We start from the raw sequence: 288,358 nt of genomic DNA on the forward strand, positions 1-288,358 counted from the left end.
ACCACCTTGGACGAATTTTCTTCAAAAAGGTGATAAATAAATCCTACCGTGTTTCCCCGAAAATAAGACACTGTCTTATATTAAATTTTGCTCCCCAAGACCTGCTAGGTCTTATTTTTCAGGGGCGGCCTTATTTTTTGGGGAAACATTGGGTCCCCCCCCCCCACCCGAGATCGCCGGCTCCCCCGCCCTCAGTCGCTCCCGGAACTAACCTCTTAAACGCTCCTTTCCACCATTCATCTTTGCACTCGCCGCAAGCAGCAGGGCAGGCCACTCCTTCCTTCCGTGTCCCGCCCTCGCCTGACGTAACGTAACGTCAGGCGAGGGCAGGACACGGAAGGAAGGAGTGGCCAGCCCTGCTGTTTGCGGCGAGTGCGAAGGTGAAAGGAAGCAGTTAAGAGGTAGTTCAGGGAGCGACTCTGAGGGCGGGGGGAAGCCGCCGATCGAGGGGGGGAGCCGGCGATCTAGGGTGGGGGGGTGACCCCCGATGTTTCCCCGAACAATAAGGCCTCCCCTGATAGGTCTTATTTTCGGGGGAGGCCTTATATTTTCAAATTGCGCAAGACCTCTACTAGGTCTTACTTTTGGAGGATGTCCTATTTTCGGGGAAGCACGGTAATAATAAATAACTATTCACCCCAAGTGATCACTACTGGTTTTTGAGATCTATGGATAATCAGTCGTGCTTGAGGGGGCAGCTTTAAATTACTTTGGTAAATAAAAGTCAGCCCAGTTTTAGAAGCACACTTTGGAATTGGCTCCCATTTTTTCGGGTCCTGACTAAAGTAAACTCTGCTGCCACAGCGAGGAGGTCATCAATACACCATCTGATTGATCGTAGATAACAGAATCCTAAGACCATTCTGGGCTTTCCCCCCCGGACCATGCAGTTAACGAGGACCTGGGAGGAACTGTAGATCTTTTACACTGCTCTTTTGATCAGGGCCAGCCCACCCATCAGGCAGGCCAAGGCAGTCACCTAGAGCACCAGCTTTTGGGAGGGGGCGCACCAAAGAGCAGCTGCAGTCAAAGGAAAAATATAGGTCCACACCAAAGCCAAAGAAACAAATGGAGGTACGTTTAAGAGCGGGAAGGGGAGCAATTTTTCAAACTGCCACTTACACAGGTTACTTGGAAAGAGTGGTATGGGGGGGGGGGCAATCTTAATACTTAGAGGGTTCAAGGGCCTGAAAGTCAAATGGGCTGAGGGCACTTTTTAGCCACCCTACTATATAAGAACGTAAGAATAGCCGTACTTGGTAAGACCAAATGGTCCATCTAGCCCAGTATCTGCTTCCAAACAGCGTCAAGCCAGGTCAAGCTCTTACTCCTTGGTCTGGGCTGGTCATTTGGGTTTGGTTCTCTTCACCCTTGGTCTGTTGTGCTTGGATCTCAAAGAGTAGCAACATTCCATGTAGAACCCTAAAGAGTAGGAACATTCCATAGTACCAATCCCATGACAAGAAGTGGCTTCCCCCTTGTCCATCTCAATAACAGACTATGGACTTTTCCTCCAGGAAACTTAAAGGAAAATATATATCTGCCCAATACTCTTCCCCTTCTGAAGGTAGTGTTTTGTTCTGGTGAACTCAAGTTTTCTTTCTTCCAGTGGTAAAGAGGTCAGGTAGTGTAGTTTATCTTGTGCTATTTCAAATATAATCTCTTTTCTCTGTTTCTATGTATATGTAAAGGAACAGCTAAAGAGAGAGAGAGGAGAACGCCCATGCACATATTATATATCTGTACATAACATGTATTTTTTTTTAATATTGCCATGTAATATTACCAGTATCCTACTCAATGAATAGCTCTGGAGTGAGTAATCTGCTGAACCGCCCTGTTTTTTCTTCCTTGCACAGTACCTTCAACTCAGTCCAGAAATGTTACTTCCAGTACAATCTGCTTCCTTGTTGGCTTTAAACTGTAGTGAATTTGGTCATCTCCACCCCGCCCCTCAACCCCCCCATCCCCCCCCCCCCCCCCCCCCCCCCACACACACATATAAAGTTTCCAAAACCTGAGCTCATCTGTTTGAGCTAGGGAACTGGTCACTTCCTCTGAAGGGAGGTGAAACTTCCTTCCCTGATTACTGTACACCTACACTGGCTTAGGAGGAAATGTGAATGAGATGATATGAAGCCATTGTGGGTTCCTGTTTGGCAGGCAGGCAAACCAGCAATCTCCCCCACTTAATTGGCGACAGATTTACTACAGCTACACAGGAGTATTATCATGCTGATGACACAGACTCTGGTAAAGTATAAAAAGTGATGGATCGATATTCAGCCACCAACATGGTTAGCATTTCTTTAAACTATGTGAATAATGGCTGCCATTCAATCCTATATAATAAAACTCACCCTCAACGTTCTGAGGACACTGACGTCACTGTCAGTACCTGCGGGCACTTCCTTCCGGTTCGAAGGGTTCGTGGTGGTGAAGCCACCAAAATCGCTGTGTCTGGGCCCCGCCCTCCCGTCAAACGTGATGACGTCGAGGGCGGAGCAATGGCGTCAGTGGCTTTACAACCAACAAGGACTCGGGAGATGAAGGTGGCGTGCGTTGACGAGCTCCGGAACAATGGCGGTCAGTGGCTTCACAACGCCGAAGGGGTGGGTAGGGAGGGGAGGGGGTTCAGGAGGAAAACTACTACTACTAACTAACATTTCTAAAGCGCTACTAGGGTTACGCAGCGCTGTACAATTTAAACATAGAAGGACAGTCCCTGCTCAAAGAGCTTACAAACTAAAAGACAAGAGAACAATCTAAAGACAAGTGAACAATCTAGAGGACGAGGTGAACAGTTAATCTGATAGGGTGGATAGATTGGGGCATTCTATATATCTCGAGCGGTTAGGCGCCGAAGGCAGCATTGAAGAGGTGAGTTTTAAGCAGAGATTTGAAGATGGGTAGGGAGGGGGCATGGCGTATGGGTAAAGGAAGATTGTTCCAGGCATAGGGTGAGGCAAGGCAGAATGAGCGGAGCCTGGAGTTGGCAGTAGTGGAGAAGGGTACTGAGAGAAGGGCTTTGTCCTGTGAGCGGAGGTTGCGGGCGGGGGAACATAGGGGAGATGAGGGTGGAGAGGTAGTGAGGAGCCGCAGACTGAGTGCATTTGTAGGTAAGGAGGAGGAGCTTGAATTGTATGCGATATCTGATCGGAAGCCAATGAAGTGATTTGAGGAGAGGGGTGATATGAGTATATCGGTTTTGGCGGAATATAAGACGTGCAGCAGCGTTCTGAACGGATTGAAGGGGGGATAGATGGCTGAGTGGGAGGCCGGTGAGGAGTAAGTTGCAGTAATCAAGGCGAGAGGTAATGAGAGCGTGGACGAGAGTTCTGGTGGTGTGCTCAGAGAGGAAAGGGCGAATTTTGCTGATGTTGCTAGCGCCCATTTCATTTGCTCCAGAAACGGGCATGTTTTACTAGTATCTGAATAATGTGTACAACACAAAGAATTTCTCTGGACAGCAGTAACATTTTACCACTATCTAAATAACTGAGGTGCTGATTGCCCTGGCTCCACTCTTGTTCCACCCCAACCCTATCCGTATAGGGTCCGATTCTATATATATAGCGCCTACAATTAATGCACTAGGCAATTACGCACTCTGGTCCACAAGATTCTGTACGGTGAAGTTCCTGGTTACATGTTGAACCTAATAAATCTACCATCCAGAAACAGTACCAGTCAATCTCGAACTTATTTAAACCTGCATTATCCTGTCTGCAACGGGCTTAGATACAAAATCAACTTATGCTTCCAGCTTCTCTTACATACCCTGTTTCCCCGAAAGTAAGACATCCCCCGAAAATAAGACCTAGTAGAGGTTTTCCTGAATTGGTAGATATAAGGCCTCCCCCGAAAGTAAGACCTAGCAAATTTTTGTTTGAAAGCAGGGCCGCCGAGAGCCGGACAAGGCCGCCCCCCCCCACCCGAGGTCGCCGGGCCCCCCTCCACCCACCCTCCGTCGCTCCCGGAACTAACCTTAAACGCCTCCTTTCACCTTCGCAGCAAGCAGCAGCAGGGCAGACCTCTCCTTCCTTCTGTGCCCCGCCCTCACGGACGTTACGTCAGGCGAGGGCGGGACACGGAAGGAAGGAGTGGCCTGCCCTGCTGCTGCTTGCTGCGAAGGTGAAAGGAGGCGTTTAAGGTTAGTTCCGGGAGCGACGGAGGGCGGGCGGGCCAACCCTGATCCAACCCCGAAAAATATGACAGCCCCTGAAAATAAGACCTAGCGCATTTTTGGGGGCAAAAATTAATGTAAGACAGTGTCTTATTTTCAGGGAAACACGGGTAAGTACAAAACTGTGGAACGCCCTGCCCAAAACTCTGAAATCTATCCACAACCATCTTATTTTCAGGAAATCATTGAAAACCATCTTATTTACGAAGCCTACCTTTCAGAGCCAAATTAACGTCCTGCTGAATGCGACTGTTTTTACCCTTTTATCACCTCCCCTCCTATTTCACTGTTGCTTTATCCTTATGTTACCTTTTGCTCCTACATTGAGCCTGCAACCAAGTGGGAAAATGTGGGGTATAAATGTATTAAATAAATAAATAAATAAATAAACAAGTGTATTCTAAATACCGCATGTAAATTTACACGCGGTATTTAGAATCCGCTTAGGCGTAGTTCATGCGACAATCTACGTGCGTCCATTTACACCAACGAAAAACTGGTGTATTTTTTATTACATTTGTACCCCGCGCTTTCCCAGGTAGTAGTCGGCCCTTGCAGATCACCAATGTGGCCGCGCAGGCTTCTGCAGGACGTCAGGACGTCAGACTCACAGAAACAGAAGCCTGCGCAGCCTTCTACATGGAATGTTGCTAGTGGAATAGCAACATTCCATGTAGAATCTCCAATAGTAGCAACATTCCATGTAGAATCTCCAATAGTATCTATTTTATTTTTGTTACATTTGTACCCTGCGCTTTCCCACTCATGGCAGGCTCAATGTGGCTTACATGGGGCAATGGAGGGTAAAGTGACTTGCCCAGAGTCACAAGGAGCTGCCTGTGCCTGAAGCAGGAATTGAACTCAGTTCCTCATGACCAAAGTCCACCACCCTAACCACTAGAAGTCGGCCCTTGCAGATCACCAATGTGGCCGCGCAGGCTTCTGCTTCTGTGAGTCTGACGTCCTGCACGTACGTGCAGGACGTCAGACTCACAGAAACAGAAGCCTGCGCAGCCTTCTACATGGAATGTTGCTAGTGGAATAGCAACATTCCAGTAGAATCTCCAATAGTAGCAACATTCCATGTAGAATCGCCAATAGTAGCAACATTCCATGTAGAATCTCCAATAGTATCTATTTTATTTTTGTTACATTTGTACCCTGCGCTTTCCCACTCATGGCAGGCTCAATGCAGCTTACATGGGGCAATGGAGGGTTAAGTGACTTCCCAGAGTCACAAGGAGCTGCCTGTGCCTGAAGTGGGAATCGAATTCAGTTCCCCAGGACCAGAGTCCACCACCCTAACCACTAGGCCCATATTTTATAACAACGTGCGTAGATTTTGGAATGCCCACAAAATGCCCATTTCCATCCCCATTTTTGCTTGCGCATGTTAGAATTTAGGTGCAGTACATTACAGAATACGCTTAGCAATGTACATGTGTAAATTCAAATTTTTGCCAATTAGTGCTCGTTATTGCTTGTTAAGAGCTGTCAATGCTTAACACCTTGTTAAAACAATTAATCTACGCGCGTAGTTATAAAATACGCGTAGACTTATACATGGAATCATGTGCAAATCTAGGTGCAATATATAGAATCCGGGGGATAGTGATGAGGCAGTCCTGAAGGATATTCAGAAGCACTATTGGATAATGCCAAGACCCCATCATAGCACAGCTGCAGCCTCGCTCCTTGGCCTGCCACTGCCCAAGTACAGCGCCGTGCTAAAACAGCTCCTTCCCCTGGCCTCCTCCCAACCCCATGCCGTAAAGTCGGATCAGGAGATCCAATCATAGTAACATAGTAGATGATGGCAGAAAAAGACCTGCACGGTCCATCCAGTCTGCCCAACAAGATAAACTCATGTGTATACCTTACCTTGATTTGTACCTGTCTTTTTCAGGGCACAGACCGTATAAGTCTGCCCAGCACTATCCCCTCCTCCCAACCACCAGCCCCGCCTCCCACCACCGGCTCTGGCACAGACCATATAAGTCTGCCCAGCACTATTCCCCGCCTCCCAAACACCAGTCCCACCTCCCACCACTGGATCTGGCACAGATTGTATAAGTCTGCCCACCACTATCTTCGCCTCCCAACCACCAACCCCTCTTCCCCCCACCGGCCCGACCACCCAATTTCGGCTAAGCTTCTGAGGATCCATTCCTTCTGCACAGGATTCTTTTACGTATATCCCACGCATGTTTGAATTCCGTTACCGTTTTCTTCTCCACCACCTCCTGCGGGAGGGCATTCCAAGCATCCACCACTCTCTCTGTGAAAAAATACTTCCTGACATCTTTTTTGAGTCTGCTCCCCTTCAATCTCATTTCACGTCCTCTCGTTCTACCGACTTCCCATCTCCACAAAAGATTTGTTTGCGGATTAATACCTTTCAAATATTTGAACGTCTGTATCATATCACCCCTGTTCCTCCTTTCCTCCAGGGTATACATGTTCAGGTCAGCAAGTCTCTCCTCATATGTCTTGGAACGCAAATCCCATACCATTCTCGTAGCTTTTCTTGTGAACAATCACATTGTTCACAAGTACCTGACAGAATCCCCATGTCTGTCTCCATATCAGATTATGGACTTTTCCTCCAGGAATTTGTCCAAACCTTTTTTAAACCCAGATACGTTAACCACTGTTACCACCTCCTCTGGCAAGGAGTTCCAGAGTTTAACTCTTCATTGAGTGAAAAATACTTCCTCCTATTTGTTTTAAAAGTATTTCCATGTAACTTCCTCGCGTGTCCCCTGGTCTTTCTACTTTTGGAACGAGTAAACGATCGATTTACTTCTTCTCGTCCTACACCACTCAGGATTGTGCCTTCCAAGTCAGAGTTCCTCTGGAACTGCTTGTCTCTGCACTGAACAGAACGCCATATTACATCAGCACTCTGCTCTTGAGGTCCCGATTGTGCTGAAGCAGGAGTTGTCACCTGCGTAGGCCATTATCCAGTAATGCCTGCCATGCATCTGCTAGCGTAGTCACAGAACATTTGTTCTACTGCAAATTGAAGGACAGCCTACAAGGGTACAACCATTTATAGTGGACATTGCTTGCCGTTAAACATTTCGTGATTTCTTTCATATCACACTGCTCGTGTAAAGTGGAGGCAGCAACGTTGGCAAAGATCTCCACCTGGGCTGTGCACCATCCCAGTCCGAACCTCCCACGCAGTTCAGTGCTCTTAATACTTGCTCCTTTTTCTGTACATTTCAAAAAGGTAGGCCAGAATGTCCCATGGTTTGTTAGCGTGCTGTGGACCCAGTGTACAATGAGTCCTCTCAATTTCCAGGCTCAGGAGCTCTCCTGTGTGATCAGCTTTTAGCAAGATTTGCTGGCATATATTTTGCACTCATTCCAGCGTGTTCTCTCTGCACACCTTGAATTCTTAAGTTGTTCCGACTGGAACGATTCTTATTATCTTCCAACTTATTGTCGAAGTCTTCTGCTTTTGTCTCCAGATCATGATATTTTTGCTGCAAGTCTTACCATTCCTCATCGTACTCAATAACTTTCTCTTGCAAATCTTGCAACCTATGGCCCATCTCCTCCACACTAGAGCGCAGCTCTGCTAGACCCCTTTGAATGCCACCTTTGCTGCTATCTATCGCACCTTTAATCTCTGTCATCCACTCCAACATAGTCTCTGCTTATGTCCCTGTACCAGTGGCGTAGGAAGGGGGGACGGGGGGGGGGCGGTCCGCCCCAGGTGCACGCCGCTGGGGGGTGTCGGCTCCGCGCTGGTGCAGTGCCCTCTCTGCCCCGGAACAGGTTACTTCCTGTTCCGGGACAGAGAGAGCAGTGAACCAGCGCGGAGCCGACACACCCCAGCAACGTGCAGTCGGGGCGGATCGGCCCTCCCGCCCGTCCCTCGCCGCAGGTATGCGCTCTGGGGGGGTATGCGCTCCGGGGGGGTGCGCTCCGGTGGGAGGAGGGTGCGCCGTACTGCACCCGGGGGGTGGGGGTGCGCAGCGGCGACCCGCCCCGGGTGTCAGCTCCCCTCGCTACGGCTCTGCCCTGTACTCCTGTGGAGCCAGACTCAACCAAACAGTGCCATCTGAACCTCGTTCCTCTCAACATTGTCAGCAGATTCTAGCAGGGGTGTAGCCAGACCTCGAGATGGGAGGGAGCCAGAGCCCAAGGTGGGGGGCCACATTTTGGTCCACTGCCTCACTACCCTGCTGCTCCCCACCACTGTTTCCCAAATTTGATCTGGGCCCCTGGTTTGGCTGGTGAGGGTCCCCAACCCCCGCCAGCTGAAGCCTTCATCCAGTGCAGGTCTCCGGCGTCGCACCGCCGCCATATTGCCTGCCCTGCTCTCCCTTCCCCTCACGTCAGGCAAGGAGCGTGCTGGACGTGAGGGGAAAAGAGAGTAGGGCAGGCAATGCGGTGGCGCCGGAGACCAGCGTTGGACGAAGGCATCAGCTGGCAGGGGTTGGGGACCCCCACCAGCCAAACCAGGGGCCCAGAGCAAATTTGGGGGGGGGGGCTCAGGCCCCCGTGGCCCCACATAGCTACGCTACTGCCGCATAGGTGCGAATGTTGGCTGCCTTTCTCTTATTCGCCATTGAGTTCGTTTATCAATCAGCCATCTGTCTGGGAGTTGTAATGCATAAAAGGCACAGGGGAATCGCTATGTGAGAGCTTAAGAGGTTGGGTATTGGGAGCCTCTCGTTTAGGCAGCCATTTGCTGAAGTGATGTCATTTCCTCTGCTGATATCTTGGTTTTGATCAAGCCTAGGGCAGCTGATGTTCCTTATCACTCCCTTTTCTTTAGTCTAATGTATTCTTTCAGAAGGTGTTGGATGTATCTTTTAGTTTGGGCTCCTCTTCTGTAACCAGTTTTGCTCATGACCATTAGGGTAGATGACCTTTTGTTTACAGTTTACAACAAGCTGAACAGAACGGTTAACAATGTAGAATCAATGCCTGGAATTCAAGCAATGAATGGGATTACTGGGTTAAGTTCATTGAGTGCTGTGTATAAAGCATTACGACTGAGCCAAAACTTGTAGCACCGGCTGAACCAGCAAAGGCAGTGCTTTCTACCTCTGGTAAACTGGAGATGGCTGTCATCTTGAGGACGTGTGTAACATGAAATTATTAGACGTCATCTCTCTACTCTAGCGGATGTACCGCTCTGACCCTCTAGGGGTAGAAACCAAGCTATGTAAACTAACCTTTTTCTTAAACCAAATGTAGGCAAATCTGCATGATAGGGGTATACATTTAATTGAAACACCCATGGATCCTAAGGAGCTTAGCCGAGAGTGGGTGGCAGAGACGGTGGCGGGAGGTAGGGATAGTGTGGGGCAGACTTATACGGTCTGTGCCAGAGCCGGTGGTCGGAGGTGGGGCTGGTGGTTGGGAGGCGGGGATAGTGCTGGGCAGACTTGCACAGTCTGTGCCCTGAAAAGGACAGGTACAAATCAAGGTAAGGTGTACACAAAAAGTAGCACATATGAGTTTATCTTGTTGGGCAGACTGGATGGACCATGCAGGTCTTTTTCTGCTGTCATTTACTATGTTACTATGTTTGCCATTTCATGTTGTTAGCAAACAAAAATGAGCAGAAAAAAAATCACAAAATGTCATGGGTATTTTTGTGTGCTTCTGAAAACGCGTACATGGATCGCAAAGAGTACACGCTGTTCACGAAGACTGCACATTATTTGCGTACAGTACAAACTCTCCAAACCAGCACATATTCTTGAAGACATTGCTCCTGTGACAATATAATAACCCCCCCCCCCCCCCACCCCACCCAAAAGGAACATTCCTGGAAATTACATGGAAAACAACATGACACAAAATGTTTCTGATAAATATTCATTTTGAACATCTGAAACCAGGTTTGTGGCCCTTAAAGGCGAGGGTCATTCTCTTTCACTCTGCAGAACGGATCCTTGGAGGTCAAAATGACACCTTTTTATGTTCTGTATCACAGGTGCTGCTCACTCATGAAAACATTGTTACTGGGGCATTATGCAAATGTAATTCATCAATATAAATTTTCTCTATTGGTTCACATTTGAAGAACGGACCTACATGATCTCAAAAGCTCCAGCTCACCACTTTGGATAATTCATATGCTAATTCAATCCAAGATACCACAATCTACAAAGAATATATACATTTTCTTTCTTTCCACCTTTTTACCCCCCCCCCCCCCCCCCCAAATGGATGTGCGGCAAAATGAAAATTGCTGTATGTCTATTCTTGGCAAAAAGAAAAAAAGGCATTTTTTTGTAGGTGCGCTAAAAAATAATTCCCCGCGCACCCAAAACGCACGTCTACACTACCACAGGCCACGTTTTACCGCAGCTTAGTAAAAGGACCCCTCAGCAAGCAACTCAAGTTGGTATCAGCTTCATTTTTTAGTCTAATCTATGTCATAGGATTTCTGAGATTTAACTCATCAAAATAAGGGAATGAAGCTAGTGAATTTACAGTATATGGGTATGTCCGATGCTCAATCATGATGTAATCTCAGTCCCTTCCCCCACCCCCCCACAACAAAGAGTAATGCAAAAGTTTAAATTTATACCATTTCCTAACAGCTTAGAGATGAACCAAGTCTATAATTATTGTCTACAAACTGAAAATAGGGTATGCATGCTGATTCATTTCTAAAAGGACTAAAATACATTTCAGCTGCTTGCCACACAGTTTCAAATATAGCACAAAGTTTTGAAACTGGTTACTGTGTTGTCTAAGAAATGTTGCTTCACGTTGCCTTGTCATAATGTACCACAGAAACTGAACTCATGCTTTCAAACACATATCATTATTAGAACTTCTGGGGTCGATATTCAGTGATTTTACCGGCCAGAAATGGCTCCTGGCTGGTTAAATCGCCTGTTCAGGGTTTACCGTTAGTTTCAAGTGGCGCTGAGCTGGTTAGTGCTACTGAAAGTAGGGTTACCATATTTTGTCCCCCAAAAAGGAGGACACATGCCCCGCCCCCTTTCACGTCCCGTCCTGCCCCCTTTCACACCCTACCCGCCCCCTGTCACACCCTTGCTCCGCCCCTGTCACATTTCCCCTCCCCCCTGTCACATACCCCATCACCCCCCTCCCCTTACCTTACTACTGCCCTGGTGGTCTAGTGACCTCTTCGGGGCAGGAAAGAGCCCCCTCTTTCCTGCCCGGAGCGCTGCCCTGCATGCATCCTTCCTGTTGCTGATCTCGGCGCCAATTCAAAATGGCTGCCGAGAGTTGAAGTCTCGCGAGGTCGCTTCAACTCTCGGCGGCCATTTTGAATCGGCGCTGATGATCAGCAAAAGGAAGGATGCATGCAGGACAGCACTCCGGGCAGGAAAGAGGGGGCTCTTTCCTGCCCCGAAGGCAGAAGAGGTCACTAGACCACCAGGGCACTAGTAAGTAAGGGGAGGGGAGGCTAGCAATCTGCCCGTTTGTCCAGATTTCTGGACAAACTGGCAGGCGGGCCATCCTATAGGACGGCCTGCCCACCAGCCTGCATTTGCAAAACCCGCCTGGTTGCCCGGACATGCCCTCAAAAAGAGGACATGTCCGGGTAAATCCGGACATATGGTAACCCTAACTGAAAGTAACTAGTTAACGCCAAACTGAAAACTGGCTATTATGGGAACGTTCCGGGGTGGAGTCAGCACTTGGTTGGTTAAGTGCTGATATTCAGCACTTAATGGGGCAGGGTAACTGCTGTCACGCCGCCATACCTTAGTGATGTGTCTTGTCACGCTCAAGCCCCGGTCAGAGGCATGTTTCCCTGCTGCGCATCTTCCTTCATTACGTCTCCCTCCGGCTTTTCAAGTTTTCTTGCTGGACAGCATGTACTTCTGGGTTGGGGTCCCAGACTCCCGGAGCGTCAGAGTGATGTCAGACATCCTCCTCTCTCTGGCCTCATGTGCAACTTTCTTTAAATTAGTCACCTTATTTTCGAGCTCCTCTTACTCTCTTACCTATCTATATTGATCCATCTTTTCTTATACCCTACGCTGTCTATGTAGCTGTATTTTAAAAAAAGGTTTAGACAAATTCATAAGTACATAAGTATTGCCATACTGGGACAGACCGAAGGTTCATCAAACCCAGCATCCTGTTTCCATCAGTGGCCAATCCAGGTCACAAGTACCTGGCAAGATCCCTGGAGGGAATGTTCATAAGCCATTATTAAGGTAGACTTGGGGAAGCCCACTGCTTATCCCTGGGGTTGGTAGTGTGTAATCTTGCTACTGTTTGGAATACTGCCAGGTACTTGTGACCTGGATTGGGCACTGTTAGAAACTGGATATTGGGACCTTTGGTCTGACTCACTATTGGGCTCATTTTCGAAAGAGAAGGGCACCCATCTTTCGACACAAATCGGGAGATGGGCGTCCTTCTCCCAGGGTCACCCAAATCGGCATAATCGAAAGCTGATTTTGGGCGCCCTCAACTGCTTTCCATCACGGGGACGACCAAAGTTCCCTGGGGCGTGTAGGAAACATAGCGAAGGCGGGACTGGGTCGTGCTTAACACATGGGCATCCTCAGCCAATAATGGAAAAAAGAAGGGCGTCCCTGACGAACACTTGGCCGACTTTACTTGGTCCTGTTTATTTTTTACTACCAAGCCACAAAAATGTGCCCTAAATGACCAGTTGACCACCGGAGGGAATCGGGGATGACCTTCCCCTACTCCCCCAGTGGTTGCTAACCCCCTCCCACCCTAAATAAAAAAATGTTAAAATATTTTTCCAGCCTCTATGCCCGCCTCAAATATCATACCCAGGTCCATGACAGCAGTATGCAGGTCCCTGGAGCAGTTTTAGTGGGTACTGCAGTGCACGTCAGGCAGGTGGACCCAGGCCCACCCCCCCCCCCACCTGTTAAACTTGTGGTGGTAACTGTGAGTCCTCCAAAACCCACTGTACCCACATCTAGGTGCCCCCCTCCATCCCTAAGTGCTATGGTAGTGGTGTACAGTTGTGGGGAGTGGATTTTGGGGGGCTCAGCACACAAGGTAAGGGAGCTATGCACCTGGGAGCTTTTTCTGAAGTCCACTGCAGTACCCCCTAGGGTGCCTGGTTGGTGTCCTGGCATGTGAGGGGGACCAGTGCACTACGAATGCTGGCTCCTCCCACGACCAAAGGGCTTGCATTTGGTCGTTTCTGAGATGGGCGTCCTTGGTTTCCATTATCGCCGAAAATCGGGGATGACCATTTCTAAGGTCGACCTAAATGTGGAGATTTGGGCGTCCCCGACCATATTATCGAAACAAAAGATGGACGCCCATCTTGTTTTGATAATACAGGTTTCCCCTCCCTTTCGCCGGGACGTCCTGTAAGGACGTCCTCAGGAAAACTTGGGCGCCCCGTTCGATTATGCCCCTCCACGGCAACCTTATGTTCCTATATTTGTATTCTTCCAAAGATTGGAGCCAATGCTATTCCTTTAGGAACAAGGTTACATAGTTCAAGTGCTTTTCACATTTCCTTTCATAAGTACATAAGTATTGCCACACTGGAACAGATCAAAGGTCCACCAAGCCCAGCATCCTGTTTCCAACAGTGGCCAATCCAGGTCACAAATACCTGGCAAGATTCCCCCCCCCCCCCCCCCCCCCCAAAAAAAAAAAAAAAAAGTTCAATACATTTTATGCTGCTTATCCCAGAAATAAGCAGTGGATTTTCCCCAAGTCATTTTAATAATGGTCTATGGACTTTTCTTTTACGAAGCCGGCCAAACCTTATTTAAACCCCGCTAAGCTAACCACTTTTACCACATTCTCTGGCAACGAATTTCAGAGTTTAATTACATGTTGAGTGAAGAAACATTTTCTCCGATTCATTTTAATTTTACTACTTTGTAGCTTCATCGCATGCCCCCTAGTCCTAGTATTTTTTGAAAGAGTAAACAAACAATTCACATCTACCCATTCCATTCTACTCATTATTTTATAGATCTCTATCATATCTCCCCTCAGCCGTCTTTTCTCCAAGCTGAAGAGCCCTAGCCGCTTTAGCCTTTCCTCATAGGGGAGTCATCCTATCCCCTTTATCATTTTCATCATCATTCTCTGTACCTTTTCTAATTCCACTATATCTTTGTTGAGATGCGGTGACCAGAATTGAACATAATATTCGAGGTGCGGTTACATCATGGAATGCACAAAGGCATTATAACGTTCTCGTTTTTGTTTTCCGTTCCTTTCCTAATAATGCCTAAGATTCTATTTGCTTTCTTAGCCGCCGCAAAGGCATTCTTTTCTCGCTCAAACAAAAATGTTTATTGTACACTGCCTTGTTATTCTTTTGAGGAAAGTTGGTATATTATGTAAAGTAAACCGTAAACCATCATACAGAAACTTTACTGCTGTGTTCTGTAAGAGCTGAAGATGCCTTGTATTTACATTTGACAAACTGACATAATTGTGATCATGTAGCCTGTTTATAACCAAGGTATGGCTGAGGGTACAAGCAGAATTAAGATCTACGGAGAGAATCGGTGCCTTTTTAGTTAAGAAGGAGATCTGAGAACTGCGGTACGTTGGACGTGCAGCCAAATAAAAAATTGGCACGCGTCCATTTTGGGCCTGAGACCTTACCCCCACCCACTGGTAAGGTCTCACGCGTTAACCGGGCGGTAATGGTCTACGCGCGTACAATGCCGATTACCGGCCAGTTAGTGCTGCACGCCGGAACCTTTCCAGCGCACTTAGTGGACGCGCAGAAAAAAATGAAATTACCGCCTGGGCCACGCAGTAGCCGGGGCGGTAGTTCAAAACTGACGCGCCTACGCGGCTTAGTTAAAGGGACCCCTAGTTTATATTGAGACCTTTGTTTCTGTTGAGGTTTTGGAGATGTCTTGCTATTTCTGCCACTTCTTTAATCTTTCTGGTCCATCAGTGGTCTTCTTTTTCCAGGATTCTTGTGTCATTGAATCTGATAGCATCACCAGCTTCCATCTCATGGAGGGCTACAGCTGATTTATTATGCTGTTGTCGTTATGTTGTCTCGTGTATTCTTATAGCCTAAGAGAACAAATTAACCATATCTTAGTGACTGTTCAAAAAGAGGTGCTTAAACAGATCACATATCGCATGCCTAGCCCTTCCCTGTGTAGCCCAAGGACGGGACATTCTAGTGGCTTTTGAACGACTCCGGGTTTTACAGGGTTAAACCCTGGGCTGTTTGGGGTGTGAATGATGACTTTTCTTGCCCCAACGTATATAAATACTTTCAACAGAAAAGGAAAAAAAGGCTGAGAAGGAGATATTGTACAGTTCTAGGTGGTTCTGCATTCAGGTCTAACCAGAACTCAAAGTGTTTCTTCCTTGAGTCAGCTTTCATGGGCGCTTACCTAAGTCACACCTTCTTATTGAATGGGCTGTTATGCAGGGTGGCTTTTTCTTTTGAGAATGCCAAGTGGTAACGTTGCCATACCTTGAGTCACCAGCCCCAGCTCAGGTGGTACCAGAGTGCAAAGGGAGAAGCATAGTCAGCAAAAAACAAACGTGGAGGCAAGAAATTGTCTAACTCTACTTTACCCAAACTGTCAGAAACTTGTACAAAAGTCCTTTTACTCAGCAGGGTTGTCATACATTAGCACCGAATGGTTTAACTCTCTTCCTAAAGACCTAAGACACATGAATCATTACCTAGAATTTTGTAAACATCTCAAAGCTTTTCTCTTCAGGAAATTCTTTCCTGAGAACAGTACTACATAGCCAAGACTAAGAATCATTAGTCCCCCCCCCCCCCCCCAATCCACTCTTTATACACCACATTCCCTGACACAACACAAACGATGCTATCAAACTATGCTATTACTTTAAAATTTGTTATACAAAAAGCAGAAGAAACCAGTCTTTGCAAAAAACACCAAAAAAGCAAAACAGCGAAGTGTCGTCTTTTTCATATTTTTTTATTATTATTTTTTTTATGCATTTGTATTTTTAAATACAAATTTGATTTTTTCTTGTTTTTAATTTTTGATTATTTTTGTTTCTGTTAGTCATCTTTGCTGTTTTGCTTTTTTAAAATTTGTTAGCCACGTTGAACCAATTCATGTTGCAAAATTGTGGGATATAAATGCTGTTATAAGTAAATAAATAAATAAGCCCAGAACAGGAGATAATGATCTTCCTGGACAGACCTCAACTGGAATATTTTCTCTAATTGTGCATGAGCCAGAGAAAGGCTTCCATAATTATGAAGTGCCTTCAACAAAAGATGGTCGATATGAGATTTAGATATATGTGCTGTTCAGGAGAAGATGGTGGGACATTTAAATGCTTCAGAGTTATGTTGGTTGATGATATATCCAGGCCTGCCGAGGGGGGGGGGGGCAAGATTCCCGGGGCCCAGCCTCCAAGGAGAGCCCGGCGCTGGCAATCAAAAGAGACTGCTCTGCTGGACACAGATCCTTCTTCCTGCTGCGTCCTGTCTATGCAGAAACAGGAAGTTACTTCACAGGAGGCTGGACATGGTAGGAAGAAGGACCTATAGCTGGATTTAAAAAAGGTTTGGACAAGTTCCTGGAAGAAAAGTCCATAGTCTATTATTGAGATGGACATGGGGGAAGCCACTGCTTGCCCTGGGATTGGTAGCATGGAATGTTGCTACTAATTGGGTTTCTGCCCGGTACCTTAGACCTGGATTGGCCACTGCTGGAAGCAGGATACTGAGATAGATGGACCATTGGTCTGACCCAGTATGGCTATTCTTATGTTCTTATTGTTATCAGTTAATCAGTTAATTAGTTTAAATTTCTGATCCGTGCCAAGCTTTGGGTAAATGATACAGAATCTGACGGATAAGCACCAAATCTTACTGGCATATAAATCCACAAAGTTAATCTTTCCCTGGAGCAGGTGCACTTTTGCGTGTGAGATTCCAGAAAGACAAGTTTATAAAACATAGGAGCATATGTTGCTTGTGTAAAATAGATGCAGTATACATCCATGTAACATAATAACATAGCAGATGATGGCAGACAAAGAGCTGTACGGACCAACCAGTCTGCCTAACAAGTTAAACTCATAGCATAGGATATGATGCAAAACTACATAGCCATACTTTACCTTGACTTGTCCTTGACATTTTCAAGGCACAGACTGTAGAAGGCTGCCCGGCATTATCCTTATCCTGCAACTACTGAAGGTGTCTTCGAAGCCCACTCCAACCCATCCCACGATCAGGGCACAGACTGTAGAGCCCAGCACTGGCCTTGTTCTCCAGCTACTGAAGCTGAATCTGTCCAGCCACGATCAGGGCACAGACCATAGAAGTCTTGCCCAGCACTGGCTTTGCTTCCAAATTACTGGTGTTGCCATCAAATAACCGCTAAGCTTTTTTGGTTCCAAGCCTTCTAGATAGGATTCCTGTGTGTTTATCCCATGCATTTTTGAATTCCGTTGCTGTTTCATCTCCACTACCTCCTGTCGGTGAAAAAGTACTTCCTGATATCATTCCCAAGTCAGCCCCCCCTGCAACCTTAATTCATGTCCTCTAGTTCTACCACCTTCCTGTATCTGGAAAAGGTTTGTTTGTAGATTAATACCGTTCAAATATTTGAATGTCTGTATCATATCACCCCAGTTTCTCCTTTCCTCCAGGGTATACATGTTCAGGCCAGGGGCGTAGCCAGACCTCGCCAGGAGGGGGGTCCAGAGCCCGAGGTGGGGGGGGGGCACTGTTTAACCGCCTCCCCCCAAGCCACCACCACATTGGATCCCCCTGCCGGCCTGCCGACGATCCCCTTGAACCCCCCCTCCCGCCACCAACCCTCCCCCGCTGCCGCTGCCCGCCCTGCCGCTGCATCAGATACCTTGTTTGCTGGCGGGGGTCCCCAAACCCCGCCAGCCGAAGAGAGTCTTCTTCAGCGCCGGAGTAGTGCCTTCGTTCAACTAAGTTCCTGGTGTGATCAGCTGTTTCTGATGTCTTACGTCCTGCAGCGTGCATGTAGCCCCATGCAGTGGAGTGGAGGAGGGGCCTAGTGGTTAGGGTGGTGGACTTTGGTCCTGGGGAACTGAGGAACTGAGTTCAATTCCCACTTCAGACTCTGGGCAAGTCACTTAACCCTCCATTGCCCCATGTAAGCCGCATTGAGCCTGCCATGAGTGGGAAAGCGTGGGGTACAAATGTAACAAAAATAAAATATATTTTTGTCTCTTTTCTTTGAACCACTTCAAGTCTTTTTACATCCTTAGCAAGATATGGCCTCCAAAACTGAACACAATACTCCAAGCGTGTACCTTCACAACCATGTGTCCTGTTCTAACGTTGACCTCTGAGTTGGCAGTTAATGAAAAACTACTCGGCTCCTCATTTTTTGGGGGCACACTAATTTTTAGTTGACTGGTAACATTTCAAATTTTTTGTAATCATTTTCCATATTCTTCCATATACTGAAAAAATATGATCACAGTGGAAGGGATAATCCCCAGAGATGTAAAAGTGTATGAATTCAGATGTATTAGGAAGTAAGAGTAGAATTTAAGAGGCCAGGATCCAAGATGGCGACTAGAGCAGCAGAGCGTGTTCTCTGCTCTTGAAATTCTCTGAAAGAGCTAGACGCTAAAGAACTTTCCCTGTTTTGGATTATGGGGAAAAGAAAGGGGAAAGCTAAGATTCTTACCTCCTCGGACCTGGCAACAACCCCTTCTTCGTGCCAGGCCACTTTGGAGAACTTCGGGGTGAGAGCGCTCGGGGAACAGACGCCTGCCTCAATGGGTTCCGCATCTTTCGACGTGGACCGCAGCATAGAAGGAGTGCCATTGAGTCCTCCCTCTAACATAGTTCCCCCCCCCCCCCCCCCCCACGACCTGGAAGTGATTTTGCGCCGGTGGGGTCACAGCAGACGGAGGCGATTGATGAGGAACAGCTTTCGTTTGCTGAGAGAGGAAGACCTGCCGGCACTTCAACCCCAAGTGGATTGGCAACGGAGGGGATGCAGGGAATGCCGTTCTCCTTGTCTCCTGCTCAGGGCTTAACTTCCAGGGGAAACGGTGGATTGGTAAGACCGGCTGTGGTGACGATGGAGTCGCTATGGGACGCTATCCAAGGTTTGAACTCTACTTTGAGATCTATTTCTAGCTCCTTTAAGGGAGAGATTCTGAAACTTAAACAAACTTACCAAAATCTGTCCGACAATATTCAGGATCAATCTAACAAAACTATCACATTGGAAGGGGAAATTACCCAGTTACAAAATGTTACTTCAATGCTCATCAAAGAGAGGGACATTCAAGCCCGTAAGCTTGAATGTCTAGAAAATCAAGGACGCAGAAATAATTTGAAGTTTTTAAATTTTCCAAAATCACCTTTAATACCTGCATTGGAAATGCTTAAAAAATATTTTGGAGAAATATTGGGAATACCAGCGGAGGGTTTCCCGCCTATAGTTACAGCCCAATATATAACAAGGACTTCAAGATCTTCTAACGTGCAACCTCAGCCTGTGTCTGATTTAAATTTGACTGAATTTCTGCCTTAAGTAGAGAGGTGTGGTAGCCGTGTTAGTCCGCTCTTAAAGGTTATCAATAGAAACTCAAACAAAATAAAATATGGAAAAGAAAATAAGATGATACCTTTTTTATTGGACATAACTTAATACATTTCTTGATTAGCTTTCGAAGGTTGCCCTTCTTCCTCAGATCGGAAATAAGCAAATGTGCTAGCTGACAGTGTATATAAGTGAAAACATTCAAGCATTACTATGACAGTAAAATAGATACCATTGGAGATTCTACATGGAATGTTGCTACTATTGGAGATTCTACATGGAATGTTGCTATTCCACTAGCAACATTCCATGTAGAAGGCTGCGCAGGCTTCTGTTTCTGTGAGTCTGACGTCCTGCCACATTGGTGATCCGCAAGGGCCGACTTCTACATGGAATGTTGCTAGTGGAAAAGCAACATTCCATGTAGAATCTATAGAAATCAAACAAAATAAAACATGGAAAAGAAAATAAGATGATACCTTTTTTATTGGACTATTCGTCAGATCGGAAATAAGCAAATGTGGTAGCTGATAGTATATATAAGTGAAACATCCAAGCATTTCAACTAAATTTCTGGAAAGTTCATTAGAAGTGGTGACAGAACGAACTACTCTCTTGGTGACTTTTGCATTAGAGCTGGACAGAAATAATATTTTCCGTACTTACTTTCGTCATATCAGTGCTCTTTTTTGGGGGTTTAAAATCCAGGTTTTTCCAGATTTGGCCAGAGACACACAAAAAAGAAGAAGAGAATTCTTGACATATAAATCAAGAGTTCTCAACTTAAGTGCATTGTTTGAGTTAAAATTTCCTCGTAGATGTCTTGTGTCTCTTGATTCTATCAATTACGTTTTCTTTGACCCAAAAAAACTGTTAGAATTTATTAATTCTAAAGAAAGTATTAGGGTTCCCTTGGATGTACCCATTAGTTAAAATGCTGTTTAATCGGCTGCGAGTATTGTTTTGCTCCCAAATGCTCTAATGATATATACACGTTTTCCTTTTTTTTCCCCTCTTTTTGCCTAGTATCTGGATCCAATTGTATTGTGGACAAAATTAATGGGGAATGATTTCCTTGTTTGTTTTGATTATTTTTCTTGTTTGAGTTTACAGATATTGCCTATGCATTTATGTTTGAAATGTAAATGTAAAACTTAATAAAAAATAAATTAACAACAAAAAAAAGAGTAGAATTTAAAGGTGCAGCAGGGTTAAGGAACTGCTCAGATGATATCTTGAGAAATCTAGTTGGTACTGTCACCTCAACTATACTGTGATGCAGACGACATTGTAAAGAAATTTTCACTAGCCCCTTAGACAATGGTTTACAGGAAATGAAATAAAGAGATTTCATAGCTGGGCTCCGAGCTAAGGACTTATTGTCCATTGGACTGACTGTGCTCAACCTTATTAGGCAACGTTAAGTACTTGCAAGACATTCCTGATTGAATTCACTGTCATTCAACCATCCCTGAGTCACGATGATGCATTATTTGCTCTACAGTACTACACGGACAATTAGTCCCAACAAACTGTACCTTTATGCACACATGCAAAAGCCTAGGGAGCTTGTCATTCTAATTTTAGCCTAGTAATATTTGCAGTAGGTGATAAACTCTGACCAGTTCAGCATGACAATTACAGTTAGTACAGTGAGTGAAAGGCCTGACTCATTTACAAAGACCTGTTCTCATTGGCTACTGAGAAGGACCGGCATTGGGCAGGGAAGGACAGGGCAAATTCTTTCATAGGACAGGTGGTTTGATTCATCAGTCAGTCAGGGGAGGTGTAACTAAGGGCTACTCATGATATATGCAAATATCTGATAGAAACTCTTAAAGCTAATGCATAGAAATAATTTGGGCCAACCCTTATTTGATTTGTTTTGTTTTTAATGTAAATCAAACAAGTATGCATAATTTTTATTGTTTTATTTTATTTTTTTTAATTTGGATTTATTAACCGCCTTTAAGAAGAAATTCACCCAGTACAGTTTAAGAGCAAACTTACAATCTTGTTAATAGCATAACAATAGTAAAATATACAAATATAAAAATAAATTCAATAAATGCAACATAATTGAAACTTAATAATAACATACTCAGTCCATACCCCCCCGTTAACAAACCCTCCCCCCCCCCCCCCCCCCCCCCCAATAAAGTTTGTCTATAGTCATGTGGTCAAGTCCAGTCCATAAAATCATAGTTAAACCAATGAATCCTGGAATGTTCGTTCTCACCCATTCTTATATATGGCCCATACTTTATGGTTTTGAATGATTCTTCTATACTTCTAGGCTCTCAGGTGTGAAATTCAACAATAATAATCCACCGTTTTAAAAACACTATCCATTGATGGAATTGTCTCTTGTTTCCAAAACTTAGCCAAGGGCTGCTGTATATATATATGGGTCAGAAGCGTCTGTATTTCCTTAGGGATCCCAGTCAGTTTGTACAATAATCTGACCTGAAAGCAGGGGCATAGCCAGCCCACGAGGTGGGAGGGGGCCAGAGCCCAAGGTGCCCCGCTGCCGCCTCTCCTCTGCCGCCTCGCTGCCCCCCCCCCTCCGCCGCCCACTGCTGCTGCTGTAACATCTTGGCTGGTGGAGGTCCCCAACCCTGGTTGTCTGGCAGGGGTCCCCAACCCCCGCCAGCTGAAGACTTCATCCAGCACTGGTCTCCAGCGCCGCCGCGTTGCCTGCTCTGCTCTCTCTTCCCCTCACATCCGGCACGCTCCTTTTAGTGAAACTGAGCGCGATCAATTTCAGTAAAAGGAGCATGCCCAACGTGAAAGGAAGAGAGAGCAGGGCAGGCAATGCGGCGCTGGATGAAGCCTTCAGCTGGCGAGGGTTGGGGACCCCCACAAGCCAACCAGGGGCCCAGGCCCCCATGGCCCCCACCTAGCTACGCCACTTCCTCAAAGGCTGGTGCAAAGGGAAACATGCATTTATTTGACTGTGTAATGTCTCCCAAAAAGAAAGCACCACAGTACAGGACAAGATGTGGAGGTGGCAGAGATTCCCATAGGCTGCCCTGCCATGGTGCAACCGGCACCGGACGCTTCATTCTACTGTGTCCCACCTCTGTGGAAACAGGAAGCCAGGTTAACTGCATAAACAAGACCACATAAAAGTCAGCCCTATTTTTCGCAGTTCACCATAGTCGGTTAAGTGCTGAATGTCGCACTTAACTGGTTATATGTCTTCAATATCGCCTTCGGCACCTAACCACTTCACCTCTTCTCAGGAAAACTTATCTACCCCAACTTGACATTTCGTCCTTTAGATTGTAAGCTCTTCCGAGCAGGGACCGTCCTTAATTGTTAATTTGTACAGCGCTGCGTAACCCTAGTAGCGCTCTAGAAATGTTAAGTAGTAGTAGTATATGCAGGGGTGTTCCTTGGTCGACTGCCACCCAGGTGCAGCTTCCCCCCCCCCCCCCCCGCGCCTCCTCCCCCAGGCTTACAGCACTGCAAACTGAAAGGAGAATGAATGGGAACTGAAGACATGCTGGTGTTGCAAACCAAAAGTCTGTATTACAAAACCCATGACTGGCTAGAAAAAGAAGAATTTGGTTATTTTATGTATAAACGTTCACTTTTGTTTCTTCCCTGAATCTGATAAGTTGCTCTTACCTCCTAGGGTGCAGGAAGCAGTCTTGTGGCTGTCGGCTCCGCCGGTTCCCTGCTCCCTCTGCCCTGGAACAGGAAGTAATATCAGAGGGAGCAGGGAACCGGCGGAGCCGACAGCCACATGACTGCTTCCTGAACCCCCCATGCCCCGCCCCTGCCGCCCTCACCGCCCCGCCACTCCCCCCTCCACCCCCAATGAGGTTGCCACCGCTCCCCCCCTGAGATCGCCGCAGCCACTGCTCTCCCCCTCCACCCCCCCGAGGTCGCCACTGCCACTCCCCCCCTCCGTCCGCCACCGGGTCGGGCCTCCTGCTTTGAAATCGCAGTCTCACCTCCATGAAAGCAGCACTGCAGGCAGCAGAACGCCTCCCTTCGGCCCTCCTTCCCTCCTTGTGTCCCACCCTCGCGAAAGTTACGTCAGATAAGGGTGGGACACAGGGAGGGAAGGAGGGCCGAAGGGAGGCGTTCTGCTGCCTGCAGCGCTGCTTTCACAGAGGTAAGACTGCAATTTCAATGCAGGGGGCAGACAGTCAACGATGGAGGGCGGTTGGGACTGCGGCGCCGGGCCCCCCTTGGAGGCCTGGGCCCGTGGAATTCTGTGCCCCCTGCCCCCCCTCTCGGCGGCTATGGCCCCCCCCCTCACAACGTGCACCGGGGCGAACCGCCCCCACTGCCCTGCCCTCAGTACGCCGCTGGTTATATGTGATCTGGCTCCCAGAAATTCAATGTTGGTGCCTAGACATGGCCTGACTTTGAATTTCTTGGTTTAGCACTCGCAACAGTCAGCAACATGCTACACGCTGTTGGCGGAATATCAACCCCCCCCCCCTCTATATATCTCGCCTTAATTTCCACACAGAAACCGAAGCGTATTCTACAACAATGTGTGTAAATGAATTGGTTAACTATCTAATGAGCGCTCTTAATTGGATGTTAACAAGCAATTATCAGCACTAATTGGCATTAATTAATATTTATGTGCACAACTCACTAAGTGTATTCTGTAATGTGATGCATATAAATTCAAAGTTCCATAGTTGAAAAGGGGGCGTGGTTATGGGTGTGGAATGGGCAGGTCGTGGGCATTTCTAAAATCTACGCTTATTATTATAGAATGCACCCACTCTGTGCCTTCTTTAGTGTCAGGATTTACGCCAAGTAAGACATGGTGTAAATGGACGCAACCAAATTTAGTCGCATAGAGAGGTGCTCAGCGTATTCTATATACTACATGGATTTTTAAACCTGTTCTATAAAATTTAGGCGTACTATAGAGAGTACACCTAGGCATATTTGTTTACCACGTGGAATTTTCAGTCGCCATATATAGAATCTAGCCCTAACTGCGTAACTACGAAGTAGTGCCAATTAGCACAAATTAATACCACTTAAGGTCTATTATTGGTACTTAAGGCCAATTGGCACCTAAATTAACAATTAGACACACAACTGGCACAATTCTAATTATTTATTTATTGGAATTTATTTACCATCTTTTTGAAGGAATTCACCCAAGGCAGTGTACAGCAAGAACAACTCAAGCATAAGATATGCTTTCTTGAATTTGGATATAGTCTTAGTCTCCACCACCTCCACTGATAGTCCATTCTATACCCTGCGCACCCAAATTGTGTGCTAGTCGGAAATTTGGGCCCAGTGTCAAAAGATTCCCCAAATCGATTCATTTAATCTGTCGAATGTTGTTTTCCCAACTTCAGCTGCTTCAAAACACAGCAGGAAAGTTGATGCTGGGAGAGGGCAGCTCCAGTCTGAATTACTTCACATTACTTTACGGTGGACCCGAAAGTCTGGTTTAAGCACCTCATATTTTAGTTCAAGTTAAGCTCTGGAACTCTTTGCCAGAGGAAGTAGAAACAGTGGTTAGTGTATCTGAGTTAAAAAAGGATTGGACAAATTCCAATACTGAGACAGACATAGAAACATAGAAACATGACAGCAGATAAAGGTCATATGACCCATCCAGTCTGCCCATCCTCTGAAACCCCTAATTCTTCCTGTTCCTTAGCGATCCCATATGCTTATCCCATGTCTTTTTAAATTCTGGAACAGTCCTTGACTCCACCACCTCCACCACCCTTTCTGTGAAATAATACTTCCTTAGGTTACTCCTAAGCCTATTCCCTCTTAACTTTGTCATATGCCCCCTCATTCCAGAGCTCTCCTTCATTTGAAAAAGGCTCTCTTCCTGTACATAAATGCCCTTGAGATATTTAAACGTTTCTATCATGTCTCCTCTCTCCCTCCTCTCTTCCAGCGTATACATGTTGAGGTTCATAAGCCTGTCCCTATACATTTTTAGCATTCAAGACCGCTTAAGACATGGGAAGCAACTGCTTACCCTGGGGTTTATAGTATGGAATGTTGCTACTCTGAGATTCTGCATGGAATCTTGTCACTCTTTAGGATTCCAGAATCTTGCTATTCTTTGGGGTCTACATGGAATGTTGCTACTCTTTGAGATTCTGCATGGAATCTTGTCACTCTTTAGGATTCCAGTATCTTGCTATTCTTTGGAGTTCTACATGGAATGTTGCTACTCTGAGATTCTGCATGGAATCTTGTCACTTTTTAGGATTCCAGAATCTTGTTATTCTTTGGGGTTCTTCATGGAATGTTGTTACTCTTTGAGACTCTGCATGGAATCTTGTCACTCTTTAGGATTCCAGAATCTTGCTATTCTTTGGGGTACTACAAGGAATGTTGCAACGATTTGGGTTTCTGCCAGGTACTTGTGACCTGGCTTGGCCACTGTTTGAAAAACAGGATTCTGGGCTAGATGGACCATTGGTCTGACCCAGTATAGCTACTCTTATGTTCTAAACACACATATAATTTATTTCTTTGGATTTAGCTCATAGATTTCAGTAGTCGCTCAAGATGAGTTGCATTCAGGTATGCTGAGCATTTCCCTGAAGGGCTTATGATCTAAATTGGTGCCTGAGGCAACGGAGGGTTACGTGACTTCCAAACAATAAAATAAATCTGCTGTCAATTCAGAGTGACTTCTCTATATATAACAAGTAATACTGGAGGAAAAAGACCTCAGAGATTACTTGGGCCATAAACAAAAGTTGAATGGCTCATTAACTCTTTATCATGGGTTATATAAAACTTCTAACTTTTAATGCAACAACATGTGAAGCGTGACTTTAAAACACACCTGGTTTAAGAGGGTAACTAGGCATCTACTTGAGTGCTGTTGTATAAAGATACATGCAGCTGCTCGTATCTTTTCACAAACTAATAGGTTTAATCGAAACACTCACTCCCTTTCTCATTAAACTACACCAGCTCCCTATAGTCTCCCGTACTCAATGTAAGGTGTTGACCCTTGTGTACTGGCATACCTTTCTCATCTGATAACTCCGTATGCATCTTCAAGGGTTCTTCGTTCACTAAATAATTGTCGATTGTGCATCCCAACGTTTCTTGAAATATATTATGGGCTAGATTCTATATACGGCACCTGAAAAATCTGCATGGAAAAAAAATATGCCTAGGCGTATTCTCTAAAGTACACCTAAATTTTAGAGAATAGGCTTAAATTTCCATGTGGTATATAGAATACACTGAGCACCTCGCCACGTGACCAAATTTGGTCGCGTCCAATTAGGCCATGTTTTACTTGGTGTAAATCCTGACACCAGTGGCGATCCTTGGTCTGTTGCCACCCGGAGCGGATCGCCGCTGCACACCCCCACCCACCGGATGCAGCGGTGTCCGTCCCCCCTAGGCGCAGCACGACACCCCCACGGCGCATCAACACTCCCCTGGCACATCAACACCCCTCCAGCGTATCACCTAAGCCCCCTCGGGTGCATTCTTACCTGCTGGGAGCAGGGGCAGAGGGGGCAGAGGGAGCAGGGAACCAGCGGAGCCGACAGCCTCATGGCTGATTTCTGTACCCCTCCAGCGGTGTGCACCCTTGGCAGACCACCCCACCCTCTGTATGCCACTGCTCGACACCCAAATTAGGTGCAGAGCAGGTGTATTCTGTAATAATGCACATGGATTTAAGAAACGCCCATTCCGCGCCCCCTTTTCAACTGTACGACTTGGAATCTACAAGCACCACATTATAGAATATGCTTTGCGAGTTGTGCGTGTAAAATGTAATGAATGACAATTGGTGCTTATAATTGTTTTTTAACATTCAATTAACAGGGCTGATTAATTAGTTAACCTATTAAGTTACTCGCATTATTATAGAATACGCTTCGATTTCTATGCGGAAATTAAGGTGCGATATATAGAGGGGCCCTTTTACAAAGGTACACTGAAAAATGGCCTGTGGTAGTGTAGACGCGTGTTTTGGGTGTGCGTAGAATCATTTTTCAGTGCACCTGTAAAAAATACCTTTTTAAAACTTTTGCCGAAAATGGACATGTGGCAAAATGAAAATTGCTGCGCGTCCATTTTGGGTCTGGGACCTTACCACCAGCCATTGACATAGTGGTAAAGTCTCATGCGGTAACTGGGTGGTAATGACCTATGTGCGTCAAATACCACTTGGCGCGCGTCCAATACACGCGTCTGAAAGTAAAAATTATTTTTCGGACGCGTGCCGAAAAGAATGAACAACAACTCATGGAAAAAAGTAAAACAGAAGCAAAGAGAAAGGACGACAAAAGAAAACCTGTACTCATGTTAATAACATAAGAAATACTGGCCTAACTAGAAGACACGGTAAAACAAAAATATACATTTTTAAATATTAAGAAAAAGAAAAAAGTATCAGATCCTCACATTCAGTCATTTTACTGTTGTTATGTCCTTTGAAGAATAGAGCTGAGCATGAATTTCCCAGAGCTTCTGTTAATTACAATATAAGTTGTTTGTGTGACGCAACACCTGTTTCACACCACCTTGGGCGAATTTCTTCATAAAGGCGGGTAATACGTCCTAATAAATAAATAGAATGATGTTGTGCTATATGCTGGGTTTTTACGATATATGAACACTGTCAGTGGTATCGAACCTCGATAACTGGATCGATATGGACTGACCTTCAATTACATCGTAGAATTAAATCATTTACTGATTCGGGCTGTTCCACCAAAATGGTGGTATATAGTATCCAATGCCCCTGCAAGAAAATATATGTAGGGAGAAGTATGAGAGCAATAAAAATACGGCTTACTGAACATAAATCTAGGATTCTTACCAATAAATTAGAGGCCCCGCTTGTACAACATTGGGTAGATTGTCAACATCAAATATCAGACTTACAATGGCGAATAATAGATCAAGTAAAAGAAGGGTGAGAGGGAGGCGACGTTGAAAAAATACTAAATTTCAGAGAACAATTCTGGAGTTTTACCTTAAATATGGGTAAAATCGTGAAATTGAATGGCAAACACTCATCTGAGATTATCCGTAGTTAAATGAGTGGTTCTTAATTACTCTATCTATTAAATACCAGTCAGCTGTTCGGTCTTGGAGTTGCGATTGGTGCTTTTCGTCACAAGAGGATTTGATTGGCTATAAAGCCTGCCTTGTAAAGAGATGGCGGCCATCTTAGACGCCGCCTGTCAGAAATACTCTTGATTAGTAACGGTCAAGATGTGTATCGGTACATAATAGTACTGTCAGTAGCTAAGAATTATCTTCTACTATAATAAAACTCACCCTCAACGTTCTGAGGACACTGACGTCAGTGAAGCCAAGCTCTGACTTCCTTCAAAAAAGTTTGAAGGTTCGTGATGGTGAAGCCACCAGAATCGCTCTGGGCCCCGCCCTCGAGGGCGGAGCAATGGCACAACAACGAAGGGGTTGGCAGGCAGGGAGGCGGGGGGTGGGAAATCGCTCCGGGCCCCGCCCTCGAGGGTGGAGCAATGGTAGAACAACGAAGGGGTTGGCAGGGAGGGAGGCAGGGAGGCGGGGGGGTGGGAAATCGCTCCGGGCCCCGCCCTCGAGGGCGGATCAATGGCAGAACAACGAAGGGGTTGGCCAGGGAGGGGGGGGGGTGTTGGCGACGAAAACCTTGCTAGCGCCCGTTTCATTTGCTCTGAAACGGGCTTCTTTTACTAGTTACTATATATTTTTTAGAGGAGACGGGCAAGGAGACCATCTGATCATCGCAAGTCTTCAGGATGTCTCTCCTTCCCTGACCTGGGCCCGCCCCCGTCTGACGGGAAGGAGAGATGTCCTGAAGACTCGCGGTGATCAGATGTTCTTCTTACCTGTGCAACGCCTTCACACAGAGGTGAGAGGCGCTGCGTAGGCCCGATAAGGCGGAGGGGGGCCCGGTGGAGGGGGGGGAGCGGCGGCGACGACCTCAGGGGGCGGGGCACGGGGCAGAGGATGGCGGGAGGCGGAGCTGTGGGAGAAAGTAGAGAGAAAGGAAGGGAGGGGTTGGGGCTGCTAAAATATTGATTTTCCAATGCAGGGGGAAGCGGGGAGCAGCGGGGACCTCGGGGGGGGGGGGCAAGGCCGTCCATACAGGCCGTCCATACAGGATGCTCCTGACGAGCGCCTTTGCCCCCTCCCGATCCTTTTTTGATTTTGTTTTCATTTTCTATTTTATGCAGAGGGAAGCGGGGAGCCAGTGTTTGTGTTGTTTATCTCACTTTTGTTTTTAAACACACCAGCTTAGATTTTTATGCTGCAGGGGGGAAGTGGGGAGATGACAGCTCAGGCCTTAACGACAGCTCTGACCTCACGTTAAATTTTTCACGGTAAATGATTTGGTGCAATCGTCGGTATGGTTAGTGCATCCCGAATTGTCCACATTTCAATGGTAGTTACTCGTTTGCATTCCGTTTTCGTTAGCTGCTAGCGTCGTCAAAAAATTGCCTTTAATGCATGCTATGGTTGAAAATTTCTTCGTTAAAGGGTCATTAAGGTTTAGTGCATCTGGGCCTGAGTGATTGTGAGCTCTCTTCAAGTTATAAGTATATATAGTGCCCGACTACTATTGAAATTTTTATAAAACTGGCCATATTGATGCAGAGTCTTCAGTACTTTTGCTCTTTGGCCTATACTTTTCTTTAAAAAAAAAATTGGCCTGGGAAAAAGTATCCCAGAGATTACATCCAGAATAAGGTGTGCAGAATTTCAATAGGGGTCTACTTAAATTTTCCTCCTCCTCCAACATAAACACTCTCCTGACCCTGATGGCCTGCCTACTTTTGGTTGATTTTCCACTGAAAATTACTGTCCGTATGAATAGATGGAAGACTCTATGCAAATAATATTTCATATGGATAGACTCATAGGTTAAACCAGAAACCGAGGGTGCCCTTTCAGATTTGCTCAGGGGAATGATTTGTGAACGTTATTAAAATGTACTTTATTTTGTTAAATTTACAACTTGCTTGACCACCACAAGACACAGTGAACAGTGAAAATTATATACAGTGTTCTCTTTACCAAATAATAGGAGGTCTGGGAGATTTTGATTGAGTGTGACACCAATGGAAAATTCATTACATAAGCAAAATACTTTCAGTTTTCATTCTTGTCCTTCAATCTATTCCTCAAGTAGCAAAAAGCAGATGACTTCTAGTAAACGGAGCTCATTGTCTTTTTCTTTTTCTACTGGATAGTAATCAGGTCTTGTGGCGATTTTTTTTCCTATGCTTTAAACTCTTCAAAGTGCTGATCACAGCTTCAAACTAAAGTAGGTCATTTGATCCTCTGTTTTACCTGCCAACTGTGCGATTAAATCAATGCACCGGTAAATACAGCTGTCAGGAGTTAAAGTCTCACATATTTCAGACTTTTGTTTTTAAAGGTTTGCAATATGCTTCGCTTTTGTTTACATCTTGATAAAAGCAAATGGACAACATGTTCTGCGAACTGGCATCGACTAAGTAGAAAAGTTGAATGTTCTTTGAAAAGATAACATTGATACGTCCATAAAAGTAAACCGTGTTGTCACCTTTTGCCATCTGTTAATATTGACTACGAAAGACAAATACTGCTACATCGCAGATAGATGGTGGGCTGATATCCAGTATTTACAGAACGTCAATAATGATCTCACTGAAAATCTAGTATTTACAGAAGGTCAACGGTGATCTCTCTGAAATCTAGCATTTACAGAAGGTCAATGGTGAGATCTCTGAAATCCAGCATTTACAGAAGGTCAACGGTGATCTCTCTGAAATCCAGCATTTACAGAAGGTCAACAGTGATTTCTCTGAAATCCAGCATTTACAGAAGGTCAACGGTGATCTCTCTGAAATCCAGCATTTACAGAAGGTCAACGGTGATCTCTCTGAAGTCCAGCATTTACAGAAGGTCAACAGTGATTTCTCTGAAATCCAGCATTTACAGAAGGTCAACGGTGATCTCTCTCAAATCCAGCATTTACAGAAGGTCAACAGTGATCTCTCCCTTAAGATCAAAGCAATAAACCTTTTGGAGGCAATTCGACAACATGGTGACACCGTTTAGATACCATATTACTGGGGGTAGTGAGCCTATTTTATTAAGGTGCAAACATTTACAACAGATCTATGGCTCGCATAAATGTGTACAACTACCGGTATTCTGTAAGTTGCCCAGCCAATGGACCATTCGTGTGCCACTCATGCATACACCCCCATAACAATTACGCACTATGGGGGTATTTTACAAAGCGTTGGTAAGCCCAACGTGGGCTTACCGAACCCTAAATCAGGACTACCGCTGGCCTAATGCGGCTGCTGGTGGTAGTTATGCCCCGAGCGCACGCCATTTCTGGGGGAAAAAGAAAACCCCTAGAAATGGCTTGCCCAGCGGTAACCCAGCGGTAATTGGGCATTGCTGTGCACTGCCTGGTTACAACCGGGAGCCCTTATCGTCACCTCAATGGGTGGCGGTAAGGGCTCCCTGCCAGAAGGCCATGCGGTAAGAGTTCTCTTACCGCATGGCCATGTGTGTCTGGGGGCTTTTTACCTGCTGCAGTAAAAAGGGCCCTGACACACGGGAAAAATGGCCCCTGTGACTAGCACAAGTTCTTTTTTTCTGCAGCTTGGTAAAAGGACCTCCTTGTAAGTTGAGCACGTAATTATAGACTACTCTTTAGGTACTATGATGAGGGACAGTGTAAATGTACCCTCCTGGATGGTAGTATTTCATGGGGCCGATCTTCAGACTGCAGGAGTTAGCAGGGCTAAATCCCGCGGTCACCGCTAATCCTGGATATTCAATGCTGGGCCGTTTCCGGTGACTGGCAATGAATATTCAGTTTATTTTTGGTCGGTTAGAAGATAACAGGCCATGTTTATATTTAGACATAGCTGGTTATCTTCTAACCAGCCAACGATATCCCATGAAGTCACGTGGCCAAATACAGCTGCTAAAGTGGGGCAGAAAAAGCAGCGGATAGCTGGTTATGTCGGCCGATTTAACCGCCTATCTGCTAGCCGCTAACCGCCGGATAGATGGTTATGGGGCTTTTGAATATCAGTAGGCATAAATTTACACATGCAATAGGCACAAATTTAAGTGACCTGTTATGGAATGAGGGGTTTGTGTGCAAATGACATTAGATGGCTAAAATTGCAGGCCATTTAGCACAGCATTTGAGAAAATCACGCTACGATTTAATACATTCCTAAACTATGACTTCTAAAATATGAAAAGGCATCACCAGTGGTGTAGCCAAGGGTGGGCCCAGTCCCACCCACTTTGGGCTAAGGCCCACCCAGTAGCAGCACACCTATAATGTGGTTTTCAGGCATCCCCAAGCCCCACCAGCCGAAAACTCCCAAAAACTGTCCTTCCTGCATACCTTGTAAATAGCAGGTCTTCGCCTACAGCGAGCAGCGACTGATACATACTGCTGCACCGGCCCCACAGCCTTCCCCTCTGATGTAGTCCCACTTATGTGGAAACAGGAAGTTGCATCAGAGGGAAGGCTGTGGGGCCAATATGAGCAGTGTGTATTAGTTGCTGCTCGCTGCCGGTGAAAATCTGCTATTTAAAAGGTATGGGGGGGTGGAGGGGACGTTTGAGAGACCATATGGCATGCAGGTGAGAGAGGGAGAGACCAAATCACTTGTGGGACAAGGCAGAGCTCTTCTGCCCACCCATCTTGGGCCCAGGCCCACCCAAAATTGGGTGTATAGCTACGCCCCACAGTGGACATTTACTCCTAGTGTTTGTTGCCTGACACTAGCGAGGGATGTAGACAGGACAAAATGTTTGGTTTGGCAATTCAGGGGCGTAGTCAGACAGCAGATTTGGTTTGGCAATTCAGGGGCGTAGTCAGACAGCAGATTTTGGGTGGGCCTAGGCAAGAAGTGGGTGGGCACCAAATGTTCTGTCCCCCACCCCCACAGCAAAAAATATCTCAGCTTCTCTCCAGTCTCCACCTTGGAAGTCTGCAGCAGGCATGCGCTGAAAACTGAGCATGCGAAGGTGCCAGTATTGTGGAGAGCAGCATTTTCATAACCATGTGCTACTGTTGGATGGGCCTGAGCCCTAAGTGGGTGGGCCCCGGCCCACCTAGGCCCACCTGTGGCTACGCCACTGTTTGGCATGCATCCCCAAATTTTTCAGTTCATTACACACATTTGTTTTAATTAAATTAACATACATTAAAACTTTTTAACGTATACTAATCAACTTAAACACACTTGCACAAATTGTTTTAAGACATAAACTGAATGCCCACTAACGAGTGAACATCCCTACCACCAGCGATGTTCACAAGCGAAAACTTTTCAGTTCTTTTTTGATTGGTTTGGCATTTTCCCTTGATTTGTCTGCAGCTTTTCAGTTTGCTTCACACATTCATTTGAATAACTTTTTTAATGTGCACAAATCTATTGTACATATGTTAATTTATATGTTACTATGTTAATAATGTTGCATGCGCTAAAGTTTTTAAGTTGCATTAACAAATCAAACGCATGCTAATGATTGCCCATTCCTACTTGGGGTAGAGAATAGGCATGTGGACATTGTGATTTTTTTTGTGTGTGTGTGTGCCATTCAGGGGGTTACGAGTTTATCATTTTATTCTTTTACTTCCTTTTGTTTTCTTTTCGGTTTTAGTGTGCGCTGTTTGCCAACAAGTTTTGCTCTTTGCGTGAATTTTGTTGTGGTATTTTTTTGTTCCATTTTGAAGCAAACCAAAACAAACGTATTTCATTGCATTTTTCATTTCCGTTTAAAAGAAATGCACATTCCTAGTACTGGATATTTCAACAAAATATTCTGACCATCAAAACTGGAATTGAGACATTCAGGTTGAGTTGTGTACAGTTCTGGTAGTATTTTTTTTTAAGGGTCCTTTTAATAAGCTGCGGTAAAAAGCATGGCCATTAATAGGAAAATTGGAAAATCTGCCATTTTTCCTGCTTCAGTAAAAATGGCCTTAACACACAGTAAACACCCATGTAAGGGCTGCTAAGGTTTCTTTTTACCCTAGCCTAGTAAAATGCAGCAGCAAGACCGCACCTGGAGTATTGTGTTCAGTACTGGTCTCCGTATCTCAAAAAAGATATAGTAGAATTGGAAAAGGTACAGCGAAGGGCGACGAAAATGATAGTGGGGATGGGACGACTTTCCTATGAAGAGAGGCTGAGAAGGCTAGGGCTTTTCAGCTTGGAGAAGAGACGGCTGAGGGGAGATATGATAGAAGTGTATAAAATAATGAGTGGAATGGATCGGGTGGATGTGAAGCGACTGTTCACGCTATCCAAAAATACTAGGACTAGAGGGCATGAGTTGAAGCTACAGTGTGGTAAATTTAAAACGAATCGGAGAAAATTTTTCTTCACCCAACGTGTAATTAGACTCTGGAATTCGTTGCCGGAGAACGTGGTACGGGCGGTTAGCTTGACGGAGTTTAAAAAGGGGTTAGATAGATTCCTAAAGGACAAGTCCATAGACCGCTATTAAATGGACTTGGAAAAATTCCGCATTTTTAGGTATAACTTGTCTGGAATGTTTTTACGTTTGGGGAGCGTGCCAGGTGCCCTTGACCTGGATTGGCCACTGTCGGTGACAGGATGCTGGGCTAGATGGACCTTTGGTCTTTCCCAGTATGGCACTACTTATGTACTTATGACTCATAGAAGGTTGCAAACGACGTGACCACATCACACCATTTTTGCAAAACCTTCATTGGCTACCAGTACAATACAGGGCTAAATTTAAAACTCTATGTCTGATCTTCAAGGCCCCAAGTATCTGAAGAATAGGATGATCCTCCACACACCACCAAGGACACTAAGGTCCTCCCAAGGACTTTCACTAACTACGCCCTCTCCAAAAGACATTACACGATGTGATACCCGCGAGCAAGCCTTCTCCAGAGTAGCCCCCACATTCTGGAATGCATTGCCTGAAAGGCTTAGCTTAACACAAGACTGTCAGCAGGTGAAAGCTTGGCTCTTCAACCAAGCCTTTAATGGAAGAAGTAACTAACTGGTTAGTCTCACACACACACAAGGAGTGAAACGGGCTGCATATACTGCAGCAGGACAAGTTTATCCACTCCTACTCTAGCTGAGATAACATTTAACCATTTCTCTGACCTCATGTGCAACCTTCTTGAAATCAATCAACTTACTTTCTTACCTATCTATATGTTCCATCTTTGCTTTACTCTTCACTATCAATTAAAATGTTCTATTACATATTATGTTGACATTGTAAGTAGTACACCATCCTGCTTATAATCGAACGAGAAAAACGCCCAAGTTCCGACCTAAATCGGGAGATGGACGTTTATCTCACAAAAACGAATAAAGCGGTATAATCGAAAGCCGATTTTTGGACGTTTTCAACTGCACTCCGTCGCGGATGCGGACAAAGTTGATGGGGGCGTGTCAAAGGTGTGGCGAAGGCGGAACTGGGGCGTGGTTATCTGCCGAACAAAGATGGGTGCATTTCACCGATAATGGGAAAAAAGTATGCGTTTTTAGCTAGAATTTAGGACACTTTTCCTGGACCCTGTTTTTTCACGAATAAGGCCCCAAAAAGTGCCCTAAATGACCAGATGACCACTGGAGGGAATCGGGGATGACCTCCCCTGACTCCCCCAGTGGTCACTAACCCCCTCCCACCACAAAAAATGATGTTTCACAACTTTTTATTTTCACCCTCAAATGTCATACCCAGCTCCCTGGCAGCAGTATGCAGGTCACTGGAGGAGTTGTTAGGGGTGCAGTGGACTTCAGGCAGGTGGACCCAGGCCCATCCCCCCCCCACCTGTTACAATTGTGCTGCTTAATGCTTATTAGTCGTCCAACCCCCCCAAACCCACTGTACCCACATGTAGGTGCCCCCCTTCACCCCTTAGGGCTATAGTAATGGTGTAGACTTGTGGGCAGTGGGTTTTGAGGGGGATTTGGGGGGCTCAACACACAAGGGAAGGGTGCTATGCACCTGGGAGCTCTTTTACCTTTTTTTTTGGTTTTGTAAAAGTGCCCCCTAGGGTGCCCGGTTGATGTCCTGGCATGTGAGGGGGACCAGTGCTCTACGAATCCTGGCCCCTCCCACGAACAAATGCCTTGGATTTATTCGTTTTTGAGCTGGGCGCTTTCATTTTCCATTATCGCTGAACAACAAAAACGCCCAGCTCACACATTGTTGAATAAAACATGGGCGTCTATTTTTTCCCAAAATACGGTTCGGTCCGCCCCTTCACGGACCCGTTCTTGGAGATAAACGCCCATGGAGATAGGCGTTTTCGTTCAATTATGCCCCTCCATGCCATAATTTGTATTGTTTTTGAATATTTTTACTGCTGTAATTGCCTGTTGCTCATGTTTGATCTATTCTTACTGTACACCGCCTTGAGTGAATTCCTTCAAAAAGGTGGTAAATAAATCCTAATAAATAAATAAATAAAAGAACCCCTAAGATGCCGCAATTTGACTGGGTACATTTACTCAAGGTAGATGGAGGTGATCCTTGTTACAGCACAAAATAATAACATCCCAGTTTGTCCTAGAGCTTGGACAATATTTTGAAACTAACTCTTTCATGGAACTCTCGTTTCTTGGAACCTTCATGACAAACATTTGAAAGTCATCAGACTTTTGCTCCTTGTAATGATCAATGAACTTTGCAGTTCAGAGGTCAGACCGGCCCAGGAAACCTTTGCTCACTCAATTTTGTAACTAGAGATATCAGACACAGGAAGAAGGATATGTACCGTGTCAGCATTTTAAAATCAAAAGGTGACCAAACATACATAAAGAGGAGGAAAGGAAAAGGGATTCTTCTATGAGTTTAACGCACAGAGGGGTCCTTTTACTAAGGTGCGCTGAACAATGGCCTGCGGTATTGTAGACGCACGTTTTAGGTGCGCGCAGAATAATTTTTTTAGCACACCTACAAAAAAATGCCTTTTTTTGTTTTGCCGAAAAGGGACGTGCGGCAAAATGAAAATTGCCGCGCGTCCATTTTGGGTCTGAGATCTAGCGGTAAGGTCTCATGCGGTAAACGGGCGGTAATGTTCTACGCGCGTCAAATGCCACTTGGCATGCGTAGCTGCCACGCACCAGAAAATAAAAAATATGTTTCAGACGCGCATAGCGGACGTGCGCCAAAATTGAAATTACCGCAAGGGCCATACAGTAACCGGGCGTTGGGCACGCGTAGGTGCCTACGTGGATTAGTAAAAGGACCCCAGAATAATATTCATTCATCAAGTAGCCATGGAGCTCATTTTCAAAACAGAAAAATGTCTGAAAGAGACCAGATAGACATTTTTCTGGCAAAAATGTACAAAGTGCCATAATCAAAGTCAAAATTTGAAAACACCTAAGTGGTGTGTGTGAGCCCAAGAAGGTGTTTTGAGAAAGGGTATTTTGAGGTCATTTTGGGGGCGGGGCATAGGCAGTGTTACAAGATGGAGGTTTTGTGGCGGAAATGAAAATGTCTCAATTTAGACCTGCTATAAAAGTGAATAACCACAGCCAGAACCTGTCTTTGGACCAGTGGCGTAGCCACAGGTGGGCTTGGGTGGGCCAGAGCCCACCCATTTATGGCTCAGGCCCACCCAACAGTAGCACATGTTTAGTGGTAACTGGTGGGAATCCCAAGCTCCGCCAGCTGAAGATTTCCCCCTGATGGTAACGAAAATGCTACTCTCCACAACACCGGCACCTGCGCATACTCAGTTTATAGTGCATGCTTCTGCCAAGGTGGAAAGCAGCGTTTTCCCACCAGCTCAGATTTTTTTGGGGGGGAGGGAACACTTGGTGCCCACCCAATTCTTGCCTAGGCCCACCCAAAATCTGTTGTCTGGCTATGCCCCTGCTTTGGACCTATTTGTGCTTTTGCTGAGTTGAAGAGCGGAGAGGTGGATTTGGTCATGTTCTGAAGGAGAGCAGAGAGTTGCAAAGTGGTATGTTAGCTTTTCTGCCCCAGTCTGAAACCTTTGCCCCTCACATTTTCTGCTGTGCTTTCTTCCTATCTGATCTCCTGCTAGCCCCCCCCCCCCCCAGCCACACCCATCCTTTGTGCTCTATCAGGCCCCCCCCCTCCCCAGTTCTCAACCCAGTCCTCAGGACACACCAGGGGTGTAGCCAGACTACAAATTTTGGGTGGGCCTAGGCAAGAAGTGGGTGGACACCAAGTGCTCTTCCCCCCAACCACCACCAACAAAAATATTTCAGCTGGCGGGGAAATGCTTCTTTCCACCATGGCAGTCTGCAGCAGGTATGCGCTGAAAACTGAGCATGCGCAGGTTCTGGTATCATGGAGAGTAGTGTTTTCGTTACCATTAAGGGGAAGTCTTCAGCTGGCTGAGCTTGGGATCCCCACCAGCTACCGCTAAACGTGTGCTACTGTTGGGTGGGCCTGAGCCCTGTGGGCCCTGGCCCACCCAGGCCCACCTGTGGCTACGCCACTGGGACACACCAAGCCAATCTAGTTTTCGGGATACTCACAATGAATATGCATGAGATAGATTTGCATACATAGGAGGCAGTACATGCAAATATATCTCATTAATATTCATTGTGAGTAGCCTGAAAACCAGACTGATATGGTGTGTGCCACGGACTGAGTTGAGGACCCCTGTGCTGAAAACAAGGAAAGCCAGGGTTCAAATCCCACTGCTGTTCCTTGTGATCTTGGACAGTCACTCAACCCTCCATTGCTTGGCACGCTGTCCGCTGAGCATTGGGGAGGAATAAGTTTAGCATGGATTTGCATGCTATTTGCGGTCAGAGCCTGCGAGTGCATTGTTTCACACGCTCGGGGGCTCTGATCCTGGGTCGGTAGCAAACACGGGGGGCTAGTACAGTGCTATTGGCCTCTAGCTCCTTCGTTTGCTTCTGATCATCGGCCCCTCAGTGTGACACAGAAAACCTATAATCTACAAAAGGTTTGCATGCTAATTGCCTTTCTCTTTGTTCTGACTTTGAGCTTTGAGAGTTATTACCCTGAAAGACAACTCCAGCATGGCCCTGTCCTAGGCGAAAGGCCAAATGCTGTTAGCAAGGCCCAAGGCGCTGTTAAGGTTAAGAAGAACCAAGTAAAAAGAATTCTTCCCCCTCCCCCACACTCTTTGCACCCTTGTCAAAACTGTTCTAGAGGTGGCCAAAGGGTGCCTGCTAGAGCCTAGCAACTGGACCTTGAAGAATTAGCTGAGTGTTATTTACTACCAGATGTCTTATCCCTCTGAAAAAAAAACAAAAAAAGAACCCCCCAAGAAGGAATGGCCTCCAGCTGGAGTCTTGGCCTGAGGTGAATAGATGAATGAAAAATCATTGCTCCGCATCAGGGCCTCCCTGACCCTTTATTTCCTGTTTCAGCTTTGCAGTGGAAGAGTAAACATTTGAGCAAATGCGGCCTGATCGAACAATGGGCCTTTTTGTAAGATAAATACCAGTTCCCTCTCTCTCTCCCCCACATAATAAATCCTCTTCACTGGCACAGCTAATGTAGCCATGGAGGCAAGGGAAGAAAGGCCGTCCTGTGGGGAGCAAGGCTTGAATTCTAAGTTTTCTGGGCAAGTGGGAGGCTATTTGGCTACTTCAGCGATCATATGCGGCACTGTACAAAGGAGTTGCTCTTGCATTCCTCAATTGGATAGTCAATAGAAATAGAATAAAATAAAACATAGAAAAGAAAATAAGATGATACCTTTTTTATTGGACTAACTTAATACATTTTTTGATTAGCTTTCGAAGGTAGCCCTTCTTCGTCAGATCAGAAATAAGCAAATTTTGATAAGTAACAGCATATATAAGGAACGCAAGACCTTTGAAGTCAAAATGATTAAATATTTTGACACCCACCAGACGGCCCATTATAAACCATTAAATTTCACGGCTTTGTCACCCTCTGATCACCATGCATATCTCCCTGTCCCCCATCCTCTCAGCCCTCTCTGTTTCTCACCTAGCCCACCCCTCCTCCCTCATCCTTTCAGACTGTCACTGAAATACTTAGATTTTTGACATGCATATATCAGCTTTGTAAAATGGGAATGTAGCGATTTATGCAAGATAAACATTTAAGTACCGGTTTATGCACAACTCAGATATGACTAGTCCCTCTAAAACCACCATAATGTTATCCCAATAACACCATAAATAGAATACCCCCAATTTTTAAAGGTTGGTATGTATTCGGGATGGTGCCAGAAGTATAACTGCTTTTTGAATATTGACCTGCCTACGTTTTCCCATTTTTCCTGGGATGTGTCGGGCCCTGGAGTCTTGTGTATTTATTCAAACACTGGTTACGAGTATTAAAATTCATGAAATTTGGTAAAACATTTCACTGCCAGAATTTATTCTAAGATCTTCACTTGAGTGAATTGAATTTATTGTCTGCAGTAATCTTCAATTCTTGTTAGCAGCCTACAAAAACAGATAACATTGTATATAGATAGAAGGGAAAACAAGTTCTACAAAATTATGTTGTAAAGGAACACACCCAAAAAAAAAAAACCAAACCAGTGGCGATCCTAGCACGACATCTCCCCCCGGCGCAATGACACCCCCCTCCCCAGCGCATCAAGCCCCCCCCCCCCCCCGGCGCAATGACACCCCCTCCCCGGCACATCAAGCCCCCCCCCCCCTCCGGGTGTATTCTTGGCTGCTGGAAGAATGCAGAGAGCAGCCGTGTGCCTGTCGGCTCAGCTGGCTCCCTGCTCCCTCTGCCCTGGAACAGGAGGTAACCTGTTCCGGGGCAGAGGGAGCAGGGAACCAGCGGAGCCGACAGGCGCGTGGCTGCTCTCTTCACCCTCCAGCAGCTTGTACCTGGGGCGGACCAGTATTTACACCAAATTTTACTTGGCACAAAAAGACACGTCTAGAGTTAGGAGCAGGCATGGTCGCTAGGCATATTCTATAAAATGGTTAGGCATATTCTATAAACTATGCCTAGTACTTAGCACCAATTCTATAACAGAATTATGGACTCAGGCTGCTAATTTAACACTTCATAGCAGAGTGGTCATTTAAGTTTCCTTTATTGAGACAAATAATTCAGGTTCATAAGACCGATCATTGGCAATCAGATGTCAGTTATCCTCCCATCAGCTTCTTGTCTTATATAAGTACATAAGTAATGCCATACTGGGAAAAGACCAAAGGTCCATCGAGCCCAGCATCCTGTCCCCGACAGCAGCCAATCCAGGTCAAGGGCACCTGGCAAGCTACCCAAACGTTGTTACGTCTGTGCTCACCTTGCCCTCTGGTGGCCAGAACCGGTGGCTGCTGTGGACCGTCACCCGTTCCAGATTTCCTCCCAGTCCGGTCCGGATCTTCCGGGCTGCCAGACTTGCTTGCTCGGATTGAACCTACACAGCACCCGTAGTTTCCTGGTGATGGTTGCAGCTGAGCTCCAGGTGCTGCTGGGCTTATTAGCCATTCTGAAACCTGGCTGCTTTGCCTTTGCATTGCGTCTTAGGCCCTGGTTCGTGGGTGCTTATGCACTTCTGCCTGAGAGACTTTGTCTGGACCTGTTTCTGTGTTTGCTGGTTTCCTGCCTTTTGAACCTTGCCTGATCCTGGACTTTGCTTTGCTTGCCGCCTGCCTTTTGAACCTTTGTCTGGACCTGGACTTTGTTTTTTGCTTGCAGCCTGCCTTTTGAACCTTTGCCTGGAACTGGACTTTGTTTTGCTTGCCGCCTGCCTTTTGAACCTTTGCCTGGACCTGTCTTCTGCTTGCTGGCTGACCGCCAGAGACCTAGCCTGGATTTGCCGGTACGTCTGTTCTGCCTTGCTTCTGGTGTGGGGTGGTTTTGCCTGCCACTGCTGCTCCTCGGCAGTGGCCCAAGGGCTCACAAACCCAGTTCCTGTTTAGTGAACGTGACAAACGTACAAACATTTTATACATGTTATTCCCGAAATTGTGGATTTTTCCCAAGTCCATTTAGTAGCGATCTATGGACTTGTTCTTTAGGAAACCGTCCAACCCCTTTTTAAATTCTGCCAAGCCAACCGCCTTCACCACGTTCCCTGGCAACGAATTCCAGAGTTTAATTATGCATTGGGTGAAGAAAACTTTTCTCCGATTTGTTTTAAATTTACTACACTGTAGTTTCATTGCATGCCCCCTAGTCCTAGTATTTTTGGAAAGCGTGAACAGGCGCTTCACATCCACCTGTTCCATTCCACTCATTATTTTATATACCTCTATCATGTCTCCCCTCAGCCGTCTCTTCTCCAAGCTGAAAAGCCCTAGCCTCCTTAGTCTTTCTTCATAGGGAAGTCGTCCCATCCCCGCTATCATTTTAGTCGCCCTTCGCTGCACCTTTTCCAGTTCTACTATATCTTTCTTGAGATGCGGCGACCAGAATTGAACACAATACTCAAGGTGCGGTCGCACCATGGAGTGATACAACGGCATTATAACATCCTCACACCTGTTCTCCACACCTTTCCTAATAATACCCAACATTCTATTCGCTTTCCGAGCCGCAGCAGCACACTGAGCAGAAGTTTTCAATGTATTATCGACGACGACACCCAGATCCCTTTCTTGGTCCGTAACTCCTAACGTGGAACCTTGCATGACGTAGCTATAATTCGGGGTCTTTTTTCCCACATGCATCACCTTGCACTTGTTCACATTAAACGTCATCTGCCATTTAGTCTCCCAGTCTCGTAAGGCCCTTCTGTAATTTTTCACAATCCTCTCGCGAGTTAACGACTTTGAATAACTTTGTGTCATCAGCAAATTTAATTACCTCGCTGGTTACTCCCATCTCTAAATCATTTATAAATATATTAAAAAGCAGCGGTCCTAGCACTGACCCCTGAGAAACCCCACTAACTACCCTTCTCCATTGTGAATACTGCCCATTTAACCCCACTCTCTGTTTCCTATCCTTCAACCAGTTTTTAATCCAGAATAGGACATTTCCTCCTATCCCATGACCCTCCAACTTCCTCTGTAGCCTTTCATGAGGTACCTTATCAAACGCCTTTTGAAAATCCAGATACACAATATCAACCGGCTCCCCTTTGTCCACATGTTTGTTTACTCCTTCAAAAAATTGAAGTAAATTGGTCCATTAAGGTTAGTATTTATTTATTTATACTCCACATTATCCCCACAGACATGCAGGATCAATGTGGCTTACAGAACCTGGAGAGAGAAAGAGCTCCGAGGAAACCAGATACAAATGAGAATAGTGGAGTAGAAGGGCAAGAAAGAAAGGAAACGTTACATATAACAGTACATAAGAACAGGACTAAACAGGATCCACAGTAGTCAGCTGGTAGAGGCAGTGGCCTATGTTGTGCCCGGAGAAAATGCTTTGGAAAACAGAAGTGTTTTTAGAGCCTTGCGAAAGGTCAGATAGTCCCTCAGACTAGTGATGTCTCTAGGAAGAGCATTCCATAGATGCGCACTGATGAAGGGAAAGCTGGACGCTTGAATAGATCCGTGCTTACAGCCTTTCCAGCAGGGGTAGTGCAAGGTGAGATATAATCTGGAAGCCGGGTCAGCATTCCTGGCCGGCAAGTCAATCATATTCAGTATATAACTTGGGACTTCCCCGTGGATGATTTTATGGACCATGGTGCATACCTTGATTTCAATGCGCTCCTTAATCGGGAGCCAGTGAAGTTTAGCAAGAAGAGGCATCGCGTTATCGAACCGAGCTTTATTAAAGACAAGCCTCGCCGCCGTATTTTGGGCAGTCTGCAGTTTTCTCAAGACAAAGCCCTTACACCCTGCTACTGTACCATTGCAGTAGTCTGTGTGGCAGAGCACCGATGATTGTACCATTTTCCTAAAGAGTGATCTCGGGAAGAGGTGGCGTACTCGCTTGAGCTTCCACAGCGTGATGAACATCTTCTTGGCTATTGCCGTTGCTTGACTTTCAAATGTTAACAAACGGTCAAATATAACTCCCCAAATTTTCAAACTATCAGAGATAGGAAGGGTTAGACCATTGACTACAATAGATGTGGGAGGGATGGACTTGCGCTGAGAAGTCAAAACAAGGCAGTGTGTTTTCTCTGCATTAAGTTTTAGTTTGAAAGCGGTTGCCCAAGAGTCCATGACTTGCAGGACGTTTTTGATAGACTGAAGAACCTCTGAGACTGCAGAATTGAATGGAATATATACTACAACATCATCGACATAAATATAAGAATTTAGTCCCAAATGAGCTAATGTGTTGGCCAATGGGGCCATCATAAGGTTGAAAAGGATTGGCGACAGGGGTGAACCTTGAGGTACGCCACAGTCTGCATTCCATGCCACCACTACTACTACTTCCCATTTCTATAGCGCTACTAGACGTACGCAACGCTGTACACTTGAACATGAAGGGACAGTCCCTGCTCGACAGAGCTTACAATCTAATTAGGACAGACAAACAGGACAAATAAGGGATAAGGACAAAGAGTAGCAAGATTTTGTGCAGAATCCCAAAGAGTAGCAAGATTCCGTGCACAAATCCCAAAGAGTAGCAAGATTCTGGAATCCCACTGTAGCAACATTCTGTGCGGAATCTGAAAGCGCAGCAAGATTCCAGAATCCCAAAGACTACTACTTATCATTTCTATAGCACTACTAGACGTACGCAGTACTGTACACTTCAACATGAAGAAACAGTCCCTGCTCGACAGAGCTTACAATTTAATTAGGACAGACAAACAGGACAAACAAGAGATAAGGGAATATTAAAGTGAAGATGATAAAATAAGGGTTCTGAACAAGTGAATAAGGGTTAGGAGTTAAAAGCAGCACTAAAAAGGAGGTCTTTTAGCTTAGATTTGAAGATGGCCGAGATGGAGCTTGACGTACCGGCTCAGGAAGTCTATTCCAGGCATATGGTGCAGCAAGATAAAAGGAACGGAGTTAGTGGTGGAAGAGAAGGGTGCAGATAAGAGAGATTTACCCAGTGAACGGAGTTCCCGGGGAGAAATGTAGAGAGAGATGAGAGTGGAGAGATACTAAAGAGCTGCAGAGTGAAAGCACTTATAGGTCAATAAGAGGAGTTGAGAAGTGCGTATTCACCTTGAATATGTTCGAAGCGTGAGAAACGCCCATGTGTAGGTGCGCCATTTTACACCATGTCAGTGGTAGGAGTAAATGGGTGCGCATCACCTCCAAGCCCCTCCCCCCCGGGTGCATTCTTCTTACCTGCTGGGGTGCTGGGAGCAGCCGCGTGGCTGTCAGCTCCGCCAGTTCCCTGCTCCCTCTGCCCCGAAACAGGAAGTAACAGCAGGGGGAGCCGGGAACTGGCAGAGCCAACAGCCACCCGGCTGCTCCCTGCACCCCTCCTGCAGCATGCACCCAAGGCGAAGTGCCCCCGCTGCCCCGCCCTCAGTACACCACTGCACCTCGGTGACTGCAGTCCTTCTACCAGTGTACCAAATGATGCCCTCCATTCACTGGGCATGCACATCTTCACTTCACCCCTAGGAGTATCTCACTAGATCATTCTTGTCTCTAGACTGTGGTTAGCAGGCAGCATAAGTGTTTTGAAATCTGCATGTGCTGAGTGAAAAACACTCCATATTAATAAAGGGGAAATTATAAGCAACATAGTTGCAAATCCTGCCAATGACTCATAACTTATTCTTTTATTTATCATTTTGGGAAGAACAAAGATAACCAGGTGCTCCTCTGAAACTGGTCTGAAAGATGTCATCTTACAATCGATTCTTCATCTGATGACATACACTGCAAAACAACATTCTTGTGGGCATCTGAGCTATTTGCCAACAGTCAGTCAAGGTGTGGAGAATAATTACTTACAAACCAAGACAATAACAAGAGTCACAGATTTAAAAGATCTCGGCTGATACGCTTGAGGCCAGTGTTCCCTTTGGCATGTGACAATGTAATCAGGCCCCTTCTCTAGCTCACATACTTAAGGGGCCCGATATCATGCATTTGGTTCCTCTCTACCTCCCCAGTGGTCTCCTGTGCCAGTGTGCAGTGCCTTACCTCTTTTTCTCTTCCCTTGTTCCCTCTGGCAGGTCTGGTATCTCCCCTCCCCTTTCTTCTGTCCCCCCCCCCCCCCCCACCATGCAGGCCCTACAAACTTGCCTCTCTGGCCAGCCCTGGGGTCCTTGCCTCTGTTGCAACTTCCTGTTGCCACGTTGGTGGTGAGGGGAGGGGAGGGGGGAGAAGAAGAAATGCCACGATGGTGGTGAGGGGAGGGGAGAGAAGAAGAGATGCCAAGATAGTGAGGGGAGAAAGAAGAGAAGAAGAGATGCCAAGGTGGGGGGAGGGAGGAAGAAGAGATGTCAGGATCTGCGGGGAAAGGAGACAGAAGGAGAGGTGCAGGACCTGCAAAGTGGGTACAGAACAGGAGCGAGGAATGAGGAGCACTTACTGGACCCCTGGGGAGGTAGAGGGAGGAAAGAGAGAGGGAGAGATGCTGGTTTAGAGGGGGAAGACAGGAGGGAAGGAAGAGAGAGGGAGAGATGCTGGCATGTGGGGGAGGGGGTTCTAGGAACACAGAAGAGTTATGTTGGATAGGGCAAGAATTGGGACACAGAGATGGGAGATACTTAATATAGGGGGAAGAAAGGGTCAAGGGTGATGCTGGGTAGGACAGAAAGGGACACAGAGAGAATACGGATGGTGGACATGGAGAGAAAAGAAGTGCCAAAGGGACAAGGAGACTCTGGCAAGGTAATTAAGAGAAGACAGAGGAAAGCAGAAACCAGAGATTGGGGCCAACACCATTAGAAAAATAATGACCAGACAACAAAGGTAGAAAAAAAATAATTTTATTTTCTATTTATTGATTAGAATATGTCAGTTTTTGGAATGTGCTTCTGCCAGAACTGGTGTTAGACATGGCTGGGGCCTACGAGAAAAACCTCACTCATTGGCCTTCAATCTCCAGCATAGCGGTAGTAAATCTCCAGCTTTGGGATGGGCCACCCTTGGCGTCTCTGAGGACTGTAGGTAGAGGACCCCTACTCAGCTTAGTGCTTGAGGCCTTTTACGCTCTCACTTGTAGACTTCTACTATCAAAGCAAAGAAATATGCTGCTAAGGGGCCCTTTTGGTTAAGTGTGAGGAATTAGTGCTTCCTGTTAGTGAACGCCTGCATAGATTCCAGTTCTGTGCAATACAGAGCAGATGCTTTTACTTTGCCCAAGGAAGGGTAACTTATAATTGGTTTAGCAGCCCCCCCCCCCCCCCCCCCCGATCATTCTGAAAAGTGGCTTTACATGTACCACATTAAGGGGCTCTTTTACTAATGTGCATTAGAATCTAGCCTTAGTGCGACTTTCCCACATGCTAAGGCTAGATTCACTGTGGCAATATTTAGGCCACTTTAAAATCTTTTTTTAAATTTTAGTTCGCACGCTAATGTTGTCAGCACGAATTAGCTGTAAAAACGAGGGAGCGGTAAGTGCTCTCATGTTAACTCTGTGATAGCCAGTTAGCGTGTGATAATCCGAACACACTAGGGGCCTTGTTCTGTAAAGCTTATGCTCCTAAAATTTACGCTCCTAAATTACGAGCATGATCTATGCTCCAAATTAGATTACACTTATATTTCAGGAGCCTAAATTTAGGAGCATAACCTTTATAGAATAAGGACCTAGGTGCTTAATACTTCCACACCCATTCTCCAACCATGACATGCCCCCTTCAAAATATTTCTGAGTTAGTGCATATAACAGGCAAAATACCGCGTAACATTTTAACATGTTTTGCGGTAGCTTGTTTTTCACTCGTTAATTGTATGTTAGGACCTAACACCCTTTAGTAAAAGGGTTCCTAAATGTGTAATGTATCGTGAACTGCACCTTGTGGTTAATGCAGTGTAACTTACTGCAATTTGACTTAACACCTGGTATCAGCACATCTTGCGTTTACTTGTTTGACCTGGCACAATTGTGAATGCGTAAACGCGAAAGGGATGCGCATAAGTGGAGGAGTGGCCTAGTGGCTAGGGTGGTGGACTTTGGTCCTGGGGAACTGAGGAACCGAGTTTGATTCCTGGCACAGGCAGCTCCTTGTGACTCTGGGCAAGTCACTTAACCCTCCATTGCCCCATGTAAGCCGCATTGAGCCTGCCATGAGTGGGAAAGCGTGGGGTACAAACATAATAAAAAAATAACACAGAGGATCTTTTTTATTGGACTAATTTAATGCATTTTCAAAGATTTAGGCAGCCCCGTGGAATCTGGCGACTTATTTTTCGTTGATTATTTTCACCTTATCGGGATGCTCAACCGCAGGAAGGAAAGCCACAGGATGAAGAATTAAAGATCTGGGGATCTCAACATGAGCACGAACTGGCTACCTGGCTTCCTCAAGGTGGAGGTGGGATTTGAACCTGGATTTCCATAGATTATACAGATTTTGGTTCTACAGCTCTAAGCATTATGGGAGCAATTCTATAAAGGGTGCTAAAAATTAAGTGCCCATCATCTGTGTGATGAGAGCCTGAATGTAACTCACCTTGAGCTACTACTGAAAAAGGTGTGAGGAAAATCTAAATAAATTAATTAGGGGAATGTGTCACTCTTATCCTCCATCATCCACTGTCATATATTACATGCAGAGAGTGGTCACTCTATGTGGCATTGTTTTTTTTAGGGGATGGACTTTTGTTTTTTGTTTTTTTTTCATTTTTATTTTTTTGTACAATTCAGAGCGATTTGGGGTTATTGCTCACAAGAAAGGACAGAGAAAAAAAAAAAAAAAATTCGGTCTCTTGGACAACCACCTTCCAACATCACCTATTATCCCAATGCACTCAGAACTGATTGTCAACACTCATACCCAAACCATTAATAACACTTTAGTCAGCGTCCAAGTGCACTCAGTGGTAGACACTTAGCTCCCACCGAGTCCAATGTACACTAAAGAGTCTCCATTGTGTGCCCTTTGCCGTTCGAGTAGCTTTTAGCTACTTGTCTCAGCATTTCCCAGTAAATTGCTTAACCTGTGAGCTAAATGGTAGAACAATATTCTGTACTTGACTCAGGACATTATGAGCCCTCTATTCATGGTATTAGCGAACATAGATCACGTTACAAGCCATTCCTCACAAAAGACATGATGTCACCGATGGGAGAGCAGATAGTTGCAAAACAAATATGGCATACTGGGCCAGATCCACTAAAGGGTTTTCCCCATTTATGTCTGTTGAAAAGATGTTTAGAAGATCTTGGCTTCTGGGCTGTAGGGTTTCAGCATTACAGTACCCAGCTGAAAATCTCCTTGTCTAGACGGTGCAGTGCAATGCAATTCGTATGACAGCTGAGGACAAAGGCAAATGGTGGCACAGCTGCCTGACGGCCAGATGTTCTAAGGACAGAGCTGCCAAGCTACCTAGCTCCAGTAGCTGGACTTTCTGACCAGCCCTGGTTTTGAAGTTTTATCCCAAATCAGTGTGTGGTATTTATAGACCCTGATGCAGGGGCGTAGCCAGACAACAGATTTTGGGTGGGCCTAGGGAAGAACTGAGTGGGCACCAATTGTTCTCCCCCCCCCCCCCCAACCACCACCCAAAAAATATCTCAGCTGGTGGGAAAGCACTTCTTTCCACCTTGGCAGTCTGTAGCAGGCATGCGCTGAAAACTGAGCATGCGCAGGTGCCATTATCATGGAGACTAGCATTTTCATTACCATCAGGGAGAAAGTCTTCAGCTGGCTGAGCTTGGGATCCCACCAGCTACCACTAAACGTGTGCTACTGTTGGGTGGGCCTGAGCCCTAAGTGGGTGGGCCCCGGCCCATCCAAGCCCACCTGTGGCTACGCCACTGCCCTGATGATTCTATCCACTGAAATCAGGGCTACAGGTCTCATAATATATCAGGACAGGGTGTCCCAGAGCAGGATAACTTAGCAGCTCGGTAAAGGTTTTCTCCCATTTTGGTCCTGATTCATCGAGGTCTCTTTTTATAGAGGGAAATCTTCGAGTGAATCTTTGTGGCCACTTTTCAGTTTTCCCCTGGAGACTATAGATCTGCAAATACTCTAAAGCCTTTGGCCCTACGATCTCCATTTCAAAAGGAGACTTGTCCTGAGGTATCTCCTTGAAAATCCATGAATAGAAGTATTGATTATTGCTGAGATTTGTATCTTCCATGCAAAAGTTGATTGGCACAGTATGCAAAAAGTGTTATATAAACATCAAAAATAAATATATCAAACATATAAACGGCAAGTGACCGACTCACTTGCAAATGCGCAGTAGAGTCACTCAGAACGCTAAGAGTGTAGATGGCCAAGCCCCTCCTCCACCAGCAGTACAGCCCAGTAGGGAGGAGGGCTTGGACATGGGCGTGGAAATCGGAGGAGGAGGGAGCAGGGAGGGAAGGAGGGAGCGGAACTGAGGGAAACACGCTGGAGGGAGGGCAGGGGAGAGAGCAGGGTTGGTGGACCCGGGGGGGGGGGGGTCATAGGAAAACAAAAAAACTAGCCCATTGTTACGGGCTTAACGGCTAGTAAACGCATAAAATGTGAGTTTCTGCCACCAGTGTGCAGGGGGGTTGGATCCTGGGAGAGTTTTGCTGGGGTGAACGTCTGGCCTTTTACCAGTTGATGTCAGTGTGCCTCAGCAAGCAGGCTGGCCAGGTCTGTTCACAACATGGTTACTGTGTCTTGCCAGAAGCCATCTTGTTCATGTCTGGACTCCTGTAAAATCTCTAGTCATTGTTTGGTTTCCTTACCAGAGGTGTCATCTTGTGCTTTGCTGTCTGCTTCTTGCTGGATCCTATTCATCTCATTAGATGCTTCTTGATCTTGCACTAATCCATGCTGGATCTCACCTTTACTCCTGCCTTGCTCTTCGTCAGTGAGAACTCTGTGTATGTGTCTCCGCTGAGGTTCTCCTGCATTCTGGTTCTCGCCCCAGGTTCTAGGTTTGGTCAGCGAAGATGTGGTGGCCACCTGCAGTGGACAGCTGATCGCAAAAAGAAGGTGGTCGCTACAAGTGGGAGACCACCCTTTCTTATCTTCTCCTGAACCTGGGGAGCTCCACCTTGTGGGAAGCCTGTCCTTGAACCGAGCTCATTCTCCACTCCTGAATCTCATTGATGAGAACTATCACATAATCAACATATAAAGTGATAACAAAAACTATGCAGCTCTTAATTAAATATACTACAACACAATAATGTGTGAGTTTAATTAAAAGCCCTATCCCTCAATCATGCCTTGCAGGTCTTTTTAAGAATTAATAGATTTTGCATGGTTCTCATCTATGAGGGAAAAAGAATTCCATATTTTTCGCTCAACATTCAAATGTTATTTTTTTCCTAGTGTCTTGTAGCCTAATACTAGCAGGAACTTCCAGAAAAAGTAGCTGAGAGGATCCATGGACCTTGCATCTGTACAGGTTGAGTCCATGAAGATTTTTAAAATCAAATCTCCACGCTTACGTTCATTCTTCTGACTTCCTCCCAAACCCAGGAGCTCCTTTTTACTCACATAGTAACATAGTAGATGACGGCAGAAAAAGACCTGCACGGTCCATCCAGTCTACCCAACAAGATAAACTCATATGTGTTAGTTTTTGTGTATACCTTACCTTGATTAGTACCTGTCTTTTTCAGCACTATCCCCGCCTCCCACCCACCAGCCCCAGCACAGCCCGTATAAGTCTGCCCAGCACTAGCCCCGCCTCCCAACCACCAGCTCCGCCTCCCACCACCGGCTCTGGCACAGACCGTATAAGTCTGCCCAGCACTATCCCCGCCTCCCACCCACCAGCCCCAGCACAGCCCGTATAAGTCTGCCCAGTACTATCCCCGCCTCCCAACCACCAGCTCCGCCTCCCACCACCGGCTCTGGCACAGACCGTATACGTCTGCCCAGCACTATCCCCGCCTCCCACCCACCAGCCCCGGCACAGCCCGTATAAGTCTGCCCAGCACTAGCCCCGCCTCCCAACCACCGGCTCTGCCACCCATTCTAGGCTAAGCTCCTGAGGATCCCTTTCTTCTCAATGATATAAGCAATTTTCAAAAGCTTATTTTACGCTAAGTATGTGAACATCACATGGACTACAAATAGTATTTATTTGAGTGGACTTTTTGAAGGTCAGGGCTGGGACTAGTACAACTAAGAGGCTGGCTAGCACTTAATCCACTCACAACACACTCTTCTTTCAGTCAAAGAAACAGTCCAGAGCAGTATCTTTGTTCCAAACCGTGAACTTGGTTTACTAGAACTTGGATTCTCAGGCAAAACAGGAGAAATCCTTCTGGTTCAGCTATGTACATCAAAAGGAGCTGTACATTATTTCCTCTTTACATGACTACATGATAGCGCTGGTACTCTGGCATCCCTCCTCCAGGCACTTTAGACACGGCTCTGCAAGTTAGGAACAAAAGCGGTCTCTTCGTTCCTGGATCAACAATTACCTTCTAACGTGCATAGATTTCTTTTTATTCAAAAAGAAGGAAGTTTTGTTGAGTATAGATCAATCATTTGAGAAATGTTTTTCTATGTTACGATTGTGCTTGAGTGCCATTGAGCGGTGGATGAAGGGGACTAATTTAAAATTGAATGTGGCTAAAGTCCAAATTTTGTTGCATTATAGTTAGCTGTTACAGGATGCCCCTTTCCACTTTTCAATGGGTTTGCGCAGTCAGTGGCGTAGCAAGGGGGGGGGGGCGGTCCGCCCCAGGTGTCAGCTTCCCCGCCCCGGGTGCAGCACGATGACACCCCCCCCTCGGCGCATCAACACCCCCAGACCCAGTGCCTACCCTCAGTTCTGTCCAACCAGCTCCCGCACCCTACCTTTAAAGAAATCTCAGAAGCCGTGGTGAGGCGAGGCGAGGCGCAGCACCTCGCGCCTGCATGTAAAAGAAGTGTGGATCGTCTCATCGGGCCTTCCCTCACTCTGTCTGTCCCGCCCTCCACTGACACAACTTCCTATTTCCACAAGGGCGGGACAGACAGAGTGAGGGAAGGCCCGATGAGACGATCCACACTTCTTTTACATGCAGGCGCGAGGCGCTGCTCCTCACCTCACCACGGCTTCTGAGATTTCTTTAAAGGTAGGGTGCGGGAGCTGGTTGGACGGAACTGAGGGTAGGCACTGGGTCTGGGGGTGTTGATGCGCCGAGGGGAGGGGATGTCATCGTGCTGCACCTGGGGGGGTGCAACAGCGAACCGCCCTGGGTGGCAGCCCCCCTTGCTATGCCACTGCGCACAATGTTATGGAATTTGGGGGGATCCCCACCTAATTTAGGTGTTGGAATTTACAGCAAGGTTCAGTTGGTGTAAATCCTGGTGCACAAAATTGGCCATGGATCTCGGCGCTAAGCCCTTTTCTATAAAAGGCACTCAACATAAGAACATAAGAATAGCCATACTGGGTCAGATCAATGGACCATCTAGACCAGTATCCTGCTTCCAACAGTGGCCAATCCAGATCACAAATACCTGGGTAGAAACCAAATAGTAGCAACATTCCAGAATCCCGAAGAGTAACAAGATTCCAGAACTCAAAGAGTAGCAGCATTCCATGCCACCAATCCCAGGGCAAGCAGTAGCGTCCCCCATGTCCATCTCATTAACAGACTATGGACCTTTCCTCCAGGAACTTGTCCAAACCTTTTTAAACCCAGATACACTAACTGCCATTAACATATTCTCCAGCAGCGAGTTTCAGAGCTTAACTATTCTTTGAGTGAAAAAAATATTTCATTCTATTTGTTTTAAAAGTATTTCCATGTAATTTCATTGAGTGTCCCCTGGTCTTTGTATTTTTTGAAAGAGTGAAAATTCGATTCACTTCTATCCATTCTACACCACTCAGGATTTTATAGACCTCAATCATATTCCCCCTCAGCCGTCTCTTTTCCAAGCTGAAGAGCCCTAACCTCTTCAGTTTTTCCTCGTACAGGAGCAGTTCCATCCCCAACTGTGAGCACCATCTGATATAATAATTCGCAACTCCAATGTTCTGAAGCTGACTCCGTGGCAGTGAAGCCGTGTAGTGTTCGTAGGGTTCGTATCGCTCAGAGGAAAGAAACGCGACGTCAGAAGGAGAAGGGACCAACCACAGGCCTCGCACTCGTTCTCAGTGCTCCGCTCCGCCCTCGGAGGGAAGGGAAGGCTGCATATAATATTCACTCACCGGAAGTTCGTTACCGCCCTCCGAGTTCCAGGGTCGTCGTCCGTCCCCCCTCCCTCCCAATTCCAGGGTCCCCCTCCCTCCCTGTTTCAAGCCATCCTGACTTACTTCACACAGTAAAAAGCGTGCAGGCTCGGCACTTACTTCAGTTTTCCCTTCTCTGTCTCTCAGCTCTGGTCCTGCCCTTGCGGAAACAGGAAATGAGGGCGGGACCAGAGCTGAGAGACAGAGAAGGGAAAACTGAAGTATGTGCCGAGCCTGCACGCTTTTACTGCTGCTGCCGTCCGCCGTAACCCTGACGAGGTAAGTCAGGATGACTTTTAAAATTTGGAGGGAGGGGGCCTGGAACTGGAAGGGAGGGAGGGATGACGACCCTGGAACTGGGAGGGAGGGACGACGACCCTGGAACTGGGAGGGAGGGAGAGAGGGGGGGACCCTGGAATTGGGAGGGAGGGAGGGAGAGGGGACGCTGGAACGTCCCTTAAAAACATTAATGGCAGAAGGTGATTACCTTGCTAGCGCCCGTTTCATTTCAATGAGAAAAGGGCTTTTTTTTACTAGTTTATTGAATAATGCTTAGCACTGACTTTTTGATGCCCATTAACAGAATTGAGTCCATAATGGGGATCCATTGTATGCAAATCTATCTCATGCATATTCATTGCAGTAATTCTGAAAACCCAGCTGACTAGATACACTTCCAGGAGAGGGCTGAGAAGCACTGGAATAGAATATTTCTTCTAAAACTTGCTAACATGCATCTTCCACCTACTGTAGCTACCCTGCAATTATCTGCACAGATTCAACAAGATTTATGAGAAGCTACAAGGATGAGAACATTGTGATTAGAAAAGCAGAGGACCAGGGCCTGCTATAGCAATGAGGCAGCTGTTGAAACATAGACATCGGGAGATACGTTTGGAACAGGACAACACGAAATGTGAGGATTTTTAAGCATTTTATCTCAGTTGAGTGTCATCCTAAAGATATTTCACAGAATCCTTCAGGAACAGAGACTTTGATGTAATAATCAATTTATGTAGATTTAATTTAGAACTATGAATCTTATGATCCTTACTTTCCATGGGAACAGGAGTGGCACTTGAGGTATATTAGACAATAATTGGTAATACAGAGGTGTGCATTGATTTTTCTTCTAATTAAACTTTTTCTTTCCATGTCAGTTGTTTTTTTTTTTGGTTGTTTATTTAAAATGAGTAATGACAAGAAACAAAGAAATGCCAGAAAATGTGGTAAAGGCGGTTAGCATAGCGGAGTTTAAAAAAGATTTGGACGGCTTCCTAAAGGAAAAGTCCATAGACCATTATTAAATGGACTTGGGGAAAATCCACTATTTCTGGCATATGCAGTATAAAATGTTTTGTACATTTTTGGGATCTTGCCGGGTATTTGTGACCTGGATTGGCCACTGTTGGAAACAGGATGCTGGGCTTGATGGACCTTTGGTCTTTCCCAGTATGACAATACTTATGTACTTATGAACTTATGTAAAACTGGGGGGAAAACAAAAGAAAAATAAAATGTCAGGACCATGCTCCTCCCCCCCCAAAAAAAAAACAAACAGGTTGGCACTTTAATTTGTTAATCCCTTGCTTTATGGCCACCCCCTGACATTGCCTGTCCCCACCCCCTCCACTGGATCCTCATTGAATAGGAACATTCTCAGTCGTTCTTGCCTCGCTGGTACTGTTTCCCATAATAGCTGTAGCAGGTCCGAGGCCAGCAGCATTTTGAATTTTTGCTGGATGGCACCTTAGTCGCATCAAAGATCAAAGTTCAACATGAGCCACCAAAAAGCCTGGAAAGAAACTGAAGGATCTTGGCTCATCCAGAATTCCCAGCTGTGAATTTTGGCAGGCCTGAAATATCACCAGCCTGCTGAAGTTGGTAAAGGAAGCCTTCACCTACATGGGCACACAACTGTGGAATGCTTTACCCAAATCAGTTAAATCCACTCAGAACTACCTGAATTTCAGGAAATTATTGAAGCCCGTCCTAACATAGTAGATGACGGCAGAAAAAGACCTGCACGGTTCATCCAGTCTGCCCAAGAAATGTGCCACTTTTTTGTGTATACCTTACCTTGATTTGTACCTGTCTTTTTCAGGGCACAGACCGTACAAGTCTGCCCAGCACTATCCCCGCCTCCCACCATTGGCTCTGGCACAGACCGTATAAGTCTGCCCAGCACTATCCCCGCCTCCCAACCTCCAGCCCCGCCTCCCACTACCGGCTCTGTTATCCAATCTCGGCTAAGCTCCTGAGGATCCATTTCTTCTGAACAGGATTCCTTTATGTTTATCCCACGCATGTTTGAATTCCGTTTCCGTTTTCATCTCCACCACCTCCCGCGGGAGGGCATTCCAAGCATCCACCACTCTCTCCGTGAAAAAGTACTTCCTGACATTTTTCTTGAGTCTGCCCCCCTTCAATCTCATTTCATTTCTGTTCAAGAAGGCTTGTTCTCCAGGTTCAACATAATCTGTTTAACTCCAGATTTAACAAGACTCATAGACATTAATTATTCTTTATCATCATCTACGTATTACTGTTTAAATGTTATCTATATGTTCATTATCTTAGTTTAATACTGTTTGATTATACTTTTCTTTACTGTAGCCTTCATACAGTTTTGTGTAAGCCACATTGAGCCTGCAACTAGCGGGAAAATGTGAGGTCTAAATGTATTAAATAAATAAATAAATATACTACTACTACTACTTAACATTTCTAGAGCGCTACTAGGGTTACGCAGCGCTGTACAAAATAAACAAAGAAGGACGGTCCCTGCTCAAAGGAGCTTACAATCTAAAGAGGAGCTTACAATCTAAAGCTGCAATGGGCTATGAAGTGCTCTGTAATTTGCTCATTTTGCTTAGGGTTTTTTTGTTGTTGTTGTTGTTTTTGTTTCATTTGTACCCCGCGCTTTCCCACTCATGGCAGGCTCAATGCGGCTTACATGGGGCAACGGAGGGTTAAGTTTACCATTTTTGCCCTAAGAAAACATGAGGACACATGCCCTGCCTCCTGTCGTACCCCACTTGCCCCTGTCACACCCCACCCCGCTCTGTCACACCTTGTCCCACCCCTGTCACTTTGATCCTCCCCCCCCCCCCCCCGCAAAGAAAGCCAGATTCCCTTTCTTTCCCCCCATGCAGATCCCCTCCCCAATTTTCCAGCCTCCCTCCACCCACATGGCCCCATTCACTACCCCTCCCCTCCCCTCTTTTACCTTAGTGTGGTACCCTGATGGTCTAGTGACCTCTTCGGGGCAGGAAAGAGACCCCTCTTCCCTGCCCGGCGCATCTGCAGACTGTTTTGCGCCTGACGCAGATTAAAAATGGCTGCCTAGGGTTCAAGCACTGACCTTGCAAGACTTCTGTAGGACAAGAGGCTTCTGTGGTATTGAAGTGGGAAGGATAAATATGAAGACCAGAGGCATAGCTAGGGGGAGACCCCAGGGGAGTGGCTGCTCCCCCAAACGGACTTCCGCCGGCGCCTATTTTTTCACTCAATGTGTTGCATTTAAAACACGCACCGGCGCCAGCGGAAGTCCGCTCTCGCTTCCCCATCGCCTTCAGCCTGGCTTCGCTTCTGATGAAGACTGGATGAGTCTTGTGGTCTTTATTAGCCATTGAATTCTCTGTTTTAATCATCAGTTTTTGCCTGAACCTCCCAGAGCTACATTGTTTCCATAGTATTTTTCCCATCAATTTACTAGAACTCTCTGAAGACCTCATTTTCCCCCTAGTGAAAGAACCATTAGAACTTTTCTTTAAAGTCTAGAGATATAATTTCAATAGAGTATTATTGCACACGAGGTGGAAGTTGAAAGAGGAGCAGGACAGTGTGGGAGGTGGAAGGTAGGGCAGCTTTGTACCTTGTAGATTGCTAAATTAACTCTGCACATCTGCACTTTATTTTGGTGGAATCTGAGAGGTTGGGCTCTCAGGGGCTTGTTTATAATGTTAAAGCTAGTGTGAAGGGCTTTAAAGCTGCCCCAGCAGCTGAAAGCAGGTGCTATGTTTGAGTGAAGGCTTAGCCCTGAATTCTATACACATAATTTTTAGATGAATGAACTACCCACTGTATATGAGAGAGGTTTGGAACAACCTGAGCTCACTTTTCCCCCTTGGTATCAAAGACCCTCATTTTAGAAGCTACAAAGCAGTAAATTTAAAACAAATTGGAGAAAATACTTCTTCATTCAACGTGTAATTAAACTGACAACAAATTCCAGAGTTTAATTACACGTTGAATGAAGAAGTATTTTCTCCAATTTGTTTTAAATTTACTGCTTTGTAGCTTCTACGCCTCACCGGGTTTTCTGGATACCCACAGGGAATTTGCACAGCATAAAACCCGAATTATAGCTACGTCATGCAAGGTTCCACGTTAGGAGTTACGGACCAAGAAAGGGATCTGGGTGTCGTCGTCGATAACACACTGAAACCTTCTGCTCAGTGTGCTGCTGTGGCTAAGAAAGCGAATAGAATGTTGGGTATTATCAGGAAAGGTATGGAAAACAGGTGTGAGGATGTTATAATGCCGTTGTATCGCTCCATGGTGCGACCGCACCTTGAGTATTGTGTTCAATTCTGGTCGCCGCATCTCAAGAAAGATATAGTAGAATTGGAAAAGGTGCAGTGAAGGGCGACTAAAATGATAGCGGGGATGGGACGACTTCCCTATGAAGAAAGACTAAGGAGGCTAGGGCTATACAGCTTGGAGAAGAGACGGCTGAGGGGAGACATGATAGAGGTATATAAAATAATGAGTGGAGTGGAACAGGTGGATGTGAAGCGTCTGTTCACGCTTTCCAAAAATACTAGGACTAGGGGGCATGCGATGAAACTACAGTGTAGTAAATTTAAAACAAATCGGAGAAAAGTTTTCTTCACCCAACGTGTAATTAAACTCTGGAATTCGTTGCCGGAGAAAGTGGTGAAGGCGGTTAGCTTAGCAGAGTTTAAAAAGAGGTTGGACGGTTTCCTAAAGGATAGGTCCATAAACCGCTACTAAACGACTTAGAAAACTCCAAAATTCCAGGAATAACATGTATAGAATGTTTGTACGTTTGGGAAGCTCGCCAGGTGCCCTTGGCCTGGATTGGCCGCTGTCGTGGACAGGATGCTGGGCTCGATGAACCCTTGGTCTTTTCCCAGTATGGCATTACTTATGTACTTATGTATATGCCCTTCCCCAAATTGACTGAAAGGTGCTCCTTTTTTCCTTCACTAGCAAGATGGATGCCCACCCCCACCCCCCATACATTGTCCTTTCCAGATCTTCCCATCTCCTCTTGGCCTCCCTTGTCAAATCTCTCCTCACCTCTAAGGATCATCCGAGCTCTGAAATTATTGTTCTCTTCTGTGAGGCCAATGTGAGGGACAGCTGCAATCGTTTAAATAAACTTAGCATAGGGTCTGGAAGCAGCCCAGGCCCTGTGCACCCTACCCCTCACACGAATTGTCACCTCCATCTGGTCACCTTAATTTATTTTATTTTTATTTGGTACATTGTATCCCACATTTTCCCAAACTTGCTGACTATTTGACACTGCAGGCTTTGGAAGTACCTTTTCCCACTGATTTGGAGTGTTGAAATCCCATTATTTTGTTACACAAGAAAATTTGTTTTTCTCTCAAATCTTTTGGAGCATCATAAGACTCCTGAGGCAGGCGCACAAGCTCCGAAACACGGCTGCTGTGTCGAGTGATTTGATGACCATTAAGTGGAGGAGTGGCCTAGTGGTTAGGGTGGTGGACTTTGGTCCTGGGGTGCTGAGTTCGATTCCCGGCACAGGCAGCTCCTTGTGACTCTGGGCAAGTTACTTAACCCTCCATTGCCCCATGTAAGCCGCATTGAGCCTGCCATGAGTGGGAAAGCGCAGGGTACAAATGTAACAAACAAACATACGTCTCCCTGGGTTATTGAAAGAGCCAGACCATCCTACTCCTTTTTGCTGTACTACTTTTACGTAGGTTTTGAGGGTCCCTCCACCTTTGGTGGTCATAACCTCACCTTAATTTCAGTTCATTTAGGACACACCACTTACTTGTCTAGTTCTTCTTGCAGCTAATGTCCATCCACAGCACCTCAACCCCTTTCTCTCTCTCAGGCTTCTAGTATCTTCTCTCTCAGGATGAAAGGGGAGAGAGAATTCAAGCTTGGAATAAAGGAAGCCCTCGCTCTTTTCCTTTCGAAGTCAGTCTTTTCTGAATAATGTGTCGATTCTACTTCTCTGATGTTCTGCTTTCATTCATGAAACAATTTCTGTATCTTTAACAATTATAGAGGTCTGGTTTCTTTTAATAAGCAAGGAGAATAATCAAGATAAACTGGGCTCATTATTCCCCGGAAGATGATAGTTTCCACATGTCGTGCAATACTTGGAATAATACGTCTGGTGACCTGGCGTAGTCCATCACAAATCATTATCAAACGGTTTGAAGTGGGAGGTGGTGGGAGGAGAAGCTCAAGTTAGCGAAAGCAGATAGCGGGTAGACGACAGTGGGATCTATAAATGGGTTTGTCCGCAAGTCATTTCTTAAAAGATAAATTGAAAAATGATACCTCTGGGCCTTTGTGAAAGCTTTTAATCAGCATCCACATTTTTCTACTGTTTACATATATCTCGTGGGGTTAATTGAATAAAGCAATTTCCACACGCAGAACCTGTTTGACACGCAGGAAAAAAGCTTTTCTACAATTGCATGACCCCCACACAAGTACAGAAAATGTACGTATATGCTCAGATAATCTCCATGAAGGCATTCGTAAGGGTGTCGTTTGGGAAGAGTCCCCATCTATGTATCTCCACTTGGCTCCTGATCTATATGAAAAGCTGTTTTGTAGAAATCACTGTGTTATTGTGTGTTTGTTAGATATTCCATTACTATTATGCTTGCATTGTATTTTATCTCTGTTATTTGAATTTCAGTGCTGTTAAATGTGTATATTTTGATCCTGTTTCATGGTAGTCTTATTATTAGGATTTAATTTGCTGTTTTCAAGTTTCCTCTTTCATTGTATTTATGTTTATACTTGTACATTTTACTATTGTTATGTTGTTAACATAGTAAATGATAGCAGATAAAGACCTGTACAGTCCTTCCAGTCTGCCCAACAAGATAAACTTATTTTACATGGTATGTGATACTTTATACCCGAGTTTGATTTGTCCTTGCCATTCTCGGAGCACAGACCATACCCAGCACTCTTCTTGTACTAAATGTTCTGAAGATTCTGGAATCCTAAAGAGTTACAAGGTTCCGGAATCCCAATTAGTAGCAACATTCCATGTAGAACCCCAAAGAGTAATATAGTAAATGACGGCAGATAAAGACCTGTACAGTCCATCCAGTTTGCCCAACAAAATAAACTCATTTTACATGATATGTGATACTTTATATGTATATCCGAGTTTGATTTGTCCTTGCCTTTCTCAGGGCACAGACCGTAGAAGTCTGCCCAGCACTCTTTTTGTACTAAAAGTTCTGAAGATTCTGGAATCCTAAAGAGTTACAAGATTCCGGAGTCCCAATTAGTAGCAACATTCCATGTAGAACCCCAAAGAGTAACATAGTAACATAGTAAATGACAGCAGATAAAGACCTGTATGGCCCATCTGCCCAACAAGATAAACTCATTTTACATGGTATGTGATACTTTATATGTATATCCGAGTTTGATTTGTCCCTGCCTTTCTTAGGGCACAGACCGTAGAAGTCCTCCTAGCACTGTTTTTATTCTCCAATTACCGGTGTCGCCACACAATGTCTGCTAAGATTCTGTAGATCCATTCCTTCTAAACAGGATTCCTTTGTGTTTATTTTATTTATTTATTTAGATTTTGCTCACACCTTTTTCAGTAGTAGCTCAAGGTGAGTTACACAGGTACTCTGGATAGGGTTACCATTTTTTGTCCTTAAAAAAAGAGGACACTTTCCTGCCCCGAAGAGGTCACTAGACCACCAGGGCAGTAGATAGTAAGTAAGGGGAGGGGAATATGTGACAAGGGGGAGGGGAGGTGATGGGAGGGGAAGTGACAGAGGGGCAGGGGAGGGGAATACGTGACCTGGGAGAGGGAGGGGGATATGTAACAGGGGCGGGGTGAGAGCGAGAAAAGGGCGAGGCGAGGATCCGAAGGGACATGGTGTGGGCGGGGCAGGGGGCATGGCAGGGCGGGGGTGTGACATGTGTCCTCTTCTTCAGAGGACAAAATATGATAACCCTAGCCAGACCTCACCTCCTTCCAGGGTCTTGTCTTCCTCAGCTTCCTGGTCCAACATCCTGTTGAGAGTCCTCCCTGCCCCAGCTTAGGAAACCTGTTTACTCCTGCTGGCTACCAGCACCCACAACTCCTTAGTCCAGCCTTCACTTTAGGGTCCTCATTGCCCTGGGTTGGGTAGCCCGTTTACTCCTGCTGGCCAATTGGATAAGTGGTGGCCATTTACACATACCCAGATATTCAATGCCAGTACCTGGACATGGCCTTACCACATCCTTACACAGTCTTTCCCACTTACTAAGGTCATTTTTACTGCGGCCAGAAAATGGTCAATTTTCCATTTTCCCAATTAATGGCCACATGCTAATGTTTTCATGAATGTATGACCATTGTCATAAATTAGTGCATGAACCCCAGACATGCCCCCCCTCTGAGAAAAATTCTGAATTTACTGCAGGACGCCTCAGCGCATCCCGCAGTAATCCTATTAAGCTGCAGTAAAACGCACGTTAAGGCTTCCCTCAGGTTAGTAAAAGGACCCCTGTATGTTTCAACTTGGGCCACTTGGCTTCTTGGAAGTATTTATTTATTTATTTTTCTGCATTTCTATCCCACATTTTCCCACCTCTTTGCAGGCTCAATGTGGCTTACAAATACCGTAGTGGCGATCGCCATTTGCGGAATAAGAAATACACAGTAATATTCCAGTTAAAATAGAGACTACGCAATATAAATTGGTAGAAAAATATATAAACAGTACAATTCAGGTATTTAAGAACAAGGGTAATGAAAAGCATTCAATAATAGCAATGTGATAAAGTAATCAAATAAGAATGATTCAATCTTAGCTAATTGTAGTCCAGATCAATGTCATGTTTTAAGAAGGTTGTTATTATCAATACAATCCAGATTAAATCTTCTTCAGATCTTTACTACTACTACTACTATTAAACATTTCTATAGCGCTACTAGACTTACGCAGCGCTGTACAAATGAACATGAAAAGACAGTCCCTGCTCAACAGAGCTTACAATCTAAATTGGACAGACGGACAGACAGCTAGGGGTGGGGAAATTGCAGTGGTAGGGGTGATAAGTGAGGGTGTTGAGTAAGAGAGTCATGGTTAGGAGTCGAAAGCAGTAGCAAAGAGGCGGGCTTTAAGCCTAGACTTGAAGACAGCCAGAGACTGAGCCTGACCTACTGGCTCAGGGAGTCTATTCCAGGCATAGAGAGCAGCAAGATAGAAGGAACGGAGCCGGGAGTTAGCAGTGGGGGAGAAGGGGGACGACAGGAGACATTTACCCAGTGAACGGAGTTCAGGGGGAGGAGTGTAGGGTCACAAGTACCTGGCAAGATCCCAAAACAGTACATTTTATGTTGCTTATCCTAGAAATAAGCAGTGGATTTTCCCCAAGTACATTTTAATAACGGTCTGTAGACTTTTCCCTTAGGAAGCTAACTGCAAACTGCTTTTATCATGTTCTCCGGCAATGAATTCCAGCGTCCAACTACACGTTGAGTGAATAAATATTTTTTTACTACTTTGTAGCTTCATTGCGTGCCCCCTAGTCCTAGTCTTCTTGGAAAGAGTAAACGAGCGATTCACGTATACCCGTTCCTCTCCACTCATTATCTTTTTTGGACTCCATCATATCTCCCCCCCTCAGCCATCCCTTCTCCAAGCTGAAGAGCCCCAGCCACCTTACCCCTCCTCACAGCGAAGTCGTTCCATCCCCCCTATCATTTTTGTTGCTCTTCTCTGTACCTTTTCTAATTCCACTATCTTTAATATAATGAAGTTCTTTTTCCAAAAGGGCACAGTTCCTAATACAGATACTTCAAAATCAAATCATAAATTTGTCTCAGAACCTCAGTGATGTTAATCGCTATCCATTTAGGATATAGCGATTTCAGATAACATCAAGCTCTTCACCGGTTCTTTTTCTAGTTTCTAATTTCTTAATTAATATATATATATATATATATATATATATATATATATATATATATATATATATATATATAACTTTAGCATTACTTATCTTTTCAGTTAATTATACTTGTCGGACCCAGGGGATCATCTGCCCGACATGCACGTTTCGCCCATAATGGGCTGTCTCAAGGACATTCCCCGGCAATATAAATCAGAATAAATTAGTAATCTCCCCAGACTTCAGCATTAAGCCTACATCCAGAGAGTAACTAAAAACTAGACCAAACTCACCCCGTGTTTCTTATAGTGTCAGCTCAGCAAAACTTATCAGCAAAGAACTTTATTATATTAAAGATCTAAAAGATCTGAGGAAGATTTAATCTGGATTGTATTGATAATAACAGCTATTTATAATAATCCAGTTTTGAAAGATTTATCTTGCCTTAATACTCAGATGTTTTAAGAAGGATCACTATGATAAGTCTCTTTGAACAGTTATTCACCTTTGAGATCTTTTTTCACATTATACAATTTAGAGATAAAAGTTTTTAAAAATTTCATGAATTGTAAAAAAATACAACTTTTTTAAACAGGCGGCGTCACTTAGCTTATATCGCCAAGGATTTTTCTATTGTCGTGTTACTTTATTTTTCCTTGTAACATTTGGGGGGAGGGGGGGGGTCCTTTGGATTTTTATCTACCTAAACAGAAGACATCTAAGCTAGATGCTTGAAATGAAAGAATTTTATTGGTTTTACTGTGTTATTGTGTCTTTTGTGTGATTAATATTTACTACTACTATTTGACATTTTTAAAGCGCTACTAGGGTTACGCAGCACTGTACAGTTTAACAGAGAAGGACAGTCCCTGCTCAAAGAGCTTACAATCTAAAGGACAAATGTACAGTCAGTCAAGTAGGGGCAGTCAAATTGGGGCAGTCTAGATGTCGTGAAAGGTATAAAGGTTAGGTGCCGAAAGCAACATTGAAGAGGTGGGCTTTGAGCAAGGATTTGAAGATGGGTAGTGACTTTTTGCCACTTTGAAATGTTACGACTTGTGGAAATATATAGGGTGAGGCCAAAAAAAAAAAAGTAACTCCCTCAAGTGTTTTGCTGTTTTATCAACAATCGCTTGGAATGTCAACATGAAATTTTACAGCTTTATTTGGTGTTACTATCTACATTTATTTGCTAAGTGGAATGAGGTTATCTTTAAAGCTGCAGACTTTTAAGGTGACCACCCAGTGATTTTCACGCATTCAAAAATGTTTGCACTATAAAACTCAATAAAAACCACAGAAGTGCAGAGAACACAAATATCCCACGAAGAGTCAAGGAGTGGGAACGGAGCCAGGCTCTCCAAGAAGGACCAGACGCGCTGGATGAGGATGACAAACTTTAATAACAATGACTCTAACAATTGTAATTCTGTTTATTATGCAAGCCGCATTGTTCCTGCTTTTGTGGGAAAGTGCGGGGTATCAAACATATAAACGGCGCGTGACCGACTCACTCGCAAATGCGCAGTAGAGACTTCCCTCTCTGTTCCGCCCCCACATCAATACGTGATGACGAGGGCAGGACAGAGAGGGAAACTGCGCTGCCGAGGTTGATACCGGTCTCCCCCCGCCCGAGATCGCCGCTACCGTTCCCCCCCCCCCCCCACCCGGCCCGGGCCCTCTCTCCGCTACTAAACTTACACATCCATTCGCCGGAACGCAGCACGCACATCAGCTGAGCTGCCGTCGGCCTTCCTTCCCTGCCTGTGTCCCGCCCTCGCTGACGTTACGTCACAGGAGGGCGGGACACAGGCAGAGAAGGAAAGGCCGACGACAGCTCAGCTGATGTGCGTGCTGCGTTCCGGCAAATGGATGTGTGAGTTTAGTAGCGGAGAGAAGGCCCGGACCGGGTGGAGGGATGGCGGCGACTCCGGGGGTGGGGAACGGTAGCGGTGGCGACCTCGCGGGGAGGGAGGGAGGGGGAAGGAAAACCCCAATACCAGCCCGTTTTTACGGGCTCAACGGCTAGTAAATGTAATAAATAAATAAATAAAGGATGAGTCAAATATATATTTTACATTTTACTTGATTGATTGTATGTTTTTTTATTTTTAATTCAGTATTGTACATCCAATATTCTTGTTAAGATTTAGCACGCATTTCTTTATATGTATGCTTACAGACTCCTGAAGAAGGCCCCCTGTGTGCCAAAACATGGTACTTTGTTGAGTCATCCTTTAGTAAAGTTTATCATCCTCATCCAGCGTCTCTGGTCCTTCTTGGAAAGCCTGACTCCAAAATCCCACTCCTTGTCTCTTTGTGCACTGTAAAACTACCATTATTTGAAACAACAACAACAAAAAAGGGGGTACCAGCTTCCTATTAATGACGTCACAGTGATGTAGACTTTGGTCTGGGGAACAGTGTTGGAGATCTATCACAGGCTCCACCCAAAGCCGCAAACAATCGGCAAACTCAAGGAAGAGCTGCAGATGACCTGGAACAGCCTGCCACAGGGACCGATCAACAAGGCTGTTAAGAACTTCCCAAAGCGACTGAAAGTCTGTGTTAAAGCTAGGGGTGGTCACTTTGAACATTCACACGGACTGTGAAATTCTGACACATTACCCCCCCCCCCCCCCCCCCCCCCCCCCCCCGGTATTCAGCGCTATTTAACCAGACAGAATGGCTGCTGACTGGTTAAATAGCACTTAACCAGCTATTCACTGATATTCAGTGGGGGATAACCGGCTATCCCCACTGAATATTCCCAGTTAGCGGCTAGCAGATTGCCAGTTATATTGCCTGATATAACAGGCTATCCACCTATTTGTAAATCCGGTTTAGTGGTCATATTTGGCCGCGTGAAAATGTGGGATATCTTTGGCTAGTTCAAAAGATAACCAGCTATGTTTGAATATCAACTTAGCCGGTTATCTTTAAACCGGCCAAAAATAAACTAGATATTCAATGCCGGTCACTTGAAACGTCCCGGCATTGAATACTGGGCTCAGCACCAACGGCAAGAGTTTGCCGGTCTAACTCCCGCAGTCTGAATATTGGCCCCCATTGTTAATTGTATTGTTTGAATGACATTATTTTACTGTGTTTTAGCTCGAACATTTTTAACATGCAAAAATTGCTAGAATGTCTCATCATAGCTTAAGATACAGACGTTTAAGTACTTGAAAGGTATTAACACAGAAACAAATCTCTTCCAGAGAAGGGGAAATGATAAAACTAGAGGACATGAGCAAAGGTTGCAGGGTGGTAGACTTAGGAGTAATGTCAGGAAATTCTTTTTCACGGAGAGGGTGGTCGATGACTGGAATGCCCTCCCAAAGGAGGTGGTAGAGACAAAAACAGTGACAGAATTCAAAAAGGTATGGGATGAACATGGAGGAGCTCTATTTAGAAAATAGATTTATTTGTTACATTTGTACCCCACATTTTCCCACCTCTTTGTAGGTTCAATGTACTACTACTACTACTATTTAGCATTTCTATAGCGCTGCAAGGCGTACGCAGCGCTGCACAAACATAGAAGAAAGACAGTCCCTGCTCAAAGAGCTTACAATCTAATAGACAAAAAAAAAAAGTAATCAAATCAATTAATATGTACAGGAAGGAGGAGAGGAGGGTAGGTGGAGGCGAGTGGTTACGAGTCAAAAGCAATGTTAAATAGGTGGGCTTTCAGTCTAGATTTATAGGTGGCCAAGGATGGGGCAAGACGTAGGGGCTCAGGAAGTTTAGTCCAGGCGTAGGGTGCAGCGAGACAGAAGGCGCGAAGTCTGGAGTTGGCAGTAGTGGAGAAGGGAACAGATAAGAAGGATTTATCCATGGAGCGGAGTGCACGGGAAGGGGTGTAGGGAAGGACGAGTGTAGAGAGATACTGGGGAGCAGCAGAGTGAGTACATTTATAGGTTAGTAGAAGAAGTTTGAACAGGATGCGAAAACGGATAGGGAGCCAGTGAAGGGTCTTGAGGAGAGGGGTAGTATGAGTAAAGCGACCCTGGCGGAAGATGAGACGGGCAGCAGAGTTTTGAACCGACTGGAGAGGGGAGAGGTGACTAAGTGGGAGGCCAGCAAGAAGCAGATTGCAGTAGTCTAAACGAGAGGTGACAAGGGTGTGGATGAGGGTATTATGTAGCTTACATAATGCCGGAGAGCAGTTGCAGACTCCGGTGTATACAAATACTAGGTGAGGTTGTGATAGGGTAATGTTCATGTGGTAGGACCACATGGAGGAATCGTTCGACGGGAGAGTTCGGTGATGGCCGTTACGAACTTTTGCGTTGTTGTGTCGCAGAGATCAGGCAATTACGTTGGATCTGTAGGGTATGCCTTTTTAAACAGGTGGGTCTTCTTGAGTGTCTTTCTGAAGTGTAGATGGTAGAAAACAAAAATAAATAAATAAACTTAAATGGCTGCAAAGGGTGGATGTGTGGTTGACCCTTGGATGGCTAATCCAGCTGTAAAGAATTAAAGCCGGTGCCGGGCAGACTTTATATGTCTGTATATGGCAAATCCGGTTCAATGGCAACTTCATTTGACTGTACATTTGTCCTTTAGATTGTAAGCTCCTTGAGCAGGGGCTGTCCGTCTATGTTAAATTGTACAGCGCTGCGTAACCCTAGTAGTGCTTTAGAAATGTCAAGTAGTAGTAGTAGCCATAGGCGCCCCGTATAAGAGGCTTGGGGAGGCTAAGCCTCCCCAGCCCAATCGTCGACTTCCGCTTGTGGTGCATCCCGCCCTCCCGCCCCGCGCATTTTCATCTTTTATTTCCGTGGCAGCAACGTCAATGAAGAAAAAGACTACAGGCTCGCTGCCAGCTTCTCCCTTCTCTCTGCACACAGTGTCCCGCTCTCGCGGAAACAGGAAATGCATCACCGCAGAAGGCAGGACACTGTGTGCAGAGAGAAGGGAGAAGCTGGCGGCGAGCCTGTAGTCTTTTTCTTCATTGACGTCGCTGCCACGGAGCGTATGGAGGTAAGCTCCGCCCCCTTTAGCCTCCCCAAACAGTTGGGCTACCGACCGTCTATGGTAGTAGCAGTAGTAACTTCAGTAACTGGAACCGAGGACAATGCCGGGCTGACTTTTATGGTCTGGGTCCCTCAAATGACAAGACGAATTTGGATAGGCTGAAGTGGGCTTCGATGGCAACTCCAGTAGGTGGAACATAAGGATAGAGCCGGGCGGACTTCTACGGTCTATGTCCCAAAAACACCAAAGAAAGACTCGTGATCAAGTATATAATATCACATCCGTTATTGATTTAATCATGAATTGATAATGATTGTGACTGTTGGGCAGACTGGGTGGACTGTTCAGGTCTTTATCTGCCGTCACTTACTATGTATATAATGTTGTTTTAATAGTAATGCGTAAATATGATGTCTAAATAAGTGCATAAAACTTCTCATTGAAATTCAAAGTGGTTGCTGAGAAAACGGCGAAAAATTCTAGGGGGTTCCTTTTTTTTGCCTCACCTTGTGTATAAGGTTTAACAGTCTTTATTCAAGATTTAAAAAAAAAAAAACATTAAACAACTGAACAACAAATCTATGCAATGGCAACAATCTGTGATATAATAATAAGCAAATAAAAAGAAAATAGTGAGTAACACACTTTACAAAATAGAAACAAACAAACAAAAAAAAACTTATGATCCTGAGATAATGAATTCCCCCCCCCCCCCCTTCTTTTTAACACCCTACCTATAACCCATTTCCTTTAAATTACAACTGAGATAACCCGTTTTCTGGACTCTTATGACCCCAGGCCATCTTTGATTATGTCCATTATTCCTAATCCCCCCTCCCCATCCCAGGCAGAGAACGCCTCACCCTGTATATAAACAAATACGTAAAGTAAAGACCTACAGACAGTGATAGAAGGACAGGAAAGGTACGAGAAGTGGCGTTTGGTTGGTAACATGATATATTAAATGAAGGATCCCTTTGGGTCCCTCACCAGCCTATGCCCCTGCAAGCAGGACCATACCAATTAAGTGCAATGAAAAGGTATAAACCATTCAGTTACAGAATCCCCATCCAAAAAAGGCTGCAATGGTTCTGTCCAAACTATATACACCAGAGAGGCCTAGGTGGCAGCATGAATCGTAGTTTGAATTTTGTTAAAAGCAGAGAATCTTTCTGTTTGGGCTCAGCCCTTGGGCCTGTACTTTATGTCTAGTGAAATCTGCCTTGAGTTTTAAGTGGATGCCCTTTGTCAAGTTAATATGAGAACAAAAAGGATTTTACCCCTCCCCCCCCCCCCCCCCCCCCCCCCACTCAAACCTGGCTGCAAATAAGTGAGCTGAAGAGTTTGGAGATTTAGCGGGTGCTGCTACCCTTCTAACCAGGGGCGTAGCCAGACTTCGGCAGGAAGGGGGTCCAGAGCTCGAGGTGAGGGGGCACATTTTAGCCCCCTTTGGCGCCGCCGAACCCCCCCCCCCCCGCCATTTTTTACCTCCCTGCCGCTGCCACCACCTTTGACCCCCCCCAGTTCCAACCCTTTCGACCCCCTCTTCCCCCCCCCGCCGCCAATCCTCCCCCCGCCGCCGGGTAACTTTGCTGGCGGGGGTGCAAGACTTCAGACTCATAGAAACAGAAGCCTGCCCTTGCAGATCAACAATGTGGCCGCGCCGGAGAAAAGGACTTCGGCTGGCGGGGGTTGGGGACCACCTCCAGCAAAGGTACTCGACAGCGGTGGGGGAGGGTTGGCGGCGAGAGGGGGCCAGGGCCAAATCTACAGGGGCCCATGCCCCCGTGGTCCCATGTAGCTACGCCCCTGCTTCTAACTATCGGGTCCTTAAATTGAAAGCCCTCTGGAGAAATGAAATACCTACTATAATACCTACTTTATATTAACGCAACTTGCCTTGAGTTTGCATTTGGAAAGGGGAATAATTAAGTCTAAATCCACAAATGTTAGCTTGCTTAGCCCATATCTACTTCAAAGTACAAAATAATAGCATTTCCACTTGTGCCGATCCCAGATGGACTGGGGTAATGCTAGTTCCCATAGCCTATTGTTACACATTCATTATTCACATGCTTTTAGCGAAAAGCATTTGTGTCTACCTTTAGCATTTGGCGTTGTGTTATTTCCATCAATGTGCTGCCTATGCTTTGGGAATTGATCTCAGGTTATTGTCAATTATTTTCTCAATCTTTCATCGTCTGGTATGCTGGGTCTTTGTGTTAGATTTATATGCTTCTGTTTTAATCATAAAAGCTGTCCCTTGAACCTAGCATTGTGTAAGGGAAAAGAGTTGGCTGCGTACAGATTAAACCCTGTTCAAGCTATAGATTTATATCAATTCTTCTACTTATGCGAAATCTCTTACTTGAAAGAATATAAAGTGAACATGATTTAAGGGGAACACCAGCTATTGCTCAAAGAAATCTGACATCAGGTATTACTTCACAGCTCAAGTAACCTTAGAACGTTAGCTGAAATTGCTATGGTGGGGGGGGGGGGGGGGGGGGGAAGCAGTCATTGAACAGTCAACGACATAAACAGTGCTGCTCTGTGTTCATCCTGTTGGCTGCTTTCTCATTGAATGTAGTTATGATAGCAACCATTGGCAAAGCCTCATGGTTGAAGATTATCATCTTCCATGACTGTCTGAAGATGGCTGATCTAGGATCAATCAGTTCTGTCACAACTCGGGCACATGTTTCCAACTAGGGTGGTTGGATCTGGGTTGCAAATTCAGTTCATGATACTCCCTTCCTATGGCTTCCAATTTTCCATCCCCAACTGATGTTGAAAGCTTCAAAAGTAATAGATCTTTGTAGATGACTTTCTCCATCTAGGACAGTCCATGTCTCATGTGTTGGTGTCAGTTGGCCTTGCCATGTTCTTTGCCTTTCTCTTGAGCATGTTCCTTGGTTGAGCTGGTAGCATAAAACCTGCTTCAGAAGTGTGGATTGTATCCCTATTTTCAAAGGCCATTACCAAATAAACGAGTCCGTTTACTAAGCTGCAGTAAGCGTTAGCATGCGCTTGCCACAGGTTAAAATGGTTTCCACGCTCAGACATCGTGTGAAAGGTTTTGGATCTGTGCGCGCAAACCACACATTAAGGGGCATGTCTGGGGCAGAGAGTGGGCATTTATGAACTAATCAGTTGGTGCCTCTACATTACCATACACTAACTGATTAGTGTAGGTTTGGAGCATGAACCCTTATGGCCTACAAAATAGGTGTCGTAAGAGCTCAAGCGCTAATTTTCTGAATGGCCATGCGCTAACAGCAAAATTATCACATGACACAAATAAACAAATATATAATGGTAAATGAGCAATGAAAATAATATAAGGGGGGGGGAGGGGAAGCCTCAAGAAGCTCCCAGCTATCAGTTGGTAGAGCAAGGCTTCATCATCATTGGCAAAAAAAACCTCCCAAATAGACTTGTGGATTTAATTATGGAATGGGCTCCCAAAAGCTGTGAAAACAATCCACGACCACTTGAACTTCAGGAAATCACTAAAAACCAACCTCTTCATAAAGGCTTACCCCAACGACCCTACGTAAACCTCTTCAACCAGAAACACAGCATGACTAATGATTGTACTGGACAACACACAATCTTCATCCCTTCCGACCCTCCACATATACCTCATTCGATCACTATACAACCTTGTATTTGCTATCAACCAACTGGGCAAACGCCTTGACGGTACTACGTAAGCCACATTGAGCCTGCAAATAGGTGGGAAAATGTGGGGTACAAATGCAACAAATAAATAAATAATTGAATCGCAAAATTTAGCAAAATTATCATCTTTAAATATGTAGCTGCATAGTCTCTTTCTTCCAACTGAACCTTAAACCAGACCGTGACCGACGATGGTCAGCGTTTCGTTAGGCTGCATCAGGGTCGTTCGTAGTTTAAATTTTTGACCGACTGACTGGCACACAAAGGCCACTTTTTACTACAACTTATTAAAAGGACCCCTATGGAAGCTACTGTGTCAGCAGTACTAGGCAAAGAGGTTCCACTTTTCCTAAAGAGTGCGCACTCTTTCCTGGACAGTGCACACATGCAAAGAGTGCCCACTATTATCAGTACACACAAAAATGTGGGGTTTCTTTTGCTTGTTTTCTTCTAAAATGATACACAATCAGGGCCACCGAGGAGGGGGGGGGGGGCAAGATTCTCCGGGCCTGGCCTCCACGGAGGGCCCAGCGCTAACAGTCAAAAGAGACTGCTCTGCCAGCCACAGGTACTTTTCCCTGCCTATGCGGAAACAGGAAGTTACTGACAGGAAGACGGACCTGTAGCCGGCAGACCGCTCTCTCTTGTTCGCTGCTGTGGGAGGTGGGCGGCAGGGGGAGGCAGTGGTGAAGGGGCTGCAGCGGGGCCCTGAAGATTGTTTACCCCGGGCCCAGCTTTGTCTCTCGGTGTCCCTGCACACAATGACATGGGACAAATCCTAATGTTCAGCTCTATATCATCAACGTGCTAAAATGGAGTTCCTTCCTATCTGTGGTCCATTCATTTCAGTCAGCAGACTGGCATTCGGGTAAGAATATCACTACTTATAATGGCTGCTAGAGTTATAAGGCTGCAGGCTGACATTCCTTTAGTATTTGTTTATATTATTGGCTAGAGACTGGAGTGCTCTAGAATCAATGAGCTGAGAAAGTGATAGCAGCCCTCAGTTGGGTAAAGTGCTTTCCTAGTTAAACATCCACCAGAAGTTGATTGCAGGGTCAGATTAGGTGGCAAATTATCTTGTGGCACCAGAAAGTCTGAACCTAGAGTGGACACTTGTTAATATCCTGTCTGTTAAGGTAGCCCATGAAGAGAAGACCAAGCTTTCAGAGTGTGGGGGCTGGGTGGGGAAAGCAGGGTGCTCTGCTATCGACTAGTGTACGTTATAACCTTTTCCTTTAACATCAGTAACCTTTTTTTTTGGGGGGGGGGGGGGATTCCCCTTTCCAAAATATTTTTTCAATATGGTTTAACAAAATTATCCTACTGATTAGAAGAATGTCCTGCAATTGCTATCACTTCTTTATTTTGTATTCCAGCCAGAACGTCCGTACATCTCCAGTATTCATGGTAAGACTGTGAAGTCTTTTTGTTTCATGTCATTTTCGAATGGAAATGTCGGTATAAAAAAAAAAATTAATCGCATTTAGGGCTCTTGTTACAAAGCTGCGGTAAGCACTAGTGTATGTTGACCGCAGCTGAAAAAGGCTTACCGCGGGACGCGCTGAGGTATCCTGCAGTGGGTAGGCCCAGGCCCACCCGTGGCTACGCCCCTGCAGTGCAGTCCTTTTGCAATCTACATGCACAAACCGCACACTACAAAATACAGTGAAGCCTCATTTTTCGTTGACGTCGGTTTTCGTCGGTTTCGGATTTCGTTGATTTTTTCGACTAGAAATTTGTTTTCGTCGGTTTCGCCGATTGTTTCAGGATGGATTATCGACGAAAACCGAGGTTTCACTGTAGTTTTTCTATTTTCACAGAGGGGGTGTCTGTGGGCTAGAGAGCAGGCATTTCTGCACTAATCAGTTAGCACATAAGTATTATTGCGTACCAAGGGGGGGGGGGGGGGGGGGAAGGGGGTTAGCGTGCAGGGTTAGCATGTGAGCGTTTACCACCTACAAAATAGATGTTGGTAAGTTGTGCATGCGCTAATTTGTGTTAATGGCCATGTGGTAATGGCAACGTTAGCGCAAGGCCATTCATTTGGAAAATGGAAAACTGACCATTTTCCGGCTGCACTAAAAATGGCCTTAGCACACGGGAAAGACCCTGATGAGGGCACCCTAAGGTCATAGCTTAGTGCAATGAGCTCTTAGTGTTTCTATTTGAAAAAAAATAATATGATCTTTTTGCAAGGATAGGGGTCCTTTTACAAAGCAGCGGTAAACCCACCGCGGGCTTACCGTGCGCCAATCTGGAACTATTTCGGGGCTATGACAGGAGCCCAGCAGTAGTTCCCACCCCTAGCGTGTGCCATTTCCGTCGCTACGAAAATATGTCCTATTTTTGTAGCACCGGAACTCAACCGGCGGTAATTGGGCAGCACCGCATGCTGGCCAGGCAGCACCGGGTTAGCGTGGGAGCCCTTACTGCCATCTCAGTGGGAGGCAGTAAGGGATCCCCACCGAAATGGCCACACGGTACATAAGTTCTCTTACTACACGGACATTTCTTTTTCCCAAAAATAGACAGCCTTTTACCCGCTGCGGTAAGAGAGGGCCTCTGTGCGCATCAAAAACACATGCTGACACTAACACAGCTTAGTAAAAGGTTCCCAGAGTGCACACATTGGGCTATATTCTGTAAATGGTGCCCAAAGACAGGCGCCGAAATGATGTGCGCTGAGCTAGTATTCTGTAAAGAGCTCTCAACTGGTGCCCAACTGACGGCAGTTAGGCAGGGCCGCCGAGAGACTTAGCCGGGCCAGGGACAGCCCCCCCCAGGACCGCCGCTGCCACCCCCTAGACTGCTGTTGCTGCCCTCCCCAGGACTGCCACGTAGCCAGACTACAAAAATTAGGGGGGCTGGAGCCCAAAGTGTGTGTGTGTGTGTGGGGGGGGGGGGGTACCTTTTGCCCCACCTCCCTGCACCCCGCTGCAATTTAATCAAAACCGAGCATGCGTGACGTGAGGGGAAAAGCAGCCACAGGGCAGGCAATGCGGTGGAGAACAGCGCTGAAGGAAGGGAGGCTTCTGCTGGCAGGACGTGGAGACCCCCCATCTACCAAACCAGAAACCCCCAAACCCTGTGTCTACTCCTCCCCAGCCCCTAAGGCCCAGCACCAGAGTTTTCTCTCTCCTGCTCCTGTTGGGACACGATCACCCAGTTCCCATCAGGAACAACCCGGCACCGGGCCCTCTTTGGAGGCCAGGCCTGGGAGAATCTTCCCCATCCCCCCAACCCTGCAGTTAGGCACACAAATCTAGGTATTCTATAACATTGCACCTTATTTATGAGAACACCCCTGACCCACCCATGCCTAGGGTTACCATATTTTGTCCCCCAAAAAGGAGGACACATGCCTGCCCCCTTTCACCTCCCCCCCCCCCCCCCGTCACACCCCGCCCTGCCCCCTTTCACACCCTCGCTCCGCCCCCTGTCACACCCTTGCTACTACTACTACTACTACTAATAGCATTTATATAGCGCTACCAGACGCACGAAGCGCTGAATACTTGACATAGAGAGACAATCCCTGCTCAAACAGCTTACAATCTAGGTAAAACAGACAGAGAAGACATACAGGCAAGGGAATTATAGGGTAGAGAGGAACAGGGAGGAGGAGAGCAAATGAGTAGCGGTTAGGAGCCAAAGGCAGTAGTGAAAAGGTGAGCTTTCAGCATAGATTTAAAAACAGGTAAAGAAGGAGCTCCGCCCCTGTCACATTTTCCCCTCCCCCTGTCACATAACCCGTCGCCCCCCCCTCCCCTTACCTTACTACTGCCCTGGTGGTCTAGTGACCTCTTCGGGGCAGTCTCGCGAGGTCACTTCAACTCTCGGCGGCCATTTTGAATCAGTAGAGAGGATCAGCAACAGGAAGGATGCATGCAGGGCAGCGCTCCGGGCAAGAAAGAGGCGGAAGAGGTCACTAGACCACCAGGGCACTAGCAAGTAAGGGGAGGAGAGGCTAGTAATCTGCCCGTTTCCCCGGATTTTGCCTGTTTGCCCAGAAATCCAGACAAACGGGCAGATTGGCAAAACCTGCCTGGTAACCCTACCCATGCCCCTCCCATAAGCACATCCCCTCTGAAGCTGCACGTTATGAAATTTTGGCGTGCATGTTATAGAGTAGAGAAAAGGGAAAATCTGTGCATAACTCTTAATTACTGCCAATTGCATGCTTGTTTAATGCCAATAATTGATTGTTACCACCTAATTAGCTAATTAGTTTACGTGCAGACCTGCGATCCACAGCCAAAATTGCAAACCCAACTTTGTGTGATATATATGCAGAAACTGAGGAACTGATCTAGAAATTAAAATATAAAAACCAAATCAAAACAAAAGAAAAAACCCTGACATAGGAAATGAAACAAAATGAAAATATTTGTCCTCTAATTCACTGCCAATTTGCTCGAAGCTGACCCTCGATGGGGAATCTGTGCATATCATTTAGGCGCTTTTGTTTTTTTTACTGCTATCTTAAATATCAACCATTATAACAAAAATTAACTGCAGACCTTTACACAATTTACATTATAATAAATCCCAACAAGTGAATACAGCCAGTTTAGGAAACGTGCACTAGTAACATGCATTATGGCACAGTAAAGCAGCGATACGCTTTATTTGTTTTTTAAAATGTGTACTTTAGTAATCTGCTCCTTAATTACTCATGTTTACACAATTTTAAAAGTCATGCCTGTGCCTAGAATAGTATTTTACAAGCAGAAATAGACATTATAAAATGACACATCTGATATGCACATAAGATTATGCCTGTACAGCCTGTACCTATGCAAAATGAGACAGCGAAGCAACAGAAAACGAGGATTCCAAAGGCCTAGTAAAAAAACCTTTAATCTATCATCAAATCCAATTGCCTAATGTAGAATAGACTTGACACGGCCGTGTTTCGGTATATGTGCCTGTGTCAGGAGTCATAAAACCTGTTGCATTTCATCGATTCAATTACGATTTTGATTTCTTTTGCTCGACATTTTACTTCTAATCCTGTAATTACATTGATCATGATTGAATTGCCGAACGTAACAGGTTTTATGATTCCTGACACAGGCACATACGACGAAACACAGCCGCGTTTGCCCTGCTCTACTTTAGGCAATAGGATTTGATGGCAGAATACAAAGTTGTTTACTAGGCCTTTGGAATCCTCGTTTTCTGTTGCTTCACTGTCTCATTTTGCTGTTGCACGCTCCTGAGGCTTGGACTTCTTTTTTTTTTGTTTCTGGATCAGCCTGTACATATGTCACTTCAGATGCGACCCTCTCCTCTTCCCTCCTCAACCATCTTCACCAACTTGACCTTATTTTTATTCCAAAAGGTGGCTTCGGCACAGTGGTGTTCCTAGGGGGGCTGACACCCGGGGCGGATCGCCGATGCGCCCCGCCCCCCGGGTGCAGCGCCCCCCCTGGATGCAGCGCGACCCCCCCCTGGCGAAAGGACCCCCCCCCGCGAAAGAACCCCCCCCCGGGTGCACGCCGCTGGGGGGGGTGCCGCGCGCGCCTGTCCTTCATTCGTTCCATGCTCCCTCTGCCCCGGAACAGGAAGTAACCTGTTCTGGGGCAGAGGGAGCATGGAACGAACGAAGGACAGGCACGCGCGGCACCCCCCCAGCAGCGTGCACCCGGGGCGGACTGCCCCCCCCCCCTTGGTACGTCACTGCTTCGGCAGCAATTCCCATAGGCTGCCCTGCTGCCGGCCTCTTCTCCCACTGCGACCCACCTCTTGACATAAGGTGGGACACACTAGAGCGAAGAGGCCGGTGCCGGTCACATTGCCTATGGAAATTGCTGCTACTGCCCCTTTTTGAAAAAGAAAAAGGTAAATTTGGGGAGGAGGGTTGAGGAGGGAAATAAGAGCTACACCACTGTTAGAAAAACTATACTGGTTGCCAAACAAAGCAATCTATCACTCTGATTTGCAAGATACTTCTTGGAATGGCTCCTGAATACATGTTAGATATGATTGAACTATCCACAAGAAATGCAAGCCCAGAAACCACAGGCTACCTAATTCTCCACCTACCCAACTGCAGAAACTTAATGTCAGACCTGATAGACTTACCGACAAGGAACGCCAAAAGATCAGCCCGCACATTCCTCAATCTTCATCTCCCAAGCTGCAAGGTTTAAAATACAAACTTACGCATGCAGCAAACTTCACCTACTTGAGTGCCAAGCTATGGACCGCACTGCCACACAACCTGAGAGGGATCTACGAACTAACAAACTTTCGAACATCACTGAAGACCCATCTTTTTAAAAAGGCATACCATACAGAATAACAATTACAAATGTATACATCTCCCACATCTTTACTCAGATCCATTTTTATAATATCTGCTTGTTTTAAACTCTAATACGTTATTCAACATCTCTATGTAACATTAAGTGATTACGTTCTAATCTATCACCACCAAGAACGATATATTGTAAGCCACATTGAGCCTGCAAAGAGGTGGGATAATGTCCAGCTTATAATTGAAAAAGAAAAACGCCTATATTGCGACCCAAATCGGGAGATAGACGTTTATCTCACAAAAACGAATAAAGCGGTATAATCAAAAGCCGAATTTGGACGTTTTCAACTGCACTCCGTCGCGGATGCGGACAAAGTTGATGGGGGCGTGTCAAAGGCGTGGTGAAGGCGGAACTGGGGCGTGGTTATCGGCCGATCAGAGATAGGCGCCTTTCGCCGATAATGGAAAAAAATATGCGTTTTTAGCGAGAATTTAGGGCACTTTTCCTGGACCCTGTTTTTCCATGAATAGGGCCCCAAAAAGTGCCCTAAATGACCAGATGACCACTGGAGGGAGTCAGGGATGACCTCCCCTGACTCCCCCAGTGGTCACAAACCCCCTCCCACCACAAAAATATGCCGTTTCACAACTTTTTATGTTCACCCTCAAATGTCATACCCACCTCCCTGGCAGCAGTATGCAGGTCACTGGAGCAGTTATTAGGGGGTGCAGTGGACGTCAGGCAGGTAGATCCAGGCCCATCCCCCCCACCTGTTACACTTGTGCTGGTAAATGGGAGCCCTCCACACCGCCCCCCAAACCCACTGTACCCACATATAGGTGTTCCCCTTCACCCCTTAGGGCTATAGTAATGGTGTAGACTTGTGGGCAGTGGGTTTTGAGGGGGATTTGGGGGGCTCAACACCCAAGGGAAGGGTGCTATGCACCTGGGAGCTCTTTTACCTTTTTTTTTTTTTGTAAAAGTGCCCCCTAGGGTGCCCGGTTGGTGTCCTGGCATGTGAGGGGGACCAATGCACTATGACTCCTGGCCCCTCCCACGAACAAATGCCTTGGATTTATTCATTTTTGAGCTGGGCGCTTTCATTTTCCATTATCGCTGAAAAACAAAAACGCCCAGCTCACAAATTGTCGAATAAAACATGGACGTCTATTTTTTCCCAAAATACAGTTCGGTCCACCCCTTCACGGACCCGTTCTCGGAGATAAACGCCCATGGAGATAGACGTTTTCATTCGATTATGCCCCTCTGTGGGATACAAATGCAATAAATAAATAATGTACCAAACCATCTACACAGCATGATTTAGTTACCTGGGCTCCAAATGGGTAACTCAATACCAAAAGCCATAAGAAGTATAACCAAATACCTTCAGTCCAGAAAGGAACTGAAAACCTACCTCTTCAAAAAATTCTACAGCTAACCATATAAGCTATCAATGTCCTTTTCACGCCCTAACTGTAAAACATTAGTGTAATTTCACCTAGGGTTACCATATTTGCTCCCCCCAAAAAGAGGACACATGCCCCGCCCCACCATACCTCGCCCCCCCGCCCCCCCGCCCCACCCCCCCTAAGGGTGTCCTATCCTCCCCTCCCCTTACCTTACTGTACTGCCCTGGTGGTCTAGCTCGGAATGGCTGCAGAGACTGTCTTGCTCCCTCCTGTATCGGCGCTGATTCAAAATAGTCGCCGAGAGTGACCTTGCAAGACTTCTGCAGAAGTCTCGCGAGGCCGCTTCAACTCTCAGCGGCCATTTTGAATCAGCGCCAGGACCGGAGTCAGCAAATAACAGTCTGCAGGCACTCCGGGCATATGCAAAAGGCTGGTGTAAGCGCTCGAGCCCAACTGATGACGGTTAGGCTTGCAAATTCAGGTATTCCATAACATTGCGCTTAATTTCTAGGAACGCCCCTGACTCTCCCATGCTCCTCCCATGCCAATGAAGTGCTTGTTAACACCAATAATTGATTGTGCCTAATGGACTAATTCGTTTACGCACTGATCTGGGATCCATGCCCAAATTTGGGCAACCTATAAAGAATCTGGGGGAAAATAACCCAGAAACCCCTGATTTCTATATATGGCGCCTAAAGTTATGCTCACTAGTATGGCCGCACAGCTTCATTAAATAACAAGCCAATCAGCTCCAACAATTAGCAATTAACAACCAATTATCAGCACTAATTGGCAATGAATCGGATTTATGCACATATCCAATTCTATAACGGAAAGCATCTAAATCCTATCACACGTTAACAATTTAGGGGCGAGTTTAGGGGGCATTCCCAGATTTTGTGCTTGTTGATACAGAATCACGCCTGGGTGCCCATTTACAGAATTGCCTCAGTAGGTCCTCAGAGTCAGTAGGTCGGCCATTTTGAAATTATTCTCAAGAATTAAAAAATGAAAGTCAGCCAGATGAGGTGATACCTTTTTACTGGACTAATTCAATGCATTCCTGACCAGCCTTTGAGAGCTAGGCAACATGAGCTAGTCTGTCTGAACAAAGAACTTGTTTGGGAAATAAACTCCCCCACTCTGCGTAGTAGAATCAATTACCCACATTCCTTTTGTAGAAAGTGACTGAACAGGGGAAAAAAAATGGGTAGGTCCACAGCAGCTTAAGTGCACTAATTCTTTCCAGAATGTTTTCAAATGGCTGTATGGATGGTCTTTTGCAGGGAATCCTCAGTCTTATGCTGGACAGTGGTTTATAGATTCCTGCAGATTTTCCTTTGTTATTTGGAAGGAAGCTGCTTTCTGTGTTCTCCCGTTCGCCTGGATGGCTTATATACTGTCAAGTCAGAAAGTTCTCCTGACACATAGCTGTAAAAATGGAGCAGTTGCATCCCAATCCATCAAGCCCAGCATCCCGTTTCCAACAGTAGCCAATCCAGGTCACAAGTACCTGGCAAGATCCCAAAACAGTACAATACATTTTATGCTGCTTATCCTAGAAATAAACAGTGGATTTTCCCCAAGTTATTTTAACAATGACTTATGGACTTTTCTTTTAGGAAGCTAGCCAAACCTTTTTTTTAAACCCTGCTAAGCTAACTGCTTTTTCTACATTCTCTGGCAACGAAATCCAGAGTAACTACACATTGAGTGAAGAAATATTTTCTCCGATTTGTTTTAAATTTACTACTTTGTAGCTTCATTGTGTGCCCCGTAGTCCTACTGTACTTATCCTCAGCCATGGTTTTATATGCACCCCCTAGATTGCTTCAATCATTACATGACCGATGTCTTTTTATCCCCTCACCATCTTCAGCAAGATTAGACTCTATGAGACAATCTGCGTTCTTTTACATTACACCATCATTATGGAATTCTTTGCTGTCTCTTCGCCTTGAGCTCTCTTTCCCTAAATTCAAGGTGGCCCTTATTTATTTGAAGCTGCCTGTGGAGACAAGCGCTGAACCTCCGTGTTCTGGCAACAGTGAACTTGCCTGTACTGTTTGAATGTATTACTTATGTCTCTGCTCTTTGCTTCTTGAGTGATTGGTCTTTCCTCCCTCCCTTTCCAATCTATAATTTGTAGTTCCTTTCTGCTTCAAATAGATACGTGGAGGGGCATAATCAAAAGCGAAGCCCACGTTTTGCTGAGGATGTCCTCGCAAAATGTCCTGGTGGAGGGGCAGGGAAACCCGTATTATCGAAACAAGATGGTCGTCCATCTTTTGTTTCGATGATACGGTCGAGGACGCCCAAATCTTGACATTTAGGTCGTCCTTAGAGACTTGGTCATTTCTAATTTTCGGCAATAATGGAAACCAAGGACGCCCATCTCAGAAACGACCAAATGCAAGCCCTTTGGTCATGGGAGGAGCCAGCATTCATAGTGCACTGGTCCCCCTCACATGCCAGGACACAAACCGGGCACCTAGGGGGCACTGCAGTGGACTTCAGAAATTGCTTCCAGGTACATAGCTCCCTTACCTTTTGTGCTGAACCCACGAAAGCCCACTCCCCACAACTGTACACCACTACCATAGCCCTTATGGATGAAGGGGGGGCACCTAGATGTGGGTACAATGGTTTTGTGTTGGGTTTTGGCGGATTCCCATTTAACACCACAAGTGTAACAGGTGGGGGGGGGATGGGCCTGTGTCCGCCTGCCTGAAGTGCACTGCACCCATTAAAACTGTTCCAGGGACCTGCATGCTGCTGTGATGGACCTGAGTATGACATTTGAGGCTGGCATAGAGGCTGGCATAAAAGATTTTTAAATATGTTTTTTGAGGGTGGGAGGGGGTTAGTGACCACTGGGGGAGTAAGGAGAGGTGATCCCCGATTCTCTCCGGTGGTCATCTGGTCAGTTCGGGCACCTTTTTGTGCCTTGGTCGTAAGAAAAACAGGACCAAGTAAAGTTGTCCAAGTGCTCGTCAGGGACGCCCTTTTTTTTCCATTATAGATCGAGGACGCCCATGTGTTAGGCACGCCCAAGTCCCGCCTTCGCTACGCCTCCGACACGCCTCCATGAACTTTGGTTGTCCCTGCGACGGAAAGCAGTTGGGGACGGCCAAAATCGCCTTTCGATTATACCGATTTGGGCGACCCTGTGAGAAGGACACCCATCTTCCGATTTGTGTCGAAAGATGGGCGTCCTTCTCTTTCGAAAATGAGCCTGATAGTAACACAGTAGATGACGGCAGAGAAAGACCTGTACGGTCCATCCAGTCTGCCCAACAAGATAAACTCATATGTGCTACTTTATATGTATACCTGACCTTGATTTGTATCTGCCGTTTTCAGGGCACAGACCTTAGAAGTCTGCCCAGCCCTAGCCCCGCCTCCCAGCCACTAGCCCCGCCTTCCAACCACCGGTGCTGCCACCCAATAACATGAATAGTAGTATATCAAATAAAGTATAACCATAACCAATTACTACAGGCACTAAAACTGTAGGTTCTGGCCAAAGTCACTCGGCTTCATTCTTCAAGTCCTGATACTTCATGATCTTCTCCGGCTGTTTGTTTTCAACACAGCTGTCATCATTATTATTATTATATTTCATTTGAAAAGAACACTCTGTTTCATGGTGTTTCATAGCATAATGGTGAGATACATGCAAGCTGAAAGGTTATGACATAGATACGTGATCTCTAGGGGTAGATACGAGGACCGGATGAAAGTCCGGAATAGCAAAAGTACAATTTGCTGAATCAGTTGTGAAATGTGTAGGTTTTTTTGTTATGTTGTTGTTGTTGCTATGCTCAAGGCTTTAGTGTTCTGGAAAGTCTGAAAAAGAAAATAAATTTCAGACACACCCTATACGCACTAATTACGTCAGCAAAAAAACTTATGCCCAAAGCACCTTGAGCTTCTCACCTAGAAGGGCGAAGCTTAGAGGCTGAGCTAAACTCCCCAGGAGCTCATTTGCATATGTTTTTGTTCATAAAATCTTTGGTTTCTGTCCCCTTTTTCTGCCATGTTGTTTATTTGTTTATTTATGTATTTACTGGGATTTATTAACTGCCTTTATGAAGAGATGTTGTACTGCAAAACTTACAATTTAAATCTTGCACTTGGAGCAATAAAAAGAAGCCTATTTCTATGTTCACATTGCCTATATTCAAGATTTCCTTTAATATAGTCCCGCAACAGTGTTCCACAGTAGCACCCTACTCCAGTAGAAGGGGATTCAGGGGTTACTAGCTTCTTAACTGAGACCCGACTTCCTTTAAGTACAGACAGCTGAGCCTGACTGTCCAAGCCTTCTAGCTATAGGCTTTATATTTATTTATTTATTGCATTTGTATCCCACATTTTCCCACCTTTTTGCGGGCTCAGTGTGGCTTACAATAAGATATGAATAATGGAAATACATTTGTTACCACTTGGTTATGGGTTACATTGTACATCTGACCCCTCTAGCAGTAGTAGCACAAGATTACCACTAGGGGTAGCAGGCACCATTTTGAACTTGGGACCAGCATTAGCAGGAGTGACTGGGGACCAATCCTGTTCCCACTGGACTATCAGGGAGGGGGACTGGGGGAGAAGGGATGGTGAAGTCTGCTGGGAAGGTCTACTCTGGGGAGTTTGGATATTCAGGGGGGTGTCTGTAATGGAGGGATCCTTTGGGGGGGGGTCATGAGAGGGAGCAGCTGATATCAGGGGGAATCCGGTGATATAGGTCATGTCAGGGGGACAGAGTTAGGGTTACCATATGGCTCCAGAAAAAGGAGGACGGATTGAGCCAGCCGGGTTTTACTTCCATTGCTTTCAATGGAAAGCAATTGCTTTCAATGGCTCCAGAAAAAGGAGGACGGATTGAACCAGCCGGGTTTTACTTCCATTGCTTTCAATGGAAAGCAATTGCTTTCAATGGCTCCAGAAAAAGGAGGACGGATTGAGCCAGCCGGGTTTTACTTCCATTGCTTTCAATGGAAAGCAATTGCTTTCAATGGCTCCAGAAAAAGGAGGACGGATTGAGCCAGCCGGGTTTTACTTCCATTGCTTTCAATGGAAAGCAATTGCTTTCAATGGCTCCAGAAAAAGGAGGACGGATTGAGCCAGCCGGGTTTTACTTCCATTGCTTTCAATGGAAAGCAATTGCTTTCAATGGCTCCAGAAAAAGGAGGACGGATTGAGCCAGCCGGGTTTTACTTCCATTGCTTTCAATGGAAAGCAATTGCTTTCAATGGCTCCAGAAAAAGGAGGACGGATTGAGCCAGCCGGGTTTTACTTCCATTGCTTTCAAAGCAATGGAAGTAAAACCCGGCTGGCTCAATCCGTCCTCCTTTTTCTGGAGCCATATGGTAACCCTAGACAGAGTAATGTAAGTCATGTCCAGGCGAGATTTGGGTGTGCAGCTCATGTCAGGAGTATAGGGTAGTGCAGTTCATCTTGAGGGTAGATCGAGTCGCCGGGTGAGGGGGATGGGAAATCAGGTAGGGGAGTTGGGATCTGCCTTTACACCTGCCTCTTCCAGCAAGCATTTGCATGTGCCTTCAGGCAGGTGTTGACGCCAATGTCTAGATTTTCTCATATTGACATATATCTCCTTTGTAAAATGGACTTTAAATCTTCTTATGTGTACAACACTATAATTATTGTATCTTAAACAGTGTACTTATATCCACATTCACTCACTATCAAACCGCATACATACAGCTCACTTCGAACCTCATTAGGTCTACTTTAGACCGAAGGTGATCACATGATACTAGGGTTTATCAATCCCCGTAAACAAGTTGACAAATTATATGTTACTTCTTTCAAAATTATTAGTGCAATTTACATCATCTCGCTTATCATTTTGAGAAACCTCAGTTCACGATGATATTTTTTCAAACAAGACCAGTAAAAGGGCTTTTCATCAAGCTTCTCAGTTGATAATTAGTTATTAGCTTTCACAGTTCCGTCATCAATCTTAATTACTAGTATCACGGTTCTTCCTTAGGTAGTCTCTTATTGGCACCCTATGAAATCATCTGTGATGGGCCAAAGAATAACAATCAGCACCAGAAATTTTCATATCCGCCATACAGAAGTGTTGGTATTATGGCCGGTGGTTGGGAGGCGGGGATAGTGCTGGGCAGACTTATACAGTCGGTGCCAGAGCTGGTAGTAGGAGGCGGGACTGATGGTTGGGAGGCGGGGATAGTGCTGGGCAGACTTATACAGTCTGTGCCAGAACCAGTGGTGGGAGGCGGGGCTGGTGGTTGGGAGGCGGGGATAGTGCTGGGCAGACTTATACGGTCTGTGCCCTGAAGATGACAGGTACAAATCAAGGTAGGGTATACACAAAAAGTAGTACATATGAGTTTATCTTGTTGGGCAGACTGGATGGACCGTGCAGGTCTTTTTCTGCCGTCATCTACTATGTTACTATGTTAGGGACCTGGTCTGTCACTACAAATTCATGTATATCACTCAGATGAATCAGGAGGCTCCTCTCTTGTGTTGCTTCATTTTCTGATCCACCTTCTGGTGCTGCTTTTGTTGTGTGATGAAGATCTGCCTTTCACAAAGTGTGCCAGGCCAAAGGTCAACGCCCTTTTGGAACACATCCGGAGCAGTTTTAGCTTCCGCAAATTTGTCTAGTTCATCTAAACTGGCTGTTCAAGGAAGGAATGTCACGTGAGTGTTGCCACCTCCCTTTCCTGACTGCGTTCATAAGAACTTTCAATGTACCAGTAAATAAGGGAATGAAATAATGCGTAATGCTTACATTTATTCTTTTGTAACACAACAAGCGCCTTGATGGGCTTTAAGGTTAGTCTTTCCAGATGCTTCACCTGACATTTTGTTTGGCGGGTTCTAGACTCGGTGCTATGTTCTTCCCTGCTAAGAAGGTTATTTTCTGGCTCGTATTCAAAGCTACTTATCTGTGTCTTTCTCTGGAACCGAGAACTTGCTGAATACAACTAGAAGGTTTCACCATTGCTGTCCAGAGAAGACTTCCGGGGCTGACCGAAGGCAGCGCTTACATTGCTGATGCTGCTGCCAGAAGCCTCGAAGTTTAAAGACGTGCAGAGTGGGGCGGACGTGGAGCGAGAAGGGGAAGAGTGATACCATACTAGTCGGGGGGGGGGGGAGGACATCCATGCAGCACCGCACCGGGGGGTAAAGACGGCAGCACCGCACCAGTCGGGGGGGGGGGGGGGGAGAAAGACGCCCATGGCAGCACCCCCTCATGAGCTTCACCCGGGGTGGTCCGCCCCCACCACCCCACCCTCGGTACGCCACTAACGTGAGGGCTACGCGTGTCCAGCACTCGTTAAACTGGCATTACCGCCTGGCTACCACATGCCCCGGGTGGTAATTCTGAACACGCGGTAGAAAACATTTTCTATTTTCTACTGCGGGGCGCTTACCCAGCAGTAAATGGCAATGGGCAAACGCTGCATGCGTACTACCCGGGTGAGACCTTACTGCTAAGTCAATGGGTGGTGGTAAGGTCTCAGGCTAAAAATGGACTCCTGCTGATTTTCAGTTTGCCACACATCCATTTTCCAGCCCCTTAAAAAAGGCCCTTTTTTTAGGATGTGGAAAAAAACGATCCTGCGTGTGCCCAAAAGACACGCTCGCACTGCTACAGGCCACCTTTTGCCGCGGCATAGTAAAAGGGCCCCTTAATTTAACGAACGCTGATAACAGCACTTAGCAAGCAATAATGAGCAGTAATTGGCACTGATTAGAATTTATAAGCACAACCCGCTAAGCACATTCTGTAATGAAGTGCGTCAAGATTCTATAGGTGCAGGCAAAAAGGGGTGTGGTTATGGGCGAGGAAATGGGCTTTTATGGGCATTCCGAAATTTACGTTCGTAGTTATAAAATACTGCCCCGTGCACGTAAATCTACATGCCGGGATTTACGCCACGTTTTATCTTGCTGCACCATATGCCTGGAATAGACTTCCTGAGCCGGTACGTCAAGCTCCATCTCTGGCCGTTTTCAAATCTGAGCTAAAAGCCCACCTTTTTGATGCTGCTTTTAACTCCTAACCCTTATTCACTTGTTCAGTATCCTTATTTTATCATCCTCACTTTAATATTCCCTTATCTCTTGTTTGTCCTGTCTGTCCTAATTAGATTGTAAGCTGTGTCAAACAGGGACTGTCTCTTCATGTTCAAGTGTACAGCGCTGCGTACATCTAGTAGCGCTGTAGAAATGATAAGTAGTAGTAGTAGTCTTTGGGATTCCAGAATCTTGCTATTCTTTGGGTTCTGGAACCTTGCTACTCTTTGGGATTCCGTAATCTTGTTACCCTTTGTCCTTATCCCTTATTTGTCCTGTTTGTCTGTCCTAATTAGATTGTAAGCTCTGTCGAGCAGGGACTGTCTCTTCGTGTTCAAGTGTACAGCGTTGCGTACGTCTAGTAGCGCTATAGAAATGAGAAGTAGTAATAGTAGTAATTTTCGTTGGTGTAAATGGAAGCATGCAGTTTTAGGTACTGACATATCAACTAAGCTTATTCTATAATTGGCGCCTAAATCTAGGAGGTGATTATAGTGTATGATTAGTTGGGACTGATTTCCGCGCCGATTTTTTTTAGGCGCCATATATAGAATCTCCCCCTAAGCACTAATATTCATCAGAGATAGCTGGCTATCTTGCACTGAATATTAGTGGTTAGCTGGCTAAGCACGATTTAACTGGCCAGGAGCTGTTAATGGCCAGTTAAATTGTGTCGAATATCGGGCTCAAAGTGTCTAGGAAGCCAGCAGGTAGTTTGTTCCTGCCAGAAAGGACATTGGATAATTTTATGAAATTCAGGCAGCACGTAAACACAATAAACAGTTAATAGTAACTCTGCTAACAAGGACGGGTCTGCCAATTTCTCAGCTATGCAGAGTACAAATTAAGAAAAAAAAAAAAAACCACACAGCTGGATAGAATCCAAGATACTTCACCTATAAACTAGTTAAGGCCAGAGAGACAGGATGTTCCACCAGGCTGAGACTCATGTGATTAAACAGGGTGAATAAATATTCTGTGTATGATTAACAAAATGCAAGGCTACATTTCATAGCATTCTGAATGTTCACTGATCCATGCAGTCCGTTCTGCATGTACTGCCAGACTGTTAGAAATGTAATTGACTGTCCAGAGTGGGTGTCAAGTTATCCAATCAAAAATGAGTCACTATTTTTTTCACTTTATAGGAATGATATATGTCAGATCCCGTCAAGAACCTATCAGTTGTACTACACGACCTCGTCACTCACCTACAGCAAGGGCATAAGAGTGAATAAAGAGAACTGAGACTTAGCCCTGTGGAGATTTAAATGCTAAATCAGAAATCAACTCCAGCAGCAAGGTGTAACTTCCAGGGCCGGCGTTAAGGATTGGCAAACAGTACAATTGCCCCGGGCCCCCAGGCCGTGGGGGGCCCTCAAGTCTGCCTCAAACTGAAGGAGACAGACTGCAGGAGGGATTTGGTACCCCCCTCCCAGGGGCGTAGCCAGACAGCAGATTTTGGGTGGGCCTAGGCAAGAAGTGGGTGGGCACCAAGTGTTCTCCCCCTCCCCCCCCCAAAAAATATCTAAGCTGGTGGGAAAATGTTTCTCTCCACCTTGGCAGTCTGCAGCAGGCATGCGCTGAAAACTGAGCATTCACAGGTGCCAGTAACGTGGAGCACACCATATTCATTACCATCAGGGGGGGAAGTCTTCAGCTGGTAGAGCTTGGAATCCCCATCAGCTACTGCTAAACACGTGCTACTGTTGGGTGGGCCTGAGCCCTAAGTGGGTGAGCCCCGGCCCACCTGTGGCTACGCCACTGCCCCCTCCCCACTTTCTGCAGGGGGCCCTGAACGTCTAACGCCAGCTCTGTATATGAAGAAACAGCGAAGATTACTCAAAACACAATGGACGACGCTCCAGATGGGAAGAACTATTTACTGAAAGATGAACAAGACGCGACACAGCTGTGTTTCGGCCAACCGGGCCTGCATCAGGAGTCTCTCGTGTTCAATAAAAACAGCCACTTGAGATATTTGTCGTCGTTAGTATGTCTAAACACCAGCTTGATGCGCTCTGTACACCGAAACAGAGCGAGGCTATAGTAAGCAGTAAAACGTCATGCGTGAGCTCATAGTTTGAAAGCAATACAAGAACTCAAGAGACTCCTGATGCAGGCCCAGTTGGCCGAAACACAGCTGTGTCGAGTCTTGTTCATCTTTCAATAAATAGCTCTTTCCATCTGGAGTGTCGTTCATTGTTTTTTTAGTCATCTTCGCTGTTTTGTCACAAATTATATACTCCTGCGGAGATTTGTTTCTTCTGTGTCCACATCGATTAACACCATCTCTGGTCATTTCCATAGTAAGGTGGGGAATTAAAATTCAGAAACTTATTACTACTAATCATTTCTATAGCACTACTAAATGTATGCAGTGCTACACACATTATAAGCAGGTACTTTCTCTGTTCCTAGAGGGCTCACAATCTAACTTTTTGTACCTGGGGCAATGGAGGGTTAAGTGACTTGCCCAAGGTCATAAGGAGCTGCAGTGGGAATTGAACCCAGTTCCCCAGGATCAAAGTCTGCTGCACTAACCACTAGGCTACTCCTCCACTAGCAACATTCCATGTAGAATCTCAAATAGGGACATGGAAATGGGACTTGATATACCGCCTTTCTGTGGTTTTTGCAACTACATTCAAAGCAGTTTACACAGTATATACAGGTACTCATTTGTACCTGGGGCAATGGAGGGTTAAGTGACTTGCCCAAGGTCACAAAGAGCTGCAGTGGGAATTGAACCCAAGTCACCACTGCACTAGCCGTTAGGCTATTCCTTCACTGGCGGGAAAAAGGCTGCCCATTTTTGATGGAAAAAAATGGCCGTGTGTTAAGTGAACCACTTACTGCACAGCCGTTTCAGTGGGGAGCCCTTACCACCACCCATTGAGATGGCGGTAGGGGTTCCCGCGCTAACCTGGCAGTAACCGGGCAACATGCGTCACTGCCCGATTACTGAGGGTTAACTTCTGGTGCTACAAAAGTCTAAAAAATTCCTGTAGCACCAGAAGTGGCACACGCTGGGGGTGGGAACCATCGCTGGGCTCCTGCGGTAGCCTGATGGTAGTTCAGGATTGGCGCAGGGCAAGCCCATTGCCACGTGCTTTAGTAAAAGGGTCCCTAATTCTAAGTTATCCAGTTACCCCCAAATTTTATATATGGTGCGACGAGTTTCACATTTTAAATTAGGCACATGCCCATATCTTAATATAGGGATCCTTTTACAAAGGCGTACTAATCATTAGCGCGTCTAAATACTAGCGACACCCATAGAGATGTAGGGAGAAATTTAGGAGCGTAAATTTAGGAGCATAACCTTTGTAGAATAAGGCCCTTAACACCCAGGTACAAAATAAGTGCCTGTATATATGTAAACTGCTTTGAATGTACTTGCAAAATACACAGAAAGGCGGTATATCAAGTCTCATTTCCCTTTCCCTTTAATAAAAGAGCCCCTAACAGGCTTATTTTCGAAAAAGAAGGGCGCCCGTCTTTCGACACAAATTGCAAGATGGGCGTCCTTCTCCCAGGGTCGCCCAAATCGGCATAATCGAAAGCCGATTTTGGGCGTCCTCAACTGCTTTCCGTCGCGGGGACGACCAAAGTTCATGGGGGTGTGTCGGAAGCATAGCGAAGGCGGGACTGGGGCGTGCTTAACATATGGGCGTCCTCGGCCGATAATGGAAAAAAGAAGGGCGTCCCTGACGAGCACTTGGCCGACTTTACTTGGTCCATTTTTTCTTGCAACCAAGCCTCAAAAAGGTGCCCAAACTGACCAGATGGCCACCGGAGGGAATCAGAGATGACCTCCCCTTACTCCCCCAGTGGTCACTAATCCCTTCCCACCCTAAAAAAAACTTTAAAAATATTTTTTACCAGCCTCTATGCCAGCTTCAAATGTCATACCCAGCTCTCTGACAGCAGTATGCAGGTCCATGGAGCAGTTTTAGTGGGTGCAGTGCACTCAGGCAGGTGGACCCAGACCCATCCCCACCCACCTGTTACACTTGTGGTGGTAAATGTGAGCCTTTCAAAACCCACCACAAACCCACTGTACCCACATGTAGGTGCCCCCTTTACCCCTTAGAGCTCTGGTAGTGGTGTATAGTTGTGGGTAGTGGGTTTTGGGGGGCTCAGCCCCCAAGGTAAGGGAGCTATGTACCTGGGAGCAATTTCTGAAGTCCACTGCAGTGCCCCCTAGGGTGCCCAGTTGGTGTCCTGGCATGTGAGGGGGACCAGTGCACTACGAATGCTGGCTCCTCCCACGACCAAGGGGCTTGCATTTGGCCGTTTCTGAGATGGGCGTCCTCGGTTTCCATTATGGCTGAAAACCGGGGACGACCATCTCTAAGGTCGACCTAAATGTTGAGATTTGGGCATCCCAGACCGTATTTTCGAAATGAAAGATGGCCGCCCATCTTGTTTCGATAATACAGGTTTCCCGCCCCTTCGCCAGGACGCCCTGCGAGGACGTCCTCAGGAAAACTTGGGCGCCCCATTCGATTATGCTCCTCCACGTGTACCACAGATTAGATAGTATGAGATGCCTGTATTTGTAGATTTTTCTAAAATTCACAAGAGCTTCAATACGATTTCGGTTTAATGAATATAACGTCAACTTGCCTGGGAGGATACTGCTGAACAACATATGGGAGATAATTCTAGAACTGGTCACCTGTATACAGATGTCCAGAGGGCACCAGATTGGTGCATATTCTATAAAGGAAAGCAGGTGCCTATGTCCTTTATAGAATACTGGCATAGCAGAGTATATATGCACATATGTGCTTTGAGTACTTATGAGAACGTGCTGAAGGCGGTTAGCTTGGCAGAGTTTAAAAAGGGGTTAGACAGTTTCCTAAAGGACGAGTCCATAAACCACTACTAAATGGACTTGGGAAAAATCCACAATTCCAGGAATAACATGTATAGAATGTTTGTACGTTTGGGAAGCTTGCCAGGTGCCCTTGGCCTGGATTGGCTGCTGTCGTGGACAGGATGCTGGGCTCGATGGACCCTTGGTCTTTTCCCAGTATGGCATTACTTATGTACTTATATGTACTTAATGGCAGCCATAGATCCTGCATAAGCGTGTGCACCTATTTTCCAGATTGTGAGGGAATCTATGGGGCGCTGCCACTTCCCCTCAAGGGCACTCTCTGACATAGTCAGAGCCACCTTAAAACCCCATAATCCTGCCCAAGGGGAAAGTGGGAAGAAAACAAATAGGCAGTCTCCAGCACGGAGCAAAAAGATGCAGATTGCCAAAAATTAGTCAAATAATGTCCGATTTATTCACCACTGAAATAATAAATAAATAGTTAAAAGCCCAACACGGCCATGTTTCACCCTCTTTGGTGCGTACGTTGTCTCCCACGAATGCGGGCAGTAGTCCGACGCTAATCCCCTCTAGCACCCGTCTTTGGTTCTGAACATCGGCCCAACAGAGCATAGCACTCAGGGAGTCACAAGCTTCTTTTAATGCTTCTTTCCTGTTTTATTGCCACTGACGCAGTGGCGTACCAAGGGCGGTGCGGTGGGGGAAGTCCACCCTGGGTGCATGCTGCAAGGGGGTGCAAGGAGCAGTCACACGGCTGTCGGCTCCGCCAGTTCCCTTCTCTGGGATCCCCAGAAGCTTAGCCGGTGGTGGGAGGCAGGGCTGGTGGTTGGGAGGTGGGGATAGTGCTGGGCAGACTTATACGGTCTGTGCCAGAGCTGATGGTGGGAGGCGGGACTGGTGGTTGGGAGGCAGGGATAGTGCTGGGCAGACTTATACGGTCTGTGCCAGAGCCGGTGGTGGGAGGCGGGGCTGGTGGTTGGGAGGCAGGGATAGTGCTGGGCAGACTTATACGGTCTGTGCCCTGAAAAAGACAGGTACAAATCAAGGTAAGGTAGACACAAAAAGTAGCACATATGAGTTTATCTTGTTGGGCAGACTGGGTGGACCGTGCAAGTCTTTTTCTGCCATCATCTACTATTTTACTATGTTCTCCCTCTGACGTTGCTTCCTGTTCTGGGGTGGGGAGCTGACGGAGCCAATAGCCGTAGGACTGCTTCCTGCATCCTCAGGAGGTGATGCACCAGGGGAAGTGGAGGTGATGTGCCAGGACCTGAGCAAAGTTGTACACTAACCTAGGAGAGAGACAATGGATGAATGCACACACACACACACACACAGTGTTGTGTAAAGAACAGCTAGAGCGTTGCACAGGTCTGAGCAGAAAAGGGCAAGGGGGTGGGATTTGATATACTGCCTTTTATGGTTATAATCAAAGTGGTTTACATATTATATACAGGTACTTATTTTATACCCGGGGCAATGGAGGGTTAAGTGACTTGCCCAGAGACACAAGCAGCTGCAGTGGGAATCAAACCCAGTTCTCCTGGTTTTCCAACCACTCAACAAATCATCAGACTTCTCCTCTACGGCACGCATCTGAGCATATGCTGGAATTCTATTCTGACATGAGTAGAATATTGTAATATTCACGTCTTATAATGGTTCAAAGATCCCAAATAATATATCTACCAGTAATCCCCATGATTAATTTCCAGAGATGAGCGATGGCTCTCCGAAATCTATCTGGCTAATTATTTTTAATGGATTTTTTTTTTCCTCCAGGAACTTGTCTAGTCTTCTTTTCAGTCCTGCTATATTGGTTACCTAGACTATAGCCTCTGACAACTATATGAAAAATAAACTTTTCTACAATTTGTTTTCAATCTGCTGGTCATTAGTTTCATGGAGTGTCCTTTGGTATTTACGTTGTTTGACAGATTAAACAACTGGTCCGTCTTTAACAGTTCCACCCCCTCATAGTTCCCCTCTCAGTTGTCTTTTCTCCAAGATGAAAAGCCCTAATCTATTTAGCCTTTCTTGAAAAGGGAGATGTTGTAACCTCTTTATCATTTTTTGACACTTTTCTCTGAACCTTCTCTAGTTGCACTAGAGACTTTCTTTTGAGTTGGGGTGACCTAATCCTTCTGGAACTTGGCAAGAACTGTGCTGAGAGATTAAGGAAACATACTTTGTGTTCAGAATTGGTTAATAATAGCTTATCCAGGCTAAGCTTCTGTTGAACCTGCTGAAAACTGAGCTTTTGCGGTTGAAAAAAAAGCAACCAAGGACTTTACTTGAATTATCTTTGACGGATATATACAGCCTTCAAGAAACGAAGTAACCATCTTGGGGTTTATGTCAGATGTTGAACTTAATATGGAACCTCGGAGGATTATGTGATGAAAGTTTATTTTCTTCAGTTGCGCTTGGTTCATTAGCTTAGACCTTTTGGATGTAAATGTATAAAATAATTTTCACCTGTAAGTGGCTTCCTGTAAAATATTCTTACTGTACAAAATCCGAGGAGAAAAGAGTCTTACAACTGACTCAATACACAGTGTGTGACTGCAAATTAATGCTGAAGAAAACCCCTGAGAGATATTTATTTATTCATTTATTTGTACCCCACATTTTCCCACCTATTTGCAGGCTCAATGTGGCTTACATAGTACCGTGAGGCGTTAGCCACCTCCAGTGATGACAACAAATACGGAGTGATGTGATTATCCAAAGAGATTATGCGTTACATAATTAGGAGAATCATAGAGACGAAGTTATATAGTGTTCATTACGGGCTTTGTTTTCATTGTGTTGCTGGGTTCGGGCACTTAAGTTGGGTCAGTGGGGTATGCCTTTTCGAACAGGTTGGTCTTTAGTGATTTCCAGAAGTTGAGGTGGTTGTACGTTGTTCTTATGGTTTTCGGTAGTGCATTCCACAGTTGCATGCTTATATAGGAGATATAACTCATCCATTAGCAGTCTAGAACATCAAGACTGCTAAAGAGGGTAGATAGGTTTTTCATTCATCGGGTCTTCATAGTACTGCCTGATAGCTTGTATTACATATACTTAAGAACCTATGGGGTCCATTTACCAAGGTGCGCCAAAAGGTGGCCTGCGCTGGTGTTACTTCCTGTTCCGGGGCAGATGGAGCAGGGAGCCAGTGGAGCCGACAGGCGCGTGGCTGCTCTCTGCACCCTCCAGCAGCCAAGAACGCACCCAGGGGGGGCTTGATGCACCGGGGAGGGGGCTGTCATTGCGCCGGGGAGGGCTTGATGCGCCGGGGGGGGCTTGATGTGCCAGGGAGGAGGTGTCATTGCGCCGTGGGTGGGGGGTGTCGTGCTGCACCCTGGGGGGACGGACACCCGGGTGGCAGACGACCTAGGATCGCCACTGCTTTTACAAAATATCATAATAACCACTTGCAAAATATCAAAGTGAACAAATAACAAACTTTTCACTTATCTCCATGCTGCTGGGTTGATAAACTCACACCTGGCAACGCTGCAACCCAGCGCTCTTCTGCGAATGCTAGGACCAGCGTCTAACTGTGAATACTGAAAACAGCTCCCTGCAGCTCCCCTAGGCGCCCAGTGCCACGGGTTTCGTAGCGACCACTTCAGGGACTCTCGGGTGTGACTGCTACAATCTGAAAATAGTAAAGGAAGACAGGAAAGCTGAGAGCTTTCCTATAAAATATCGACGAGTGTGAGAGTAAGCATCATGACACGATGGCGTGTACTCTTCCAGTATATATGCAGAAGAACGGAGTTTGGGCAAAGCATGGGTGGCATTCATAAATACACATACACCCCTAATTTGTACAATACTTGTATCGTTGTTTGAATATTTTTTCTGCTTTACTTGTCTATAGCTTATGTTGGAGTTGTTCTTGCTGTACACCACCTTGAGTGAATTCCTTCAAAAAGGCGGCAAATAAATCCTAATAAATAAATAAATAATTTGGTAAACTTACGGTTCAAACTTCTCCTTTTGACCTACAAGTGCATCCACTCCGCAGCTCCTCAGTACCTTTCCGCTCTCATCTCTCCCTACACTCCTCCCCGTGAACTCGGTTCGCTGGGTAAATGTCTCCTGTCGTCCCCCTTCTCCCCCACTGCTAACTCCCGGCTCTGTTCCTTCTATCTCGCTGCTCCCTATGCCTGGAATAGACTCCCTGAGCCGGTACGTCAGGCTCAGTCTCTGGCTGTCTTCAAGTCTAGGCTTAAAGCCCACCTCTTTGCTACTGCTTTCGACTCCAAACCATGACTCTCTTACTCAACACCCTCACTTATCACCCCTACCACTGCAATTTCCCCACCCCTAGCTGTCTGTTCGTCTGTCCAATTTAGATTGTAAGCTCTGTTGAGCAGGGACTGTGTTTTCATGTGAATTTGTACAGGGCTGCGTAAGTCTAGTAGCGTTATAGAAATGTTTAATACACTTGCATGTCCACATTTACGCTTAGCACGCAAATTTGTGTGTGCCATTTATAGCTGGTCATGTAAAGTAATTTAAAAATTAACAACCAATTATTGGCTCTAATTGGCCTTCATTGCCTCTGGTTGGCAGTAGAATAGGAATTGATTTGGGCAAACCAGATGAAGCTAGAGGCTGACTGAATTTCGGTTTCGGTTTTGGTTACGGCGCCTTTTCTGTCTCGTTTTGTTTTTGGCTAAAAGGCTTTTTAAATTTTTGCTATAACTCAAAAAAGAACAAAATCTCCACAGAAAAACAGTGAAACTAAACAGAAACAGTGGAAGATTACGCTCAACAATATCGCAACAATATCTCTTCACAATAACTATGAAACTTTATATATATATATATTTTAGCATAGAATAAAAAATGGAGAATAAACAGGCCTCAGCAGTGAAGTCAACGAGCTACAGCACGATGAGAACTCAAAACTGCGTGCGATATTCTCCAGACGTTCTGAAAACTGTAACGTCTTGAACTTTAGACCAGTCGTCAGCCAAAAACCTCCCACATTTTATGTCTTGCTTTATTATCTTCAAAACTGCTACATTTAAGGTTGAATAGCGCCTTTACAACTCCTAACATGAGTGCAGAAACAGAAATTTTAACTTTCACTTAGCTTCCGGTTTAAAAAATCTGTTTTTGCATGTTAGGAGTTGTAAAGGCGCTATTCAACCTTAAATGTAGCAGTTTTGAAGATAATAAAGCAAGACATAAAACGTGGGAGGTTTTTGGCTGATGATTGGTCTAAATTTCAAGACGTTACAGTTTTCAGAACGTCTGGAGAATATCGCACGCAGTTTTGAGTTCTCATCATGCTGTAAGCTTGTTGACTTCACTGCTGAGGCCTGTTTATTCTCTCGTTTTTATTCTATGCTAAAATAAATATATCTATCTATCTATCTATAACAATTTCATAGTTATTGTGAAGAAATATTGTTGTGATTTCATTGAGTGTAATCTTCCACTGTTTTTGTTTTCTTTTAATTTTTGGCCATGTTTTTGTCTTTTGGGTGAAAATAAGCATGAGCATGGGCCCGAAATTCAGACTGCAAGAGGCAACCCGCATAAGTGCCATGATCGACACTGACCCTAGATATTCAATGCTGAACCATTTCTAGTGACCGGCATTGAATATCCGGAGTTTTTTTGGATGTCTCAAACTTAGTTGACTAGGTGAATATTCAGTTCTGGCTAGTTAAGTTTCTAGCGGCCAGAAATAACTGCTTGTGCTTGAATGTTCACGGATAGCCAGCTACATTGCACTAATCACAAATATTTAGTAGAGATAACTGGCTATCTCCAACTGAATATTAGCGGTTAGCCAGCTAAATGCTATTTAACTGGCCAGGAACGGTGCTGAATATCGGCCGGCATGTCTTTTCGGTGGAAGCTGAAAATTTGTGCTTTGTCTCATTTACCTCCATCCCCCTCTCCCAAACCAAAGTTGCCCCTCCTCCTGGACCCCTGCGAATGCCTCCTCCCCCACCTGTAGGTTCCCCGGAGCCTATCCTACAAGCTCTGGTGGTCTAAGAGTGTAATTAGGACAGGACTCATTGATCCCCAGTTACTTCTGCTCATTCTTGCTCTGCTCTCAAAATGGCCGCCGCCATGACTGGGGCATCGCTCCTGCCCTGACTACACTACTATAACACAAGGAATTATAAGGTAGTCCTGGGGTGGGGTGGGGGGGGGGGGTGATGAATTTTGGCTGCAGTTTCGGTTTTGGCCAACAGTTTTCAGACAGGTTTAGTGGCATTTTTTTGTTTTGGCTGAAATTAAAAAAAGCAGTTTTGGTCAGCCTCTACATGATATCCTTATCTTCCATCATTCTGCATGCATCCACGTTGGGTGGATTATAAATTGCAATGTAGTTCCTGATTGAGAAACGATCACAACTTACTTTGCATTATCATAAATTGTCACAAAGATTTTCTAAATGGGTTGGTTTATTAAAGGGTAAGAATTTGCCTTTCCTAAGAAAAAAAAATAGACAATCTAACTATGGCAAGAACAACCTGCTTCAAAGATAATAAAACGCCTTGATCAAAGTCCACCAAAACCATGTTATTGGAGTTTAGTAAAGGTGTTTGTATTGCTTGAATGTTAATTTTAGAATAACCTTCCTCAACGATAATAAAGCGCCTTAATCAAAGTCCAACAAAACCAAGTTATTGGAGTTTAGTAAAGGCTTTTGTATTGCTTGAATGTTAATTTTAGAATAACCTTCCTCAACGATAATAAAGCGCCTTAATCAAAGTCCAACAAAACCAAGTTATTGGAGTTTAGTAAAGGTGTTTGTGTTGCTTGAATGTAAAGTTTATTTCTAGTGAGTTGAAAATGAAACAGCTTGCCAGCAGCAGGCGTGGAAGTGTTACAAGCCCTTTCTTGGAAATTCATTCTGTTATTGTTTTGCAGGCTTGGTTATCTGTGTGGGGATCGGAAACCTGGAATTTGTCAGACTGCCTGCTTCAAGGGTTTTTCATTTTTTTCATTGCCTTGCAAACAGTAGGAGCAGTTTCTGGAGCAGACTGGTGAAGGAGTGAAGGAAAGGTACCACCTGAGCTATAACGTGCCCCCTTCCCTTTCCAGTTTACATTTCAAAAAGCCACAGGACTTACCATTTTTGCTTAATGCCCTGCTGTAACTCCAAGCTCAGCTTAGATCAAGTCTTGGAATAACAGATCTTGTTTTTTCAGGATACTTGGAATCAGAGCTCACGAGATACAATTGCATTCATTTTTCTTTTAGAACCCTAGAGCAAGGGTGTCCAGTCTCGGCCCTCACCAGGTTGGGTTTTCAGGATTTCCACAATGAATATTCACGAGATCTATTTGCATGCAATGGAGGCAGTGCATGCAAATGGATCTCACGCATATTCATTGGCAAAATCCTGAAAACCCAACTGGATTGTGGCCTTCAAGGACCAAGGGTAGACAACCCTGACCTAGAGGTTAATATTGCTCTGTTTCAGTCATTCATATTGATTATATGCACAAATAAACGTAAAAGCAGTGAATAACAGTCAGGCAATGATAACTCTCTAAACTTCCAACTAATTACCCCAAGTACCTCCCCCCTCCCCCCTGAGTCACAGTCCACCCCCCCCCTTCCATATTGAATGGAGAACATATGGAGTCAAAAGTTCAACAGTCTTCTGCAGGCTGCCGGTGCCAATGTATTCCAAAAAGGTGTCCAAATCGCTTGAAATTTGAATCCTGGTGGTGATTCAACATCTTTTATCTGTATTCGTTCCATTCACAGCAAGTCTATCATGTGCCCCCCTAGTCCTAGTATTTTTGGAAAGCGTAAACAGATGCTTCACATCTACCCGTTCAACTCCACTCATTATTTTATAGACCTCTATCATATTTCCCCCTCAGCCGCCTTTTCTCCAAGCTGAAGAGCCCTAGCCGCTTTAGCCTTTCCTCATAGGGAAGTCATCCCATCCCCTTTATCATTTTCGTCGCCCTTCTCTGCACCTTTTCTAATTCCTCTATATCTTTTGAGATGCGGCGACCAGAATTGACCACAATATTCGAGGTGCGGTCGCAGCATGGAGCGATACAAAGGCATTATAACATCCTCATTTTTGTTTTCCATTCCTTTCCTAATAATACCTAACGTTCTATTTGTGTGGTAGGGCTAAAGTGTGCGGCAAAATGGTACTACCACATGGCACAATGTGGCACCCTAAATGCAGCGCTTCCCACGCCAGAAAATATTTTTCTATGTTCTAGTGCAGGGGGCAGGGAGTAGGCATGCCTGGCGGTAATCGGTCACCGATTACCACCGGGTTAGCGTATAAGCCCGTACTGCCTACTCAGTAGGAGACGGTAAGGACCCGGGCCGTAAATCACCATGCGGCAATATTTTTATTAGTGCACGGCCATTTACGATTTCCTTTTAAAATAATGGAAGTTCCTGCTGCGGTAAAATTTGCCTCCGTGGGTGGCAATTTTCACACGTCCGCACTACCGCAGGCCACTTTTTACCGCAGCTTTGCAAAATGGCCCCTAAATCACCTCAATATCGACCTCTACTTTAGTGAGTTTTTTTTTTACTTGTTCATATTGAAGAAAACTGAAAAGATACCTAGATTTGTCTACCAGCGTACTTACTAGGATTTACTGCTAAAGAACAATACTTTTTAATGTGACCGTAATTCCTGAGCCTCATCTTCATCGTTATCCTCTGTTTTCCTAGTTAATTTTTTTTTTTTTGTCACTGTCCTCTGACATCTTTATTTCTGACACGCAGGGCTTAATATTCTAAAGGATTTTTTTCTTTTTCCAGTGTGTCTGGTTCCGTGAAAAACATGCTTAGTGCATAAGGCCCATAGTGGCTGGTTTATCCGTTACAGAATCTCACTGGTGTATAATAAATGTGTCAGAAAACAGATATAATAGATTATTCAGGGCTCGGTTTACTTGGAAGCCAAGCAGAAAATATTCAGGTTTATCCAAATAGCAACTATTGTTAAAAGAGACATCCACGGGAATTCTGGCTCAAAATAAAAATATTTACGGCTGCCTGAAAAAGATATTTGGAAAATGCGAGCAGGGGGGTTTGCTACGAATGCTCCATCGTGACTTCCTTTCCATCTGATGGACTCGCCTACAAACACTCACCCACATACATGTGCACCTTTTATTAACATTTGGCAACCCTTTGACCCAAATATATTTTACTGCTGCTCAGACTGGTGTTCTGCATATGGGAGCAATTTTTTATTTGTATTAATTTGCATTATTAAACAAGCAAAAATACTTGCACAGAAAAGTTTGGTTAATTTTTTATTTATTTTAGTTACATTTGTACCCCGCGCTTTCCCACTCATGGCAGGCTCAATGCAGCTTACATGGGGCAATGGAGGGTTAAGTGACTTGCCCAGAGTCACAAGGAGCTGCCTGTGCCGGGAATCGAACTCAGGTCCTCAGTTCCCCAGGACCAAAGTCCACCACCCTAACCACTAGGCCACTCCTCCACTGTTGCTACTATTTGAGATTCTACATGGAATGTTGCTATTCCACTAGCAACATTCCATTTAGAAGTCGGCCCTTGCAGATCACCAATGTGGCCGCGCAGGCTTCTGCTTCTGTGAGTCTCACAGAAACAGAAGCCTGCGCACCCTTCTACATGGAATCTTGCTAGTGGAATAGCAACATTCTATGTAGAATCTCCAATAGTATCTATTTTATTTTTGTTACATTTCTACCCCGCACTTTCCCACTCATGGCAGGCTCAATGCGGCTTACATGGGGCAATGGAGGGTTAAGTGACTTGCCCAGAGTCACAAGGAGCTGCCTGTGCCTGAAGTGGGAATCGAACTCAGTTCCTCAGTTCCCCAGGACCAAAGTCCACCATCCTAACCACTAGGTAATACAAAAGTAATATATGAAAAGAAGAAAATATTTATTTATTTTATTTATTACATTTGTACCCCGCGCTTTCCCACTCAAAGCAGGTTCAATGCGGCTTACATAGTAATTGGGATTACAGAGTATTGGTGGAGAGAAATAAGTTGAGTAGAGAAAGACTGGAGAATAAGAGGAAGGGGCATGGGGAGAACAAAGGTGAGAAAGATGAAAAGCCATAGGTAGATGAAGGAAATTAAAGAATGGATAGTAAGAATGAATTAAATCTGGACAGAGAGAGAGGCTGAAAAATATTGAAGAAAGCAGAGAAAAAAAATTTACTTTTAACTTCACATCAGTCCACAATATGGGTCCAAGATTCCTAATAAATGGAGTTTAAGGAAATAAGTAAGAAAAAACTTATGCACAGGATTATAATCAGTGGCGTAGGAAGGGGGGGGGCGGGAGGGGCGGTCCGCCCCGGGTGCACACGCTCGGGGGGTGCCGGCCCTGCTGGTTCCCTGCTCTCTCTGCCCCGGAACAGGTTACTTCCTGTTCCGGGGCAGAGAGAGCAGGGAACCAGCAGGGCCGACGCAGCTCCGAGTGACGTGCACTCGGGGCGGATCGGCCCTCCCGCAGGTAAGAATGCGGTCCGGGGACGGGTGCGCCGCAGAGGGGGGGGGGGGGGGTCGCGCCGTGCTGCACCCGGGGGGGGGGGGGTGCGCAGCAGCGACCCGCCCCGGGTGCCATTAGCCCTCGCTACGGCACTGATTATAATTATTAATAAGAGTAAATGTTATAAAGGCTGCGAGTTGAGAAGGTTCATAATAGGCAAATTTCTGCGACTGGTATCTGATCAAACACTTACATGGATATTTAAGGAAGAAAGTTGCTCCTAGTTGAAGTACTGGTGGTGAAAATGAAAACGGTAACGGAATTCAAACATGCGTGGGATAAGCATAAAGGAATCCTGTGCCGAAAGAATGGATCCTCAGGAGCTTAGTCAAGATCGGGAGGCGGGGCTGGTGGTTGGGAGGCGGGGATAGGGCTGGGCAGACTTATACGGTCTGTGCCAGAGCCGGTGGTGGGAAGCGGGACTGGTGGTTGGGAGGCGGGGATAGTGCTGGACAGACTTGTACGGTCTGTGCCAGAGCCGGTGGTTGGGAGGCAGGGCTGGTGGTGGGGAGGTAAGAATAGTGCTGGGCAGACTTATACGGTCTGTGCCTGTGCCAGAGCCCGTGGTTGGGAGGTGGGGCTGGTGGTTGGGAGGCGGGGATAGTGCGGGGCAGACTTATACGGTCTGTGCCTGTGCCAGAGCCGGTGGTTGGGAGGCAGGGCTGGTGGTTGGGAGGCAGGGATAGTGCTGGACAGACTTATACGGTCTGTGCCAGAGCCGGTGGTTGGGAGGAGGGGCTGGTGGTTGGGAGGCAGGGTTAGTGCTGGGCAGACTTATATGGTCTGTGCCCTGAAAAGCACAGGTACTAATCAAAGTAGGGTATACACAAGAAGTAGCACACATGAGTTATCTTGTTGGGCAGACTGGATGGACCCTGCAGGTCTTTTTCTGCCGTCATCTACTATGTACTATGTTACTGGCAGCAATGTAGTTGGAGGATTCCTTCCTGCCAAGCATAGAGGGAACAGTACAGTACCCCTTCCTGCCCCTTTCTCTTTCCTCTTCAATCCTTTTCTATTGCTGTTTCCCCTAAATCAGTGGTTCCCAAACCTGGTCCTGGAGGCACCCCAGCCAGTCGGGTTTTCAGGATATCCACAATGAATATTCATGAGAGAGATTTACATGCATTGCCTCCACTGCATGCAAATCTCTCTCGTGAATATTCATTGTGGATATCCTGAAAACCCGAGTGGCTGGGGTGCCTCCAGGACCAGGTGTGGGAACCACTGGTCTAAATTGTATTTCCTTTCCCACGTTATTTTAGTCTGTAAACTGCCCTGGTTGTCGTACAGAGCAGTATAGCAAGAACTGAATAAACAATATGCTAAATTTTATTGAAATCGTTCACGTTTTGACAGAGTTATGCGGAAAACAAGCTGTGTATAGTTTTTTTTTTTTTTTAAATTTGAAACACAGCTTAGATCAGGGGTAGGCAACTCCGATCCCGGAGAGCCGCAGGCAGGTCAGGCTTTCAGGATATCCACAATGAATATGCAGGAGATAGATTTGCAGTGCTTGCAAATCTATCTCCTGCATATTCATTGTGGATATCCTGAAAACCTGACCTGCGGCTCTCGAGGACCGGAGTTGCCTACCCCTGGCCTAGTGGTTAGTGCAGTGGAACATGGAATGTTGGCTACTGTTGGAGATTCTGTTGCTACTATTTGAGATTCCACATGGAATGTTAATGTTGCTATTCCACTAGCAACATTCCATGTAGAAGCCTGCCCTTGCAGATCAGCAACGCGGCCGCGCAGGCTTCTGTTTCTGTGAGTCTGACATCCTGCACGTACGTGCAGGATGTCAGACTCACAGAAACAGAAGCCTGCGCGACCGCATTGCCTCCACATGGAATGTTGCCAGTGGAGGAGTAGCCTAGTGCAGAGGTAGCCAATTCCAGTCCTCGAGAGCCACAGGCAGGTCAGGCTTTCAGGATATCCACAATGAATATGCAGGAGACAGATTTGCATACCAAGGAGGCAGTGCTTGCAAATCTATCTCCTGCATATTCATTGCGAATATCCTGAAAACCTGACCTGCGGCTCTCGAGGACCGGAGTTGCCTACCCCTGGCTTAGACGCGCAGAGCCATTTCCTCGTGCAAATGCCGCATTACCCTTGTAAAACCACCTCCATCATCAACGTGTGTTGTTGAGCTTGTGTACTTCACGTCTTCACGTTCCCTCCTGCACCAAGTGTGACAGCCAAGTGCATGCTGTCCTAATAAGAACGGCTGCTTCTGTTTATGTACGGTCAGTGTCGCTCCTCCTTTAAACTTAATCACTTCAGAAAAACTCCAGGCAGGCCGTAAACTTATTTTCTTTGGCACAGACGGTCCAAGCTAGCCATTTTTCCAGAGTGGAATTCAGTTTGTTTCTTCATGTGTACAGTATAAACAGCAGACGTGCCATGGAGAGGTACAGAGTGTTATGGTACGCTTGTCACATGTTACATCACCGGCCCTTTTTCTAAATGATTTGAATGCCTATGTAAACTATTAGACAGAACACACACTGTTTGGAAACAAGGCAGAGCTGAGGAACAGATGAGGTCTGACATTCTTGCCGCTGGTTTTCAGTAGACTAGAGCGCTTTGAAATTTTGTAAAAAGACTTAGTTCTTGTCCATTGAGTGGTCGAGGATTTATTTTTAGAACTCTTGACTGGATTTTGTTTAAAATAAATATCAAGATTGGAGTCCTTCATTTGTGTGTGATACACACGGGAATGTTTTTCTTTTTGACTGTAGCGTGAATGAGATCGTGAAATGCTCCATTAATCTTGAAAACATATTTAGGGAGCACTAAATAGGGGGCATTTCATCAAATAAAACAGAGCTTTACTTGTGGAAACAGGATTTTCTAAAACGACTCACCTGATATCGTGGTAAAATTGCACATGTACAGCCCAGACCCCCACAACTTTCCTTCAGCTGACTGAAGGCATTCCCAGGGCAGGGTTGGGGAGGGGTTTCCATATACACCCAAATGGGTCTGTTTAATAAGCTGCGTTAGGGGTGTTTAATGCCACTTAGGGGTCCTTTTACTAAGGTGTGCTAACGGATTTAGCGCGTGCTAACGGATTAGTGTACATTAGATGTCGTGCAGTCCATAGGTACACAATGGGCTGCGCTGCATTTAGGATGCCTTCGTAAAAGAATAAGCACATAAGCACCGCCAAGCTGGGAAAAGACCAAAGGTCCATCAAGCCCAGCACTCCGTCTCCGACAGCGGCCAATCCAGGCCCCAAGACCCTGGCAAAAACCCCAAATTTAATAATGATCAATGGACTTTTCCTTCAGGAATCTGTCCAGACCCCCCCCCCCCCCCTTTAAACTCAGCAAGGCCAGTTGCCGTCACTACATTCTCCGGCAATGAGTTCCAGAGTCTAACTACGCGCTGAGTAAAGAAAAGCTTTCTCCGATTTGTTTTAAACCTACCACATTCTAGTTTCATCTTGTGTCCCCTGGTTCTATTATTGTTAGAAAGTGTAAACAAACGCTTCACATCTGTCCGCTCTACCCCACTCATTATTTTGTAGACCTCTATCATATCACCCCTCAGCCGCCTTTTCTCCAGGCTATAGAGGTCTAGCCGTCTTAACCTCTCCTCATAGGGTAGTTGTCCCATCCCTTTTATCATTTTTGTCACCCTTCTCTGCACCTTCTCCAATTCCTTTATATCTTTTTTGAAATGAGGCGACCAGAACTGAACACAATAATCCAGTTGCGGTCGCACCATAGAGCGATATAACGGCATTATAACATCCTCATGCTTGTTTTCCATCCATCCCTTAGTAAATACAGTGGAGGAGTGGCCTAGTGGTTAGAGCACTGGTCTTGCCATCCAGAGGTGGCCAGTTCAAATCCCACTGCTGCTCCTTGTGATCTTGGGCAAGTCACTTAACCATCCATTTCCTCAGGTACAAACTTAGATTGTGAGCCCTCCTAGGACAGAGAAATATCCAGTGTACCTGAATGTAACTCACCTTGAGCTATTACCAAAAAAGGTGTGAGCAAAATCTAAATAATAAAATGAATGGTAATTACCTTAACTGCTGTGTTAAACAATTACTCCCTAATTCTGGGGGGCCCTTTACTAAGGCACGGCAAAAACTGGCCTGCGGTAGTGTGGGCATGTGCTTTTGGTGCAGGCCGGGCCAGTTTTTACCGAATCAGGGAAAAAGGACTTTTTTTCAATTGGCCTGAAGTAAACTTGAAACTAGCATGCGTTTATTTACGGCCTGAGCCCTCAGCCACCCATTGATCTAGCAGTAAGGGCTCATGTGCTATACGAGTGGTGACCAGTCTGCAAGCGCCAACTGCCGATTAACTCCAGAACCACCGCTCATGGTAAAATAATAATTTGTCCCAGCTTTATGGGCACGCACCAAATCCGAAATTACTGTCAGGAGGGCACGCTAGCCTGGCGGTAGTCTAATTTTTCAGCAGCGATCACAGTTCTCCAGCGTTTTTCTCAGTATAACACTGAGCGTCTTTTTCAAGACACCAAGTGTTCAACAGACTAAAGTTTATTGATTCACATAAGATTTTTTTCTCTTCCCAAAGGCCCCTGAGGCAGGCACTTGGCTGAAACACGGTGCCGTGTCGAGTCTCACTCACTATTAAAGAACCATCTTTTATCGTTCATCTCCTTGGTTTTTGGGAAGTGTTGTGTTGATCACACTACTTCTTGGTTTCTACTCCCTCCCCCCCTCCTTAGCGGATCCAGTTTCTCCAGTCTGGTGGTTGCTTTTTGTAAATGCCTTTGGAACCATGTGCTTACCTTTACCTGGTAGGGGTGTGTATAAAATACACGTGTGAATGACATTTTCAAATCTTTAAACCTACATTTTAAGCGCAAATCTGCCACGGACAACGCAGGAGCTAGTGACCTATTTTTGGAGTCTGGCAAGATTCAAACCAAAAGTACACAAGTATTTCCATGTTATGAACAGTGCAAAGCCTTTGGGTGAAAAGTACACACAGTCTTTGTCCTAGTGCAATTAGCAGAAGTACAACACTGAGCACAAGTTTTCAACGTCTTATCAACGATGACTCCCAGATCCCTTTCTAGGTCTGTGACTCCTAACGCGGAACCTTGCATGACATAGCTGTAATTCGGGTTCCTCTTACCCACATGCATCACTTTGCACTTGTCAACATTGAACTTCATCCAAGTGGCAGATGAAGTTCAATGTTGACAAATGCAAAGTGATGCATGTGGGTAAGAGGAACCCGAATTACAGTTATGTCATGCAAGGTTCCGCGTTAGGAGTCACAGACCTAGAAAGGGATCTGGGAGTCATCGTTGATAAGACGTTGAAAACTTCTGCTCAGTGTGCTGTGGCGGCTAAGAAAGCGCACAGAATGTTGAGTATTATTAGGAAAGGGATGGAAAACAAACATGAGGATGTTATAATGCCGTTGTATCGCTCCATGGTGTGACCGCACCTCTAATATTGTGTCCAATTCTGGTCGCCGCATCTCATAAAAGATATAAAGGAATTGGAGAAGGTGCAGAGAAGGGCGATGAAAATGATAAAAGGGATGGAACGACTCCCCTATGAGGAAAGACTGAGATGGTTAGGGCTCTTCAGCTTGGAGAAAAGGCAGCTGAGGGGTGATATGATAGAAATCTACAAGATAATGAGCGGAGTAGAGCGGACAGATGTGAAGCGTTTGTTTACACTTTCAAACAATAATAGAACCAGGGGACACAAGATGAAGCTAGAATATGGTAGATTTAAAACAAACAGGAGAAAGTTTTTCTTTACTCAGCGTGTAGTTGGACTCAGGAACTCGTTGCCGGAGAATGTAGTGACAGCAGCTGGCCTTACGGAGTTTAAGTGGGGTTTGGACAGATTCCTGAAGGAAAAGTCCATTTAACATAATTTTTTTTTTTTTTTTTTGGGGGGGGGGGGGGGGTTGCCGGGTTCTTGAAGCTTGGATTGGCCGCTGTCGGAGACAGGATGCTGGGCTTGGTGGACCCTTGGTCTTTTCCCAGTATGGCGGTGCTTATGTGCTAACTTGCCCCATAGACAGTGGGTTTTGCAGAGAACTTTACCCAATATTTAAAGAATAGGGGAATGAGGCATTGTATCAGAAAAAAATGATGGTTTGTTGCACTCAGCTTTCCCATTGTTCTCCAACAGGCAGCTGCTCATAAGTCACCATTAAATATCGTATGTGTTTATAGCTGCAGCTGAACTTACCAATTTTGAAACAGGGACCAATGCTTGAAGGAAATCGCATGCTAATGAGATGCATGGAAATTCTGCAAGCAGCACGGTAGGGAAAGCGTCTAACACATGCACAGAATAGTCTCTTGGTAAGTGTCCATGTTCTGCGCCCAGGAAAGAGGCGTGTGTCCGGTTTTTGGTTTGGTTCCACAACAACTTTTTAACACTACTGTTACGTGCGGGGTACACACACATACATAATACACGCACGTGGCAGACATGCATGGCACATTTCCCACACACTTGCAGATACTATTAAAAAATGCAAGCAGATAGCTCCATTGAGAAATTGTGCAAGCAGACCACTCCTCCGGGAAGTCGCCCTCATGCAACGACAGCTCCAGACCTGCCGGAAAATTTTGCACGTTAAAGGTCGGTGCTCCTTTCTGTGCAGTGCACGGAAACATCTGTGCGTCACATGGAATGCTCATTTTACAAAAAAAAAATTAACATTAAATTTTTATTGAAGAACAAAATGCAGATTACAATAGTATAACCCTCACACAAAGGTACAACTTGAAATGCTAAATACCCCAACCCCGAACTAGAATCCCCCTTCCCCACCCCTCCTCCCTAATCCCATCCCCACAAAACCTCTAAGAATTCTGGGCTAATTTAAGGTATTAAAGTGAGCCCTTAAAACTAAGCGGGCTCCTAATGGTCCAGTCTCTTGTCCATAAGTTGTTCCATTATGGAATGCTCATTTTAATACTAATGAGCTTGTTGTAATATATTTGCATAGGATTATTGGTAGCTGCTACGGCGAACGATAAAATGACACAGAACGCATTTGTGCGTTGGACGCAGAATAACGGGCAGGCTAGACCGGCTACAACCAGTCTAAATGAAACATTGAAAGCACGGTAAGTTTTGAGCATTGACTTGCAGGTATGAGAAAAAGTAAAAAATCGTCAAAATTGCTCCCATATCGGCCCTAGATGTTTCAGCGTTGTTGGAAACATCTGACTTAGAGCAAGTAACATCTACAACCTTGGTGGCTACTCCTTAACTCCAGATAAAATTTGGATTCTAAGACTATTTTTTCAAAATAAAGAAAAGACTTTTAAAGGCCTTAAAGTTCGAATATATCCGGACGTTTCAAGGGATACGCAAAAAGACGTCAGCAATTTCTTCAAATGAAATCAGAAGACCCCACCCTCCACTCCATTCATGACCCAGAAGAGTGCAACCTTTGGCACTTTCTCACAGTGGCGTAGCCACAGGTGGGCTGGGGTGGGCCGGGGTGGGCCGGGGCCCACCCACTTTGCACTCAGGCCCACCCAAAATTGTGACACTCTTGCTGTGGTTGATGGGGATCCCCAAACCTTGTCAGCTGAAGATTCTCTCTCCTTGGGCAGCCAGCACTCTTCCAAATGTCAGCCAGCAGCACTTGCCTTGAGCTGACACTGAGACCAGCCCTTCTGCACATGCTCAGTTTTCGCACATATAAAAGCACTGAGCATGCACGGCCTGCAGTCAACAGTATCAGTTTGAGGCAAGTGCTGCTGGGTTTGAGGATCCCCGCCAGCTCAAGTATTTAATATTTGGGGTTTGTGGGCAGGGAGGAGTGGAGAGAGGAGCAAACCGGAGGGTGGCCATGGGGGGGGGGGGGCAATTCCATGCCCACCCACCTTGGGTTCAGGCCCACTCAAAATTAGCCATCTGGCTGCGCCCCTGCTTTCTCAAGAGGTTGCACTCTTCAGCTCCCCCCCCCCCCCGCAACATACATACGCTTCACTCGTACAGTATTAAAGCCAAATTCTGTAGCTACAGAACTTTCCGGCCTTCCGCCAACAATGGATGCAGAGCAGAGCTAGGACATGTCCTCGTAAAACTCACCAAACAATGACATTTCTGATTCTAGTGTAATCTCAGTAACAGCAACGTAAATCCTCTCAGCAACAGGCATATTGTGAAGTAATATGAAATTCAACAAAAAAGGTCACTCAGGATCTACAGCAAATCTATCACATCAGCACTAACTTTTTTTTTTTTGTTACATTTGTACCCTGCGCTTTCCCACTCATGGCAGGCTCAATGCGGCTTACATGGGGCAATGGAGGGTTAAGTGACTTGCCCAGAGTCACAAGGAGCTGCCTGTGCCTGAAGTGGGAATCGAACTCAGTTCCCCAGTACCAGAGTCCACCACCCTAACCACTAGGCCACTCCTCCACTGTTGCTACTATTTGAGATTCTACATGGAATGTTGCTATTCCACTAGCAACATTCCATGTAGAAGTCGGCCCTTGCAGATCACCAATGTGGCCGCTCAGGCTTCTGCTTCTGTGAGTCTGACGTCCTGCACATACGTGCAGGACGTCAGACTCACAGAAACAGAAGCCTGCGCAGCCTTCTACATGGAATGTTGCTAGTGGAATAGCAACATTCCATGTAGAATCTCCAATAGTAGCAACATTCCATGTAGAATCTCCAATAGTATCTATTTTATTTTTGTTACATTTGTACCCTGCGCTTTCCCACTCATGGCAGGCTCAATGCGGCTTACATGGGGCAATGGAGGGTTAAGTGACTTGCCAAGAGTCACAAGGAGCTGCCTGTGCCTGAAGTGGGAATCGAACTCAGTTCCTCAGGACCAGAGTCCACCACCCTTACCACTAGGCCACTCCTCCACGCCAAAACAACTTCCAAAACAAGCATCCTTTCTACAAAAACATTAGAGTTGGCCCCAGAACATCAATGCATCTAGCTAGAAAACTGAACAAGCCAAGCTACTACAGATCACTGCACAGAGAATTTATGCTAAATAGCTGGCCTTGGTCACACGCACAGAACACAGGTAGCAAGCACAGAATATGCGACCACAAACTACAAATAAAGATATGTAGCGAGAAATTAATCTGAAACTCCCCAGACCTTGCACTTCATATAACTCCAGAGAAATAGAGAGGCGTGTGCAAAATATTAAAAACAGTAGATGTCAGGGATGGTGTTATAAGGGTGCAGCCACAGCAATCGGCCTTGGCCCTTGGCCAGAGAGGGCCCCACCCAAGTCTGCCTGAAGCCGAAGAAGGCAAAGCCTGATAGCAGGCTTTGGGACCCCATCCCAAATTTCTGCCCTAGGTCCCAGCCATGTCCTAAAATCAGCTCTGGCAGATGTACCTTCCAGAAATTGAAATATTATATCTCTAAATAGAAAATATAATTCATTTTCTACCTTTGTTGTCCGGTTATTTTATTTTCTAATTATGTTGGTCCCAGTCTCTGGTTTCTGCTTTCCTCTGTTTTAACTCTCTTGCCATGGTCTCCTGACTAGTTGACATTTACTACTACTACTACTACTACTACTATTTAGCATTTCTATAGCGCTACAAGGCATACGCAGCGCTGCACAAACATAGAAGAAAGACAGTCCCTGCTCAAAGAGCTTACAATCTAATAGACAAAAAATAAATAAAGTAATCAAATCAATTAATGTGAACGGGAAGGAAGAGAGGAGGGTAGGTGGAGGCGAGTGGTTACAAGTGGTTACGAGTCAAAAGCAATGTTAAAGAGGTGGGCTTTCAGTCTAGATTTAAAGGTGGCCAAGGATGGGGCAAGACGTAGGGGCTCAGGAAGCTTATTCCAGGCGTAGGGTGCAGCGAGACAGAAGGCGCGAAGTCTGGAGTTGGCAGTAGTGGAGAAGGGAACAGATAAGAAGGATTTATCCATGGAGCGGAGTGCACGGGAAGGGGTGTAGGGAAGGACGAGTGTGGAGAGATACTGGGGAGCAGCAGAGTGAATACATTTATAGGTTAGTAGAAGAAGTTTGAACAGGATGCGAAAACGGATAGGGAGCCAGTGAAGGGTCTTGAGGAGAGGGGTAGTATGAGTAAAGCGACCCTGGCGGAAGATGAGACGGGCAGCAGAGTTTTGAACCGACTGGAGAGGGGAGAGGTGACTAAGTGGGAGGCCAGCAAGAAGCAGATTGCAGTAGTCTAAACGAGAGGTGACAAGGGTGTGGATGAGGGTTTTGGTAGAGTGCTCGGAAAGAAAGGGGCGGATTTTACGGATGTTGTAAAGAAAGAAACGACAGGTCTTGGCGGTCTGCTGGATATGAGCAGAGAAGGAGAGAGAAGAGTCAAAGATGACCCCAAGGTTTCGAGCTGAGGAGACAGGGAGAATGAGAGAGCCATCAACAGAAATAGAAAACGGGGGGAGCAGGGAGGTGGGTTTGGGGGGGAAAATGAGAAGCTCGGTTTTGGTCATATTTAATTTCAGGTGGCGTTGAGACATCCAGACAGCAATGTCAGACAAGCACGCTGAAACTTTGGTTTGGATGCAAGGTGAGATATCAGGGGTAGAAAGGTAGATTTGGGAGTCATCAGCATAGAGATGGTAGGAAAAGCCATGGGATGAGATTAATGAACCAAGGGAAGAAGTGTAGATAGAAAAGAGGAGTGGACCAAGAACAGAACCCTGAGGTACGCCGACAGGCAGAGGGATAGAAGTAGAAGAGGATCCACCAGAGTGAACACTAAAGGTGCGGAGGGAGAGGTAGGAAAAGAACCAGGAAAGGACAGAGCCCTGGAATCCAAGTGAGGACAGGGTATCGAGAAGTATGCTGTGATCGACAGTGTCAAAAGCAGCGGAAAGATCAAGAAGAATGAGGATGGAATATTGACCTCTGGATTTAGCCAGTAATAGGTCATTGGAGACTTTAGTAAGCGCAGTTTCGGTTGAGTGGAGAGCGCGAAAACCAGATTGTAATGGGTCAAGAATAGCATGTGAGGAGAGAAAATCGAGGCAGCGGCGGTGAACAGCACGCTCAAGTAATTTGGAGAGAAAAGGAAGGAGGGAGATGGGTCGGTAATTAGAGGGACAAGTAGGGTCAAGTGAAGGCTTCTTAAGGAGAGGTGTGACCACAGCATGTTTAAAGGCAGCAGGGACAGTTGCAGTGGAAAGTGAGAGGTTGAGAATGTGACAGATAAAAGGAATAAGAGTAGGAGAGATGGCATTAAGAAGGTGGGTGGGAATGGGATCAGAGGAACAGGTGGTACATTTTGAGGAAGAAAGGAGAAGTGTAGTTTCCTCAATAGTAACTTCAGGAAAGGAGGAAAGGGAATGAGGGGAAGGAGAGAGAGGGGGACGGACTAGTGGAGGGAGAGGTGGTGAGGTAGAGAAAGCAAGGTTTATCTTTTGAACCTTGTTGTGAAAGAATTCAGCAAGGGTCTGAGGAGATAATGAAGGGGGAGTTGGGGGAGGGGGCACCTTGAGGAGAGAGTTCAATGTGGTGAAGAGAAGTCGAGGATTAGAGCCAAGAGAGTTGGTCAGTTGGATATAATAATCCTGTTTGGCACGTAAAAGAGCAGATTGGAAGGAGGTCAGCATGAACTTAAAGTGTAAGAAATCAGCAAGGGCCCGAGATTTCCGCCAGAGGCGTTCGGCGGAGCGGGTACAGGAACGTAGGTAGCGGATATTAGAAGTCAGCCAAGGTTGGGGTTTTGTACGCCTTACAGGGCGGATCATCAAAGGTGCAAGAGTGTCTAAGGCAGAGGATAGAGTATTGTTGTAAGAAGAAACAGCCTCGTTGACAGACGTGGATGGTGCCACAGTAGAGAGGAGGTTTGAAACATGGGAGGATAGAGATGAAGGGTCAATATCATGAAGATTCCTAGATAAATTAGATAGGATAGGACGGAACTGGGAGGGGGGAGATTTAAGTGTGAAAGTTATAAGATGGTGATCAGAGGAGGGATGATCAGAGGCAAGGAAACTAGAAGGTGAACAGTTGGAGGAGAAGATGAGATCAAGACAGTGACCATTTTGATGAGTGGGGGAGGTGGAGCATAGTTGGAGATTAAAGGACGACGTTAAAGCGAGTAACTTGGAAATAGAAGAGTTGGAAGGACATTTCTTCTCTCTCTATGTCCACCATCCATCTCTCTTCTCTGTATCCCTTTATTTTACCCATGTTTAGCATCCTTCCCCTTTGCATCCCTATCCTCAACCCACAAAGAGAAGATTAGTGATACTTAGTGATGAAAACGGTAATGGAATTCAAACGTGCGTGGGATAAACACAAAGGAATCCTGTTTAGAAGGAATGGATCCACGGAATCTTAGCGGAGGTTGGGTGGCGACGCTGGTAATTGGGAAACAAAATGGGAGCTGGGCAGACTTCTACGGTCTATGCCCTGATTGTGATTGAATAGATAGGGATGGGCTGGGGTGTAAATTTTAAGGGGCCTCGACGTTAGTTCCAGAACTTAGTACAAGAACAGTGCTGGGTAGACTTCTTTAGTCTGTGCCTTGAGAATGGCAAGGACAAATCAAACTCGGGTATACATATAAAGTATCACATACCATGTAAATGAGTTTATTTTGTTGGGCAGACTGGATGGACCATAAGGTCTTTATCTGCCGTCATTTACTATGTTACTATGTTACCCCATGTTAATCATATTCACTTTCTATATCTCTTTTCCCCCATGTCCAGTAGTATTCCTCTGTGTGTCTATCCCCATCCTTGTCCAGAATCACCCCTTTCTGTCCCTATTCTCCCTCTGTCTAGCATCACCCTTCTCCCCCATCCCCACCCATGTCCAGCATCACTCTATGGAAGATTTTTGTTTTGGCCAAAACTGACTCTGCAGACTAAATTCGCCGCTTGGTCTAATGGCATCTTTGAGGCTGGAGCGATCCCGAGTCACTCCTGTTCATGCCAGCTCTGCAGTCATAATGGCAGCTGCAACTTCACCTGATTGCAGCCTCACAAGACTGTTGCAGGAGGTCGTGGCAGCCATTTTGAGATTGGAACCAGCATGGGCAGGAGCAATCCCCAGTCATTCCTGTCCATACTGATTTCAATCTCAAAATGACTGCCACAATCTCCTATGGCAGACTCACAAAGCTGCAGTGAGAAGTGGTGGCGGCCATGTTCATTAAGGAGTCAGCATGGGCAGGAGCGATTAGGGATTGCTCCTGCCCCACAGAGGCCACTAGATCACCAGCACTTTTAATGTTAGGCCTGGGGAGGGCCTTTGGGCGATAGGAGTACCTTTGGGTGGTGGGAGGAAAAGGGCAGAGGGTAGTTGCAAGAGGGAGAGTTTTGATTTCAGTCAAAAATGCACTGGAATTTTTGGCCAAAATTGAAGCAGGGTTAAACCCAGATTTTGGACCACTTTCTGCGCCGAAGCCGAAACCAAAAAACAAAATTTGGTCAGCCTCTAGCCCTGTGTCCCTATTCCATCCCTATGCGGCATCATTCCTCTGCAAGACCACAGCCATTTTCAAGAAGCAGCAGCAGGAGTAGGAAACAGTAGGGTTCTTTCCTGCCCCGAAGAGGCCACCAGACCACCAGGGCTGCAAGGTAGGCCCAGGAGGGGAGGAAACAAGCTGCACATGGATGGGAGGGAGAGAAGGGGGCAAGCTGCTTGAGATGGGAGGGAAGGGAAAGGAGAGGAGAGGGGGACATGCTGCTTTTATTGGAAACTAGTAAAAGAGGCCCGTTTCAGAGCAAATGAAACGGGCGCTAGCAAGGTGTTCGTCGCCAACACCCCTCCCTCCCTCCCTGGCCAACCCCTTCGTTACTCTTCCATTGCTCCGCCCCCAACGTCATGATGTTTGACGCGAGGGCGGGGCCCGGAGCGATTTCCCACCACCCCCGCCTCTCTGCCTACCTCCCTGCCAACCCCTTGGTTGTTCTGCCATTGCTCCGCCCTCGAGGGCGGGGCCCGGAGCGATTTTGGTGGCTTCACCACCACGAACCTTCGAACCTTTTTAAAGGAAGTCAGGGCTTGGCTTCACTGACGTCAGTGTCCTCAGAACATTGAGGGTGAGTTTTATTATAGTAGATGTGCATCTTTTCTAATTTTGTGTGTAGACTATGGAAGAAAATGCATTTCTGTTACTTTTACTAGTATTTTCACTGCTTATAGAATCTGGCTTTCTTGGGGAATCAAGGTGACTGTGTGGCAGGGTCAGGGCCAGGGACTGGCTGGGGTAGGGTGGCATTTTATTTTTTCTGACCTCTTTTTGTCTCTGCAAATATGGTAACCCTAGCTGTTCTTTACTTAAAGCCCCAAAAATGCAGGTTGGAAATGAACTCGCTGTGTTGCTGGAGATAATATAAGCAGGAATCTCAAAAAGACAAAAAAAAAAAAAAAATCCTTCCGGCTTCTCTTTATGAGTCTGCCTTACACAGGAAGCTGAATCTTCAAAAGGCCGGGTTAAAAATAAACAAATGTTAGGAATGATCTTTGCTAGCTGACTTTGGGAAGCACAAGACAGCCAAGAGGGAAGCAATCCAGCAAAACAAGTGCTCACCTGATAAAAAGAAATCTAAATGAATACAAATAAAATGTGAAGTGTGTGTTGCAGGCCAGTCGCCAGAAAAGAATGGCACAGGAACCTCAGGAACACTCAGTCCCGAGGGTCCGCAGCCCCTTCGCTTCCTGTCTTGTGGGAGTATATTTCCACACTGATTCATAATCCTTTCACTCCCCTTCCTTGCCCTCCACTTCAGGGAGGGAGAGGAGGAGGGAGACAGAGAGGGAAAGAGTGGGCTTCACTTGCCACCCACTTCCCTGTGCTACATCCTTGCTGTGTGCTGACTCAGAGACTGGGTTTTTATTCCCCTCCTTCATTCAGCTGTATCTTAAAGGGAACTGACCTGCTTTAGTGAGTGTAGGACTCACTGGTTTATGAGCAAAGTGCTGTTCTGTAGGGAAACATAGCCGCTGAGAGGGGGGGGGGGGGGCAAGGGGGACAAAATTCCCCGGCCATGGACAGAGTGAAGACGCTTTGCACTTACAAAAGATAATTTTTTTTTGTTCTGTATGAACTTAAAAAATTTAAAACAATTTCAACAACTGGGGGAGAGGATTTTTGGCATACTGAAGTTTTAGACATTTCTATCCCAGCTTTCTAAAATTGGAATTAGATGTCCATGCAATATGAACATCTAAATGCTGGCTTTCAGACATCTCATACACAAAGACAGCTTCTGAAATAAGGGCCGATATGTCATGAACACGGTTTCCTCTAAGCTGAGCTGGAGTCCTCCATCTACAATCCTGCCAGTAGGTGGTGCTGTTTCACTATCTCGGTTTCAATATTGAGGGGCAGGCAAGTTCTGCAGACTCCAGGGAACCTGCCTGTCCCTAGAGATTGAAAACATAACACTGAAGCAGCACCCCTTACTGGCAGCAATGCAGTTAGCGGACTCCCGCTCAGTTTAGAGGGATCAGTGCTTACGAACATATAGAATACTGCATAAATGCCATCTCGCTCTTGCAAGCAAAATTATCTGCCACTGCGCAAGTTAATTCATCCAACTTCTATTGCTGTTAGCAATCTCATCCTTCCTATCTCCGATCAATTGAAGATTTGGGGTGTTATCTTTGACCGTTTTTTGACCTTTGAAAGTCAAGCAACGGCGCAAACAAAGAAGATGTTCATCATGATGTGGAAGCTGAAACGGGTACGCCACCTCTTCGTGAGACATCTCTTTAGAAATATGATATAATCATTAGTGCTTTGTCATACTGACTACTGCAATGGTACGTTAGAAGGGTGTAAAGACTTTTGTTTTGAGGAAATTACAGACTGCCCAAAATACAGCGGCAAGACTTATCTTCAATAAAGCCCGGTTCGATAGCGCAAAGCCTCTTCTTGCTAAACTTCACTGGCTTCCAATCAAGGAGCGAATTGTATTCAAGGTTTGCACCATGGTACACAAAATCATCAATGGGACTGTACCAAGTTACATGCTGAACATGATCGACTTGCCTGCCAGGAATGCTGACCCAACATCTCGATTATATCTCACCTTGCATTTACCCAAGCTGGAAAGGATGTAAGCATGGCTCTCTTCAGGCGTCAAGCTTTCCCTTCATCAGTGCGCACAACTGGAATGCACTTCCCAGAGCCATAACCAGTCTGAGCGACTACCTTCTTTTTCGCAAGGCACTAAAAACGCATCTGTTTGCAAAAACATTTTCTACAGGACCTATGTAGGACTATAAGCCCTACATGCATGCAAACGTGGATTCTGGTTGGACCCATTCTTTTGTACCGTTCTATGTAAAGTGTCTTTTCTTTCTTGCACTTTTGCTCTTCAATTCTAATTTGTATCTGATATCACCCAGAGATCTGTCTCTCTCTCTCTGGTTTTGTAAGCCACAATGAGCCTGCATGTTTGTGGGGATAATGTGGGGTATAAATACATTGATTGATAAATAAATAAATAAATTCCTTTGAGTATATAAATAAATTCCTTTGAGTAAATTTTAAATGTGAGATCAGTTTGGTTGCAGGCCACAAATAATTACGAGTAATGGACTGAGGAGCTGCCTGTTAATGATTATTCCAGCGTGGGCAGCATTTGCAAGCATTGCTTTTGAGGACAAGGAAGTCTGCCATTGTGGGACGGCAATACCTAATGGCTAGACAAAGGTCTCATAATTGCCATGTTTTGGAGGGAGCCTTAGCATGTGGCCCCTGGGGGGAGAGGTTCATCCCAGGTTTACTAGGAAAGAAAGTTGTTGGAACTGTTTCTGACTAAGCCCAAGGCCAAGGGAGCATGGAGAAACCACAAGGTGAAAATTTCCCCCTAACATCAACAGTATGACTGGCTTGTCCCCTTTACTATTACTACTACTACTTGACATTTCTAGAGCGCTACTAGGGTTACGCAGCACTGTACAGTTTAACAACGAAGGACAGTCCCTGCTCAAAGGAGCTTACAATCTAAAGGATGAAATGTCAAGTTGGGCAGTCTAGATTTCCTGAATAGAGGTGTAGTGGTTAGGAGCCAAAGGCGACATTGAAGAGGTGGGCTTTGAGCAAGGATTTGAAGATGGGCATGAAGGGGGCCTGGCGTATGGGCTCAGGGAGTTTATTCCAAGCATGGGGTGAGGCGAAGCAGAAACACCTTTTTCAAGCACCCAGAAAACTGATGCGGAGCTGGAACCTGGTGGAAGCAATAAGCTACTGCTTTCTTTATTAGAACTCAAACATAATACAACTCAATTTTGAAGAACTGAAAAATATAAGAAATGGTTAGAACTATAAATCATAAATCATGTAAGTCATAGGTGCAAGTCAATAAGAGTTATTTGTTTACAATAACTTGCAAAGGGGATCTAACACCCTCCGTCATTATACTCATTATTCTTGTGGTGAATGAAGCTTCTTCCTCTTCCTGATCTGCCATACATACTTGGCTTTAATTGGTTGCCCGACTGCCAGAAGAGACTTGAAGAGACATGAAGATCTGAAGATGTACACCCTTGAGGAAAGGAGGGACAAGGAAGATATGATACAGACATTTTCATATTTGAAAGGTATTAATGTACAAACAAATCTTTTTCAGAGATGGGGAAGTGAGAGAACTAGAGGACATGAATCAGGGGCGTAGCCAGACAACAGATTTTGGGTGGGCCTAGGCAAGAAGTAGGTGGGCACCAAGTGTTCTCCCCCTCCCCCACCACCACCCAAAAAATATCTCAGGTGGCGGGAAAACGCTTCTTTCCTCCTTGGCAGTTTGCAGCAGGCATGCGCTGAAAACTGAGCATGTGTAGATGCCGGTATCATGGAGAGTACCGTTTTCATTACCATCAGGGGGAAGTCTTCAGCTGGCAGAGCTTGGGATCCCCACCAGCTACCGATAAACATGTGCTACTCTTGGGTGGGACTGAATCCTAAGTGGGTGGGCCCACCTGTGGCTACGCCACTGACATGAATTGAGGTTATAGGGTGGTAGACTTAGGAGTAACTTCAGGAAATACTTTTTTTTTGGAGAGGTGGATGCCTGGAATATGGTGGAGCCAAAAACAGTGACAGAATTTAAAAAATGCATGGAATAGACACAGAGGATCCCTGTATAGAAAAAGGATGGAATCAAAATAAAACTGAAATGACCTTATGGCTGGTGGTGTGTTATGATGGCAGGTTAGGGTTACCATATTTTGTCCCCCAAAAAGGAAGACACATGCCCCGCCCCACCACACACCCACCCCGCCCCCTGTCACACCCTCACCCCGCCCCCTGTCACATTTTCCCCTCCCCCCTGTCACATACCCCGTCACCCCCCTCTCCTTACCTTACTACTTCCCTGGTAGTCTAGTGCAGGGGCGTAGCCAGACCTTGCCAGGAGGGGGAGCCAGAGCCCGAGATGGGGGGGCACTGTTAAGCCGCCTCCCCCCCTCCGGCAACCCCCCTTCCCCCGCTCGATCGCGCCAACACTCTTAAACTCCCCCCCCCTCCCGCTACCAACCCTCGGCCGCCGTCGCCGCCCGCCCCATGAAGTACCTTGTTTGCTGGCGGGGCTGCCCAAACCCCGCCAGCCAAGAGTGTTCTTCAGCGCTGGAGTTAGTAAACTCCGGCGCCTTCATTCAAGGAAGTTCGTTTGAAGGATCAGCTGGTTTTGACGCATTTACGTCCTGCACGGGGCTACATGCACGGTGCAGGACATAAGGCGTCAAAACCAGCTGATCCTTCAGACGAACTTTCTTGAATGAAGGCGCCGGAGTTTACTAACTCCAGCGCTGAAGAACACTCTTGGCTGGCGGGGTTTGGGCATCCCCGCCAGCAATCAAGGTAAATCATGCGGTAGCGGGGCTGGCGGCGATGGTGGGGGAAGGTTGGTGGCGGGAGGGGGGTCATCGGCAGGGGGCCAGGGGCGAATCTGCGGGGGCCCGGGCCCCCTCAGGCCCCACGTAGCTACGCCACTGGTCTAGTGACCTCTTCGGAGCAGGAAAGAGCCCCCTCTTTCCTGCCCGGAGCGCTGCCCTACATGCATCCTTCCTGTTGCTGATCCTTGGCGCCGAGTCAAAATGGCCGCCGAGAGTTGAAGTCTCGCGAGGTCACTTCAACTCTCGGCGGCCATTTTGAATCGGCTCTGAGGATCAGCAACAGGAATGATGCATGCAGGAAAGAGGGGGCTCTTTCCTGTCCCGAAGGCGGAAGAGGTCACTAGACCACCAGGGCACTAGTAAGTAAGGGGAGGGGAGGCTAGCAATCTGCCCGTTTGTCCAGAAATCCGGACAAACGGGCAGATTGGCAAAACCTGTCCAGTTGCCTGGACATGGCCTCAAAAAGAGGACATGTCCGGGTAAATCCGGACATATGGTAACCATATGGCAGGAGTGATGCTTAAGACAGTTGGGAAATAGGGCCAGTGGTCTGTGTCCTGAAAATGGAAATGTCAGATCAGGCTCAAGTATGTATATTTTATACCACATTTATTTAATATGCTATGTGCTGTATATCAGTGGGGGAGGGGAAGACATCTTAGCATCGAATTTAGCAAGTCAAATGTTGTTAGTAATATTGTTGGATTGTTAGTTTAATCATGAATGTGATTGTTGGACACACTGGATGGACCGTGCAGGTCTTTTATCTGCTGTCGTTTACTATATTATTGTGTTACTGACTTGGTAGATTCTGGACAGTTGCCTGTTGCATGACCTTCTGTCTCCCTCTCAGTGGGTAACTTCCCCATCCATCTCCCACTTTCTGGCTTCCCTCTTTCCTAATACCCACTTCCTCTCTAGCTCTCTCACCACTTTCTTTCCCCCCAAACTACCTTTTTAGTTGATTTCACTCACTTTATCTCATATTCTCATCCACCCCAGTCTTATTCTACCCCATCATCTCTACTCTGTCTATCAATCCACAAACATGTCCTTTCATGACCTCCAGCACCTTTTTTCTAACTCTTTCGCACCCCCAGTCAATCCTTTGTAAGCTCTCCCCTCCACCTCAGTATCCCCTCTGGCTCTCTGCCTTCTAAATATACCCCAGCCCTCTTCTATGTGTGTGGTTCTCTCCAACCTACTTTCCCATCTCCACCTCTGGCTCTCTCTCTCTCTCCTGCATGTCTGTCTCCATCATCATCTCTGCCCCACCCCAGCCTGACATAATTTCTGACAGAAGTCAGTAAAGAGACTGCTTAAACGCCATTGTCGGTGAGGCTGTTTTTCTGCTAATAGATGGTTGCTCATATGGTCCACAAGAAATGGCCTGTCATAATGATAAATAATGAAAAGTGTTTTTCATGTGTGTACCAGCGTGTCCAAGCAACAAAGTCAACTTTGTGGAAAAACACTGTTCAATCAACCGTAAGGCAAGTTCATCCAGCACTATCATACGGAAACCATCAGGAACATGTGATTAGCTCTTTTAAGGCCCATATTATTACAGGAAATAAAACAAACAGTAGCCCATATTTTGATAAACTGACTTGTGGATGATAGTGATAAGACAGTGATAGTACAGAAGCTCTCTATGGTAAGGTCACGTCACCCTCACCCCCACCCATGAGCCGGCACTGAATATTTTCTTTCATTCCTTTGTGTTCTTCACTTTCCTATACTTTAGTGACATTATGTACCTTTTTATTTTTTTTCAGTGCTTTAACCCTCTTTATCCTAACTATCAAAAATACTTAAAAAAAAAACAGATCTCGAGTTACATTCCAATAATGGACTAAATTCAGTAAATGGTGTCCAAATTTGGGTACACAAAAAATCTGCAGAAAACACTATTCTATAAACGGTGCTTGAAACTTTGAACATGAGGATTTACACCAAGTGATACCTGATATAAATCCTGGCATGTAAATTAGGCGCAGATCCCCAACCCCTCTCATGCCACGCCCCCATTTGAGTTGCACGCTAAATTAGAGTTGCAGGCTAAAAAGATTTCCTTATGGATCTTTACAGAATAGCACTTAGCGAGATGCGCGCACACACGTCCAAATTGTTGCCAGTTAATGTCAATAATTGTTAGCACCCAATTATTGGCGCTAATTGGCTTGCCGGACAATTTAGTTGCAAACGCATCTCAAGATAGCATGCCATTTTCCGTGCACAAATTTGCACGCATTTATAGAATCTGGGGTTTTACATGTAATTCGTTAGAACATAGGCATATACGCGCCTATGTGTGAATACCGCAATTCCGCCTAGATGCTCTCTTTTAAATATGCACTTATATTACGTAGTGCGCATTTTACAGGTAGGTGTAAACATAGGCGGAGTCTGGGCAGAGCCTGAGTGGGCCTCTGTAAATTGTGCATGTATCACTGGAACTTAGGCACACACACATATGCCAGCTGTTAGTGTATTTTCAGTCTTACACTATTTCTAGGTGCCCAGTTATGGATCAGTAAAAGAGTCGTGCAGAGAATCTGAGGCTGAATTTGAAGCTTGCCGACTTTTCTTTATAGAATACTAGCATATGCTACCTTGCACGGGCCTACTTTGCATGCGTGAACATTTACACCAGTGACAATCTACCCCAACAGCCATAGAGCTGGTCTGAATGCTTGTGCCTAGATTACTAAAAGAAACTCACGTAGATTATATACCCCACCCATGCTGTACCCAAATTTCGCTGATGTCAATGCCCACCTGCAACGTACACACCATCGCATCTCGGCGTGTACTTATAGAATACCACATAGCTGGAAAATGGTCATTTCACGTAAACTTATACCAGTGGCATAACTATGGGTAGGCCTGGATGGGCCAAGCTCAGGCCCACTGAAAATTCAAGCATCATTCCTGTGCCTGGCAGGGATCCCCAAGCCTTGCCAGCTGAAGACCCCCTCCAACAGCAGCAAAAATATTGTCCCACCTCGGTAGTTGGCGGCAGTATCTACAAGCTGTCACCAGTGTTGGCATGCATGGGGGTGGAGCTGGGCCAGCAGCAGTGGTGGCTTGCCGATACGCTGCTGGTTGCCGAGGTAGGAAACAGTTTTCGCTGCTGTTGGTGGAGGCCTTCAGCAGGTGGGACTTGGTGATCGCCACCAGCTCAAGTATTATAGTTTGCCTATGGTGGGTGGGGGTGGGGGGCATCAGTGGGGGTTATCCCGAACAAGCTCAGGTTCAATGTGGCTTACGTTCAAGAAAAACATCAAAATTATGATACAGTCAGATAATTAATTATAACATTTAACATGTCATGGTTAGGTTAGAGTATGGTTATGTTGAAACCAGTGGCGTAGCCACAGGTGGGCCTGGGTGGGGCTGGGGCCCACCCACTTAGGGCTCAGGCCTGCCCAAGAGTAGCACACGTTTAGCGGTAGCTGGTGGGGATCCCAAGCTCAGCCAGCTCAAGATTTCCCCCTGATGGTAACGAAAACGCTACTGTCCACAATAATGGCACCTGCACACGCTCAGTTTTCAGTGCATGCCTGCTGCAGACTGTCAAGATGGAAAGAAGCGTTTTCTCACCAGCTGAGATATTTTTTCTTATTGCCTAGGCCCACCCAAAATCTGTTGTCTGGCTATGCCCCTGGTTGAAACATATAAGAGAGACAGCAACATTAGTTTATTGATATGTACTTAATAGAAAACATAACTAGAAGACTGACATATACACGCATTCGTGCTCCTAAAACTAGGGGCTCCTCATAAAATTATCATCTAACTGCTTGGCGTTCTTCAGTGGCGTAGTAAGGGGGGGGGTGGTGGGGCGGTCCGCCCTGGGTGCATGCCGCTGGGGGGGGTGTCGACTCTGCTGGTTCCCTGCTCTCTCTGCCCCGGAACAGGTTACTTCCTGTTCTGGGGCAGAGAGAGCAGGGAACCAGCGAAGCCGACGCAGCTCCCAGTGACGTGCACTCGGGGTGGACCGGCCCTCCCGCCTGCCCCCTTTCCTACTCTAGTGGTAAGAATGCGCTCTGGGGGGGGGGGGTGAGCCGTGCTGCACCTGAGGGGGGGGGGTGCGCAGCAGCGAACTGCCCCGGGTGTCAGTCGCCCTCGCTACGGCACTGGCGTTCTTTAGTAAAAGAGCCTCATAATTTATGGTGTATGTTCACTCAGTGGCACAGTCCTTCCTCCTCTTCCATTATCATGCCTCATCTACTCAACAGGAAGTCTGTATTCTCTTTGTAACACCATGAGGTCGATATTCAGCCTGCGGGAGGCAGGCCGGCTAAGTCCAGCGGTCAGTGCTGAGCCCTGATATTCAATGCCAGGTCATTTGCAGTGACCAGAATTGAATATCTGGGGGGGGGGGAGGGTTTTGGCCGCTTTAACCGACTAAGGGGCCCTTTTACAAAGCTGTGTAGGCATGTACGAGTGTCCTACGAGTGTCAATTTTGAACTACCACGTAGTCCGGGCGATAATTTCATTTTTTTACCCGCGACCACAAAGCGTGCTGGAAATTTTCCGGCGTAAGGCGCTAACTGAGCGGTAATTTGCATTGTACGCAAGTAGACCATTACCACCCGATTAACGCATGAGACCTTTCCGCTAGGTCAATGGGTGGCGGTATGGTCTCAGGCCCTGAATGGACAGGCGCAAATTTTTATTTTGCCGCAAGTCTTTTTTCAGCCCCCAAAAAAGGCCTTTTTTGCAGTCACGCTGAAAAATGGACCTATGTGCCTCCAATACATGCATCTACACCAGTGAAGCCATTTTTTGACACACCTTAGTGAAAGGACCCTTCAGTTAATATTCAGCGCTGGCCGGTAAAGTTTATAGTGGCCAAAGATAGGCCTGCTATTTACACGGACCAATATGGCCGCTTAACTTAGCCAGCGAAGCACTGAATATTTGCGCCTAGCTGACAATATTGTGTGACATGGAGGAGCATAATCGAAAGGGGCGCCCAAGTTTTCCTGAGGACGTCCCAGCGAAGGGGTGGGGAAACCCGTATTATCAAAATAAGATGGGAGTCCATCTTTCGTTTCGATAATACGGTCGGGGACGCTCAAATCGCGAAATTTAGGTCGACCTTAGAGGTGGTCAAAAGGGAGTAAGAGGAGGTCATCCTCGATTCACTCCGGTGGTCATCTGGTCAGTTCGGGCACATTTTTGTGGCTTGGTCGTAAGAAAAAAAGGACCAGGTAAAGTCGTCCAAGTGTTTGTCAGGGACGCCCTTCTTTTTTCCATTATCAGTCGAGGACGCCCATGTGTTAGGCATGCCCCAGTCCCGCCTTCGCTATGCCTCCAACACGCCCCCGTGAACTTTGTTCGTCCCCGCGACGGAAAGCAGTTGAAGACACCCAAAATCGGCTTTCGATTATGGCAATTTGGGCAACCCTGTGAGAAGGACGCCCATCTTGCGATTTGTGTCGAAAGATGGGTGGCCTTCTCTTTCGAAAATAAGCCTGATAGCCAGTTAGCCGATATGCTCTGACTGCAAATATTCAGCGGAGGTAGCTGGCTATCCCCCACCGAATAGTCACGGATAGCCGGTTAAGTGCTATTTAACCGACCAAGAGCCATTCCTGGACGGTTAAATAGTTTTGAATATCGGGTGTGGGGGGGGGGGGGGGGTCTGAAAATAATTTACAGAGGGAGTCATTTGGTAACAGGGTCATTTTATATGGCTGTAGCCATGTGCTGTTAGTAAATGACTCCTCAGCATTTTATTTTATATTTCGTGATAAAATCTTGGACTGGGTTTATAAAAACTCACATTCTATTTACCTTTCTAAAAAGTAAGATGAGAAATAAAAATCCGGTTCAAAATATTTGTGCAGAATTGGTGACCGCTTCAGCATTCCGACTTCTGTGGAAAACAGCTGCCCACACATCTGGGCAAAACAGCGGAACAAGGCCTGACTGTTGAAGACTTATGTAAATAAATACATTCCAGCTGGAGGACTGTGGAGGACTGAGCCATCCTTGTATACTGTTTGAAAGGGAGAGCTTAGCTGCTGCAGCTTGGGGCTGACAGCCGGTGCTATGTAGGTGTCTGAAAAACAGGAATTGGTAGAAAAGGTTTATTATGGAAACAAGGGATCTGCTTAGATTACTTGCAGCTTAACAGAGCTATATTGTTACAACATTAAGGAGTCCTTTTACCGAGCTCCGGACCTCCGGAAGTGGCGGGGGCCTAATTTGCCATGCACCAGGGGCGTAGCCAGACACCCAATTTTGGGTGGGCCTGGGCCCAAGATGGGTGGGCAGAAGAACCTCGCCTCGTCCCACAGGTGATTTGCAAAAATACAATCCACCTTATAATTGAAAGAGAAAAACGCCTAGATTTCGACCCAAATCGGGAGATAGATGTTTATCTCACAAAAACGAATACATCGGTATAATGGAAAGCCGATTTTGGACGTTTTCAACTGCACTCCATCGCGGAAGCGTACAAAGTTGACGGGGGCGTGTCGGAGGCGTGGCGAAGGTGGAACTGGGGCGTGGTTATCGGCCAAGGAGAGATGGGCGCCTTTTGCCGATAATGGAAAAAAAAATATGCGTTTGTAGCTAGAATTTAGGGCACTTTTCCTGGACCCTGTTTTTTCTCGACTAAGGCCCCAAAAAGTGCCCTAAATGACCAGATTACCACCAGAGGGAATCGGGGATGACCTCCCCTGACTCCCCCAGTGGTCACTAACCCTCTCCCACCACAAAAAATTATGTTTCACAACTTTTTATTTTCACCCTCAAATGTCATACCCACCTCCCTGGCAGCAGTATGCAGGTCCCTGGAGCAGTTGTTAGGGGGTGCAGTGGACTTCAGGCAGGTGGACCCAGGCCCATCCCCCCCTACCTGTTACAATTGTGCTGCTTAATGCTTAGTCGCCCAACCCCCCCAAACCCACTGTACCCACATGTAGGTGCCCCCCTTCACCCCTTAGGGCTATAGTAATGGTGTAGACTTGTGGGCGGTGGGTTTTGAGGGGGATTTGGGGGGCTCAACACACAAGGGAAGGGTGCTATGCACCTGGGAGCTCTTTTACCTTTTTTTTTGTTATTGTAAAAGTGCCCCCTAGGTCATTTGCAGTGACCAGAATTGAATATCTGGGGGGGGGGAGGGTTTCGGCCGCTTTAAACTTAACCGACTAAGGGGCCCTTTTACAAAGCTGTGTAGGCATGTACGAGTGTCCTACGAGTGTCAATTTTGAACTACCACGTAGTCCGGGCGATAATTTCATTTTTTTACCCGCGACCACAAAGCGTGCTGGAAATTTTCCGGCGTAAGGCGCTAACTGAGCGGTAATTTGCATTGTACGCAAGTAGACCATTACCACCCGATTAACGCATGAGACCTTTCCGCTAGGTCAATGGGTGGCGGTATGGTCTCAGGCCCTGAATGGACAGGCGCAAATTTTTATTTTGCCGCAAGTCTTTTTTCAGCCCCCAAAAAAGGCCTTTTTTGCAGTCACGCTGAAAAATGGACCTATGTGCCTCCAATACATGCATCTACACCAGTGAAGCCATTTTTTGACACACCTTAGTGAAAGGACCCTTCAGTTAATATTCAGCGCTGGCCGGTAAAGTTTATAGTGCCGGTTGGTGTCCTGGCATGTGAGGGGGACCAGTGCACTACGAATCCTGGCCCCTCCCACGAACAAATGCCTTGGATTTATTCGTTTTTGAGCTGGGCGCTTTCATTTTCTATTATCACTGAAAAACAAAAACGCCCAGCTCACAAATTGTCGAATAAAACATGAATGTTTATTTTTTTCGAAAATACGGTTCGGTCCGCCCCTTCATGGACCCGTTCTCGGAGATAAATGCCCATGGAGATAGACGTTTTCGTCCAATTATGCCCCTCTTGGTCTCACCTTCTCTCGCCTGCATGCCATATGGTCTCTCAAACATCCCCCCTCTCCCGTATACCTTTTAAATATCAGATTTTCACCAGCAGTGAGCAGCAACTAATACACACTGCTCATGTTGGCCCCACACCCTTCCCTCTGATGCAGCTTCCTGTTTCTGCCTAATCAGAAATACATCAGAGGGAAGGCTGTGGGGCCGGTGCGAGCAGTATGTATGTCACTGCTCACTGCAGGCGAAAATCTGCTACTTACAAGGTATGCAGGAGGGACACTTGTTGGGAGTTTTCGGCTGGTGGGGCTTGGGGATCCCTGCCAGCCACATCATAGGTGTGCTGCTACTGGGTGGGCCTGAACTCAAAGTCCACCCTTGGCTACGCCACTGCCATGCACCAGGGCCCTTTTTACCGCAGCGGGTAAAAAGCCCCTAAAAAAGACATGGCCAGGTGGTAAGATTATTCTTCACAAATAGGACACAGCAGGAAAACAGAAGAACAGGAGCCCTTGTAGGCACACAGACGAATCAGTCACAACAAGGGTGACGAAAGAAAAGGCAGCAGATGACGTACAAACTTACGCCTTTATTAAACATCCAGGACTCGACACGAGTCGTGTTTCGGCCCACGAGGGCCTTCTTCAGGAGTCTTTGGTTGGATGTATGCTGATGTTAAGCTAAACTCAATGTGATGCGGGTAATGTTCGATATCATGCTATTCCTCTTCCAAGTAACCTCATAGAACGCTTGGACTCTCTGGAGTGCAAACTCAAAGAAGGCCCTCACGGGCCAAAACACGACTCGTGTCGAGTCCTGGATGTTTGATTAAGGTGTAAGTTCGTACGTCGCCTGCTGCCCTTTCTTTCGTCACCCTTGTTGTGACTGATTCGTAAGATTATTCTTACCGCATGGCCACACAGGGGGAGCACTTACCACCACCCACTGAGGTGGCAGGAAGGGATCCCACGGTAACCCGGTGGTAATCAGGCAGTGAGCGGTGCTGCCCGATTACCACCGGGTTAGCGCCGTGCTAGAAATTATGGAATTATATTCCATAGCGCTGGAAATGGTGTGTGCTCAATGCAGAACTACTGCAGGTGGCCACGTTGGGCCCCTTTCAGCGCTGTTTATAAAATAGCACTTAGTGTGGGTTTTTTCATCGCCGTTTATAGAATTTGGAGCTTAATGTGAGCAAGCACAAAGAGATGCGTGTGATGCAAGGTTCCACGTTAGGAGTCACCACCCAGGAAAAGTGTTATTGTCGATGATGCGTTGAAACACGTGGCGCTTCGCAGTTACCGTGCTAGAAATTATAGAATTATTTTCCATAGCGCTGGAAATGGCACGCACTCGAGGCAGAACTACTTCCGGTGGCTGTGTTAGGCCGGCCCGTTGCCGCGCTGCAACCCTTTAGTAAAAAGGCCCCTACAGGAAGTGTCATTAAGTAAACACATGAGAAAACAACAGCAAAACGAACTCATTTAGGACACAGTTCTAGAACTGGCTGTGTAAGTGGATGTATGCAAAAAGTGGCAGTTTCAGAAAAAGGAAAAATGACTTCTTAAATGCAAAACCAGTGCAAGGTCAATTGAGGCAGGATATCTATAATGAAAATTCATGAGTTTGATTTGCATGCAGTTGAGGCAGGATATCCACAATGAATATTCATGGGTTAGATTTGCATGCAGTTGAGGCAGGATATAGACAATGAATTTTCATGAGTTAGATTTGCATGCAGTTGAGGCAGGATATCCACAATGAATAGTCATGAGTTGGATTTGCATGCAGTTGAGGCAGGATATCCACAATGAATATTCATGGATTAGATTTGCATGCAGTTGAGGCAGGATATCCACAATGAATATTCATGAGTTAGATTTGCATGCAGTTGAGGCAGGATATCCACAATGAATAGTCATGAGTTGGATTTGCATGCAGTTGAGGCAGGATATCCACAATGAATATTCATGAGTTAGATTTGCATGCAGTTGAGGCAGGATATCCACAATGAATATTCATGGGTTGGATTTGCATGCAGTTGAGGCAGGATATCCACAATGAATAGTCATGAGTTGGATTTGCATGCAGTTGAGGCAGGATATCCACAATGAATATTCATGGGTTAGATTTGCATGCAGTTGAGGCAGGATATTCACAATGAATATTCATGAGTTAGATTTGCATGCAGTTGAGGCAGGATATCCACAATGAATATTCATGAGTTAGATTTGCATGCAGTTGAGGCAGGATATCCACAATGAATAGTCATGAGTTGGATTTGCATGCAGTTGAGGCAGGATATCCACAATGAATAGTCATGAGTTGGATTTGCATGCAGTTGAGGCAGGATATCCACAATGAATATTCATGAGTTGGATTTGCATGCACTTGAGGCAGGATATACACAATGAATTTTCATGAGTTAGATTTGCATGCAGTTGAGGCAGGATATCCACAATGAATATTCATGGGTTAGATTTGCATGCAGTTGAGGCAGGATATACACAATGAATATTCATGAGTTTGATTTGCATGCAGTTGAGGCAGGATATCCACAATGAATATTCATGAGTTAGATTTGCATGCACTTGAGGCATTTGCTGATTATTAGTGTAGCTGTTAAACCTTATTGTTTTGCTTTGATACAGCTGCTCTTTGCTATCCCTAAGAAACTGATGCCCTAGGCCGGTGTTCTTCACTGCAAGGCCTGGGAGTCAGTGGCCAGTGGCAGCTCCATTGTCTTTCTGGGGGTTTTTCTGCTACTCTGCCTCTCTAGCCAGGCTTAGGACAGAAAGGGGAAAGTGGATGGGGGGAAGAGTGGTATACTTGAAGGACAAGGCGTTTTTCAACAGGCTAAACAGAGTGCGTTTGGAAATGCTCACAGCCTTGAGGATGCCCTCAATGACGTTTGAAGGTGGGCTAGTAGGTATGGATGTCATTGACACACACTGGTCATCAGGGTTGTGACCCTGCAGGGAAAGATATTTGGCGGCTCTTTATTAGCTCATTAGAATCCAAAGTGGCCCCAGCTTAAAAATTAATGAAGAGCACTGCCCTAGGCCATTGCGTAGACTTGTCAAATGGTTGGGCCAGCCCTGCTTATACATGTAACCAGCAAAAGCAGGTGAATATTTATGCGCCGGATCAGCGTACATATGTGCATGTATGCTTGCCAGATTATGCAGACAAACTTTCAATTTTGCAAAGTATCTATGTAAACCCTATTCTCCACTCATGCGAGTGCATACTTTATACACATATAAATATATTGTTTCTATGTAAGCCGCATTGAGCCTGCCATGTGTAGGAAAGCGCGGGGTACAAATGTAATAAATAAATAAATAAATATAGGGGAGATTGCTCCCCTTATATACTTTTGTAAGGGTACTAATGGAAGTACCTAGTATTACAAGGGAAATGTCATATTGCATCCAATCAGATTTCAAAGCAACCGGACCTGTGAGCATCCTCAAGAACTCCTAAGTACCAAGGGGCCCTTTTACTAAGCTGCGTAAGTGTCTACACGTACTCATCGTGCACCAAAATGGAGTTACCGCCCTACTACCGCACGGCTCTTGTGGTAATTTCATTTTTGGCGTGTGTCCGATACGCGCGCCTGAAAAATATTTTTTATTTTCGGGCGCACGTAACAGACGTGTGCCAAGTGGAATTTGACGCACGTAGGTCATTACCACCTGGATTCTTTACTGCTAGGTCAATGGCTGGCGGTAAGGTCTCGGACCCAAAATGCACGTGCGGCAATTTTCATTTCGCCGCACGTCCATTTTCGGCAAAAATGTTAAAAAGGCCTTTTTTTCCAGGCACGCTGAAAAATGGATCGGCGTGCACCCAAAACCTGCGCCTACACTATTGCAAGCCATATTTCAGCGCGCCATAGTCAAAGGACCCCAAGAGTGCTCATAAGAATCCGACTTACCTTTCCTCAAAAGTACATATTGTTGGATGCTGTACGTTTGGTTGAAAATTTAATAAAGATTCAAGTTATTAAAAAAAAAAAAAGAACCCCTAGGTACATGTTTTGTGCTTGCTGGCAATGCTAATATAGATAAATATCAGGTCTCTGATTTACGAAAATATGCCTCATGCATATTTGCTGTGGATAGCCTGAGAACCCAACTGATCATGCGATAATTAGAGGAAGTTTGATGAGTTCTGACACAGGACCCTCTTCAGGAGTGGACAAAGGCATTACTTTTCCAGGTAGAGCCCGAAGAAGCTGTATGCAGGTGCAGAACCTGCTTCTGTTGATATGCAGGGGACGGGAACATCAGAGATTGAGCTGTGATATTATTATATTTGTCACCAGAAGATAGCCAGAGCTGCAGCTCTGATTTTCAAATGGAAACTCGGGGGGGGGGGGAGGGGGGGGGAGGGGGGGAGGGGGGGATTTCCCTTTGCAAATGGATTCACAGGCCTGTGGACCTGCGAGATTTCTGTGGATTTTGTTTATTTGATTTATTTATTAGGATTTAGTTTTGAAAAATTAACCCCAAATAGGAAAAACCCTTTGGTACCTCTGGCTTCTGTCAGAAAAAAGAAACTAGAGAAAACAGGAACTAAAATCGCCCACACATCAGTCTCAAAACATAAAAGTCATCCTTTTTCTCCCATAGAATAAGTTATTCTACAACCTCCTTGGTAGATAAGAGCAGATCAGAACAACTTGGCAGACTGTCCGGTTGTCCCCTCCTTCATTCCTCAACTTCAAGTTCTCCCTCTCCCTTGCTCATTCCAGTATCTTCAGTGCTTAAGGACATTTCCCAGCTGTCAACCCTATGAACCTGAGCGAGCGCAGGAGGCTCTGTCTTACCATTGTTGCTGTGAGCGTAACCAAGTCATTCTGTCCCCCAACACACACACACACGCACGCAATTTTCCTTGAAAACATAGCAGAGCCTTGGTTGACCTTCAGGCTTATTTTCGAAAGAGAAGGACGCCCATCTTTCAACACAAATCGGAAGATGGGCGTCCTTCTCACAGGGTCGCACAAATCCGCATAATCGAAAGTCAATTTTGGGCATCCCCCCCCCCTTGGAACGGAGGAGTAGCCTAGTGGTTAGTGCAGGGGCATAGCAAAGGTGGGACTTGGGCATGCCTAACATATGGACATCCTCAAGCCATAATGGTCACTAACCCCTTCCCACCCTCAAAAAAACATCTTTAAAAATCTTTTGTGCCAGCCTCAAATGTCATACTCAGGTCCATCGCAGCAGTATGCAGTTTTAATGGGTGCAGTGCACTTCAGGCAGGCAGACCCAGGCCAGTGGCGTTCCTAGGAGAGCTGACACCCGGGGCGGATCGCCGATGCGCCCCGTCCCCCGGGTGCAGTACCCCCCCCGGAACAGCATGACGCCCCCCCAGGCGAAAGAACCCCCCCCCCCGGGTGCACGCCGCTGGGGGGGGGGGGTGCCGCGCGCCTGCTGGCTCTTCGTTTTCATGCTCCCTCTGCCCCGGAACAGGAAGTAACCTGTTCCGGGGCAAAGGTAGCATAAAACGAAGAGCCGACAGGCGCGCGGCACCCCCCCCCCCAGCAGCGTGCACCCGGGGCGGACCACCCCCCACCGCCCCCCCCCCCTTGGTACGCCACTGACCCAGGCCCATCCCCCCATACCTGTTACATTTGTAGTGGTAAATGTGAGCCCTCCAAAACCCACCACAAACCCACTGTACCCACATCTAGGTGCCCCCCTTCACCCGTAAGGGCTATGGTAGTGGTGTACAGTTGTGGGTAGTGGGTTTTGGGGGGGGGGGGGTTGGGGAGCTCAGCACACAAGGTGAGGGAGTTATGTACCTGGGAGCAATTTATAAAGTCCACTGCAGTGCCCCTAGGGTGCCCAGTTGGTGTCCTGGCATGTCAGGGGGACCAGTGCAATATGAATGCTGGCTCCTCCCATGACCAAAAGGCTTGCATTTGGTCGTTTCTGAGATGGGCGTCCTTGGTTTCCATTATCGCCGAAAATCAGAAGCGACCTAGTCTAGGGATGACCATCTCTAAGGACGACCTAAATTTCAGGATTTTGGCATCCCCGACCGTATTATCGATAATATGGGTTTCCACGCCCTTTCGCCGGGATGTTTTGCAAGGACGTCTTCAGCAAAACTTGGGCGTCCCTTTCGATTATGCTCCTCCTTACCACCTTTATCTGACAGCTTGACATACCTCTGGCCACTGGCGTCCACACCTACTTTTGGTAGGTCTGCTCCCCATTCAGAAGAACATTTGCAAGAGTAACCCTGTCGCCAAGACCCTGAAGCAGCAGCGCGAAACGCTGGCCACCGTCAGCTTGGGGGCAGAGGGGTGAAGACAGCAGGATACAGCACAAGAGTGTCGAGTGATGATGACCAGGAACACTGATATTGAAAGATAAGTGTTCGCTCTTTACTACCTTATTTTGAAACCTCTAAAGTGCAGCCTGTCTGGGTGATTAATTGAGTAGCCTGGATACACTGAAAGTGAATAAAAGCATGAGAGAACATTGAACATTGAAGTAAATAAGAGAGAGAAATATCTATATAAATGTTTGAATAGAAAATAAATTTAAAAAAGAATAAGGGGAAGGGGAAATGGAAATGGGACTTGATATACTGCCTTTCTGTGGTAGTTGCAAAATACTTGCCCACAGTCACTTAAAAGCAGTGCAGCCGAGGTCCGGAAGGTTTTTGGGCCAATGATGAAGAGAGGATCAAGTTGATCTGGTTAGCTGTTTTAGATATATACTATCCAGGAGCTCTTGGAGGCCCTTTTCCTTCCTGAAATAAGACCTAGTTAGACAGCCGTGCGCATATGTGTAGTCTAGGCTGGTACTTGTCCAGTTTGTGGGAGTTTGTTGAAGTTCCTTATTTTAGCTTGACATACCTTCCAGTCGGTACAAACAGGCTTTGTGGATTTGCTCTACTTTTCCCGGTACAGAGGGCACAAGCATTTCCATGTCTAAACAAAAACTCGTGCTCACGTATTTTACCCTTCCTCTCCCACGCACTTGCCTTTACTGCTGCTTTTTATATCTTCCTAAGAATACGTGTCACGGTTATGGGTCTCAGTTTGGCTATGGCTTCAAAATGTCTGTGTAGTCTGGGCTGCTTAGAGCCTGTCTCTGCTTTTCTTTATGGATTGCTGAAGCAGCGGTCCTGATTTCCTGCACCTTTCTTGCCTAATCAGATTACGTGGGCCTGTCCTCAAGTGAACCCCACCTTCCCATTCTCTTTCTAGCGTGCCACCCAACCCACTGGCTGTTTTCTTAGGTGTATTCCTAGGAGGTTTCGTACTTTGCAACTTCACTCACTTAAAATGGCCCTTTCCTGAATTAATCCCACCCGGTTTTGTTCTTCTAAATCATACTTTTACTGGGTTTTTGTCATTCGATCTTGACTAGATTGTATGCTCCATGGTGCAGGATCCGCCATTTGGTATGCGCTCTGCAAATAATTAATAATGCATTCTTTTTTTCTTATTACGCACGGGAAAGGCTCCATCTGTCTCTCTGTCCGTTTACACGCAGAGGCACAAGGACACACACACAATGATACAAAGACATAAAAAGACACACAGACACAAAGACACAGATGCGTGTTCACACACACACACGCACCCACATATACACACATACAAAGACAGATATGTAAAGACATACACACATGCACTCACACATACATCTACACATACACAAACACAGAAAGAGAAAGACACATATGTGCACACACACATACATACACAGAAAGGCGTGCACACACACACACACACCTGCCTATATGTTATGTGCTTTGCAAATTTGTCAAAATGTTGCAGCTCACCTTTTGACAAATTCATCTTGTTTTGATCATATTACCCCTACCAAAGTAGTAAATTTAATATGAATCAGAGAAAATTTTTCTTCACTCAACATGTAATTGGACTCTGGAATTCATCGCCAGAGAATGTGGTAAAGGCGGTTAGCTTGGCAGGGTTTAAAAAAGGTCTGGAAGGCTTCCTAAAGGAAAAGTCCATAGACCATTATTAAATTGACTTGGGGAAAGTTCACTGCTTATTTCTGGGATAAGCAGCATAAAATGTATCAAACTTTTCCAGGATCTTGCCAGGTGTTTGTGCCCTGGATTGGCCACTGTTGGAAACAGGATGCTGGGCTTGATGGACGTTTGGTCTGTCCCAGTGTGGTAATACTTATATACTTATGTACCTTAAGAGAGCTGCATTGGCTGCCCATAGTATAGAGAATCAGATTTAAAATCCTGATCTTGATTCACAAAGTTTTGAATGAAGATGGTACCTTGCTTTTGGCAAGCGCTTTGAAAACCTTCAAGCCTGTGTGATCTTTGAGATCAGGTGATAAATCTTTACTTGATGTTCCTTCATTTCGGCATGTTAGGCTGGATGCTTTTTGATCTTCTATATATATTTTTTTTTTTTTAATTTATAATTTTGTTATACATTTAACAAGGTAATCCTTGCTAGAAACACAGGCAAATGATTATACACCATAACATTCTCATCCAGTGTTTTACCAGTAAATAAAAAGGAAAAACTTCAAAAAATAAATCTTACAATGGGCAAGAAAATTATACATTTAAAAGAAAAATAGTTTAGCCTTCCTTAGACCTCAAAAATTGAGGGGGGAGTGGTAGAGTCAGAGAAGTTTCAAAAGAAATCAACAATTGTTATAAAGTAAAAGCTGCTATTACTCCAGGTTATAAATCACTTCAACTGTTTCGCATCTAGGAATGATTTCAGTTGTTCCGGTGAAAAGAAAGTATATTTAGTCTGACCTAACTTAACCACACATTTTGCTGGATATGCCAAGAAAAAAGAACCACCAATATCAATTATTCTCTGTTTCAAAATAAGAAAAGCTTTCCTTTTTTGTTGTGTTTGTTTAGTTACGTCTGGAAAAATCCAGACCTTAGAACCACAAAATTGAGCCTTAGCATTACGAAAATACAATCTCAATATATTATTATAGTCTTGTTCAAAAACAAAAGAAATCAACAATGTGGCTCTATCAAGTATTGTTTCAGAAGATTGTTCCAGAATGTCGGAAATATTTTGGAAATCCGGAATAATATTTTCTGTTCCTCGCGGTTCCCCTTTTGGTTTAAGAATAAAGTAAATTTTGTTCACCGGAGGAATAGCATCCAGGGGAATTTTGAGAATCTCATTTAAATATCTTCTGAATGTTTCTATCGGAGTTACCCCCGATAGCTTAGGAAAATTTAACAGACGGAGATTAAGCCGTCTGTTATGATTCTCTAATTGTTCAATTTTTCTTCTTATGTCCATATTGTCTTTAACAAACATAGTCTTAAACTCCTTAAATGATTCTACTTCTTTGCCAAGATTAGCCACTTGCTTTGTTAAATTGTCTTTAACAGCATCAAGATTTACTTTTAGCTCTTCCAACTTGGCATTTAGATTTAACACATCACCTGAGGTTTTTTGTAGTGTAGAGTTCATCAGGTCCAACATCACCCCAATCGATTCCAGTGTCACCTCCGGATTTTTCACTGAGGAAAGATAAACTCCCTCAGGCTTCAGAGTCGACTTTTGCATACCCGGGTCCTCGCTGGTTACCCCAGCCGATACACTTCCGGAATCGGCGGGGTTTCCCTCCAGGGACGCCGTCGACGCTGGACACGGAGGAATCAGGAGCGTTGATGGTGGTGAAAGAGAGGTTTCCTCTCCCAGCGGGGATCGCGCTTCTCCGAGAACTCCCGCTATGGGATCCTCCTCCCTATGGAACCTGGAAAAACCGGTGAAGTAGCGCTCAAGAGACGTTTGGGCCGGGGAAGACGTCAAGGTAGGCTGAGGATCTAACTTTAGCTTCCCCTTTCTTTTAGAATGAGGCATTATTAGAAAATAGGAATAGATTTTTTCCCCCCCAAGCGCTCAGAGCTCTCTGCCGTTCAACCGGTTAGGCAGCCATCTTGACACTCCCCCGATCTTCTATATTTTATATCAAAGGGGCAATTTTCTGGAATGCTTTGTCTGAAGCCCTGTGCAAAATTTGCTCTGCTGTACAATTCAGAAAACAACTGAAAGCACATCTGTTCGCTCATCGCTCAAGCCTTTGCCAACATGTAAAGACTGCTGCTATAGGTGCAAACTCATTATTCATTTATGTTGTTTATGAATCCTGAAGAATTTTAAATCTTGTTTTTATGATAAATGTTGGTAGGTAAATATCTGTTATGTTATTGTTTTTGTAGCATTTTTATTATGTATGTTATTTCGTGTTTTGGAAACGACCCAAATTGTAGGATGGTACAGCTTATAAATTTTTAAATAAATACATGAATAAAAACATAAATAAAAAACACAAAGACACACACAGAAAAACAAACATATGTATGTATTCACATACGCACATCCACATATTCACAAAGACAGAAAGACACACACAAAGACATACAGAACCACATAGACTCATACACATATCAAACAACCACACACAAACATAAACATGCCTCATACAACCCCTGTTATGCTGAGACACACTTTCTCATATCTTTTCACGCTCCCGAAACAGAGATGCACAAGCTTGCAAATGGAAGAAGGGAAAAAGTGTAATTTTGACACACTGTAAGTGTACATTTTTCAACTTATTATTATTCATTACACTTTCAGGAAAGGACGGTGTCCTCATATTTTCTCTAATCCACTCATGTCCTCCATCCTGATTTCATGATGTGTTGCCTCTTTCTCTGAAGAACGTTGTGACCATGTACATTTTTATACCTGCTAGCTGCCTGAATGTTTACATAAGAACATAAGAGTAGCCATACTGACAGACCTTGTAGCCCAGTATCCTGCTTTCCAAACAGTGGCCAAGTCAGGTCACAAGTACCTGGCAGAAACCCAAATTGTGGCAACATTTCATGTAGAACCCCAAAGAATAGCAAGATTCTGGAATCCTAAAGAGTGAGAAGATTCCATGCAGAATCTCAAAGAGTAGCGACTTTCCATGTAGAACCCCAAAGAATAGCAAGATTCTGGAATCCTAAGGAGTGACAAGGTTCCATGCAGAATCTCAAAGTAGGGACATTCCATGTAGAACCCCAAAGAATACCAAGATTCTGGAATCCTAAAGAGTGACAAGATTCCATGCAGAGTCTCAAAGAGTAGCGACATTCCATGTAGAGCCCGAAAGAATACCAAGATTCTAGAATCCTAAAAAGTGACAATATTCCATGCAGAATCTCAAAGAGTAACAACATTCCATGTAGAACCCCAAAGAATACCAAGATTCTGGAATCCTAAAGAGTGACCAGATTCCATGAAGAATCTCAGAGTAGCAACATTCCATACTACAAATCCCAGGGCAAGCAGTTGCTTCCCATGTCTGTCTCAATAGCAGACTATGGACTTTTCCTCCAGGAATTTGTCCAAACCTTTTTTAAACCCAGATACGCTAACCGCTGTTACCACATCCTCCGGCGAAGAGTTCCAGAGCTTAACTATTCGCTGAGTGAAAAAATATTTCCTCCTATTTGTTTTAAAAAGAATTTCCATGTAACTTCCTCAAGTGTCCCCTAGTCTGTACTTTAGGAACAAGTAAAAATATCGATTTACTTCTATTCATTGTACACCACTCAGGATTTTGTAGACCACAATCATGTCTCCCCTCATCCATCTCTTTTCCAAGCTGAAGAGCCCTAACCTCTTTAGCCTTCCCTCATACGAGAGGAGTTCCATCCCCTTTATCATTTTGGTTGCTCGTCTTTGAACCTTTTCTAATTCTTTACACTCTTCTCATATGATCTCATTTCCCTACAGAGCTCTATGCCCCCTGCCCAGAGGTTTTGGGGTCTTCTTACCAATCCTGGTGTCGTTTTACCCCTCTTTTGGTGCTTTCCACTAAATCCCCCTTTCCTTCCTCAGTTGCAGAGCAGAATAATATAATTCTCAGAGTGAGCTATAAGCAAATGATCTTACATCAGAGTTTGTATTACATACTTTAAGCAACCAGTGAATGTTAAGAAGCTGATATATGAGTCATTAATATCCTCTGTCAACATAATTTAACCTCCTAATAAAGTCTGTGATAAATGTGCACTTCCTTTCTATAAAAAATTATCAGTATGAATCCTCTCGTAACATCACCAGAAACACTGTTCAGGAATCTATTACTCAATATACCGATTCAGTTCTCAAGACTGGCCTAATTACAGCCTAAGCTATTTGAAATGTGGGTCAACAGGAAGATGGGATCCATCAAAATGAGTAATAATCACTGAAAACTACAGATTTCTTTGTGCTTATTCATCATTTCCTGGTGTAGCATTTATAAAAGTGACAACTTTAAATTATGAGCAGTTGCTGAGCAATATCTGGGATGAAACATACCTGAGATGTCAAAAGCCTGTAACATTACAACTCATCTGGGAAGGAGGATCGAGACCCAGTAGCAGCACTGGGACAATTCGAGAGAACTTGGTCAAAGTTGAGAAAGGCAAGGACAAATCAAACTCGGGTATACATATAAAGTATCACATACCATGTAAAATGGGTTTATCTTGTTGGGCAGACTGGATGGACCGTACAGAGAAGGGCGACAAAGATGATACATGGGATGGGATGACTTCCCTATGAGGAAAGGCTGAAGAGGCTGGGACTCTTCAGCTTGGAGAAAAGGCGGCTGAGGGGAGATATGATAAAGGTCTATAAGATAATGAGTGGAATGGAACGGGTCGATGTGGAGCATCTGTTTACGCTTTCCAAAAATACTAGGACAAGGGGGCATGCGATGAAGCTGCAGTGTAGTAAATTTAAAACGAATCGGAGGAAATGTTTCTTCACTCAACGTGTAGTTAGACTCTGGAATTCGTTGGCGGAAAAAGTGGTTAAGGCGGTTGACTTAGCGGACTTTAAAAAAGGTTTGGACGGCTTCCTGGAGGAAAAGGCCATAGAATGTTATTGAATGGACGTGGGAATAATTCACTATTTCTGGGATGGGCGGGACAAATTGTTTGTTCTTTTGGCCGCTGTCGGAGACAGGGTGCTGGGCTCGATGGGCCCTTGGTCTGTCCCGGCACGGCGATGCTTATGTACTTATGTACAGCTCTGTATCTGCCGTCATTTACTATGATTATCAACAGTCATTGAAATGATTCCTAAGGGCTTCCGTTGGGAATCCAGATCAAAACGCCTCACGTTTTTAGTGCGCGCTAAAAACAGGCGCATGCTAAACATTAGAGATGCCAATGCATTCCTATGGGCGTCTTTAACGTTTAGCGCATGCCCAATTTTAGCGTGCGCCAAAAACATGAGTGCGCCTTAGTAAAAGACCCCCTTAGCGCACACTAATGATTAGTATTTGCTAAATGATAAGATGCCCATAGGAATATAATGGGCTTATCAATTAACACACTCTAATCATTAGGCGTGCTAAATCGATTAGCGCACCTTAGTAAAAGGACCCCATAATTTGGGAAGCTGTATGGCAATTCAATTCTGATTCCATGTGCAATGCAAAATTGCAATTAAAACATGTTTATTGCAGGTAATAGTGAACTTTGCAGTATATATTTTTTTGTTTTGTTTTCCAGTTCATTCCCCCCCTTTTTTGTCTATTTTGTTTTTGTTTAATTTATTTGGACAAATCAAATGAATAGAAAAATACAATGCAAGGGCTGGGACCCCCCTGCTCCCAATCAAATCAACCCAGAGCCAGTGTCCCTAAATTTAAAAACTAAAGCTTCCTCAGGCTCTCTCCCCATCCTTCAGAGCCATTTTCTCTCGCCATGGGGTCTGTTAAGTCCAAGTAGGGTAGGAGAGATCCCTAGTTGATCTCCGCCACTGGGTCAGTATTTCAAAATGGTACTGGTGAGCCTCAAGGATCGTCGCACACAAAAGAAAAGAAACAGAAGGAATTTGGGATTTATTTCAGGCCTATTTTCAGTAGTAGATCAAGGGTAAGTTACATTGAGGTATTTCCTTAATTCTGGAGGGCTTACGGTCTAAGCAGCCCTTTTACTACCTGGGCTTAGTGTGTCTTAATGGCTATGGTTATGGTTACAATGTAGTGATAAACCACTATTTATACAGTACAGCACAGTGGCTCACAATACAAATACAAAATATTTCAAACAGAAACGAGCTCCAAGTGTTCAACAGGAAAGAGGAAGAAAAGAAAAGGTCAACCAGTCATTCAAGGTAAGAAAAACCAAACATTGTTCCATTCAGGCAAAGAACAAAATGAGGTCACAGACGCCCAGCAACAGGTATCTCTGAAAGCAACCTTAAATAAATGGGTTTTAAGGGCTGTTTTGAACTTACGGAACAAAAGCTCAAGACAAAGTGAAGACGACAGTGAATTCTGTAAAGCTGGAGCCACACAGTAAAAAGCCCACTGCCTTGTGGAATCCAACCTTGCAGAAGAAGGAGGAGGGAATATGGAGGTGACAATTATTCAATGACCTGAGGAGTCTAGAGGGTGCATACTGGACAATCGCCAAGGACAGATATGACAGGATCCCTGTGGAGAGGATTTTAAAGTCAGGATCTATGTTGGATAAGAAAGAAAGGGTCCTATTGCGACAATTCAATCACCGGTCAAAAAAACTCCACTTGCAATAATTTATCTTTATGTGTATAAAGTCTCTTATTTGTGTATAAATTAATCTTCAATCGACAATTTAAAAAATATCCAGTGCTTCCACTGCACAAGAGCCCTACGTGAAATGAAGTGACAGGATCCCTGTATGAAAGATGTGTCACCTCATTTCACTTCGAGCACTTTACAGTTGAAGCATTGGATATTTTATGAATTGATTGATCGATTGAAGATGAACTGACACACAAATAAGAGACTTTATGCGCGTAAAGATAAATGATTGCATGCAGAGGTTTTTTGACCAGTGATTGAATTGTTGCAGTAAGACCCTTTCTTTCAGCCTACTACATCATGGGCTTTGTATAAGGTCTGTGCGAGATCTGAGCAGTGGCGTAGCCCAGGCCCACCCAGTAGCAGCACACTTATGATATGGCTGGCAGGGATTCCCAAGCCCCACCAGCCAAAAACTCCCAACAACTGTCCCTCCTGCATACCTTGTAAATAGCAGATCTTCGCCTGCAGCGAGCAGCAACTGATACATACTATTCGCATCGGCCCCACAACCTTCCCTCCGATGTCTGCCCACTTTATGCGGAAACAGGAAGTTGCATCAGAGGGAAGACTGTGGGGCCAACATGAGCAGTGTGTATTAGTTGCAGCTCACGGCCAGTGAAAATCTGCTATTTAAAAGGTATTCAGGGGACGGGGATGTTTAAAAGATCATATGGCACGCAGGTGGTGAGAGAGGGAGAGACCAAATCACTTGCGGGACAGGGCAGAGTTCTTCTGCCCACTAGGGTTACCATATGGCTGATGAAAAAGGGGGACGGATTGAGCCAGCCGGGTTTTACTTCCATTGCTTTCAATGGAAGTAATTGAGCCAGCCGGGTTTTACTTCCATTGCTTGAAAGCAATGGAAGTAAAACCCGGCTGGCTCAATCCGTCCTCCTTTTTCTGGAGCCATATGGTAACCCTACTGCCCACCCATCTTGGGCCCAGGCCCACCCAACATTGGGTGTCTGGCTACGCCCCTGGATCTGAGGTCTTTTTCCTCCAATATTTTCTTGAATTGGTGAGTCTATCCTGTCCACCTGATTGCTGAAATATGTGGAAAAAAAAAATCAGACATCATAAATAAGGAACATGAACCAGGAGGAAAAAGTGATGCGAATTTTAGGTGTGGCTCAGCGTAGGCAGCTGCATCGTTTGGCAGTTGCAGGAGATGAAAATATGGGGGGAAAATGCGTATCCTTTGCAGCCATTGCTAGCTTGAGGAAGTGCCATGAATTTCTTGTGGGCAAGGCAATTCTAACTGAAACCCATACCTTACCTCCGTTTCAGCTCTGTCTAAAAACAGGAAGAGGCAAGCGCCAGTGACATTGCATTGAACTATAGCTTTTCCAACAAGCTTCAGGGAAAGGTGCAGTGACTGTGGCCACACTGTGGTCCTTGACAGCTGGATGGAGACAGATGTTGTGACTCCTACTTGGCTCAGGCTTCTTGGCCGAAACAGCCAGACCACTTGGTTTGATCCCTGTCTCCGGAAAGTTCCGAATATTATGTCACACACCCTTGTTGAGACAAACAAGTGCAGCGAATGAAATCGAATGACAGAAAAAGATCCTGAATAGAAAAGGGGGAAAAAAATTGAAAAATGCTGACACTTGATAGATTATTGAAGACTGAATGCAGTCCGTATATTTCATTCTGGCTGTGACAGGTGAGGAATGCAGAGATAGACCAACTTTCCACCCACGCACACACACACCTTTTAGCTTGAAACAATGTTATTGGACAGGAAGATGCTGCAAGTTGCCTTACTTACATATAAATAATGACAAAAATGTTCTTACTCATATTTCAGATAACAATAGAACTCTTTGAAACCACTAACAGGAAATTCCTTTGGTAGAGGAGAAACACAGTTAATGCAAAAATCATGACTTTCATAACTAGTTTGAAGGACACTTACAATATGAAAAATGATTTAAAATAAGGGGTTGATTTTGCCCTGCAGGGTTACTAAACCTACTGGTCTAGTCTCAAAACCAGCAGAGTTTAGGTGCTCTAAAACTGGATGCCCCGGGTAATAGTGGCTGGCCAAATTCTTGTCTCTCTGGCTAGATTTTCTCCAGTTCAATTTAGGAGAATTCTGACCCATGTCCTAGCAGTTCAAAATCTAGCTGGTTAGATCGAGTGCTCAGATGTGAAGCCTGATCCCCATATCAATCGAAGAAAACCAGTCAAGAACGCTGAGGTCAACAGCACAGAAAATGTTTGTAAATAGACGACATCTTTCTTAGCCTTTACATAAGTACGTAAGTATTGCCATACTGAGACAGACCAAAGGTCCATCAAGCCCAGCATTCTGTTTAAAACAGTGGCCAATCTAGGTCACAAATACCTGGCAAGATCCCAAAAAAGGTCAAAACATTTTAAACTGCTTATCCCAGAAATAGTGGATTTTCCCCAAGTCTAATTTAATAATGGTCTATGAATTTTTTTCCTTTAGGAATTCAATAGAAATCAAACAAAATAAAACATGGAAAAGAAAATAAGGTGATACCTTTTTTATTGGACGTAACTTAATACATTTCTTGATTAGCTTTCGAAGGTTGCCCTTCTTCGTCAGATCGGAAATAAGTAAATGTGTTAGCAGATAGTATATATAAGAGAAACATCAAAGCATTACTTTGACAATCTGACAGAGTGGGAGGGTGGGGGTATGCATGTGGACATCAAAGCATTTCATTGATATTCTAACAGGATGGGTGTTGGTAGGTGAGAGGAGGGTGATAAACAGAGAAATACAACTTTATTTTTTATAATGGGCTAGAAAACCCAGATCCTTATTAAGTCCTGTCTGTTGGGTGTCAAAATATTCAATCATTCTTACTTCAAAGGTCTTGCGTTCCTGTATTGTTTTAAAATTACCTTTCAGTATTCTTACTGTGAAATCACCGGTGCAGTGTTCTGGTCTTGTAAAGAGTGGACTAACAGGGCTACCACACCTCTTTCCTTTAGGAAGCCATCCAAACCTTTTTTAAACTCTGCTAAGCTAACCGTTCTTTTACGGAGAACTCTCCGTCTTGGTTCTGAAAATTTCCGGAGCAACCTCGATGAAGAGAGTTTTAACCCACAACTTCTTGACCATGATTTATCCCTGGTGTGTAGAATCCACCACCATGAAATGCTCACATAACTAACTCTACTTTACCTTTACCCTTCTGCTGAGGTAAATAAATCTATCATTCTGCTCCAATTCTGAGAATCTCCAGCCACCTGTGCAAATGTTTCCTTGAGGGGATTTGTGAGAGGCTATCTGAGGTGGTTCTATGAAGCCGCAAGTTTTTATTGGAAGAGAAACTGCGTTGATGTAGAGAAACGATTCAGTCACAGAACTGTCATGACCCAAATTCAAAAGGGTGAATTGAGGTACCAGAAAATACAGTCAAGTCTCCGTACCAAGACCACATAAAAGCCTAATGAACCAGGTCGAAAACTCAGGAGAGCTCACCACCGTTTCCAATTTCTAACTGTTTTATGAGCCCAGGGCTAAAGTCTAGCTGAATAAATCCTTTGGAATTCAAGTAATATAGACATGTTTTGTAAATTCAGGTCATGCAGTTCAGTACATTTCCAATTCAGTGAAGGATATTTCTATCCTGTAATAGATAAGCTGAGCAGTTTAATACTGCCAAAATCAAAACCCTATGTTGGTTGCCTAAAAATCAAGGGGCTCATTTTTGAAAGAGAAAAAAACGTCTCAAAACAGTCATAAAGCACCACTTGGATGCATTTCTTCTTTAAATGTCCAAACTGGTATTTTCAAACCCTGTTTTGCCGACGTCTATCTATGCATTTTGTCTACTTTGCATCCAAATTACAAGGGGGTGTTTCGGGGGCATTTCGAAGGTGGGCTTAGGGTGTTCCTAACACTAGTATGTTTTACAGTCATAATGGAACAAAATGAAAATGTCTAGGGCGAAAACATCAACGTTTTGGTCTAGACCTGTTTTCAGAACGAATAAGGCACACAAAAAATGCCCTAAATGACCAGATGACTACTGGAGGGAATCAGGGCAGGGTCGCCGAGAGCCGGGGCCGGGCCTGGGACAAGACCGCCCCCGGGCCCCCCCACCCGAGGTCGCGTCACGCCCCGCCCCCCCCACCCGAAGTCGCTGGGCCCTTCCTCTACCCGAGGTCGCGTCGCGCCCCCCCTCCACCCGCTGCCGGGCCCTCCGAACTAACCTGAAGCGCCTTCACGTTCGCATCGCAGCAGCAACATCAGCAGGGCAGACCTCTCCTTCCTTCCGTGCCCCGCCCTCTCCTGGGATATCTGGGGGACCAGTCTGCTAAAATTTCTGGCCCCTCCTATATGCCAATGGCTTGATTTTCTATGTTATTCACATGGGCGGGTTTTTTTTTTTAATGTCCTGAAAAGATAAATGCACAGAGCACAAAACCTTCTCACAAATGGTATTTTTGGAAACAAAAAAAAGCCGTTTTGCTTTTTCAAAAATAGTTACATTTACTATTCGGATGTGGGACGTTTAGCCCAAAACGTCCGAAGTCCAACTTAGATGTCATATCGAAAATGCCCCTCCACTAGACCTTTGCGTGCAGTCTGCTGTGATTCAAAAGGTCTCAGCACAGTCAGGAAGATTCATACTCTGTATCAATTAAAAACTGTATAGCTGTATTTAAAGTTTTCCTTGCAAGACAACTTAACACATCACGTATCACTTTCAAAATCTGCACGACCGTTCATAAAATACTTTACGGTGAAGCACCGGGATACATGACACACCTCATCCACCTGCCGACCAGAAACACTACAAAATCCACACGATCATACCTAAACCTCCACTACCCAAGCAGCAAGGGACTCAAATACAAATCCATCTATGCATCCAGCTTTTCCTACTTAAGCGCACAAATATGGAACGCATTGCCAAAAGAAGTAAAAACTAGGTTCGACCATCTAAACTTCCGGAAAGCACTGAAGACGGAACTGTTGAAAAGAGCATACCCCACCAACCCAACATAAAAAAACCTGGACAATAGCGACGCATCATAACCAAAGACCGCAATGAACACTACTTGTACCTCATTCCACCACATTATCACTTTGTATTCATTCGTACCTTGTGTTTGTTCAGACCGGAATCGGCTAACGCCGCTAACGGTAATATGTAAGCCACATTGAGCCTGCAAATGGGTGGGAAAATGTGGGATACAAAAGCAACAAATAAATAACAGCAGCTGCGTCACTGGCATCCATCCTGGATGAATCAGTCAGGTAATGATTGTGTGCATGAGGCAGTCTGTGACTTCACCAAAGATGGCCGCCCCCAGCCAGGCCTACAAGGAAATGCCAAAGAATCATATAGAAATAATAATCAGGTCAGTTCTCAAATGCTGCTGTCAACATGTCTTTTAAACACTGGCCACAGTGTATACATCTTTTCTGTATAGTCTGCCATCTGAACCATGAAAAGGGCTGAACATACTGTAGAGAACAGTGACTACCACTAGCTACAGATAGCAATAATTCAGCCACCAACCATATAGGAGGAGTGGCCTAGTGGTTAGGGTGGTGGAATTTGGTCCTGGGGAACTGAGGAACTGAGTTCGATTCCCACTTCAGGCACAGGCAGCTCCTTGTGACTCTGGGCAAGTCACTTAACCCTCCATTGCTCCATGTAAGTCGCATTGAGCCTGCCATGAGTGGGAAAGCGCGGGGTACAAATGTAACAAAAATAAAATAGATACTATTGAAGATTCTACATGGAATGTTGCTAGTAGAATAGCAACATTCCATGTAGAAGGCTGCGCAGGCTTCTTTTTCTGTGAGTCTGACGTCCTGCACGTACGTGCAGGACGTCAGACTCACAGAAGCAGAAGCCTGCGCGGCCACATTGGTGATCTGCAAGGGCCGACTTCTACATGGAATGTTGCTAGTGGAATAGCAACATTCCATGTAGAATCTCAAATAGTAGCAACAGTGGAGGAGTGTGGAGGAGTGGCCTAGTGGTTAGGGTGGTGGACTTTGGTCCTGAGAAACTGAGTTCAATTCCCACTTCAGGCACAGGCAGCTCCTTTTGACTTTGGGCAAGTCACTTAACCCTCCATTGCCCCATGTAAGTCACAGCCTTCTACATGGAATGTTGCTAGTGGAATAGCAACATTCCATGTAGAATCTAATAGTATCTATTTTATTTTTGTTACATTTGTACCCTGCGCTTTCCCACTCATGGCAGGCTCAATGCGGCTTACATGGGGCAATGGAGGGTTAAGTGACTTGCCCAGAGTCACAAGGAGCTGCCTGTGCCTGAAGTGGGAATCGAACTCAGTTCCTCAGTTCCCCAGGACCAAAGTCCACCACCCTAACCACTAGGCCACCCCTCCACTCCATTTTGTAGTTAACGTGTAGTTTATTAGGTTTTCTCTTGTTACACAAACAGGTTTTATTTATTTTTGTTTGGACACACACTAACGTTAGTATTTTCATTAAATTAAATTTCACAAAAAATGGGGAGACACGCAAAGAGAGTAAAAACATGATGCATGGAGCGTGTTAATGTTAGTGAGCCGCTTTGCGGCCAGACTCACTAAGATCAGCTCGGCTGTGGGAACAGCCCATACTGAACTCTCTGTGTACCCCTTCACTAAATATCAATTACTAATTAAAAGTTTTAAAAGTAACGTTTTGGCATGCCCGTTCCTTTCCGAATCGCTAAGGGATCGGTAAGGGAAGGGCTTTTTCCGTTCAGTTAGTGCATCTGTTAGTCCACTGCAGTGCCCGGTTGGTGTCCTGGCATGTCAGGGGGACCAGTGCACTACGAATGCTGGCTCCTCCCACAACCAAATGAGTTGGATTTGGTCATTTTTGAGATGGGCGTCCTCGGTTTCCTTTATCGCCGAAAACCGGAGACGACCATCTCTAAGGTCGACCATCTCAACATTTAGGTCGACCATCTCTAAGGTCGGCCTAAATGTTGAGATTTGGATGTCCCTGACCGTATTATCGAAACGAAAGATGGACGCCCATCTTGTTTCGATAATACAGGTTTCCCCGCCCCTTTGCTGGAACGTCCTGCGAGGACGCCCTCAGGAAAACTTGGGCATCCTGTTCGATTATGCCCCGCTACATATAAAAGTACTCACAGAAAGAGTAGTGTGGCCAGCGGGTGTCTTCAAAAAACAACAGGAGGATGAAAATAAAGATACAAAATACTTTATTCCTTAGAGTATCCGACACGGCACCATGTTTCGGCTAAGTGCCTGCCTCAGAGGTTTTGGTATAGTTTATCAAAGTCTTTAAACTTGTGGTAGAAACCCACGCTATCTTGAAAAAGATGCAAAGTAAAAAGTCAGGTGAATCAATCTTGGAAAAATCTAAAAACGTTGCAACTAAGAGTCGTGTTTGCATCTTTATTTTTTTTGGAAGAGCCCCGCTGGCCACACTACTTTTTCCATGAGCAATAAAATTTAGGCACTCGTTTTATAGAATAGGGCACAGGGCAAATCTGCGTGTAAACTCAAATTACTGCCAATTAATTAGCACAAACTATTGATTGTGTTTACATGTGGATCTGGGATCTCTGCCCAAATTTGCGCGTCCAACTTTGGTTGACCTATATAGAATCATGGGGACAGCAATGTGGCTTTTTGCTGGCCTAAATGTATCCATGTAACACTGCAGGTGAAAGGCAGTTCTATAACTGGTCATCTGTATTTACACACAAAAAAGAGATAATGGAATTTGAAAAGGTAGAGAGAAGGGTGACGAAAATGATAAATGGGATGGGTTGACTTCCCTATGAGGAAAGGCTAAAGCGGCTATGGCTGTTTAGCTTAGAGAAGAGACGGCTGAGGGGAGATATGATAGAGGTCTATAAAATAATGAGTGGAGTGGAACGGGTAGACGTGAATTGTTTGTTTGCTCTTTCCAAAAATACTAGGATTTGGGGGCACACAATGAAGCTACAAAGTAGTAAATTTAAAAAGAATCGAAGAAAATATTTCTTCACTCAACGTATAATTACACTCTGGAATTTGTTGCCAGAAAATATAGTAAAAACAGTTAGCTTAGTGGGGTTTAAAAAAGGTTTGGATAGCTTCCTAAAAGAAAAGTCCATAAGTCATTATTAAAACGGACTTGGGGAAAATACACTGCATATTTCTAGGATAAGGAGCATAAAATAAGTTTAATCCGAAAAAATGCAGGGTCAGGCACTTGGGCCGCAAGAATCCGCGGGAACGGTACAGTAAAGGGGGTGAAGTGCTTCAGTGTACGAAGGAAGAGCGAGACTTGGGGGTGATTGTGTCTGATGACCTTAGAGCTTCCAAACAGGTAGAAAAAGCGATGGTCAAAGCCAGAAGGATGATTGGGTGCATAAAAAGAGGGATGACCAGCAGGAAAAAGGAAGTGATGGTGCCCTTCTGTAAGTCTCTGGTGAGGCCCCATTTAGAGTACTGTGTGCAGTTCTGGAGACCGCACCTATGGAAAGACATAAACAGGATGGAGTCGGTCCAGAGGGCGGCTACAAAATTAGTAAGCGGTCTTGAACACAAAAAATATAGGAACAGGCTTATGAACCTCAACATGTATATGCTGGAAGAGAGGAGGGAGAGAGGAGATATGATATCTCAAGAGCATTAATGTGCAGGAAGTGAGCCTTTTTCAACTGAAGGAAAGCTCTGGAACGAGGGGGCATAGGATGAAGTTAAGAGGGAATGGGTTTCGGAGTAATCTAAGAAAGTACTATTTCACAGAAAGGGTGGTGGAAGCATGGAATGGCCTCCCGGTGGAGGTTGTGGAGTTGAGGACTGTGTTAGAATTTTAAAAGGCATTTATCCCATGTGAGATTGCTTAGGAAAAGGAAAAGTTAAGGGTTACAGAGGATGGGCAGACCGGATGGGCCATTCGGCCTTAATCTGCCGTCATGTTTCTCTGTTTCTATATGTGCAGAAGGATATTTATACAGTAGAAGATATTTTGGAGAATCACCAAAATGGTGCCTGGACTTCACTGAAAGCCTTATACAGAGAGACATTCAAATATCTATCAGGCTTCATTATAGCACCAAAAAGCTCAAAAACAAGGAGTGATCAAATGAAACTGAGGAGCGGGGAAACAAACAAAAAAAAATGTGTGAAAATACTTTTGCATTGAATGGGTGTGAATGCCTGGAACGGTCTTTTAGCAGAGGTCATAAGATCCAAAAGCTTGACAGAGTTCAGGTGTACCTGGAATACACAGATAGGGACCTTAGCGGCAGACCGAGGAGCATGACAAACTAGCGAGACCTGCGATGTGACAAAACAACAGAAATGGGCAGACTGGGTGGGCCAAAACCAATCTTTTCTGGGAAATGGTCTACGTTCCTGTGTCTCGGTATCCTTTCAGTAGAAGGTTAGTCTTAGGGCAGCAAACAGTCTGTTGTGCAAGTGTGTGCATTCTCTGTTCCGTGACCTGCTATTCTTTGAGACTGCCAAGCAGTGATACTGTCGATGAGTGATAGAAGGGATGATGCGTAGGTGGTTCACGTTACAGTTTTGGTATGAAACAATGTAAGAGGGGTGATTTGCAGGATGTAGGAGAGCATCTAGTAGTTGCAATGCAAAGGAACCATTATTTTCAAACACTCTGAGCCTTGTTCAGAGAGGACTTTTTTTTTTTTTTTCATTCCGTGCCCCTGGAAAAAAAAAATCCGTTTTGAATAGGCCCTCTATGTTTTAGTAACTGAAGTCAACCTCCTTGTTTGTTCCTAGTAAATTATACTTTTAGATCCTAGTGTAAACACCTAAAGGAAGTTGTATTTCCTGGAGATGCCAGTTTGACTGGGTAGAGAGGAAACCAAATGCTAACAGAACCAGGCCAGCTGAATACATTAAGCGATTTCTTGTCCAGACAGTGCAGACTTCTGATCTTGCAGAAAACTAGAGTCTTTATTTATTAAATCATTTATCACTTTTCATTTTACAAGGGTCACTTGCAAACAGTAATACAGAGATGATTGCACATTAATACAATATAAGAAGAAAGCAATCCCAACTAGATATATGGATTATATACAATCTTTCTCTTTCTTAGACCACAAAGTAAAGAAAAATAGGGAGAGTGAAATAAGACAAGGAGATCAATTAAACAGTAAAAAGAAAACATGGTATTAACCTGATTATCCCCAGATATTACTCATCTAATACATTATTCCACTTTGATCATCTGGTTGGCTTCCTCAAGACCAAATACGGCGTATAGTCAATTCATTTCATTGAGAACATACTTATTGTCCAGGTTTTAGTTAGAAATAATTCATCTGATTACATTCTCTCTCTTTTAAAAACCAGAAATTATTTAACGATACGTATACTCAAGTCTCCAATTCAAATAAAGTAGCACATATGAGTTTGTCTTTGGGCAGACTGGATGGACCGTGCAGGTCTTTTTCTGCCGTCATCTACTATGTAAATCCCACTGATTAAAGCAATCCCAGTTTTCACAGGCTTCACTCCTTTCCAAGTAAAAACCAGAGTCTTGCAGGTCATGTTGCCTTCTACTACTACTACTATTTAGCATTTCTATAGCGCTACAAGGCATACGCAGCGCTGCACAAACATAGAAGAAAGACAGTCCCTGCTCAAAGAGCTATGTAATAAAAGTAAGCCAAGTATAGGACAATCAAGCCATTGTGACATCACTGATGAGGTTGGCTCTTATTGGTGGCCTGAGGCATTATGACATCACAATATCACCTCTGATTGCAAGAGACTACTACTACTACTATTTAGCATTTCTACAGCGCTACAAGGCGTACGCAGCGCTGCACAAACATAGAAGAAAGACAGTCCCTGCTCAAAGAGCTATGTAATAAAAGTAAGCCAAGTATAGGACAATCAAGCCATTGTGACATCACTGATGAGGTTGGCTCTTATTGGTGGCCTGAGGCATTATGACATCACAATATTAGCTCTGGTTACAAGAGACTACTACTACTACTACTACTATTTAGCATTTCTATAGCGCTACAAGGCATACGCAGCGCTGCACAAACATAGAAGAAAGACAGTCCCTGCTCAAAGAGCTATGTAATAAAAGTAAGCCAAGTATAGGACAATCAAGCCATTGTGACATCACTGATGAGGTTGGCTCTTATTGGTGGCCTGAGGCATTATGACATCACAATATTAGCTCTGGTTACAAGAGACTACTACTACTACTACTACTACTACTATTTAGCATTTCTATAGCGCTACAAGGCATACGCAGCGCTGCACAAACATAGAAGAAAGACAGTCCCTGCTCAAAGAGCTTACAATCTAATAGACAAAAAATAAAGTAAGCAAATCAAATCAATTATTGTGTACAGGAAGGAGGGGGGTAGGTGGAGGCAGGTGGTTACAAGTGGTTACGAGTCAAAAGCAATGTTAAAGAGGTGGGCTTTCAGTCTAGATTTAAAGGTGGCCAAGGAAGGGGCAAGACGTAGGGGCTCAGGAAGTTTATTCGAGGCATAGGGTGCAGCGAGACAGAAGGCGCGAAGTCTCTAAGATTGATTGATTAGGATTTATTAATTGCCTTTATGAAGAAATTCACCCAAGGCTGTATACAGCAGATATGGTTTTTTTTGTTAACATAAAACTTACAATTTTGTTAACAGCATAAAAATAGTAAAATTACCAAACTTAAGCAAGAGTACAATCAATGAGGTAAACTTGGAAACAGCAATTTGAAACCAAGTAGTAGGACTAACACGATACAGTATCAGAAATAGCAAGAAAAACAAGAAGAGTCAGTCTCCTCAGAACACACTGGGAAAACAAAGGAGCAAAGACGGCCAAAGAGCAGACGCATAGACCCAGGTCAAGTTAGAAACCTTGATTGACAAACTGACCCAATTTGAAGCCTAGTAATAGGATTACTACTACTACTTAACATTTCTAGAGCGCTACTAGGGTTACGGAGCGCTGTACAGTTTAACAAAGAAGGACAGTCCCTGCTCAGAGGAGCTTACAATCTAAAGGACGAAATGTCAAGTTGGGGTAGTCTAGATTTCCTCAATGGAGAAGACACAACTGACCCAATTTGAAACCTAGTAATAGGACTAACAGAAAACAGTATCAGAAATACTGTCACACCATGGAGTGATACAAAGGCATGATAACATTCTCAGTGTTTTTCTTCTTTCGTTTCCTAATAATTCCTAATATTCTATTTGCTTTCTTAGCCTCCGCTGCACACTGACCTGAGGGTTTCATTGTATCTTCAACCATGACACCTAGATCCTTTTCCTGGGCGGTGGCTCCTAATGTGGAACCTTGAATCACGTAGCTATAGTTTGGATTCCTCTTCCATACATGCATCATTTTGCACTTGCTCACATTAAGGACCAGTCACCCCATGTACTAAAAGCTTGGGAGAAGAGTTGGGCTTTTAACTGCTTCCTGATGTACGGAGGTCCTTACACTATCAGCACTCATCCCTTTCTCTTCTCCCCTTTTGATCCAAAATTATCACAAAACCCGGTATCAGCTCTATCCCAACGGTCTTAGGGAACTTTTCTGGATCAATCAGGTCCCAATATAACATCTGTCCTGCAGATGATATACAGTCCCGGATATTGAGCTGGTGCTTCCTATCAGAGCTGTTGCATGGTCTCCTAATGAGGTGGTTAACGGGGATTTCCTCATTTCAGTGTCTCCTTCGAGTCTCACTCCTCCAAGCTTCCCACCAGCTAGCCAGTGCAGGTGCTTATCATGTCCTTGGAAGATGTTAAGCAAAAAAAAAACACAGCGAAGGTGACACCAAAAGAATAACTGACTAGATGAAGCAGATAAATAAATACAGCTTTAATAAATACATCCAAAGTCTCGACACGAATTGCGGCCACACGGCCTGCCTCAGGAGTTTTAGACAAGGATGAATTCAAATGCTCTTTTTCACAAGTCTCATGAAGTTATCTAATGCACCTTAAAATCATTAAAATAATGCCTCGATAGTCAGCTCACTGTCAACTCGAAAGTGACAAACACTTTCAAGTTGACAGTGAGCCTACTACTGGTGCGTCGTTATTTTAATGATTTTAAGGTGCATTAGATAGCTTCATGAGACTTGTGTTTGACCATACACTCAAGGGGAGAGTCCTTCAGTCCTAAAGCCTTCACCATACAGATCCCAGAAGTCTACTAATATATACTGTGTTGCCCTAGCTGGTAAGTCAAGGATGTATATAGGTGACAGAAGCTGCTTAAGCATCTGCTCTATTGGTTGATGGTACCGGGAATCCTCTACGTTCTTTCTGAGATGCTCTGGACTATTTGTGCATTTTCTCCAGCAAGACAACCTGGATTTCATCCCATCTACTGGTGGTTCAGAAACAGCCCTCTAGCTGAAGGAGGTTTATCATCTAATTCTTGAGGATCAAAGCCAACATCCCAGATTCCCAGCTGAACCTGACTTGAAAGAAATTGCATCTGAGTTGCAGAGCCCCCTGAGCATTATCAGAGCTACCATCAGAACTGTAAGCGAATGTTGAAAGGAGCTGTATCTGCTCCTGCTACCCATAGTGGCTTAAAGGCTTAAAGGAAGGAGAGTGGGACTTTCTCTGATCAAAAATGATAAGGGTATCAAGTCTCAGACACATTGTAAACAGTGGCATAGTCACGGGTGGGCCGGACGGACACAAGCCTGCCCACTTTGGACTCAAGGCAACCCAGAAGCAGTACAACAATGATGTGGCTGGCGGGGATCCCCAAGCACCATCAGCTGGACTCCCAGCATCTCTCCCTCCAGAAGATTGGGGGTCACTTAAATCCACTACCCTCCCCCCCCCCCCCCCCCCCCCCCCGGTATGTTTAAATCCTTTAGTTCTTCACTGGCAGCAAGCAGCAACACATTTCCCCGCTCGTGCTGGCCTGAGCTTTCCCTTGATGCAACATCCTGTTCACGGGACCAGGAAGTTGCATCAGAGAGAAGGTTGGAGCCGGCGTGAGCAAAGGGAATGAGCTGATGCTGGCGAAAGACCTAAATGATTTAAAGGGGAGTGGAGTTAAGTGACCCCCCCCCCCGATCTGCTGGAGGGAAAGGAAAGATGCCAGGTGGGAGGGGGGAGGGCGGCAGGGGACAGTGTTATCATGCCTACCCACTTTGGGCTCAGGCCTGCCCAAAATTGGGTGCCTGGCTATGCACCTGATTGTAAATAACGGCTGCTGAACCTGTCGCATCTTCTTTGTCTCTGCTTCTGACACATTGTTTGTTGGAAGAGATTTAATTTACGTAACCAGTTCATTCAGAACATGGACTCAGACTGAACTGACTTATGTGGAGCAAAGATAAAGCTGCTACAAGAATCTTCCCAGAAGATTCTAATCCCGGTTCTGGTCCCAAACCATAAATATTGTTTATATACAGAGATTACTCAAGTTCAGGATACACCCTAGGCAATCATCTACCAACACTAAAACCCCGGGTTTATGTCGGGTTATGACTTCTTCCTTCTAATTCACTTTCTGTGCAGTATGGGATACAGGTCAACATCATCAATTCTGGTCGCCGCATCTCAAGAAAGATATAGTAGAATTGGAAAAGGTGCAGCGAAGGGCGACTAAAATGATAGCGGGGATGGGACGACTTCCCTATGAAGAAAGACTAAGGAGGTTAGGGCTATTCAGCTTGGAGAAGAGACGGCTGAGGGGAGACATGATAGAGGTATATAAAATAATGAGTGGAGTGGAACAGGTGGATGTGAAGCGTCTGTTCACGCTTTCCAAAAATACTAGGACTAGGGGGCATGCGATTAAACTACAGTATAGTAAATTTAAAACAAATCGGAGAAAACTTTACTTCACCCAACGTGTAATTAAACTCTGGAATTCATTGCCGGAAAATGTGGTGAAGGCGGTTAGCTTAGCAGAGTTTAAAAGGGGGTTGGACGGTTTCCTAAAGGACAAGTCCATAAACCGCTACTAAACGGACTTGGAAAAATCCAAAATCCCAGGAATAACATGTATAGAATGTTTGCACGTTTGGGAAGCTTGCCAGGTGCCCTTGGCCTGGATTGGCCGCTGTCGTGGACAAGATGCTGGGCTCGATGGACCCTTGGTCTTTTCCCAGTGTGGCATTACTTATGTACTTATGTCCTCTACTTGGCTCACTTTTATTACATAGAGCAGTGATTTAACCTATTGTGATGTCATAGTGGCTCATTCCACCAATAAGAGCCAACCTCATTAGTGATGTCACAATGGCTTGATTGTATAGAATGTTTGTACGTTTGGGAAGCTTGCCAGGTGCCCTTGGCCTGGATTGGCCGCTGTCGTGGACAAGATGCTGGGCTCGATGGCATTACTTATGTACTTATGTACTTATTGCAAGCATCTTCATAATACTCATCATGTTTTGCTTGATTTTTTGGAACTAATAAAAGAATTTAAAAAGTGGGGGGGGGGGGGGGAAGCCATTTTTAATACGTGCAAGGCTAACAATGGACTAGATCAGTTTTCGAAATACTATGCAAAGTTCTGATGAAGTGTTGTAAATATATCTATTAGTTTATGTACTAACGTACTGAGGTGAGGGTGGGTCTCCCAATAAGAGCTAGCCCAATAAGCTAGACCAAACTGGGTAGACATGATAACAGTAGCAAAATCTGTCACATCCCATCTGATCAGAAACAGAAGCAAAGGCATAGAGAACACCAGAATCCCAGAACTATATTTTTTTGCTTTGCAATTTAATGTTTTGTGTTACTTGGCCAACGCACAAACCAGTTGGTACCAACGAGGCTTCTTGAATCGGAATCCAACATTTCCCTAAAGAACAGCACTTTGCTCATAAACCAGTGAGTCCTACACTCACTAAAGCAGGTCAGTTCCCTTTAAGATACAGCTGAATGAAGGAGGGGAATAAAAACCCAGTGTCTGAGTCAGCACACAGCAAGGATGTAGCAGAGGGAAGTGGGTGGCAAGTGAAGCCCACTCTTTCCCTCTCTGTCTCCCTCCTCCTCTCTCTCCCTGACGTGGAGGGCAAGGAAGGGGAGTGAAAGGATGATGAATCAGGGTGGAAATATACTCCCACAAGACAGGAAGCGAAGGGGCTGCGGACCCTCGGGACTGAGTGTTCCTGAGGTTCCTGTGTCATTCTTTTCTGGTGACTGGCCTGCAACACACACTTCACATTTTATTTGTATTCATTTAGATTTCTTTTTATCAGGTGAGCACTTGTTTTGCTGGATTGCTTCCCTCTTGGCTGTCTTGTGCTTCCCAAAGTCAGCTAGCAAAGATCATTCCTAACATTTGTTTATTTTTAACCCGGCCTTTTGAAGATTCAGCTTCCTGTGTAAGGCAGACTCAACAAAAGCAATCCTTTAGAAAGTAAAGCCAGAGAAACTTTATTTATGTATTTATTTAATTAATTTGAGATTCTTGCAGCTCTCCAGTAACATAGCTGGTTAATTTCCAACCTGTAGCATTCAGGATTCAAGTGGGGGGGGGGGGGGGGGGTACCGTAAAGGGCCTTTTTACTAAAGCTTATAATGTGCTAATGGAATTAATGTATACTTTGGTCCCAATGCTCAGAAGCAAATGCGAGTGTTAGAGGCCGGACTAGCATCCATGTTTGCAGGCGAACGATGCTCAGAGGTACCCAGTTGTTAAATCGCAAGAGGATTGTGAAAAATTACGAGAAGACCTTACGAGACTGGGCGTCTAAATGGCAGATGACGTTTAATGTGGGCAAGTGCAAAGTGATGCATGTGGGAAAGAGGAACCCGAACTATAGCTACGTCATGCAAGGTTCCACGTTAGGAGTCACCGACCAAGAAAGGGATCTAGGTGTCGTCGTTGACGATACGTTGAAACCTTCTGCTCAGTGTGCTGCTGCGGCTAAGAAAGCAAATAGAATGTTAGGTATTATTAGGAAAGGAATGGAAAACAAAAATGAGGATGTTATAATGCCTTTGTATCGCTCCATGCTGCGACCGCACCTCGAATATTGTGGTCAATTCTGGCCGCCGCATCTCAAAGAAGATATTGTGGAATTAGAAAAGGTGCAGAGAAGGCCGATGAAAATGATAAAGGGGGTGGGACAGTAGGGTTTTGGTGACTCTTTGAGGGGGGGGGGTCACAGTTTCCACCACAAGTGTGGCAGGCAGAGGGAGATAGGGACCTGGGTCCCCCACTGGTTAGTGCAACGACCACTATGCTACTCCAGGGACCTGTATACTGCTCTAATAGACCTGACTTTAACATCTGCAGCTGCCATAAAGGCTGGTAAGTCATATTTTTATCTACATTTTTGAGGGGTGGGAGAGGGTCAGTGACTCTCCAGTGGTCTTATTAGGTCACCTTTTTGTGCCTTTTTTATTTTTGTTACATTTGTACCCTGCGCTTTCCCACTCATGGCAGGCTCAATGCGGCTTACATGGGGCAATGGAAGGTTAAGTGACTTGCCCAGAGTCACAAGGAGCTGCCTATGCCTGAAGTGGGAATCAAACTCAGTTCCTCAGGACCAGAGTCCACCACCCCAACCACTAGGCCACTCCTCCACTGTTGCTACTATTTGAGATTCTACATGGAATGTTGCTATTCCACTAGCAACATTCCATGTAGAAGTCGGCCCTTGCAGATCACCAATGTGGCCGCGCAGGCTTCTACATGGAATGTTGCTAGTGGAATAGCAACATTCCATGTAGAATCTCCAATAGTATCTATTTTATTTTTGTTACATTTGTACCCCACGCTTTCCCACTCAGGCTCAATGCAGCTTACCTGGGGCAATGGAGGGTTAAGTGACTTGCCCAGAGTCACAAGGAGCTGCCTGTGCCTGAAGTGGGAATCAAACTCAGTTCCTCAGTTCCCCAGGACCAAAGTCCACCACCCTAACCACTAGGCCACTAGGCCACTCCTCCACTCCATTTTGGAAAACAGGTCTTGACCAAAACATCTCGGTTTTAGTCCTTGACATTTTTGTTTTGTTTCATTATGGCTGTAACTCATCCAAATGTTAGGCACACCCTAATCCCACCTTTGACATGCCCCTGACACGCCCCTTATGATTTGAATACACTTCTGACAGACTTCATAAAAAAACCTCTAAAATAGGTTTCAAAAATACTGATTTGGACCTTTTTGAGAGAAAAACTTCCAAATTCTGCTTTAGATCACTTTTTTTGATGTTTTTCTCTCTGGAACTTGTAAGTTTAAGTGCTTTGAAAATGAGCCCCGTGTTCTACCCCATATACTAAAAATATGTTTACTTCCAATGGAGTAAACCGATATGAAAATTACCACTGTGTTTAAAAGCCTACAGTTTCAGAAAAATCGACTCCCTCACATAGGTTTTCCCCATGCTCTTAGGCCATTTTTGCCACTGGGGTAAAATGGCCGAATGTCCTATTTTTTCGTATTAATGGCCATGCGCTAAATTGGCATTAATGTGTGGCTATTAAAACAGATTAGCCCATGAACCCTTATCACTACCCGTTATATATGCGGTAGGGCTTACGCACCAAGGGCAGGGCCTCTTTTACTAAACCGCGCTAGCATGCGCTAATTCCTAAGCATGCACTAATCGGTTACTGTGTGGCAACGCCCACTCTCCGTCCCGGACACGCTCTCACTGCAAAAAAAATGCATTTGTTTTAATGTGTGGGTAGAATACGCACAACCCGAAATTACTGCAGGACGTCTCAGCGTGCCCTGTGGTACGCCAGTTTTTTTGCCGTGGTAAAGGTGTTAGTGTTTACTGGAGCTTTGTAAAAGGGCTTCTTACCCTTCTTCCCCAGTTTACTAAGCTGCACGGCATCCGCTAACGCAACTTAGTAAACAGGGGGGGGGGGGGGGTTAAGTGTGCCAATGCAGGAGCTGTAGGCTTTCTCTTTTTTCATTTATTTAACCACAGGTAATAGTGGGGTTTTGAACCATTGTCCACAGGTATAACATTATTTATTTATTAGGATTTATTTCACTCGAGGCGGTGTACAGTAAGAATAAATCAAACGTGATCGATAGGCAATTATAGCAGTAAAAATATTCAAATAATAATAAAAAATGTATGGCATAATATACTACTTACAATGTCAACACAATATGTGGAGGGGCATAATTGAACGAAAACGTCTATCTCCATGGGCGTTTATCTCCGAGAACGGGTCCGTGAAGGGGCGGACCGAACCGTATGTTCGAAAAAAAATAGATGTCCATGTTTTATTCGACAATTTGTGAGCTGGGCGTTTTTGTTTTTCAGCGATAATGGAAAATGAAAGTGCCCAGCTCAAAAACGAATAAATCCAAGGCATTTGTTCGTGGGAGGGGCCAGGATTCTTGGGGAAGTGCACTGGTCCCCCTCACATGCCAGGACACCAACCGGGCACCCTAGGGGGCACTTTTACAAAAAAAAAAAAAAAAGGTAAAAGAGCTCCCAGGTGCATAGCACCCTTCCCTTGTGTGTTGAGCCCCCCCAAATCCCCCTCAAAACCCACTGCCCACAAGTCTACACCATTACTATAGCCCTAAGGGGTGAAGGGGGGCACCTACATGTGGGTACAGTGGGTTTGGGGGGGTTGGACGACTAAGCATTAAGCAGTACAATTGTAACAGGTAGGGGGGGGATGGGCCTGGGTCCACCTGCCTGAAGTCCACTGCACCCCCTAACAACTGCTCCAGGGACCTGCATACTGCTGCCAGGGAGGTGGGTATGACATTTGAGGGTGAAAATAAAAAGTTGTGAAACATCATTTTTTGTGGTGGGAGGGGGTTAGTGACCACTGGGGGAGTCAGGGGAGGTCATCCCCGATTCCCTCTGGTGGTAATCTGGTCATTTAGGGCACTTTTTGGGGCATTATTCGTGGAAAAAACAGGGTCCAGGAAAAGTGCCCTAAATTCTAGCTACAAACGCATACTTTTTTTCCATTATCGGCGAAAGGCATCCATCTCTCCTCGGCCGATAACCACGCCCCAGTTCCACCTTCGCCACGCCTCCGACACGCCCCCGTCAACTTTGTACGCTTCCGCGATGGAGTGCAGTTGAAAACGTCCAAAATCGGCTTTCCATTTTACCGATTTATTCGTTTTTGTGAGATAAACGTCTATCTCCCGATTTGGGTCGAAATCTAGGCGTTTTTCTCTTTCAATTATAAGGTGGATAATAGAACATTTTAATTGACAGTGAAGGGTATAAGCAAAGATGGGTAAGAGAGTAAGAGGAGTTTGAAAATAAAGTGACTAATTTAAAGAAAGGTGCACACGAGGTCAGAAAGATGGTTAAATATTATATCACCTAGGGTAGGCGTGGATAAACACAATTTGCATTCTACAGAGGAGTTGCTGGAAATTGCAGAAAAACATTTCTATCCTGACTAATAAAGAAAACAGGAATTCAAGGAAAATAGTCCAGAAAAGGGCCCTCAGATGACAATTATTAACTCTGATTTGTGATTGACCCTAATGCTGCTTCCAGTTCAATCAAAACTGACTCCTCCTATGACTGTTCTATCTCTATTGCAAACACAAACATACTTTTGACCCTCTCTCCGCCCCCCCACCTCCAGTTTAGCCCAGAGAATGTATTTGACAGGACCACAGGGCATAGGTCCCCCTGGAACTGTTTGGACGCCAAGCCAGATTTATTTGGTCTGCAAATTTTAACAGGCAAAACAGGTACAGAGTCCCTTGTGCAAGGGTTTCAACAGACGGCAGATCTAATGTGGTTCATATCAAGTCTCGGAGTTCAGGTCAGGATTGTATGCGGATCAAGTAATTCGGATTAGAACATGCGTTGGGAATGTGGTTTCGTTTGACGTGAAGTGGGAAAACTCAACCATCTTTCATATTTCTTGTAGTTTTAAGTAGAGAGGTGTTGTAGCCGTGTTAGTCCACTCTTAAGGTTATCAATAGAAATCAAACAAAATAAAACATGGAAAAGAAAATAAGATGATACCTTTTTTATTGGGCATAACTTAATACATTTCTTGATTAGCTTTCGAAGGTTGCCCTTCTTCCTCAGATCGGAAATAAGCAAATGTGGTAAATGAGCAAGATTGGATTTTCTTTTCCTTTTTGTTTTCAGAGACAAAATAGAAAGAAGAAACCAGAAATGAAGATGCAAAAAAAGGCACATTTTGTTGAAGAAAATCCCATCAGAACTGCTAATATACAAAATTCAAGCCATGAAGTAGACACAACAAAGAATGTCCTCAGGGGTCATACATGAAGTGAACTTTGTACCATCCTATGGAAATCTATCTATCTACCTATCTATACATAATCATTATAAATGACATAAGTATTGTTTAAAACATTTTTATAAATGTCTTTTAAAAATTTAAATACCCCCTTCCAAAATCCAAAAAATACTGGTAAACTGATAACTAAAATCTTACAATCAGTATATATCCACAACCACTATTCCCATTCAAAAAACTGCTTACATAAATACAAAATATATGTGAATAAATAAGGAGAGCCCTCAGAACACATTTATTTGTTTTTTTTTTTGTTACATTTGTACCCCGCACTTTCCCACTCATGGCAGGCTCAATGTGGCTTACATGGGGCAATGAAGGGTTAAGTGACTTGCCCAGAGTCACAAGGAGCTGCCAGTGCCTGAAGTGGGAATCGAACTCAGTTCCTCAGGACCAAAGTCCACCACCCTAACCACTAGTCCACTCCTCCACTGTTGCTACTATTTGAGATTCTACTATTCACTAGCAACATTCCATGTAGAAGTCGGCCCTTGCAAATCACCAATGTGGCTGCACAGGCTTCTGCTTCTGTGAGTCTGACGTCCTGCACATACGTGCTCAGACTCACAGAAACAGAAGCCTGCGCAGCCTTCTACATGGAATGTTGCTAGTGGAATAGCAACATTCCATGTAGAATCTCCAATAGTAGCAACATTCCATGTAGAATCTCCAATAGTATCTATTTTATTTTTGTTACATTTGTACCCTGTGCTTTCCCACTCATGGAAGGTTCAATGCGGCTTACATGGGGCAATGGAGGTTTAAGTGACTTGCCCAGAGTCACAAGGAGCTGCCTGTGCCTGAAGTGGGAATCCAACTCAGTTCCTCAGGACCAAAGTCCACCACCCTAACCACTAGGCCACTCCTCCACTCCCACATTTTCCCACCTATTTGCAGGCTCCGGTGTGAACAAATACAGGGTGATGTTGTGGTAAGATCAAGTTCATGTGGCACAGCTACGTTAGGGAATCGGAGAACAGAAGAGTTGTGTTATGTCCATTACGTGCTGTAGTTTGGTTGTGTTGCAGAGATTAGGCATTTAAGTTGGATCGGTAGGGTATGCCTTTTTAAACAGGTTGGTTTTTAGTGATTTCCGGAAGTTTAGATGGTCATACGTCGTTTTCAAGGCTTTTGGTACTGCGTTCCACAGTTGTGTGCTTATGTAGGAAAAACTAGATGCCTAAGTTGTTTTGTATTTAAGTCCTTTGTAGCTTGGGTAGTGCAGACCTATATGTCTAGCTCCATCTCTACCTGTTTTCAAATCTATGCTGAAAACCCACCTTTTCACTGCTGCTTTTAGCTCCTAGCCACAATTGCCCTCCCCTTGTCCCTTCCTCCCTTCTCACCCATTACTTCCCTCACTCGTAACTGTCTTGTCTGTCTTTATTATTTAGATTGTAAGCTCTTTTGAGCAGGGACTGTCTCTTTGTATCAGGTGTTCAGCGCTGTGTGCGTCTGGTAGCGCTATACAAATGCTAATAATAATAATAATAATCGTGTTGATTCGGATGTATTTTTAATTGGTAAGTCGATCAAGTCTGTCATGTAACTCGTGGCTTCGCCGTAGATAATTTTGTGAACCAGGGTGCAGATTTTGAATGCAATGCATTCTTTGATTGGGAGCCAGTGTAGTTTTTTGCGAAGGGGTTTTGCGCTTTCAAATCACATTTTACCAAATATAAGCCTAGCTGCCGTGTTTTGAGCGGTCTGAAGTTTCTTTAAGGTTTGTTCTTTACCCACTATGCAGTGGTTGTATATAAGCTGTCAAAACACGGGCAAAATCCACTCAATTCTCTTTCATTAGGTTTACTCCAAAAAATGTGCACCAACTCAACAAGTGAAATGATATTCAAACTGAACCCTTTGAGAGTGAAAAATTGATATAACAAATGATTCTACACGAGCAAGAAGTGGTTATGATTTTGAAAATGATAATAGACCAGAAACTTTGAATAATAAAATGAACATTATTATAGATGATTAATATTGAGATTATTGTTTTTCCCAGAGTTCCGGGTATGACTCCTAAAGTTTTCCTCAGAAATATTTCCTCAAATTATTACTTTAAAAGGAGTGAAGCCTGTGAAAACTGGGATTACTTTAATCAGTGGGATTTGAATTAGAGACTTAAGTATATGTATTGTTAAATAACTTCTGGTTTTTAAAAGAGAAAGAATGTAATCAGATGTATTATTTCTAACTAATATTGGATAATTATGTTTTCAATGAAATGATTTGACTATACACCGTATTGGCCTTGAAGAAGCCAACCAGATGATCAATGTGGAATAATTAATTAGACAATTAATATCTGGGGATAATCAGGTTAATACCACGTTTTCTTTCTGTTTACTGTTTAATTGATCTCCTTGTCTTGTTTCACTCTCCCTATTTAGTGGTCTAAGGAAGAGAAGAGAATTACCTGACTGAAATAAGTTGTTTTATCGCTTGTAAAAATTTAAATGGTTATAAATAAAAAATTGGTAAAAAAAAATTAGCGTCATAGTGGATTCAGGCCTCATGTCTTCAGCAAACATCAGGAAGTTAATAATTCCAAAATATTAAGCAACTGTTGATCCAAGGGCCCAGCCTGATAAAGCAGCAGTGCCAGCCAGCAGACCAGTGCATTCCAGCCGCCCACACAGAGGTCACTCATGTCAGCTGTCTTGCCATCTGTGTCTGTGAGGAAGGCAGGGAAGTCTGCAAGGTTCTTTTCCCCAGGCGCTGGACTTCTTTTTAATGAGTACACCACCTCTTCTAAGAAAACAGGAAGGAGAAAGATCTGAATAGAGGAGGGAATGATGTTAATTGAAAACATAAATATAGAACTTCCCAGCTTTGTCCTGATGTGCCTAAAGGGTTCTCTGACTGGGCATTACCTACATGAGAAAAACCATTCCATCAAAGCCAGTCGAGCGTAGTTAACTGAACCATTAAGAGATCAGGTGATGTCAATAAAAGTCCCGTGAATACCAGAGCTGCGTTTTTGAGATTGGAACTTTCTACTGAAGAATCCAGGTATAGGAGGAACTCTTTAAACAGAAAGAGCACCATGCCCGATATTATAAACGGATGATGGTACAGTTAGATGTGTGAGAAATTTGCCCTGTAATTAGAGACGATAAAAATAAGAAAAATGACAGAAAGAAAGCAAACTGGGAAGTCCTTTTAGTAAAGTGCGCTGAAAAATGGCCTGCGCTGGTGTAGACGCATGTATTGGACGCGTGCAGGTCCGTTTATCAGTGCACCTGCAAAAAAAGCCTTTCTTTTCTTGGTCCGAAAATGGACGTGGAGCGAAATAAAAATTGGCCTGCATCCATTTTGGGCCTGAGACCTTACCGCCACCTATTGACTTAGCGGTAAGGTCTCATGCATTAACAGGGCAGTAATTGTTAGCGTGCGTACACTGCTGATTGCCGGCCGGTTAGCACCGTGCCAGAAAATTTCCGGCACACCAGGGGCATACCCAGACTTTGGCAGGAGGGGGGTCCAGAGCCCGAGGTGAGGAGGCACATTTTAGCCCCCCCGGCACCACCGACCCCCCCCCCCCCCGCCATTGCCAACCCCTGCCGCTGCCGCCACCACCAACTTTGACCCCCCCCCCCCCCCACTGATGATCCTCTCGACCCCCCTCCCGCCGCCAACCCTCCCCCGCCGTCGCCTACCTTTGCTGGCGGGGGACCCCAACCCCCGCCAGCCGAGGTCCTTTTCTTCCTTCGTTCTGTTTCTGAGTCTGACGTCCTGCACGTTGTACGCCAGCCGAGGTCCTCTTCTTCCTTCGTTTTGTTTCTGAGTCTGACGTCCTGCACGTTGTACGCCAGCCGAGGTCCTCTTCTTCCTTTGTTCTGTTTCTGAGTCTGACAACCTGCATGTACTGGCGGGGGACAGCGGGTTGGCGGTAGGAGGGGAGGTCAAGAGGGTCATCGGCAGGGGGGTCCAGGGCCAAATCTACAGGAGCCCAGGCCCCTGTGGCCCCACGTAGCTACGCCCCTGCAGCACATGTAGTGGACGTGTTTAAAAAATGAAATTACCGCCCAGGCCAAGCAGTAGGCTGGTCGGTAGTTCCAAATTGGTGCGCATTGGGCATATGTAGGCTAAGTGACTTAGTAAAAGGGCCCCTGGTGGTTTCCAGAACAGCTCTCAGGATGACACATGTACATTCAGTGGCTTTTCTCCTTCAGGCCACTAGCAATGTCTGTGACATGTAAACGGGTCAATATTCAAACGTTCTGGTTGGAATTTCAATTTATTAATGACCTCGGAGTTTGAAATTCTAACTGAACACTCAGCACCAGTAGACAGTTTAAATATAACTGAGTTTTGGGGGAGCTCTCGGGATTTGGTAGAAACCAGGGCAACAGTTCTGAAATCCTTCCTGTTCAAATCTGCTAAAAAATTTAATCATGCATTTGTTTTTCAAAAATAGAGCAATTTTATGTATAGGTCAAAAATGATGGTGTTTTCCTGATGTGGGTAGGGAGCAAAGATGTCTTTTCACTTGCGAGTTCAACAAAATGGTGGGGAATTTTTCTTGTGCTTTCCAGTGAAATGTCTAGTAACATTTAATAATGTGAGATATATATTCTATGACCCCCGTACAGTTGAAACAATCTCTGGATAATAAGATTCTCTTGCAGTTGGCGAGTGAGCCTCCTGGTTAGCGGATTTTACCTTGGCGTTTTGAGTTGTGCTTGTGCTGGTTTTTCTACTATTGTGTGGCTGACATTTGACTTCTAATACTTATGTTGGAAAATAGTATACACACTTTTTAACAAGTTTTTGACAGTGAAGGTCACAACATAGCCCCTGGCGAAGCCCTCCTGGGCGAAATGCGACCTGTGTTGGGCAGGGCCACCGAGAGACTGGGCCGCCCCCGGGGCCCCGCCCCTGCCGCTCTCGCTGCCCCCCCGAGGTCACAGCCACTCCCCCCTCCACCCCCCCAAGGTCACTGCAGCCACTGCTCTCCCCCTCCACCCCCCCGAGGTCACCGCCACCGCTCCCCCCCTCTGTCCGCCACCGGGCCAGGCCCCCTGCATTGAAATCGCAGCCTCACCTCCGTGAAAGCAGTGCTGCAGGCAGCAGAACGCCTCCCTTCGGCCCTCCTTCCCTCCTTGTGTCCCGCCCTCGCGGAAGTTACATCAGACGAGGGCGGGAGGGAAGGAGGCCCGAAGTGAGGCGTTCTGCTGCCTGCAGCGCTGCTTTCACGGAGGTGAGGTTGCGATTTCAATGCAGGGGCAGACGGTCGACGACGGAGGGCGGGTGGGACTGTGGCGCCAGGCCTCCCTTGGAGGCCCGGGCCCAGGGAAGTTTGTCCCCCCTGCCCCTCCCCTCGGCGGCTATGGTGTTGGGCAATATACTTGTTTGCAACTCTACTGATCTGCTCTATTTCCACTTTGGAGTCTGGGGATCGTCTGCCTTGCTGTTTCTTGGGACCTTCTAATGATTTACATGCAGAATTGGCATGTAAATGTTAATGTGTACTTCATAGAATTACGCTCTTATTGATTTTCTCCTGCAAAGCCCATTCTACGCAATGGGTTTGTGACAGATAATGCAAGATAACACCATTACTGCTTGTTGATAGTAAATAGAGTCCCGAGTGAGATAAGTAGAAACACATCTTGGCAAGTACTTATATTCTTGGCCTTCAGTGCTCAATCATAGATACTTAATTTTTCCCTGTAAGTGCCTGGGCTCTGTTCCCAGCTGAACCCTTATGTTATAATCATTTATTTCGCTGCTCCAGTTTTTCATTCCCGGTCCGTGTGCTGTATCATGCTGAATATTACCCCAACTGTACAATGCAGTCTTAAGACTAAAACCATTACTTCTAACCTCTAACCTCATTTTTACAGCCCTCAAGAGGACAGGAAGATTGTGCGGAAAGAAAACAGACATCTTGCTACAGAAATCCAACAATCACTTCTATCTGATGCATCAGCTTTCAGTTAAAAAGAAACTAGAAATGTGATTTTATAATTATCACTATAGTGGCCTAGTGTATAGCGTGGTGGACTTTGGTCCTGGGGAACTGGGTTCGATTCCCACTGCAGGCACAGGCAGCTCCTTGTGACTCTGGGCAAGTCACTTAACCCTCCATTGCCCCATGTAAGCCGCATTGAGCCTGCCATGAGTGGGAAAGCGCGGGGTACAAATGTAACAACAACATGGAATGTTGCTACTACTGGAGATTCTAGATGGAATGCTGCTACTATTGAGATTCTATTGCTACTATTTGAGATTCTACATGGAATGTTAATGTTACTATTCCACTAGCAACATTCCATGTAGAAGCCTGCCCTTGCAGATCAGCAACGCGGCCGCGCAGACTTCTGTTTCTGTGAGTCTGACGTCCTGCACATACGTGCAGGACGTCAGACTCACAGAAACAGAAGCCTGCGCGGCCACATTGAGTGGCCTAGTGGTTAGAGTGGTGGACTTTGGTCCTGGGGAACTGGGTTCAATTCCCACTGCAGGCACAGGCAGCTCCTTGTGACTCTGGGCAAGTCACTTAACTCTCCATTGCCCCAGGTACAAATAAGTACCTGTATATAATATGTAAGCCACATTAAACCTGCTATGAGTGGGAAAGCGCAGGGTACAAATGTAACAAAAATATATATATAGCACTGAGAAATAAGCAAGACTTTACAGACACACATAATGTATTGTCATTTATATCCTACTTCAATTCACATGGATTCGAGACAGGTTACAATAAAAACATGAGCAATTCTCTCTTTCATACATCAAATTTTATAACAATGTAATATTTATTTATTTATTTATTTGTAACATTTGTATCCCGCATATTCCCACTTATTAGCAGGCTCAATGTGGCTTACAAAATACCGTAATGGTGAACGCCAAGTACGGTAGGTATCAAACAAATACAGTTAGAAAAAGGGTCAGGTAAGGTAGGGGTAAATGGGTACAATAAGGGACAAGGAAATAAGAAATAAAATGTCCATTGCAATATATGTATAGATGTATTGTAGAGTTGAGGCATTTAATTAGAATCAATAGGGTAGGCCTTCCAAAACAGATAGGTCTTTAAAGATCGGCTGAAGTTTTGATGGTCGTGCATCGTTTTCACACTCTTTGGTAATGCATTCCACACTTCCGAAAGCTGCTGAAAACTTACCTCTTCAAACAAGCCTACCCAAACAACCAAACTTAATTCTCCAACCTAATACACACCACTAACACTACTCATACCCTAATCCTCTCCCCCACGTCTCTTCCTATTGTCCTACTCTATACAACTGGGTTATCTCTGTGATACTTTGTATCTCTGTAATACTTTGTACCATACCTTGTAAGCCGCACTGAACCTGCTATCGAGCGGGAAAGAGCGGGGTATAAATGCTATAAATAAATAAATACATTTGCGTACTTATGTAAGAAAAATTGGATGCGTAGGTTGATTTGTATCTAAGTCCAAAGCAGCTTGGATAGGGAAGGTTCAGATAAGTACGTGATGAACTGATTCAGTTTCTGGCTGGAAGATCTATTAAATCAATCATATATCCTGGGGCATCACCGAAGATTATCTTGTGGACCAGAGAGCAGAGATATTTAACATCCTATCTACAGTAATTGTGGTTTCTTCCACCCTAACCAGACATACCATCCATAAAACAAAACGGAACCCTTCCCATCAGAGATGTATTACAACAGCAGCAACAGGTGAGCGGAGGTGGCCAAGAGGAAGGAACAAACCAAGAGAAATGTCATCAAACAACATTATTAAAGAGATGATGCAACACAGCTGGGTTTCAGCATAGATGCCTGTGTCAGGGCTTACATTGTGAATCACTGTCCTCTCAAAAACACTTCCTTGAAGATTCTTATAATATAATGCTCATGAATTCACCTGAACAGTGCTGCCATGGAAAATTGCAGTGATTTTCATGAGATAGATTTATATATATTCAAGGTCATATTAGAAAGCTTGCATGGCTCTTATATATGTAAATAGCATGCACATGTGTAAATTTGGGTCACATGCAAGTGTCAATCTTGATATTTGCATATATAGAATATATAGACTTGAAATGAGCATATTCTTGGTGTGGTATTGGTGGTCCCAAAAATATAAAGGATGCACATATATACAGAGCTGTCACAGTCATAGGCGCCCGGTATAAGAGGCTTGGACAGGCTAAGCCTCCCCTGCTGTGCTCTGAGGGGTTTAAATTGTTGATTTACCTCCATCCTCACAGCAGGAGCTGCAGTGAAAGCCCTCTAGCCTTGTCCAGTTGTAGAAATTGGTTTATGGTTTGTTTACCTTACTGCTGGGAGAGTGGGGGAGGGGGGGTTGGCTGGAGGTGTCCTGGGTTGCCAGGGAGATATTTAACGAGGATGACTTCCTGACCTGCACTGAGGACAGATAGTAGCAGATACTGGGCCAGCATGATCAGAAAAAGTCACCAAACAAAGGTAGAAAAGATCATTTTATTTTCATTATAGTGTTTGGAATATGTCCACTTTGAGAATCAGGTGCTCAACATTAAAAGTTTATATTTATTTACTTATTTATGGCATTTTTTCCCACATTAAACATGAATTAGGGTGTTTTGTGGCTCTACATGAGAATTGTGATGATATGATCCCTTGTTTCATATTGTTGAAGGTCTGCATTTTCCGTATGGGTGGTATATTGGTGTATTAGGTTCTGCCCAGTGTAATATTTATGGTACAGTAAGGTTCTGAGTGTGTTTTTGCACAAAGTTGTGCATAGTGTTTTGCAGTTGAGCGATTGTGTTTAGTATATGCTTTGAGCAACCACTTTATTCTTTGACATATGATACATATCTAATATCTAAATTTAATAAAAGGTATTAATTGTGACTTTAATTTTTATTTATTTATTTTTTCTGTGTGTTTTGCCAGCATTCACATGTGGAAAGTCTTGTGTGATGCTCCTTTTTTTTCCAACATGTTTCTTTCTAAAATGGTTGTTGCCGCTGAATATACTGGCAAATACTCCTGTGTTTTTCAGTTATCCTTATACGTATTTTACAAAAAGCTCCTCGTTCAGCAGAGGCTTTTGTAAAATACTCAGTGAATTGTGAATGTTCCATCCTGAATATCTCAATTCCTACCTAGACATCCTATTCAAAATCGGGCTTCATATGTGTCAGGAATATTCAATGCGACAGTCATAAAAATCCAACTGTTTAGGGTGTGCCTCTAGGAAAAGGATTGGGAAATGAACCACTGATCTAGAATACCATCAGAAATGTCAAATAACTATATATCAAGTAGTATGCAGTTTCATAAACCAAAAAAAAAAATGTGTGCAAGGCAGGGTCATACTTATGTATTTCTATTTAAAATTACTGGCTAGAGAAAGTTATCTTTTTAGAGAATAGTAACATAGTAAATGACGGCAGATAAAGACCTGTACGGTCCATCCAGTCTGCCCAACAAGATACTTTATATGTATACCCGAGTTTGATTTGTTCTTGCCTTTCTCAGGGCACAGACCGTAGACGTCTGCCCAGCACTCTTCTTGTACTAAGTTCTGAAGCTAACATTGAAGCCCCTTAAAATTTATACTCCAGACCATCCATATCTATTCAGTCACGATCAGGGCATAGACCGTAGAAGTCTGCCCAGCTCCCGTTTTGTTTCCCAATTACCGGCGTCGCCACCCAATCTTCACTAAGATTCCGAGGATCCATTCCTTCTAAACAGGATTCCTTTGTGTTTATCCCACGCGTGTTTGAATTCCATTACCGTTTTCATCTCCACCACCTCCCACGGGAGGGCATTCCACATATCTACCACCCTCTCCATGAAAAAAATACTTCCTGACATTAGTCCTGAGTCAAAGGATCTTCCTGTTAGGAAGTAAAAAAATCCACCATGATTATGTTCAGTTATCTGTCAATCAAGCCACAGTTACTGATTAAAGAGGAAAGTTGAAAAGGGCCCTGTTGTCACATTGATTACAGGGTGAGTCATCCAAGCAGCAGGGGCACATAAGTAAGCAAGACTCTCAGTTGTTCTCGGTCCAGAAAAGGTGCTGTGAGAGGACTTCCAGAGCAGGACAGAACTTCACTGGTAAGCCATTTGCTGGAAAATTGTTTTTAAATTTTGGGAAAGGTAGGCTTTGAGTTAAATAGGTAATTTCAGTGTCTTTATTTTTAAGTTAGTCTGCTTATTTAGCAAAGGCAGTTTAAGGGATAGTATTTTTTTCTTTGTTTAGCATTGAAAATCTCTATTATATTAGCAGTATACAAGAATTGATTTGATTACAGTTTCATAGGCTAGCGGTTAAAGGACTATTCTAGAGTTTACCATAGCATCAGTGTACAGTAGAGCTGATAGTCACAGGAAACCTCAGTTTAAAGAGGTTTCAACAAAGGTGAAAGAAAGCCAGGAGTGTTTAGTAGTAGAACATAGCAAAGGTTGCGAATTATTCCTGTCAACTTCTAAGCAGCTTATAGATGCAAGGATAAAACACACTTTAAAGTATCTGTATACTAGGGTTACCATATGTCCGGATTTACCCGGACATGTCCTCTTTTTGAGGACATGTCCGGGCAACCAGGCGGGTTTTGCCAATCTGCCTGTTTGTCCAGAAATCCGGACAAACAGGCAGATTGCTAGCCTCCCCTCCCCTTACTTACTACTGCCCTGGTGGTCTAGTGACCTCTTCCGCCTTCGGGGCAGGATAGAGCCCCCTCTTTCCTGCCCGGAGCGCTGCCCTGCATGCATCCTTCCTGTTCGTGATCTCGGTGCCGATTCAAAATGGCCGTCGAGAGTTGAAGTGACCTCGCGAGACTTCAACTCTCTGCGGCCATTTTGAATCAGCTCTTTCCTGCCCCAAAGAGGTCAGTAGACCACCAGGGCAGTAGTAAGGTAAGGGGAGGGGGGTGACGGGGAGGGGGAGTGATGGGGTGTGTGACAGGGGGAGGGGAAAATGTGACAGGGGGCGGAGCGAGGGCGTGAAAGGGGGTGGGGCAGTGTGAAAGGGGTGGGTGTGAATGGGGCGGGGCATGTGTCCTCCTTTTGGGGGACAAAATATGGTAACCCTACTGTATACAAATGCTAGAAGTCTAGAAAATAAGATATGAGAGGTAGACCTGGTGGAAGGAGGACAATCAATGGGACGCTGTGTTACCAGGGTATAAATTATATTGCAATGATAGAGTGGATCAAATTGGAAGGGGGGGTTGTGCTGTTAGTTAAAAAGGGAATTGAGTGAAGCAAAATAAATCTACATGAAACAGATAGCAATGTGGAATGCTTATGGATAGAAATTCCATGTGTAAAGGGAAAGAATGTACACATAGGGCTATACTACTGTCTGCCAGGCCAGATCTATCAGACAGATGAAGAAATGTTAACAGAAATGAGAAACGCTAGCAAATTTGGCAACCGAAGAATAATGGGTGATTTCAATTACCACTTACACGAGGAATCTGTAGAAATCTAACCACACTAGAAAACAACAAATTGTACATAAATAATCTGTATCAGAAGGATCGCCCAAATATTGAAAAGTAGAGAAAAAAGACCTCAGTGAACACAAGAATGCACACCTATTCGTAAGGCAAGCCTTCAATATATAGGTGGCTCACAATAATCATCCTATATAATAATTCTCACCTCCAACGTTCTGAGGCTGCCTGGAACCATGGATTCCGCCGGATGTGGTGTGCTTCATGGAGAAGATCAAACTGACGTCAGCAGCAAACAGCTACACAGCCAGGAGGAGGAGTAGCAGCCAGGGTGAGGAGTAGGGAAACACACGGAGCGTGTTTCCCTACTCCTCCCCCTGCCTAGGAATCGCTCCACACTGGCTTCCAACCTCGGAGTTCCGAACCACCTGCGCACCCTAACCGCCCTGGGAAACCTGCCAAGTCCGGCCCTCGCCACCCGCAACCCCCACCGGCCGGTACAAAAAGAAAGAAGAAACCCCCCCCAAAAAAAACACATTGCATGGGAAAGATGGTGACCTGAAGCTCGTACACTCAACGGCCCAGCTGTCCTCTGAAGTTCAGTTTTTGTTCACTTGAAATTTCCTCTCTGCATTGCAGTTGCCTTAACAGAGGAAGGGGACAATGGGTCAGCCGCCGATGACCAGCGTTTTGTCCCCTGTGCAGCAAGTGTGGGACCGCTGTATGACGAGCTGCCCATAGATGACTGGGTTGATGAGTCCTTTGATTAGCACCGACGAAGGAGCGTCGATGCTCTTGGACCTGGAAACAACTTCATCGCTCAAAAATCATTTAACCACCATGTCCAAAGGGGTGGAGGAGTGAGTCAGGAGTGTATGCTGAAACGGAAGTCGTTTACAGCTGAACCCGTGTCGGCGGTGCTACTCCTAAACCCTTAAGAGTTATCAGCTTGGAGTTTTTGGCTCCCGTGGAGGTTGCATTGAATGTCATCTGGAGGGTGCTCCAGGACCTGACGGTGGTAGAGAATGACTTTGCTTCAGATATAGTCTTGTTAATGAGCCACATGGATAATCTAATCGAATCATTTGAGAATATACAGCAAATGAAGTTCTACTGAAGTAGAAACGGTTAAGATTTGAAAATGATAATAAGACCAGAAAAAATTTGAACAAAATGAATATTGTTGTAGATGATTAATATCGAGATTGTTGTTTTCCCAGAGTTCCAGGTATGACTCCTAATGTTTTTTTTTCCTCTGAAATGATTCCTCTTAATATATTAATTCAAAAGGAGTGAAGCCTGTGAAACTGGGATTACTTTAATCAGCGGGAATTGGATTGGAGATTCAAGGGTTTGTATTGTTAAACAATTTCTGGTTTTAAAAGGGAAAAAAAAATGAAATCAGGTGTATTACTTTCACTAATATTGGACAATAAGTATGTTTCCAATGAAATTGATGGACTATGCACCGTTATGGTCTTGAAGAAACCAACCAGATGATCAATGTGGAAAAATGATTTAGATAAATAATAACTGGGGATAATCGGGTTAATACCACGTTTTCTTTGTTTGCTGTTGCTTAAATTGATCTCCTTGTCTTGTTTCACTCTCCCTATTTATTTTGTGGTCTAAGAAAGAGAAAGATTGTACAAAATCCATTTATCTTGTTGAGATTGTTTTCTTCAAATATTGTTTTAACGTACAATCATCTCTGTTTTACTGTTTTGCAAGTGATCCTTGTAAAATGAAAAAATTATAAATAAATGATTAAAAAAAAAAAAAAAAAAAAAAAAAAACACATTGCAAAACGCGCCTCCGTAGACAGCCATCTGCCATTGGCTGTCGTCTGTGCAGCCGTTCCTCCTCTCCCCTGCACGTCACTGCCCCTGGAGGACGACCCCGGAGGAGCACTGCGACGTCAGAGAGGAGAGGAGGACCAGCTGCACAGATGATAGCCAATGGCAGATGGCTGTCTATGGAGCCGCGTTTTTCAGGTTGGTTTTTTTCCTCCGTTTTTGTCCTTTTTTTTCCACCGCTGCTGCTTAACAGGAGAAGCAGCAGCGGCCACACACCGTTACTACTGGGGGTTGCGGGTGACGGGGGGGGGGGGGGGGGGTTCATGTGCCCAGGGGGAGGGGCTTGGGGGATGCGCCGAGGGGGAGCAGGGGGGAGGAAGCATTGCTAGCGCCCGTTTCCTTCACAACAGAAACGGGCCTTTTTTACTAGTCAGTCATAAAACGAAAACTCCACTAATATGTGGACCAAAACAGTCCTTATATAGCAATAACACTCACTCTTCCACTCTTTGCTTCACTTTGGATTATTGCGGACGCACTTTCCTGCTTTGTTTGGATATAAATGACATACATAAATAAATATAAAGATGGGTAGTTCCCTTATTCCTGGGCCCATCTTCAGACACTGCAGCCCTTCCTGAAAATCCCCTAAAGAACCCTTCCTCCCTGCTCTGGGTCTCCCTGTTATGGTCTCACTGTATAGATGTTAACTCTTTCTCTCTGCCTGAGCTCCACTCCTGTCTAGGCAAGCTAGCTTTGCCTCCCTTAAAGTGGCCCAGTGAGGGAGTGACATTAAGGAAAGGTGGGTTTACTCCAGACACTTTATCGCATCATAGCACATAAACACCATTGGCCTTGGCAGCTGCACACTACTGATGTTGTCCCTTGAATTTCCCATAGTAACCAATTACAAATTTCCTAATTAGCATTCTGATCAGTTGCATCACTGGGGCAGGTAGCGCTTGTTTCCATTTCAAAAGCCGCACAGCAGAAACCAGTGCAGAAAGCACGGTGGAATTCAACGTCTTCAAGTGAAAGTCCCTTGGCACTTTCTGCAGATGTTTCTGCTTACATGACTCCTCCCGAGGAATTTGTTTCCTTTCCAGAAACTGCAGTGTATGAAGGTCCTTGGGCAAGAGATGCTCTGTTTCAAAATCCGAGATGAGCTGGCATTCCGTTTGCCAGAAACTTCAATCTGATCCTAAGCCCTTACATTAACTGCTAGAGGTTCTGAATGAGAACATGCCGTGCACTGATACTCTGGGGTATCAGAGGCATTCAGAGAAAAGGTGATGTCACAAACTGAGAAGTTATGAAATGGGAATGTTTTCCAGTTCCACGAATAGCACAGATCGAGGATTCTCCACCCAGTCCTCCAGATATTCCCAGCCCGTCAGGTTCTCAACAGCTGCATGAGATAGATTTACATACAACTGAGGTTGCAGATGCGCAACTCTCATTGTGAATATCCTGAAAATCTGAATGTCTAGGGGTGTCCCGATGACTGAGTTGTGAACTGCTGGCATGGACGGAAATGTCCAAGCCTGAGTATCTCACAAGAAGACCAGGATGAGAACATGCTCCCTGGCCCAGTCCTGTGGCTTAGAGGCAGTGCTGGGTGCAGAGGAGGTAGGTTGATTTCTAGGGATGGGCGCCCAGAACTTTTTCATTTTCATGTTAATTGTTTTATTTTTGTTAAGTACATAAGTAATGCCACACTGGGAAAAGACCAAGGGTCCATCGAGCCCAGCATCCTGTCCCCGACAGCGGCCAATCCAGGCCAAGGGCACCTGGCGAGCTTCCCAAAAGTACAAACATTCTATACATGTTATTCCTGGAATTGTGGAGTTTTTCCCAAGTCCATTTAGTAGCGGTTTATGGACTTGTCCTTTAGGAAACCGCCTAACCCCTTTTTAAACTCTGCCAAGCTAACCGCCTTCACCACGTTCTCCGGCAACGAATTCCAGAGTTTCATTATGCGTTGAGTGAAGAAACATTTTCTCCGATTTGTTTTAAATTTGCTACACTGTAGTTTCATCGCATGCCCCCTAGTCCTAGTATTTTTAGAAAGCGTGAACAGATGCTTCACATCCACCTGTTCCACTCCACTCATTATTTTATATGAATGTTAAGAGCATGTACTATGCACCCATAGGGCTAGATTCTACTTATGTCACCTACAAAATCGGCACCAAAAAAATACGCCTAGGAGTATTCTACAAACTTATAGAACACATCTAAATTTATGCCTTGTAGCGCTATAGAAATGCTAAATAGTAGTAGTAGTAGTAGTAGTAGGTGCAGTTTATAGAATACGCCCAGCACCTGTTTCCTTTGGCTATATTTAGTCGCAGTCACTTACGCCAACTAAAACCTGGTGTAAAGGCCGACACCTAAGTTACAAGTGGAATTGGCATATTCTATAACACTGTGCATAAATTCTAGAAATGCCCACAACCGGCCCACGCCCCTTTTTCAGATCTGCATCTTAGAATTTACGCGTATAACTTTACAAAATACGCTTAGAAAGTTGTGCTCGTAATTTCTAATTAAAGCCAGTTAGTGGCAATAATTACTTGTTAAGTGGCAATTATTGGCGCTGATTGGCTTGTTAAGTTAATTCACGTTACACATGCAAAATGGAATACGATCAGTTTTGTGTGTCAACTTAGGTCACAATATATAGAATTTGGGGGATAGTGTGGACTGTTTCTTAACATTATGTACATGTGCAAACAATCGCGTATGCGCATATTATCAAGAAAGTGGGTGCAATATATGCAAATCACTCGCTTCAGAAAAGTGCACACTATCCCTGGATTCTAAATATGGTGCCCAGATTTTCACGGCTAAATTTGGGTGCAATCTCAAGATGCGTGTGCAAATTAATAGGCTAGTGAACTGTTAGCCATCAATAATTAGTTGCTAACAACCAATTAATGAAGTTAATTGGTTACCAGGATCAGGGCACCCTATTTGGGCATCAGCATTTATACTTGGTTTCAGCAGGTGTAGAGGGTGCAGGAATCAGCGCTGTGCAATTCTATAAAGGACCCACCCATTGCCCGAGGTGAGGGGGCACATTTTAGCCCCTTTGGCACCACCGACCCCCCACCACCACTTTTGACACCCTCCCCGGCATCGTCGCACCTCCCCCGTCCCATTCGACCCCCCCTCCCCCCGCCGCCAACCGTCCCACCGCCAGGTACCTTTGCTGGCAGGGGTCCCCAACCCCTGTCAGCCGAAGTCCCCTTCAGCACCGGTCTCCAAGTCTGGTGCATTCGCCGATCTGGATTCTTTTTCTGTGAGTCCTGATGTCCTGCACGTCCCTGATGGCGACGGCGGGGGAGGGTCGGCGGGGGGGGGGGGTGAAAGCAGGGGGCCAGGGCTAAATCTGCGGGGGCCCATGCCCCTGTGGCCCCACCTAGCTACACCCCTGCTCTAGAATAGCACCGAGCCCCAAATTCAGTGCTCAACTTTGGGTGCAAGGACTTATGCCAGCTGAAAAATCTGGTGTAAATCCTGGCATGTAAATTGGATGCAGATCCCACGACCATCTTTTGTGAATGCCCCTGGCCCACCCATGACTCTTACACAGAGAGGGTACGAAGTAACGAGACAAAGTCCAAAACTGCAGAAAAAAGGCACTAAGAGCCTTCAAAACAGGGACACAAATCCTTTGAATTGTATAACTTGAATACCAATCTTGTGTTAATGACCCGACACGGGCCATGTTTCAGCACACAGCACCTGTGACAGGGGTCAATGATTGACTCTTAAGCAATTCAGGTTTAAAAAATCCGAAGTACAATGAAGATGCCTCCTTTCTCGAGCAACAGACTGTATATGCTCACAATTCCTTCGAAACACCTGCACTCATCCCTAATGTTGGAGGCAGTTTTGGCCAACATTAGGAGTGAATGGATGTGTTTCAAAGGAATTGTGAGCATAGCTTCTCAGCTTTCTAATCTAGACACAGTCTGCTGCATGAGAAAGAAGGCATCTTCATTGTACGTCGGATTTTGTCAACCTGAATTGCTTCAGAATCAATCATTGACCCCTGATGCAGGTGCTGTGCACCGAAACACGGCCTGTGTCGGATCATTAACACAAGATTGGTATTCAAATTATACAGTTCAAAGGATTTGTCTCCCTGTTTTGAAGGCACTTAGTGCTTTTTTTCTGCTCTTTCCACCCATGACTCTCCCATAGCCAGACCCCCTTTTGAGTTGCGAGCGATCCAATTTAGGTGCCCATTGTTACAGAATAGCATTTAGACAGATCAGAGCCAAACCATAATTAGTGCCAATTAAGCGCTGGTTAGCTCAAATAATTAAATCCTTGGAGCCCAATAACTAATTATTTTGGGAACTGGTCTGGGATCCATGCCCAGTTTTGGATGCCCAAATTTGGGTAACCTTTATAGAATCCAGAGGATAATGTGTACGCCTATCGGTGAACTGTTACAAAGGCAAAATTAGTGCTTAAAAAAGACTAAAGTTCTTTGAAGTGCATCAAGCTTTAAAAATAGGAAAGGGAAAAAGCCTCTGAAATCCACCCAACCTCCAACCCAAATAATTGTCTTTAATAACACAGGTTGGAAGAGATCATGGCTTCCTTATCATCATCGGTATTTAAAAAAAAAAAAACCCTTCCGTTTTATAGTACAAGAAACGCTAAACCTTCACAGAACTGACGACGGATCCAAAGAATTGTGAAGAAAATTACAAACTTAATTTCAAACTTAACTTCAACTTTCAAGTGCAGGGAAGATACCACGTGTAGGTAATCGGTCCAACACACCGACTTTGGCACTTCGCAGAACTTTAGTCTTTTTTAAGTACTACTACTACTACTATTTAGCATTTCTATAGCGCTACAAGGCGTACACAGCGCTGCACAAACATAGAAGAAAGACAGTCCCTGCTCAAAGAGCTTACAATCTAATAGACAAAAAATAAAGTAAGCAAATCAAATCAATTAATGTGTACAGGAAGGAGGAGAGGAGGGTAGGTGGAGGCTGAGTCCACCAATAAGAGCCAACCTCATCAGTGATGTCATAATGGCTTGATTGCCTGATAGTTGGCTCACTTCTGATATTGTGATGTCATAAGGGAAAGGGAAATGAGACTTGATATACCGCCTTTCTCAGGTTTTTGCAACTACATTCAAAGCGGTTTACATATATTCAGGTATTTTGTACCAGGGGCAATGGAGGGTTTAGTGACTTACCCAGAGTCACAAGGAGCTGCACTGCACTAACCAATAGGCTACTCCTCTACTACTACTACTACTACTATTTAGCATTTCTATAGCGCTACAAGGCGTACGCAGCGCTGCACAAACATAGAAGAAAGACAGTCCCTGCTCAAAGAGCTTACAATCTAATAGACAAAAAATAAAGTAAGCAAATCAAATCAATTAATGTGTACAGGAAGGAGGAGAGGAGGGTAGGTGGAGGCGAGTGGTTACAAGTGGTTACGAGTCAAAAGTACTAATTTTGCCTTTGTAACAGAGAGAAATTTTGTGTGATATCAATTTGGATATTCTCTCCTCCTTGTTGGGATATAGTACTCTTATCGGTGAACGACATTTGTTTTAAAAGACTGCCCATCTCTATTGATTTCAAGCCAGGACTGTATTTGGGGTGGTTGGAACTGGGCATATTGTAGAGACTTCTAGAGCAGTGGCAATACTCCTGGCCATAACTACTACTACTACTTATCATTTCTATAGCGCTACTAGACGTATGCAGCACTTTACACTGAACGTGTAAAAGACAGTCCCTGTTTGACAGAGCTTACAATCTAATCAAGGCAGACAAGCAGGACAAATAAGGGATAAGGACAAAGAGTAGCAAAATTCCATGCAAAATCCCAAACAGTAGCAAGATTCCAGAATCCCAAAGAGTAGCAAGATTCCAGAATCTTAAAGAGTACTACTACTTATTTCTATAGCGCTTCTAGACATACACAGACAAACAGGACAAATAAGGGACAAGGACAGTGGCGTAGGAAGGGGGGGCGGTCCGCCCCGGGTGCACGCGCTGGGGGGGGTGTCGGCTCGCTGGTTCTCTGCTCTTTCTGCCCCGGAACAGGTTACTTCCTGTTCCGGGGCAGAGAAAGCAGGGAAGCAGCAGAGCCGACGCAGCTCCCAGTGATGTGCACTGGGGGCAGATCGGCCCTTCCGCCTGCCCTCCGCTGCAAGGTAAGGGTGCGTTTCGGGGGGGGGTGCGCTCCGGAGGGGGGTGCACAGCGGCGACCCGCCCCGGGTGTCAGGCACCCTTGCTACAGCACTGACAAAGAGTAGCAAAATTCCGTGCAAAATCCCAAACAGTAGCAAGATTCCAGAATCCCAAAGAGTGCTACTACTTATTTCTATAGCGCTACTAGACATATACACAGACAAACAGGACAAATAAGGGATAAGGAATTACTTAAGTTGGGAATTATAAAGCAGACATAGGTACTGAACAAATGAATAGGGGTTAGGAGTTAAAAGCAGCATCAAAAAGATGGGCTTTTAGCCTAGATTTCAAGGCAGCCAGATCTGACCTACTGATTCAGGAAGTCTACTCCAGGCATATGGTGCAGCAAGATAAAAGCAACTGGAGTTGGCAGTGGAGGAGAAGGGTACAGATAAGAGAGATTTAGCCATGAACAGAGTTCCTGGGGAGGAGTGTAGGGAGAGATAAGAGCGGAGAGGTACTGAGGAGCTGCAGAGTGAAGGCACTTGTAAGTCAATAAGAGGAGTTTGAACTGTGTGCGGAAACAGATAGGGAGCCAATGAAGTGACTTGAGGAGAGGGCTGATATGAGCATAGCGACGCTGGCGGAATATAAGTCATGCAGTAGAATTTTGAACAGATTGAAGGGGAGAGAGATGGCTTCGTGCAAGACCTTTGAGAAGCAAGTTGCAGAAGTCTAGGCGAGAGGGTTTTGGTAGTGGTCCCCATTAGCCTGGATCCAGGATGGAGCTGTGGCTTGTGGTTGGTAGCTATGGATTTTAAGTACAATAGCTTGGCAGAATTGGGAAGGGGGAGAAAACATCTGAGACATTGTGAAGAAAGGTTCATGGTGCTGTTGCCCATATAGAGGCTACTCCATTCTTTCTATCTCAGTTCCTATCTTTATTAAGATTGATTAGCCCCCTTTAAGAAGAGATTCACCCAAGGCAGTGTACAACAAGCATAGTATAATATAAACAATTTACATTGTATTATCAGCATAGCAATATTAAAATGACCAAATGTCAGCATAAAACACAGTTAACTTGGAGATAGGCAAATTAAATCTTAGTAATAATAACAATAATATGATACAGTGCCAGTAATATACAAATGAACAGAGCACAGTAGAACAATGTCAGCAGAATACAAATGAAATATTTTAATAAGCATTTGCTACATTAAGACAAAATGGGTAACGTAAAGACCAGGGGACACTCAATGAAATTACATGGAAAAAAAATAGGAGGAGGTATTTTTTCACTGAAAGAATAGTTAAATTCTGGAACTCACTGCCAGAAGATATAGTAATAGCGGTTAGCGTATGTGGGTTGAATAAAGGTTTGGACAAGTTCCTGGAGGAAATATCCATAGTGTGTTATTGAGATGGACATGGGGGAAGCCACTGCTTGCCCTGGGAGTAGTAGCATGGAATATTGCTACTAATTAAGTTACTGCCAGGTACTTGTGATCTGGATTGGCGACTGTTGGAAACAGGATATCAGACTAGATGGACCATTGGAATGACCCAGTGTGGCTTTTTTTGTGGTCTTATACTATGGACTAGACTGAAGGCAAATTTAAAAGTCCACCGAAAGAAGGTATTACTCATTTTAGCAATTGAGCTAGCTGCTTTCTTGTCTCCTAACTTTTCACTTTAACCTTATGATCCATATGCCATTGGGAGGCGGGGCTGGTGTTTGGGTGGTGGGGCTAGTTCTGGGCAAGACTTCTACGGTCTGTGTCCTGAAAATGGCAGATACAAATCAAGGTAAGGTATACACAAGAAGTAGCACATATGAGTTTATCTTGTTGGGCAGACTAGATGGACCGTACAGGTCTTTTTCTGCCGTCATCATCATCATCTATGATCCATATGCCTCAAATTGAGAGAAACTGATATAGAAATAAGACCCTTTCAGAGCACTCACTCTAGGTACTGGTTATGGCACTTATTTTAAGCCTACTGTATTCAATGAAGAGAGGTTGGCACTTGCTTTTCTTCATAGAAAATAGTGCAAATGGCCAAGTACATGCGTACATTAAGGTGTGATCACTTAAACCAGTCTTATAGCTAAGAAGATAAGAACAACCACACTGGGTCAGACCAATGGTCCATCTAGCCCAGTATCCTGCTTCCAACAGTGGCCAATGCAGGTCACAAGTACATGGCAGAAACCCAAATAGCAGCAACGTTCCAGAATCCAAAATAGCAAGATTCCTTGCTACCAATCCCAGGGTAAGCAGTGGCTTCTGCATGTCTATCTCAATAGTAGATTGTTGACCTTTCCTCCGGGAAATTGTCCAAACCTTTTTGAAAGCCAGATACACTAACCACCATCCTGCACATAGATGTTAGAATATATTTATTTATTTATTTATTTATTTGTAACATTTGTATCCCACATTTTCCCACCCATTAGCAGGCTCAATATGGCTTACAAAATACCGTAAAGGTCAACGCCAAGTCCGGTAGGGGTAAACAAATATAGATCGAAATAGGGGTCAGGTAAGGTTAGGGTATAAGGTACAATAAGGGTCAACGATAATAAGGAATATATAATGTCCAATACGATCTAAGGTTATGTTGTGTTGCAGAGTTGAAGCACTTAAGTAGAGTCATTGGGATAGGCCTTGCAAATTACATGTATGCATGTAAATGATAGCATTTTATAATTTACACTCCTACCTATGTGCAAACCCCACCCATGTGCACATCCACCATCAAATCATGGAGAAGTACATCAAATTTTGACCAGGGTCTATTTTGCTACTAGTTGATTTTCTAGAAGAGGACATTTACCCTCCATGGAGGTAATGCTCTATAGATCACCTAAAGTTAGGCACCAGAATGATGCGTGCTACGTGCAAATTCTATAATGGCAAGTGTGCATTCAACCGCCATTATAGAACACTAGTGTAAGTTCGCATTTACGCACCTAACTTTAGGCGCAAGCACTTCTGTTAGCTCAATGGCTGCTGTACATGCCAGTATTCTAGAACCCATGTGTGTAACTGACACCCCCCCTTCCCATGCCCCTTCCAGGCCCATGCGCCCCTTGGAGTCATGTACTCTGGAATTTGAATGCAGAATTCAAATAAGTTGTGCGTGCAGATTTGCATGCTATTCAGAAATGCGGGCACTCAACTTTCTAGAATTAGAAACCCACTTAAAATTAGGCAGCTCCTTATAGAATTAACCCCTTTATATGTTTCTGATCTACTACTACTACTTATCATTTCTATAGCACTACTAGACGTACGCAGCACTGTACACTGAACATGAAGAGACAGTCCCTGCTCGACAGAGCTTACAATCTATTTAGGACAAACAGGACAAGTAAGAGATAAGCACAAAGAGTAGCAAGATTCCGGAATCCCACAGTAGCAAGATTCTGTGCAGAATCCCAAAGAGTAACAAGATTCCGGAATCCCAAAGACTACTACTACTACTTATCATTTCTATAGCGCTACTAGACGTATGCAGTGCTGTAACTTGAACATGAAGAGACAGTCCCTGCTCGACATAGCTTACAATCTAATTAGGACAGACAAACAGGACAAACAAGAAATAAGGGAATATTAAAGTGAGGATGATAAAATAAGGGTTCTGAACAAGTGAATAAGGATTAGGAATTAAAAGCAACTTCAAAAAGGTGGGCTTGCAAGGGCAGGCTTCTGTTTCTGCGAGTCTGACGTCCTGCACTCACAGAAACAGAAGCCTGCCCTTGCACATCAACATCGTGGCCACACAGGCTTCTGTTTCTGTGAGTCTGACGTACGTGCAGGACGTCAGACTCACAGAAACAGAAGCCTGCCCTTGCAGAATAGCAACGCGGCCACGCAGGCTTCTGTTTCTGGCTTTGAAGACCAACATACTACTACTACTTATCATTTCTATAGCGCTATTAGACGTACGCAGCGCTGTGCACTTGAACATGAAGAGACAGTCCCTGCTCGACAGAGCTTACAATCTAATCAGGACAGGCAAACAGGACGAATAAGAGATAAGGACAAAGAGTAGCAAGATTCTGTGCTGAATTCCAAAGAGTAGCAAGATTTCAGACTTTCAAAGACCTGCCTTGTAGGCTTGTGGTCTGGTGCTTAATGAACAGTGCTGATTTACTCTGAGGTTATCCTTCTAATCTTGAGCTGTGTCACTGAGGATGGAATAATGCCAGGGATTTCATTGTCCACTGGTTGACTTTCCTCTTGCTAACGTATTACCTGTGAGCCAGATATTCTAACAGCAATTTAATGAGCGCTCATTTGGATGTCCATACCTGCATAGTCTTACAGTGATTAAACTGTGTGGGTGTCATCCATCCCCTGCCCCGGAGCACTAAACAAACAGGTAATATAATATCCCATTTTTTTTAACCCACGCTCATTACCGGAGGCTTTTTGCTAAAAATACATTTGTCAGGAAAGCTGTTCTGTGAGTGAGTGCATTCTTTACCAGAACAATGACACAAAAGGTCATTTGTGTGGCTTTCAATATGGCTGATTCCTTTATTTGGGGGAGAACGTGAATGTTTTTCTTTTGTAACTGAGTTGCTCGGGTTGTGCAATCCATAGTCCATAAGAGAAATGTCTTCAAGTGTTGTCAAAAGTTATGTCGGGTGATTAGAGCCTTCGTAGAATACCCCAAGTTGAGGGCTACAAAAATCATTGACCACGAGTATGCTTTGGAAGCAGTTGTGATGCACCGATCCTCCTGTTTAGGGTCCCAGGTTAAATGAAGGCAGTTCTCTGTGGAGCCTTTTTACGAAGACACATAGGCGCCTACACGCCAGGGGCGTAGCCAGACTTCGGCGGGAGGGGGGTCCAGAGCTCGAGGTGAGGGGGCACATTTTAGCCCCTCTGGCGCTGCCGACCCCCCTGCCATTGCCGACCCCCCCCCCCACCGCCGCCGCCGCCACCACCAACAACTTTGACCCCTCTCCCACTGATGACCCTCTCGACCCCCCTCCATCGCCGTTGGCTACCTTTGCTGGTGGGGGACCCCACCAGCCGAGGTCCTTGCAGATCAGCCAGCAACGTGGCCGTTGTACGTGCAGGACGTCAGACTCACAGAAACAGAACAAAGCCTTGCGCCGGAAGAAGAGAACCTCGGTTGGCGGGGGTTGGGGTCCCCCGCCAGCAAAGGTAGCCGACGGCAGCGGCGGGGGAGGGTTGGCGGCAGGAGGGGGGTCGAGAGGGTCATCAGCAGGGGGGTCCAGGGCCAAATCTAAGGGGGCCCAGGCCCCCGTGGCCCCACGTAGCTACACCACTGCTACGAGCATGCAATGTGTGTCAAATTAGAACTACCGCCCAGCTACCACATGCCCCTGGTGGTAATTCTAATTCCTACATGCGTCCAATACGCACGGCAGAAAATAATTTCTATTTTCTACCACGTGGCGCTAACCAGGCGGTAATCGGCAATGTACATGTTCTGACGATTACCGCCCAGTTAATGCATGAGACCTTACTGCTAAGTCAATGGGTGGCAAGAATCATTCCTTTCTTACACCATATGTCCACAAAGACATTTTCGTTCACCTCAACAGCATCATTTAGTCATTCCCTCTTACCGCCAGGTGTGTCATGAAGCTATTAGACCCTTTTCTTTTGATGTGGTAACATCAACACTGTGGAATCATCTTCTCCCTACCTTAAGACCAAACCCTTATTTAGCAAATTTAAACCCCTGTGAAAGACCTATTTTTTTCTCCCAATGCCTTTCCATAGGATGATCAGTTTCTCCTTTTTAACCTCGCCATGCAGCTCGCTACTGTTCATGGATGCGAGCAGATGAGGTCCATCTCTCTTTCTCCTGCCTGTTCCTTCCTTTCCCCCAAACCCTTAAACCTTTTTTGTAACTTTTCCCACTGTTCATTCCTTACATGCAAATCCATGTGCCCTTTGCTTTGACTTTGTACACTGCTAAGATGCCGTTTAATATTTGCGGTATATCAAATAAATTGAACATTTACCTCACATATACACTGGATCATATTGGTCTGTGTTCATGATGATGTCACAAAAGGTCATGAGGTCACGAGATCATTTTCCAGTGAGGTGGTTTGTGACTCTTCTCCAAACGCTGGTGCTAGAGAATAGACGGCAAGCAGCTGGCTGAATTTAAAGATATGATTAAAATGTGAAATTTTGAACTGGTAGAAAGAATGTCCACTTGCTGGGCTGCTCAAATTTCTCTCTAGGGGAACGAGCAGACAGATGCTCTGTTTTGTCCAGGAAGTTTGCAAGAGTTTCTTAAGAGCTAAGTCATTGGCTAAGGTGACCAGATGGTTTCAGGTCTTTCTGGCCACTGCAGCTTCAAGTCCTTGCTTAAAGCCCATCTCTTCAATGCTGCGTTCGGCACCTCTTACCATTCAGGAAATCCTGACTGCCCCTATCAGACTGACTGTTCACGTGTCCTTTAGATTGTAAGTTCTTTGAGCAGGGACTGTCCTTCTATGTTAAATTGTACAGCACTGCGTAACCCTAGTAGCGCTTTAGAAATGTTAAGTAGTAGTAGTAGTAACTCTGCTGTTTAGTCCTGTATCCTGCTGCTAATAAGTAGATAAGTAGTGCCATACTGGGAAAGACCAAAGGTCCATCTAGCCCAGCATCCTGTCACCGACAGTGGCCAATCCAGGTCAAGGGCACCTGGCACGCTCCCCAAACGTAAAAACATTCCAGACAAGTTATACCTAAAAATGCGGAATTTTTCCAAGTCCATTTAATAGCGGTCTATGGACTTGTCCTTTAGGAATCTATCTAACCCCTTTTTAAACTCCGTCAAGCTAACCGCCCGTACCACGTTCTCCGGCAACGAATTCCAGAGTCTAATTACACGTTGGGTGAAGAAAAATTTTCTCCGATTCGTTTTAAATTTACCACACTGTAGCTTCAACTCATGCCCTCTAGTCCTAGTATTTTTGGATAGCGTGAACAGTCGCTTCACATCCACCCGATCCATTCCACTCATTATTTTATACACTTCTATCATATCTCCCCTCAGCCGTCTCTTCTCCAAGCTGAAAAGCCCTAGCCTTCTCAGCCTCTCTTCATAGGAAAGTCGTCCCATCCCCACTATCATTTTCGTCGCCCTTCGCTGTACCTTTTCCAATTCTACTATATCTTTTTTGAGATACGGAGACCAGTACTGAACACAATACTCCAGGTGCGGTCGCACCATGGAGCGATACAATGGCATTATAACATCCGCACACCTGGACTCCATACCCTTCCTAATAACACCCAACATTCTATTCGCTTTCCTAGCCGCAGCAGCACACTGAGCAGAAGGTTTCAGCGTATCATCGACGACGACACCCAGATCCCTTTCTTGATCCGTAACTCCTAACGCGGAACCTTGCAAGACGTAGCTATAATTCGGGTTCCTCTTACCCACATGCATCACTTTGCACTTGTCAACATTGAACTTCATCTGCCACTTGCACGCCCATTCTCCCAGTCTCGCAAGGTCCTCCTGTAATCGTTCACATTCCTCCTGCGACTTGACGACCCTGAATAATTTTGTGTCATCGGCGAATTTAATTACCTCACTAGTTATTCCCATCTCTAGGTCATTTATAAATACATTAAAAAGCAACGGACCCAGCACAGACCCCTGCGGGACCCCACTAACTACCCTCCTCCACTGAGAATACTGGCCACGCAATCCTACTCTCTGCTTCCTATCTTTCAACCAGTTCTTAATCCATAATAATACCCTACCTCCGATTCCATGACTCTGCAATTTCTTCAGGAGTCTTTCGTGCGGCACTTTGTCAAACGCCTTCTGAAAATCCAGATATACAATATCACCTTATTCTTCTATAGCTTATTTCTAGGATAAGCAACATAAAATGTATTGTACTGTTTTGGAATCTTGCTAGGTGCTTGTAACCTGGATTTGCCACTGTTGGAAACAGAGTGCTGGGCTTGATGGAGTCCCAGTATGACAATGCTTATGAAGTGAACCAGAAAAATGGCTTTGGATATCAACCTCTTGAAGCCAAGGTAGTGATTAAGTATGTAAGGTTGCTCATATAGCTATACGGAAGCCTTTGTTCTTCATATGACGGCGCGCTGGGGGTGGGAACTACTGCTGGGCTGCTGCAGTAGCCTGACGGTTCTTCCTTTTTAGCGTTGGGCTTTCCACTGCTTTCTAAAAGGGGTCTTTTGTGTGATCAGCATTTTACTGCAAGCCATTGACCTAGCCTGAGGAAAGACAAAACTTGAGAGTTACATTGGTAATAAATGGATGTAAAGTTCACCAAGACTCTAATCTTCTGCAGCCACTTCCCCACAATTTTGATGCACAACTTTTCATGCATCCAAGGGGTGGACTGAGAGTGGTCTGGGCCCCTCACCCAGCCGCTGCCCAACACCCCCTCTACCGCCACGCTGCTGCCTCCCCTACCACCGCAGCCGACACCCACTGCCCCGGTGTTACCTGAAGGACCATGGTGGTCTCTGTTGGGGGGGGGGGGGGGACCATGTTCTTTTCTGCCTGCTGCGTTGCCAATATTCCCCTGCTGCTGGGCAGGGGGAATAGTGATATCACAACGGGTAGGAAAGAACATGTCCCCCCCCCCCCCCTGCAGAGGCCACTAGATCACCAGTGGCACGCCTTTAAAGGTAAGACTGGCGGGCATCCGGGCAGAGCCTCTGGGCCCCCTAGAGCATCTGGACCCTTGGGCAGTGCCCAGTTGCCCAAATGGTCAGTCCGCCCCTGCAACCCTGTATGCATCACCCTGGGCAAATGTATTCGTAAAGGCGGTAAATGAATCTTCCAAAAATAACTCTGACCTTGCAGATGCTCACCCCAAGTTCCATTCATGCTTTTGCATGTTTGCAACTAATTACTATCAGGCTTATTTTCGAAAGAGAATGACGCCCCTCTTTTGACACAAATCGGAATATGGGCGTCCTTCTCCCAGGGTCGCCCAAATTGGCATAATCGAAAGCCGATTTTGGCCGTCCTCAACTGTTTTCTGTCGCAGGGACGACCAAAGTTCCTGGGGGCATATCGGAGGCGTAGCAATGATGGGACTTGGGCGTGCCTAACACATGGTTGTCCTCAACCCATAATCGAAAAAAGGGCGTCCCTGACGTACACTTGAACGACTTTACTTGGTCCTTTTTTTGTTACGACCAAGCCACAAAAAGGTGCCTGAACTGACCAGATGACCACTGGAGGGAATTGGAGATGATCTCCCCTTACTTCCCCAGTGGTCACTAACCCCCTCCCACCCTCAAAAAAATAGTTTAAAAATATTTTGTGCCAGCCTCAAATGTCATTCTCAGGTTCATCGCAGCAGTATGCAGTTCCCTGGAGCAGTTTTAGTGGGTGTAGTGCACTTCAGGCAGGCGGACCAGGCCCATCCCCCCCACCTGTTACACTTGTGGTGGTAAACGTGAGCCCTCCAAAACCCACTCGAAACCCACTGTACCCACATGTAGGTGCCCCCCTTCACATGTAAGGGCTATGATAGTGGTGTACAGTTGTGGGTATTGGGTTTTGGGGGGCTCAGCACACAAGGTAAGGGAGCTATGTACCTAAGAGCAATTTCTGAAGTCAACTGCAGTGCCCCCTAGGGTGCCCGGTTGGTGTCCTGGCATGTCAGGGGGACCAGTGCACTACGAATGCTGGCTCCTCCCATGACCAAAGGGCTTGCATTTGGTCATTTCTGAGATGGGCGTCCTTAGTTTCCATTATCGCCGAAAATCAGAAACGACCAAGTCTAAAGATGACCATCTCTAGGGACGACCTAAATGTCAAGATTTGGGCGTCCCCGACCGTATTATTGAAACAAAAGATGGACGGCCATCTTGTTTCGATAATATGGGTTTCCCCGCCCCTTTGCCGGGACGTCCTGTGAGGACGTCCTCAGGAAAACATGGGCGCCCCGTTCGATTATGCCCCTCTATGTAACCCAAGGCAACCTAAATATCAACATGGTACAGCAGGACAGGATGTGTTAGAGCCCTTTAAAGTTTGCATTAAGAGGCAAATAATGCAACTTAAGGCCCTAACATAGCTTGATAACGTCCTCCTAAATATTAACCACTTCCTTGGTCAATCATAGATCAAAACAATCCTTGCATTACAGAGACTCAAGATCATCTGAAATTTAAGTTAAGTAAAATCACCTGCACGTTCCCTCTGTTCAATCAATGATCACTGGTTAGTGCTCCCAGACCCCAAGCAAGCCCAGTTAGGAAGTACACATCACTCTACTTTTTATTTTGCTGCCCCTACCTTATGGTACTCCCTCCCATTATCTGTTCGTGCGGCGTTGTTGTTGAAGAATTTAAAAATTGCGCTGAAAACTTGGCTTTTTCTTTCAGCAGTTGACTCAACTTAGGCCTTGCTCAGGTTAGTAGTAATCTGCTATTTGTTGAATCCCTATTTTTCCCTTGCCTTACCCCCCATTTCCACTTTTCGTCCTGTCTTGTCTGCATGAACTGACCTTGTGTGTTCAATTATTCATTCCTATCAATATTTGTAGTCCCTTTCTTTTTCATCAAGCTTTGTGCTATCAAACCGCACATTCAGTGCATTTTTAAAATAAATTTAAACACAGATTTAAAGACATTTACAGATTTTTATCATAAATCTCCATCAAATCCTATATAATAAAACTCACCCTCAACGTTCTGAGGACACTGACGTCACTGTCAGTTCCTCCGGGCACTTCCTTCCGGTTCGAAGGGTTCGTGGTGGTGAAGCCACCGAAATCACTGTGTTGGGGCCCCGCCCTCGCGTCAAACGTGATGACGTCGAGGGTGGAGCAATGGCGTCAGTGGCTTCACAACCAACGACTCAGCACATTGAAGGTGGCGTTGGCGTGCGTTGACGAGGTCCGCAACAATGGCGGCCAGTGCCTTCACAACGCCAAAGGGGTGAGCAGGGAAGGGGGGTTCGGGAGGAAAACCTTGCTAGCGCCCATTTCATTTGCGCCTAAAACGGGCATGTTTTACTAGTCTTCTATAAAACTAGACATGTTCACTGTAATTAAATTCTGCATCACCCCACGCACATGCCTGAGTGATGCCCATTCAAAAACCCCAAATCCAACGCTCAGAACACTGGGGCAAGCCGCAGACAGCGAGTTCCGTGCAGGAAGCCCAGGACCATTTTCGGAGCCACAGCACTGACCACCAACAATCGCTGGAAGCCTGGAGCCTCCCCCGGACCCCAGGTGAAAATAAAAATAAGAAAAAAAATATATAAATATAACCCACCGGGTTACATTAACAGTGGCGATATGGTAAATTCTAATAAATAATTGGAAAAGAGTTTTCCTGTGTTTAGACAAAAGCTGTTTTCAGGTCTAGCTTTGGGTCTGTACTTAAACATACTCTTGCCCTAATCCCATCCTTCTGTCTTCACAGTCTGTGAAATGATTTCATCGCCTGCCTCGGCAGGTTAGGAAGAGAGAATGTTGAAATTACAACTGAGCAAACATTGCCGGCACTGAATCAATAGAAAGCGTAACCACCTCTAGCTGCAAGCATTAAGAGTGTAAGATTGACATTTTACCTTTGAGCAAACACTTTTCAAACCCTTGGAAAGACTCAGGGAAGGAGCGAATTCCAGTGAGTCTAGCTCAACCCAGTGATCTCATTGTGATCATCTGAAGGCCTTTCTTCTGTTCAAGTTCCTCCTGGGTACAACTCAGCTCGGCCTAGGGTCCTATTTTCAAAACTAAATTTAGGTCTCTCTTTTTTCAAAGGATTTGAAACAGGGGCTTAGCCAGACACCCAAGTTTGGGTGGGCCTGGGCCCAGGATGGGTGGGCAGAATAACTTTGCCCTGTCCCACAAGTGATTTGGTCTCTCCCTCTCTCGCCTGCATGCCATTTGGTCTCAAACATCCTCCCTACCCTCGCATGCAGCAACTGATACACACTGCTCATGTTGGCCCCACAGTCTTCCCTCTGATGCAACTTCCTGTTTCCGCATAGGTGGGAATACATCGGAGGGAAGGCTGTGGGGCTGGTGTGAATAGTATGTATCAGTTGCCGCTCGCTGCAGGCGAAGATCTGCTATTTACAAGGTATGCAGGAGAGGACAGTTGCTGGGAGTTTTTGGCTGGTGAGGCTTGGGGATCCCTGCCAGCCACATCATAGGTGTGCTGCTACTGGGTGGGCCTGAGCCCGAAGTGGGTGGGCCTGGGCCCATCCAGGCCCACCCTTGGCTACGCCACTGATTTGAAAAGAACTTTTGACCTTCCTAAGCCAGTAAGGGGGAAAAAAAAATGCTCGCCTTGGCTCTTGGTTCTGCAAGCAGGCATCACGCTCGAAATTGGCCACACCTGCTTAAAATTACATAGCTCCGTGAAGTTGTACAACAGGCCTTCATTTTCTATACTCATTTTCAATCTCTCTTTCTCTCTCTCCTCTCCAGTTTGCTATAAATCTGTCATCGTTTTATTAATTAACCCCTTGGAGCCTATTTCTTTCTTTTATGTCCCCAAATGCCCTGGACTCTTGTCTTAAGACCAGAAAGGGTGCTAATGAGAGGGTGGCTTGGATAGAGAAGAGGAAGGCCTAAGGCAAATCCTTCAATTAACAAACAGTTAATGTCCTGCCTGAAAAGAACTGTTCTTACTGGCAAGAACGGCAAAAGAAAACTTGTGAAATATTAGAGTTTCCTGGCTTTTTTCTTTTTCCTTCTTTCTTTCCTTTTTTTTTTAAATTTTAAAACGGTGAATATAAAAGCAAATACAGACTCCAAGACCCACCACCTACCCTTTTTCCTTCCTAGGTCCTACTTCAGCTCTGGCTGTCACCTCATTCCTCGCCATAAAGGCTCCTCTACGCTTCCCCCAGGCTTTTCAGAATTCCAATACAGTTTTCACCCTAAGGCACCTGCAATGCAAGTTAATCGAGGGGCGCTCTTACTAAGCCGCGTAACCATCTACGTGTGCCCAATGCGCGTCAAAATGGAGTTACCGCACGGCTACCGCGTGGCTCGTGCGGTAATATCATTTTCGATACTCGCGGCCGAAATATAATTTTTATTTTCTGCCGCGCATATCGGGCGCGCGCCGAGTGGCATTTGGTGCGCGTAGGTCATTACCTCCCGATTACCATGTGAGACTTTACCGCTAGGCGGTAAGGTCTCAGACCCAAAATGGGCGTGCGGCAATTTTCATTTTGCCGCACGTCCATTTTCGGCAAAAATTTTAAAAAGGCATTTTTTTGTAGGCGCGCGGAAAAATAATTCTGCGCGGGCCCAAAACACGTGCATACACTACCGCAGGTCATTTTTCAGCGCACCTTAGTAAAAGGACCCCTCAAACAGGTGTTCATTGGATAAAGACCGGAAAGATCCCACTTCCTCTAACGCTCTTTCACACAGGGGCGTAGCCAGACAGCAGATTTTGGGTGGGTCTAGGCAAGAAGTGGGTGGGCACCAAATGTTCTCTCCCCTACCCACACACCAAAAAAATATCTCAGCTGGAGGGAAAATGCTTCTCTCCAGTCTCCACCTTGGTAGTCTGCAACAGGCATGCGCTGAAAACTGAGCATGCGAAGGTGCCAGTATTGTGGAGAGCAGCATTTTCATTACCATGTGCTACTGTTGGATGGGTCTGAGCACTAAGTGGGTGGGCCCCGGCCCACCCAGGCCCACCTGTGGCTACGTCACTGCTTTCACAGCTCCCTGGTTGTTTTTTATCTTCCACTCAGTTTTTGTTCCTTTTCTGTGCTAATGACTCCTGAGTGAAACAAATGTATATTATCCGGTAATAGTACTTGTGGAAAACTGATTTTTTTTTTGCATCCTAAAAATCCCTAGTTCACTGAAATATGTGTGGTAGATGGATTGGTCTGGGAGCACTCATTGATAGTTGAGATTTTAAAGCCTTGTTGTGATAAGATTAAAATCAGATATTCATATCTAGGAACATAAGAGTACTAGGCTGGAAAGAGGAATGGATGATCGAGCCCTGCATCCCGTCTCTGACAGGGGCCAAGCCAACTCACTTGGAACAACCCAGCAGATCCTCATCAGGAGATTCATCCTATGTTGTTCACTTCCAAAAATAAAAAGTGATGAATCCCAATCCACCTGACTAATAATTATTACTCCTGCTATTCAAAAATGTGTCTAAAGTAAACCAGGGGTATCTAGCCTTGGTCCTCGAGGGCCACAATCCAGTCAGATTTTCAGGATTTCCCAATGAATATGCATGAGATGCACTGCCCAGGGGCGTAGCTGCTATGGGGCCACGGGGGCCAGGGCACCCGTAGATTTGGCCCTGGGCCCCCTTCCAACGACCCTCTCAACCCCCCCTCTCGCCGCCAACCCGCCGTCAACCTGCCGTCGCCATCTGCTACCTTTGCTGGCAGGGGACCCCAACCCCCGCCAGCTGACATCTTCTTGCTTCGTTTGGTTGCTAGCATCCAATTATTGATTTTTAACAGCTTGATAGCGAATTAAGTTGTGCAAGCATCTTTCTCTGATTCATTTTATTTTATTTATTTATTAGGATTTATTTACAGCCTTTTTGAAGGAATTCACTCAAGGCGGTGTACAGTAAGAATAGATCAAACATGAGCAGTAGGCAATTAGAGCAGTAAAAAGATTCGAACAACAATACAAAGTATGGCATTGGTATACTATTTACAATGTCAACACAATATGTAATAGAACATTTTAATATGTAGTGAGGGGTAAGGCAAAGTTGTACCATATAGATGAGTAAGAAAGTAGGAAGAATTAGAAAGTAAGGTGACTGATTTGAAGAAAGTTGCACATGGAGGAGTGGATAAACATGTCCCGCTGCAGTATGTGCAGCCCGAGCCAATCCTTGTGTGCGTGAGTGTGACTAACAAGTTAGTTACTTCTTCCAGTAAAGGCTTGGTTGAAGAGCCAAGCTTTCACCTGCTTCCTGAAGTAGAGGTAGTCTTGTGTTACTACTACTACTACTTAACATTTCTAGAGCGCTACTAGGGTTACACAGCGCTGTACAAATTAACAATAAGGACGGTCCCTGCTCGGAAGAGCTTACAATCTAATCTAGTGTTAAGCGGAGCCTTTCAGGCAATGCATTCCAGAGTGTGGGGGCTACTCCGGAGAAGGCTCGCTTGCGTGTATCACATCGTATAATTTTAAATTAGTACTTACTAACTTCAGGAAGTGTCCCTTAGTCTTTGTACTTTTTGAAAGGCCTCTGTCATATTCTCCCTCCCCCCCCCCCCCCCCAAGCCATCTCTTCTAGAGCCTTAATCTCTTTAGAACTTAGCATAAGAGAATAAGTGTTGCCATACTGGGACAGATCAAAGGTCCATCAAGCCTAGTATCCTGTTTCCAACAGTGGCCAATCCAAGTCACAAGATCCCAAAAGAGTAAAATAGATTTTATGCTGCTTATCCTAAAAATAAGCACTGGATTTTCCCCCAAGTCCATCTTATAATGGCTTATGGCAGTGGTTCCCAAACCTGATCCTAAAGGCACCCCAGACAGTAAGGTTTTCAGGATATCCAAAATGAATATTCATGAGAGCAATATTCATGTAGTGGAGGCAGAAGAAAATCATTGGTGTAATTATAAAGAGAATTATTATCCATCCTTGTCTCTGCTTGTTCCCACTGAGGTTGGTGAGAAGGGACTCAGCAAACGTTCATTATAAGAATATGATTTGCTGTAGATCAGAAATTGTATAGTAAATTATTATGAGCCATTGTGAGACATTGATCTAAAGCATCAAACCTAGCAGCTAACTGGAAAACCAATGACCCCAGAACTTGCCCTCTGCCATTCAATGGCCCTGATACCACTGTGCTCCTACCACTGCCTCCTGCAACCCACAGATATGCCAAGTTACCCAGTTCCAGGCTGGAGATTTTGGGCCAGTCCTGGATTTCTAAACACCTCATCTTGGTGTATTATGGAACTTGCAACACTGATTTCAACGGGCAGGATCAGACACTACAAATCCCACACTGCTTTGGAATGGAAGTTCAAAACCAGGACTGGGCCAAAATCTCCAGCCTGGATCTGGATAACTTGGCATCTCTGAACCCATGTTGAGTGATCTAGCAGTCTTCCAGATATACCAACTCCCCAGAGGCTAGAAACAGAAAAAAACAATGAAGGCAGATAAAAACCATATGGCATATCCACTATGCCATCTGCTGTTTATTCCTCTCCCTTAGAGATACTATGTACTTGTCCCAAGCTTGCTTAAATTTAGATGCAGTCTTCATCTTCATGACCTCCACTGGGAGACCATTCCATGAATTCACCTTCAGAAGGCAATTGGAGGAAAGGAACCATGAGATTGATGCCTTTGAATGGGGATGAGTCACAGGGTCATGTATATACTTGTTGGGTGTCTCCATAACATAGTAGATGATGGCAGATAAAGACCTATATGATCCATCCAGTCTGCCCAACAAAATAAACTCATAGTATAAGATATGATCTTGATTTGTCCTTGCCATTTTCAGGGCACAGGCTGTAGACGTCTGCCCAGCACTGGCTTTGTTCTCCAACTACTGAAGCTGTCATCAAAGCTCCACTCCAGCCATGATCAGGGAATAGACCATAGAAGTCTGCCCGGCACTGGCTTTGCTTCCCAATTACTAACACACCGCAGAGGCAGTTCCTTGGGGCATCTGCACATTCTGAGACTTGCTGGCAGGCACCAATTCCTGGCAAATGTATGATAAATAGAGATAAGCAGGCTTGGCTGGAACAGGACCTGAGTTCAGTTCCTGGGTCGTCTGGGGGAGAAGTTCAATGTAGTTGCCAAAAATTGAGGAGGCAAATTCAATAGCTGCCTGAATGAACTTAGTCTAAGAGGTTTGAAACACATTCCTATATTAGGGCCTTCTTTCCTTCAGTAAACACTCCCGCATTAAGTGCACACGGGTCGTTGAAACAGTCCTCCCACATAAGATAAATAAAGCCCTGCTAAGCTTCTAACATTTTTGATGGTTCTATGCATACAAGGCTGTTTAATGAAGAAGTCAAAGTGAATCCTTGAGTAAACTCTCTGAGCTGAGCTACATTAAGGATGTGACTGTGCTAAGCTTTTGGTTTATTTGAAAGAAAAAGCTCACCATTCATCAGCCCAGGACTGGCAAAGTCCCAAGAACTTGAAAGGAAAAGCATAACATTTGCTTGATTCAAGGGAAAGAGAGTTAGCCAACTGACAAGATACATTATCAACAGAACTCGCTGATATTGTGGCTAAGGCCTATAAATTATAAACACAGAAGAAAAGTCAGACTCATGTGACTTAAAAATCAGGTGTAAAAACACCCAGTAATAACACAGCGATGGTATTCCTGCTAATTGCTGTCTTGTGAAGAAAGTGTCACTAGGACAAAATTTATAGACGAAAAGGAAGTGGAATGAGAGGTAGGGATGGCCCAGGAGCTAAATTAGGGAGCAGAATAGCTGTTCTCTGTTCCGTTCCAGGCTCACCCTGCCCCTCCATGTCTCTGCAGGCTGCCAGTAATACAATATCATTGCTGTTCTGATTCTTGGAATCGGAAAAGAAGTGTTAGAACTGCGTTCCAGGTCAGCCCCCCCCCCCCCCCAAACCGGGAAATTAAACCATTGGGTTGGACTATTTATGGGAACAACAAACTACCAAAGAAGAAATAGTCTAGTGGTTACGTCAATGGGCTGCAAACGTAGGGGCCAATGCAGAAAGCTGGCATAGACATTGGTGCATGGTTAGCGTGATGTCTGTCTAAAAAAGGAAGCCACACAAAGTGTGGAGGTGCACTTAATCCTCACGAAACAATATAGGGAAAAAAAAGAGAAGAGTGGTGGAAGATAGGCTCTTTCCAATCAACAGGGGAGATGTATATTTGAAAAAAATATATAATATTTATTATAACAGGTTGACTCAACACAGCCGTGTTTCGGCGCCTGAGCGCCTTCTTCAGGAGTCTTCCAACAGTATATCGAGTACTTGAATGATTAATACTCCAAGAAAAGCCAATTTCAAAGAACATATAGTTCCTTCTGATGTCTGCGCACAATTTTCTGAGCGCATGATACAGAAAATGGTTGGGCACAGAGGATAACCCTGCATAAAGCCATGCATTGGACAACAGTGCACAGCCTATTAAAATCAATGATAACAAACCTATTTGCTATTTGTTCTCAATGCAAAGTAAAGAGTGTGGAAGTCTTTAAGGTTCAGCATGATTCAGGAGCTTTAATGTCCCATCCAAGGCAGCATAGCAGGGTTAGCTTGTTCTTCTGCTAGATTCAGTAAATGGTGCTCAAAATTTGGCACAGAAAAAACTGGCACTGAATGGTATTCCATAATGGGTGTTCCAGGATCGGTGCCCTTTTTAGAACGGTGTGTAGCGCCAGGATTCACGCTCAACTTTGGACGCAAGGAGTTAAATCAACTGAAACAAGTGTAAATCTTGGTATGCAAGTTGGTCGCAGATCCGCACTGTTCTATAACACTGCGTGCATTTTAAGGGAATGACTCTGACCTGCCCACACCTCTCCCATGGCCATGTCCCCTTTGCAGATCTGCGCAGAAACGCTTAGTCGCTATTCTACAAAGACTAGGGGACACTCGAGAAAGTTACATGGAAGTACTTTTAAAACGAATAGGAGGAAATATTTTTTCACTCAACGAATAGTTAAGCTCTGGAATTCTTTGCCAGAGGATGTGGTAACAGCGGTTAGTGCATCTGGGTTTAAGAAGGGTTTGAACAGGTTCCTGGAGGACAAGTCCATAGTCTGCTATTGAGACAGGCATAGGAAGCAACTGCATGCCCTGGGATTTGTAGCATGGAGTGTTGTCACGATTTGGGTTTCTGTCAGGTACTTGGGACCTGGTTTGGCCACTGTTTGGAAAACAGGATACTGGGCTAGATGGACCATTGGTCTGACCCAGTATGGTTACTCTTATGTAAAGGTGTTCCAGTCTTGGAGGTCCTTTTGTGCTTTTTCTTGCTACAATGGTTTTGGGGACATTGGTATACACAAGGATTACTCAGGTTTTATTATAGCACATGGGACAAATGATGGTGAAATCAGCACCATTTTAGCCAGCAAAGTGAATAAAAACTGACATCTGTACGTCTACTGTGTTTGATGTCAAATTCTGATCATATAGAGGGGCATAATCGAATGTCGCCGGCGAAATAGATCACCGACGATCTATTTTGGCGGGGGCGCAACAGCTGGCTGGAACCGTATTATCGAAAAAGATGGCCGGCCATCTTTTTTGCCGATGATACGGTTTAGCCCAGCCAAATGCCAGAGTTCACCGGGTTTGAGATTGCCGGTTTTGTTTTTCAGCGATAATGGAAAAAAATGCCGGCCATCTCAAACCTGGCGAAATCCAAGGCATTTGGTCATGGGAGGAGCCAGCATTTGTAGTGCACTGGTCCCCCTGACATGCCAGGACACCAACCGGGCACCCTAGGGGGCACTTCTAAAAATGTTGAAAAAATACACAAATAGCTCCCAGGTGCATAGCTCCCTTACCTTGGGTGCTGAGCCACCTAAATCCCCCCCCCCAAACCCACTCCCCACAACTCTACACCATTACCATAGCCCTTATAGGTGAATGGGACACATACATGTGGGTACAGTGGGTTTTGGGGGGTTTGGAGAGCTCAACACTTAGCACCACAAGTGTAACAGGTAGGGGGGGTGGACCTGGGTCTGCCTGCCTGAAGTGCACTGCACCCATTAAAAACTGCTCCAGGGATTTGCATACTGCTGTCAGGGAGCTGGGTATGACATTTGAGGCTGGCATACAGGCTGGTAAAAAAAGGTTTTTATTTTTATTTTTTTAGTGTGGGAGGGGGTTGGTGACCACTGGGGGAGTACGGGGAGGTCATCTCCCATTCCCTCCGGTGGTCATCTGATCAGTTGTGGCAGCTTTTTGAGGCTTGGTCATGAAAATAAAAGGACCAAGTAAACCCGGCGAAATACTGCTTAACGCCGCTTTTTTTTCCATTATCCGTGAAAGCCGGCCATCTGGTAGTCACGCTCATGCCCGCCCATGTCCCGTCTTCGCTACGCCGCCGACACGCCCCCTTGAACTTTTGCCGGCACGGCGACAGAAAAGCGGTGATGGTGTCATAAAAAGCCACTTTCAATTATACGGATTTCGCCGCTTTCGAGAGATCGCTGGCCATCTCCCGATTTATGTCGGAAGATCGCCGGCGATCACTTTCGAAAATAAGCCCGATAGTCAATTGTAAAGATTTTTTGAATGGTTGGTGTTCTGATTTGGTATTTATATATTAGTCCCTCTTTATTTTAGGCATGCTGCCTCTATTTTGATTTTTTTTTTTTAATAGGCACAACATATGTGTGCCTGTGTGCCTTCATAGTCTAGTCACCCTTTTATATAAGCTTCTCCTTTATGGGAGTAATTCTATGAAAAGTAGACGTCAAATGCATGTTGAGAACGTACAGACAGGCACCCATATCGGAGAGCACAAAAATTGTGAAGATACAAAAAAAAAGAGAAAAGAGAGGTATCAAAATAAATAATTTAGAAAAAACCCAAAATAGTTCTTTAAGGAACTGAGGAAGAACATAAGCACAGTGAGAACAATCGCTTGCCCTGGGATTTGTAGCATGGAATGTTGCTACTCTTTAGGGTTCCAGAATCTTGCTACTCTTTGAGATTCTTCATGGAATCTCGCTATTCATTATGATTCCGGAATCTTGTCACTCTTTGGGGTTCCGGAGTGTTGCCACGATTTGGGTTTCTGCCAAGTACTTCTGACCTGGCTTGGCCACTGTTTGGAAAACAGGATACTGGGCTAGATGGACCATTGGTCTGACCCAATATGGCCACTCTTATGTTATGTTACCACCAGTTAAAGCTGAAACAGAAACATTCTGGAGAAACTTATCTGAGGACCCTGTAGACTGCAACCAAGAAGAAGAAGGCTACCCTGCATTGAGGAGAATTTGGAACAGGAAAACATTGAAGGTATGGAATGGTCTGAAGTAAAAACAAAAAGAGATGGAACACAGGTTAAAGCGAGCCCCAAACGGGAAGAGTCCTGGCCCAGATGGAGTGACCAACTTAGCTCAAACTGATAACATTCCTTCACCAAGACATGGCCAGCTGCAAAAATCTGTTGATCAGACAGCCAGAATAGTAGAAAGAGCACTTCTATTTCTGAAAGAGCAATCCGAGTAACCTTTCCAAAACTACAACCAATATGATCTAGAAAGCAAGAAGAAAGGAGCATTTGGAACAAAAGACCAGCTCTTGCTAAATAAAGCCATCAATGTCTAGTGCTAAGGAAAACTGAAATCTCAGTTTAGCACTTGCGGAAGGTGATTAGAAGAAAGCCTAAGATAATGTCCCTCACACCTGGATAATAAAATGCTTTGAAATGTACAAAATAAGCTGTACATTGATTCAGAACAACGAAGATGACAAACAAAAAACAAAATCAAAAATCAAAATCAAAAAGTTAAAAAGTTAAAAAATAATACAAATTTAAAAATATATAAAAAATTGTATTTAAAAATACAAATACATAAAAAAGACGAGACTCTGATTTTGAAAATTAAAAAATATATATCTTTTATTAGCCATAAAATGATGGGGAGAAAAGGACTCCATTTTTTATATATTTTTTAATTTTTATTATTTTTTAACTTTTTGATTTTGATTTTTGTTTTTGTTTGTCATCTTCGCTGTTCTGTTTTCTGTTGATTTCTTGTGAAGACTGGTTTCTTCTGTTTTGTTGTACATTGATTCAGTACATTAACTTCATCGGGAAAATGTGGCAAACAACATTTCACCTACAGTCTGAAGATGGAAAGTATGTCATTCTTAATATCAGGATCCAGCCAGAAATATTTCAGGGAGACTCCTTGTCACCACTCTTGTCTTGTATAGCACTTAATCCTTTGAGCACACTTCTTAACACTTTGGGGTTAAAGATTTATCCTTAATCCTAGAACTGGCAAAGACCCAGAGGTAACATCATACCTGTTGTTTGTAGATGACTTGGAGTTCCACAGTCTCGTGATCAACATTTGACAGAATGACTCCATTTAGTAAAAAGCTTTTCAGAAAACATTGGGAAGATGTTCGGCCTGGATAAACGTGCAAAGGCAACCTTCCTATGAGGAAAACATTGGGCCATCAAGGAACTTGAACATGAAGATGTATATAAATATCTAGGAACAGAAAAGGAGCAACTATCCCGCATAAAGTACTGAGAGAAAAGACCAGCAAGAAGTATTAGAGGAGATTAAAACTGATACATTTACATTTGTTACATTTGTATCCAAGATTTTCCCACCTATTTGCAGGCTCAATGTGGCTTACATAGTACCGTAAAGGCATTCGCCAAGTCCAGTAGAGAAACAAATACAAGGTGATATTGTGTTCGAATAAAAGGTACATGTGTTTCAGGTACAATGGGAATCGAGGAGAGGAAAGGTTATAATGTGTCCATTACGAGCTTTGGTTTTGCTGTGTTGCAGAGTGTAGGTGTTTATGTTGGGTCGTTGGGGTATGCCTTTTTGAACAGGTTGGTTTTTAATGATTTCCTGAAGTTTAGGTGGTTGTAGGTTGTTTTCACAGCTTTTGGCAATGCGTTTCATAGTTGTGTGCTTATATAGGAGAAGTTGGATGCATAGGTTGCTTTGTATTTAAGTCCTTTGCAGTTTGGGTAGTGGAGGTTTAGGTATGTTCGAGATGATCTGGTTATGTTTCTGATTGGTAGATCTATGAGGTCTGTCATGTATCCTGGGGTTTGGCCGTAGATAATTTTGTGGACCAGGGTGCAGATTTTGAAGGTAATACGTTCTTTGATTGGAAGCCAGTGCAGTTTCTCTCGGAGGGGTTCGGCACTTTCGAATCGCAATTTACCAAATAACAGCCTGGCTGCTGTGTTTTGAGTGGTCTGGAGTTTCTTTGTCAATTGTTCTTTGCATCCCACATAGATTCCGTTGCAGTAGTCTGCATGGCTTAGTACCATTGATTGTATTAGGTTACGAAATAGTTCCCTCGGGAAGAAAGGTTTTACGCGTTTTAGTTTCCACATTGAGTGGAACATTTTCTTTGTTGTGGAGTTCACTTGGCTCTCGAGTGTGAGGTTGCGGTCGAGTGTAACAGCAAGTATTTTCAGACTGTCTGAGATAGGGAGGGTGTGTTCTGGGGTGATTAAGGTTGTGGGTTTGTATATATTGTGTTGAGATGATAGGATGAGGCAGTGTGTTTTTTCAGTGTTCAGTTTCAGTGGAAAAGAGTTTGCCCATGAGTCCATGGTGTTCAAACTGAGTTTGATTTCGTTGGTGATTTCTGTTAGATCATGTCTGAAGGGAATGTATATTGTGACATCATCTGCGTAGATGAACGGATTGAGGCCTTGCTTTGATTAGGGCTTGGCCAGTGGGATCATCATTATGTTGAAAAGTGTTGGTGATAGTGGTGATCCTTGAGGCACTCCACAGTCTGCTTTCCAAGATGGTGATATGTTTAAGTTTGATTTCACTTGGTATGTTCTGGTTAGAAAACCCTTGATCCAGCTAAGTATATTTCCACCAATCCCAAAGTAGTCTAAGAGTCTTAGTAGTATATTGTGGTTTACCATGTCGAATGCGCGCGACATATCGAATTGGAGGAGAAGTATGCTTTTACCTGTAGCTATTTCCTGTTTGAATTTGGCCAGGAGAGTGACAAGCACAGTTTCGGTATTGTGGAAGGGGCGAAATCCCGATTGCAATTCATGTAGGATTGAGAACTTATCCATGTAGTCAGTAATCTGTTTGGTCACCATGCTCTCCATCAATTTGACTGCTAGTGGGATAGATGCAACTGGTCGGTAGTTGGCGAGTTTGGTTGTTTTTTTTCTTGGTATCTTTTGGGATTGGGATGAGTAGGATGTTGCCATATTCTGTATCAGTATTGTCCTGAGGTAGCGTTTTGCGTAGGTTTATAATTTTTTCATTGAAGTATTTAGCGAGTTTGTCTGCGGATGGAATGTCTGTGTTTGTTGCAGTGGCCGCTGTAGTGTCTAATAGTGTGTTCACAAGTTGGTATAGTTTCTTTGTGTATTTGTAGTCAGGCCCTACTTTAGTTTTACAGTATGTTCTTTTGGTTTGTCTTATTGCGTATTTGTATTTTCTTTGTATCTGTTTCCATGCATTGAGTGTGTGGTCATCTTTTATTTTTTTTCCATGCTCGTTCAAGTTTCCTGGATTGTGTTTTCAGTTTTTTTCAAATCATCGTTAAACCATGGTATAGCGTTATGCCTACGTGGGGTTCTTGTTCATAAGGGCGCCATTTCGTTTAGTATGTTTCTGCATCTTTTGTCCCATTCTGTGAGATAGTGTGTTTGATGCTGCTTTTAATTCCTAACTTGTCACCTGCTCGTAACCTTATCTTGTCTCCTCTCTTCAATAGTCCCCTTTTCCCCACGTGTCCTATCTGTCTGTCCTACCCTTATCCTTTATTTGTCCTGTCTGTCTGTCCTGATTTAGATTGTAAGCTCTTTTTGAGCAGGGACTGTCTTTTTTTCATGTTCAATTGTAAAGTGCTGCGTACGACTGGTAGCGCTATAGAAATGATTTATAGTAGTAGTAGTAGTCAAGAAAGAATGGGTCAGTGGTGTTTGCTGGCTAAGTTTAGGAAGTTTTACGTTCTTCTGGGCAGAATGGTAAAAAAACGAAGGGGTCCTTTCACAAAGGCGCACTAGCATTTTTAGCACGTGCTAAAAATAAGCACGCACTAAACGTTAGAGATACCCATTGGAATATATGGGTATCTCTAGCGTTTAGCATGCACTAAAAACATTAGCACGCCTTTGTAAAATACTCCCTAAATCAGGGAGACAACAAAACCGACTTAGATAAAAAAAAAATGATATCCTACAGGTGGTCAAGCTTGCATATAAACAGCTGGGAGTCCTCAGTTCCCTCTAAGCTGACACGGAGTCCTCCATCTGCCTTGCTGCCACTGGGGGGGGGGGGGGGGGGGGGGAGGGAGCGGTGCTTCAATATTGTGTTTTCAATCATGTGAGACAGGCAGGTTCTCTTGAGCCCTGCAGAGCTTGCCTGTCCCTCACTATTGAAAATGTGATAGTGAAACAGCGCCCCCCACTGGCAGGAGTGTAGGTGGAGGACTCTCACTCAGCTTAGAGGGAACAGTGGCTGGGACATATTCTTTCTTTCTTTCTTTTTTTTTAAATTTGAATTGAGCTCATGCCTTTCCATTAGCGGCTCTTAGCTAAAAATGTGTAGGTGGGCAAAGTCTTTATCTGCCAGCATCTGCTGTGTTAACGTAAAAATACCACTTGTGGACCAACTGCATGATTGATTCTAAGCGTTATGCTAATTTGTGCTACTACAGGCCACAATTGCAGCAATTATGTTGTTCAAGAAGCTACTAGTACTTGACTAATTATTTCAGCACAATAAGTTGTAATGCAGTGCAGTGTGAGAGGATTAAACATTTTTGGGTACAATTTAAGGTGAAAATATTGGGACTGTGTCTAGTGTAGACCTCAAAGGCATCATTTTTGTTTCGGGCCATTAAAGGTTTACCAGAATCTTTCTATTTTTCCTAATTAAACACCAAAATAAGAAGCTAGTTGAAAAAACACTAGCTTTCATATTTAAAAATATTCCGTCCTCCAGACCAAGGTTAAGGTCAGTGGTGGGTGAACTTGGGCAACCATGCATCCTCCTTCCTGCCTACGCCATACCTGTCCGGTGGATTAGCAATCTGCTTCCATTCTTTGCCGCCCTTCAGGCTGCATTCCTTCAGCCTTGGAACAGATTTCATGGTCTAGACAAGTACCATCTGTCTCTGATAACAAATGCTACTAGTGCAGGCTCTGGAAAATTAACCAAGTGGTCTTAATTGTCTGAACATGCCCAGTTGTTTTTGCAAAGCCCCCGTTAAGCACTTTGGGTGTACATATTGGACAATGGCTCGCTTTGTTAGTTCCACTGGCTAACTGGAAACAGAAGGCTTATGTGAGTTTGCTGAAGAAGGGAAATTTAATACCAGTGACCTTTTGCAGGGTAAGATGTTGTTGTTGACATGCTAAGTAAGAGTTTCAAGATATGCCTCAGTGGTTTATTCTGTCAGGTACTGTGGAAGGGGGGGAGGGTAAAAGCAGCAAGTTAAATATTGTTGATTATTCCTGAGAAAAGTTATCAACACAGGCTGCAGAATCTAGTCTAGCGACACATTCAGTCTCACAAGGGAAAAAGAAACTGCCTTCAGCACTTCTTCCAGCTGGTCAAGAGGCAGCACTGAAACCAGTTGGAGGGAAATGTGTAGTCACTATTAGATCTATACAAAAACCATGTGCTCAAATCTAATATATTGAAGACTGCAATCTATCCTCAGGTCACCAGGTGGCACTGTTCTGTTTAGGGACTCAAATATATTACTTTGAATAAAGATATGGTCTATTGAATAAATATGTGGCTAAAGATGAGGCAGTTGATGTAGTATACCCAGATTTTCAGGAAGCATTATACAAAGTGCTTCACGAGAGACCTCTGGGAAATTAAAAAAGCAATGGGATAGGAGGTAGTGTCCTGTTGTGTAGTGGGAACTGGTTACAAAATAGAAAACAAATTGTGGATTTAATGGCCAATGGGGAGGAAAGTGAATAGTGGAGTATCCAGTGGTGTAGCCACAGGTGGGCCTGGGTGTGCCAGGGCCCACCCAATTATGGCTCAGGCCCACCCAACAGTAGCACGTATTTAGCGGTAGCTGGTAGGGATCCCAAGCTCTGCCAGCAGAAGACTCCCCCCTGATGGTAATGAAAACGCTACTCTCCACGATACTGGCACCTGCACATATGCTCAGTTTTCAGCGCATGCCTGCTGCAGACTGCCAAGGTGGAAAGAAGCGTTCTCCCGCCAGCTGAAATATTTTTCTGGTCGTAGCGGGGGAGGGGGGAGAACACTTGGTGCCCACCCACTTCTTGCTTAGGCCCACCCAAAATCTGTTGTCTGGCTACGCCCCTGGGAGTATCACAGGGATCTGTGCTGGGGCTGGTGCTTTTCAAAATATTTCTAAATGATCTGGAAATGGGAACAATGAGTGAAATGATCAAAGTTGCAGATGGGCACAAAATTATTCACGGTTGTTAAATCAACGTGAACTGTGAGAAATTGCAGGAGGACCTTTTGGAGACTATAAAAACGCTTCCATGGCTTAGTAAAAGGACCCCATAGAGAATACTATCCTAAACTATAGCTACATAATGGTAGACTCCACATTAGGAGTTACCACCAGGAAAAGGATCTTCATGTCATCCATTGAAATCTTCTGCTCAGGATGCAGTGGTGTCCAAAAAATCAAATAGAATATTAGAATATTAAGAATTGTTATGAAAGGAATAGAGAATAAAACAAAAATATCATATATAGTACATAAGTAGTGTCATAGTGGGACAGACCAAAGGTCCATCAAGCCCAGTATCCTGTTTCCAACAGTGGCCAATCCAGGTCACAAGTACCTGGCAGAAACCTAAACAATAGCAACATTCCATGTAGAACCCCAAAGAGTAGCAAGATTCTAGAATTCTAAAGAACAACAAGATTCCATGCAGAATTTCAAAGTGTAGCAACATTCCATGTAGAACCCCAAAGACTAGCAAGATTCCATTCAGAATTCCAAGTGCATAAGTGTTGCCATACTGGGACAGACCAAAGGTCCATCGAGCCCAGCATCCTGTTTCCAACAGTGGCCAATCCAGGTCACAAGTACGTGGCAGAAACCTAAACAATAGCAACATTCCATGTAGAACCCCAAAGAGTAGCAAGATTCTAGAATTCTAAAGAACAACAAGATTCCATGCAGAATTTCAAAGTGTAGCAACATTCCATGTAGAACCCCAAAGACTAGCAAGATTCCATTCAGAATTCCAAGTGCATAAGTGTTGCCATACTGGGACAGACCAAAGGTCCATCGAGCCCAGCATCCTGTTTCCAACAGTGGCCAATCCAGGTCACAAGTACCTGGCAGAAACCCAAACAATAGCAACATTCCATGTAGAACCCCAAAGAGTAGCAAGATTCTAGAATTCTAAAGAACAACAAGATTCCATGCAGAATTTCAAAGTGTAGCAACATTCCATATAGAACCCCAAAGACTAGCAAGATTCCATTCAGAATTCCAAGTGCATAAGTGTTGCCATACTGGGACAGACCAAAGGTCCATCGAGCCCAGCATCCTGTTTCCAACAGTGGCCAATCCAGGTCACAAATACCTGGCAGAAACCTAAACAATAGCAACATTCCATGTAGAACCCCAAAGAGTAGCAAGATTCTAGAATTCTAAAGAACAACAAGATTCCATGCAGAATTTCAAAGTGTAGCAACATTCCATGTAGAACCCCAAAGACTAGCAAGATTCCATTCAGAATTCCAAGTGCATAAGTGTTGCCATACTGGGACAGACCAAAGGTCCATCGAGCCCAGCATCCTCTTTCCAACAGTGGCCAATCCAGGTCACAAGTACCTGGCAGAAACCCAAACAATAGCAACATTCCATGTAGAACCCCAAAGAGTAGCAAGATTCTAGAATTCTAAAGAACAACAAGATTCCATGCAGAATTTCAAAGTGTAGCAACATTCCATGTAGAACCCCAAAGACTAGCAAGATTCCATTCAGAATTCCAAGTGCATAAGTGTTGCCATACTGGGACAGACCAAAGGTCCATCGATCCCAGCATCCTGTTTCCAACAGTGGCCAATCCAGGTCACAAGTACCTGGCAGAAACCCAAACAATAGCAACATTCCATGTAGAACCCCAAAGAGTAGCAAGATTCTAGAATTCTAAAGAACAACAAGATTCCATGCAGAATTTCAAAGTGTAGCAACATTCCATGTAGAACCCCAAAGACTAGCAAGATTCCATTCAGAATTCCAAGTGCATAAGTGTTGCCATACTGGGACAGACCAAAGGTCCATCGAGCCCAGCATCCTGTTTCCAACAGTGGCCAATCCAGGTCACAAGTACCTGGCAGAAACCCAAACAATAGCAACATTCCATGTAGAACCCCAAAGAGTAGCAAGATTCTAGAATTCTAAAGAACAACAAGATTCCATGCAGAATTTCAAAGTGTAGCAACATTCCATGTAGAACCCCAAAGACTAGCAAGATTCCATTCAGAATTCCAAGTGCATAAGTGTTGCCATACTGGGACAGACCAAAGGTCCATCGAGCCCAGCATCCTGTTTCCAACAGTGGCCAATCCAGGTCACAAGTACCTGGCAGAAACCCAAACAATAGCAACATTCCATGTAGAACCCCAAAGAGTAGCAAGATTCTAGAATTCTAAAGAACAACAAGATTCCATGCAGAATTTCAAAGTGTAGCAACATTCCATGTAGAACCCCAAAGACTAGCAAGATTCCATTCAGAATTCCAAGTGCATAAGTGTTGCCATACTGGGACAGACCAAAGGTCCATCGAGCCCAGCATCCTGTTTCCAACAGTGGCCAATCCAGGTCACAAGTACCTGGCAGAAACCTAAACAATAGCAACATTCCATGTAGAACCCCAAAGAGTAGCAAGATTCTAGAATTCTAAAGAACAACAAGATTCCATGCAGAATTTCAAAGTGTAGCAACATTCCATGTAGAACCCCAAAGACTAGCAAGATTCCATTCAGAATTCCAAGTGCATAAGTGTTGCCATACTGGGACAGACCAAAGGTCCATCGAGCCCAGCGTCCTGTTTCCAACAGTGGCCAATCCAGGTCACAAGTACCTGGCAGAAACCTAAACAATAGCAACATTCCATGTAGAACCCCAAAGAGTAGCAAGATTCCATTCAGAATTCCAAGTGCATAAGTGTTGCCATACTGGGACAGACCAAAGGTCCATCGAGCCCAGCATCCTGTTTCCAACAGTGGCCAATCCAGGTCACAAGTACCTGGCAAGATCCCAAAAAAGTACAAAACATTTCATACTGCTTATCCCAGAAATAAGCAGTGGATTTTCCCCAAGTCCATTTTAATAATAGTCTATGGACTTTTCCTTTAGGAAGCCGTCCAAACCTTTTATTAAACCCCGCTAAGCTAACCTTTACCATATTCTCTGGCAAAGAATTCCAGAGTTTAATTACACGTTAGCACTTATATGTTCTTTATAGAACAGCGCTTAGGGTACTTACATGCATGAGTGCTATTTTTTATGCAGAAGGAGGACCAAATTCTATAAATAGCGCCTTAAAAACCAGCACCGAAAAACCATGCGGTTAGCATGATTCTATAAACTATACCTAAAGTTAGGCATAGTTTAGAGAATATGCCTACGTGCCGTTCTTGCGTCTAAAATTTAGGTGCACCCATTTAGGCCACCTAAAACCAAGCCTAAATACCTGCGCCTAAGTTAGGCACAGATTGGGTGTATTCCATAATAGTGCGTAGTTTTTTGAAATGCCCATAACCCGCCCATTCCACGCCCAGGACCACGCCCCCTTTTCAACTGCACACATTAGAATTTACGCACACTGCGTTGTAGAATGCGTCTAGAAAGATGTGCATGTAAACTCTAATTAAAGCCAATTAGTGACACTAATTGGTTGTTAAGTATCAATTATTGGTGCCTATTGGCTTGTTAATTAAGTTGTGCGGCCATATTAGCGCAACTTAAGGCACCATATATAGAATTTGGGGGAGTGTGTAAATGCAGGTGTGCATTTATATAATTGCCCCTATTAAATTATCACCTGTCCCCTGGATTCTATATATCACGACTTAAATTGTCTGTCAAATCCAGTCGTATTTTGGATTTGCACATGCAACTTAATTAATTAACAAGCCAATCAGCGCTGATAATTGCCACTTAATTAGAATTTACACACACACACAACTGCCTAAACATATTCTAAGTCACATCATTGAAAAGGGGGTGTGGCCATGGGTGTTGAATGGGCGGGTCATGGGCGTTTCTAAAATCTAAGTGCATTGTTATAGAATACACCCAGACCACGCCTAATTTATGTGTCAGCATTTACACCAAGTTTTAATTGGCTAACTGCCCGTGACTAAATGTAGTCGCACAGGCAGGCGCTTGGTATATTCCATAAACCACAGGAAGCTTAGGTTTATTCTATAAAGTATGCGTAAATTTAGGCATACTTTATAGAATATGCCTAGGCGTAGTTCATTTTAGCGGCAATTTTTTAGGCATGATATATAGAATCTACTCCTTTCACGCTTTCCAAAAATACTAGGACTAGGGGGCATGCGATGAAGCTACAATGTAGTAAATTTAAAACGAATCAAAGAAAATCTTTCTTCACTCAACGTGTAATTAAACTCTGGAATTCGTTGCCAGAGAATGTGGTAAAGGCGGTTAGCTTAGCAGAGTTTTTAAAAGGTTTGGACGGCTTCCTAAAGGAAAGGTCCACAGACCGTTATTAAATGGACTTGGGGGAAATCCACTATTTCTGGGATAAGCAGTATAAAATGTTTTGTACATTTTTGGGATCTTGCCGGGTATTTGTGACCTGGATTGGCCACTGTTGGAAACAGGATGCTGGGCTCAATGGACAAGACTTTTTTCAGGTATATTATGAAAGAAGGAAAGCTAAAAATGGGCAGTTTAGGGGCGGCACTGGGGATTAGCCCCAGTTTACGTGGGTGCCGGCAATATTCAGAAAAGGGGCTAAATAAGGCCGCTTATCTATGCAGGCGTTGGCTCTGAATATTCTATATTTTTTTGGGAGGGTTTTAAAAAAAAGCCCCCCAAGCTAAAAATGGAATTGTGAGACTGAGTAGCAGTCCTGCCGCTATAAACTTTTCCATTGTTATATCCCTTAATGATATTCTGAGTTTGTCTCGCATAACTCCTCACAATGTAATCCATAACCGAGTAGTAACAGATTGTATTTCTATCACTCACAACTTATTGTAAGCCACACTGAGCCCGCAAAAAGGTGGGAAAATGTGGGATACAAATGCAATAAAATAAAATAAATAAATAAATAAAATAATTGGTTGGTACTGAATATTAAGTTGGGGCTCCTTTTACTAAGCGGCGGTAAGCCCAACACGGGCTTACCGCTGGCTATACAGGAAGTACCGTTGGGCTACCGCAGCCTACATGTACAATCTGATTGACCTTCCTACCAGGAATTGCTCTAGATCTTCTCGAACTGATCGTAACTTACACCTTCCCAACTGTAAAGGAATCAAATACAAAACATACTATGTATCCAATTTCTCCGTTATAGGCAGCAAGCTCTGGAACACCCTACCACGATCGATTCGTATAGTCAATAATCATCTACCCTTCCGGAAACTACTTAAAACTCACCTTTTCAAGCAAGCCTACTCATATGACTTGACTTAAATTAGAAATCCATCTGCGATACCTGGATCTGACTACTTAGCAGAATTTAATATGTTTTTGGTTTGTTTGTTTTTTCCTTTTGAATTCATCCCTCTCCGAACCATTATAATACATTCTTTATTTTTCACAACACTTTACTCAACTTACACCCTCTTCCGCTCCCTACCTCTACCACCTTCCTCCCTTATCCTTTCTTAGTCCACCTCTTTATATATTATATTTAAATGTTTTATCCATTTTGTGCTATCTTGTAAATTTTTTTTTTTTTTTAATGTAAGCCGCATTGAGCCCGCTACAGGTGAGAAAGCGCAGGTTATAAATGTTACAATACAATACAATACTTCCCACTCCTAGCGCACCATCATTTCCGGCGCTACAAAAATGTATTTATTTTAGTAGCACCGGAGTATACCCGGCGGTAATTGGGAAGTGCCACGCGCTGCCTGCTAACCGCTGGGTCAACACGGGAGCCCTTACCACCACCTCAATGGGTGGCGGTAAGGGTTTCCCCCCCCCCCCCCCAAATGGCCACAAGGCAAGTGCTTTACGTGCCACCCGGCCATTTCCTGTAGGAAAAATGAGACTTCCCTTTTACCAGCTGCTGTAAAAGGGGTCCTCGGCTTTTTACGTTTATACCAGATCCCCCCAAAAATGGATATTTAATGCCAGTCACCAGAAATGGCCCAGCATCGAGATTCAGGCTCAGCACCTATCACAGGACTTAGCCAGCCTGCCTCCCAAAGGCTGAATATCGGCTGGTATGAATTTTTTCTTTTACCAAAATCATGGTTTGTTGTCTTATCTTGAAGATAATAATGTGGCTGTTATGTTTGTCTGCTAGGATAGGTTGAAATAAAGCTGAACAAACCGATCGTAAGTAATTCCTGTTTGCTGGACTAACATGCCCTCCCAGAAAAGGTAATGGACATAAAATAGTCATGGAATAAAGGAAGAACTTATATAACAAGTAAGAACATAGTAAAAGCCATGTTGAGTCAGATCAAGGTCCATCGAGCCCAGCATCTTGTTTTGGAGAGTGGCAAATTTGGGTCACAAGCACCCAGCAGATCCATCTCTCATAACTCCTTTCCAGGGATGCCCAATGGTTCTTCCAAGTCTATCTGGACTTTTCCTCCAGGAACTTGTACAATCCTCTCTTGAATCCGGCCACATTGTAATTATGCGCAGACTTTCTACGATTTGTTTTCAATCTGCTCCTCATTCTTTCATGGAGTGTCCTCTTCTTTCCGTGTGGTTTAGAACATTCAATAACCTTAAGCATTCCACTCGCTTCATGATTCCAATGAGAAGAAGATGGGAAGCCCGTCAGTGGGCACTTCAGATCAGAACAACAGTGAAATAACTTTTTGCATCCCAGAGAAGAGACACAGGAAGGGGGGGGGGGGTAATCTGCATAGAGCAGCAATATCAACCATAAATGAAGGCATGGGGGAAGGGGTAACCTGCATGGAGTGACGGTTATAGCACTAACCACCTTAGCAGGCAGATTACGTGGGTCATTTCAGTCTTTCTCTGTCATCTTCTACTACTTTACTCTACTTAATACATTTGTGATTAGCATTCAAGAGCTCTGCTCCTTTCTTCAGGTCAAGGCAGGATTAGTTAGGCATGATGTCACTGGAGAATAAAGGCAAATTACAGGTTCCATTACAGTGGTGATCTGGTGTTCGCTGTCAAAGCTATAAAGAACTCTAAAGTAAAAGGATGGGGGGGGGGGGGCAATTTCTAGCAGTATTTGAAAGCTTAAAGTGACTGACAGCAGAATTTACAACTACTGAAAGACTATCTCAGTTTATAGGATTAAGAACCAATATCCCTCTTAAGTCCCTTGATGCTTGATCGTTTTAATTTCAAATGTATTACATTCTTGGTTAGGTTTTGATGTGTTCGGACAATGATAATGTTTCACAGAGAACCACAAGCTGACTGTCCTCTGAGGTAACATTTTTCCAGGCCAGAAAATTACGTCAGTGTCCTACAGATGATGATATTAAAACAGACCTTCAAAACCACACAAGAAATTAAATAAATTATCCACTTTTATGTTTACACTGAAAAGCAGGTTATACAACCGAACACACTGAAAAGAAAACAAGCTTTCACTCTTAAACCTATTTCTTCGAAACCTACAAAAGCAGGCTCCCTCGACTCTTCCAAGACCATTGCAGTTTCCTCAGAGGCTTTGTGAGAGCTAAAGAAATTGCGTAAACGTATATGAAAGTATCTGGTAAACTATTCCACTGCTATTAGATTCACGCTTTACCTGCAGCGCTCAAGAAGCGTGCTGCAACCTTATCCTATTTCAAAGAATCTGGTCACACAGCTAAACGTGTCTCGCACACTAAAATCAGCTTTGCATGCCTGTCAAGCCGTATTAAGGTTTTGCTGAATCCATTAGTTATCACCCTCTTTCTTTTTCTTTTAATCCACGAATTTTATTAAGATTTTATAAATGACAGACAAGTTATTAGCAATAAGAACAGAAGTGGTATATGTTACACAGAAAAAAAACAGCTTACCTTATTAACAACTTAGTTGAATATTTGCTGCTTAAAGATAATATGACTTAAGATAAGTGACTGAGAATGACAAGACTCCAAGTATTTTCCTACAGGAAACCAAATATTCATAACTAAACTTGTCCTTCCTAATTTATCTGCTAAAGACACTTCAAATTTATAGATTTGTACAATTAAGTAGAATTAAGGTTAGAATTGTCTTTCCAATGCATAAGAACCATTTTAAGAGCAGCAGTAATTAAGATATTCATCTTTTTTTAAAAAAATTTTATTTATTATTTTAACATAATTTAACAAGAGTAAACTTGTATTCAGAAACGCAGCCGAATAATTATACTTCATTATTCTCAATATACAGAATCAATATTAAAAAATTGGTTAATCAGCGGGGCTAGTGCTGGGCAGACTTCTACGGTCTGTGCCCTGAAAATGGCAGATACAAATCAAGTCATCAATAATGTAGATCTCTATTTTAGAAACGTCTTGTGTGGTGTGTTCGTGTTGATAGGAGGAAAAGCCTCAAACACGGATAGGCACTCCTTTGTTGATTACTTGTTCAACTTAAGGGAGCTGTGTCCAATCATCACCGGCTAAAAAACCTCCTTAGTTTCAAATCTGTGACCCCCAAATCACTTAGTTCTGTTTGTTTAATGGTATTATGAGGATCACTTATCTCTCCAGCTGTTCAGTCTTCTTATCACCGTCCACGGCCCAACTTCGGCCCGAATTTCAACTCCTGCATCAGGGTCTGTGGTGCCCTTGGAGTTATCTGCAGGAAAGTAGATTAATTACACCACATAGTTCTGATAGTAAAACCTCACCCTTGGTGATAAATCTCGCCTCATGTTCAGTGCTGGCTTACATAGTAACATAGTAACATAGTAGATGACGGCAGAAAAAGACCTGCACGGTCCATCCAGTCTGCCCAACAAGACAAACATATGTGTAAACCTTACCTTGATTTGTACCTGCCTTATTCAGGGCACAGACCGTACAAGTCTGCCCAGCAGTATTTCCCACCTCTCAACCACCAGTCCCGCCTCCCATCACTGGCTCTGGCACAGACCGTATAAGTCTGCCCTCCACTATCCTCGCCTCACAACCACCAACCCCTCTTCCCCCCACCCAATTTTGGCTAAGCTTCTGAGGATCAATTCCTTCTGCACAGGATTCCTTTATGCATATCCCACGCATGTTTGAATTCTGTTACCGTTTTCATCTCCACCACCTCCCACGGGAGGACATTCCAAGCATCCACCACCCTCTCCGTGAAACAATACTGCCTGACATCTTTCCTGAGGCTTCCCTTTCTTTCTATGATTGTCAATATGGCAGTGGCTTTTTAAAACCTGACGTCAGACGCTCCCAATCGGGCCACTTCCCCTAGTTGAGGATTCGGCCTATCAATTAGTGAATGTCCTAAGACGTAAAAAATGTCATGCGGAAATAGGGAGGCTCATGATACATTGCTCAGACAAAAAAGAGGAACTGTCAAAATCATCATCTTGAGTTCGTCTTTTTTTTTAAAAATTGGTTCCATTCAATCTTAGTCTGAGCAACGTATCAGCCCAGGAGCAGAGAGGATTAATAGTAACATAGTAAATGACAGCAGATAAAAACCGGATCGGTCCATTCAGTCTGCCCAATAGTCACAATCATTATCAATTCATGATTAAATCAACAATGAATGTGATATTACATACTTGATTATGGTCTTTCTGTGGCATTTCTGGGACATAGACCATAGATGTCCACCTGGCCGTATCCTTATGTTCCAACTGCTGAAGTTGCCCTTGAAGCCCACTCCAGCCTATTCATCTTCTCATTTGTGGGACACAGACCGTAAAAGTCTGTTCAGCACTGTCCTCATGTTCTAGCCACTAAAGTTGCTGTCTAAGCCCTTTCCAGCCCATCCTAAACCAGATTGCCATATATGAGACACAGACCGTACAGGTCTCCTGCTATCAGCCCTAGTTCATCACAGCCAGAGTCGCCATCTAAGTGCCACTCGACACATTCATACACAAGCAGCCATTTAAGTTTAGGTTTTTTATAACTTCCATTTTCTAATGAGAGATTCTCTGTGTTCATCCCATGCCTTTTTGAATTTCATCACCATTTGTATCTCTACCACCTCCTTAATGGAGACTTTCTGCATCTGTGCTGTCAAAGCAAGGAGGAGGAGGAGACAGCTCTCAAACAACTTGGTACTCGGTAAGTGAGAGGCTGGTGCCAAGTGCAGCGTACACTTCCACGGGAACCCCACAGGAATTCTTTAGGTCCCCACAGGAACCCTGCAGGAACGGCTTCCGTTGCCACTGGAACCCCGCAGGAACAGCTTCCATCCCCATGGGAACCCCGCAGGAATGGCTTCCATCCCAACGGGAACTCCACAGGAACGGCTTCCGCTCCCATGGGAACCCTGCGGGTTCTGCGGGATTCCCGCAGACCCCCGTTCCCATGCAAGTATCTAGTCTGGGACTGGATGGCTGCCCCAACATAGCATTGACCTGGCTGGTGCAGGATAGTGTACTTAGGGCTGAATATGGATGGATATGGCAAACTGTGCCTTGTTCAGGGAATGGATATTGTTTATGTATATCCAAATAAAGCTGTGACCTTGTATATCAGAACAGTGTTTATGTGATTATGCTGGGGGGTGGGGAGGGTACACACGGCTGCCTGGGTTATGTTTGCAAGCCACTATTGGTGAGGCTGTTTTTCTGTCAGTAGAGGTTTGCTGGTATGGTACACAAGCAGTGACCAGTCATAATGATAAAGAAATAATGAAAAATGTTTTTCATGTGTGTACCACTGAGTCCAAGTAAAAAAAAAGTCATCTTTGTGGAAGAACATTGTTTAATAAAACCGTAAGGCAAATTCATCCAGCACTATCATAGGGAAACCATCAGGCACATGTGACTAGCTCTTTTAAGGGTCATCTTATTACAGATAAGAAACAAACAACAGTATCAACACTTAACAAATGGCCATATTTTGATACATTTGCTTTTTGATGATAGTGATAAGATGGTAATAAAAGACAGAGGGTCCATTGCAAAAATGTCGTCTGGTTGGATTTATTACACTTTTTATTCTGCCTTTAGCCAAACTAATTGCAACAAAGTGGGTCCGACAAACCGTTATTAAAAACACAATTTTAAAACATGCTAAAATGAAACAATGTAAATGGGAAAATATATGATAGAAACAATACGAAGGCAAAATGAAATGATTTAACAACATGAACATCCCTATGTCTCAGATCTAAGATACAGTGTGCATTGGTATTCACTTCCACAAATCAGCCCTTACGCTGTTGTTCTGCTTTATGGCTGCCACGTGGTACCCAGGGGCGTAGCTAGACAGCAGATTTTGGGTGGGCCTAGACAAGAAGTGGGTGGGCACCAAATGTTCTACCCCCTCCCCTACCAACTTAAAAATATATCTCAGCTGGCGGAAAAATACTGCTCTCCACCTTGGCAGCCTGCAACACGCATGCGCCTAAAATTGAACCAGCGCAGGTGCAAGCTTAGGAAGCTCAGACTGCTGAAGTGGAGAGCAATGTTTTCAGAACCATCAGGGGGAGGTCTTTAACTGGCAGAGCTTGTGATCCCCACCAGCTACCACTAAATGAGTGCTGCTGTTAGGTGGGCCTGAGTTCTAAGTGGTCCTAATGTTCATAGAAACACGGACAACAAAAAAAGTACATATGGCCTATCCAGATTGCCCATCCATACCAACTGCTAATTTCTACTATACTTTCCTCTCTCCCTTTAGGGATCCTCTGTGCTTGTCCCATGCTTTCTTGAATTCAGATACAGTCCTAATCTCCACCGACGCCACTGGAAGGCCATTCCACATATCCACCATCCTATTTATAAAGAAATATATCCTTAGTCTACTCTTGAGTCTGTCCGCTTTCACGTTTAACCTTTGCCTCCTCAGTCTAGAGATTTCCTTCATTTGAAAGAGGTCCACCGTCTCTACACTTTTGTTCCTTATTTGCTGTCCTATTCTGTGTTTTTGCCCAGTTGCCTATACCCAAATCACCCACTTTCCACCTTTTGAAGTGCAACTTCCTGTCATCCAGAAAAGCTTGACTTCCCCTCCTCCAACTCTTAATGCGTCTGGCTTAAAAGCTAATTTTAAAGAAGTGGACGTATTTCACAATTCCTCCATCACAAAAAGGATGAGTTACAGACAAAAACAGTAGAGGTTTTGGGAACTGACTATAGGTAACTGTTGCTGTTCATGAAAGAAGTGTCAGCACTGTCTAAGATTCCAAATATCTACATCTATATATCTATTTATAATTGATCAAAAGCAATTGATGAAACACAAGACCAACAAGTTTGTAAGATGAGTCTGTCTCATGCAACAACTGGCTCAAGATGATATACGAAGAAAAAATATATCTATAATCTATTTATATCTAGATAGATAGATAGAGAACATAGATACAGATACATATATGTAGATCTAGGTATAGTTTGACTGGTTGTGTCTTCCATGAATTCAAGTTCTACCCAAAGACCTAAGAATTTTAGAGGTACTATCTTAGAATACATACAGTTGGGAATATGGCTAATTTTATAGCTGCTAAGGTGCTAATTCTTCCAGTTGAAGCAAGTCAAAGTTCTTTGTACGACTCCATCGTATGACTGAAAAAGCCACCATTTATTCCATTTTCCAGATTCTTCCAGTTTCAGTTTGTAAATCCTGGTATTTCATGATCTTTTCCTGTTCTCTCTCTCCAACCAACTATCATCTGGTACTGACACGTCAACAAACCATGCGTTTTTCGGTTGTCGCGTGGCCATTTCCTGAAATAAAAGAAAGACCTGCCTTTTACCCACTGTGGTAAAAGGGGGCCTCGGCGTACATCAAAAACACGCACCAACGCCAGCCGCAGCTTCATAAAAGGAACCCTAAGTACAACTTCTAGTAACAAGGCCCCTTAGTTCGTGATTTGTGATTTTAAGCTCATGAGACTTACAAAGAGAATCCTCCATAATGTCTTGACTAATCTACATTAGTACTAGCCAATATTGAACTCTCTAAATTAAGACACTTTAATCCACATTATCATTACTGAACATTATACCTTGTCTCACATATTCCAAATTACTTACTTATTACTTCTAATTTACCTGTTTTTCTTTGTACCATATTTGCAACAATATTTTGTATTCTGTTAATGTTGTCCGCCTTTGCGACATAATGTAAGCCAAATTGAGCCTGCAAATAGGTGGGGAAATGTGGGATACAAATGCAGCAAATAAATAAATAAATAAAAATGGTAATCAGCACAAAGTTGTGGCTGGAAATGAACCTAAACATAGGTGATCACAATGTACCTGTCCATGGTCCCCTTTTCCGAAGCTCCATTGTCAAGGAGCTTTGAAGTATGAAATATATCTCAGTCCTCCAGGGCAGGTCTGAAATTAAATTATTATTGTATAGCTTGATCTATGTGCTTTTTCTACTGGCGGATATCCTTTCCTAGAGTTGTCCAAGATTATGTAATGCTTCTTTTATTGTCTAGTGGTTATATACCACATGGCAAAGCATCTTGGCATAAGGCATGGAATAAATCTATGAAGTAAATAAATATAGCATATGATAAAAACAGCAAGTCTGCTGTTGTGTATCAATTATCAGGAAGTTCCAAGAATCTAATAGTCCATCAAATTCCAGAAATTAGAGTTGACATTTCTCAAAATCCTTTTCCCAACAATGGCCAAGTGTTACAACGGAAGTAAGTAGAAGGTCTTTGGTATATTCCAAACACCTTCATCAATCTAACCCCTGTACTTTTTAAAATTAAATACAGTTTTCTTGAACAACAAATTCCATTCACTAAAATGGTGTAACAATGGAGTCTTTATGGATTACCTTTTGAAAGGCTTCACTTAATGAACAATCCTCAACTTGTCCACTTAACGGAAACAAGAACCAGGACTTCCAGTTTTCAAACCCACCACCACAGTGCCTTCCAACTCTGGGAGAGAACTTATGGCAGGTCTCCATCGCCACCCACTGCCCAACCCTGAGGGCAAGGTCACATTAGTACCCTATTTGCTATTTGAGTTTTCAAATTTTTCACCATCCATGCTTCCAAGAGGCCACAATTCCTCTTAGTTCAACCATAAAAAAGTCAAATTAGCACAAGTCTTAAAATTAGGAGCAGAGGGGCTTCCAGCTAATCTCCATTCACAACCCTTCTATAAATATTTGCAATTCAATCACCTTCTTAAAAATATCTTTCAGATTCACCCATTTCATGGTTATAACAGAAGCTTTACTGAAATCCTACAGGGTCAATCCTCTATCTAATCTAACTGCTGTCAGTTCTTTTCCTGCTGTCATGGGACGATGCTCAAAACTCCTTCACTGTAGGGAACTGCGCCCGCCTTACACCGCAGAAGCAATGCAGAAAATCAGAGCTCCCATGCTCGAAGCTAATGGCATTCAAATTATATGTGCAATATAACTGCACTAACTGAACGCAAAGTAACTGGAATGCATGCGGATTTCTTTTGTGTGCTACCAGCACAGAACAATGCAGTTCTCCCATGCATGCGCAGTGGTTGGTTCACATCATGTGTGTGCACCACATAAGCATGCCATAAAAAGCAGAAATACTGCTGAAAAAGTGCTGTAAAATATTGAGGTTTTTTAATGGCCTGGAGCTCTGCTTGCTGGTCTCTTTGGTTTTGCGTTCCATTGCATCGGCGTTGTGCGTGATTGCATCATATTTGTGCATGCTATCAGCATTGGTCTTTTTGGGAGGGGCTGAAGTGAGTGTAAGATGCATCAATGATGTGTGTTATTGGTTTTCTAACCTTTTGGTCTTCTTTTTCAGGATTTTGACTTTGCTTGCTTGCTTGCATTGGCATCTGTTCATCCAATAGCCTGTGGATTTTTACCGTATAGAAGTAAGTGTAAAGGATGGCCAAGAAAAACCTGCTTGTGTCTTTTGTTGATGTGTATTTTTCCTGCAAGGGTTCATGATTGTAGTACTGCTTCTTTCTCTTTTTCTGAAATAGTGTTATGTTAATAGCTTGCTTGCTTTCATTGGCTTTTGGGGTTCTTTTTTCCTACAATATGGAATTGTTATCAAGGTGAGTGTAAATTGGCTAGCAATCAAAGAACGTATTACTTTTAAAATTTCTACCTTGGTCCATAAAATTATATATGGTGATGCTCCAGGATATATGTCTAACCTCATAGACCTGCCAACTAGAAACTCAATCAGATCATCACTTTCTTATTTAAATCTCCGCCACCCTAGTTGCAAAGGTCTCAAGTATAAATCAAATCATGGATCCAGCTTCTCATTTATAGGCACAAGACTCTGGAATGTACTCCCCAAAACCCTGAGGACTACGTACGACCCCTCAACTTCCAGAAATTACTAAAGACTTACCTGTTCGGAAGAGCATATCCTACTGACCCAACTTAATTACCTAAATCCAACAACACAAAGAAATCCAAACTTGTATTGAACTTTATATTCGTTATATAACTTCCCTCTTTATGATCCCTTGATGTGTCAGTTTATATCTATATCATTGTAAATAACTTCAATCTATATTTGTTCCTTCACCGTAGGTGGCTATCGCCTCACGGCACTATGTAAGCCACATTGAGCCTGCAAATAGGTGGGAAAATGCGGGGTACAAATGTAAGAAATAAATAAATAAATAAATATGCACACATGTTTATGCTATGTTTGTTTTAGGTGGTCTTTTCCTAAGGCGCGCTCACGTTTTTAGCGTGTTCTAAAGTTGGGCGCATGCTAAACGTTAGAGATGCCAATGTATTCCTATGGTTGTCTCTAACATTTAGCACACTCCCAATTTTAGTGTGTGCTCAAAACATGAGCACGCCTTCATAAAACACCCCCTTAGCGTGCTATTCTTATCCCTTTTCATTGTTTAATCTGAAGTAGGCATGGAGGGGAGCTGCTCGTATCTTGTGGACAGGTTAAAAAAAATGTAGTCTGCACATTTCACAGATGCAACGAAAGAACTGCTGTTATTGAATGTCAGTGAGGAGTTCTCAAGCTTAAACCCCCAGTTGCACTCATGGGCATGAACTACTAGGGAAAGGAGATGGGACTTAATGTGTTGCCTTTCTGTGCTTACAATCATACAATCAGCGGCGAGACAGATTTTTGGTAAATCTAAATTTGAATCTGCCAAGCCCCTTCGTGAACAATTACATTGGCTTCCCATCAAAGAACGTATTGCCTTTAAGGTCTGCACCCTGATTCACAGGATCATTTATGGTGTAGTTCCCTGATACATACTTGATCTGGTTGACCTACCAGCTAGAAACAGTTTGAGTTTAACCCGATCCTACCTAAATTTACATTATCCTGATTGTAAAGGCCTTAAATATAAATCTACCTACGCCTCCAACTTCTCCTACATAGGCACACAATTATGGAATGCTTTACCCAAATCCGTAAAATCAACCCAGAACTATCTAAATTTTAGAAAATTATTGAAGACCATCCTGTTCGAGAAGGCTTACTTTCCTGACTCAACCTAACCCACCCATTCCTGGTTTTCAGCAAGATTAAATCGACCTTATTAACATGTAACTTGGTATTTTATCTTTTACTACCTTACTTGTTTAAATGATACCTATTTGTCTATTACCTTACTCTTACATTGTATAATTGTACTTTTGTGTACTGTAGTCTTCCCTACGGTTCTATGTAAGCCACATTGAGCCTACAACTAGTGGGAAAATGTGGGGTATAAATGTATTAAATAAATAAATAAAATGTAAGTACTTATTGTGTACCTTAGGCAATGGAGGGTTAAGAGCTGCAGTGGGAATTGAACTCAGTTCCCCAGGTTTATCAGGTTGCTGCTCTAACTACTAGGCTACTCCAGGGCCGCCGAGAGGGAGGGGCAAGGGGGGCAAAATTCCCCGGGCCTGGGTCACCAAGGAGGGCCTGGCACCGGAGTCTCTCGCCCTCTCCTGCTCCCAGGCCGCTGGCGCCGCAGTCTCGTCTCAACCTGCCTACCCTCAGCTCCCTTTTGTCTGTCGTCCGACCCCCTGCATTTAAAAAAAAACCTCTAAAACAACAGTGCAGCGCCTTCTCTGTGAAAGCGGCAGATCGCCTCAGGCGGGCCTTCCCTCACTGTGTCCCGCCCTCCTCTGATGTAACTTTGTATTTCCGCGAGGGCGGGACACAGTGAGGGAAGGCTCGTCTGAGGCGATCTGCCGCTTTCACACAGAAGGCACTGCACCTGCTGCTTTAAAGATTTTTTTTAATGCTTTTAAGTTTTACAAAGATACAACAATCTTTGAAGGACATACACCAAGCTTGTAAAGAACAAATCAGAAAAAATATATTTTTTAACAAAGTAGTTCTACTTGGTTATTTAGTCCACAATTAGAAGGTTCCTTGAATATACATTCCAAAGGAAGTTGGATTATAGAGGTAATAGTTAAAGGTAAACTATAGGTAGTCATCCCCTATTTTAACATCTAAACAGCTAAACATTTGGAACTTCACTGATTAATTCCCTGAGCATTCAAAAAACTGCGCAATTGGAGAGGTTCAAAAAACACATATTTCTTATCTTTGAGGAAAAGAATACATTTACATGGAAATCGTAGTTGGAAACGGACATTCAATGCTAAAGCCTCTTGTCTCATTCCAAGGAATTTTTTTCTCCTTTGCTGAGTCCATTTGGAAATATCAGGAAAAATCAATACTTTCCCTCCTAAAAAAAAACAGGCTGGGCTTTTTGGAAATATAATCTCAATAATGCTTCCTTGTCCTGTAGAAATACACAAGAGACCAAACGTGTAGCTCTAGTTTTTTTACTTCTTCCTCAGATTGCTCTAATAAAGTAGAGATAGCTAAATTGTCCAATGAAACTTCCTGTTCAGGCTGATTTTCATGTTTCGCTTGATTTTTTGCTGATTCAACACAGTTGTCATACAATATATTTTTTGAACAGGTGAAGGAGTGTGGTAGCCGTGTTAGTCCACTCTTAAGGTTATCAATAGAAATCAAACAAAATAAAACATAGAAAAGAAAATAAGATGATACCTTTTTTATTGGACATAACTTAATACATTTCTTGATTAGCTTTCGAAGGTTGCCCTTCTTCGTCAGATCGGAAATAAGCAAATGTGCTAGCTGACAGTGTATATAAGTGAAAACATTCAAGCATTACTATGACAGTAAAATAGATACCATTGGAGATTCTACATGGAATGTTGCTATTCCACTAGCAACATTCCATGTAGAAGGCTGCGCAGGCTTCTGTTTCTGTGAGTCTGACGTCCTGCACGTACAGGACATCAGACTCACAGAAGCAGAAGCCTGCGTGGCCACATTGGTGATCCGCAAGGGCCGACTTCTACATGGAATGTTGCTAGTGGAATAGCAACATTCCATGTAGAATCTATAGAAATCAAACAAAATAAAACATGGAAAAGAAAATAAGATGATACCTTTTTTATTGGACATAACTTAATACATTTCTTGATTAGCTTTCGAAAGTTGCCCTTCTTCCTCAGATCGGAAATAAGCAAATGTGCTAGCTGACAGTGTATATAAGTGAAAACATTCAAGCATTACTATGACAGTAAAATAGATACCATTGGAGATTCTACATGGAATGTTGCTACTATTGGAGATTCTACATGGAATGTTGCTATTCCACTAGCAACATTCCATGTAGAAGCCTGCACGGCCACATTGGTGATCCGCAAGGGCCGACTTCTACATGGAATGTTGCTAGTGGAATAGCAACATTCCATGTAGAATCTATAGAAATCAAACAAAATAAAACATGGAAAAGAGAATAAGATGATACCTTTTTTATTGGACATAACTTAATAGATTTCTTGATTAGCTTTCGAAGGTTGCCCTTCTTCGTCAGATCAGAAATAAGCAAATGTGCTAGCTGACAGTGTATATAAGTGAAAACATTCAAGCATTACTATGACAGTCTGACAGGGTGGGAGGATGGGGGTGGGTCGGAGGTATGCATGGGGACATCAAAGCATATCATTGATATTCTAACAGGATGGGTGTGGATAGGTGAACAGGAAAAGAGTGTTCTGAATATTTAAAATTCTCTTTTAGGAATCTTTGGAACATGTCCCTTGGTGAAGTAAATCTTGAATAAGGAAAATTTCTCATTGCATTCTCTCTATTTTCTATCTTACGATGCAATAACAATCTATCTCCAGCAAACTGGGCTTGATTCTCTTGAAGTTTAAGCACTTCAGTTTCCAACGTATTTTGTTTAGTGGAAATAGTTTCAATTATATTCTTAGTCTCTCTTGTTTGCACAGAATTATTCAAGGAAACTGAGACAAAAGAACAAACCTTGTGCAGGGTTTCGATGACAGTCCAAATAGTTTGCAGTGATATTTCTTGTGGTCTTATCAATGGTTGAATCGCTGAGACACGTAAATCAATTTCATGTTGAGTGTAAGTTGTGGAAATAGACTCCCCCGTTGCCTCCTTCGATGCCATAAGCGAAATATGCTGTATCCTCTCCACCGGCCGTTGGTGCAAGATTCCATGAAGAATCTCAAAGAGTAGCAGGATTCTGGAACCCTAAAGAGTAGCAACATTCCATACTACAAATCCCAGGGCAAGCAGTTGCTTCCCATGTCTGTCTCAATAGCACACTATGGACTTTTCCTCCAGGAATTTGTCCAAACCTTTTGTAAATCCAGATACGCTAACCGCTGTTACCACATCCTCTGGCAAACAGTTCCAGAGCTTAACTATTTGTTGAGTGAAAAATATTTACTCCTAATTGTTTTAAAAGTATTTCGATGTAACTTCCTCGACTGTCCCCTAGTCTTTGTACTTTTGGAACAAGTAAAAAATCCAATTTACTTCTACTCGTTCTACACCACTCAGGATTTTGTAGACCTCAATCATATCCCCCCTTATCTGTCTCTTCTGGCGTTTTCTTTCCAGTATGGTAGAGAATATGCACATGACTATTGAGCGTGAGGGACGGGAGAGGAATTTAATTGTCCACATGCTTTTTTTCTTATTATTTAAAGCAATTCAAGCAGCACTCTTGAAGTGTGGTTTTCAAATGCTGACGTGAATTTTGTGGCAAGGCTCCTACGCGCCGAGCGAAAGGATCAAATACGCTTCGGTTTGGCTCTGAAACACACATCTTATTTTTCTTGTAAAACAAGACAAATCTGCAGTTTTTAAAATCTGTAAAAGTTTGGCAACAGTCTTCTCTTCAACCCTAATGCTGGCCCAGACCTGGCGTTAATTGACGGCATCAGAAGCCGTCATCCCTCTGCGCATTGCAGCGCTGTTTTCTGAGCATCGGGAAGGAATACCAAAAGACCTCATTAACATCCGTTTGACTACATGTAAGCACAATTTGCATTCATCTTTGGGTGCACGTTCTTTCCTGTGCTTTGAGCATTCTGCACGCATTAACGCCAGCGTTAGTCCAATACTAATCGCCTTTAGTTCCGGTGTTAGGTTTGGAGCATTGGCCCATCAGTTCAGAGGAATAACAGGATGTGGGTTAATGACCACGCAACAGCTCATGAAGAAAACTTTGCAGGTTGCTACATCTCCACTCAATTTCTGGGTAAAAGTAAGGATGCATTCCTTGCAGGATGAGTCAAGGAAAAGCCGTTAAACCTGCATGCCTCAGGCATTCATACTTCAGCCGGTCACTCACTATCACAAATCAAAAGAACTATAAAACAGATTAGTAGATGTGAAATAGCCTAGTGGTTAGAGCAGCAGGCTCTGACCCAGAGTGACCAGGGTTTGAATTCCACTGATGCTTCTATACGATTGGGAGTAGAGAGGTGTGGTAGCCGTGGTAGTCCACTTTTAAAGGTAATCAATAGAAATAAAACAAAATAAAACATGGAAAATAAAATAAAATGATACCTTTTTTTATTGGACATAATACATTTCTTGATTAGCTTTCGAAGGTTGCCCTTCTTCATCAGATCGGAAATAAGCAAATGTTGGTAGATGACAGTATATATAAGTGAAACATCAAAGCATTTCAGTGACAGTCTAACAGGATGGGGGTGGATAGGTGAGAGACAGGAAGAGTCGGGTGGATGAGGGACAGGGAGATATGCATGGAGACAGGAGGGTGACAAAGCAGTACAACTTTATGGTTTATAATGGGCTAGAAAACCCAGATCATTGTTAAGTCCTGTCTGGTGGGTGTCAACATATTTAATCATTCTGACTTCAAAGGTCTTACGTTCCTGTATTGTTTTATAGTTCCCTTTCAGGATTCTTACCATGAAATCACCGGTACAGTGTTCTGGTTTTGTAAAGTACTGCCCCACAGGCGTGACATCTTTATTGGTACTAGAATTTTTCATATGGCGTCTATGTAAATTAAATCTCTTCTTTAGGATCTGACTTGTTTCTCCAATGTAGCAGCCTTCGTTGCATTTTTTACACTGAATGATATATACCACATTGGAAGATGAGCACGTGAAAGATTCCTTAATGTTGAACATAAGATTGGGAGAAATTCAGCAGATCAGCTGTATGAATTTATCCTTGCTATTCCTATGCAGCCTTTTTTCTGTTTTAGGTGTCCAGCCAGTGAAAGCAGGTTGCTTGCACATTAAAGCACAATTAAAAAGTCAATTACTGTTGCTAATTAGCTCATTATTTAATTAAATTACATGCGCAAATTGGACGCACACCCAAATTTTCGTACACAATTTTTGATGACTTGTATAGAATTAGGCAGTGGCGTAGCTACGGCCCCCCGCCAAATTGAATCTGAGACTCCTGGTTTGGCAGGCTGGTATCCCTAACCCCCGCCCGCTGAAGCTTTTCTCCAGCGCTGTTCTCTGCGCATTGCCTTCACTGCTTCCTCTCACGTCATGTGCGTGTTCGGTTTTAGTGAAACTTTGGGCTCCAGACCTCCCAAACTTTGAGGTCTGGCTACGCCCCTGGAATTAGGGGTTTAGATCTGTAAGACACAAAAGATGTGTTTGTAGTGGCACATACAGGCAGGGCTTTTTTTTTGAGGGGGTACTTGGGGGTACTGAGTACCGGCACCATTGTCTGGTAAAATTGACCCATGGTCTCCAAGTTTTAATGAAAGAGCTCAGGCTCTACACACCAATTCTGCCTTGTCATAGATTCTGTGACTGGTTGCAGGGGGCCAGGCTATTGTGGGATAGGTCCCTCAGTGATCACCCCATTCCTGAAGGGTGGCCTGACATTTGAGCACCGACACCTTTTTTCGCTATAAAAAAACACACTGCATACAGGCCTACAGAAATTAAGTCTGAATAGCAAGAGAGAATTAGGATAGATTCAGGAAAGGTTATATAATGCAGAGGAAAGTCGCTCACCCCCTCCACCTCACTCTCTAGTTAATTATCACCATTGTCCGCCATTAAGGGCATTTGTCCGGTGTGATGGCTTTTGAGGAGTTATCAGAGTACTTCATTTCCTCTTGTTTGTTCGGCTAGGCCACTTTAGAACGAGTAGGGTTTTCCTCTCTGGCAATCCCAGGAAGAGGAATAAATTGTATAGATGTCTTTAAAGAAATAGCATGGAACAGGACTGGGCAGGGACCCAAAACCTACTCAAGCTTTGTTGCCTGAGCACAATGGGGTCCTGTGATCATGAACTCTCCTGTGGGGGCTGCAGACTTTCACAGTCATTGCACAGTCTTCCCAGTTGAGAGAAAATATGCAGTGAAAAGGCCGAATTGGGTTTAGATTCTTCTGGCGAATACTTCCTCAGGGAGGGTAATTTTCAAAGCAATTTTACCTGGCTCAAAAAAATGAATGTCCACCATCAGCGTGGTGAAAAGTTGGTATGGTCCAGAAGACTTGGTTGTTCGAACAGTGCTTAGGACCTACTGCTTTAAGATCTTTTTATTTTTCTTTGAATTAAATCTGGGTGAGTTGGGAAACATTTGTATTAGAATTACTTTCTGATGTTTTTATTTTGGTACATGGTTAGTTAAGAGTCTTTTGTACTGGTGTGTTGCAATTTTTAAATAATGATTGTTTGAAGATTGTAAACTCCAGGGCCGCCGAGGGGGGGGGGCAGGGGGGACAAAATTCCCCGGGCCAGGCCACCGGCGCTGCAGTCCCCGGTCTCACCTGCCTGCCTCCTCGGAAACCGGGCCCCCTGCATTCCAAGCGGCAGCCACAGATCGCCTCCCTTCGGGCCTTCCCTCCCTGTGTTCCGCCCTCGCGGAAACCAGAAGTTACATCAGATGAGGGCGGGACACAGGGAGGGAAGGCCAGAAGAGAGGCGATCCCTGCCACTTCTCTAGATGAGCAGCAGCGGTGGCAGTGGCAAAACAAGCTGCAGCTACATGGGACAGAGCTGGACTCGTCATACAGATCGCTGATGATCCCGCCCCCTTCAGCATCACTTCCTGTTCAGGGGCACAGCCGGCAGCACGTGGATGGAGAATCCAGTCCCACATGGCTGCAGCTTGTTTTGCCACTGCTGCTCTTCATCTAGAGAAGAAGAAGCAGCAGTGGCAGGGAGCCTGAAGTGGAGCTGGAGACTACAGAGGACCCCCCCCCCTCCAGGGCTGCTCCAGGTGAAGGTGAACAGTGGAAAAAATGTGTGGCGGGGCGCAGTACAGAACTGTTTGGCTGGGGGGTGGACACCTGTGTAACTGGGGGGTGGACACCTGTGTGGCCAGAGGAGTTGAGACCTATGTATGGGGTGGGTGGAGACCTGTGTGGCCAGTGGACGTGGAGACTTGTGTGGTCAGGGGGGGTGTGGAGACCTGTATGGCCAGGAGAGGGAGACCTATGTGACTGGGGGTGTGGAAACCTATGTGGCTGCGGGAGGCGGTGCTGTAAAAAATTGCATATTATAGAATACACCTGTTCTGCGCCTGATTTAGGCATCAGGATTTACACCAAGTAAAATGTGGCGTAAATGGCCGCAACTAAATTCGGTCATGTGTTGAGGCGTTCGGTGTATTCTATATACCGCACGGAAATTTAAGCCTATTGTATAAGATTTATTATGATTATTATTATTTGTTGCATTTGTATCCCACGTTTTCCCACCAATTTGCAGGCTCAATGCGGCTTACATTATGCCGTAGTGGCGATCGCCATTTCCAGATAAAGACTTACAGTGTTGTTGCATTCGGCGCATAAATGGTAAAAGTGAAGTACAACTTGGTGTTGCATTAAAGTTCCTGAATGATAGAGTGAATTATACAATAGGTTAGATAATCAACTATAGAAAGTTCATTTCCGGCATGAGAAATAGAGTGGTAGTACGTATTGCGTAACTTTCATTAGTAGCAATGAAGGTTATCAGTCTAGTGTAAAGAGTTCGGTTTTGTCTAGTTCATGTAGAGTCTAGTTGTCTGGTAATTTAGGATGGATCATTATGGTATGCCTTCTTGAACAGATTGGTTTTCACTAGTTTTCGGAAGATTGTTAGGTCATGAGTTGTTTTTATGGCCTTTGGTACCTTAGAGCATACGCCTAGGTGTATTTTTTTTCCATGTGAATTTTTCAGATGCCGTATATAGAATCTAGCCCTATCCCCCTAATTCCATAAAAGTTGTCAAAATTACAAGCACAAATCTGGGCACGTGCCCAATTGGCGTACACAATTTAATTGAATTAATTAGCACCAATAATTAGCTTTCTAACAAGCAATTATTGACGCTAATTAGATTTAATTGGCATTTATATGTGATCTGAAAAAGGGGCGCAGAAATGGGAGGGTCATGGGCGTAACAGGGCGTTCCTAAAATTAATGTGCATTGTTATAGAGTAACAGGGATATGCACCTAATGGGGTGCGTACATTTGCACCTTGTTTCAGTTGGTGCAAATGGCCATGCCTAAAGTTAGGCGCTATTCCTGGCCATAAACCACGCCTAACTTTAAGCGCATCTTATAGAATAGCGCTTTTTTCGGCACCGATTTTTTTTTTTTAGCACCATATATAGAATTTAACTCTATTTGTAGAAGTCTGCCCGGCATTAGTCCTACTTACCCAACCTCTGAAGCTGCCATTAAAGCTCATTCCAGCTATAAGGTCATTTAAGTTATTTCAATATATTTCACTGGAGTGAGAACCTTGCAGCACAGACTAGTCCATGGATGCGGACTATGGCTTGTGATTGTGCATTATGGCCAGGTGGTCGCTCTTATCTGTCCCCTTCTCCTCCACCGCCAGCTCTAGACTTTATTCTTTTCATCTTGCTGCACCCGGAAGAGACTTCCTGAGTCAGTACATCATCCTCCGTCTCTGGCCTTATTGAAATCTAGGCTTGTTTGCAAGACTGAATGAAATGAAATGGTCATTTTATAACAGGATGCCTGGTTTAAGAGGGTAAGTAGGTACCTGCACTCGGTCTCCGGCATGTACTCTCACGCCTCCTGGACTCCAATCTTTCTCCCCTTGCTGGATGTGAAACCAGCAGTAGCTTTACTCTCCTGTTTGGATCCTCTTCTGATCCCTTCCTTTTCTGATCTCTTGACGCTCATGCTTAAACCCATTTTCTCCACAATCCTCTCTTCTGGGAACCAGGCCCCATTCCTGGCCTTTCCCTTTCTTCTCCTCTCTCTAAGGTAGGCGGACCAAGTTCCTTCCTAGACCCCTGAATGGGAACCTGTCACTTCTTCCCCTATATCTTTATTGGACTTCCTTTCACAAAGTAAGGCCCTGGGCAACCTCCCTACACTCACTTTTATACTTCTTTCTGATTCTGAAGAACATCTATTCCCAGGGTTTTTCAAACTAGCCCACACCCATCGTTATTTTGGCAATACTGTGGCAGTGGCGTAACCACAGGTGGGCCTGGATGGGCCAGGGCCCACCCACTTAGGGTTCAGGCCCACCCAACAATATCACATGTTTAGTGGTAGCTGGTGGGGATCCCAAGCTCCAGCAGCTGAAGACTTCCCCCTGATGGTAACTCTACTCTACACGCTACTCTCCACGATTCCGGCACCTGCGCATGCTCAGTTTTCAATGCATGCCTGCTGCAGACTGCCAAAATGGAAAGAAGCGTTTTTCTGCCAGCTGAGATATTTTTTCGGTGATGGTGAAGGGGGGAAACACTTGGTGCCCACCCACTTCTTGCCTAGGCCCACTCAAAATCTGTTGTCTGGCTACGCCCCTGTGGAGCAGGGATCCAGAATGCTTCTCCTGTTACTGCAAGGAAGGCACATTTTGGCGTCATGCTACACAATTGCTCTTCTTTCGTATTTAAATGAAAATAATTTGAGAAGTTCTAATAAAGGCCTTCAATCTCTTCCTTGTGTTTGTCACATGTTTTCCTGATCACAAACTTAAGACAAACCTGTTCTGTATGTGCCTTAAAGGCAATCCTTCACACTTACTGGGGATTTTATCCATTTAACAGCAACCACAAATAATTTTTTATGCCACTGGTTATATCACCCATTTGGATAAGAAAGTGATTCATTGATTCAGGGAAAGCTCATGATTGAACCTAGGCACATTTCCAGGAAGCATTTCAAGCCAGTGAAAACATTTTAATCTACCAAAGAGAGTGACAGCTACGGTGTTTTTGTGTGTGTGAGTCAATTTCTTAAGACCCCCCTCCCCCCTTCCATTTCCCGTGCTAAGTTGTTAATTACTATGAGTAAGGGATTGGTAATACAATTCCTTTATCTTGTTTGGAATGAGACCAAACCATAGTATAGCTTATGAAATTCTAGAATGGGCTAAATCTTTGCCTGAACCCAAGAAAAACCAAGCTCCTCTGGGTCCTTAACACAAGCAGTCACACACCTGTCATCAAACTCCCTTCTGGGAGCTGCAAACACCTCCGTAAATCATAGGTCAAGAACCTCTCTCTCTCTCTCTCTTTCTGTACATTGAGAAGGCAAGTCTTGTAACAGAGATTCACGACATGATAACATCAAAGCTAGATTACTGTAATGCACTCTACATTGGTATGACAACAAATGGTTTGCACCTGTGGCATAGCCACGGATGGACCTGGGTGGGCCGGATCCCACCCACTTTGGGGTCAGGCCCACCCAAAATCAGTGCTCTGTTGGCATGGCTGGCGGGGATTTCTGCAGTTTGGTAAAAGGGCTCCTATTTCAGATCTTCAGGCCCAGTAAAGGAAATGGGCCAGAGTACTTGCAGAATAGGGTCACCCTCTACACACCTCCAAGATTGTTAAGATCCTCTCAAAAAATAGCGGTAAGCACTACTCTGCCTGGCGGCGGCGCCGGGTTTTCAAAACGGCTGCCAAGACTGCCGAGATCTGCAAGACTACCGCGGGAAGTCTTGGCAGCCATTTTGAAAACACGCCAGCGCCGGGCACAGTAGTGACAGCGGGCAGGAAAGAGTGTTATGTGAATATGTTTACTGCTGTTATTGTCTGTTATCTGTGTTCGACTTATTCTTGCTGCACTCCACCTTGGGTGAATTTCTTCAAAAAGGCAGCCTGTTCAGTAAGGAAGGTGCTGTGTTCAAGCTTTAATTAAAAGAAGAATTATTCTAATGTGGATAGAACATCTGCTTATCAGTGCTGGCAACATTTTACCAGATCTGACGCATCATAATATTATGCAGTCCAGGGAGTTCCCATAATTAGCTAGAGATGTCAGTTATCCCAGTTGTGTGGAGCTCACCTCCTTTATTTTTATTTATTTATTTGTAGCATTTATACCCCGCTCTTTCCCGCTCAATGGCAGGTTCAGTGCAGCTTACAATGTTAGGTACAAAATGTCACAGAAATAGCATGGTTACAATGTTTTGTACAAAGTATCACAGAAATAGCATAGTTGCGTGGGGTATGACACGAGGGAGGGATGTATCGAGGTATTGGTAGTGTCAGTGGTGTGGATTAAGTTCGCGATTTAAGTTGGGTCCTTTGGATATGCTTGTTTGAAGAGGTAAGTTTTCAGCAGCTTTCGGAAGGGTAGGTGTTCGTTGGTTGTTTGGATGTGTCTTGGTATGGCGTTCCAGAGTTGGCTGCCATTAACGGAGAAGTTGGACTTGCTAGCAGGGAAGGGAAGGGGAGGTGAGGGGGGACTTGGGGACATTTGTTAATATTCAGTTCTTGCCGTAATTGTATGCTGTATGATGGTTATTTGATCCAACAGCTGAATCTTTTCCACCCTCTCCCTTAATATTTCCCTTCCTCTGATAGATCATAGTAGGAGATGAAGGCAGATGTCTCTTTCTGGCAACGTTAGGTCACTGGAGCTTTTCAGTTTGACATGCGTGCAGCAGTGTTTGGATGAGGTGCTCTTGGCAGGCTGGTAAATCCTGCTGGCGCACGTCTTTGCCATGGTTTGGCTAACCCTGTACACAACGGCATTCTTTGGATAACTTTGGTACCGAATAACCAGCAATCTACAAAATGAGAGACTGGCTGAGTTAATGTGCAGTCTTCCAGTTACAGCGTCATCCCACGTTTCCACGAATTTGCTGGGCTATTATGTTGGCAAGTGGCCTTCATTAAACATATGAGGCGTGCTTTGTTCTGCCTTTCAGTGAGAGGAAATGCATGGACCCTGACTTTCTGACCTAGGGAACCTTCGGATTATTCTTTGACATCTTATTAACAGTTCAGCTGGTGTTGGGAGGGCTGGGGGAGGAACGGGGAAAGGGAGCTATTGAATGGAACGAATCTGACAAAAAAAAAACCCATTCCGTATCAGAGGGTCGGGCATATTTTCTCAATAGTAAGGCTGAATAGGAAAGAAGTTTTAGTATTTGAAGCAAACCATTTTACTAGTGTTTGTTGGCATAAGCTGGTTTTCATACTCTGTTTTCTCTCTGTCTCTTTCTTTGTGTGGCTATAAGGAAGGGAAACGACAATCCTCCCTTTACGAATATTACTGGAATGATATTATTAGCCACATAAATTGCAGATATAGAACAATTAATGTCATAAACAAATGGAGGAAAAGCCTCAGGGCACACAAGTCATTAACTTCTAGGAATACCTGCTGTCATCGAAGACAAAAAAAACCTCCACCGTTCACTTTACTTTCAAAGTCCAAACACAAAATTAAAAAACTTATAAAGATGCACAATTTCTTCCTGCTGTCCATGGCCAAAGTTTTGTTAACTTCATCAGGGTCCATGGTATATACAGCTGTCAAACAAAAAAAAAATGCAATTATAACATCTCAATGTTAAATGCAGCTTGTAGCAAGACAGTAAATTCAAATATCGCACTTTACTTTTATGGCTGTCTGGTTCACCTCTGTTCACAATTGTTCAAAAGATGGCGTTCGACCCATAAACAACGGTCATCAGCTGGATTACCAGACTTGCTAGCAGGGAAGGGAAGGAGGGAGTGAGGGGGGACTTGGGGACATTTGTTAATATTCAGTTCTTGCCGTAATTGTATGCTGTATGATGGTTATTTGAACTTAAAACTTTAATAAAAATAATTGGAAGAAACAAAAGATGGCGCTCAAAGTTTTGATGGTGTTTTGTAAAAGGGCCTCTTAATGGAAGAAAAAGACCTTCGTGGGTCCAGAGCAGACGGTACATCGACGTTTCACGCTCACACGTGGACTTCCAGTTCCAATCATGGGTCGAAAAACCTCCAGCCTCCATCAGAGATGCACGCGCAAATACATCGGCTAATGAACTCAGAAACATCAATAATTGGGTGCTAACACCCAATTTTATTTATTTATTTTATTTATTTACTTATTGCATTTGTATCCCACATTTGCCCACCTCTTTGCAGGCTCAATGTGGCTTACAATATATCATGAATAAGTGGAAATAGAAGAGAATAGACGTTTGGTATTACAGAAGGATTTTGGGTTACATGAAAATATTAGAACATGATAGTAATATACCAAGAAAACATTATGAGACAATTCTGGATAAATGGTCGATCAGGTCTGACATGTAGGCTGGGGCTTCGCCGTGAATGATTTTGTGAACTAGAGTACATATTTTGAACGTGATGCGTTCTTTGAGTGGGAGCCAATGCAGTTTTTCTCGTAATGGTTTGGCACTTTCATATTGTGATTTTCCGAATATTAGTCTAGCTGCAGTATTGATGCTAATTGGCAGTCTTAAAAATGTGTGCGCATCTCACTGCGCACTATTCTATAAAGAATGGCGCCTAACTTCAATAGCGCATATCTGAAAAGGGGGCGTGTTGGGGGCATTTCAAAAAGTTGTGCATGGAGTTATAGAATTCTCCCAAAGTGCGTCTAAGGTGAGTGTCAGCATTTAAACCTGCTTTTAGCAGATGTAAGGACGGTGTCATAAAGTTAGACAAGGGATCCACACTGAAGAATCCTTTTATTAAGGCACATAGGTGCCTACGCATGTACAACGTGCGTCAAATTAGAACTACTGCCCAGCTACCACGTACCCTGGGCAGTAAGTCTAATTTTTACACATGGCAGAAAATATATTTATTTCCTATCCTTGTGGTGCTAACCAGGCGGTACAGTAACACCTCGGTTTTTGTTGACTTTGGTTATCGTCGGTTTCGGTTTTCGTCGATTAGTTTCTGCGAAAAATTTGTCTCGGATTTCGTCGGCGTGCCCATGTGACCTCGCTGCTAATTTTGGGAAAACAAAGGGCGACCCACTCGTTCTCCTGCTCAGTGTGGCGTTGTTTCTCATTGTGTGAGCATCACCCCACGCATTGATTCATATGGAAATAATTGCCTCGGTTTTCGTTGGTTTTGGATTTCGCCGATTGTTTTCGGACGGATTATCGACGAAAACCGAGGTATTATTGTAATCGGCAGTGTAGACGCTGATTACCTAATGCATGAGACCTTACCGCGAAGTCAATGGGTGGTGGTAAGGTCTCAGGCCCAAAATGGAGGCGCGCCAGTTTTTATTTTGCCACACATCCATTTTCAACCAAAAAAAAGCCTTTTTTTTGCAGGCAAGCTGAAAAATGGACCTGAGCACGTCCAATACATGCGTCTAGAACAGTGCAGGCCATTTTTTGGTGTGCCTTAGTAAAAGGATCCCCGAATGCTTTATTGAATAGCACTTACCATTCAAGTTTTTCGGCACTAAATTTTCAGTGCCATTTATCGAATTCTCTCCTTAATGTGCTCGTAAATGTACCCAAAAAAACACAGAAGAAACCAGTCTTCGCAAAAAACAAGCAATGGACAAAACAGCGAAGATGACTAAAAGGTAAAAAAGGAAAAAAGAAAAAAATTGTAGAAAAAATAATAAAAAATAAAATAATGAAACTAAACGACACTAATAATATAAATATTTAAAAATATATATTTATTATAAAAATACAAAACAGGGGGTGATCGAGACTCAAGTTTTTCGGCACTAAATTTTCAGTGCCATTTATCAAATTCTTTCCTTAATGTGCTGGTAAATGTACCAACATTTCATTCTCCTCAGGGATGTTCTGTCCGTACATTTCTTCTGAGAAGGAAAGTGTTACATGCATGTTATTCTAGGAATTTCTATGTTTTCCTGGCTCAGCTCAGAAATAAGAATAAAGAACATCTTAAGCATCCACAAAGCTTTAAAAATATTTTGTTTATGTCTACCTAGTAAGGTCGTTTGTTTGGGGTTATAGAAGAAAACATATTTACTTTATTTTCTAAAACAGTTTATGGATTCTCATTAATTCTAAGCAGATTTTAACTGGAACTAATCAATCAAGGAACAATCAAAAATGTTCCTTACAAAGCTGACCATGGCGCTGAACAGCAGTGTTGGGTTTCGGTCACTGCCCCTGACCTCTGAACCTTCTAGCTTGCCAGCTTAGCCTGGGGTTACCAGATGTCAGTATGGAGAAAAAGGCTCTGTTATTCCTGCTTTTGCTTCTTTGGGTCTATGAGTTTTTAGTTCCCATTTTGCCAGAAAAGCAGGAGAACTACAGATCCAGTTGTCGTGCTAGAGAAAAGTGAAGTTGGCTGAAAAATTGATACAGCAAATGAAGTTCTACAGGGGTAGGAAAAGGTTAAGATTTTGAAAATGATAATAGACCAGAAAAATTTGAACAAAATGAATATTATTACAGATGATTAATATCGAGATTGTTGTTTTCCCAGAGTTCCGGGTATGACTCCTAAAGTTTTTTCCTCTGAAATGTTTCCTCTTAATATATTAATTCAAAAGGAGTGAAGCCTGTGAAACTGGGATTACTTTAATCAGTGGTAGAGGAGTGTGGTAGCCGTGTTAGTCCACTCTTAAGGTTATCAATAGAAATCAAACAAAATAAAACATGGAAAAGAAAATAAGATGATACCTTTTTTATTGGACATAACTTAATCAAGAAATGTATTAAGTTATGTCCAATAAAAAAAGGTATCATCTTATTTTCTTTTCCATGTTTTATTTTGTTTGATTTCTATTGATAACTTTAATCAGTGGGAATTGGATCAGAGATTCAAGTGTTTGTATTGTTAAATAATTTCTGGTTTTAAAAGGGGGAAAAATGAAATCAGGTGTATTATTTCCACTAATATTGGACAATAAGTATGTTTCCAATGAAATTAATTGACTATACACCGTCTTGGGTTTGAAGAAGCCAACAAGACGATCAATGTGGAATAATGATTCAGATAAATAATAACTGGGGATAATCAGGTTAATACCACGTTTTCTTGGTTTACTGTTGTTTAATTGATCTCCTTGTCTTGTTTCACTCTCCCTATTTATTTTGTGGTCTAAGAAAGAGAAAGATTGTATATAATCCATGTATCTAGTTGAGATTGTTTTCCTCTAATATTGTATTAATGTACAGTTATCTCTGTATTACTGTTTGCAAGTGACCCTTGTAAAATGAAAAATTATAAATAAATGATTTAAAAAAAGTGAAGTTGACTCGCCCTGTCTCATCTTCTGCTGGCTGGCTGAATTCTACAGGATGCAAGACCCCTCTCCCCCTCCCCCCATATAAACAGAGAAAATGAGGGCAAATCCATATCAAGAACTACAATTCTTTCCTCTCTCTCCCTTGGAGATCTATTGCACTTGTCCCACACTTTCCTGAATTTAGATACAATCTTTGTCTCCACCACCTCCACTGGGAAGCTGTTACATGCATCCCCCACCCTTTCCATAAACAAATATTTCTTTAGATTACTCCTACTTTCACTTTCATCCTATGCCCCCTTGTTCTGGAGCTTCCTTTCAGTTGAAAGAGACTCTCCAACTGTGCATTTATACCATGGAGATATTTAATTGTCTCTATCAAATCTCCCCATCTCCTGCCTTTCTTCCAAAGTATTCATATTGTGATCTTTAAGTCTGTCCCCATATACTTTAAGACAAAGACCACTTACCGTTTCAGTAGCTGCCCTCTGGACGAACTCCACCCTGTTTTTATCTTTTTGAAGATGTGGTCTCCAGAATTGTCACCAGAGACATACATAGTCACTATCCCTCCTTTTTCCTGCTGGTCATTCCTCTCCCTGTGGCTTTTGCCATTTCCTTTTCTATCTGCTTGGCAACCTTAAGATCATCAGATAAAATCACCCCCAGGTCTTGCCCTTTTTTGTGCACAGAAGTAGTTGTGATCCTATTTTGTAATAATGGGTTTTTGCAGCCCAAATGCATGGCATTCCATTTTTATTTTAGCATTAAATCTTAGCTGCCAAATTCTAGACCAAGTTTATCTAGATCACAAGAACATAAGCCGTTGCCATACTGGGACAGACCAAAGATCCATCAAGCCCAGTATCCTGTTTCCAGCAATGACCAATCCAGGTCACAAGTATCTGGCAAGTTTATCCTAGAAATAAGCAGTGGATTTTCCCAAGTTTATCTTAATAATGGCTTATGGACTTTTAGGAAATTAGCCAAACCTTTTTTAAACCCTGCTACGCTAACTGCTTTTTACCATATTCTCTGGCAGTGAATTCCAGAGTATAATTACACGATGAGGGAAGAAATATTATCCTGTTTGCTTTAAATTTACTACTTAGTAGCTTCATTGCACGCACCCTAGTCCTAGTATTTTTGGAAAGAGTAAACAAGTGATTCACATCTACTTGTTCCACTCCACTCAGTATTTTATAAACCTCTATCATATCTCCCCTCAGCCATCTCTTCTCCAAGCTGAAGAGCCCTAGCCTCTTTAGCCTTTCCTCAAAGGGAAGTCATCTCATCCCTTATATCATTTTTGTCGCCCTTCTCTGTACCTTTTCTAATTCCACTGTATCTTTTTTGAGATGCAGAGAACAGAATTGCACACAGTATTCGAGGTGTGAGCTTCTCTCAACTGAAGCATTCGGCATACACTCTCATCACCCCAATAATCCCCAATAATACTCAGAAGCCACTTTTCGACTAAATTTGGAATTTATTAAGGCCGCAGCCAGGCACTTAAAAACTCTATTACACATAATGCAACTTAACATGTTACCGTAATACATAACTTCTTATAACTTGGCAAATTCAAGCCCTGGGGTACACAGCTTTACTTCATGATGCGCCCCAATCCGCTGCCGGTGGTGCCGTCTGAGCACACCCACCGCCGACCTGTGCTTTCTTATAGCACCCGATGACTATGGTGTATCCCGTTTAAGGATACGCCCCGGATAAGTTCTTGGCCTCCTGGCCGTCCAAGCCAGGAGACAAGCCATATCCCCACAGGATTAACTGTAAACCTGCCCCACCTTCAGGCATAACATTGTACTTTGTATTGCACTTAACATTTGGGCAATTATTCACCAATAACATAACAGTGTTCTGCGCTCACTTGCTGTGTACCACCAGAGTCCCCGGATAATCACTGCCACGCCCCGCGCCAGCTGCGACAACCTCCTCTAGTGGGAGGGTGGGCCGGGTCAGCTCCTTTCACCAACCTCTCCTTCAAGCTGCTAACGAATCCCTACGTCAGCAACCCTAGTTTATATCCCCCTGCTTCCCCTCCCACCCTTCCTTACCTTAACCCTTTCCTTGCTCTCCAGCCTCAAAACCCCTTCCCTTCTAACTTAACCCTCGCTAGCCATCAGCTCAGTTGTGATCGGCCTCTCCCTAAAACGGGCCGGCCTCTTTCTTTCTCCACACAATTCACAGAATAATCACTTGGTACTGACAGTTCTAGTGTCAATACGATTCTCATGTTTTTCTCCTTTACCATTATGTCCGATTTTTTTGCATGAAGCTTTTCATGGGTCAGAATAGGAATGTCCCTGGTGATTACAACTTCTTCATTCTTCATAATTCTCTTAGGGTCATAAGAACATAAGAACAGCCATACTGGGTCAGACCAATGGTCCATCTAATCCAGTGTCCTGTTTTCCAAAAAGTGGCCAAGCCAGGTCACAAGTACCTGGAAGAAGCCCAATTAGCAGCAACATTCCATGCTACCAATCCTGGGGCAATTAGTTGCTTCCCCATGTCTGTCTCAATAGCAGACTTTGAACATTTCCTCCAGAAACTTGTCCAAACTTTTTTTAAACCCAGATATGCTAACCGCTGTTACTACATCCTCTAGCAAAGATTAACTTTTCATTGAGTGAAAAAATATTTCCTCCTATTTGTTTTAAAAGTATTTCTATGTAACTTCCTTAAGTGTTCCCTAGTCTTTGTACTTTTAGAATGAGTAAACAATCCGCTCACAGGACAAAGCCCTTCTCTCAGTACCCTTCACCACTACTGCCAACTCCAGGCTCCGCTCATTCTGCCTTGCCTCACCCTATGCCTGGAATAATCTTCCTTTACCCATACGCCATGCCCCCTCCCTACCCATCTTCAAATCTCTGCTTAAAACTCACCTCTTCAATGCTGCCTTCGGCGCCTAACCGCTCGAGAAATATAAAATACCCCAATCTATCCACCCTATCAGATTAACTGTTCACTCGTCCTCTAGATTGTTCACTTGTCTTTAGTTTGTTCTCTTGTCTTTTAGATTGTAAGCTCTTTGAGCAGGGACTGTCCTTCTATGTTTGAATTGTACAGCGCTGCGTAACCCTAGTAGCGCTTTAGAAATGATTGTTGTTGTTGTTGTTGATTTACTTCTATTCGTTCTACACCACTCAGGATTTTGGAGACCTTAATCATATCTTCCCTCATTCATCTCTTTTCCAAGCTGAAGAGCCCTAACCTCTTGCCTTTCCTCATACGAGAGGAGTTCCATCCCCTTTATCGTTTTGGTTGCTCTTCTTTGAACCTTTCCTAATTCCGCTATATCTTTCTTGAGATACGGTGACCAGAACTGAAAGCGATACTCAAGGTGTAGTCGCACTATGGAGTGCTACAAAGGCATTATAGTATTTTCAGTCTTATTCACTATCTCTTTCCTAATAATTCCTAGCATCCTGTTTGCTTTTTTTGGCCACCGCCGCACACTGAGCAGAAGATTTCAGCGTATTATCTTTATCAATAGAAATCAAACAAAATAAAACATGGAAAAGAAAATAAGATGATACCTTTTTTATTGGACATAACTTAATACATTTCTTGATTAGCTTTCGAAGGTTGCCCTTCTTCGTCAGATCGGAAATAAGCAAATGTGCTAGCTGACAGTGTATATAAGTGAAAACCTTCAAGCATTACTATGACAGTAAAATAGATACTATTGGAGATTCTACATGGAATGTTGCTACTATTGGAGATTCTATATGGAATGTTGCTACTATTGGAGATTCTACATGGAATGTTGCTATTCCACTAGCAACATTCCATGTAGAAGGCTGCGCAGGCTTCTGTTTCTGTGAGTCTGACGTCCTGCACGTACGTGCAGGACGTCAGACTCACAGAAGCCTGCGCAGCCACATTGGTGATCTGCAAGGGCCGACTTCTACATGGAATGTTGCTAGTGGAATAGCAACATTCCATGTAGAATCTATAGAAATCAAACAAAATAAAACATGGAAAGGAAAATAAAATGATACCTTTTTTATTGGACATAACTTAATACATTTCTTGATTAGCTTTCGAAGGTTGCCCTTCTTCGTCAGATCGGAAATAAGCAAATGTGCTAGCTGACAGTGTATATAAGTGAAAACATTCAAGCATTACTCTGACAGTCTGACAGGGTGGGAGGATGGGGGTGGGTCGGAGGTATGCATGGGGACATCAAAGCATATCATTGATATTCTAACAGGATAGCGTATTATCTACAACAAAACCTAGATCTTTTTCTTGAGTGTGGCCCCCCAAGGTGGGCCCTAGCATCAGGTAACTATGATTCTCATTATTCTTTCCAATGTGCATCACTTGCATTTGTCTACATTAAATATCATCTGCCATTTGGGTGCCCAGTCTTCCAATTTCCTAAGGTCTTCCTGCTATATTTCACAGTCTGCACGTTTCAACAGTCTTGAATAGTGTTGTATCATTTCCAATTTCCATATCGTTCCAATTTCCATATCATTTATAAGTATGTTAAATAGCACTGGCACTCCACTGTTCACCCTCCTCCATTGAGAGAAATGACCATTTAACCCTACCCTCTGTTTTCTGTCCAATAACCAATTCCTAATCCACCCCAGATCCTTGCCTCCTATCCCATGGCTCTTTAATTTTTTCAGGAGTCTCTCATGAGCAACTTTATCAAAAGGTTTCTGGAAATCTAGATACACTACATCAACCGGCCCACTTTATCCACATGTTTATTCACTCCTTCAAAGAAATGAAGCAAATTGTTGAGGCAAGACTTCCCTTGGCTGAATCCATGCTGACTCTGTCCCGTTAAACCATGTTTGTCTATGTGTTCTGCAATTTTATTCTTTATAATAGTTTCCACGATTTTGCTTTTACAGTGCATCATGTGAGTGAATGGCTGACATCAATCACAACATCCCCCTGCTAGATAAAACAGGATCTGGTTAAACATAAGTTTTCCTGTCAATTTAGTATAAACCAAAAGTTTCACACATTCTATTTGCTTTAATGATGTAGGGGTTTGGGATGACATAACACTCCCTTATAGATCAACCAACTAGCTCGCAAACAAGCTGAACGTTCAATTAGCTCATGATAAGAACTATTAATTTTTGTGAAGACATAGGCAAAGCTTTCCTGTAATGAATAAAGCTAATAATGTACACAGCTTTTACTATCAGTTAAACTAGGGGTCTGACAAAGTTGATTGAGTCAAACTAGATCATAACCACCAACTCTATCTGGGTTTATTGTTTAATGACATTTGATTATTATAGTTTTATATTTTTTTATGATTTAAGACTGTGTCATTTTTCATGTTGGCTAAAAGTGTGCCTTTCTGTTACATTTTGTAATAAATGTTATAGCTGTGTTCATCTTTGGTAAAATACATGAAGTTTTATAATGACATCATGATTTTCTTTTTTCACTCAGCAAAACCAGCTCAGTAAAAATTGAAGCTTAACTATGACACTTCTGATTTTTTGTCTAAACTGAAAATGCACATTTTTCTGGTTCAGTAATTTTGCTTTAGGTTTTAATCTCATTCCCAGCAACTCTTACAGAATTGCCAAGTTACCAGTCCTAGGGGGGAGATTTTAGGCCAGTCCTGGATCTCTAACAAACCATATCCTAATGCGTTATGGGTTCTGTAGCACTGATTTCAATAGGTAGAACAAGGGACTACCACTGCCCCATTACTTTAGGATGAAAGTTCCAAAACCTGGACTGGCCAGTTTCCCTTCTCTAGGTGGGTAACCCTGGCAGCTCTGCTGTTATTTTCACTTTGACAACATTGAGCCCCAAGCTAAGATTCTAATGGTTTGAAAAGCTTTGTAGCGCTATAGAAATGCTAAATAGTAGTAGTAGTAGCAGTACAAGCAGGAAAAAATTGTCTTCCACAGAAAAATCAGACAGCACAACACAAGAATGGAAGAAGCCAACCACAATTCTCAAGTAGATCGCAAAGTCGTTTATTCATGCAAAGTTGACAAACTGAACCCAACACGGGCCGTGTTTTGGCATTCAAGGCCTTCGTCAGGGGTTCTTCTAAGCCAGTGTTAGGCATGGTGAAAGATCTGCTTCACAAAGCTTTTATTTATGCATACTCTATGGTGATCTCACTGGCTCAGATGAACCCCTTGACGAAGGCCTTGGATGCCTGGATTCAGTTTCTCAGCTTTAGATGAATAAACGACGACTTTGTGATCTACTTGAGAATTGTGGTTGGCGTATTCCACTCTTGAAAAGCTTGCCACCCATCCATAAAGTTGTGGCAGGTAAGACAATGAATCAACCCAGGATAATCAAGTCTGATTGAGGGTCACAAGTGTAAAAAGCTGTAACTAAGTTAGCTTTCCCTTCATTCCTGATGATCTTTTTAGGGCTCCTCGGCTTTCTACAAAAATCAGCTCCAGGGTGTAGGTACATTCTGTTCTTTGTCTTATTTGCAGTGTTACTCGGTCCCCATCTCACCACCTGTCACACATGCTCTCACAGCTTTTCACATTATTGTACCACCTTTGCTTAAACAAACCTGCAGTGAAAGATGTCAGACCCATAGATGTTGAAGTCTCCTGGATCTATGTAGTATTTCTTCAGGTCACCTAGCTTACAGACCCGTGTTGAGCACCAGTAACTAGGTGAGTCATATCCTTTTTCCTGTAGTCTGACGAAGATGCAACTGTTGTTCCAGCTTGACAGCATCACTCACCTCTTCCAAATTTTCTCCTCAGATAACTTGTAAGCTTAAACTGTGACAAACCGCCTTTTCAATAGAATAGAGAAACAGTCAGATCACATAAAGAAGTGTGTCAGCTTCTTATACAATACCGACCAGCTTGAAAGTACATGCATCACCGTGATGATCCAAGCTTTGATAGTAGGCAAGCTCAGAGGTGGAGTTCAGCAGAAAGCAAAGAATGCACATACATCATAAAATATACGACAAATATTGGTGCAGATATTAGGGCAGGTATAAATATCCACGCCTGCAACTTGCCATGGTATGGTTATAAAATTACTCTCGTTGAAGGATAGGCTGACCTACACAGAGTAACATACACGGAGGTGTATTTTCGATATGATATTTAAATCCAACTTTGGACATTTTGCTCAAGTGGAGAACGTAGCAATTTTCGAAAATGAAAAACGTTTATCTTTTTGTTCTGAAAACAGCCTTTTTCTAGATGTTGCTGTTCCCAGTGCATTTATCTTTTTGGACCATTTTCAAGAAAAGAAAAATCCAAGTGAAAAACGCACAAAATCAAGCCATGTGGATGTAGGAGGAACCAGCATTCTTAGTAGACTGGCCACATAGACATGCGAGCAGAACAGTGGGGCACCCTAGGAGGCACTCCAGTGGCTTCACATAAAAGGTCCCAGGTACACATTTCACTGTTACCCCTTTATATTGTACTAGCCGTTAAACCCGTTAAAACGGGCGAGATTTGTGTTTTGCAAAATGTAATAATTCTCACCTCCATCCATCCATGTGCAGCAAACCTCCTCTCTCCCCTGCCCTCCCCTCCCCCGATCCATGTGCAGCAACCCTGCTCTCTCCCCTGCCCTCCCCCCCCATGTCCAGCAGCCGTCCTGTATCCCCTGGCCTCCTCCCCCGTCCAGCAACCATCCTCTCTCCCCTGCCCTCCCCCCCATGTCCAGCAGCCCTCCTTTCTCCCCTGGCCTCACCCCGTCCACCGATCCTCCCCCCCATATCCAGCAACCCTCCTCTTTCCCTTGGCCTCCCCCCCTCCCCCGTCCACCAACCCTGCCCTCCCCCCTGTCCAGCAACCCTCCTCTCTGCCATGCTCTCACCCCATGTCCAGCAACCATGCCGTCTCCCCCCTGCCCTCCCCCTATGTCCAGCTACCCTCCTCACCGCCGCTCCCTCCTCCCTCCATGCCGGGCCCCCTGCACTGACCTGACAGCGCCTCTCACCTCCGTGTGAAAGCGCTACAGACGCTACAGCTTTGATTGTAACCACAAAAAGGCAGTATATCAAGTCCCATCCCTGTTCCAACCATTCTTCAGGATAAGGGAACTAGGCTAATACCTCTTTGGTACTTCAAACCCATCCTTCTCAGGATTCAGACACTCAATTTATCTGAGCACAAATTCCTCTGGAAGCCTGGCAGACAAAAAAAAGGGAAAACATAACAACCTCTCCCATTCACATGATATCCTCAGATCACCATCTCATCTCATAAATATTCCTAAATGGGAATACATTTTGCAGAACTGCTCTTTCTGTGCTTATTTGCATGGCTAGGAATAACCCTAAAGCCACAACCAGTGATACTATAACATCCAAGTACTTATTACCAACAGAGGGCTATGTTGACCTCCAAGGTTGTACAGTTAATAGGAAGCAAATTTCAGTTCTCCCTACATAAGATATATATGTACATCTCTGGTCCAAGTGTAGCTGACCCTTTCTGAGGGGGGAAAAGGTAGCCCTGTAGGCCTTAACGATAGCAGTTATAGAATTAAGTGGAATGCCCATGTTCTATCTCACTCCATCCTGGCACTTAAGTTGAGGTGCTCTGTTATTTATTTATTGGGATCTATTATCTGCCTTTATGAAGAGATTCACCCAAGGCAGTGTAAATGATTTATAGTAGTAGTAGTAGTAAATTGAAACCTAATAACAGGACTACCAATGAAACAGTATCAAAAATATACACATTTGACAGCACTTCAGAATGACCATGTAACAGAAATATCATATATGTCAGCACTATACAAGTAATACCATAATAGACAGCATGGGAAAACATTCAAATAATCCTATATAATAATTCTCACCTCCAACGTTCTGCCTTGCCTGGGACCGTGGCTCATTCCGAGTTGGTCTGCTAGGCTCCGTAGATCAGGTTGACATCACCGTAGCCATTATGATGTCAACTTCGGAACCCGGGGAAAAAAAACATGCCTCACAGCTGATCCATGTCCAGAGGAGGGTTGCTGGACATGGGTGGCTGGAGGGGGGGCAGGGGAGAGAGGAGGGTCGCTGGGCATGGGTGGCTGCAGGGGGGGGCAGGGGGTCGCTGGACATGGGTGGCTGGAGGGGGGGCAGGGGAGAGAGGAGGGTCACTGGACATGGGTGGCTGCAGTGGGCACAGGGGGAGAGGAGGGTCGCTGGACATGGGTGGCTGCAGGGGGGGCAGGGGGTCGCTGGACATGGGTGGCTGGAGGGGGGCAGGGGAGAGAGGAGGGTCACTGGACATGGGTGGCTGCAGGGGGGGCAGGGGGTCGCTGGACATGGGTGGCTGCAGTGGGCACAGGGGGAGAGGAGGGTCGCTGGACATGGGTGGCTGCAGGGGGGGCAGGGGGTCGCTGGACATGGGTGGCTGGAGGGGGGGCAGGGGAGAGAGGAGGGTCACTGGACATGGGTGGCTGCAGTGGGCACAGGGGGAGAGGAGGGTCGCTGGACATGGGTGGCTGCAGGGGGGGCAGGGGGTCGCTGGACATGGGTGGCTGGAGGGGGCAGGGGAGAGAGGAGGGTCACTGGACATGGGTGGCTGCAGGGGGGGCAGGGGGTCGCTGGACATGGGTGGCTGCAGGGGGGGCAGGGGGTTGCTGGACATGGGTGGCTGGAGGGGGGGCAGGGGAGAGAGGAGGTTCGCTGGACATGGGTGGCTGCAGTGGGCACAGGGGGAGAGGAGGGTCGCTGGACATGGGTGGCTGCAGGGGGAGAGGAGGGTTGCTGGACATGGGTGGCTGCAGGGGAGCCGAAGAAAACCTTGCTAGTGCCCTTTTCATTTGTGTCAGAAACGGGCCTTTTTTACTAGTATAGAAATAATACAATGCCAGCATAATACTAATGAAACATCTAATAAGCATACATTAGAACATTCAAATAGCATAGATATGATGCTAATGCTTTTCTACAATATAGCTTACTAGGTAGCTGAGGGGACAAGTGTAGATATATAGATGGGGACAGGATGGGTGGTACAGAGTCAGTGGGGAGAAATAGATGGGTGGCTAAACTCAAGGCAAGTTCTAGAATTGCCCCCCTTAGAATCACTGAAAATCCATATATCAGCAGCCAATATACAGATAAATCCTTTTGAATATCCAACCATCAGCTTATTGCTGTCATTTTCCTACTTAGAGCTGTAATTCAGGTTCAAAGTTTCAAGTTCAGGAAAGGGCGCCTTAAAATTATTGTCATGTAAAATAAGCAAATAAATCCACTATAAACTCATGCATGGTAAACCTTATCTGATTTCTATTTTGGTTGTTGAATTGAGCGGTTATTTATCTCAAGGCTGAACCCAGGGCATTCATTGCAGCATGTCATCAACAAATATAGCTTCAAACTGTATGAACTGAAGCCCTATAAAATACGAAGTAAACTCTGCCTGAAGTGCCACAAACAGATCAGGTTTTCCGAGTATCCCTAATTGATATGCATGATATAGATTTGCGTGCAATGGAAGTAGTAGCCATGCAAATCTGTCTCATGCATATTATATTCATTACTCCCTATTCTGAGCACCCTTGATTTTTCTTTAGTCACAAAATATATCAAGTAACAGTCTAGAGACTATTCTTATACAATTTTCATTCACTTTATTATTATTTGCACAACAAAGTCTTCCGAAATATACAATCGTCCTACTTCTTTATGGTTCTCTTGCTTCCTTCCATCCATTCAAACACTCTCATTCACTACCTCATCCACTCTACTTATTCATTGCCTTCTTTCTTAAATCAGATCCAAGGGGACCGCAAAATACAAAAAACTTTCAGATCATATGTATTGAAGATGTGATAACAACTTATCTTAACAATATTCTTCCATTCAATCTCTATAATCCATATTTAAGAACCTTCTGGTCTCTGCATATGTTCATTCATCAAAGTGCTATTTCCTCTGATGCACTATGATAGCTCCAGACTGATGATTTCAATCTTCTAGTTAGATCGTTCCCAAAGTACTTATAGAATATGCTTAGGCGTAGTTCATGTGACTATATCTATTCGCGTCCATTTACACCAACGAAAAGCTGGTGTAAATCTCTGCGCGTAGATTTACGCTCATTGGCCCATATTTTATAACAATGCATGTAGATTTTGGATTGCCCATGAAATGCCCATTTCCACGCCCCTTTTGCCTGCACGTCTTAGAATTTAGGTGCAGTATAATTACAGAATATGCTTAGGAATGTACGCTAATTTTGCTAATTAGTGCTCATTATTGCTTGTTAAGAACTGTTAACGCTTAAACGCTTGTTAAAACAATCTACACGTGTAGTTATAGAATACGTCTAGATTTACGCTAGCTATATAGAATCTAGGGGAAGATTGGGTGGCAGAGATTGGGTGGCAGAGCTGGTGGCGGGAGGCAGGGATAGTGCTGGGCAGACTTATACGGTCTGTGCCAGAACCGGTGGTGGGAGGCGGGGCTGGTGGTTTGGAGGCGGGGATAGTGCTGGGCAGACTTATACAGTCTGTGCCAGAACCGGTGGTGGGAGGCGGGGCTGGTGGTTGGGAGGCGGGGATAGTGCTGGGCAGACTTATACGGTCTGTGCCCTGAAGAGGACAGGTACAAATCAAAGTAGGGTATACATAAAAAGTAGCACATGTGAGTTTATCTTGTTGGGCAGACTGGATGGACCGTGCAGGTTTTTTTCTGCCATCATCTACTATGTTACTATGTTACTAGGTTGTCAAATGTGATTCTTCCGTCCTAGTAATACGCTTCGCCCTCGGTGTCTCTATAAGGTGTTCTCAAATCATCAACCAAGTCTTCAACACAACTTCCATTGGGAACTTCCGTTGGTTAGTATACATGAACAGCACCTCACAATATCAAACCCTACGCAATGGATGTGTTTCACACAGTGGCGTCTTCAGGGGTTTAACTACAAGCAAACGCATACAAAACCGTAAATGTATCTACCGTAATTTTCGGACTATAAGACGCACCTAGGTTTTAGAGGAGGGAAATAGGAAAAAAAAATTTTTCCTTTTTCCCTCCTCTAAAACCTAGGTGCTCCGGTGCGTCTTGTCCGAGTTCGGGATCGCCCTCCCCCCGGCCCTGTCACCACTTCTCCCCTATTCAAGTCACGCGATCTTCCCTGGTGGTCTAGTGACGTCGGGGCAGGAAAGAGCCCCCTCTTTCCTGCCCAGCGTGCTGCTCTCCATCCTCCTGTATGCTGCCTGACGGTCTCGACGAGATTCAAAATGGCCGCCGAGAATTGGCTTCTTATAAATTACCAAATGGTGGACAATTACGTGTCGTGATTTGATGGTGCGTACTTACTTTGCTAATGTGTAGGCGGAGTTCGGGCTGACCATTGACAGAGTGCAGATGTACATATGTAAATTAGAGAATGCTAAAAATGAGTTTGCAAACATTGGGAGGAAATTCAAAACACTTCAGCGTTCAATATTAAGAAAGGAATAGCGCTCAGTGTTTCAACAGAGTTATTCTACCATATGGAGACGACAATTTTATCATAGGTTTCCAATAAACACAGAAAACAGGATTTTGGGAACAGTTGATTTTCTCCATGTTTTGGAGGGTTTTTTTGCTATTATTTTTTTCCCAGGGATCCTACTTCTCCATGACTGACCTACGTCCCTTCCCTACTTTGCTGGTTGGCGTATTTTATTTACGACATTTATATCCCACATTATCCCAAGGAATTTGAGTTCGATGTGGCTTACACCAGTACATAACCAAATTACAGAGAAAAGGAAAGTAAATTTAGCTAAAGTACCATAAAAATTAATGATGTTTTTAGAGACTGTAAGTGTTGAAATCTATTTTTTTTTTTTTACTTCTCCCTGGGTATTGTTTATGCTGGAGTTGTCCCATATTTTGCCTTTTCAGTTAAAGTTTAAGTAAAGCCTTTGGTTCAGACCTTAAATTCTAGCCTGGGCTGACTTGTTGAGCGAAAGAGTGTGTTTTCTGTGCCAATACCCTCTCAGTACAAGCTGGTCCCGGCACTGACCCACTCTACTAAACTAAAAATTTAACATAAAAGTAACCCGTTGCAACTATCCTGGGCAAAATAATGTTGCACGAATATGACTCCCTTTGTATAAGGTGGCGCTTTTGTCACACTGCTTTTTAAAATGCGATCACCCTGCGTAGACACACACACCACAGCTAAGTGTCATTGAAAGGTGAGAAGTAATTATACGTTCTGTGCCTGTACTTCTTTATCAGTGGTTGCAATGGGCAAAAATATTGTGTATTTCATTAAAAGGAACAACCTGCTGGCAGAGAGAAAAGGGCACAAGTTTAAAACCTATTGTTTGTGGCTTAGTAAGCCTGGAAAATTACAGCTTTGAAATCACCATCTGGCTCCAGGTGGGTGTCTGCTCAAAGCCAAGGTTGTTGTCTTTACTGTGGCTGACAAGACATCTATGCAAACACAAAGACATTTTCACTCAGCCAGGCTGGATCCTTGCCAAAATTCTGTCAGGGCGAAAATTGCAGGTTACTCAGCATGGCGAATTGCAACTTTGAAAATGCCCTTCGTTCGCTCTGGCAAGTAGGGCAGACGGAGGCTTTTCGTCTTGCACAACTCAAACCAGCATGAGAGATGTAGGTAAAAACTGATGTTGGCATCCATTTTCTTCTCTTACCCTTAATTTAATTTAATTTTCATACACACCACATGAGAAATGCTCGTACCAACCAGGATGTCAGCTCTGTGGGGCAGCACTTTACAAAAACCAGAACACTGTACCAGCGATTTTATGGTAAGAATCCTAAAAGGGAACTTTAAAACAATACAGGAACGTAAGACCTTTGAAGTCAGAATGATTAAATATTTTGACACCCACCAGACAGGACTTAACAAAGATCTGGGTTTTCTAGCCCATTATAAACCATAACATTGTACTGCTTATCTCCACTTATATCTCCGTCCCTCATCCACCTGCTCTCCCTGTCTCTCACCTAACCCACACTCATTCTGTTAGACTGTCACTGAAATGCTTTGATGTTTCACTTATATATACTGTCTCGTCTACCAACATTTGCTTATTTCCGATCTGACAAAGAGGAGCTACCTTTGAAAGCAAATCAAAAAATGTATTATGTCCAATAAAAAAGGTATCATCTTATTTTCTTTTCCATGTTTTATTTTGTTTTATTTCTATTGATTCTCTTACCCTTAAAACGTGCAACGCAAAGTTCTCCTAGTCATCAGTCCCAGTCAAAACTGAATTTTTCTTCTCTTGCGATAATATAATAAATGACAACAGATAAAGGCAGAAGGAGTTATCTAGTTTGACAGTAGAAACTCATCTAATGTATGTAGATTCTCCATCCAGTTTAAGTAGATACACATAGGACATCCCTTATACAACCTAAGACCAACTTTCTTCCCCATCTATAAAATAACACTCAGGGCTCATTCTTTTTTTCTATTTATTAACTCTAGTCTTATTTTATTTATTTATTTATTTATTGCATTTGTATCCCACATTTTCTCACCTATTTGCAGGCTCAATGTGGCTTACAATTTTCCGGCATGACTTATGCCATTTCAGAGTACAGATACAATTGGCAATATATATAGAACATAGATGATATAACGAACGTCTACTTTATGCATAATCATTGTGGATGTCCTGGAAACCCAATTGACTGGGTGTGTCTTGAGGGCTGGGCTAAGAACCACTGCCCCAAAGGGCACCACCCTTAGGAATATGAGAGGCTGAAACTGCCAATGAATGACAGTGAATAACAAATTGATCTACTGACTTTTGTGATCTAGAAACCTGTCCACTGGCAGCTGGGCTAAGGCCAGCAACTCCTTTCACCTAGGCCAACTTTTTAAAAATCATCTTTATTTTCCATCATACAGACAGACCGGTCAATTATTATCTCCACATATTGTAAGACTTAACAAAAGTACTAGTTAACATTGCATACCAGTACTATATCCATGCAAAATTAATTTCCACGTTTTACTTTTCTACTTTCATTCTCTATCTAATTCCACCCCACCCCCCCCCAATACATAATATACCCTGGAATTTGAGGGGTTTCTTATACAGAATCCCAGGAGGCCAACTCCAAAACACTTCTCCCACCTGGACCATAGGCCATTCTCATATCTCATGTGTAAGACAAGGAAAATCATTTTATTGGTAGTTCAATATCCAACGGACAAAGAAGTCTAGTGGGACGTAGACCAAGCTGACCAGGAACAATGCGGATACTTCTAATGATGATAAAACATTTATTGGTGAAGACTCAACACAGACCTGTGTTTCGGCGGTTTGCCTGCTTCAGGAGTCTTCATATAAATGGAGTGGATTAGTGGCCTAGTGGTTAGTGTGGTGGACTTTGGTCCTGGGGAACTGGGTTCAATTCCCACTGCAAGCACAGGCAGCTCCCTGTGACTCTGGGCACTTAACCCTCCATTGCCCCAGGTACAAATAAGTACCTGTATATAATATGTAAGCCACATTGAGCCTGCTATGAGTGGGAAAGAAAAAAATAATATGTGTAAAACCCAATCAGAAGAATGGTGGTTGATAATAGTGGATGCAAAAATCTGGTCTTGAAAAACGAGATTGTGGCAACAGCAAGCTACCTCTGCTTTTTTTTTTTTTCTGAAAGCAGAGATAGCTCGCTGTTGCCACAATCTCAATTTTCAAGACTCCTGAAGCAGCCTATTCCCACTGTCCTTCTTTGTCTGTCTGTTATTGTCTGTCTTTGTCTGTCTGTTATTCCTTAACGCTACTTCGACTGTCTCGCTTAACTCTACACAATGTAATCCATAACCAAGTTGTAACAAATTGTATTTCCATCGTTTATATCATATTGTAAGCCACACTGAACCTTCAAAAAGGTTGGAAAATGTGGGATACAAATGCAATAAATAAATAAATTGTGGGATTCCAGTGTTCCTCTGCTTCTGCAGACTTTCACTGTAAGTTCAATATTCAACTACACGCTGTATCAGACATGGCTAGATCACCTTTCTAAGAGCTCAGCTAACCTTAGCTGCATGTGAACTAATGGCCAAGCAGCCGAACACTCCACAACACCATGATAACTCTCTTACACCATCCAAACCTCCTACCTTTCTGTACATTTACTGGATTTTAGAAGCAAATGTACCAAAGGTTGGCATCCACAAAAGTCAATACTCAGCTGACAATGAGTCAGGACTTCTGCAAAGTAAATATGTTGACTAGGAGCAAGTTAATTAAATAGTAAAAGTAAATACGTTGCATCATGGCAATGGGTCAGAGTTTTACCATAAGGGAGGTGAAATAATCCAATTTGCAGGGAGATACGGTGCAAACAAGTCATCTGGGCAATGCCAGGACCTGCTAAAAATACAATTTTTGCTGAAATCCTTGCCTAAATATCATAATCCAAGTCTGACCCATGCATTGTAAGGGTCATAAGCAGGGTGACCCTGTAGCTCCATATCGCGGGGTACAGGTTCAGCCTGTCCTGGCTTTTGCCTTTTACATGGAGACAATCAAAGCAGATCAATCAGTAGTACAGTGAAAGCTTTATTGTAAAATAATCGCCCGACACAGACTGTGTTTCGCCCACAAAAGGGCTGCATCAGGGGCTCTAAAATACCATGCCATCTTGCAATTTTTCACAACCCTCTTGCAATTTAACAACTGTGAATAACTTTGTGTCATCAGAAAATGCAATTACCTCACTAGGGGGTCCTTTTACTAAGCCGCAGTAAAAAGTGGCCTGCAGTAACGTAGGCGCGTGTATTGGGTGTGCGCCAGGCCAGATTTTACCACATCGACAAAAAATGTTGTTTTTTTTTTTTTAATGGGACGGGGAAAGGGCTTGCGGTAAAAATGAAATCAGCGCATGCCCAAAACCAGCCTGAGCCCTTAAAGCCACCCATTGATCTAGCGGTAAGGGCTCACATGCTACACGAGAGGTGACTGGTTGACATGCGCCAAGTGCAAATTAAAGCTGGAACTGGTGCGTGTAGGAGGAAATAAATAAATAATTCATCCACACGTTATGGGCGGGCGCCGAATCTGAAATTACCGTCAGGAGGACACGCTGGCCTGGCGGTAGTCTCATTTTGGCACGCACTGCATGCGCATAGAGCCTACCGCGGCTTAGTAAAAGGGCACCTTATTATTCATCTCTCGATCATTTATAAATATGTTAAAAAGCAGAGGATATTTAACGATAGCTTCACCAGGAATTCACTGTAGTGAAATAGTCCAACCTGGAATACCTTTCTTAATGCAAGAGCTGTAGCAACAGGAAGTTGGCTGATTCTTGCTTTTGGTGTGGTTTGTTTAATTGCCTTAAAAAGAGAAATATCGATGATGCAAAATCGGACATAATCCATTCCACGTTAGACACAGCTGCGGAATTTAGTGAAAAAATGCCCAAAAAGCGAAGAATGTGCCTACGCAATTGAGGCAGGTAAGGAAATGAAATGTACACATAAGGAGTGAAAGTTAATTAAATGAAACGGTAAAAACATTGCATCATTACTCATACAGGTTTTACCGTAAATAACATAAATTATAAAATGGGTCAGTCAATTTGCTGAGATGATCCAGAGCAAACAGACGCGTTATTTTGCCAGTTTTCATAGGAACTTTTAGCACGGCTGAAGTTGGTCAAGGTTTTCAATTCAACATGATTTGTTGACTCTTCCTGTAACTTCCCCAAAGGATGACAACCTCCTTCCCCTCATTTTCTGAAACAGATTAAATTTCTATAATTAATTATAACTTGGCATGACAAATGTCATACGGAACATTATAAGTAAACAACCTGTCTGGATCTAGTCTCTTTGTAAGAATCAGTGCTGAAGTACATCAGCTGATGAAATCTGCAATACTGCCAAGGACTAATAGTGGGATAAGCCTCTTTGGAGTGTATACAGCTACCAGGAAATTTGTATCCTTTTAGCCGGGCTTAGGGTACTGAATAACAATTCACGTGGCTTCTGCTCACTACTTTGCTCAGTCAAATACAAACAGTGATGCACTGCTCAGACATTGGCCAAATCTCAGCTTGCCACAAAACCTCGGAGAAGCTCTTTGGGCACGACATTGGGTGCAGCATGCTTGAATCTCACCTCCATAAGTGGTTCACGGGGCCGTAATTGATTTTTCTGTATTATTTTTGTTAGCTTATTTTGTTCTGTGTGTTTGGTTCAGTAGGTTTTCCTCCTGCTCCTTATGGGGCAATTGTATAAGGTGATGCCTACAGGTAGGAACCATTTACGTGCATCAAAGGTCCCATCAAATTGACAGTAAACTAGGTGCTATTCTATAAGTGGCACCTGGGTGCCATAGTACTTAACTGCAAGAGGGCATACATGTGGATGGAACAGGGGTGGGCCAAGGCTGTGGCTCCCAAACTACACCCATCACTTGTGCCTGCCTTTGACACAGTGCAAGACAGCATGCCTACACATGGGCACACCAATGCCAACCTCATACTAGCATGCTGTAATGGAATCTTGGCACCTCAATGCTTTTATAGAATTGGCGTTAAGCCCACAGTATCGAGATGCGTTGACTGAGGCGCCACTTTATAGACTTGTCCTTCACATGTTTCCAGCAGAATAAGAACTGTCCTCTAATGAGCTACAGCACTATATGAACCTTCATTGCAACTGTCTGGGGCTTTGCCCCTTTGTAGACACTCATTTCACCTCGTCCAGCCTTTGCAATGACAGGTCCTTGGCTAGAGGTCACAGACGACACTTTGCAGAACCTGTTACGTATGCATTCTAAGTCTGGCCTCTAAGGGAGGCAGTTCTATAAGTGGCTGCCTCCTTTTAAGTGCCCTGATACTGCCTATTCTGTGACGACATCTGAGCATCCAGATTCCGTCATAGAATACTAACATAACCCAATATCAGCATGTCAAACATTTACATGCTCACAGTTATACCAGCCATAGACATGGCGTAACTGGAGGCACCTCAATGCAGCAAAGGCACATGACATTCACAGTGTTCTGTCAGCTGTATGCATAACTGGCAGCACTGCCCATACCTCTTCCACGCTCCACCCATGTGACCACCCCCTTGGGTTTTGGCACCATGCCACTTGCAAGTCCCCTTACAGAAGAGCATTTATTCGCTTTGCTGCCACTAACTTGAAAGTGCCAGTATGCTGTACATTTATGAACCCAAGTGGCCCAATTATAGAATTGCCCTTCTTGTGTCACTCTTCTTTGGTGACCGGGACTCCCTTTAATCCCACCCCACCTCTCTACTCTCCGCGACTGTGAATGCTGCCTATGCATCAAAGCCATCCCCGAACAGCCTAGAGAACAGAGTGCCTCGAAATCAAACCCAGTTTGCAGTGATAGTGAACCAGCAGGCTGGTCCCTCTTTCAGCTTTTATGTATTTATTTATTAGGATTTATTTACCGCCTTTTTGAAGGAATTCACTCAAGACGGTGTACAGTAAAAATACATCAAACATGAGCAACGGGCAATTACAGCAGTAAAAATATTCAAATAGCAATACAAAGTATGGCATAGTATACTACTTACAATGTCAACACAATACGTAATAGAACATTTTAACTGACAGTGTAGGGTATATGCAAAGATGGAACATATAGATGGCGAAGAGAGTAAGATGAGTTCGAAAATAAGGTGACTAATTTAAAGAAAGGTGCACATGAGGTCAGAGAGATGGTTAAATATTATCTCAGTTATGGTAGGAGTGGATAAACATGTCCTGCTGCAGTATGTTCAGCCCGAGTCACTCCTTGTATATGTGTGAGTTAGATTACTTCTTCCATTAAAGGCTTGGTTGAAGAGCCAAGCTTTCACCTGCTTCCTGAAGTAGAGATAGTCTTGGGTTAAGCGGAGCCTTTCAGGCAGTGCATTCCAGAGTGTGGGGGCTACTCCGGAGGAGGCTCGCTTGCGGGTATCACATTGTGTAATGTCTTTTGGAGAGGATGTGGTTAGTGATAGTACTTGAGAGCATTGCATGACCAATTAATATGTTTATGTATGGTTGATACTGACTGCATTGTCAGGCCTATGAAGCCTACAGAACCATGGTATGTTTGCTACAAAAGCTAAGTTTACATTGGATCCTTTCCAACGATGTGCTGGAAGAAACTCCCTGGAGCACCTTGTTAAATTACTTTATGAAAACAAAAAAGTGTCATGAGTGGAGGGATAGCTAGCATGAGCTCCTTGATTAAAAAAAAAAATGTTGCATGTCAGGGATCTTTTCTTGAGTTACCTTGACACAGTGAGAAACAGATTCTGACCTACAAAGTTGGACAAAACATGACATCACCCAGATCGCCCTGTCTGTCCCATTGCATGAATGGAGTTGTAGTTCTGATTTCCCTTTCATGCACACAACAAAGCGAAACCAGGACTGAATTAATCTATTCAGGTTCAACGGGGGTTGTACGGAAGTGTCAGCCCTAAGCTAGAACAATCAACTGGAGTATGTGATTCACCCTATCATAATCACTTTGAATGAATTAAATAATCGTACTAATAGTAATAATAGATCTGTTCCTGCTTTGGAAGATGCGATGCAATGAATGGCATCGATGACCCCTAGTGGTAGTCTTGCAGTTCTGGTGACTCCTTTTAGCTTTTTTTTAAAATCCATATTCCTAATTTTATTGTAGTTGCCTTCTTGAAAGTTAAATGCCACCTCAGTAGATTTCCTTAATGTCTTCACTCCATTTACTAACTCAAATTTGATCATGTTATGACAAGTGGACCCAACACACCAAGGTGCCCTTTTACAAAGCTATGAAGTTTAGGTGGTCGTAGATTATTTTCACTCCTTTTGGCAGTGGAAGGAGTGACAATAATATACGACCATCTAAACTTCAGGAAATCACTAAAAACCTACCTGTTCAAAAGGGCATACACTATTGACCCAACACAGATGCCAACATCCTGCAACACAGCAAACCCATGATCGTATTGGACACTATCTAACCTTCCCTCTTCGTGCCTGATAGAAATGGACCCTTATTCGACCACAATATCTTCTTGTATTTGTTTCTCTGCCGGTCTTGGCAATTGCCTACGGTACTATGTAAGCCACATTAAGCCTGCAAATAGGTGGGGAAATGTGGGATACAAATGTAACAAATAAATAAATAAAACACATGGGTAACGTGTGCTCAATTGGCAATACCGCCGGGGTAGCGTGTACGCCTGGTGGCAATTCCGAGTTTATCGCACACCAAATCTCGCAGTAGAAAATAATTTTCTATTTTCTACTGCAAGGGGTGTTCCTGGTGGTAAATGGCAGTGAACCCACATTGGCGCACGCTGCATGATTACCGTGTGGGTAGCACATGAGCCTCTACTGCTAGGTCAATGGGTTGTGGTAATGGCTCAGGCCATAAATAGGCACGCGTTAGTTTCAATATTAGCGCAGGCCCATTTCCCGGCCTACTAAAAAAATAGTCTTTTTCCCAGCCTCAGAAAAATGGTCCAACGCACGCCTAAAAGATGCACCCCCACCGCCGCGGGCCACTTTTTACTGCGGCTTTGAAAAAGGACTAGATCTAATATTGCTCCCCCTCTTGACAGTTCCTGGACCAGCTGCTCCGTGAAGCTCCTGCTCAAGTAGCTAAAAAGTAATCTGCAAAAGACAAGGCATTTTTGTAAAGATGTTTCAACACATTTCTAGTAGGAGATATCTTCGAATTATTATTGAACTAGTAAAAAAAAGGCCCGTTTCTGACACAAATGAAACGGGCGCTAGCAAGGTTTTCCTCGGAGTATGTATGTTTGAGAGAGTGTATGTCAGAGTGACTGTGTGTGAGAGAGAGAGTGAATGTGTGAGTGTGTGTGTGTGTGTGAGAGAGAGTGAGTCTGGGTGTGAGTGTGTCTGTGAGAGAGAGAGTGTGTGTGTGAGAATGAGAGTGTGTGCAAGTGCGTATGTGAGACACAGTGAGAGAGAGAGAGAGTGTGTTTCACACAGATACAGTGTGTACGAGAGAGAGAGTGTGTGTGAAACACAGACTCTCTGTGTGACTGAGTGTATGAGACCAAGAGAGTGTGTGAGTGACTGTGTGACACACAGAGAGTGAATGTGATACAGTGTGAGACAGTGTGTGAGAGTGAGAAAGACATTGACTGTGAGAGAGAGATAGAGTGTGTGTTAGAGAGAGAGTGTGTGTGTGATAGAGATACCCCCCCTCTCTGGTGTCAGCCCCCCCCCCTCCATCCCTCTCTCTTGTGTCAGCCCCCCCCCCCCCCCTCTCTCTCTGGTGTCTGAGCGTTACTGTGCAGGATGCTGAGCTCTGGCTGTGCTTCAAAGAACTGACCAATCCTATTTAATAGAATGCACCTCCAACATTCTGAAGCCGAGAAACCTTGTGTGGTTGGTCACTTCTGCTTGTGACGAACCCGGAAGTACGTGATGTCAATTCAGGAGATGGATACAGAGAGCAGGAATGCCTCAGCCATGCAGTCAGCTTCAGAATGTTGGAGGTGCATTTTATTATATAGGATTGTGGTCATGAAGGAATAGTATGGGATCCTTCAAAGAGTAATTGTGGGGTCGTTTTACGAAGCTGAGGCAAAAGGGGGCCTGAGCTGGTGTCAGCGCATGTTTTTCACGCGCGTCAAGGCCCCCTTTTACTGCAGCAGGTAAAAGGCAGGGTTTTAAAAAAAAAAAGAAAAAGAAAAAGCCCTGTGGCAACCGAAGCTCTTGCCACATGCCCATTTCTGGTGGGAGCACCTAACGCCACCCATTGAAGTGGCAATAAGGGCTCCCATGCTACCCCAGCAGTAACTGGGCAGCGTGCGGCACTGCCCAATTACCGCCGGAAATGGCATGCACTGGGCTGTGAGAACTACCGCCGGCCTGTTGCAGTAGCCCGGCGGTATTTCCCTTTTAGCGAGCGGTAAGCCCACGTTGGGCTTACCACCGCTTTGTAAAAAGGCCCCTGTATAAATCATTTTTTGAACAAAACAGATAGAGAGGGTAGTACAGCATACATATAGAGTATACAAACAATGATTTACAAACAAAAAAAGTAAAACTGGGCCTTCAAGACTGAGACAACAATGATTCTTTATTGACAGGTGACCCGACAAGGGCCGTGTTTCGGCGCAAGAAGCGCCTACCTCAGGGGTCCAACAACAAAGCATATGGAAGTAAACATTAAAATAAACATTAAAATAAAAATAATAATAAAATCATCAATAGTTTAAACATTTATTATTACTATCACGTCTCTATATTTTTAAACCAAAATCAATGTTGATCATTTAAATGTTTAAATTAATGATTTTTATTTTTTTATTTTTTTTTTATGTTTATTTTAATGTTTACTTCCATATGCTTTGTTGTTAGACCCCTGAGGCAGGCACTTCTTGCGCCGAAACACGGCCCGTGTCGGGTCACCTGTCAATAAAGAATCACTGTTGTCTCAGTCTTGAAGGCCCAGTTTTACTTTTTTTGTTTGTAAATCATTTTTTGCACATAAAGACCTTTTAACACTGGTAAGAGATTTTATAAAATTACTTCAGGGGTTACATGTATGAACGTACATGGGTGAGAAGAAGATCCATATTTTTGAACAACCAGCATGTAAATATACTCTGAGGCAGAGTCTGGGTGAAGCAAGCACCGCATTACAAGGCTCGGTCAATAGCGCAGAGGCCCCATAGTATCGACACTGCCATGAAACGCAGTGCCCTTGTGCTGTCTGCCTTGTGCAGAGGCAGGCTACTCCCTCTGCGTTTACTATACAGGTTGTGCATTTACCGCACATTGGGGTCCATTTACCAAGCAGTGGGAAAAAGGGCCCTGCACTAGTGGCAGGGCCCTTTTTACCACAGCGGGTAAAGAGCCCCCAGGCAAACATGACCATGCGGTAAGAGAACTCTTACCGCATGGCCATGTGGCGGGGAACCCTTACCGCCATCCATTGAGGTGGCGATAAGGGCTTCCACAGTAACCCGGCAGTAAAGAGCAAATAATCAAGAAACTCCAGACAGCTCAGAATACTGCAGCTAGACTCATATTCGGTAAAACAAACTACGAAAGCGCTAAACCCCCACGAGAAAAACTGCATTGGCTCCCACTCAAAGAACGAATCACGTTCAAAATATGCACCCTAGTTCAGAAAAACATTCACGGAGACGCACCAGCCTACATGTCAGATCTGATAGACTTACCACCCAGGAATGCTAAAAAAATCATCCCGTACATTCCTTAATCTTCACTTCCCAAATTGTAAAGGCCTTAAATACAAAGTAACGCATGCATCAACCTTTTCCTACCTGAGCACATGATTCTGGAATGCGCTGCCGCGTAACCTAAAAACGACCTATGAAGAAGCCAACTTCCGAAGTCTACTGAAGACCCATCTCTTCAACAAGGCATACAACAAAGATCAATAAATATGAACTCCTGCACACGGATCCAGAACTGCCCCTACAATATTTGCTTGCCAAACCACTATCAGGTTTTTTTTCTTTCTCTCGCTATTACTAAATGTACATTTTCTATATAATTCTTATATATTTCTTAAATATTTCTGACTATGATTGCTTGCTAAAACACTACCATGTTTTATCATTATCATGTTACCCAAAATCTTTCTGTTATTACTAAATGTATACTTTCTCAGGCATTCTCACTATTCATGATGTATTGTAAGCCACATTGAGCCTGCAAAGAGGTGGGGAAATGGGGGATGCAACAAATAAATAAATAAATAACCAAGCAGTGTTCAGTGATGCCCGATGACTGCCAGGTACCCCCGTGAAAGCCATTTCTGGGGATTTTCTTTTTCCCCCCGGAAATGGCACATGCTCAGGGAGGAGCTACCGCCGACGGCCGCGTTGGGCCAGCGGTGGTCCCGATGTAGCGTTCGGTAAGCCCACGTTGGGCTTACCGACTCTTTCTAAAAGACCCCCTATTCATTTTTGCAGTAAACGCATGGTTTAGTAGAAGTACGCTGAAGTTAGGAGCACAAATCCTTTCAATATCGGGCCCCTTGAGTATAAATTTAGGTGACACGTTATTTTTTATTTTTAGATGAGTGCGACTGAAAATCCTCTGAGGAAACGATTTTGGCAAAACAGGTGCCGAGAAGGATCTTCTGTTCCAGATAAGTGCCGTGTTTTCTTCTTCAAGTAGCTTTTAAGTCAGTGAAAGTAATCGATAAAAAATAACACCCGAATGGACACTACAGTTCAAAGTTTTCAATAAAGATTTATACTGGGGGTTTTTTTGGTCCAGTGATTGAGTTTGTACTTTGGATGTGCTGAAGAGCCACAAACCAGGTGGCAGCTGCAACATTTAGCGATGTTTGAGATTCTTTTTTCCCCCTGTTTATAGAGTTATAGGATGGATCTGCGAGGCTTTTTGCACAATCTAGTTTTGCACGTTTAAGATTGACAGTACCTCAGTTTTTTTGCCATTAATTGGGTATATTGCATTTCATGTACATTTTTTTCACCATGACTTCATATGCTCATGGATTCCTTTAACTTATTTTCAATGAAATTGGAAACTGCATAATTGCTATTTGATGGATGGTATATTAAATAAAGCTGAAATCTGATGAAGTATAGCGGGGGGAGAAGAAATGTATCTATTTATTTATTAGGATTTATTTACCGCCTTTTTGAAGGAATTCACTCAAGGCGGTGTACAGTAAGAATAAATCAAACATGAGCAACAGACAATTACAGCAGTAAAAATATTCAAATAGCAATACAAAGTATGGCGTGGAGGGGCATAATCGAACGAAAATGTCTATCTCCATGGGCGTTTATCTCCGAGAACGGGTCCGTGAAGGGGCGGACCGAACCGTATTTTCGAAAAAAATAGACGTCCATGTTTTATTCGACAATTTGTGAGCTGGGCGTTTTTGTTTTTCAGTGATAATGGAAAATGAAAGCGCCCAGCTCAAAAACGAATAAATCCAAGGCATTTGTTCGTGGGAGGGGCCAGGATTCGTAGTGCACTGTCCCCCCTCACATGCCAGGACATCAACCGGGCACCCTAGGGGGCACTTTTACAAAAAAAAAAAAAAAGGTAAAAGAGCTCCCAGGTGCATAGCACCCTTCCCTTGTGTGTTGAGCCCCCCAAATCCCCCTCAAAACCCACTGCCCACAAGTCTACAACATTACTATAGCCCTAAGGGGTGAAGGGGGGCACCTACATGTGGGTACAGTGGGTTTGGGGGGTTGGACGACTAATAAGCATTAAGCAGCACAATTGTAACAGGTAGGGGAGGGATGGGCCTGGGTCCACCTGCCTGAAGTCCACTGCACCCCCTAATAACTGCTCCAGTGACCTGCATACTGCTGCCAGGGAGGTGGGTATGACATCTGACGGTGAAAATAAACAGTTGTGAAACGGCATATTTTGTGGTGGGAGGGGGTTTGTGACCACTGGGGGAGTCAGGGGAGGTCATCCCCGATTCCCTCCAGTGGTTATCTGGTCATTTAGGGCACTTTTTGGGGCCTTATTCATGGAAAAACAGGGTCCAGGAAAAGAGCCCTAAATTCTTGCTAAAAACGCATATTTTTCTTCCATTATTGGCGAAAGGCGCCCATCTCTGATCGCTCGATAACCACGCCCCAGTTCCGCCTTCACCACGCCTTCGACACGCCCCCATCAACTTTGTCCGCATCCGCGACGGAGTGCAGTTGAAAACGTCCAAATTCAGCTTTCGATTATACCGCTTTATTCGTTTTTGTGAGATAAACGTCTATCTCCCGATTTGGGTCGCAATATAGGCGTTTTTCTTTTTCAATTATAAGCTGGATAGTATACTACTTACAATGTCAACACAATACGTAATAGAACATTTTAATTGACAGTGTAGGGTATAAGCAAAGATGGAACATATAGATAGGTAAGAAAGTAGGAAGAGTTAGAAAGTAAGGTGACTGATTTAAAGAAAGTTACACATGAGTTCAGAGAGATGGTTAAATATTATCTCAACTAGGGTAGGAGTGGATAAACATGTCCTGCTGCAGTATATGCAGCCCCAGTCAATCCTTGTGTGCGTGAGTGAGACTAACAAGTTAGTTACTTCTTCCGTTAAAGGCTTGGTTGAAGAGCCAAGCTTTCACCTGCTTCCTGAAGTAGAGGTAGTCTTGTGTTAAGCGGAGCCTTTCAGGCAGTGCATTCCAGAGCGTGGGGGCTACTCCGGAGAAAGCTCGCTTGTGGGTATCACATTGTATAATGTCTTTTAGGGAGAAACGGAAGGGCTTCTTGCCTGCTTACATTATTTAGATTTCCTAAGGTGAATCAGAAAGAGTCCTGTTGTTACTGACAAAATTCGGGGTTGTTCAGGGTTGTGACACCAAAGTACAGTAGCCTGGCACCTGCAGACTGAGTTAATGGTGCGCTGACAGCTTCATTTGGATGGCCTCCCAGATGTGACTTGGGTAAGAAAAAGGGGGAGGAGCTACTGGGTCTTAGGAAAACCCTTTAAGAAAAATTTCAGCAATGAAATCTGTGATTAGGAAAACACAACTACAATATTTATCCGCCAATTTGGAGCAGCCCAAACTCTTTCCTTTTGGAGAAGCCACTGGCAAGCATGAGAAAACAAAATAGCTCAGGACTGCAACTCTGAATACAACACTATATGAATGGTCAGGGCCGCTGAGAGACTGGGCCGGGTCCTGGGCAAGGCCGCCCCTGGGCCCCCCCCACCCCCGAGCACGTTGTCATCTGATGTTACTTGCGTGAGGGCGGGACACAGTAAGGAAAGGCCCGAAGGGAGGCGATCTGGAGACTGCTGCTGCTGTGCTTCTTTCACACGGAGCGAGGTTGAGGTGAGGCGCTATGATTTGAATTCAGGGGGGCCCGGCCCGGTGGTGGATGGAGGGGGGCAGGTGGAAGGGACTGCAGCGCTGGGCCCCCCTTGGAGGCCCGGGCCTGGGGAATTTTGTCCCCCCTGCCCCCCCCCCCCCACCTCTTAGCGGCCCTGTGAATGGCAACACTATGAGTACTATAAAGTTACAGATAATGACACTGATACTCACCAAGGAAGCAACAAGGCAAATGCGCCACAAGATCTAATATGGAAAACAAAAGAAGAGCAGACGGTATGAAAGAAGCAATCTTAATTTACCCCCTTTGGCTCCCAGGTTTAAACAGATGTACCTGACATGGCCATGTTTTGCAGGTTAGAGCACAGTTTTTACCCGTTTGGGGCTCCTTTTACAAAGTGATGGCAAGCCCAACGTGGGCTTACCGCTTGCTATACAGGAAATACCACCAGGCTACCGCAGCAGCCCAGTGGTAATTCCCACCCCTAGCGTGATGTCATTTCCGGCACTACAAAAATGTATTTTTTTTGTAGCGCTGGAGTGTTCTCGGCGGTAATCGGGCAGTGCCGCACACTGCCTGGTTACTGCTGGGTTAGCGGAGGAGCCCTTACCGCCACTTCAATGGGTGGTGGGAAGGGCTCTCCCCTGAAATGGCCGCATGGCAAGTGCTTTACTTGCCGCATGGCCATTTCCTGTAGGAAAGCGAGACTTCCCTTTTACCAGCTGCGGTAAAAGGGGGCTTCGGCGCGTCTGAAAAACAGGGGCCGAAGCCAGCGCAGGCCCTCTTTTGCCACAGCTTGGTAAAAGGGGTCCTTGGTGAAGCTTGGACTTTTATACCACCCCTGAGGCAGCCCATACCAGGAAAACATGGACATCTCAAGTGTTTCTGTTTAAAACTGGGAGCCAAAAGTGGTGAAGAAAGATTGCTTCACTGATACTTTACTCACCAACCACTTCTGAAGACAGCAGTGAGTACTAAGCACATCATTTTTTTTTAATTTGACAGACAGCGCCAGTATCAGAATAATTATCTAGACAGTTATCCAGATACCAGAGCTGAATATTGTCCCTATCTGGATATTTTTCTGCTCCACCAGGCTATCCCAGATCTCCCCAGCAGTATCTGGATAGCACTTGGTGTTCTGTAATGATTTTCAATGGCCTTATCCAGATAATATTGCTGAAAATCAGAGGTTGGCCTTGCTCAGCAGTAGTTATGTGAGTAGCAGATGCTGTTACCCAGATAAGAGCTTTTCAGTATTGGGCCATTAACTTGTACGCCTTAGTTTGCCTGCACTAATCTGTCCCCTCCCCTCATATTCCTTCAGACTGAGCAGTAGAAGGAGAAAAGTACTCGTCAGTCCCTCCACTTCATACCGTTCTGCTATTTCTTAAACTTTGGCCCTCACAATATCTGCAACAGGAAGTCCCACCCATGGATACTGAAAGTGCTTGCCATGCCTGCAAGTTGCAGGTTTGGCAGATGGTGGAGCAGATGAGCTGACTCTAGTTGCTCTTCTGGCAAGAAAGCACGGCAATGTGGAGGTGAGGTATAAGGAATGGGAAGACAGGTGAAGTCAGCTGAAGTGATTGGGCTACCCCCGAAAATGCTACTGCATTATAGGACCACCTAGTGATAGAGGCCAGCCTTGTTTGTACTTTCTATTTTATACGGGTCACAATTTGGCTTCAGATCGTCACATAGTACGGAAACATTGCTACTAGTTCTAACTACATATGTCAAACAACACCTATGCAACGGCGACCAACTAATTCTTCTCCAATTCGATGTATCAGCAGTGTTCGATGCGGTTGACCACACATTGCTACTCGAACGCCTGGATCAGATAGGAATAACAGGAACTGTACTCAAATGGTTCAGTGAATTCCTTTCAAATCGAAGCTATTCTGTCAAGCAAAACAACCGACTTTCCAACTACTGGTCTACTAACTGCGGGGATGTCCCCTCTCACCGATCCTGTTCGATCTCTTTATGTCATTCCTTGCCTCAACACACCTGGGACTAAATGAATTACTATTATCTTACACGGATGACATCCTGCTTCTCTTACCAGTAACGGCATCAAAGATCCAACTCAGTCTGAAGCGAATGGTATGACTGCTGTCAGCACCTGGGCCCTGACCAATAAACTGAAATTGAATGCGCAAAAAAAACAAGGTCCTGTGGTTCCGAAATCAGGGAGTTGAGGTCCCATCATCAATATCTTTGACCAATGGTCAAATCTTGAAAGTCGAGTCTGAAACCAGAGTACTAGGGTCTTGCTTGATTCTTCACTCACCTTCGCTTCCCATATTAACCAGCTATGGAAGAAAATACTATTCAAGATGAGACAGCTACAACTCGTCAGATCATTCTTTGACCAAAAAGCCTTCGCACTATTATTTCAAATATTTAGTCCTACCTCACTTGGATTACTGTAACGTTCTATTTCTTGGTAATAAGTGTCAAATATCAGAAACAACTGCAAATTATACAGAACACAGCTGCTAGACTAATATACAGATTGAATGCATCAGGGGTGTAGCCAGACAACAGATTTTGGGTGGGCCTAGGCAAGCAATGGGTGGGCACCAAGTGTTCTTCCCAATCCCCACCATAAAAATATCTGAGCTGGTGGGAAAACGCTTCTTTCCACCTTGGCAGTCTGCAGTAGGCATGCGCTGAAAACTGAGCATGCACAGGTGCCAGTGTCGTGGAGAGCAGCGTTTTAATTACTATCAGGGGGATGTCTTCAGCTGGCGGAGCTTGGGATCCCCACCAGCTACCGCTAAACGTGTGCTACTGTTGGGTGGGCCTGAGCCCTAAGTGGGTGGGCCCTGGCCCACCTGTGGCTACGCCACTGGAATGCATATACTAGTGTTTCAACTCATCTAAACAAACTGCACTAAAGACTCAGGTTCAAAGCTGCTTGTTTAGTTTTTCAAATCCTACAGAGTTTCACCTTTGAACTGTTGACTAAGACCGCCTCACTATGTCTGGTCCAGTCTAACAGACTGAAACAACAACTGATGCTAGCATCATCTCTACAAAAGACAATTAGAAATCAGAAGATTTTCAACTCTCTATTCCCCATACTTGGAGTCAAAATATGGAACTCTCTACCTATTCCCAACAGAACAGAAAACAGGTACCTCAATTTCAGGAAGAAGCCAAAACCCTTTCTCTTCCCAAAGACTGCTTCATAACAATCCATCTTGGCCCCTACCTCCTCCTTTCCTTAATGTTTTTAGTCTCATGCAGTAATCCAGTGGTCTCTAATGTTTCTCGTACCCAGTGCGTTTTTTTCTAGCAAAAAAGGTGCCAGTACTCAAATGCCAGGCCACCCTTCAGGGATGAGGTGATCACTGAGAGACGGTACTCAGTACCCCCCAAAAAAGCCCTGCTCGTATCTCACACTAACACTATCTGCTTTTGTCTCACCTAGAATGTAAACTGCACTGAACTCTGGAAAGGGGATATTAGTGATATACAGCAATTGATTTGAATTGAATTTGAATAAAATATTTTGGGGTCCTTTTACTAAGGTGTGGTAACAGATTTAGTGAGTGCTAACGATTAGTGTGCACTAAATGATAAGATGCCCATAGGAATCATTTAGCCAGTGCTTTTTTTTTTTTTGAGGGGGTATTTGGGGATACTGAGTACCGGCACCTTTTCCATTGTCTGCTAAAACTGACCTATTGCCCCAAATTTTAATGAAAGATCTCAGGCTCTACATACCAATTCTGCCTTGTCATAGATTATGTGACTGGTTGCAGTGGGCCTGGCTATTGTGGGGTGGGTCTCTCAGTGATCACCCCATTCCTGAAGGGTGGCCTGGCATTTGAGTACCAGCACCTTTTTTCGCTAGAAAAAACACACTGAATTTAACACACGCTAATCATTCAAAGGAGTTTGAATGTTTAGCTCTAAAAGTTTAAAAAATACAATGAGGCAAATGAAAGCGAGAAGAGAAAAAACAGCCCGGAAAAATATATCAGACATGATAATAATGAGATGCAGAGAGACAGGGAAGATTATATTGTTTCTTTACAGTAAACAAATGACAGCAATGTTTTAAATTGCTTCATGCTACCTTCATTTTCGCAATTCCATTCCAAAGCTCAGCTACCAAGCCCTAAAGCAGAAGTAGCTTTTTTGACATGTGTGGCAAACCCTTACCTAAGTCATAATCCTATTAACGAAGATTTGGTGCTTGCCTTCCTCTTGAATCACTGCCAGGGCACACAGGGGTAAAGATGCCAGGCACGCTCATTCTGTGGCTGTCTCCCTCCACCAGGACTGATAACTCACTGCAGACTGTCTTGATTTCCAATTAAAATTCAGCAATTTGGAAGTCTTTTTCCAGGGCTCATCTGAATATTCCTAGAACAGAGTGGGAACAACAGAACCAACCTCCAGTAACTTGGCCAGACCTTTTTTAAAACCCAGATACACTAACTGCTGTTACCACATCCACCGGCAAACAGTTCCAGAGCTTAACTATTCGTTGAGTGAAAAAATATTTCCTCCTATTTGTTTTTAAAAGGATTTCCATGTAACTTCTTTGAGTGGCCCCTAGACTGTACTTTTGGAACGAGTAAAAATTTGAATCACTTCTACACCACTCAGGATTTTGTAGACCTCAGTCATATCTCCCCTCAGCCGTCTCTTTTCCAAGATGAAGAGCCCTAACCTCTTTAGCCTTTCCTCATACGAGAGGAGTTCCATCCCCTTTATCATTTTGGTCGCTCTTCTTTGAACCTTTTCTAATTCCACTATATCTTTTTTGAAATACAACAACCAAAAATGAACACAATAAAGGTGAGGTCGCACCATGTAGTGATACAGAGGCATTAAAGTATTTTCAGTCTTATTCACCATCCCTTTCCTAATAATCCCTAGTATCCTGTTTGCTTTTTTGGCCACCGCCACACACTGGGCAGAAGATTTCAGCATTTTATCTACAAAGACACCTAGATCTTTTCTTGAATGCTGAGCCCCAAGGTGAACCCTAGCATCAGGTAACTATGATTTGGATTATTCTTTCCAATGTGCATCACCTTGCATTTGTCCACATTAAATTTCATCTGCCATTTGGATACCCAGTCTTCCAGTTTCCTAAGGTCTTCCTGCAATATTTCACAGTCCACACGTTTGTGCTATCTGCAAATTTAATCACCTCACTCGTCGTTCCGGTTTCCATATAATTTATAAATATGCTAAATAGCACCGGTCCCAGTACTGATCCCTGCGGCACTCCACTGCTCACCCTCCTGCATTGAGAGAAATGACCATTTAACCCTACCCTCTGTTTTCTGTCCAATAGCCAATTCCTCGTGACCAGAACCTTGCCTCCTATCCCATGACTTTTTAATTTTCTCAGGAGTCTCTTATGAGGAACTTTATCAAAAGCTTTTCGAAAATCTAAATACACTACATCAACAGGCTCACCTTTACCTGCAAGTTTATTCATGCCTTCAAAGAAATGAAGCAAATTGGTGAGGCAAGACTTCCCTTGGCTGAACCCATGCTGACTCTGTCCCATTAAACCATGTTTGTCTGTGTGTTCCCTAATTTTATTGTTTATAATAATTTCCACTATTTTGCCCGGCACTGACGTCAGGCTTACCGGTCTGTAATTTCCCGGATCACCCCTGGAACCCTTTTTAAAAATTGACGTCACATTGACCACCCTCCAATCTTCAGGTACTATGGATGATTTTAAAGACAGGTTACGTATTATTAACAGCAGATCAGCAATTTTAGCTCTTTGAGTACCCTTGGATGTATGTCATCCCGTCCAGGTGATTTACTACTCTTTAATTTGTCAATTTGGCTTAGTACATCTTCCAGGTTTACTGAGATTTCTTTCAGTTCCACTGCGCCATCACCCTTAAAAACCATTTCCGATGCAGGCAGATCTCTTACATCTTCTTCCATAAAGACCGAAGCAAAGAATTCATTCAGTTTCTCCGCTATGGCCTTGTCATCCCTGAGTGCCCCTTTTGCTTCTTCGTGATCTAACGGTCCCACAGATTCCCTTGCAGGCTTTCTGTTTCCGATGTACCTGAAAAAGTTGTTACTCTGAGTTTTAGCCTCTGTGGCAAGTTTCTCTTTATATTCTCTTTTAGCCTTCTTTATTAATGCTTTGCATCTGACTTGCCAGTGCTTATGTTGCTTCTTATTTTCATCATTTGGGTCTTTTTTCCATTCTTTGAGGGGCAATCTTTTGGCTGTAATACTCTACTACTTTACCTTTTATCACGCTGGCTGTCGTTTTCTCTTCTTTCCACCTATACAAATACGTGGAATCATCTGGTCTGGGCTTCCAAGATGGTATTTTTGAATAACGCCCATACCTGATGTGAGTGTCCTAACCTTAGCAGCTGATCCTTTTAGCTTCTTTTTAACCATTTTCCTCATTTTATTATAGTCGCCCTTTTGAAAATTAAATGCAGCTACCAGTAGATTTCCTTTGCGGGTTCATCCCATATAGTAGCTCAAACTTGATCATGTTATGATACTCTTTCCTGGGGGACCCAACACCGCAACCTCTCGCACTATGCCCTGCACACCACCAAGGACCAGATCCAAAATGGTTCCCCCTCTCGTCGGTTCCTGGACCAGTTGTTCCAAGAAGCAGTCGTTTACTTTTGATTTCCAGAGACATTTTTTTCCTTTAATTAAGGGACGTGAGTTATCAATGTGGGCTTCCATTAAGACATGTTATTTTACTGTTAGCTCCAGTTTTTAGTAACTAGGTCTCATTGCATAAAACGGGACTGTACTAAAATACCATGAGATAGTAGTCAAATACTACATCTTAACAGTTAATAACTATACCCCTTAATGTATTTGCCTCCATATTAGGAGAGAGACCTTTTGACCAATCTTGGTCTTAAACTTCCATCCCAGTGTAGTGGTGGTGGCAGAACATCATCTTGTTGGAGGGACCAAAAAAACCAATCTCCAGTCGCACCTCCAAGCTTCCTAATTACTGATGCTGTGATGGGCAAAATAGTGGAGGGGTCACGGCCCCTACGACCCACCCTATTCTGCTGCCCTATTTTACAGCATGTTATGTATTGCTCCTGATTTTACCTATTGCCTTGGTATTCTCTTCCAGTCCTTGAGGGTCTGCAATGGGTTAGGTTTTCAGGATATCTGCACCTGAATATGCATGAAAGAGATTTGCATTCAATGGAGAGAGTAGGCATGCAAATCACTCATGGGAACTTTTAAAAAGCCACATTAGCGGTTTTAGCTCGCAATAAAAATCAGCAGAAATGTATCCTAGTTTTTCACTGGTGCAATGCTGGGGAAATTCTCACAAATAATCTGAATCAGTCCATCTAGCCAGTATCCCATTTCCCAACAGTGGCCAAGCCAGGTCATGGGTACCTGGCAGACAGCCAAATCGTGGCAACATTCCATGCTACCAATCCCAGGGCAAACAGTTGCTACCCCATGTCTGTCTCAATAGCAGAAACGTTGATAAGCCTCTCCCCCGGAGCAGTGCTTCCCAACCTTGTCCTGGGAGGTTCCTAGGCTGTTGAATTTTCAGGCATTGTGTATGGAATTCCATGCCTGATCTACAAAAGGGTTAATATGACTTTTTGGAAATGTTGTAGGCGCTAGCTTTTAGCATAGCATTTGCCTCACTAACTCTGATAAATGATTTAGCTGAACTAGCTTAATATTTGATTGATGTTCATTGCTCTATTTATCAATGTGGTTCCTTAATCTATCTGCCACAGTCAGCATTCTTTTCAACACTGACTGTGGTGATCAAAAAATATCTGAATATATCCGCATGCCCCTGGATTTTATATAGCATGATTTTTTTTTTTGTTACATTTGTACCCCGCGCTTTCCCACTCATGGCAGGCTCAATGCGGCTTACATGGGGCAACGGAGGGTTAAGTGACTTGACCAGAGTCCCACTAGCAACATTCCATGTAGAAGTCGGCCCTTGCAGATCACCAATGGGCCGCGCAGGCTTCTGCTTCTGTGAGTCTGACGTCCTGCAGGACGTCAGACTCACAGAAACAGAAGCCTGCGCAGCCTTCTACATGGAATGTTGCTAGTGGAATAGCAACATTCCATGTAGAATCTCCAATAGTATCTATTTTATTTTTGTTACATTTGTACCCTGCGCTTTCCCACTCATGGCAGGCTCAATGCAGCTTACATGGGGCAATGGAGGGGAGGGTTAAGTGACTTGCCCAGAGTCACAAGGAGCTGCCTGTGCCTGAAGTGGGAATTGAACTCAGTTCCTCAGTTCCCCAGGACCAAAGTCCACCACCCTAACCACTAGGCCACTCCTCCTAAATTGAGCGTGCAAATCCGGTCATATTCTGGATTGGTGCGCGCAACTTAATTAGCTAACAAGCCAATCAGTGGATAATTGCCAATTAACGAGCAATTATTGACACTAATTGGCATTAATCAGAATTTACATGTACAACTGTCTTAGCATATTCTGTAACGTGATGTGCGTAAATTCTAAGTTGCGTAGTTGAAAATGGGGTGTGGCCAGGGGCTTTGAATGGGCAGGTCATGCGCATTTCTGTAATTTATGCATATTGTTATAGAATACACTCAGTCTGTGTCTAATTTAGGCGCTGTCATTTACACAAAGTTTTACTTGGCGTAACTGGCTGCGACTAAATTTAGTCGCATGGGCGGGTCACTTGGCATATTCTATAAACTGCATGGAAATGTAGGCATATTCTATAAAGTAGGCCTAAATTTAGGCGTTACTATGGAACTTTGTAAGTCTACGAGTTTTGAAAATGCGCCACCTTGTGTTTATCTCATATATTTTTTAATTCTGTCACTGTTTTTGATCCCATCACTTTCCATTTCAAAACCTTACGTACTGTCAGTCCTTAAAAAAGTATCACAGCCTCCAAATCTCACAGTTTTCTCCAGGACCCATGCGGCTACAAGAGCACCGTGGAACTGAAGAAAGCAGGGGACAAACACTAAGGATCTTTGAGGAAGGGGTTACATTTAGTGGCTGAAAAAAAGGGTTTTTTAAAATCATCTGATTTTCTCCTTTCTGAGGAGTTTTTGCAGTTGATTTTTTTTTCCTTTTTTCTTATTTTTGGGACCGATATTATCTTATTTACTTCCATGAATGATAGTGGATTGTATTAATACTTTGGGTATTCATCCCTTTCAGGAGTTTTGAGGTCTCATTTGTTTAAATTTGTATGACTTGTTCCCTGGTTGAAACTTTGGGGATACAGGTGGATGAGATACAAAATATAGTTTTTCAAACTTTTTTGGATAGCTTACATGCTTATTTTCGAAAAGAGAAGGACGCCCATCTTTCGACACAAATCGGGAGACAGGTGTCCTTCTTGCAAGGCCGCCCAAATCGTCATAATCGAAAACCGATTTTGGCCGTCCTCAACTGCTTTCCGTCGCGGGGACGGCCAAAGTTCACGGGGGAGTGTCGGCAGGTTAGCGAAGGCGGGACTGGGGCGTGATTAAGAGATGGCCGTCCTCGGCCGATAATGGAAAAAAGAAGGGCGTCCCTGACGAGCACTTGACCGACTTTACTTGGTCCATTTTTTCTTGCGACCAAGACTCAAAAAGGTGCCTGAACTGACCAGATGACCACCGGAGGGAATCGGGGATGACCTCCCCTTACTCCCCCAGTGGTCACTAACCCCCTCCCACCATAAAAAACAAGTTTAAAAATACTTTTTTGCCAGCCTCAAATGCCATACTCAGGTCCATCGCAGCAGTATACAGGTCCCTGGAGCAGTTGTAGTGGGTGTAGTGTACTTCAGGCAGGCGGACCTGGGGGGTTGGGGGGCTCAGCACCCAAGGTAAGGACGCTATGCACCTGGGAACAATTTGTGAAGTCCACTGCAGTGCCCCCTAGGGTGCCCGGTTGGTGTCCTGGCATGTCAGGGGGACCAGTGCACTACAAATGCTGGCTCCTCCCACGACCAAAGGGCTTGGATTTGGCCGTTTTTGAGATACATGTCTTTGGTTTCCATTATCGGCGAAAACCGAGGTCGCCTATCTCTAAGGTCGGCGATCTCAACATTTAGGTTGACCATCTCTAAGGTCGACCCAAATGTTGAGACTTGGCCGTCCCCGACCGTATTATCGAAACGAAATTTAGATATAGGCGCCCTTATAGATGAGCGCCCATGTTCGATTATGCCCCTCTTGGTAATTTATTTATTTGAGTCATTTGTTATACTGCATATTCATAACCATCAAGGTGGTATACACAAAGGTGTAAAAGTACTGTTTCATACATTGCAATCATACAACAGCAGTGAAAAACAAGTGGAGGGGGAATTTCTGTAGAACAACAATAAATCACCATGAACACTGTCAGCTGGACACACGGGGAATGGAAGAGGTGAAAGCAGCAGCCAAGGTACTTCTTCTAACAGTCATAATAATCAAACACAAGGGAAAGTCATCCATCCACTAGGTCTGGTGTGGAAAGGCCTGAGCCTTGAGAGCAGTCTTGAATTTCTTAAGCAACATCTCAGCATGAAGTTCAAGGGGATAGTTGATTCCAAAGAAGGGATGCTGGGCTGTTGGTTTGGAAGGGCAGGCTGGATAGACCATATGGTCTCTTTCTGCTGTCAGGTTCCTCAGAAACAGATCATGACATCATAAGGCCGCAGAAAAGCATTATCTAATGATTTCAGCTTCTGCAAAATAACCTTCTTTTAACATCACATGGTTTCTACTGTACACAGTAATATAACCTAAAACACACATCACACACAGGCAATGCCAAAACTGTGTTTTCAGTCAAGCAGCATCCATCACCTGCAGCCTGTTTGAGGTATAAAGAGACAGCTGCTAAAAGCCTCTGCTTATCCCTCTGCTCAACATCAACTTGCTACGGCACTGCCCTGCCAAAATTATAAAGCGGTTTTGGATTCGCTCCATGACAAGGAAGACGGTGTCTGGAAAACAGTGAACTTAATGTCCAAAGAAAAGAAACCGTAGCGAAACAGATAATGGCACAACACGAGTGACAATTACTCACACCCGGTTAAGTCTGCAGTTCTGCACGTATAAAGGGCTGTGATTGCAACATACACCTTTGCTCTTATAAACATCTTTGACCTTGAAAAGAAGGATTTTTTTTTCATGTGGTTTCCTATTGCCCTGGAGAAATGGAATGTTTTCAGTAATAATTAACAGTTCTTTAGAGGTTAATGAGCTGCATAAATCCAAAGATCATGTTTTAACAAAATGGTATTTAAAAAAATACAGATCTGATCTTTAAAAAAAAATCAATTAGCCCAACTTAATGAAAAGAAATAACAAGTATCATAAAATTAATTTAATGAACTGATTTTCTGCTTTTTTATTTCCATCCCCGGGAACTCTTTTCGAACAAAATACGAGCATTACAGGGACTAAGAGAACGTAGAAGCCAAAGACCTTGAGAGAGGGGAACACAAGGTATGACCTCCTCAGTCATGAGACCCTTCTGTTACATATACATGGTCACATGCTTGTTGTCTGTGTTTGTATTACTTTGAGAACTGTTCATATTGCTATCTTTGACATTTGCCTACAGATCGAACCATTGGTTTCTCCCGGTTTAATCTTGGCCAAACGATGCCTTGAAAGAAAATTACTCTAACCTCTGTATATCATGCAGAAATTTTTTAAATACCTATAACAAACAGTAAAGTTATTGTGTGGTGCCTTTTAAAATTCACAATCAGGGCCGTGCCTAGGGTCTCTGGCGCCCCCCTGCAGACCATCAGTTGGCGCCCCCCTGCAGACTATCAGTTGGGGCGCCCCCCCACCGGAGCTGCCTGGCTCCAAGGCACGTGAAGAGCTGGGCGGTGCCAAAGAACCGAGCGCTGCTCCCCCAAGCTGCCATCTGGGGCGCGATGGAGGAAATGGCTGGGTTTGGCCTGAGCCTCCTCCGCTCCATCCCCGATTCCCCGGTGCTTTAAATTTACCTCTCTCCGCCTCCGGCTACGACGTCTGCGCAGCGTCAGTGAAAGCGCTGCCTGTCTGACGTCTCTCCACCAGCCTTCCCTTTGCTCGTTCGTTCCCTCTGTGTCCCACCTTCTTCTGACGTCATTTCCTTGAGAGCGGGACACAGAGGGAACAAACGAGCGAAGGGAAGGCTGGTGAAGAGACGTCAGACAGGCAGCGCTTTCACTGACGCTGCACAGACGTTGGAGGCGGAGCGAGGTAAATTTAAAGCGCCGGGGAATCAGGGATGGAGCGGAGGAGTAAGGTTTTTTTTTAATACAGCTCGACGGCGCGGCGCCCTTGAAGGCAGGCGCCCCCCTGCGGCGCTTACCGCGCTTACTGTGTTGACACGGCCCTGTTCACTATAAATGAATCTGAGCAAAAAAAAATCACAGACTGGATATAAAGCAAAGGCGGACGGGGGGGGGGGGGGGGGGGGGGAGAAATGCAGCCTTTGAAAATTAGGGAAGGCCAGTATAGAAAGATGGGTCTTAGAACAGGTATAGAACATGAAAGGCACTCTTAAATCATAGGAGGGACTGTGTTCTAGAAGTAGGTTAGGCTTAGAAAAGGGAAAGTGAAGGAAATAGTGGACACAAAGACTAGTTAAGCTCTGGAACTCATTGTCCGAGGTTGTGGTAACAACGATTAGCATACCTGGGTTTAAAAAAGGTTTGGACAAGTTCCTGGAGGAAAAGTCCATAGACTTTATTGAGACAGACATGGGGAAAACCACTGCTTGCTCTGGGATTGGAAGCAAGGATTGTTGCTACTATTTGGGTTTCTGCTTGGTACTTGGTTTAGGGGATTAGACATGGTATATATATATTTTTTATATTCGATCGTTCCTTGTTATACTGTGCATTCAATAAAGTTCTTTTTGCAGTGACATCAGACAAGCATCTGCATCCGGAGTGACCGCATTGTGTTCGGAGCCTTTATAAGTACTGCAACAGAGATAAATCAATTAGGGAGACAGATTTAACCCAAGTCCCTGAAGAAAGTTGATTGAAACCCATGGTATCGGGCGTGTTGTGAAGTCTCAGGGAAGAGCAGTCCTTCCAGAAGAATGTTCAGTGAAAGTCTCTAAGGAGTCCTTGGTGTCAGGTGGTTCCAACGCGGAGCTCATAAGATAAGTTACATTTCTATTTTTGTACTTTGAATTTCTTATGAAAAGTTGGCCATTGTTTGGTTCTGTTATTCTTTGAGAACTTGTCAGAGCGCCTTAGATCACATTAATAGCACATTTTCCACTATTCTATGAAAGAGAGAGTGGCCCAATGAATGAAGTACTATCCTGCTTATTTTCGAAGGAGAAGGGCGGCCATCTTCCGACACAAATCGGGTGATGGCCGGCCTTCTCCTAAGCCGGGCCAAATTGGTATAATCGAAAGCCGATTTTGGCCGGCTTCAACTGCTTTCCATCGCAGGGCCGGCAAAAGTTCAAGGGGGTGTGTTGGCAGTGTACTGAAGGCGGGGCATGGGCGTGGTTAAGAGATGGCCGGCCTCGGCCGATAATGGAAAAAAGAAGGCCGGCTCTGACGAGCATTTGGCCGATTTTACTTGGTCCTTTTTTGTTCACAACCAAGCCTTGAAAAGGTGCCTGAACTGACCAGGTGACCATCGGAGGGAATCGGGGATCACCTTCCCTTACTCCCCCAGTAGTCACCAACCACTCCCACCCTAAAAAAAATTTTTTTTTTACATTTTTTTGCCAGCCTCAAATGTCATACCCAGCTCCATCACACCACTATGCAAGTCCCTGGAGCAGTTTTAGTGGGTACTACAGTGCACTTCAGGCAGGCGGACCCAGGCCCATCCCCCCCTACCTATTACACTTGTGGTGGTAAATGTGAGCCCTCCAAAACCCACCCGAAACCCACTGTACCCACATCTAGGTGCCCCCCTTCATCCCTAAGGGCTATGGTAGTGGTGTACAGTTGTGGGGAGTGGGTGTTGGGGGGGTTTGGGGGACTCAGCATCCAAGGTAAGGGAGCTATGCACCTGCGATCAATTTGTGAAGTCCACTGCAGTGCCCCCTAGGGTGCCCGGTTGGTGTCCTGGCATGTGAGGGGGACCAGTGCACTACAAATGCTGGCTCCTCCCACGACCAAATGGCTTGGATTTGGCCAGGTTTGAGATGGCTGCCATTAGTTTCCATTATCGGGGAAAACCAATGGCGGCAATCTCTAAGCCCGGCCCAAATGTTGAGATTTGGCCGGCCCCGACCGTATTATTGAAACGAAAGATGGCCGGC

Source organism: Microcaecilia unicolor, chromosome 13, assembly GCF_901765095.1.
Source record: "Microcaecilia unicolor chromosome 13, aMicUni1.1, whole genome shotgun sequence".
Lineage (NCBI taxonomy): Eukaryota > Metazoa > Chordata > Amphibia > Gymnophiona > Siphonopidae > Microcaecilia > Microcaecilia unicolor.